The sequence below is a fragment of the Ovis aries genome, chromosome 10 (genome assembly GCF_016772045.2).
Source record: "Ovis aries strain OAR_USU_Benz2616 breed Rambouillet chromosome 10, ARS-UI_Ramb_v3.0, whole genome shotgun sequence".
NCBI classification, from domain to species: Eukaryota; Metazoa; Chordata; class Mammalia; order Artiodactyla; family Bovidae; genus Ovis; species Ovis aries.
The window spans coordinates 72,403,394-72,651,322 of record NC_056063.1 but is presented as its reverse complement, the minus strand read 5'-3'; the positions used below and the strand labels follow the sequence as shown (position 1 = coordinate 72,651,322).

Sequence of the window (247,929 nt, the reverse complement as noted above, 5' to 3'; positions counted from 1 at the left end):
GACTTCCTGAATATCCTTACCCTGCTCATCTAGAAAGACAACTTTTACTCTGGTCTGTATGCACTCATTATGTGCATACATTAGGAAGACTGACATCCCTTATTTTGGCAAGAGACAGCTCAATTCGTATTTGGACAAAGGATGGTAAGAAAGTCTTTCTGCACTTTAAGGATGCCTGTTTCTTGCATCCCAAAGTTTCCTTTTCCTTGTTAATAGCTCTTCAGTCTGAGGTGTATTATATGTCCCTATAAACTCTCCTGAAACTCTCACTCCCTCTGCTAGAAGTGGCTTGGTACAAATGTCACTTGAGAACTAGAAACTAATTTATTATTGTATCACCAATAACCTCTAGGGGGCACCAGAAACAACAGCTATTTCTGCAAAGGGACTCCAAAGGAATTTGCTCAGTGTTCTCTCAAACAGCAAAAAGGAAGCAAGTTTATGTAACACCATATGCTACAGGGTTGTACTTATAAATACCCCTTTGCTGTATTCTGAGACAAGGCATGAATCTACTTTCCCTGTTGGCTCAGGCAACACACCTTTCTCTGACTGCTTCCCAAATTCTTTCCCCGCACCATCCATTACCATAGAGGACAGTGAATGAGCATCTTGCCTGATGTGGGGTCACGCTTAAAATGGCTCACTGCAAACAACTTTCTTGGCAAGACATGTATTTTATCTTAGAAACCTCATGCAAGTGCTTTGTTTTATTCCATTAGATATTGAAGTATGCTTTCATTTTTAAATGTTTTGCCCACAACACTTTGACTAAGGGTGATATTCTCAAATGCTATATCGACCCTATACTTTTGCATAACCCTTGACACAACTCTTTACCAAGCTGTTTTTTATATATATTTATATATTTATATATATATAATACACACACATATACATACACATATATACGCACACACCAATTTTGCAATAGGACTGTGGAGTTATGATTTATATTTATATTTAAACATTAATAATATCATATCATAAAGATGTACATAATATACAGATATACAAAGATGTACATAATATACAGATCTACAAAGCCACCCAGTCAGCTTAAGAAGGAAAATATTATCTGTATCTTTGAAGCCCCATGTTATTCCCTCCTAAATTTACCTTCCCTTCCACAGCTTCAAAGAGATATAAAGTTCACTTCTTCAATTTTGTATTATTTCCTATTTTCTAAGGTTTAACACTATATATATATATATATATATATATATATATATATATCTCAACACATATTGTTTTGTTTGCTCTGTTTTTTAACTTTATGTAAGGGACTTATCCTGTCCATTTTCTTCTGTGATTTGCTTTTTCACTAATCAATGTGTTTTTGAAATTCATCTGTGTTGATATATATAGCTGTCGTGCATTTCTCTGAGAGCCTAGTATTTCTTCCAAGCAGTGTCTCAAGTCAGAATTTCTCTTCAAACTTTTTGCCAGAGGGCACTGGGACCATCTGAAAACTGAGAAATGTGCATAGCCACAAGTATCCATTCTTTCCACAGGGGAAATATGAAAACCGCCTCTAATTATCACCTCAGGTTACTTATATTTTCTGACTCAGGGGTAATTTGCATTTTACAATTCTTCGTTTAATTTAAGACACAGATAGATAACAGCAAGGACCCCCTTCCAGGCTCATAAAATTCTTTAGAATGACACACTTGCTGTCTTTCACTTCCACACAATTTTACTTTGTAAATATATTTCCCAAATGATGAGCACCTATTATAATTTAGTTATTGAAATAAAAGTAATATCCTCTAAAGGATTTCTTGATTATTTTTTCAACTTGCCTGTTTTAGAACTCTAATGACAGTTGCAATTTGTTATTGCCAAAGTTACCTCTCAGGGTTGTACTTTGGGAAGGAACTTTCACCCACAAAATAGCTTTTAAAAAATAATCCATAAATTCTAAATGAAAATGCAAACAAAAAACAAACTATAGTTGGTGAACCAAGCATGTATTGTTCTTTAGATGTTTACTGAGCATCTGCTAACTATACTGATTGAGGATTTAGGTTGGACTCAGGGATGCATAGAAAGGATATCTTCATAGGAGGGGTTCACATGCTCAGAACAGAGACACTCACTTGTGTGGCTGTAATGCAGGACAGGGAGTTGAAAGAGCTGCAGAGGATAGGAATTAAAGAGGAAAATAATTTCCAGCCAGGGAGTCAGAGAAGGCTTTAAAGAAAAGTTGGTATTTAAACTTTGTAAGTTTAGAAGGATTTTAACGGCCTGGAGGAATGGAAGTGACAGAGGATACTAAGGTTAAAACATAAGCACAAAAGTGCAGAGATAAGAAGGGGCAAAATGCCCAGGAAGCTGTGAGTAGTCTCTTTTGACTGTAGTGGGTCATTTAGAGGACACTCAAGGAAGTGTTCCTATTTTTCTCTCTTTTTTTAATTTAAAAAACTAATTTCTTTTTAATCTTTTGGCCATGTTGCATGGCATGTGGGATCTTAGTTCCCCGACCAGGGATCGAACTTGTACCTCCTGCATTGGCAGCACTTCTCCTCCAGGGAAGTTCCAAGTAATTCTTATTTTTAAATAATTTTTATAACATTTTTGCAAACAGAGGATAGGAATTAAAGAAAAACATTTCCTTGGGTCTTACTGGGTCAGTTCTGCTTTTACCTAATGCCCAGTAGTCTGTATTGACATGACAGATACATACACACACACACACACACACACACACACACACGCAGCATTCAGTAGTTTGGGAGTATAGATACGGAGATATATCCTGGTGACTTAAATGGTAAAGAATCTGCCTGCAATGTAGGAGTCCCAGGTTCGATCACTGGGTCAGGAAGATCCCCTAGAGGAGGAAATAGCAACCCACTCCAGTATTCTTGCCTGGAGAATTCCATGGACAGAGGAGCCTGTTGGGCTACAGTCCATGCGGTCGCAAGAGTCAGACATAACTGAGTGACTAACACAATCTATAGATACAGAGATTATGTCGTGCATCCCATAGCAACCTTTACCATGCATTTCCTTCCCTTCCCCTCCCCAGCCCCAGAAGTCCCCTCTGCCATTTAGCTGCACACTTCTGTAGCTTTCTGCACCAGAACATACTTCTTTTTCCCTCTCCCAGCCTCTTGTGGGCAATCACTCCTCTAGCCTTCAACCCCTTAACTAGATTTTTCCTTCGGAAGTTCTCCCTCCCCGTTTATCATGAAGATTCAACTAGCTGTATAGCACAGAGAGCTCAGCTTGGTGCTCTGTGATGACCCAGAGGGATGGGATGGGTGGTGGGGTAGGTGGTAGGGAGCCTCAAGAGGGAGGGGATATATGTATACATACAGCTGACTTACATTGTTGTACATCACAAACTAACACAACATTGTAACTCCAATTAAAAAAAGACCCACGTGGCTTTCATTGTCTCCAATTTTTCTTCCCAACTAGCAGCAAAGAAGGCCTCAGAGCTTCAGAAAAAGAAGAGGAAGATGAGTCAAAAAAAGAAAAAAGAGGAGGAGGAGATGGAGACAGAAGAGAAAGGTAAGGATGGAAAAGAAGGAAAGAAAAAGAGAGGGAGGAAAGGTAAATAATTTCTTCACTAGAAAGATGATAAAACAAGGTTACAAAAACTTATACTTCAAATTTTCTGTGAACAGTCACAAAACTTGGCTTCATCTCCAGCATTCAGATAGTGTGGATGAATTGTAGGCCATCAGGGTCCTCCGTGTATTCAAGAGCACTGAGTGTGTGGTTAGTTGCTCAGTCACATCCAGCTGTTTGTGACCCCATGGACTGTAGCCTACCAGGCGCCTCTGTCCATGGGATTCTCCAGGCCAGAACACTGGAGTGGGTTGCCATGCCCTCCTCCAGGGGATCTTCCCAACCCAGGGATCGAACCCAGGTCTCGGGCCTTGAGGGGGATTCTTTACCATCTATGCCACCAGGGAAGCCCTTCAAGAGCACTGGTTGATATTAAAACTAGGTATTAAAGCTTGGGATCAAGCTATCATCTTGTAAAATCCTGCCCTCGTGGTCTCTCCCATTATTCCAGCTTGTCTATGCTTCGTTCCTACCTCTCTATTTGCAATAGCCTTTGTCGCCCATTCCTTTCTACCATATACATCGCTTCTTGCTGATTTTTCCCACGGGTGGCATAGTCAGGCAGACCATGTTTTGAATATTCATGGCTCAACCTGTGCAATGAAAACAGAGAACAAGGAAAACAGCTGTCAAGAACTCTACAAAATTCTGTTTCTTGGATTAAGACCATAGGACGCACCTGCAGATAAATGTTATTACATCTTTTTTTTCCTTTGCGTACACCTATTAAGCAAAGAGATATTGTGCTCATTGATTCCACAAACCCTGTTAATAACCGACTGCATCAGGTGCATGCAAGTAGAAGGTAGTTAAGCACAACCTGCTCCTGCCAAGAACAGTCCCCTGGAGCCTCCCCTGCCTAATCGTTTACTCCTACAAACACACTAGACAAGAAAGTCAGTGCAGAACTGATGTAAAACCCAGGGGGCAGAAAGTAATAGGAAACTCAACTACTTAAGCTTCCTGGATCTCGGGAGAAAATCACTTCTAAACAATTACAGTATATTTTGTTAGCATCATCTCCTCCAAGCCAAGAAACAGAATTGCTTTTGATTAATAAGCAAAAGAGAAAGCAGATACGGTAAAATTAAAATAGCAAGCTTGCATCATATGTGTTGATTAAAGAATGATCTATTTTTTCCAAAATCAGCTTACTAAAGATTTTCTAAATTCAAAGGCAGTGCTTCATATAAAATCAAATATTAGACAGCTTCAATGGGAGCCTTATCATTGTTGGTTATCATCACTGTTTCAAAATATGCACCATCCAGCTGCTAAGCCTAAAAAGGCATTCATTGGCATAAGTTGACGTATTATAAATATCAGAGACACTTGGGAAGCTTGGGAATCACCAATTAGCAGATTGTTTTCATTTTTATGATTTATGGGGTATGTGTATGTGTGTGTTGTGTGTGCATGGATACTAGTGAACTATCCTAAGGAAAGAGGTTTTAGCTGTTGCAAAATCTGAGGGAAGTAGGATATCTATGGAAATTGTTAAATAAAAATCCGCTTTATCCCTGAATACACATTCTCTTAATATGAGAGCCTGGGTGATATAGAAAAAACACCTGACTTGGAGTCAGACAGAGCAAGCTCTGTCACTCACTAGCTGAGCAATCTAGACTGAGTAAACACCTTCTTTCTGTAACATGGAGATAGTCCTTCCTACATCATGCTGAGATTGAAAGCTTTAAAAGAAGAGTTGCCCATTGAAAAATGTCTGTTCCCCCTTTTCCATCTCTTGCCTATCCTTGACAATTAGCATCTTCTAAACATGTGCATTTTCTTGATGAAGCGTGAAAAATTTGTCTCTAGAATGGGACTAATCTCTGAATAATGTGAGAAGATGCTCAGACAAGCAAAGGAGCTTTTAGTACAATAATTTGGATTTGTTGGCTCATTGGTTGGTTGGTTTGATGTGGGGGCAAAGGAGAGAGCTTACAGGCTGGTATGATTTTTATTCTACGAAGAGAAAAACAGATAATTCTTTATCTTCCCTTCTCTTTCAGGAATCAAGCTTAGGTCTAACATTCAATTATATTTAAAAGAATGAGACACCCAGAGAATGGGGCAAAGACAGTACATGACAACACTAAGGTTTTCACCTTTGTTTTGAATCCTCTGTTTAAGCAACAGACTGGCAACAGGGATACACAGGATATATATGGGCTAGAAAAGTCAAATTATTCTTTCATATTTCAGGTAAAGTGCTAGTCAGTCATGTCTGACTCTTTGCAACCCCCATGGACTGTAGCCTGCCAGGCTACTCAGTACATAGAATTCTCCAGGCAAGAACACTGGAGTGAGTAGCCATTCCCTTCTCCAGGGGATCTTCCCAACCCAGGGATCAAACCCAGGTCTCCCACACTGCAGGCAGATTCTTTACCATATGAGCCATCAGGGAAGCCCATATTTCAGATAAACAAACTGCCTATTTCAGGTAAACACTATGGAACTGAATTCTGTGAGTTCTTTTAGGCAATGTATTAAAAAGTAAATAAGTACTTGATCACTACCTCTTTATGTCTTTTATCATTTTATTTCCCCCAGTACTTCCAAAATATTAGATGCAATAAGACACTCTCCATTTTTTGAGATCATAAAGATTAGACTATCCTAAATTTTTGTTCCATTCTCCACTAGGACATTTTGGCAAAACACGCACATTGTAATAATAAAACTTCCACAGGGATAAATCCTTCATTGGTTCAATAGATCACATTTGGTGGAGAATACAAGGCCTTTGGCACTGATCTCGTTCCAACTTCAGCCTTAAATGTTGACACATATAATCCTAGATACATCCTTTCACATTTCAAATAACTAACTTTACTCCTCTTTGCCTGACTCATAAAAAGCTAAGTGCTTTTATTCATTTTTTTTAATTGTGGTAAAATGCGCATACTATAAAATTATTATGAGCTTGAGCAACGCATTTAACCTCTCCTATTTCCCAGATTTTCTCATTATTTGGATCCCAAACTCTGCCACCTATGCCCTAAATTCTTGCATGGGGATATGGACTAATCAGGAATTCAGCTGACCCTACAATTCTATAGGCCTTCTGGACCTCTTTGTGTGCTCTGTCATGTCCGACTCTTTATGATCCCATGGACTGTAGCCCACTAGTCTCCTCTGTCCGTGGAACTTTCCAGGCAAGAACACTGGAGTGGATTGCCATTTCCTTCTCCAGGGGATCTCGTCTTTAGAGTTACAAAAACCCTCTAAGACTTACCTTTGGTGGACATGTTCTATAAGTATCTAGAAACAGCATGTTATGGCTTAATGAATTCTTCCATCACCATACAGTGCAGACGACCAGCACATCAGCCAAGATATGAAGGGAACTCTCGTTGCCATTATCCTGCCTCATCACTATAACCAGTTCCATGTGTCTTTCAGTTTCTGTCAGTCTCTGTTGCATACAGTCCTACACCTGGATCCAGCTGATACTCATATTTTGGTTGCAAGGATCATAGAGTCCATTCACTTCAATTTGATGGGATCCAGGAGTCAGACAGGGCTTCCCTGGTGGCTTAGATGGTAAAGCATCTGCCTGCAATGTGGGAGTCCTGGGTTCGATCCCTGGGTCAAGAAGATCCCCTGGAGAAGGAAATGACAACCTACTCCAGTACTCTTGCCTGGAAAATTCTGTGGATGGAGGAGCCTGGTAGGCTCCATGGGGTCGCAAAGAGTCAGACACAACTGAGCAACTTCACTGGTACTGTTAGGAGTCAGACAACCAATCTTGAGAGGACAGGAAACCTGGGCAAGTTGACTCAAAGAGGCAGATTGGTTTTCTAGGGCCGCCAGAGCAAAGTATCGCAAATGGAGAGGCTTAAAGCAACAGAAATGTATCATCTCATGGTTCTGCAGGCTTGCAGTCAGAAATCAAGGTGCCTTAAACCTGTAAGGGAGAACCCTTCCTTGCCTTTCCCCAGCTCCTGGGTGTTTGCTGGCCATTCCTAGCATACCTTGGCTTACAGCTGCAGCATTTCCGGTTCTGCCTTCCCTGCCTTCATATAGCATTCTTCCCATCCTATGAGGACACCAGTCACAAGAAATTAGGGCCCACCCTAACAGCCTGATCTTAACTTGATGACATCTGCAAAGACCCTTTTTGCAATAAGGTCCCAATCACAGGGACCAGGTGATTGGACTTCAACATTTGTTTTGGCCCAATAATACTGGGCCTATCCCTTCTCCAGCGGATCTTCCCAACCCAGGAATTGAATCAGGGTCTCCTGCATTGCAGGAAGATTCTTCACCAACTGAGCTATCATGGACGCCCATTTGTTTTGGGGAGAACACAATTCAACTCATAACAGAGTCTCACCTGGAAGACTGTGGAGAACCAGCTCTAGTGACTAGCTTACCTTGCTGCCATTTCAGGGAACACAAACTTTACGGATCCTTCTAACAATTTCCCCCTATTGATATTTTGCAGCTTCTTCTCACCTTTTTAATAATTTTGTTCCACCTACCAACTGCTCAGCTTTTCCTGAAGCTCACATTCAAAATCAGAGAATATGATTATTCTAATGAGTTACCTGCTCTTCTCTTATGCAAAATTCTCAGTTCTAATCACCACTCAGGCCTTTGACAAGTCCATTCATTGCAGAAAGCTGGAGAGGGAGCCTGTCCACCCTTTATTTCATCTGTGGCCAAGGGAACAGGGTCATGAGTGTCACTATAGCCCTTTAAACTTATGCAATCATTTAGGGCTACTTTGCATGGCAGGGGATTCAGTGCAGGAAGTGATTGACTGTCCAGGACACAAAGAAAGCCTATAAATATAGAACAGAATTATTAAATGTAGACATCTATCTATGCCTAATACTTTAAGAATGTTAGTTATGAAGTTTAAAGAATTCACCACATACACCATAAATCCACCTCGCCACTGAGATGTATTGTGATATAAATTTAATATACAGTGCAGTGATTCATAACTATCTGTATGTTAATGCTGCTTAGGGAATCATAATTTTTAATTACCTGGATTTTACACATTTAAATTTGCATATATATTGTTCTATTATTTCAGCTTTAAAGACTATATATGTACTGTATGTATATGTGAAACATTATAATGTGTATGTGTATAATTATAATTGAACTCAAGGGATCCCCATAATGATTCAATAACAGAGAGGGAAAAAAATCAAAGCCAAAAGCGATAAATCCATTTTAATTACATGTTTAATAGCTCATGGCTGCAGTATTTTTATTCTCACTCATTCATATATACCTTCGTTATTTTGCATTGATTTTAAAGCTATTTCTTGGATGTTTTATAACTATGATGCCATGTAAATCAGCTCAGTTGAAAATTTTACATATTAAAATTAAAGGGAAAAGATATGAGATGTTCATTTATGTTACTGAAAAGTAACTGTTACATGTTCACCATAGTTGTGTTCAAAATAAGCAATTGCATGGACTCTGTGATTAAATGACTGTAACTTAAATGCTATGTTTCAGATCATGAAAATGATAAGTTGTTATACAGACTCAATGTTTTTGAGAAGAAAATATTTAATTCATAATAGACTCTTTAGTCTACCCATTTGAAATGCTATAATCAGAATGTGATTTATTGTATTTCCCAAAGCATGAATCAGATATCCTGATTGCCTGAGAATGTCTTGGTCTTAGTTATCGGTATATTTTCCAGTTTTGTTTTACTGCGTTTGAAATATATGAGGATTTGATTTTAATAGGGACATGAGCCTCAATTCTCATTTGGCTAAAGCTGAATATAATACTAGAACTTGTGCAATATGTCTTTTTTTTATCCTCACTGGAAATTCAGCACCCAGAAATCGCAGTGGTGCATTGAAGAGCAGCAAATGGAGAATAATGTTATTGCTTGTTTTTGCTTGAGTATGGTGTAGTCCCCGTTTATACATGGCATGAGAGAGCCATCTACAGAACGTTAAGAAAAGAACTGTCTCATACAATAAGACCAGGAAGTCCGAGGATGTCTGTTTACTTTACATATTACTTTATGGTGACATGTGAAACATTGCGCTGTCACCCAGCAGACACAGAATTGGAGCCCGGAATGGGCTCAGGTAATATCATATTGATGTTGGAAGGATTTAAAACTACCTTGTCATGATGATACAGGCCAACATCCCTGCTGGTCTAAAGTCCAGAAAGATCTGATGACAGGCAAGGGAGAGCAGACGTCACCAAGAGTCTGGGGTGGTAAAATCAGGAAGCAAATCATCAACCTGACGCAGGAAGCCCTGAGCCAGCGTGTAAAGGACTGTTTAAGACTCCATCTGATCTTTGAGGCAGGATCCTTCCGAGATGAGTAAACCCAACATTCTGAGGCGGTGCCGCTTTGTTTTGGTGGAAACATGAGCCCAACTTCCTCAGAATTCTGCTAGCTTCTCTGTAATTGTTGTTGCCTGCAGTCAGCAGCTTTCTCCTGGTTCCCTGAGACATTCAGTGGGGTCTTGGAGAAGTGACTTCTGTGATTGCATTTGCTTTACTAGTTATTTTTATCACTGGCTGTTTATCTTTTATACCAACTAGACTGAAAACTCCTTGAAGGGAAAGGCTTTTGTATTTGTTTTTTTGTTTGGTTTGGTTGTTAGCCTGTTTGTTCATATATTTGGTTGGTTGGTTGATCATTCAGTCATGGGTTTGCTCAGGGCTTATAATGGGGGTTCAATAAATTTTGAATAAATCCTTGCAGCACAGAATGGAGTGCTGTTAAACACCCTATTATGTTTAATCTAGAGTGATCCAGGACCTAGACAATTAGACAGGGCAGGTATGATAGCAGTGCCAGAAAAACTAAAAGCTAAACGCAAATAATGTTTGCTCTGTAAATGAGTTTTCAAGTCCTGTAGGTCAGCTTCCCACCAGATTATGCCCCTCTGCCCCTTCTATGTAGAAACTCTAGAGGGCTGAAGTAATCAGAATGATGCTTTTATTATAAGTGATAGTGAACACTTACTGAGGTTTATGTGCTTAAGGTAGGAACTATTATTAACATTTGTTTATTCTACAGATTCATTTGAAAAGTATCATTTGATGTAGATTATGCACTTCTCAATGTTATTTACCTTGTTTTGATCATTGTGCTATGATTATACAAGAGGCTAACATTTAAAGATGCTTGGTGAAGGCTAAGTGGAACTCTACCACTTTCATAACTTTTTTGTAAGTCTGGAAATTTTTCAAAATTAGAAGTTTTTGAAGTATTATTTGAGCACTCTCTTATCACCTATGTGTGTTCTAAGCCTTGGGGATGCAGAAGTAAAAAGAACAAAGTCCTTGTTCACGAATTTGGAAACTGAAACAGAGAAGTTGCTCCAGAGGCCACACACATAGTCATTAAGCTATAGTATATTCACAATACCATAAAGGAAAAATGAAGTACACTTGTACAGGGAAATTAAATTGTGCAAATAGAATTCAAGAAATAACTTGTATAGATAGATGTTATGGTTCATTTATAAATATAATGAGACTGTAATGGCATGAAAATGATTGTGCTAAGATCAAATATCATTTTAAGCTCTCTCCTAATTTACAATATTTAAAATTTTTTTATTTTGAAAATTTTTAATCATACATGAAACTTGAAAGAATAGTGTAATAAACTCTTCAGTTCAGTTCAGTTCAGTTGCTCAGTCATGTCCGACTCTTTGCGACCCCATGAATTGCAACACTCCAGGCCTCCCTGTCCATCACCAGCTCCCAGAGTTCACTCAAACTCACGTCCGTCAAGTCGCTGATGCCACCCAGCCATCTCATCTTCTGTCATCCCCTTTTCCTCCTGCCCCCAATCTCTTCCAGCATCAGAGTCTTTTCCAATGAGTCAACTCTTCGCATGAGGTGGCCAAAGTACTGGAGTTTCAGCTTTAGCATCATTCCTTCCAAAGAACACCCAGGGCTGATCTCCTTCAGAATGGACTGGTTGGATCTCCTTGCAGTCCAAGGGACTCTCAAGAGTCTTCTCCAACACCACAGTTCAAAAGCATCAATTCTTTGGTGCTCAGCCTTCTTCACAGTCCAACTCTCACATCCATACATGACCACAGGAAAACCATAGCCTTGACTAGATGGACCTTTGTTGACAAAGTAATGTCTCTGCTTTTGAATATGCTATCTAGGTTGGTCATAGCTTTCCTTCCAAAAAGTAAGCATCTTTTAATTTCATGAACTCTTATAAACCCTCAATTTCTTTTCAATAATTTTGCCAAATCTATGCACCATATTTTAATCATATGAAAGTGTGTCACAGACATTTTAAACTTTGTGCATCTGCAAAGAATAAATCTGTTCTCCTATATAACCACAGTTTCCTCATCGCAACTAAGAAAATTATTTAATTAAATTAATTAAAACTCTTTTACAATGTATCTAAATATCACACTTATGCTCAAATTTCCTCCCAGTTTTTCCCAAAATGTCTTTAACAACTATTAGTAGTTTTTGTTTTTTTAAAAACAGGGATCCAGTCAAGACTCTGACATTGTATTTTGTTGCTACCTCTCTTGAATCTCTTTTAATCTAGGACAGTCCCATCATTTTCCCCCATAAGGCATTAACCTACAGAAGTTCAGGCTGGCACTATTGGAGATACTCCCAGGTCCTGAATGGGACCCCACTCCAGTACTCTTGCCTGGAAAATCCCATGGACTGACTTCACTTTCACTTTTCACTTTCATGCATTGGAGAAGGAAATGGCAACCCACTCCAGTGTTCTTGTCTGGAGAATCCCAGGGATGGGGGAGCCTGGTGGGCTGCCATCTATGGGGTGGCACAGAGTCGGACACAATTGAAGCGACTTAGCAGCAGCAGCAGCCAGCTCCTGAATGTTTGGTTGTTTCTCACAACATTGTTTAACTTGTTCCTCTCTTCCGTATAGTTCGTCTAAAGTGGAAATTAGGCTGAGAGTTTTGAACAGATTCAGGCTTAACATTTAGGCCAGAAATACTCTATCATTGATTTTGGGTTTTTTTTTTTTCATTAAAAAATTTTATTTTTTTTTAATTTTTTGTCATTTTATTTATTTATTTATTTTTAGTTTTTTATTTTTTTAATTTTAAAATCTTTAATTCTTACATGCGTTCCCAAACCTGAACCCCCTCCCACCTCCCTCCCCATAACATCTCTCTGGGTCATCCCCATGCACCAGCCCCAAGCATGCTGTATCCTGCGTCAGACATAGACTGGCGATACAATTCTTACATGATAGTATACGTGTTAGAATGCCATTCTCCCAAATCATCCCACCCTCTCCCTCTCCCTCTGAGTCCAAAAGTCCGTTATACACATCTGTGTCTTTTTTCCTATCTTGCATACAGGGTCGTCATTGCCATCTTTCTAAATTCCGTATATATGTGTTAGTATATTGTATTGGTGTTTTTCTTTCTGGCTTACTTCACTCTGTATAATTGGCTCCAGTTTCATCCATCTCATCAGAACTGATTCAAATGAATTCTTTTTAATGGCTGAGTAATACTCCATTGTGTATATGTACCACAGCTTTCTTATCCATTCATCTGCTGATGGACATCTAGGTTGTTTCCATGTCCTGGCTATTATAAACAGTGCTGTGATGAACATTGGGGTACATGTGTCTCTTTCCATTCTGGTTTCCTTGGTGTGTATGCCCAGAAGTGGGATTGCTGGGTCATAAGGGAGTTCTATTTGCAATTTTTTAAGGAATCTCCACACTGTTCTCCGTAGTGGCTGTACTAGTTTGCATTCCCACCAACAGTGTAGGAGGGTTCCCTTTTCTCCACACCCTCTCCAGCATTTATTGCTTGCAGATTTTTGGATCACAGACATTCTGACCGGTGTGAAGTGGTACCTCATTGTGGTTTTGATTTGCATTTCTCTAATAATGAGTGATGTGGAGCATCTTTTCATGTGTTTGTTAGCCATTCGTATGTCTTCTTTGGAGAAATGTCTATTTAGTTCTTTGGCCCATTTTTTGATTGGGTCGTTTATTTTTCTGGAGTTGAGCTGCAGAAGTTGCTTGTATATTTTTGAGATTAGTTGTTTGTCAGTTGCTTCATTTGCTATTATTTTCTCCCATTCAGAAGGCTGTCTTTTCACCTTGCTTATATTTTCCTTTGTTGTGCAGAAGCTTTTAATTTTAATTAGATCCCATTTGTTTATTTTTGACTTTATTTCCAGAATTCTGGGAGGTGGATGATAGAGGATCCTGCTGTGATTTATGTCTGAGAGTGTTTTGCCTATGTTCTCCTCTAGGAGTTTTATAGTTTCTGATCTTACATTTAGATCTTTAATCCATTTTGAGTTTATTTTTGTGTGCGGTGTTAGAAAGTGATCTAGTTTCATTCTTTTACAAGTGGTTGACCAGTTTTCCCAGCACCACTTGTTAAAGAGATTGTCTTTACTCCATTGTATATTCTTGCCTCCTTTGTCAAAGATAAGGTGTCCATATGTGTGTGGATTTATCTCTGGGCTTTCTATTTTGTTCCATTGATCTATATGTCTGTCTTTGTGCCAGTACCATACTGTCTTGATGACTGTGGCTTTGTAGTAGAGCCTGAAGTCAGGCAAGTTGATTCCTCCAGTTCCATTCTTCTTTCTCAAGATTGCTTTGGCTATTCGAGGTTTTTTGTCTTTCCATACAAATCTTGAAATGATTTGTTCTAGTTCTGTGAAAAATGTGCCTGGTAGCTTGATAGGGATTGCATTGAATTTGTAAATTGCTTTGGGTAGTATACTCATTTTCACTATATTGATTCTTCCAATCCATGAACATGGTATATTTCTCCATCTATTAGTGTCCTCTTTGATTTCTTTCATCAGTGTTTTATAGTTTTCTATATATAGGTCTTTAGTTTCTTTAGGTAGATATATTCCTAAGTATTTTATTCTTTTTGTTGCAATGGTGAATGGAATTGTTTCCTTAATTTCTTTTTCTGCTTTCTCGTTATTCATGTATAGGAATGCAAGGGATTTCTGTGTGTTGATTTTATATCCTGCAACTTTACTATATTCATTGATTAGCTCTAGTAATTTTCTTGTGGAGTCTTTAGGGTTTTCCATGTAGAGGATCATGTCATCTGCAAACAGTGAGAGTTTTACTTCTTCTTTTCCAATTTGGTCTATCATTGATTTTGGAAACGTCTGATTGCGCCTCATGAGAAGGTACATGACACCACATTGCCTCACTCTGTTGTTTAGTCACTAAGCCAGATCTGACTCTTGCAACCACATGGACTGTAGCCTGACAGGCTCTTCTATCCATGGAATTCTGCAAGTGAGAATCCTGGAGTGAGTAGCCATTTCCTCTCTAGGGGATCATTCCAACCCAGGGATTGAACCAGCATCTCCTGCTTGGCAGGTGGATACTTTGCCACTGAGCCACTTGGGAAGAAGCCCCTTGTCCCACTCTTTGAGATGCTGAATGTGGTCACTTGGTTAAGGCAGTGTCCTCATCCACAGTTGATAGTAACCAATTTTAAAGACTAAATTGCAGAGTTGAATTGCCTCACAGTTAAAATTCAGGTGAATAATTTCTGATGAACACTGGCTAAAATGGCTTCTAAGACTGGCACGATGCCATTGTCATCAGTGACAAAATGCTGAGTTCTTCTTTACCACCACAAAACCACAAATGATGTTTTACTTCCAGCAATTAATCATGGACTAGTTGGATATCACATTCAGGGCCTTTTTAAATGGAGTCAACCAAAAATAATAGCTAGTCTCTGGAGCCCTCTATATTTTTCAGCATGATTTAAAATATTTTATTTTAATCTGCCAAAAAATCCAAGTTCTGAATCCATATCCATAACCCAACTACCCATAACCTAACTCTGTTTGGATTCCTCACAAATCCCTCAAACTCAGTATATCCAGAATTCATCAGTTCTCTCTGTTCAGGGATTATCAACTTGCCCAAGCTGAAGTACTGAGGATCAGCACTTACACAGTTATTTCTTTAATGTATTCTTCCCTACACATTCAACCAATGAAGATTTTGCATTCCAACAGTCAGAAAACTAAGATCATGCCAGGGATGGGTCCCATCATGCTGGTCCCATCACTTCATGGCAAATAGATGGGGAAACAGTCACTGACTTTATTTTTCTGGGCACCAAAATCACTGCAGATGGTGATTGCAGCCATGAAATTAAAAGATGCTTACTCCTTGGAAGGAAAGTTATGACCAACCTAGACAGCATATTAAAAAGCAGAGACATTACTTTGTCAACAAAGGTCCATCTAGTCAAGGCTATGGTTTTTCCAGTGGTCATGTATGGAGGTGAGAGTTGGACTATAAAGAAAGCTGAGCACCAAAGAATTGATGCTTTTGAACTGTGGTGTTGGAGAAGACTCTTGAAAGTCCCTTGGACTGTAAGGAGATCCAACAAGTCCATCCTAAAGGAGATCAGTCCTGGGTGTTCATTGGTGGGATTGACTTTGAAGCTGCAACTTCAATAATTTGGCCACCTGATGCAAAGAGCTGACTCATTTGAAAAGACCCTGATGCTGGGAAAGATTGAGGGCAGGAGGAGAAGGCGACGACAGAGGATGAGATGGTTGATGGCATCACCGACTCAATGGACATGGGTTTGGGTGGACTCCCGGAGCTGATGATGGACAGGGAGGCCTGGTGTGCTGCAGTTCATGGGGTCACAAAGAGTCGGACACGACTGAGTGACTGATCTGAACTAAACTGAACGTCCTAATATCTTGAATCCTACCCATCTCCTCACCACATTGCACCTCAAATTCAGCATGTCCAATATTGAACTCATGTCTTTTCCTCTAAAACCTGCCCCATCTTCTAGGTGAATAGAAATCCCTCCATGAAGTTGTCAGGCCTAGAAACTGCATGTCCATCTGGATCCCTCATGTTCCATACAAATCAGACACCTTTGTGTTTTTCTTTTCCAGTCCTACTCTACTGAACTATTTGAATCATTCTTTTTCATGTTGGCTGCTCTGCAGGGTGTCTAAGATCTTAGTTCCCTGACCAGGAATCAAACCCGTGCCCCTTGCAGTGGAAGTGCAAAATCTTAACCACTGGACTGCCAGGGAAGTCCCTCAGTCATCTCTTTTCTGGACTTTGGGACTTGAATTTGCTCTTCATGTTGCTGAAGAATAACCTTTGACATATGTCTGATAATACACTCTCCACTTGAAACCACTCTCAAATGTGGCATAGAATTATGTTCAAAAACAAATAAAACTAATGCACTGCTTTAAAATTCAGGTTGGTGGCTACCTTTGCAGAGGAAGCCTTGGGTAATGACTGTTAGGAGGTGGGAGGAGTGCATACTGCCAATATGTACTATTCTGTGAACCTGGTATAGGTTCCATGAATATGATAGATGTACGAAAATTCATTGACCTATACAAGTATATGGGGTCACTTTTCTGTATATATTTTCTTTTTATTAAAAGCCAATTAAATTAAAACATAATTAATTAGCCAGTTACCTTCCTATTAGGATTGAGCGATAATTTCAGTTTTTTATGAACACTTTCATCATGGTGAGTTTCTGTTTCAATTACACTCAAAATCAAGCATTCTGCTCTTAATATTTAATCACTGGTGACCTGAAGAAAGTCCCATACTCATTTATTACAGATAGTTGGAATTTATTGATTTGTTTCATGTCATTGTGATAATTCAGCCCCTCACTGCGAAATATTCTCTCTTCCAACAGTAACCGTGTATCCACTCCACGAGATGATTCCTATCTGCTCCCTTTTGTCACCACACTGCTTAATACCGGTGTGCGGCAGTTTTGTGAGACAGAGAGGCATTTTGGTGTCACTAGCATCAATATGCTGATGCAGGAACATCAATATGCTGATATAGGCTCAACTCTATGCCAGCTGGTATTACTATTCTACTCTTCCAGCCTGGCTGAACTTGAGATAAAAATGAAAGCCAAATGCTTAAATATAAATCCAGACAAAACAGCAGAGAAACTGATCGGCAATGAGTCAATGACAGAAATTATTCTGACATTTTGAATTAAAGAAACTTGGAACATAAATTTTAGATGAAGATATGACTTATAATTCTCAGTAGGATTAATAAAACTCCACACTAATGTACCCACCAGTTAGGGAAATGCATGAACAGAAAACTCTGTGGTAGGAATACAAAAATTATAACAATAAGGAACTGAAAGATAATCTCATAAAGCATCTATCAATGATAAAGTGATATATTGCATTATAACAGGATATAATTATTATATAATATGATAAACATACAATAGGATGATATGATCAATTATATATTTGTATTTTTTTGTGCCTGCCATGTACTAGGCATGCACAAGGCATTTTTAGAGATTATTTTACTTTATTTAATGAAATTTTACACATACAACCTGGGGTGCATTGCAATGATATAGGTAACAGTGAGAAGTTCTCCCAAGTCAACACACAGTGCCATTGTTCTTGGAGTTTTTATACTCTATTTATTGTTTTTTGAGTATCCATAAAGTGCTCACGTTGGCAGTTCAATATTTACTATAATCACATATGTTAATATAGTAACATAATGCACTAAAATACCTAAATCCCCAGTAGCCAACTATTGGGAAATTTTTGCCCCACGTGACTGATGGTCTCCACCCAGCCACGATGCACCCTCTGATTCATATTTACCTACTGCCTAGCACCCTCTGGAGGGCTTTCCTGGTGGCTCAGATGGTAAAGAACCTGCCCACAATGCAGGAGACCCAGGTTCAATCCCTGGGTCGGAAAGATTCCCTAGAGAAGGAAATGGCAACCCACTCCAGTGTTCTTGCCTGGAGAATCCCAGGGACGGGGGAGCCTGGTAGGCTGCCATCTATGGGATGGCATAGAGTCGGACACAACTGAAGCGACTTAGCAGCAGCAGCATAATATTCTTGCCTAGAGAATTCCACAGGCAGAGGAGCCCAGTGGGCTACAGTCCACGCGTCACAAAGAGTCAGACACGATTGAACGACCAATATATACACTTAGCACCCTCTGAGATGTTTTAGAGAATGACCAATATATACACTTAGCACCCTCTGAGATGTTTTAGAGAAGTACATTCATATTCATCTTACCTACCTTTAGAAGTTCTAGCCCCACATATTCTGGGTGCAAAATGATTCAGAACAAAAAAAATTTCTGGGGCCAAAGATGAAAGTGCTAGTCTACTGGGTGTTTATATAGTTTGGAAGGAGGAAACAGGACCACTGAACTAAAAGGGGCTGTTGTGAAGAGAGAAGCTTGAACTACAGGGGAAAGAGTGTAGAAGCCAAAAATGGATAAAGCAGGGATCCTACAAAGGAGAATAACCTGTGCTCTCTCAGGTCATGTCCAGATCCCTTTTTCTTACAGGGTAGCTGTGAGCAGGAACAGTGAATGACCTTCAAACATGCCAGACAGCTCTTCCAAATAACCGCCCCCGCCCTGCCCCCAGCAATCCTAGCTTAGGTTTGGAAATGCATTCACACTAAATTAAAAATGAGTGATATCAGATTAACAGTGGAAGGGCAAAAAAGAAGAGATGAGGCCCCAAAGTGGAATGTAGGTGAAAAGAGAAGCTAAAAAGTTTACCAATATTGTAAAACCTCCTCTCACTTTCTCTCCACCTTTGTTTCTCACACACCATCTCCCTGTGACATATTCGTAAATTCTCTATTTGATGTGCTACTGGAAATGCCTTCATGCCTCTTTATTTTCCAGAATCCTTCCTCCCTAATGCTAGAGCTGAATTACACCCTCAGAATCAGATGAGAAAGTAAGTGGGAACAATGAATTTCCCTGGTCTTCCTCTAGCTAGGCAAGAATAATCATCTTGGCTTTTGAAATAAAACAGTTATTTGATTATATCAAGATCAGTTGCTGGGTCAGGAGAATTTTAAACCAGAGTAACACAAATGACTCAAGTTTTCTTGACTCATGATACTCGATACAACTAATTTTAGACAAAGTGACTTATTAGCATTTTCAGCTTCAAATATAACAGATTGAAGATAACAGTTAATACTAAATTTTGATATTTTGTTACATTTGAATCATAGTATTTTTAAAATAAACTCATGTCTTAACTTACAGCCATCTGACTTTCAAGTGATTTTTCAACCAATTAAACCCACATTACCTGCTGAGCCATTGAGGAAGCCCAATATGAATTTCTATATGATCCAGTAATTTCACTTCTAGGTATTTATATATCTGGGTATATATTTATGTATCCAACAAATTGAAAGCAGTGTATCTAAGGGACACCCATGTTCATAGCAGCACTAGTCACAATAGCCAAAAGATGAAAGCCTCCCTGATATCTAACAGATGAAAGGATAAATAAATGTGTATAAATACAATGAAATATTATTCACCCTTAGAAAGATAGGAAACTTGTTCTACATCACAGATGAACCTTGAGGACATTATGCTGAATGAAGTAAGCCAGCCATAAAATGACAAATACTGCATAATTCCACTTATGTGAGGTTTCTAGAGTAGGTAGATCCATATAGACAGAAAGTAGAATAGTAGTTGAGAAGACCAGGAATGGGGGAGCAGGGTGAGTTGTGCTTTAATGGGTATAAGAGTTTCAGTTTTGCAAGATGAAAAAGTTCTGGAGATGGGCTGTACAACAATGTGAATATACTTATTACTGAACTGTACACTTAAAAATGGTTGAGATAACAAATTTTATATATGTGCATTTTACCACAGTTAGAAAAAGTACTTCTGCCAGTTGTAGAATCTGATGAAGTACATATCCACTGAAGTGGGACTTTCTAGGGTATTTGTTTCAATAGATAAATTCTGAAATGTTTGTTTAAAATTCATTTCATTGCTTTATAGTCAGTCATTTGGGATATGTATTTCATTGAAATCACTGAAAATTATTGACAAACTGAAAGAATGTAGAGAAGTTAAAATTCTATTCCATTCCTCACTTAACATTCAATATATATTAGTTGAGCACTTATTATAAGCTACTGCTGCTGCTGCTAAGTCGCTTCGGTTGTGTCCAACTCTGTGCGACCCCATAAACGGCAGCCCACCAGGCTCCCCCGTCCCTGGGATTCTCCAGGCAAGAACAATGGACTGGGTTGCCATTTCCTTCTCCAATGCAGGAAAATGAAAAGTGAAAGTGAAGTCGCTCAGTCGTGTCTGATTCTTAGCCACTCCATGGACTGCAGCCCACCAGCCTCCTCCGTCCATGGGATTTTCCAGGCAAGAGTACTGGAATGGGGTGCCATTGCCTTCTCCTACTATAAGCTACACTGGAGATAAATGGTAATATCTCTATACCCTAGTAAAATTAAAAACTGCATGGACTTTCCTGTCAGACTAGAGGCAAAAGAATGAAAGTGAATTCCAACTAAAAGTTATAAAATTTGTATTAAACAGAATACATAAAATGGGTTGCTAAGCTAAGAAAAGGGAAAATAATTTTAAGAATAAGGAAAATGGTAATGCAATTGAGAACAAAGGTGTATATGGATATAATGGTATCAGAGGGTTAATTTTTTTTTCAATTGTTATTATTATTTTTTCAAACACAAGGAAAATAAAATAGCTATAGAAAGATTCTCTAAAAACGTAGCCATTCCAGGAGAGGGTATTTCTAAACAACATGGCAGGATTTAGAATATCAGCAGAGGATCGTCCAGGAAATGAGAAAACATAGATAATATTCAATTATGGGATTCCCTGGTGGCTCAAATGGAAAAGAATCTACCTGCAATGCAGGAGACCTGAGTTCGATCCCTGGGTTGGGAAGATCCCCTGGAGAAGAGAATAGCTACCCACTCCAGTATTCTTGCCAGGAGAATTCCACGGACAGACGGGCCTGGCAGGCTACAGTCCATGCGTACTAAGTCAGTTCAGTTGTGTCCGACTCTTTGCAACCCTATGGACTGTAGCCCACTAGACTCCTCTGTCCATGGGGATTCTCCTGGCAAAAATGCTAGAGTGGGTTGCAATTTCTGACTCCGCTGCATCTTCCTGACCCAGGGATCGAACCCACATCTCATGTCTCCTGCACTGGCAGGAAGGTTCTTTACCACTAGCACCAGCTGGGAAGCCCATGTGGTCACAAAGTTATTTAAAATCTAAAGTCTTCCAAGCAGTGTATATGTGAGGAATTTCATCTTAATTTTGCAGGCAATGAAGAAGCATCAGGGTTTTTGAAGGAAGACATTGACAAAATTCATTTTGAGGCTTTGTATTTCACTCTGTAAGAATTATGAACCATGTCACCAACAAGTAAGACCTATGTACCCACCACCTTTCCTAAGACTTAGACTACTACCATTATCTTTGAAAAGCTCTCTGTGGGCTCATCTTTAATCTTATCTTTTTTTCTTACCCAGAGACAATAAATATACTGAATTTTGTGCTAATCATTCCCTTCCTTTCATTAGTTTGGATGTATCCCTAAAGTTTATATCATCCGGTACTATCTAAATTTGAACCCCATGTAATAGATTCTTGGTACATGTATTCTTTGATGACTTGCTTTTTCGCGGACATGTTTTTGAGATTCCTCTGTGTTCACCTATATAGCTGTGACTCTATTGTCACTGTTAGTATTCCATTGAATGAATGAATCACAATTTATTTTATCATTCTACTTCAATGGATATTTGAGCTGCATCCAGTTTTGTTGTTGTTACCAAGAATAATTCTATGAGCCCCCTTGCATAAATTTTCTGTGAAAATTTCTTTGAAGCAAAGGTAGATATACTGCAGCTCATGGGCCAAATATGTATAACCCAAGAGTTATACATTTTTCTAAATTTTTTAAAAAGCAAAAGAAGATTATTTTGTGATATATGAAAACAGGGAGTTCAGAGTCCATAGTAAAGTTCTTTGGAGCACATCCCCATCCATTTTTTTTACATACAGTCTATGGTTGCATTCTTGCTGCAGTGACAGGGCTGATCTCTAAGTCATCCATACTTTCCTTGAAGTGTAGTCACACCACCTACTTTGTGAGGCTTTTCTTGAGACAGTCTCTTCCTTTAATTCCCATCAGTTATTATAATGTGCCAGAACTTCAGATCTTATCACATAAAACTTCTTATTACTTTTTATGTACTGCACTATTATATACCTTTCTAACCAAATGACAATATTTCATGACAAATGTAAAGTAGCTGCTGTACACATGCCTATTTTTGTGGTTGAAAATCATGGCAATGTATTTCAGATGCTTCATTGGTGACTGAAAGAATTTGTGCAGCTTCTTAAAGGGCTAGAGTTAAACAGGAAATAGCTTCAATGGGGAAATTTGCTAAAGCTGTTCATTTGTTTATTGGTTCAACAAGATTTCTCTAAAATGTATCTTATGGAGTTTTGTAAAATTTTATTAACTTTTCTCTTGTAATAATATATCAATATATGTTCTTGTATCCTTACTATGGCTTTGGAAGACATTAAACATTTTATCTCAGTATTTTTTCCAATTTTTGATGCTATCACCTTCCCATAGATGATATACAATTTATCTTGAAGAAAATAATGACTTTGTGCACATAACTATACAAACTTCTACTAGAAGACGTAAAAGTAGAATACATATTTCTTTGTCTTCCACCAACACCATTCAATCCTGAGTGTTTTGTTGAAGAAACAAACTTAGCAAACTTTGAACACATAATCATAAAATACTGACCATATATATATAAGAATAGAAAGCTGTTAAACAGCAGGTTTAAAGTTCTATTATCATCACCCAAATAATTAATTTAAAAATTACATATTTCACATACATAATTTGCCATTTGAAAATTTCATCAAACATTCCTGAAATCACACATTTGTGAAGCATTTGTAATCTATTTTAAATAAAATATACAAACCTATAAAAATCAGACTTACTGCTGATACTTAAAGGAAACTAAACCATTACTAATTTGATTATGTATGGGTGCTTAGTCACTCAGTCATGTCCAACTCTTTGCGACCCTATGGATTGTAATCTGCCAGGCTCCTCCGTCCATGGGAATTCTCCAGGCAAGAATACTGGAGTGGGTTGCCATGCCCTCCTCCAGGGGATCTTTCCAATCCAGGGATCAAACTCAGGTCTCTCACACTGGAGATGGATTCTTTACCATCTGAGCCACCAGGGAAGCCCCAAAATACTGGAGTGTGTGTGCCTATGCCTTCTCCAGGGGACCTTCCTGACCTAGGAATTGAACTGGGTTCTCCTACATTGCAGGTGGATTCTTTACCAGTTGAGCTACCAGGGAAGCCCAGTTTGATTATGATTTGGGGGGTGATCCTGCTCAGGGAGGAAAAGCATAATAAATCAGTAACTAAGTTTATAAATTCTTCCCATCTGGAATGAAGGGCAAGATTTCAGTTACCTGTGATCAACTATGTCGAAAACATTAGAGGGAAAATTCCAGAAATAAGTAATTCATAAGTTTTAAGTCTCACTCCATTCCCGACAGTGGGATGAAATCTTGAACTATCTCACACAAGAAAGAGGTGAATCAGCCTTTTGTCCAGTGAATCCAGCCAGTTAGTCACTTAGCAAGTGTCTGTATGGCTTATTAGATCAACTGTTGGGATATCGTAGTGCTTTACACTCTCTCTCTCTCTATTACTTAATAATGGCCCCAAAGCATAAAAGTAGTGATGCTGGCAAATCACATATGCCAAAGAGAAACCATAAAGTATTTCATTTCAGTGCAAAGGTGAAAGTTCTTGCCCTAATAGGGGGGGAAAAATCATATATACTGCTGACAGCATGAGGCTGCTAACATTTATGGTAAGAATGACTACTGTCCGTGAAATTGTGAAGAAAAGAGAAATTTATGCTAGTTTTGCTCTCACATCTCAAGCTACAAAACTTATGGCCACGGTGCCTGATAAATAGTTAAGGTGAAAAAGGCTTTATATTTGTATAATAAGGTATTTTGAGAAGGAGATACCACCTTAATATAACTTTTATCATAGTATGCTATTATAATTATTCTATTGTATTATGGGTTATTGTTGTCAATCTCTGTGTCTAATTTATTCTAAGTGGGTGTGTATAGGAAAAATATAGTATAGCGGGAGTACTGTCTATAGTTTCAGGCATTCACTGGAAGTCTTGGAAAATAACCACCAAGGATAAGGGAAAATTGTTGTATTTAAGATACTCAAATTAACAAATGAGAATAGGGCCTTCTTTAATGAAAGAAATCTGGAAGATGTAGGAGTGATAATTTTAAAAAGCTGCTGTAGCTCTGAGACTTTAATTAGGTGGAAAAAATTGAAGTTTTATTCTACTTACTATGTGACAATTTGGCAGTGACTTTATCCTTACAGAGCACCACTGTTTTCATTAAATAAGTATAGCCTATGCTGTCTAAAAAAAAGTCAATATGATTTATTCTATGAAACACAATATTCTTATTATATAGCATTCATTAATCACTTCTTTCACATACAGTGAAAACTGCTAATGTCATCAATTTTCATTTATATTACCCTGATGTGAATAACTTCGAATAACATTTTGCTAAGCAACATTAAAGTACAATTGTGTCCCTGAACTGCATTCAGTTCACAGCCAATCCGTGCCAAAGGATTATGGATAATAAAGATTGGAATACTCTGTTGCTCCACTAATTTGAGTGAACTTTTTGAGTCACTTAATTTTTGCATTTTAAGTTTTTCTATCTGTCCTTAGAAATGACATATGAAAGAGACCTCAAAGTTGGTTCACAACCTCAGGAGTTCCCCAGGTGAAATTAGAATCAGCCATACAGATGGCAAAGAGAGACCAGAGAATTAGAAAGACCACTCCAGATCAGTAGGTGGCAGTTTTCATCAGCAAGGGAACTTACACACCAGGCTTGTCTTGGGCGGCTACAGGATGAGTCAAACTCTGCACCCACCTGCTAGAATCTTAAAACTTCATAGAGACCTTAATAGTGTTCAGGCATGGATACCGTCCAGATGGTCTCAATAACACTATTTTCTCAGGGCTGCTTCCTTAGAGTGGTTCCTAGGGTGGGAACAGTGGGTGAAATGTACATCCAAGGAAGGGGTGGGGGTTAGTGTCTCTGATTGACCAGGTCCAGCTTAAAGATCAGCTGGTGGTCATGTCCTCTTGGTGACCTTCTCCAACATTTAAATATCATTTAGTCCTACTTTTTCTTTTGTTCTGCAGTAGAAGAATGCCCAAGAATGAGCTGTATGAGGAATATTTCAAATCCACTTATGTGTCTAGGAAAATACTATAAAAACTAAAATGTATAATATTTGTGTAAACAAATAGCCCTGCATTTGATTAATTTCATTCTCTTTTAAAAGAGAAATGTAGTATTCCTTACTATCCTGAACTCAAATGTACTGGAATGTTTAATAATATATGTTTTAGTAGTATACTTTAATAGTGTATTTCATGTGACTTTTTATATGGGGAATCATTTCTTAAAGATTTGCAACCCATCAAATATGCTGATATTTGACATTCACTGCCAATAGTTTCGGAGAAGGCAATGGCACCCTACTCCGGTACTCTTGCCTGGAAAATCCCATGGACGGAGGAGCCTGGTGGGCTGCAGTCCATGGGGTTGCTGAGTCGGACATGACTGAAGCGACTTAGCAGCAGCAGCAGCAGCCAACAGTTTATTTCCTTTATCCCACAATCTCAGCCAAAAATTCAGTCCAAAAATAAGTGGAAATGAAGAGTTAATTTAAGTAAATGTTTGTGAAGGGTTCATAATATATATATATATTTTTCTTATGCTCTATGGACAGAAATAAAGTTCCTTACTCATCTGCCTGAGATTTCTGCCTACTGACCCATAAAACAGGAACTCTTCAATATTTATTAAGCCTCAATAACATGTACTATGCTAGGTACTGCAAGAGATGCTAAAAATGAATAAGGCATGAGCCCTCAGGGAATATATCATCTCTAGGAGGAGAATAAATAAGCACTGTATTCAAATTCTAAAGTGAGAATTATAAGTGGTATATGGCTGTTAAAATAAAGAACTTGTGGGAATTTAGAGGAGGGATAGATCATATCAAGTGGGAGAAATCAGGAAATGAAGGCTAACCTCAGGCAGTGAGACCTGAATAGAATTTCCAAAGCAAGGTCTTCCTAGGAACCAGAATGCTTAGAAGGATGAGGGGAAAAGAAAAAGTGGAATGATCATGTTTCAGCAACTTGGAGAGACCCAGATTCCCTCTAGTGCAGAAGAGTAAGCGGAAAAAAAGCAATGGACCACGAGCAACCCCTAAACTAGTTATCCCGGCTGCTGCTTCTATTTACCATATATTGTAATGTATATAATAAATTTACTCTCTTCTGAATAGAAAAAGTATCATTCCTGACTAGGAGCCAGAATCTTGAGGCTCCACCTCTGCCCAGTTAAATAAAACTGAATATTTTGAGTTACTGAGTCATACCTACTGGAAAAACAGTTAATTCTGCTCCAAGGCTTTGTCATTGAACTGGATGTACTAAATTCAAGAGTTTTGCGGGGTCAGACAGTCCTTGATCGAAAGTGAGTTTCAATCACAGCTGATAATGATTTGGGATGATAATAACAAGAGCAACTATCTATGCATTTTCATCTTTTTTTTTCTCTAAAACTTTTTTTCTCTGAAAACTTTAATGTGCACAGATATCACATGAGGCGCCTGTTATGCCAGGGGTTTGGATTCAATAGGGTTGAGATGGGGCCTGAGAGTCTGCATTTCTAATGAGCTCACAGGTGATGCTGACGCTTCAAGTATGTGGACCGCTTTTGAGGACGAAGGCTTTTGCACAGCTCCCAGACAGCAGAATCAGCATTACCTGGGAACTTGATGGCTATGAAATGCGGATTATCAGACCCCGGCACCAGACCTACTGAATCGGAAACACTGGGATGAGACCCAGCACCTTGTGTTTTAACAAGCCCTCCAGGTGATGTCACTGCTTTTCGAACACACTCGAAGCACCTGGCGGGAAGGCCGGGTAAAATACTATTTATTGAAGACCGAATCTCATCCCCAGACAGTCCCCTGTAACTGGTGCGTGGTGTGGTCTGGGAAACGGGCTGTCTAAAAGCTCTACCAGGTGACTCAGATATGCAACAAAATTTGAGAATCCCACGAGGGAGGTATTTAACTTTTGGCAGGCCTTCTTTTCCGCCTATGTGAAGTGGATAATATCCACGCTGATTCCTGCTTTCGCGTCCAGATTTTGCCATCTTCAGCCACACTTGGCCAAAATCCCACTTCAGTCTCCTCTCCCGGTGTCCCACATCCTCGATCCGAGAGCCTAAGGTCCCGGTGGCGGGACCCGCCAGGGCACTAGCCAAGCTCCGCACTCCGGCGCCGCCTTACACCTACGTGGCCCAGGGGTCCGCCCTCGGGGGCTCCCGGGACGGCGACGGAGCGCTCGGCGCATGCGCTCGGCACCCGCCAGGCCCCGGCCCGTGTAACGGACTCGCGCTCCCCCCACCGGAAGTGAGCGGTCGCGCGACGGGAGGAGCCGGCGGTAGCGTGGCGGCTGCGGGCTGAGGGCGCCGGGTCTGAGGGGCTCGCGCTTCCCTGTCCGCACCATGGCAAAGGCCGCCGGCGTAGTGCGGCTGCTCCTGGGCTTCACGGCGCTCTGGCTCTCGCTGCTCGGAGCCCGGACGGCCTCCGCGTCCAAGGCGGTGACGGCCCACTTGGCTGCCAAGTGGCCGGAGACCCCGCTGCTGCTGGAGGCCAGGTGAGGGAGTGCGGGCCGGACCCTCCGCCGAGCCCGCGGAGGGAGGGTGCGGCGGGGCTATGGGCGCCCCGGGACCTCGACGGCGCCTCGGGCGCTTGACCCTCAGAGCATCACCTCCTCCCCTTGCTACCCTGGGCTCCGCACTCACTTGCGGCTCCTTTTCCCCGCCATTCCTACTTTGCCTCACCCACGGGTTTGAAAACTATTAATTCCTTTGGATTTTCTTAGCATTTACGTGAGAGAAAAGGAAGACGGGGAGGTGGACTGTGGCGTTTAGTGCAAGCTCTGCAATTGATGGAGGCAGTTCTAGTTTTTAGGAACCGGTATTTGAAGCACCTAATTTCATACGATGGCTTTCTGTGGAGAAGAGAGCGTCCCAAAGCTCTGACTTCTTTCTGAATCTCCTCAGCTGGAGTTAGTGCATAAGGTATCATGTACCTTATGTGGAGAAACAAAACTGGGAGATAATGAATTTTAATCTTAATATTCCAGTAGTTAAAATTTGAAAATTTTTGTTCCTTTTTTTAACCGGCATGAAGTTGTTTTGTTGGCATGAAGTTTTAATGCCAGTTGCTTTTGTATTAATACTTCACCAGAACCATAGCTTTTGGTTCCGAACAGTCTTCATCTCCTCCGTGAAGTTGCATATCTAAGATACGAAAACAGATTTTTAAAAATTGAGCTATAATTTATGTAAGGTATTAGTTTCAGGTGTGCAACATAATGATTTGATGATGTGTTCACATGGTGTGAAATTATCACCATGGACATAAGTCCAGTTAATACCTGTCACCACACATAATTACAAAGGTTTCTTTTCTTGTGATGAGAACTTTTAAGATCTCTCTTGACAGCTTTCCAATATGCAGTTCTTTACCTATAGTCACCATGCTGTACGTTACATCCCCATGACCGATTATTTATATTGTAGCCAAAAATTGGCACCTTTTGACCACTTTCACTCGTTTCTCCCACCTCCCTTCTTCCCGCACCCAATTTGTTCCCTGTATAGGAGCTCATTTCCTTACTGTGTTATGTTTGTTTTAAGAGTTCATAGGGTATTTGTCTCTGTCTTATTTCACTGAGCAAAATTCCCTCAGGTCTGTCCAAGTTCTCACAGATAGCAGTATTTTCTTTTTTTATGGCTGAATAATACTCGTGTGTGTGTACATTTTGTGCACTCCAAAAGCCCCAAATGCTTCTCCAGTGTCCCACACAATTTCCCTGATACGGGGAACTGACCCCTGCTTCAGGTCCCCCACCCTCCCATGTGCAGGTGCAGTCCTGCTCAGTCTCCTTTTTTTTCCACTTCTCCTTTCATCCTGCCGAATTTTGCCTGGATCTGTATATTCCTTTCTAGTGGTCAGGGACTCCTGCCCACTGTCAGCTGATGTTCTGCAACCCTTCTGTGTCTGGAGGGGTATTCCTGATGCATCCATGGAGAGAGATGCACTCCATGTTCCCCTGCTCCTCTGCCATCTTCCTGTCTCTACATTTTCTATATTCATTTATCATTCAGTGGATTCTTAGGTTGTTAACATATCTTGGCCATTGTAAATAATGCTGCACTGAACATAGGACTGCCTGTATTTTTGTTAGTGTTTTCACCCAGAATTGGAATTGATGGATCATATGATAGTTTGTAAAAATTTTTGATGAACCTCCAAACTGTTTTCCATAGTGGCCGTATCTGTTTACATAACCAGCAAGGGTGCACATGGATTCCTTTATCTCCACAGCCTCACCACACTTGTTATCTCGTCATTTATGTTTATATAATTTTATATATATATAATTTTATTTATTTTTGGCTCTACTAAGTCTTTTTTGGTGCATGGGCTTATCTCTAATTCCTGGGCTCTAGAGCCCAGGCTTAATAGCTGTGGTGCACGGGCTTAGTTGCTCTGCGGCACGTGGGATCTTCCCAGATCAGAGATCGAACCAATGTCTCCTGCATTGGTAGATGGATTCTTTGCCACTGAGGCACCAGGCAAGCCCATCTCTTTGGTTTGTTGTTGTTGTTGTTGTTGTTGTATATGGCCTTTATTTTGTTGAGAGGAGATAGGCTGCCCACTCCAGTATCCTTGGTCTTCCATGGTGGCTTAGACTGTAAAGAATCTGCCTGCAATGCGGAAGACCTGGGTTCGATCCTTGGTTTGGGAAGGTCCCCTGGAGGAGGACTTGGCAACCCACTCCAATTTTCTTGCCTGGAGAATCCCCATGGACAAGAGGAGCCTGGCAGGCTATAGTCCATGGGATTGCAAAGGGTCAGATATGACTGAGTGACTAAGCACAGCACATGTTGAGGATATTCCCTCTATACCCATTTTGATTTTTTAATCTTGATACTGATTTTTTTCAAATGCTTTTTTTTTTTAATCTATTGGGATGATCATGTGATTTTTATCTTTAATTTGTTAATGTGTTGTTTCACATTTGTATATTTATGGGTATTAAACCATCCTTGCCTCCCTGGAATAGCTTGATTATGGTGTATGATCCTTTTAATGTATTGTATTCAATTTGCTAATATTTTGTTGAAGATTTTTATGTTTATGTTCAGCAAGAATGTTGACCTTTAATTTTCTTTTCTTGTGTCCTTTTCTGGTTTTTGTATCAGAATAATGCTAATCTTATAAAACAAGTTTGAGAGTGTTTTATTTTGGAAGAGTTTGAGGATTGGTATTCTTTATTTTATTTTTTAAGTTTATTTTTAATCGAAGGATAATTGCTGTACAATATTGTGTTGGTTTCTGTTATACATGTTTGGTAGAATTCAACAATGAAGCTATCTGGTTCTGGACTTTTGTTTATTGGGAAGCTTTTGATTACAGATTTGGTCTCCTTACTAATAATAAGTCTGTTTGGATTTTTCTATTTCATGGGTCAGTCTTAATAAGTTGTATGTTTCTAGAAGTTTATTCATTTCTTCTAGGCTGCCCAGTTTTTTGTTGTTTATTTGTTCATAGTAGTCTCTTATGATCCATTGAATTTCTGTGGTATAGATACATCTGTATAGATGTTACAATTATAGATATTTAGATGTAGTATAGATATTACAATAAAACAGTTTTTATTAAAATATTCTAGTTTAATATATGTCCTATTCCTCTACCTTTTCCCCAGTTTCTTCCATACTTTTCATGGATATGGTCTCACACTCAGTTTCAAATCATTCTAACTTCTTCCAGTATTAGACTGGCAGTTGGAGTGTTTCAGTTTCTATTTGCCTCAAGAGTCTGAGAACTGAAACTCCCATAGGATGCTCTAAGGAGCATCCTTAGATTCTTCACAGTCTAGCCCCTCTCTGATGTACCAACTCCATAACTTGTAGTGGGTTGGAAGGTGGTGTCCAAAAAGATATGTCCACATCCTAACCCCTGGAACCTGTAAATGTTACCTTATTTGGAAAAAGGCTCTTTGACAATGTAATTAAGGGTCTTAAGACATGATTCTTATGGATCTGGATGGGTGCTAAGTCCAATACGCTTATAAGATACATAAGAGAAGACACAGGAAGAGGAGGACATATGAATAGAGACGGAGATAGGATTGATGTAGCCACAAGCCAAGGACCACCTTAAGCTTTCAGAATCTGGAAGGTTCTCCCCTAGAGCCTTTGGAGGGAGCATAGCCCTACCAATACCTTGATTTTGGACTTCTCCAGAACTGTGAGACAATAAGTTTCTGTTGTTTTAAGTCACCAAATTTTTGATAATTTATTACAGCAGCAATAGGAAACTGATTTGATTTGTACCTTGAAGTAGGGTACTGCTGTAACAAATACATAAAAATGTAGAATTATCTTTTGAATCTGACAGAAGCTGGAAGAGTTTTGAGAGGCATGGTAGAAAAAAGCTAGATTGCCTTGAGGAGACTATTGGCAGAAATACAAAATACTGGAGTGGGTTGCCATGCCTCCCTCCAGGGGATCTTCCCAACTGAGGGATGGAATCCAGGTCTCCCACATTGCATGCGGATTCTTTACCATCTGAGCCCACCAGGGCAGCTCAGGAATGCTGGATAGCCCAAGAATACTGGTAGCCTATCCCTTCTCCAGGGGATCTTCCTGACCGAGGAATCAAACCGGAATCTCCTGCATTGAAGGTAGATTCTTACCAGCTGAGCTACCAGGGAAGCCCTAAAACATTTATAATTTAGTACTGTCTGCTAAGGATGTTTATAGGCTGGTGAGACTAAAATTTTCAATACATATACCACAACTTAAACATTTAAACTGTATTTATTCCACTGGTGTTGCTCTTACTGAAAATATTTTTTGAAATAACACTTATAATTACTGTCTGGTTCTTTAGTACATTTAAAATCATCCTCTATGGAAAAATTTTTAATCTATGTTAGAATAGATAAAATTCTTCTTTTGGGAAGAAACCTTGTTATTTGGTGCTAAATATCAAGTAAAAAAAACTGGAAATACCAGAATTTTGGATTGTTTTTTTCTTTTTAAAAATTTTGACCAAAGTAATTACTTAAATTTTTGGAAGGTGAGATGCTGATTTAGATGGCCTCTCAAGGATATTTTCTCCTCTAAGGGTAGTGATTGGCAAATTGCCCATGAAAGTAATTCAAGAAGAGTTCTCAAAGTGTTAGAGCAGTGGTATAGTGAAGGAGTAACTGTAAGGGAATACTTTAGTAAGGTGATTACTTTACTCTTATGTATAAATTCTGGAGGATCATACTCATGTATAAATTCTGACATATGGAAGAAGTCTATTTCCCATAGTTGCACATGTATGAGCGTTGTCAATAGTGTTTGATCAAGTCCATTAGGTAATAAGTATTGTGCTCTACTTTTCTAAAAGTTTTGTACCGTCAGTTTTTGGTTACATCCTATTTAGTGTTTCCTGCAGTTTCCTCTCCTTTTAGCCTTTTTGTTTGTTTGCTTGCCTGTTTTAATGCCATTGAGTTGGACACCATTAATAATAAGGGTTGCCTTGGAGTTACTGCTTTAAATTCATATGCCTGTCATGTTTAGTATGTTGATGAATTAGTCAGTTTTCTCACCTTCTTTTCTGCCTTTACTGACCATCTCAGACTCACAAGAATTAGTTAATTTTGCATGTGTCTTGAATGTCCTCAATACTTACCATTTATATTAATCATTAGTTTTACTGAGGCTAAAAAAAAGATAAGGTGGGCAATAGCAGAATCTGTACCGTTTGTTTGATGGTTGTATTCTTTCTAGTTTAAATAGTTAGATCTACTTGTTTTTGGTGTCTTGCACTTTGTTCCAAACAAGACTGAATAGCCTTTCACTTATTTCACTATTTCCAAAAGGCTTTACATTGCTTTGGCTATTTTTTCTTACCTATGCTCTTTGGATAAATGGCAGTGTTTTGGGGGTTTCCATGCCAAAGACCTAATGCAGTGTATCAATTTTCTGTTAATTTTTTGATTAAGGTATTTTCTGCTGAAATAAGATTGTCTACACAAATAGGTAGCTAAATAAAAATAATAATATTGCTTTCTAAAGATGGTTATAAGACCAGGTTTTGTTTGTGAAAAATAGGCTGTCTGTTTTTTACCTTTTTAATTTTATATAACACTGTCCGTATTGCCATTTAATTATACCTCTCAGGGCATTACACATGCATGCATGCTAAGTCAATACAGTCGTATCCAACTCTTTCCAACCCCATGGACTGTAGCCTGCCAGGCTCCTCTGTCCATGAGATTTTCCAGGCAAGGATGCTGTATTGGGTTGCCATTTCCTTCTCCAGGGGATCTTCCTGACCCAGGGATCAAACCCTATATTGCCATTAAGTTTTACTTCTCTGAGCATTTCACATAGAGAGCAAAATAAGTTATCCATTTTTTACCTAATAAAGAGGAAAAACCAAAAGTAATTTGTCACATAGTCTTTTCCAGTTATGATTATATGCCTGTAGTTTAGAATGACAACTCAGGTAAGAATCATCAATGTGTTCTCTTTTTGCGTTACAGTATATGGAAATCGGTAACTTTAGTTTTGGGAGTTTTGGTTTTTACCAGAAGTTGTAATTTGGCTCTAAAATACATTTTATGGTATCAAAATCATTTTTAAATTTCTAGCTATTAACTGATTACTTTTATTTTTAATAGTGAATTTATAGCAGAAGAAAGTAATGAAAAATTTTGGCAGTTTTTGGAAACTGTACAAGAATTAGCAATTTATAAGCAAACAGGTAGGTGATATGCATATTTCAACTTTCCAGATATATATTTTTGTGCCTATGTTAGACGTGTTTATTGTTTTTAATGGTAATGTTTAAGTGTATATACTTAATTAGGTTAGTAAATCTGAATATTAACTTTGAAGATATTTTAATGGAAACTATTCCAATTATCCATTTCCAAATGTATAAGGTTTTATTTTATTTTATTTATTTATTTATTTTTAGTTTTTTATTTTTTTAATTTTAAAATCTTTAATTCTTACATGCGTTCCCAAACATGAACCGCCCTCCCACCTCCCTCCCCACAACATCTCTCTGGGTCATCCCCATAAGGTTTTAATACTTTATTATAAGAAAACTTTTATAATTAGCAGTGTCTATTACATTATAATCAAGAAATAGAAATTGTTGAATTATGGTTTTCTTTTTACCTAGATTTCTTTGAAATAGTACTAGTTTTGCATGTAATAATAGTGAAAGAATTTTTTTTTGCCATAATACTTTTGCTCCTGAACTCTTAAAGAGATTTTTAGTTTTTGCCCTTAACAAGTCAGATAACCTGTATACTTTCATTTCATCATTTAGAAAATGGAGTTAATCATTCCTACTTTTTATACCTATACACACACACACACACACACACACACATACATACACACATACATATATAGTTCTAGAATGAGCACATGTTTATTACTGTTTCTTAGGGAATATCAGATGCTGAAATTAGATTTTAGCAGGGGAGGCTGAAAGGTTAATTATTGTTATAAGGAAAGGTTAAAGAAAAAGATTACTGTCTCTACAGAGAATAGAATAAATGATGTTAACATAAAACCCCTCAAGATGGAATTTTCTTGCCTTTTAAGCAGAGAAAACTTCTTAGTAGGATGATTAAGTAGTTTAGGATTTTATTCCTGAGTGTAAATGTAAGATGAACAGTGATTTTGAATGTTTTAAGTGTTCATTTACTAGAGCTTGTTTGGCTTGCTAAGTGGCCTTTAAGTGCAACAATTTTATGATTTTTATGAGATAGGCTTAAGATAACAGAACAGACATACCTTTAATATTTTAAACTGAAATTATTTCCAAAAACAAGTAATTTACTCTTTCAAAAAACGTACTAAAAACCTTCATTATTCAGAAATCATTACTTGAATCATGAGAGACAGTATGTGATGCTTTAGATACTGAGAATATAAACATGAATAAATGTGATCTATATTCTCCAAACCTTGTAATATGATGGAAACTGCTACATGTACTAGTAAGTGATCACAGCTTTACTAGAGACGGATAGGTATAACATGGAAGTATGTAAAGAGGTGCCTGGTTAGTATTTCAGAGAACAGGACAGCCTTTCCAGTGGTAAGTGCTGGAGTTGAGTTTGGATGACAGGATTTAGTGAAATCATAGGGAAAGGAAGACAAGCAGAAGAGAAAACAGGAGTAGATAGCAAGGAGAAACTGTGACCACTTAGAAGTCTACTTGTAAAGCAATAGGAGATTGTTGGTTTTGTATTTATCCCAGTGGAGCTATTTCAAATACTAAAAGATGGTGCTATGAAAGTGCTGCACTGAATATGCCAGCACATTTGGAAAACTCAGCAGTGGCCACAGGATTGGAAAAGGTCAGTTTTCATTCCAATCCAAAGAAAGGCAATGCCAAAGAATGCTCAGACTACCAAACAATTGTACTCATCTCACACGCTAGTAAAGTAATGCTCAAAATTCTCAAAGCCAGACTTCAATAGCACATGAACTGTGAACTTCCACATGTTCAAGCTGGTTTTAAAAAGGCAGAGGAACCAGAGATCAAATTGCCTACATCCGTCGGACTATCAAAAAAGCAAGAGAGTTCCAGAAAAACATCTATTTATGCCTTATTGACTATGCCAAACCCTTTGACTGTGTGGATCACCACAAACTGTGGAAAATTCTGAAAGAGATGGGAATATCAGACCACCTGACCTGCCTCTTGAGAAACCTTTATGCAGGGCAGGAAGCGACAGAACTGGACATGGAACAACAGACTGGTTCCAAATTGGGAAAGGAGTATGTCAAGGCTGTATATTGTCACCCTGCTTATTTAACTTATATGCAGAGTACATGATGAGAAACACTGGGCTGGAGGAAGCACAAGCTGGAATCAAAATTGCTGGGAGAAATATCATTAACTTCAGATATGCAGATGACTCCACCTTATGGCAGAAAGCGAAGAACTAAAGAGCCTCTTGATGAAAGTGAAAGAGGAGAGTGAAAAAGTTGGCTTAAAACTCAACATTAAGAAAACTAAGATCATGGCATCTGGTCCCATCACTTCATAGCAAATAGATGGCGAAACAGTGACAGACTTTATTTGGGGGGCTCCAAAATCACTGCAGATGGTGACTACAGCCATGAAATTAAAAGACGCTTACTCCTTGGAAGAAAAGTTATGACCAACCTAGACAGCATATTAAAAAGCAGAGACATTACTTTGCCAACAAAAGTCTGTCTGGTCAAGGCTATGGTTTTTCCAGTAGTCATGTATGGATGTGAGAGTTGGACTATAAAGAAAGCTGAGTGCAGAAGAACTGATGCTTTTGAACTGTGATGTTGGAGAAGACTCTTGAGAGTCCCTTGGACTGCAAGGAGATCCATCCAGTCCATCCTAAAGGAAATCAGTCCTGAATATTCATTGGAAGGACTGATGCTGAAGCTGAAACTCCAATACTTTGGCTACCTGATGTGAAGAGTTGACTCATTTGAAAGGACTCTGATGCTGGGAAAGATTGAAGATGGGAGGAGAAGGGAACGACAGAGGATGAGATGGTTGGATGGCATCACCAACTCAAAGGACATGAGTTTGAGTAAACTCTGGGAGTTGATGGTGGACAGGGAGGCCTGGCGTGCTGCAGTCCATGGGGTCGCAAAGAGTTAGACGTGACTGAGCGACTGAACTGAACAGTAATTTTAATTTTGCTATTTGAAATTTAAAAAAAAAAGATGGATATATCTGGTTTTCATGATAGTTAAAAAACAAACACCAGATTTTCTGGCTCTCACTTAAAATCCTGAGTGCCCCTATCCCAGATTTTTTCTTCTCAGTACATGTTTATGGACTTCTTTGGTGACATTTTCTATTGGAGAAGCTGTCTTGAAAATTACTTTTATAAATTTTGAACCCTTTAAGTCACTTGGGTTTATTAGCGTATTTTATACCTAAATGAAACATCATGTCTGGACAGACGAGGCAGGTCATTAACAAGATGGAATATAAGCTCAGGAATACCTAAACTCAGGCATAGGAGATGTATGTATTTCAAGGTTGAACAGCTAAAATGAATTGTATTAAGATTACTAACACAAAAATATAATTCTGTTGAAGTTGTTCATAATGGTGAGAGTCAAATGCATATTGCCGCCTCATTGCTGATCTTGCTAGGCATAGGAAGAAATAGTATATATGAGGAATTAAATATGTTAACAACTAACAGACTTCACTGAATTTGTTTTCAAGACATTATCCTAGAGAATTCATTAAAACCCTTAGTTACTTATAATTTTCTAGGTTGTTGAATCTCCATGAGGCCTTTTAAATACTCTACACTGAAGAATAATTTCAGTGATACACTTGCCTAAAACACAGTGTAAATGTTGAACATTAACTTTTTGAACTCAGGTGCTAGTTTCCTGCTATTTCATGAGGACAGTTTACATTATGTGCCAGTATATTAAAACCTTGTAAACACTGAATTCAGTTCAGTTCAGTCGCTCAGTCGTGTCCAACTCTTTGTGACCCCATGAATCGCAGCACGCCAGGCCTCCCTGTCCATCACCAACTCTTGGAGTTCACTCAGACTCATGTCCATCAAGTCCGTGATGCCATCCAGCCATCTCATCCTCTGTCGTCCCCTTCTCCTCCTGCCCCCAATCCCTCCCAGCATCAGAGTCTTTCCCAATGAGTCAACTCTTCGCATGAGGTGGCCAAAGTATGGGAGTTTCAGCTTGAGCATCATTCCTTCCAAAGAAATCCCAGGGCTGATCTCCCTCAGAATGGACTGGTTGGATCTCCTTGCAGTCCAAGGGACTCTCAAGAGTCTTCTCCAACACCACACTTCAAAAGCATCAATTCTTCGGTGCTCAGCCTTCTTCACAGTCCAACTCTCACATCCATACATGACCACTGGAAAAACCATAGCCTTACTAGACGGACCTTAGTCGGCAAAGTAATGTCTCTGCTGTTGAATATACTATCTAGGTTGGTCATAACTTTTCTTCCAAGGAGTAAGCGTCTTTTAATTTCATGGCTGCAGTCACCATCTGCAGTGATTTTGGAGCCCCCCAAACTAAAGTCTGACACTGTTTCTAGTGTTCCCCATCTATTTCCCATGAAGGGATGGGACTGGAAGCCATGAACTTCATTTTCTGAATGTTGAGCTTTAAGCCAACTTTTTCACTCTCCTCTTCCACTTTCATCAAGATGCTTTTTGGTGCCATAAGGGTGGTGTCATCTGCATATCTGAGGTTATTGATATTTCTCCCGGCAGTCTTGATTCCAGCTTGTGTTTCTTCCAGTCCAGCGTTTCTCATGATGTACTCTGCATAGAAGTTAAATAAGCAGGGTGACAGTATACAGCCTTGACGTACTCCTTTTCCTGTTTGGAACCAGTCTGTTGTTCCATGTCCATTTCTAACTGTCGCTTCCTGACCTGCATACAGGTTTCTCAAGAGGCAGGTCAGGTGGTCTGGTATTCCCATCTCTTTCAGAATTTTCCACAGTTGATTGTGATCCACACAGTCAAAAGCTTTGGCATAGTCAATAAAGCAGAAATAGATGTTTTTCTGGAACTCTCTTGCTTTTTCAATGATCCAGCGGATGTTGGCAATTTGATCTCTGGTTCCTCTGCCCTTTCTAAAACCAGCTTGAACATCAGGGAGTTCACGGTTCACGTATTGCTGAAGCCTGACTTGGAGAATTTTGAACATTACTAGCATGTGAGATGAGTGCAATTGTGCAGTAGTTTGAGCATTCTTTGGCATTGCCTTTCTTTGGGATTGGAATGAAAACTGACCTTTTCCAGTCCTGTGGCCACTGCTGAGTTTTCCAAACTTGCTGGCATATTGAGTGCAGCACTTTCACAGCATCATCTTTCAGGATTTGAAATAGCTCACCTGGAATTCCATCACCTCCACTAGCTTTGTTCGTAGTGATACCTGTTTTGAAATGTTTTTGTATGGTTCTCCCACAGAGTTATGTATTTATTGATGTCTCAAGATAATTAGCTAACCTGTGTTGTTTTGTGTGGTGAATCAGAAATGTCAACCAAGGTTTATCTGACTCTAGAGTCTGTCAATTTTCATTTTTCCACGTTCTCAGTATATAAAAATCTCAAAGTCCATAAAGATTTTAGTAGTTTCTACACAAGTAAAGTTGTCTATATATTTTAAAGGAAAGATTTTTAGAAAAGGTTATGACATTTCTAGCTTAGTTACTTATAAATGAGAATCAGGTTTGGGGTAGGAAAATGTTTGCTGTCTGGATGTGTCACATTTGAAATGCTTGTAGAATATCCAAGTGAGGATATGCAGTAAGCGGATATGAGTGAGAGATTTAAGTTAAAAAATCTAAGCTAAAAGATAGGATTTGGAAATTAGCAACACCAAGAAGGTAGTGGCAGTTACAGAGAGAAAGGATGGAATGAGAAGAAAATAGATAAAGAACACCAGTGTTTAAGAGATAACCAGAGAAGAACATGAGATAGAGTCTAAGGAGTACCAGTGGAGGTAGGCAAAAACCTAGAAAATGTGGTATCATGAAAGCCATGTTGAGAGATAAGTGATAGATGTTCAGTTCAGCTCAGTCACTCAGTCGTGTCCGACTCTTTGCGACCCCATGAATTGCAGCACGCCAGGCCTCCCTGCCTATCATCAACTCCCAGAGTTCACTCAAACTCACATCCATCAAGTCGGTAATGCCACCCAGCCATCTCATCCTCTGTTGTCCCCCTTCTCCTCCTGCCCCCAATCCCTCCCAGCATCAGAGTTTTTTTTCCAGTGAGTCAACTCTTCATATGAGGTAGCCAAAGTGTGGGAGTTTCAGCTTCAGCATCAGTCCTTCCAAAGAACACCCAGGGCTGATCTCTTTCAGAATGGACTGGTTGGATCTCCTTGCAGTCCAAGGGACTCTCAGGAGTCTTCTCCAACACCACAGTTCAAAAGCATCAATTTTTCGGCCCTCAGCTTTTCTCATAGTCCAACTCTCACATCCATACATGACTACTGGAAAAACCATAGCCTTGACTAGACAGACCTTTGTTGGCAAAGTAATGTCTCTGCTTTTCAACATGCTATCTAGATTGGTCATAACTTTTCTTGCAAGGAGTAAGTGTCTTTTAATTTCATGGCTGCGCTCACCATCTGCAGTGATTTTGGAGCCCAATGTTACCAAATACTAAAGATGAACCAAGTAGTATAAATATTAACCTTTATCAACAGAAGAATTAGTAGTGAGTTAGAGGGCAGTTTTACTGGTATATTATTGAAACACTATAGTAAGTTGAGGAAGTAGAGACAAAGTATTGTTAAATTTTCCAGGATTGACTATGAGGCAAATAAGATGAGCCAGTACCTAACTCATTAGGTGCTGGTGTGGCTTTTTTTTTTTTTTTAATGAGTGATTTATGTATATTAAATGCCAATATGTAAAAAACTGAGTGAAAGGTGAAACTAAATATGAAAGATATTGAAAGAGCAAAATCATTATTGGCAGGTTAGTTGGTAAGGAAGGATTTAGTTATTTTTAAACATTACCTAAAATATAAAATAGGCCAGTGCATTCATGATTGTCTTGCAAGTTAAGCCTAAAATACATATTTTCTTTCTGTAAACCCCTGAATCCTACATCTGTTACTACATTAGAGACAGTTTGGTGGCTCAGATGGTAAAGAATCTGCCTGCAATGCAGGAGACATGGTTTCAGTCCCTGGGTCAGGAAGATGCCCTGGCGGAGGGCATGGCTACCCACTCCAGTATTCTTGCCTGGAAAATCCTGTGGACAGAGGAGCCTGGTGGTCTACCGTCCATGGGGTCACAGGGAGTTGTATAGAACTGAGCAACTAACAGTGACCTTGACAAATTTTGATGTCTCTGCCTGGTACTAAGATTTGTTTCAGTTGACTCAGTTCTCTGTTTTCTTGTAAAACCAATCCGTTTTGACTGATGTAGTCTTATTTTTGTTCTGTGATTAAATTTTGACTATGTTATTGACCCTGTAGCAATTAGGATTTTTTAAAATCCATTTTAAAGATAATATCTCTTCTTTAGTTGCTTTTGTGTTGCTTTTACTACCAAAGCAAATCTTGCATTATTTTTTGACTGTTGGAGGGGAACTCAGTATAACTTCCTGAAAAATCACCTGTAGTTTGTTGAAGTAGAAGTGAATGAGCATACTGAGTCTCATATGATGACTCTTTGAAATACAGGGTTAGGAAAGTATTATTGGCCTTAATGAAAAGGTCTGTTCCCTTCTTAAATATTAATTCCATAAATGTATTAAATGTCTTATTTTGTATGCCAAGAGTAGAAAGGTATAATTGAAAGACTAGAAAAGATTCCTGCCTCAACAGCTTAGCTTAATGGGAAGGATAGCATTAAACAAAAAATTATACAAAGAATTTTTAATTGCAGGTTAAGAATTGGTCTAGAGATGGTGTAGAGTTCTATGCTGTTCTTCGTCTCCTCTTAAATTTTAAGTAGGGCCTTATCTGATCCATGTATTATAACTCTGCAACCTGGGAGTGAATGTTGGTGCCTTCCACTTAGATTTTAATGACAAGATTATTTTCATCTGGGCTTGTATTGATTGCCTGGACTTCACTGGAATGTACAAATGAAGTAAATTAAAATATGGAGATCTTGATTTTCCCTTTGGCTGTAATACCTTCTGTTCCAATCTTAAAATATGACATTAGTTTAGTTAGCTGTACACTGAGAGATGTGCTAATGTGTTGAAATACGAAATACTAACATCCTTTTCTTTTGAATTCTTTTCACAGAATCAGATTATTCTTACAACAACTTAATCCTGAAGAAAGCTGGACAATTTTTGGACAATTTACATATCAATCTCTTAAAGTTTGCTTTCTCTATAAGGGCATACTCTCCAACTATTCAGATGTTTCAACAAGTATGTAAAAATACCCAGACTGTATTTGACAAAGAAGCATACTAGAAACATAAATTTCTTAATGTGAATATCTTTAGTTAAAAAAGATCTATAATTTATAAACCTGGTTCCATAGTCTATCATTGACTATATTTTCATTGTGACCATTGATTTTAATATAATTAAATATTTCGTTAATTTTATAGTTATTTGATGTATACAAAAAGGCAAAATGGTTGTCTGAGGAGGCCTTACAAATAGCTGTGAAAAGAAGAGAAGCAAAAAGCAAAGGAGAAAAGGAAAGATAGACCCATTTGAATGCAGAGTTCCAAAGAATAGCAAGGAGAGATAAGAAAGCCTTCCTCAGTGATCAGTGCAAAGAAATAGAGGAAAACAATAGAATGGGAAAAACTAGAGATCTCTTCAAGAAAATTAGAGATTCCAAGGGAACTTTTCATGCAAAGATGGGCACAATGAAGGACAGAAATGGTATGGACTTAACAGAAGCAGAAGATATTAAGAAGAGGTGGCAAGAATACACAGAAGATCTATACAAAAAGGTTCTTCACCACCCAGATAACCACGGTAGTGTGATTACTCACCTATAACCAGACAGCCTAGAATATGAAGTCAAGTGGGCCTTAAGAAGAGTAACTACAAACAAAGCTAGTGTAGGTGATGGAATTCCAGGTGAGCTATTTCAAATCCTGAAAGATGATGCTGTGAAAGTGCTGCACTTAATATGCCAGCACATTTGGAAAACTCAGCAGTGGCCACAGGACTGGAAAAGGTCAGTTTTCATTCCAATTCCAAAGAAAGGCAATGCCAAAGAATGTTCAAACTACCACACAATTGCACTCATCTCACACACTAGTAAATTAATGCTCAAAATTCTCCAAGTCAGGCTTCAACAGTATGTGAACCATGAACTTCCAAATGTTCAAACTGAATTTAGAAAAGGCAGAGGAACTGAGATCAAATTGCCAACATCTGCAGGATCATGGAAAAAGCAAGAGAGTTCCAGAAAAACATCTATTTCTGCTTTATTGACTATGCCAAAGCCTTTGACTGTGTGAATCACAACAAACTGTGGAAAATTCTGAAAGAGATGGGAATACTAGACCACCTGACCTGCCTCTTGAGAAACCTGTATGCAGGTCAGGAAGCAACAGTTAGAACTGGACATGGAACAACAGACTGGTTCCAAACAGGAAAAGGAGTAAGTCAAGGCTGTATATTGTCACCCTGCTTGTTTAACTTATATGCAGAGTACATCATGAGAAGTGCTGGACTGGATGAAGGACAAGCTGGAATCAAGACTGCCGGGAGAAATGTCAACAACCTCTGATATCCAGATGATACCATACTTACGGCAGAAAGCAAAAAAGAACTCAAGAGTTTCTTGATAAAAGTGAAAGAAGAAAGTGAAAAAGTTGGCTTAAAACTCAACATTCAGAAAATTAAGATCATAGAATCTGGTCCCATCACTTCATGGCAAACAGATGTGGAAACAGTATCAGACCATTTTGGGGGCTTCAAAATCACTGCAGACGGCCATACAATTAAAAGACACTCCTTGGAAGAAAAGTTATGACCAATCTAGACAGCATATTCAAAAGCAGAGACATTACTTTGCCAGTGAAGGTCCCTCTAGTCAAAGCTACGGTTTTTCCAGTGGTCATGTATGGATGTGAGAGTTGGACTGTAAAGAATGCTGAGCACTGAAGTTTTGATGCTTTTGAACTGTGATGTTGGAGAAGAAGACTCCTGAGTCCCTTGAACTCAAGGAGATCCAGCCAGTCCATCCTAAAGGAAATCAGTCCTGAATATTTATTAGAAGGACTGATGCTGAAGCTGAAATTCCAATACTTTGGCCACCTGATGTGAAGAACTGACTCTTGGAAAAGACCCTGATGCTGGGAATGATTAAAGGCCAGAGGAGAAGGGGATCACAGATGATAATATGGTTGGATAGCATCACCGACTCAATGGACATGAGTTTGAGTAATCTCTGGGAGTTGGTGATGGACAGGAAAGCTTGGTGTGCTGCAGTCCTTGGGGTCGCAAACAGTTGGACACAACTGAGCAACTGAACTGAGATAAGGAAATAATGAGGACAAATCACCATTGAAATTAACTATAAATATTTTCGTTTAATGGGACATTTTCAACTATTTCAAAGCATATTTTCCTACTGTAAAGTTGATTTTGTTTAATTGTTTGATTCTCCCTGTGTATAGATATTTTTACTTTAACTAGAGCAATAACTTAATAGTAGTTGATAAGCTATTTTAATCAAAGTAATGTGTGAGTTTTAAAAATGATATTGTAATTACCAGGTACTGTAGCTAAGTGTCGTCTTTGAAATCTTAGATTGCAGCTGATGAGCCCCCCCCAGATGGCTGTGCTGCATTTGTGGTTATCCATAAGAAATACACCTGTAAAATTAATGAGATTAAAAAGCTGCTGAAGAAGGCTGCTTCAAGGTAAATTAATGATAGCCTGTAGTAAAAGGAGCAGTTTATAAAGAGAGATGAGGGTTGAAATAGAAATTTCTTGCAATAAAAATTGTAATATTCTAAGAATGTGTTTAAAAGAATGTGCTCTGAATATTTATCTGAGTCTTAAGTCCTTCTCTAAAATATATAAGTACTTTCAATATTTTGTCTTGATTAGCTTTTGATTTTAGGGTACCAAAATACCATAAAACACATGGGAGAGATATTTTATATGCATAAGTTAGCTTTTTCAAATACAGACAGACCTCAAAGATATTGTGGCTTCAGTTCCACCTCAATAAAGTGAATACTGCAGTAATTCACTTGAAGTTTTTGGTATCCCAGTGCATGTGAAAGTACGTCTACACTAAACCATAGTCTGTTGAGTGTACAAATGACATTTTGTCTAAAAAATGTACATCCCTTAATTTAAAAACACTTTATTGCTAAAAAATGCTAACCATCTGAGCCTTCCGCGAGTCTTAATCTTTTTGCTGGAGGAGAGTGTGAAATACTGCAAGAATTAGAGAATTACAAAAATGTGACACAGACAGGGAGTGAGCAAGTGCTGTTGGAAGAATGGTACCATAGACTCGTTCAATACAGTTGCCACAAACCTTCAGTGATTAATGCAGTTGTCTGTGAAGTGCCATAAATGAAGCAAAAAACCCAATAAAACGAGGTATGCCTGTAAACATATAAAACTGGATTTATCTAGACTATATCTCTTTAAATATAAATTGAATGTGTACCTTGGAAATTAAAAATAACAAAAATACAGAATTACCTTTTTATAAACACATTATTCAAAACATTTTTCTTCTTCCAGGTATTTAATGCAAATGAATATGAGAAATAAGGAGGAGATTATTAACTTAGTAGTGATTTTTACAGAGTAGTACCTACCAGTAGGTGTTTTACTGCGTGATTGTTTATACTTTAAACAGTATTAAAGTTGTTTCTCTAATTTTGAAAGAGTTATTTATATGTTAGACAGTAATGTATATTTAGTAATTCATATTAGTACTTATTTGTTGGAATCTTTCAAATATTTTCTTATATTTCATATTAATTTTAATATACAGAAACTTTTATGTAGCCTGATTTTTCCTTTATGTGTGTATTTTATACTGAGACAGTTTTTTCCAAACCTGAGTAAGTAAGAGATTTTATTAATATTTTCCAGTAGCTTTCTTAAAGTTTTTATTTTATCCTAGACTTTTAATATATGTATAATTTATTTTCATAGGAAGGCAAGGATCCAGTCAGATCTTTCCCCCCTTCAGGTGCTAGTCAGTTATTATATTCATTGTATTTATACTATGATCTGTTTGTTTTATACTGTTATGTTTCTTGTAACAGTGCTATGTTGTTAGTATTTATTGCTTTAATAATTTATTCCAGTGTCTCACAGGACAATTTCCTCTTCATAGCTGCTTTTTTTCCCCCCTCCAAAAGTTCTTAGCTCTGCGCTTGTTGATGCTTTCAGACTAACATTAGAGTCCTTTTTTTCCTGTGAAACTGACTCCCTAAAAAACATGGGTAGAGTTTTAATTAGAATTATGTTAAATCTATTAATAAATTTAAAGAATTAAATGTTTACTATATCAAATCTCAGTGGATAGACATCATATGTCTTCTGTTCACTCCTTCTTTTAAAACTTTGAAGTTTTATACTCTTCTCTGTTTTTAGAATTAGAAATAATTGTTTTATTATATGAACTGTTTTTCACCTATTAAGATGAATTCAAAGTTTCTCTCTTTGGACATATTATGTAATATATTTTAAACTATTACACCTTCTTTGTGTTGCTAGGGAAAACTATTTGTTAATGGTGTGGTATTTTTGTTGATTGCTTATGCTTTTATTAAGGCTCATTTTTCTACTTTAATGAGATTAGCTGTTATTTAAACTATCTATGCCAATTTTAATATTCTAACTTCATATAGTGAATTAGACAACCATGTTATTCTGTAAGAGTTAATTTAGCATGGGAATTATATATTCCTCTAAAGCATTAATAGACTGACTCCAAAATTGTCTGCCCTAATATTTTTTTTTTTTCTAGTGCATTTTATAAAGGGAATTTTGATAACTTTTAGTTTAGAGTTGCTATTGGTTTCTGATTTCTGATGTCTGATATTTCAGTTTTCTTATGGAAACTAAAATTTAAATATTTAATATTTAGATATTAAATCTAAATTAATTTAAGATTTAACACAACGTTAACATCAAGCTGTTAGGAGAGGCACCCTGCCACAGAACCTGTGAATTCCTGCATATTCTTGCTGGGTCTGACAAGTAAAAAAGGCAAGATCTGGACTGCTTTTTACTTGAACCATTTTTTATGGTTGTGTTTGTAGTGAGCAACCTTGAGGAATTACATAATTCCTAATTTTGAAAAGAAATTTCAAAATTTTGCTTTTGAAAAGAAGAGTGGGCTCATTATAAAACAGTGATTTCCCAGGTACAGTGTTTCTTGTACACCCACTGTTTGTGTAGTATCCATTTGGGTCCATATTTTGTTACACACACCCTGTTGTGAAACTTATGGAGCAGGTGTAATGTTCATTCTGCTTGCTCTGTCCTGAGCAATAAAGTTCTTTGTCTTTGACACAAGAGTCTCACGTCTTCTGCCAGACACGGGACTTCTGCCAGACATGAGACATGACAGAAGCCCAACTTATTACTTTGCAAGTAGGCTGAAACCAAGCCACAGCCCTTTTACAGTTCTTAATGGTTTTAGAAATAAGGGTGGGACGTTGACAGACAACGTGGCTTTCTGGGAGAGGAAGGACAAGGCCCCCGTGGTTTGGGGAGACAAAAGCTCAACACTTGAATTTCTTTCCTGCTGCCCCTTCTCTCTCCCCGTGCTGTTCTTCACTCCCTGTGCTTCTGGCTGGGTGATAGCAGTCTTCTGATACCTGCTACTGTAGCTCCTCATACAGAGTTTTAGGTCTTTGTTACTTTAGGAAAAGGCACCCAGACTCAACTGATGCGGTTTGGAAGATGCACATAATGGGAAAGGGAATTAAAATGATCTCTAGGTTAATTGGGGCTTCCCAGGTGGTGCTGTGGTAAAGAACCCACCTGTCAGTGCGAGAGATGTAAGAGATGCAGGTTCGATCCCTGAGTCGGAAAGATCCCCTGGAGGAGAACAACCCACTCCAGTATTCTTGCCTGGAGAATCCCATGGACGAAGGAGCCTGGTGGGCTATGGTCCATGGGGTTGCAAAGAGTTGGACATGACTGAAGCAACTTAGCATGCACACTAAGCCAATTCAGTGTACTTTTATTTTTACTGTTTTGGTTCCCATATCTGAATCTGGAACTGGTATTGATATTGTACATGTATATGCTTTGAGTGATGTGAACACTCATAAAGTCTAAAGGGAGATGCTCTCATTGGAAGACTACCACATGTAGTACATTCCCAGGTGGTCCAACAGAAATAACATAGAATCCCAGGAGGAGAGGAGGAAATCACAACTTCAGTTACAGACTGAATGGCTGCCTGAGTGCACAGGAATGCAGTTTCCGAGTACAACAGCACCACCTGCCTGACTCAGCCATCAAGTACACCCCTTTTAAAACAATTACTGCTAAGCTTTAGTTGAAACTGAACTGACTCAGGAAGCCTTGTAACTCTACTATCTGATGTTTACATTTTGGCCTAAGTCAACTAGGATTCAATGACTGACAGGGTGGAAGGGACCCAGCAATTGTCTCTGGTCAAGTGGAAATAGTATATTCAAGAGCACTGTTACTTTGACCTTTTGTGATCTTAGGGTTACATGGCAAAGGGGCAGTAGTTCTCCTTTGGGTCAAAGCACATGCCCCAGTCCCTTACCTGAAGTAAAATCTCTGACTCAGTGGGGCCTTCAGTTCTCTTTTCCCTTAAGGCTTGCATCAAGTTATTGATACATTCAGCTCAGTTTGAAGTTGATGGTGTCTTAGGGTTTCTGCTGCTTTTCATCTAGGCTCTATGTGTGCTAAGTTGTGTCAGTCATGTCTGACTTTGTGACCCCATGGACTGTAGCCTGCCAGGCTTCTCTGTCCATGGAATTCTCCAGGCAAGAATACTCAAGTGGGTTGCCATGCCATCTTCCTGACCCAGGGATCGAACCTGCATCTCTTATGTCTCCTGCATTGGGAGGCTAGTTCTTTACCACTGATGCCACCTGGAAAGCCCTCATCCAGGCTGCATCTGTGTAAAACCAAAAGCAGATGGGGGCAGAATTCAAGGCGGTTCTCTTATTGCTGAAGAATTCTTGACCCCTAATGAAACTTGCTACATTTTTACTGACCCTGGGCTGTTGCCAGTGGCCTACCTATCTGGTCTGCCACTTGGAAGACGACCAACTGGCAGATTAGAGGCACCACTCTGGTTTCATGATTTATTTCTCATATGCTCTTTACTTTCAGTTCTTGTTTGTGTTTTGTTTTCATTTTAGGCCCAGACCCTATCTGTTTAAAGGAGATCACAAATTTCCTACAGACAAAGAGAATTTACCAGTGATTATTCTCTATGCAGAAATGGGTACAAGAGCATTTCGTAAATTTCACACAGTGTTGTCTGAAAAAGCTCAAAATGGGGAAATTCTTTATGTTCTTCGGCATTACATTCAGGTACATGCTTGCTTTATTCAGGATTACTTTGGCTATAAAAAATTTTTTATAATTTCTCTACTAGATATTACATAATAACTTTTCCTAGAATACATATATCTGATAACACAACTATCAAATGTAAATTTTATGTGGATAAATATATTGGGATTCTGTCTCTTTTCTGGAAAGTATCCTGTTTATGTTTCTTTCCCTTATCATATGTATATCTGGAACAGATTTACAACTTGGATTAAAAAACAAAACCATACAACAATAGGATGTATAATATTTGGTAGGACTAATAAACATAGTTATTTTTAATGAAAATGTGTTATAATGAGGAAATCTAACTTGATATATTGATAGTATATATTAGTTCATTGTGCTAAGCGTTGTATAGGAATGCTCTCAAACCAATCTGTTTGAAAGGCTGCTTGCTTATTCAGGTTTCAGATCAAATGTGTTGTATTATCCCCCACTCTCCCGACTCTCACTGCTATAACACTCTACCACTTTTTAATGGCTTCATAGAACTTATTACTATGCTACCTCAGATTTTATTTAACACCTCCACCCCCCACCAAAACAAACACGCAACCAAAACTCTCACCTCACACACTAAAATGGCCCTTAGAAGGACTTTTCTTTTTTATTTCTTATTCCAAACATGGAAAGAGTGTTTTAATTTGTACTTCCCAAAATATTCGTGATAAGTATTAATATACAACTCCTCTGTATCCATGGTTCAGAATCTGCAGGTTCAACCAACCAAGGATTATGTAATAGTGTAGTTTACAATTGGAAAAAAAAATCCATGTATAATTAGATCATTGCAGTTTACATAGTTCAAATCTATGTTGTTCAAAGGTTTGATTTGATTTGATATCAAATCATTATATTTATTGTACACCGTAAACTAATACAATGTTATATGTCAGTTATATCAGAAAAAGAATGTGAGATTACAGTGTATATTTATCTTTTTTAAAGAAGTCCCTAAGTGATTCTAATATGCTCCTGCTGGGTGGCATTTTCATCTATTAAGAATCAGTGTCCCAGCCTGTTCTTTGGAGAATGTAACCATTAAATATACTTCTGTGAAAGCATACTCAACAGTTATCTGGGTACTTTGTAGCATCAAATTATAACCTATTTAATTAATTACATATTGTGCATCCAAAATAGTTATACTGTAAATCTAGTCAACATGTAATTCTAATAAAAACAGACTTATTCACGCTACCTTTTGAACAGATGCTTTTTTTGTAGGGAAAGAAGAAATAGGATGATGAAGAAAGATTCCTCTCAACAGTTGATTTAGCTTGTGAGAATTTTTGGTTTGCAAATCCCGGGTTATTAAACTATGACTCAGATTTTTATATTAATACATTTTCAAATAGAGAAAGTAAATATGAAATTAATGAACATTTATCTTTATTACCGAGGAGCTAATACTGTTCCAGAACTGATGATGGAAACTGGTTATGTGAAATTGCATTTCTTTCATGAATTATAACAAGATATGTGAATTTAGAGCATAGCCACCAACTAATTGTCTTTTGAGTGGACAGTCAAAATGTATTTTTTAATTGAGCTGTATGAAACTGAAAACTCTTTAAAAGACTTTAAACTTTGCCAAATTACTATAATTATAAACAACCCAGTTTTCTCATGCTATCTTTTATTATAGCATGTGCCTGAGAAATTAGCAAATTAAATTTTAGCGTGGGCAGCAAAAACACTTTCTGCATATCTGAAGCTAATTCTTACATCATCTTATTTGAAAATAAAATAGTCCAGGAATAGTCACTCAGGTTATATACTTACTTATTTTTAAGGCTTGGGGGAAGTTTAGGGAGGAAAGAAGAGAGTGAAAAGAGTAGTATACTATTAAGATTTCCTTTCCATTTGGTGTCTGCCTCTTCCTCTGTCATGTGTAGGATTGCAAAACTGCCCTCATGCAGACCTTAGTTAAACCAAGGCATAACATCTTCACAGTTCAGTTAGTTCAGTCGCTCAGTATGTCCGACTCTTTGCGATCCCATGAATCACAGCACGCCAAGCCTCCCTGTCCATCACCAATTCCCGGAGTCTACCCAAACCAATATCCATCGAGTCTGTGATGCCATCCAGCCATCTCATCCTCTGTTGTCCCCTTCTCCTCCTATCCCCAATCCCTCCCAGCATCAGGGTCTTTTCCAGTGAGTCAGCTCTTCGCATGAGGTGGCCAGAGTATTAGAGTTTCAGCTTCAACATCAGTCCATCTTCACAGGAGTTTGCTAAGTACTAGGTTAAACAGGTTTTCTAACCCATGGAAGAATATGCCAAATGGTAATGATTAGAGCACAACTGATAAGAATTCAGCCTAGAAGCCAGAAAGAACCTTAGACAATCTTCTAAAAAGTTTACATGTATTCATCCAGGTTGCTTACTTTTTTAAAAAATATGACTTCTTTTTCTTCATATGGTAATTTCTAGAAGTACATTTTATGTTTGCCCTTAATATATAAGGTGAAAGAAAGTAAGGTACCAAATTCTGATCACAAATACTTCAGACAGCTCAGTTTTTAGGCAAATTGTGACCTCTCACTGCAAGGATAGGTGCTAACCTGTGGCATTTGGTATATTTTAATCATCAAGAAACATGAAGAAAGAACTGAATAGGTTGCTCAAGGCACTGAGTTTTTTTGTTTCCTTTGTCTCTGCTTTCCAGTATTTGCTTTTGGGGACACTCTAGTTGCCCTCCATCCAGACAGCTAGCAAATGAAAGCACTTACTGGTTTAGGAAATGTGTAGTTCTCCCCAAAGAGTACAGTTTTGTAGAAACTCACTTGTATTGGATCCTCTGTTAATTAACTCATGGGAAAGATGGCAAAATTATCATGGTATAACAGAAAAAGATCAAATACTTTTTTCATTGTAAAAGAGTAATTAAAGCATTAGTGTCATGACAAAGGTTTTAGAAAGTAAAGAAGTGGTCATCAATAAGTTTCTAGTTCCTTGATAAACTGTCTCTAGAGAGAATATAAATATCCCCTGAATAGCAGTATTTCACAGTGATTAAAAACTTCAGTATTAATGATTTACCCTCATGTCCCAACACACAGTCATTCTGAATTCAAAAGCAGATGTTTGACAAAATATTTTCTCTTTTTTTTTTTTTAAATGTATTTGAACAGAAACCATCCTCACAGAAAATGTATTTATCTGGCTATGGTGTGGAGCTAGCGATTAAGAGTACAGAATACAAAGCATTGGATGATACTCAAGTCAAAAGTAAGTTTATTCTCTATATTTGAGTAAAAAAAATTAGAGGGTTACATACTTCCATTTAATCCTACACATGTTAATATGAGTCTGGAGGCAATTTAATTTTAAACTAAAATGTATTTCATGTTATTATGCTCTCAGAAATTTCAAAAATTGGAAGTAGCATATTGTTTTGGTTATATTCAATGGCTTCCCAGTCATTTTCAGCAACATATAAAAATCAATACTACATGTAGGATGTGTAGAAGCAATAGGTGAGGCTGCTTATGACTATGAAGGGGCTCACCCAGTTCAGACTGGCCTGTGATGTACCTAATCATCCCCTGGGGGCAAAGATTGCGGATCTAAAGGGGTTGTGTCATGGTAAACCTGAAACTCATTGGTAGCACTGCCTTGCAAAGCTTGGTCTGAAGTATTTATTTTTAATAAAGTTAGTTTTGTGTGGTGTTTTTGTTTTGAAATGGGATGGGAAAGTCCTGTGAATATTTGGTTAGATTGATTAGATCTGCGATCTACCAATCCAGTATCTATATTCTGTGTACTGAATGCATGCTCTAGATGAAAGAATCTGGAGACCTAAAAACAATAAAGAACTTTTCAGATTCTTATGGAAATCTTTTATTACCTGGCTCATTAGAAATGTATTTATACCTGATTCTTGGTTAAGAATTTCTAATTCATTCTGTTACATGCTCTCTGATGCTGCTTCTGCTTCAGCTTTGTTTTTCTATTCATGCTCTGGTCCTAAAGGCCTTGCTCTGATTACAGCTTAGCTCTAGTCCCTCCTACTGAGTGTGCTACAGATCAACATCTGTATTATTGCAATTGAAATCCTGCTGGTTACTGAAAAAGTGTAGCAGAAATAGTAATGCCCAGATTTTTTATATTTCCGTATAGCTTGTATATTGCTCTACAGTGCTTTATAATTTAGTACCTTGTTTAGTGCTTCCCACTGGTAAAGAATCTGTCTGACAGAACAGGAGACATAAGAAACTTGGGTTCAATCCCTGGGTCAGGAAGATACGCTGGAGGAGAGCATGACAACCCACTCCAGTACTCTTGACTGGAGAATCCCATGGACAGAGGAGCCTGGCGGCCTGCTGTCCATAGGATTGCAAAGAGCTGGACATGACTGAAGTGACTTAACACCCACATGCACACACACATCTTATTTAACAGTCATGGTAGTAGCATAGGCATTTTCTAACTGTCCTTGGGCTTGTAGAAGTTTCTTTAAAAAGTCATGTGATTACATATATTACCTATATTACAAACTTCGGGTTAACTTTTATCATATATTTGTAATATATCTTCTCTTCATTCTACTTGCCACTCCTTTAGTTCACTTCTTTTATTCCCCTCTGCTTATGACTATCAGGCTTCCAACTGACGTTGTCTTCGGGAACCTTAATCCTCTCATCTCCAAAAGAGAATAATCCATCTGTTCTCCACAGTACTTTCTGATTGAACTTCCTGTGTTCAATCAGAACTTCTGACTTTGTGATTCTACCAATTAGAAACCCTTAGTTACCTAAATAACTAAGTAACCTTAGTGGTTCCTTGTAACCTCCTCATAAATTAAAGTCCTATAACACAATGGAGCTTTGCACAGCCTGGCCTCTTTCTGCCTTCTCACTGCCTCTCAGACCTCTCATTTGTACCCTGTGGTCCTGTAACACTGCACTACTATACAGAACAATTTTCTGTTTCCTGCATGGGTCCATGTATTGCTCTGTGCCAAGCTTTTATGACCTCTGGAGTACTTTCATCCCTTAGCATATGCTGTTCCTCTGCCTGAAACCTTCCTTCCACCTCTTATTTGTCTGAGGCCTACTCATCTTTTAAGAATTATATGTCTCAGTCAGTACTTCTGAGATGGCTGCCTGTGTTCCTGTTCTGTCAGAGGAGGATTTTTCCGTTTTCTGTATTCCATATATTTTGTGCTTCCTTTTGGAAAAGTTTTAAACAGTCTGTTAAAGCTGTCTATTTGTCTCTCTCATTTGCCACCCAGGAAGGTTTGTGTCTTTCGCATCTCTCCTCTTGGCATCTGTCTGGCAGGCAGTGGGCATTATAGAAGGCAGTAAATGTTTACCTGATTAAAGCATTCCACGGTTTTTATTTGTGGTCTTAGAAGTCGACACTCTCAGACGAATAAGAAAGGAGAAGTGTAATTTATGCCTTCTGATGGAGCATAGCCCCTTGCTGTAAAAGGTCACAGATTGATTCTTAGAACCTGAAGTACCCTCAAACATACCCTTACCACACTATATACTATAACAATTTGATAAGTAAAGGAGAGGGGAAGGGAAATGAATATAAAATATATCTTTATCCTTTGAGGCCATGAGTTTTGGTGTCTATCTAAAGATTTCTTGATTATGTCTGAAAGTGTCAGAAATATATGAGAACTCCTGTATGTTTTAGGGTTTAGATTTCTTGCTGGCCGAAGAGGTAAGCCCAGGGTTTCTTGCAGACTTCTTGGTTAATCAGTTCACTCTAGTTCAGTTGCTCATTAGAGTCTGACACTTTGCAACCCCATGGACTGCAGCACACCAGGCCTGTCTGTCCATCACCAACTCCTGGAGTTTACTCAAACTCATGTCCATTGATTCGGTGAGGCTGTCCAACCATCTTATCCTCTGTCGTCCCTCTCTCATCATGCCTTCAATCTTTCCCAGCATCAGGGTCTTTTCCAAGAGTCAGTTCTTCACATCAGGTGGCCAAAGTATTGGAGTTTCAGCTTCAGCATCAGTCCTTCTAATGAATATTCAAGCCTGATTTCCTTTAGGATGGACTGGTTGGATCTCTTTGCAGTCCAAGGGACTCTCAAGAGTCTTCTCCAACACCACAGTTCAAAAGCATCAATCCTTTGCTGCTTAGCTTTCTTTATAGTCCAGCTCTCACATCCATACATGACTACTGGAAAAACCATAGCTTTGACTAGACGAACCTTTTTTGGCAAAGTAGTGTCTCTGCTTTTGAATATGCTGTCTAGGTTGGTCATAACTTTCCTTCCAAGGAGTAAGTGTCTTTTAATTGCATGGCTTCAGTTACCATCTGCAGTTATTTTGGAGCCCAAAAAAATAGTGTTACTTTCCACTGTTTGCCCATCTATTTGCCATGAAGTGATGGGACCAGACCATGATCTTAGTTTTCTTAATGTTGAGTTTTAAGCCAACTTTTTCACTCTCCTCTTTTACTTTCATCAAGAGGCTCTTTAGTTTTTCTTTGCTTTCTGCCATAAGGGTGGTGTCATTTGCATATCTGAGGTTATTGATATTTCTTGCAGAAATCTTGCTTCCAGCTTGTGCTTCATCCAGTCCAGCATTTCTCATGATGTACTCTGCATATAAGTTAAATCAGCAGGGTGACAATATACAGCCTTAACGTACTCCTTTCCCTCTTTGGAACCAGTCTGTTGTTCGATGTCCAATTCTAACTGTCGTTTCCTGACCTGCATACAGATTTCTCAAGAGGCAGGTCAGGTGGTCTAGTATTCCCATCTCTTTCAGAATTTTCCACAGTTTTTTGTGATCCACACAGTGAAAGGCTTTGGAATAGTCAATAAAGCAGAAGGAGATTTTTCTGGAACTCTCTCGCTTTTTTGATGATCCAACAGATGTTGGGATTTGATCTCTGGTTCCCCTGCCTTTTCTAAAACCAGCTTGAACATTTGGAAGTTCACCGTTCACATACTGTTGAAGCCTGACTTGAAAATTTTGAGCATTAATTTACTCGTGTGTGAGATGAGTGCAATTGTGTGGTAGTTTGAGCATTCTCTGGCATTGCCTTTCTTTGGATTGGAATGAAAACTGACCTTTTCCAGTCCTATGGCCACTGCTGAGTTTTCCAAATTTGCTGGCATATTGAGTGCAACACTTTGACAACATCATGTTTTAGGGTTTGAAATAGGTAAACTGGAATTCCATCACCTCCACTAGCTTTGTTTGTAGTGATGCTTCCTAAGGCCCACTTGACTTCGCATTCCAGGATGTCTGGCTCTAGGTGAGTTTGGGTCATGAAGATTTTTGTTCTTCTTGCCACCTCTTCTTAATATCTTCTGCTTCTGTTAGGTTCATACCATTTCTGTCCTTTATCGAGCCCATCTTTGCATGAAATGTTCCCTTGGTATCTGTAATTTTCTTGAAGAGATCTCTAGTCTTGCCCATTCTGTTCTTTTCCTCTATTTCTGTGCATTGATCACTGAGGAAGGCTTTCTTATCTCTCCTTGCTATTCTTTGGAACTCTGCATTCAAATGGATATATCTTTTCTTTTCTCTTTGCCTTTTGCTTCTCTTCTTTTATAGCTATTTGTAAGGCCTCCTCAGACAACCATTTTGCCTTTAGACATTTCTTTTTCCTGGGGATGGTCTTGATCACTGCCTCCTGTACAGCGTCACTGACCTTCATCCATAGTTCTTCAGGCACTCTATCAGATCTAATCCGTTCAATCTATTTGTCATTTCTACTTTATAATCGTAAGGCATTTGATTTAGGTCATACCTAAATAGTCTAGTGGTTTTCCCTACTTTCTTCAGTTTAAGTCTGAATTTGGCAATAAGGAGTTCATGGTCAATGCCATAGTCAGCTCCTGGTCTTGTTTTGCTGACTGTATAGAACTTCTCCATCTTTGGCTACAAAGAATATAATCAATCTGATTTTGGTATTGACCATGTGGTGATGTCCATGTGTAGAGTCTCCTCTTGTTTTGTTGGAAGAGGGTGTTTGCTACAACCAGTATGTTCTCTTGGCAAAACTCTGTTAGCCTTTGCCCTGCTTCTTTCTGTATCCTAAGCCCTCTTACTCCAGGTGTTTCTTGACTTCCTGCTTTTGCATTCCAGTCCACTATAATGAAAAGGACATCTTTTTTGGGTGTTAGTTCTAGAAGGTCTTGTAGGTCTTCATAGAACCATTCAGCTTCAGCTTCTTGAGCATTACTGGTCAGAGCATCAGTTCAGTCCAATTCAGTCACTCAGTCATGTCCGACTCTCTGCGACCTGATGGACCGCAGCACGCCAGGCCTCACTGTCCATCACCAACTCCTGATGGAGTACGTTACCCAAACTCATGTCCATTGAGTCGGTGATGCCATCCAACCATCTCATCCTCTGTCGTCCCCTTCTCCTCCTGCCTTCAATCTTTCCCAGCATCAGGGTCTTTTCAAATGAGTCAGCTCTTTGCATCAGGTGGCCAAAGTATTGGAGTTACAGCTTCAACATCAGTCCTTCCAATGAACACTCAGGACTGATTTCCTTTAGGATGGACTGGTTGGATCTCTTTGCAGTCCAAGGGACTCTCAAGAGTCTTTTCCAACACCACAGTTCAAAAGCATCAGTTCTTCTGCACTCAGCTTTCTTTATAGTCCAACTGTCACATGCTACACAACTACTTGAAAAAATCATAGCCTTGACTAGAGGGACCTTTGTTGGCAAAGTAAGGTCTCTGCTTTTTAATATGCTGTGTAGTTTGGTCTTAGCTGTCCTTCCATGGAGTAAGCATCTTTTAATTTCATGGCTGCAGTCACCATCTGCTGTGATTTTAGAGCTCCAGAAAATGAAATCTGTTGCTGTTTGCACTGTTTGCCCGTCTATTTGCCGTGAGGTGATTCGACTGGAAGCCATGATCTTAGTTTTCTGAATATTGAGCTTTAAGCCAACTTTTTCACTCTCTTTCACTTCATCAAGAGGCTCCTTAGTTCTTCACTTTCTGCCTTAAGGGTGGTGTCATCTGCATAGACTTGGATTACCATGATATTGAATGGCTTGCCTTGGAAACGAACAGATCATTCTGTCATTTTTGCATTTGCATCCAAGTACTGCATTTTGGACTCTTTTGTTGACTATGATGGCTACTCCATTTCTTCAAAGCCATTCTTGCCCACAGTAGTAGATATAATGTTAATCTGAGTTATTAAAAGAGGTGGGAAGAATACACTGAAGAACTATACAAAAAAGATCTTCACGACCCAGATAATCATGATGGTGTGGTCCTCACCTTGAGCCAGACATCCTGGAATGTGAAGTCAGGTGGGCCTTAGGAAGCATAACTACGAACAAAGCTAGTGGAGGTGATGGAATTCCAGTTGAGCTGTTTCAAATCCTGAAAGATGATGCTGTGAAAGTGTTGCACTCAATATACCAGCAAATTGGGAAAACTCAGCAGTGGCTAGAGAACTGGAAAAGGTCAGTTTTCATTCCAATCCCAAAGAAAGGCAATGCCAGAGAATGCTGAAACTACTGCACAATTGCACTCATCTCACACGCTAGTAATATGATGCTCAAAATTTTCCAAGCCAGGCTTCGGCAATAAGTGAATGGTGAACTTCCAGATGTTCAAGCTGGTTTTAGAAAAGGCAGAGGAACTAGAGATCTAATTTCCAACATCCACTGGATCATGGAAAAAGGAAAAGAGTTCCAGAAAACATCTCTTTCTGCTCTATTGACTATGCCAAAGCCTTTGACTCTGTGGATCACAGGAAACTATGGAAAACTCTGAAAGAGAGAGGAATACCAGACCACCTGACCTGCCTCTTGAGAAACCTGTATGGAGGTCAGGAAGCAACACTTAGAATTGGACATCAAACAACAGACTAGTTCCAAATAGGAAAAGGAGTATGTTAAGGCTGTATATTGTCACCCTCTGATTACATGCAGAGTACATCATGAGAAATGCTGGGCTGGAGGAATCACAAGCTGGAAGCAAGATTGCCGGGAGAAATATCAATAATCGCAGATACTCAGATAACACCACCTTTATGGCAGAAAGTGAAGAAGAACTAAAGAGCCTCTTGATGAAAGTGAAAGAAGAGAGTGAAAAAGTTGGCTTAAAGCTCCACATTCAGAAAACTAAGATCATGGCATCCGATCCCATCACTTCATGGCAAATAGATGGGGAAACAGTGGCTGACTGTATTTTTATGGGCTCCAAAATCACTGCAGATCATGATTACAGCCATGCAATTAAAGACGCTTACTCCTTGGAAGGAAAGTTATGACCAACCTAGATAGCATATTAAAAAGCAGACATTACTTTGTCAACAAAGGTCCGTCCACTCAAGGCTATGGTTTTTCAAGTAGTCATGTTTGCATGTGAGAGTTGGACTATAAAGAAAGATGAGCGCCGAAGAATTGATGGTTTTGAACTGTGGTGTTTAGAAAACTCTTGAGGGTCCCTTGGACTGCAAGGAGGTCCAACCAGTCCATCCTAAAGGAGATCAGTCCTGGGTGTTCATTGGAAGGACTGATGTTGAAGCTGAAACTCCAATACTCTGGCCACCTGATGCAAAGAGCTGACTCATTTGAAAAGACCCTGATGCTGGGAAAGATTGAAGGCAGGAGGAGAAGGGGACGACAGAGGATGAGATGGTTGGATGGGATCACCGACTCAATGGATGTGGGTTTGGGTGAACTCCTGAAGTTGGTGATGGACAGGGACACCTGGTGTGCTGCAATTCACGGGGTCACAAAGAGTCGGACATGACTGAGTGATTGAACTCTACTGAATTGTCTTGATTCATGTACCTAGCATTCCAGGTTCCTATGCAGTATTGCTCTTTACAGCATCAGAGTTTACTTCCATCACCAGACATATTCACAGCTGGTGTTGTTTTTTGCCTTGGCTCCATCTCTTCATTCTTTCTGAAGTTATTTCTCCACTGTTCACCAGTAGCATATTAGGCACCTACTGACCTGGGGAGTTCATCTTTCAGTGTCCTCTCTGTTTACCTTTTTATACTGTTCGTGGGGTTCTCGGGGCAAGAATACTGAAGTGGTTTGCCATTCCCTTCTCCAGTGGACCACGTTTTGTCAGAACTCTCCACCATGACCTGTTCGTCTTAGGTGGCCCTAAACAGCATGATGTATAATTTCCTTGAGTAAGACAAGGCTGTGGTCCATGTTATCAGATTGGTTAGTTTTCTGTGCTTGTGGTTTTCTGTCTGTCTGCTCTCTGATGGAGAAGGTTAAGAGGCTTATGGAAGTCTCTTCCTGATGGGAGAGACTGACTGAGGAGGAAATTGGGTCTTGTTCTGATGGGTGGGGCCATGTTCAGTTCAGTTCAGTCGCTCAGTCGTGTCCGACTCTTTGCGACCCCATGAATTGCAGCTCGCCAGGCCTCCCTGTCCATCACCAACTCCCGGAGTTCACTCAGACTCATGTCCATCGAGTCAGTGATGCCATCCAGCCATCTCATCCTCTGTCGTCCCCTTCTCCTCCTGCCCCCAATCCCTCCCAGCATCAGAGTCTTTTCCAATGAGTCAACTCTTCGCACGAGGTGGCCAAAGTACTAGAGTTTCACCTTTAGCATCATTCCTTCCAAAAAAATCCCAGGGCTGATCTCCTTCAGAATGGACTGGTTGGATCTCCTTGCAGTCCAAGGGACTCTCAAGAGTCTTCTCCAACACTACTGTTCAAAAGCATCAATTCTTCGGAGCTCAGCCTTCTTCACCATCCAACTCTCACATCCATATATGAGCACAGGAAAAACCATAGCCTTGACTAGACGGACCTTAGATGGCAAAGTAATGTCTCTGCTTTTGAATATACTATCTAGGTTGGTCATAATTTTTCTTCCAAAGAGTAAGCGTCTTTTAATTTCATGGCTGCAGTCACCATCTGCAGTGATTGTGGAGCCCCTCAAAATAAAGTCTGACATTGTTTCCACTGTTTCCCCATCTATTTACCATGAAGTGATGGGACTGGATGCCATGATCTTCATTTTCTGAATGTTGAGCTTTAGGCTAACTTTTTCACTCTCCACTTTCACTTTCATCAAGAGGCTTTTGAGTTCCTCTTCACTTTCTGCCATAAGGGTAGTGTCACCTGCATATGTGAGATTACTGATACTTCTCCCGGCAATCTTGATTCCACCTTGTGTTTCTTCCAGTCCACCGTTTCTCATGATGTACTCTACATATAAGTTAAATAAGCAGGGTGACAATATATAGCCTTGACGTACTCCTTTTCCTATTTGGAACCAGTCTGTTGTTCCATGTCCAGTTCTAACTGTTGCTTCCTGACCTGCATACAGATTTCTCAAGAGGCAGGTCAGGTGGTCTGGTATTCCCATCTCTTTCAGAATTTTCCACAGTTTATTGTGACCCACACAGTCAAAGGCTTTGGCATAGTCAATAAAGCAGAAATAGATGTTTTTCTGGAACTCTCTTGCTTTTTCGATGATCCAGCAGATGTTGGCAATTTGAGCTCTGGTTCCTCTGCCTTTTCTAAAACCAGCTTGAACATCTGGAAGTTCACGGTTCACGTATTGCTGAAGCCTGGCTTGTAGAATTTTGAGCATTACTTTACTAGCATGTGAGATGAGTGCAATTGTGCAGTAGTTTGAGCATTCTTTGTCATTGCCTTTCTTTGGGATTGGAATGAAAACTGACCTTTTCCAGTCCTGTGGCCACTGCTGAGTTTTCCAAATCAGCTGGCATATTGAGTGCAGCACTTTCATAGCATCATCTTTCAGGATTGAAACAGCTCAACTGGAATTCCATCACCTACACTAGCTTTGTTTGTAGCAATGCTTTCCAAGGCCCACTTGACTTCACATTCCAGGATGTCTGGCTCTAGATTAGTGATCACACCATCATGATTATCTAGGTTGTGAAGATCTTTTTTGTACATTTCTTCTGTGTATTCTTGCCACCTCTTCTTAATATCTTCTGCTTCTGTTAGGTCCAGACCATTTCTGTCCTTTATCGAGCCCATCTTTGCATGAAATGTTCCCTTGATATCTGTAATTTTCTTGAAGACATCTCTAGTCTTTCCCAATCTGTTGTTTTCCTCTATTTTTTTACATTGATCGCTGAAGAAGGCTTTCTTATCTCTTCTTGCTATTCTCTGGAACTCTGCATTCAGATGCTTATATCTTTCCTTTTCTCCTTTGCTTTTCGCCTCTCTTCTTTTTTTTTTTTTTTTATTTTAAAAACTTTAATTCTTACATGTATTCCCAAACATGAACCCCCCTCCCACCTCCCTCCCCATAATATCTTTCTGGGTCATCCCCATGCACCAGCCCCAAGCATGCTGCATCCTGCGTCAGACATAGACTGGCGATTCAATTCACATGATTGTATACATGTTAGAATGTCATTCTCCCAAATCATCCCACCCTCTCCCTCTCCCTCTGAGTCCAAAAGTCCGTTATACACATCTGTGTCTCTTTCCCTGTCTTGCATACAGAGTCGTCATTGCCATCTTCCTAAATTCCATATATATGTGTTAGTATACTGTATTGGTGTTTTTCTTTCTGGCTTACTTCACTCTGTATAATCGGCTCCAGTTTCATCCATCTCATCAGAACTGATTCAAATGAATTCTTTTTAACCGCTGAGTAATACTCCATTGTGTATATGTACCACAGCTTTCTTATCCATTCATCTGCTGATGGACATCTAGGTTGTTTCCATGTCCTGGCTATTATAAACAGTGCTGCGATGAACATTGGGGTACATGTGTCTCTTTCATTTCTGGTTTCCTCGGTGTGTATGCCCAGCAGTGGGATTGCTGGGTCATAAGGTAGTTCTATTTGCAATTTTTTAAGGAATCTCCACACTGTTCTCCATAGTGGCTATACTAGTTTGCATTCCCACCAACAGTGTAGGAGGGTTCCCTTTTCTCCACACCCTCTCCAGCATTTATTGCTTGCAGATTTTTGGATCGCAGCCATTCTGACTGGTGTGAAGTGGTACCTCATTGTGGTTTTGATTTGCATTTCTCTAATAATGAGTGATGTGGAGCATCTTTTCATGTGTTTGTTAGCCATCCGTATATCTTCTTTGGAGAAATGTCTATTTAGTTCTTTGGCCCATTTTTTGATAGGGTCGTTTATTTTTCTGGAGTTGAGCTGCAGAAGTTGCTTATATATTTTTGAGATGAGTTGTTTGTCAGTTGCTTCATTTGCTATTATTTTCTCCCATTCAGAAGGCTGTCTTTTCACCTTGCTTATATTTTCCTTTGTTGTGCAGAAGCTTTTAATTTTAATTAGATCCCATTTGTTTATTTTTGCTTTTATTTCCAGCATTCTGGGAGGTGGATCATAGAGGATCCTGCTGTGATTTATGTCTGAGAGTGTTTTGCCTATGTTCTCCTCTAGGAGTTTTATAGTTTCTGGTCTTACATTTAGATCTTTAATCCATTTTGAGTTTATTTTTGTGTGCGGTGTTAGAAAGTGATCTAGTTTCATTCTTTTACAAGTGGTTGACCAGTTTTCCCAGCACCACTTGTTAAAGAGATTGTCTTTACTCCATTGTATATTCTTGCCTCCTTTGTCAAAGATAAGGTGTCCATATGTGTGTGGATTTATCTCTGGGCTTTCTGTTTTGTTCCATTGATCTATATGTCTGTCTCTGTGCCAGTACCATACTGTCTTGATGACTGTGGCTTTGTAGTAGAGCCTGAAGTCAGGCAAGTTGATTCCTCCAGTTCCATTCTTCTTTCTCAAGATTGCTTTGGCTATTCGAGGTTTTTTGTATTTCCATACAAATCTTGAAATGATTTGTTCTAGTTCTGTGAAAAATGTGGCTGGTAGCTTGATAGGGATTGCATTGAATTTGTAAATTGCTTTGGGTAGTATACTCATTTTCACTATATTGATTCTTCCAATCCATGAACATGGTATATTTCTCCATCTATTAGTGTCCTCTTTGATTTCTTTCATCAGTGTTTTATAGTTTTCTATATATAGGTCTTTAGTTTCTTTAGGTAGATATATTCCTAAGTATTTTATTCTTTTTGTTGCAATGGTGAATGGAATTGTTTCCTTAATTTCTTTTTCTACTTTCTCATTATTCGTGTATAGGAATGCAAGGGATTTCTGTGTGTTGATTTTATATCCTGCAACTTTACTATATTCATTGATGAGCTCTAGTAATTTTCTGGTGGAGTCTTTAGGGTTTTCCATGTAGAGGATCATGTCATCTGCAAACAGTGAGAGTTTTACTTCTTCTTTCCAATTTGGATTCCTTTTATTTCTTTTTCTGCTCTGATTGCTGTGGCCAAAACTTCCAGAACTATGTTGAATAGTAGCGGTGAAAGTGGACACCCTTGTCTTGTTCCTGACTTTAGGGGAAATGCTTTCAATTTTTCACCATTGAGGATAATGTTTGCTGTGGGTTTGTCATAGATAGCTTTTATTATGTTGAGGTATGTTCCTTCTATTCCTGCTTTCTGGAGAGTTTTTATCATAAATGGATGTTGAATTTTGTCAAAGGCCTTCTCTGCATCTATTGAGATAATCATATGGTTTTTATTTTCAATTTGTTAATGTGGTGAATTACATTGATTGATTTGCGGATATTGAAGAATCCTTGCATCCCTGGGATAAAGCCCACTTGGTCATGGTGTATGATCTTTTTAATGTGTTGTTGGATTCTGATTGCTAGAATTTTGTTGAGGATTTTTGCATCTATGTTCATCAGAGATATTGGCCTGTAGTTTTCTTTTTTTGTGACATCTTTGTCAGGTTTTGGTATTAGGGTGATGGTGGCCTCATAGAATGAGTTTGGAAGTTTACCTTCCTCTGCAATTTTCTGGAAGAGTTTGAAGAGGATAGGTGTTAGCTCTTCTCGAAATTTTTGGTAGAATTCAGCTGTGAAGCCATCTGGACCTGGGCTTTTGTTTGCTGGAAGATTTCTGATTACAGTATCAATTTCCGTGCTTGTGATGGGTCTGTTAAGATTTTCTATTTCTTCCTGGTTCAGTTTTGGAAAATTGTACTTTTCTAAGAATTTGTCCATTTCTTCCATGTTGTCCATTTTATTGGCATACAACTGCTGATAGTAGTCTCTTATGATCCTTTGTATTTCTGTGTTGTCTGTTGTGATCTCTCCATTTTCGTTTCTAATTTTATTGATTTGATTTTTCTCTCTTTGCTTCTTGATGAGTCTGGCTAATGGTTTGTCAATTTTATTTATCCTTTCAAAGAACCAGCTTTTGGCTTTGTTGATTTTTGCTATGGTCTCTTTTGTTTCTTTTGCATTTATTTCTGCCCTAATTTTTAAGATTTCTTTCCTTCTACTAACTCTGGGGTTCTCCAACTCTTCCTTTTCTAGTTGCTTTAGTTGTAGAGTTAGGTTGTTTATTTGACTTTTTCTTGCTTCTTGAGGTATGCCTGTATTGCTATGAACTTTCCTCTTAGCACTGCTTTTATAGTGTCCCACAGGTTTTGGGTTGTTGTGTTTTCATTTTCATTAGTTTCTATGCATATTTTGATTTCTTTTTGATTTCTTCTGTGATTTGTTGGTTATTCAGAAGTGTGTTGTTCAACCTCCATATGTTGGAATTTTTAATAGTTTTTCTCCTGTAATTGAGATCTAATCTTAATGCATTATGGTCAGAAAAGATGCTTGGAATGATTTCGATTTTTTTGAATTTATCAAGTTTAGATTTATGGCCCAGGATGTGGTCTATCCTGGAGAAGGTTCCATGAGCACTTGAAAAAAAGGTGAAATTTGTTGTTTTGGGGTGAAATGTCCTATAGATATCAATTAGGTCTAACTGATCTAATGTATCATTTAAAGTTTGCGTTTCTTTGTTAATTTTCTGTTTAGTTGATCTGTCCATAGGTGTGAGTGGGGTATTAAAGTCTCCCACTATTATTGTGTTATTGTTGATTTCCCCTTTCATACTTGTTAGCATTTGTCTTACATATTGTGGTGCTCCTATATTGGGTGCATATATATTTATGATTGTTATATCTTCTTCTTGGATTGTTCCTTTGATCATTATGTATTGGCCTTCTTTGTCTCTTTTCACAGCCTTTGTTTTAAAGTCTATTTTATCGGATATGAGTATTGCCACTCCTGCTTTCTTTTGGTCTCTATTCACGTGGTATATCTTTTTCCAGCCCTTCACTTTCAGTCTGTATGTGTCCCTTGTTTTGAGGTGGGTCTCTTGTAAGCAGCATATAGAGGGGTCTTGTTTTTGTATCCATTCGGCCAGTCTTTGTCTTTTGGTTGGGGCGTTGAACCCATTTACGTTTAAGGTAATTACTGATAAGTATGATCCCGTTGCCATTTACTTTATTGTTTTGGGTTTGGGTTTATACACCCTTTCGTGTTTCCTGTCTAGAGGATATCCCTTAGAATTTGTTGGAGAGCTGGTTTGGTGGTGCTGAATTCTCTCAGCTTTTGCTTGTCTGTAAAGCTTTTGATTTCTCCTTCGTATTTGAATGAGATCCTTGCTGGGTACAGTAATCTGGGCTGTAGGTTATTGTCTTTCATCACTTTAAGTATGTCTTGCCATTCCCTCCTGGCCTGAAGAGTTTCTATTGACAGATCAGCTGTTATCCTTATGGGAATCCCCTTGTGTGTTATTTGTTGTTTTTCCCTTGCTGCTTTTAATATTTGTTCTTTGTGTTTGATCTTTGTTAATTTGATTAATATGTGTCTTGGGGTGTTTCGCCTTGGGTTTATCCTATTTGGGACTCTCTGTGTTTCTTGGACTTGGGTGATTATTTCCTTCCCCATTTTAGGGAAGTTTTCAACTATTATCTCCTCAAGGATTTTCTCATGATCTTTCTTTCTGTCTTCTTCTTCTGGGACTCCTATAATTCGAATGTTGGAGCGTTTCATATTGTCCTGGAGGTCTCTGAGATTGTCCTCGTTTCTTTTAATTCGTTTTTCTTGTTTCCTCTCTGATTCATTTATTTCTACCATTCTATCTTCTATTTCACTAATCCTATCTTCTGCCTCCGTTATTCTACTATTTGTTGCCTCCAGAGTGTTTCTGATCTCATTTATTGTGTTATTCATTATATTTTGACTCTTTTTATTTCTTCTAGGTCCTTGTTAAACCTTTCTTGCATCTTCTCAATCCTTGTCTCTAGGCTATTTATCTGTGTTTCCATTTTGATTTCAAGATTTTGGATCATTTTCACTATCAATATTCGGAATTCCTTCTCTGGTAGATTCCCTACTTCTTCCTCTTTTGTTTGGTTTGGTGGGCAACTCTCCTGTTCCTTTACCTGCTGAGTATTCCTCTGTCTCTTCATCTTGGTTATATTGCTGCGTTTGGGGTGGCCTTTTTATATTCTGATAATTTGTGGAGTTCTCTTTATTATGGAGCTTCCTCACTTTGGGTGGGGTTCTATCAGTGGCTTGTCAAGGTTTCCTGGTTAGGGAGGCTTGTGTTGGAGTTTTGGTGGGTGGAGCTGGGTTTCTTCTCTCTGGAGTGCAGTGGAGTGACCCGTAATGGGTTATGAGACATCAAAGGTTTTGGGATAATTTTGAGCTGCCTGTATATTGAGGCTCAGGGGAGTGTTCCTGTGTTGCTGGAGAATTTGCATGGTATGTCTTGTTTTGGAACTTGTTGGCCCTTGGGTGGAGCTTGGTTTCAGTGTAGGTATGAAGGCATTTGATGAGCTCCTATTGCTTAATGTTCCCTGAATTCAAGAGTTCTCTAATGTTTTCAGGCTTTGGGTTTAAGCTTCCTGCTTCTGGTTTTCAGTTTTATTTTTACAGTAGCCTCTAGACTTCTCCATCTATACAGCACCGATGATAAAACATCTAGGTTAAAGATGAAAAGTTTCTCCACCTTGAGGGACACTCAGAGAGGTTCACTGAGTTACAAGGAGAAGAGAAGATGGAGGGGGTAGTTAGAGGTAACTGGAATGAGATGCGGTGAGATCAAGAGAGGAGAGAGCAAGCTAGCCAGTAGTCTCTTCCTTATGTGCGCTCTATAGTCTGGACTGCTCAGAGGTATTTACAGAGTTATATGGGGAAGAGGAGAGGGAGGAAGTAGACAGAGGTGACCAGGAGGATAAGAGAGAGGAATGAGTAGGAGAGAGACAAATCCTGCCAGTAACCAGTTCCTTAGGTGTTCTCTACCGTTTGGAACACACAGAGATTCACAGAGTTGGATAGAGAAGAGATGGGGGAGAAAAGAGACAGAGGCCACCTGGTGAGGAAAAAGGAGAGTCCAGAGGAGGAGAGAGTGGACAGGCCAGTAATCTCGCTCTCAGGTAAACTTGGGTAGTGAAGTTTGGGTTTTTAAATGTACAAAATTGACAACAAAGATTAAAAATCTGGAGTAGAAGTTGGATTTTCAAAGATACAATATTAAAGAAAAGCAGAGGGAAAAAGGAAGAAAGAAAAAAAAGAATTATTAAAAAACAAACAAAACAAAAAAAAAACCCAAAACACCAACTACCATCCAAAGAGTATATATGGTGTTTGCCTTAAAAAAAAAAAAAAAAAAAAAAAATCTTTTTTTTTTAAAAAAATAGTAATACTAGGTTATAGAAATAAAAATTAGAGGAGAAATAGAAGACTTAACAATTTAAAAAAAGCTCGGAAAAAAAGAAAAAAGAAAAAAAAAAGCAAAAGGCAAAAAAAAAATGATTTTAAAAAATATTAAAAAATTAAAAATATATCTGGCTCTTCTCTGATGTTATGGGCCGTGTGGGCTCACTTCCAAGGTGGTTTCCTCTGTTTAACTTCTTCTGTTTGCTGGTTTTTAGGCTCACTAGTTCAGTCGCGCTGTGGGGAGGGGGGATGCTGCAAACAAATAGCACTGTCGTGTGTACACAGTATCTCTGCCCCGCTTGACCTGTCCTTTCTCGCGGCGCACAAACCGCTCCAGCTCTACGATGCTCAGCCGGGAACCGTCTGGGGCCGGCCCTAGGCTGCGTGCACTTCCCCGGTCCAAGCCTCTCAGGTTCGGCCCTCAGGCAGCCCTCAGAGGCACAAATGCGGCTGGGACTGCGCTTTGTGCCCTTCCCAGGTCCGAGTAGCTCAGGAGTTTGGCGAGCGCAATCGCCGCGGCTTGTCACCTTTTCCGCCGCTGCTGCTCAGCTTTCTGGGTGGACCGCTGGCGCACCCCGTGAAGCAGACTGTGACTGTCCAGCACCCCCAGAAGTCTTAGCAAAGGAGCCTGCTTGCAGTTAGGTAAGTAAAGTCTCTCCGGGTCTGCAATTGCCCCTTTCCAGTCCTTACGGCTCTGGCTGCCTGTCCCCGGCGGGGAATGGTCTGCAGCCGGCTTTTTCCGCTCCGTCCTTTGTTCTGTGCTCAGTCCTGGTGGTGTCTTATGTTCGAGCTTTTCGCGTGGTAGCTATCCCACAGTCTGGTTTGCTAGCCCAAGTTAGATCGTTCTGGTTGCGCGTGGGGCATTCCTGCCCGATTCTTACAAAGCTCTGCAGCCCGCGCCTCCCGCGCGTCCCTGCCCTGCCCCCACTTCCCAATGGCGGATGCAGGCGTCTGTGCTGCTTTTCCGCTGGGGGAGTTACTGGTGGGCTTGTAATCTCTTGGTTTTAATTATTTATCTATTTTTCCTTCCTGTTATGTTGCCTCTGTGTTTCCAAGGCTCGCCACAGACTCGGCAGGGAGAGTGTTTCCTGGTGTTTGGAAACCTCTCTTCTTAAAATTCCCTTCCCGGGACGGGCTTCCCTTCCCGGGACGGAGCTCCCTCCCCACCTCCTTTGTCTCCTTTTTCGTCTTTTATATTTTTTCCTACCTGTTTTGAAGAGAATGGTCTGCTTTTCTGGTTGCCTGATGTCCTCTGCCAGCCTACAGAAGTTGTTTTGTGGAGTTTGCTCGGCGTTGAAATGTTCTTTTGAGGAATTTGTGAGGGAGAACGTGATCTTCCCGTCCTATTCGTCCGCCATCTTTCCCTCCGACCTCGCCTCTCTTCTTTTGACTGCTATTTGTAAGGCCTCCTCAGACAGCCATTTTGCTTTTTTGCATTTCTTTTCCATGGGGATGGTCTTGATCCCTATCTCCTGTACAATGTCATGAACCTCATTCCATAGTTCATCAGGCACTCTATCTATCAGATCTAGGCCCTTAAATCTATTTCTCACTTCCACTGTATAATCATAAGGGATTTGATTTAGGTCATACCTGAATGGTCTGGCGGTTTTCCGTACTTTCTTTAATTTGAGTCTGAATTTGGTAATAAGGAGTTCAGGATCTGAGCCACAGTCAGCTCCTGGTCTTGTTTTTGTTGACTGTATAGAGCTTCTCCATCTTTGGCTGCAAAGAATATAATCAATCTGATTTCGCTATTGACCATCTGGTGATGTCCATGTGTAGAGTCTTCTCTTGTGTTTTTGGAAGGGGGTGTTTGCTATGACCAGTGCATTTTCTTGGCAAAACTCTTTTAGTCTTTGCCCTGCTTCATTCCGCATTTCAAGGCCAAATTTGCCTGTTACTCCAGGTGTTTCTTGACTTCCTACTTTTGCATTCCAGTCCCCTATAATGAAAAGGACATCTTTTTTGAGTGTTAGCTCTGAAAGGTCTTATAGGTCTTCATAAAACCGTTCAACTTCAGCTTCTTCAGCATTACTGGTTGGGGCATAGACTTGGATAACTGTGATATTGAATGGTTTGCCTTGGAGATGAACAGAGATCATTCTGTCGTTTTTGAGATTGCATCCAAGTACTGCATTTAAGACTCTTTTGTTGACCATGATGGCTACTCCATTTCTTCTGAGGGATTTCTGCCCGCAGTAGTAGATATAATGGTCATCTGAGTTAAATCCACCCATTCCAGTCCATGTTCAGTTCAGTTCAGTCACTCAGTTGTGTCCGACTGTTTGCGACCCCATGAATCGCAGCACACCAGGCCTCCCTGTCCATCACCAACTCCCGGAGTTCACTCAGAGTCGCGTCCATCGAGTCAGTGATGCCATCCAGCCATCTTATCCTCGGTAGTCATGTTCAGTAAATCTTTAATCCCATTTCTGTTGATGGGTGGGGCTGTGTTCCCTCCTTGTTAGTTCAGTTCATTCTCTCAGTCCTGTTTGACTCTTTGCGACCCCATGAATTGCAGCATGCCAGGCCTCCCTGTCCATCACCAACTCCTGGAGTTCACTCAACCTCAGGTCCATCGAGTCAGTGATGCCATCCACCGTCATCTGTCATCCCCTTCTCCTCCTGCCCTCAATCCCTCCCAGCATCATAGTCTTCTCCGATGAGTCAGCTCTTTGCATGAGGTGGTCAGAGTATTGGAGTTGCAGCTTCAGCATCAGTCCTTCCAATGAACACCCTTGTTATTTACCTGTGACCAAACTATGGTGAAGATAATGAAGATAATGGTGACCTCTTTCAAAAGGTCCCATGCTTGCACTGCTACACTCATTGCCCCCAGCCCTTCAGCAGGCCACTACCAACCCATGCCTCTGCCAGAGACTTGGAAACTTTGAGCAAGTCTGGATCAGTCTCTTGGTTTATCACTCCAGTATAAAATGGAGCTTGACTACAGAATGATCTATAGAGCATATAGCTGGTTGTATTTAGTAGTCAAGGTTGTTTACTAAGAGAGCACACTCTTGTATCATTAGACTGATCCATGAAAGAAAAGGTAAAAAAAAAAAAAAGGGAATTTGATTTTGAGTTCTAATTTTTTATCACATATTCCTCTTCCAGTCTGAAATATGTTCATTTTATTTTGTTTCTAAAATATAGCTGTGGCTAATATTACTGCAGGAGATGTTACTGAAACAAATGAAGTTCAAGGATTTCTCTTTGGGAAATTAAAGTAAGTCTGAATAGAATTGAAACTATTACTATACTATTAAGCTTGTTTTTAAAGGAATAGATTCAGTATGTTGTGTTGGCATATGTTTCACATTCTAAACATATATTACTGTTTTTATTACAAAAGTAACACAGGGTTAATGCAAAAAAGCTCAAAATTGAAAAATAATCACTAATTCCACAGGATAATGAGTATGATTAGAGATAATGGAAATTTAAAATGATCCGTGTTATCTCTGGTCAAAAACTAAAAACTAAAAACTAAAATTTGTAGAATCTTTTCTGATGGGATACAAAACTCATAGTTGTCATTAGGTTTTTAGCATTAAAAAATCAACACTTTCATGTCTTAAAAGAGAAAACATTTATTTCCCTAAATTTCTGTCCCAAGATTGCCATATTAAATACCTTTTAACTTCTGGTCTTCATTTTATATACGCATATAAGTAACCTTTCCAAAAGTAAACTTCTCCCCCTTTGCTTTTCTTGCATCACTGATTGAAGACAAGGAATAGGATGGTGAGTGCTCTCTGAATGTTAATGGATGGGAATTTTAGTTTTATGTGTGGTTTTCCTTATTAATAAGAAGGGCAAGTTTGTGATTCCATTAGAAAGGCAAAATTAATTAAAAATAAAGAACCATTTTTATTAATATCTTTAGTTCTTTTTTTCCTTTTTAAGGCATACATTTCCCATTTATTTTTAAATTTTGAACATAATTGTTTTCCAAATTTTTTTTTTTTTTTTTTTTTTTTTTTTTACTTTTCAATACTGTATTGGTTTTGCCATACATTGACATGAATCCGCCACGGGTGTACATGAGTTCCCAGTCCTGAACCCCCCTCCCACAACCCTCCCCATATCATCTTTCTGGGTCATCCCAGTGCACCAGCCCCAAGCTTCCTGTATCCTGTATCAAACCTGGACTGGCGATTTGTTTCTTACATGTATACATTTCAATGCCATTCTCCCTAATCATCCCACCTTCTCCCTCTCCCTCAGAGTCCAAAAGTCTGTTCTATACATCTGTGTCTCTTTTGCTGTCTCACATACAGAGTTATCATTACCATTTTTTTAAATTCCATATATATGTGTTAGTATACTGTATTGGTGTTTTTCTTTCTGGCTTACTTCACTCTGTATAATCGGCTCCAGTTTCATCCACCTCATTAGAACTAATTCAAATATATTCTTTTTAATGGCTGAGTAATACTCCATTGTGTATATGTACCACAGCTTTCTTATCCATTCATCTGCTGATGGACATCTAGGTTGTTTCCATGTCCTGGCTATTATAAACAGTGCTGCGATGAACATTGGGGTACACGTGTCTCTTTCAATTCTGGTTTTTATATAATATTACAAATATGTATAAAGCACACTTACGTCATTTCTGTGAGGAGATAATTGTACAGAGCAGGCGGAACATTTTTGGACATCATACTGCTTTATAAAGATGACTGAGTTACATTTCTGTAGTTTGCTGAGCAAATTGTATGCTTGTAACCTGTTAATGCTTCTTGTAAAATGGATTTAAGGAAGGTTTTTATTTAGTAGATAACATTTTTATCCCATTTCCAGCTATGTCTCACATCGTCGAATCCATACTTTCTTAAACATAACTATTTTGGGGAATAAATTGCTCGTATTCCAAAAAGCCTTTGGAACCCTGGGATATTAGTTTTTTTGGAGAGGAAGTACCCAGGTTTTACATAATTGATTTAAGCAAAAAGCTTTTGCTTTGAGGTGTTTTATGAATAATGTCTTTTTGCCTGGATTACATACATAATTTTACCAGTGAAAATTATCATTAAGGTTATGATTAAACATGAAAAGCAACACAACAGCTCTTACAAACTTCATATTACTCTGTAACAAAATGTTGTGAAAGGAGTGGTAAATTCATAGTGAACCTCTTTTCAAAGAAGTTCTATTGCTTTTTCACTATAAGGGTAGTCTTGATTAGTTTTCAAAATAGAGTCCCACATTGGAATAAAATTTCAACATAGGACATTGCAGTACATGTATTACTGTTAACTATGAGATTAATCTATTTATGTGTGTGTGTGCTGTATATACAGTTTTCCTAAAAATACTCATTTCTCCTTACTGTTGAAAATACAAAATTTATTTATAAATTGTGCCAGTAGCTAGGTAAACTTTTTAAAAAAGAATTCTCTCTAATTATAGGAAGTGGTGCTATGTGTTGAATTCATGAGAGATTGGAGAATAAGATAATTTTAATTATATGTATGGTAAAATGCCATTCTTCTGCATTATTATTTGTCAGTCTTTAAGAATACCTCAGTTCAGTTCAGTTGCTCAGTCATGTCCAACTCTTTGTGACCCCATGAACCGCAGCACGCCAGGCCTCCATGTCCACCATCAACTCCCGGAGTCCACCCAAACCCATGTCCATTGAATCAGTGATGCCATCCAACCATTTCATCCTTTGTTATCCCCTTGTCTGCACGCCTTCAATCTTTCCCAGCATCATGGTCTTTTCAAAAGAGTCAGTTCTTCACATCAGGTGGCCAAAGTATTGGAGTTTCAGCTCCAGCATCAAATATTCAGGACTGATCTCCTTTAGGATGGACTGGTCGAATCTCTTGCTGTCCAAGGACTCTTCAAGAGTCTTCTCCAATACCACAGTTCAAAGCATCAATTCTTCAGTGCTCAGCTTTCTTTATAGTCCAACTCTCACATCCATACATGACTACTGGAAAAAACCATAGCTTTGACTAGATGGACCTTTGTTGGCAAAGTAATGTCTCTGCTTTTTCATATGCTATTTAGGTTGGTGTTAACTTTCCTTCCAAGGAGTAAGCGTCTTTTAATTTCATGGGTGTAGTCACCATCTACAGAGATTTGGGAGCCCCCTAAAATAAAGTCTGTCACTGTTTCCACTGTTTCCCCATCTATTTGCCATGAAGTGATGGGATCAGATGCCATAATCTTAGTTTTCCGAATGTTGAGTTTTAAGCCAACTTTTTCACTTTACTCTTTCACTTTCATCAAGAGGCTCTTTAATTCTTCGCTTTCTGCTATAAGGATGGTGTCATCTGCATATCTGAGGTTGTTGACATTTTTCCTGGCAGTCTTGATTCTAGCTTGTGTTTCATCCAACTCAACATTTCACATGATGTACTCTGCATATAAGTTAAATAATCAGGGTGAAAATATATAGCCTTCACATACTTCTTTCCTGATTTAGAACCAGTCTGTTGTTCCATGTCCAGTTCTAACTGTTGCTTCTTGACCTGAATACAGAATCTCAGGATACAGGTCAGGTGGTCTGGTATTCCCATCTCTTTAACAATTTTCCACAGTTTGTTGTGATCCACACAGTCAAAGGCTTTGTCACGGTCAGTAAAGCAGAAGTCGATGTTTTTCTGGAACTCTGTTGCTTTTTCCATGATCCAACGAATAATCATGATCAGCGAATTGTAAGAATATGTGGATATGTTTAATTGGGCAAAATTATCTTATATAAGTTTTCTTTATAAGTTTCAAAGATGGAACTTTTCAGAAATAAACTAAAATTTTATGGGAAGCATTGATGTCTTTCTTTATAAAATAGTGTTTATTTTTAATTATAAAAGCAAGACTTGCAATTTATAAAATGTTAAAGAAAAAGTGTATAACATAAAAACTAATAATTCTATCCTCACCCTTGGATCCCTTATAGGTAATGTTAACAAATGACAGTGTATATCTCCATATTTTGTTTTGTTGTATACAGTGATTAAAAGAAGACATGCATGTCTCCCTCCGTATTTTTAAATTCTGTCACTGTAGCTGCATAATTGTTATTATCTTGAACCATTAGTTTGTGTCTTAAGTATTAGGAAGAGATAATTTCAAAAATATACTGCTTGTATAATAGTAGTTTATAATACATGATGATAATTAACATTACTTAATATTCTAATACAGAGAAAGATATTCAGATCTTAGAGATAATCTGACAGCATTCCAAAAATACCTGATTGAGAGTAATAAAGAAATGATGCCTTTGAAAGTTTGGGAACTACAAGGTATAGTATTTCAGTCTATGTTAAAATAGCATATTGGTAACTGATCTCTGTTTTGTTAAATAGGCTTTTATATAACATGATGTAAATTATTTCTTAGGCAATAATAATTACTAATTATGTGACTATGTGTTGCTTTTTGTGGACATAAAATTTAATTGAAATGTTATTCATCAAGTAAGTTATATTTTATCTCTGGAAGATTTAAAATTATATGATATGCAGTTATCTGATATTACCTGATCATTTTTAAAGTATGTATGAGTTATCTTGTATGTTCATGTCCAGTATTAAACTGTTTCAGGGTATCTACAGCAGTGGTTAAAAATCCTGATTAGTAAGTTAAGAGAAATCAGAACTAAATCTTAGTTTTCTTCTCTTTAAAATTTTGATCTTTAGAGACCATTGCATGTTTCATTATGACCTCAAAATAGCTTCTGTACTGAGATCCTATAAGCAGGTATTTTGAGACCAAAATTTAGTTTGGATTAAACTGTAATTCCTTTTCAGTTTGTAATTTTCTATTTTATTTATAATTTCTAGTGGATCATAGGGATGTCCTTTTTCTGTGGAATCCATAAGTTTTATCACATCTCATCAACTTCTTTTAATACAACAGCCAATTGAAATATACTTGATGCATTACACAGTTCACCATTTAAAGAGTAGAATTAAGTGTGGTATATTTTTAGAGATTTTTAACTGTCACCATACTCAGTTTTAGGGCTTCCCTGGTAGCCCAGTGGTAAAGGAACCACCTGCAATGCAGGAGATGCAGGAGCTGCGGGTTCAGTCCCTGAGCTGGGAAGATCCCTTGGAGAAGGGCATGGCAACCCACTTCAGTACTCTTGCCTGAGAATCCCACAGACAGAGGAGTCTAGAAGGCTACAGTCCATAGGGTCACACAGAGTTGGACATGACTGAAGCAACTTAGCACAGCACACACCATCAGTTTTAGAGTTTTTTCCTCACCCCACAAAAGAAACCAACATACCCATATTCAGCCACTTTCCATGACTCTCCAACTCTTCCAGCTGTAGACAGGCAACAGTCTACTTTCTTCTCCAAGATGTTCTCCACTATGCCCTCTTTCAGGGGATCTTCCCAACCCAGGGATTGAACCCATGTGTCCCATATTACAGGTGGATTCTTTAATGTCTGAGCCACCACCACCACCAACAATGTGCATGCTTAGTCATGTCTGACTCTTTGCAATCCCATGGACAGGACTAAGGATGCACACTGTTGGTGGTGGTGGTGGTGGTGGTGGTGGCGGCTCAGACAGTAAAGAAGTAATTGTGACATATCCAGAGGACCAGTTCCAGTGGTGGAGTGAATACAAAGTCCTTATACGGAGAAGGTTTTAAAAGTGCAAAATGTTAGCATAGAGGTTTTTTAAAGGTGAAGGTGCTAACTGAAGGTGCAGAGTAACCAAATTAGTGCACAAGGGAGAGTCTGTTTGCTCATTTATGTGGGACAAGTAGACACAATGGAATGATGATGATGAGAGATGGAAGAGCATGTCACAGAAGCCAAGGAAATAGATTCAGGAGAAGGGAAGTGATCAAGACCTTTTCTTTTCCTTTTTTGATTTATTTAACAAATATTTATTGGATTTCTGCTAGGAATCAGTAATGTCCCTACAACCATGGTTTTATGATTTTTGGCTGACACGTGGAGTAGGAAATATATTTTATATTAAGACCCATACAACAAATATATAATGTGTTAATACATAGATATACTTAAAACTAAAAAAAAAAAAAACTTCACTACAGATATGTATGCTTACTGTGTGTGTATATGTGTGTTAGTCGCTCAATTGTGTCTGAGTCTCTGCGACCTCCTGGACTGTAGCTGACCAGGTTTCTCTGTCTCTGGGATTTTCCAGACAAGAATACTGGATTGGGTAGCCATTCCCTTCTCCAGGAGATCTTCCCAACCCAGGGATGAAACCCAGGTCTCCTGCATTGCAGGCAGATTCTTTACCATCTGAGCCATCAGGGAAGCCCCATATATGTTTACTAGAAGTGAAAGTGAAAGCCGCTCAGTGTGTCTGCCTCTTTGTGACCCCATGGACTATACAGTCCATGGAATTTTCCAGGCCAGAATACTGGAGAGGGTAGCCTTTCCCTTCTCCAGGGGATCTTCCCAACCAGGGATAGAACCCAGGTCTCCCTCATTGTAGACTGATTCTTTACCAGCTGAGCCACAAAGCAAGCTCAACAATACTGGAGTGGGTAGCCTATTCCTTCTCCAGCGGATCTTCCCTACCCAGGAATCAAACCAGGGTCTCCTACATTGCAGGTGGATTCTTTACCAACTGAGCTGTCAGGGAAGCCAAATACTACATTTTATTAATTCTGATAAAACTTTCTTTTATTATACCCCGTTTCATTTGATTAAAAAAGCCTTCACATTACCCATTAATGTGATTTCACTACTAACTAATGGGTTGCAACTGACACTTTGAAAAACACATATTCCAAAGGTAAAAAGAGCTAAAACAGACATCATGTTTCTTCAAAGGATGTTGGATAAACAATTTTAAAAACCAGTGTAAAAATCACTATCACAATTGCTGCAGAATAAAGGAACAAAAAATTAAGAAAAGCATATGTCAGGAAGATCTGAGTGGTGAGATGGGGCAGAGAAGGGGTAACAGAAAAAGGAGGCTTCCTCAAGAAGAGGTAATTGAATAGAGGTCTGAGGAAGGTTTGGAATAAATTCGAGGGTGAGTTATTTAGAGAGAGTATCAAAGACCTTTATGAATGCTGAAAATGGAGTGTGAGGGAGAAGAGACACCAGGAACAACTGCTGGATTCATGGTTTACCCAGCTGGATGGACAGTGGTGAATTTGTTGTAAAGAGAAGACCAAAGAGGACTAGATTTGGACAAAGTTGGGCAGGAATATCACAAATTTGTTACTGAACATGCTGCTTTTGAAGTATCCAAGTGGTAAAACCAAGAAGACAGTTAAAAATATGAGAATCTGGATTTGAGAGGCAAAGTGAAAGACTTAAATAACAATTTGAGTCATCTAGGTATGGAACAGTTTAGAAAAAAGCAAAAGCTGGTAATGGACTCTGATAATATTATATTCATTTACTTGTTATTTATACTGTCTCAGATTTTATCAGTAAAGGTAAGTGTAAAACTTATCTTAATTGGATAGACGTGATAGCTTTCCATTTCATTTAAAAGTTCTGAATAATGGTAAGTATGAGTGTTTTTTAATGTGTCTATATATGAATACATGGTAAGAAGTGTTATTTAAATTACATGGAAATATCTATTAAGGTCTAACATGTCAGTTTCTTTAATGATATTTTCTTTTCTTCCAGATCTTAGTTTTCAAGCAGCTTCTCAAATAATGTCCACTCCAGTTTATGATGCCATAAAATTAATGAAAGACATTTCACAGAACTTCCCCATAAAAGCCAGGTATATTAAAGGTTATTGATTGGATGATAGCCAGGACTCTTTCCATTAAATAAATTTATGAAAATGGCTGATTTCATTCAACCTAATGATGTCAGTTAATTCTGGTTTCTATAGTGTTTGTAAAATGAGGGTCTCTATTCTGTATATTGGGGTTTTTAAACTAGAGCAAAATATTGTCTTGTGCATGCGTGTTGTTACATACTACAAAATAGAACTCTTCCTCACATCTCTCCAGTTACTCTGATAATTCATTACTCCATGAACTTGTGGAAGCTTCCTCAGTCTGAGGATGAAACAGATTGAATTGGTTTCCTCCAGACCCCATCAATGGCACAGCCATAATTAATGCTCAAGGCTAAAAATCTTGTCTCTATTTATGTTCAGACTTAATAAAAGGTTTTTATTTTTCTTTAAAAAAAAGTCACTCAGTAGACAACCAGGAAATGTTCATTGAAATGAAATACTTGATAAGTGAATGAAAAAGTTTGTATTATCAAATTTTCAGTTGCAGTTTTATCTCAAATGCTGCCAGATTTTAGGAAAGAATACACACTTATTATGGGTTGTTTTAGGATACCCTTTCTGTTTGAGTTTTACTTAATGTCAACTTTGAATTAACAGTCTTAACTTTTAAATCTTTCTTCTATGCATAAAATTGGCAGATAAATAAGCATTCTTAGGCATTATTAGGTCAAATAAATACAATCAATAGACTTATTTAAAAAACATTTGTGCTGTTTTTAAATTATAAAGGAGTTATAAGCTCTTCAAGAGTAAATATATGAAGTCAATATTATCAGTATTTTAGAGCTTATATACTCCAGTATAGATCCCAGCTTAACCAAAATTCTTTATGTAAAAATATTCTGAAATTTCTTATTTGCAGCAACACATATAATGACAGTGGTAATTTCATGCAGAATTTCTCCCTATGGGCAAAACAACACAAAATAACATTTTCAATCAAGAATACTTGAAAAATAAATACCTAGTAGTAAACAAGCCCTGATAGTATATAATGCATGCCGTGGGTGTGCATGAACTTTTTTACAATCTCTGTTCCACATGAATCAAATACCTTGTCAAGTGAAAGCCATTGTTCCATCCATCAAATAGGCTGTATGGAAATATGTGCTTCTCAGTTATAATGTCTTTAGAATTTTTAGTTTCTCATCCAGAGTATTATCTTGCATTGAATCATAGTTTAGTCCTAAACATTTAAGGAAGAATGAATTGTATCTCTATTTATATTCCCAGATCTCTGACCAGAATTGCTGTAAATCAGCTTATGAGGAAGGAAATACAGGAAAATCAAAAGGTTAGTTTGAATTCCTTTTTTAAAGAAATTTACTAAACTAATAACACTGTATTTTAGACTTTGGATCTTTAATTTTCATAGAAAAAATATTAGCTTGTACTTTTTGATGATTAAAACAGGCTGTTCCATTTTTATATTGTCTGCTTTATATACAGTTTGTTATTCTGTCCAATCTTTCCTGACATAGATCCTACTTACTTTCTCATTAACCTTATATACTCCAAATTTTCTGTCCATGCTATATGGTTTTCTTCACAAAATAGAGAATAAAGGCCATGAGATAATTCTTCTGTTTCCTGTAAAAGTTTTGCTTAAAAGCTTGTGAAGATTGAGAAAAATTTAAACCACTGGACTGTTACTGAATCCTATAGCATATAGTACACAACTGATCATAAATTTGATAAGATTCTGCTAAATGGTCTCTTAAATTACCTACCTCAAGACTCTAAGTGATCCTAATTGTGTAAATACTTAGGGAGTGCTTGAGAACACTGCCTGGCTTTGTTACATAGGACTTAATTTGGCTTTAAGTAATAGAATGCCAGGCACACAGGGCCTTAAACAGTAGGAGTTCATTTTTCTCACATTAAAAAGAAGTCTCAAAGTAGGTTGCCACAGACATGTTTTTTTTTTTTTTTTTCTTCTTTTATGGTTGAAAAATGGCTGCCACAGTTCCAAACTGCTTATCTATATTTAAAGCAGAAAGAGGTAGGAAGATCAACCATGTTCATCTTGACTAAAGCCTTCCTAGAACACTTCAGCCAACTTTCACTTCTGTCTCATAGGCCAAAATTTTGTAATGTGGTTCTTCCTAGCTACGAGGGAACTAGAAAAGTGCTGTTTCATTCAGTCGCTCAGTCGGGTCTGACTCTTTGCGACCCCATGAACTGCAGCACGCCAGGCTTCCCTGTCCATCACCAACTCCCAGAGCTTACTCAAACTCATGTCCATTGAGTCGGTGATGCCATCCAACCATCTCATCCTCTGTCGTCCCTTTCTCCTCCCGCCTTCAATCTTTCCCAGCATCAGGATTTTTTCCAATGAGTCAGTTCTTTGTATCAGGTGGCCAAAGTATTGGAGTTTCAGCTTCAGCATCAGTCCTTCCAATGAATATTCAGGATTGATTTCCTTTAGGATGGACTGGTTGGATCTCCTGGCAGTCCAAGGGACTCTCAAGAGTCTTCTCCAACATCACAGTTCAAAAGCATCAGTTCTTAGGTGCTCAGATTTCTTTGTAATCCAAATCTCACATCCATACATGACTACTGGAAAAATCATATCTTTGAGTAGACTGACCTTTGTTGGCAAAGTAATGTCTCTGCTTTTTAATATGTTGTCTAGGTTGGTCATAGCTTTTCTTCCAAGGAGCAAGTGTCTTTTACTTTTCTAGTAATTGAGGCAATCAGAGGAGAAATGGCCCAGAGATGATGATAGGTTAGCCAGTTAACAGTGTCCGTCACACCAAGACAGAATAAGCTCTTAGTAAATACAGGCTGTTTTGATGATGATAATGAAGTAGATGCACGGTTCATTGGAGACCAAGTGATAGAAGCCACAGCACATCATCCCTTCCTGGGATGTTCTTTGCTTCACTGACCACCTAACAAATTCTTGCTTATCCTTTAAAACTAAGTATTACTCCTTTCTGTAATTTTCCTAATTGCTCTCACCATTCTTCAAGCAAAATGCATATTTTATAAGAATTCTTGTTTTTTGAATAATGCCACTTACAAGAAGGAAGAGAGATTGGGAAAGAAGGGGAAAGAAAGGAATGCCAGTGTATCAGTGGCATCACATAATCCAATTTATTTTTTGCTCAGTTAAGAGTCCAAAATGGGTGTTCCTGGTCATCAAAGCTTTGCTCTGTGTGATTTTGATTCCAGAGGCTGAAGAGTTTCATGAGGTTTAAGAGGTGATATTGTGGAAGTAAAAGAGATAATTGGAAAGACCAAATGGGATTCTTGAGCTTCCATGGTGGCTCTGATGGTAAAGAATCCGCCTGCAACATGGGAGACCTGGGTTCGACTAACCACTAATGACTGTAAAACTATTGAGTAAAATTGGGTTGTCCAAGAGGAAAAGCAGCAGGAAAAGTTTAAAGGCTTATTCTATTATTTTTTGTAACAAATCATTAGCTATTGATTAAAAAGATGATGGAGGGTATTAAATAAATATACACGTTTGATAGTAACTAGTAGAGAAAAGTCTAAATCTTCCAAAGTATGAAGAGAGCTGAGTGAACAAGAAAAAAAAAAGAACTTTAAAGATGCATCTTGAAAGAGTAAACAGCATGAAAGAATCCCATTTGAGGCTAACCAAGTCTAGGATATCAATAAATGTAAATAAGCTTAACATATTAGCAAAATTTTTCTGTTTGTTTCATTAGGTGTGAAACAGACACCTAATGTTTGTATGTGAAATAAAAACCCTTAACATGATTCAGAAATGTCAAAAATGAAAGAATGTGCAAAGGTATATCAAGCAAATACTATGTTCTAAGGGTATGATCTTAAAATGCCATGAAGCCAAATTCTGTTCTAAAAATATTAATGACAAAAAATGGCCCTTATAACGCTAAAGGATATAATTCCTAATGAAAATAGAGAAGTTTAAGATATCTTTACACCAAAACACTGCAGCACCATCATGAAACAAACTACAGGAAATGGAAGGAGAAGTATAGTTTACCTCTCTAAGACTAATGAAATGGTCAGAAAGTAAGTAAAGATATAGAAAACCAAGGGAAAGTAGTAATTGCAAAAATTCCAGAAAGTGGAAAATAGGAAAAAATTCTCAGTCTCAGTGCAAACTAGAAAATCAATAACAAAGTCAGAAAAAGTTTATTCACTTGAACGTTAAAACCTGTTTACTCTTAAGTAGAAGAAAAAATAAAATACATCAAAATTATAAAAATTCTTGATAACATTTGAAAGCATAAGATATTAGAATTTTTACATCAATATTTATATCAATTAAAAAAGTTAAGTTTTAGTTAACTAAAAGTGAACATTGAAACACTTCTTTCATGGAAACTTATGAATTTAGAGTAATTGCTAAATCTTTACACATACACCAAAGTTTTGAGTTCTGGGCTATCAAAGAGTAGGAATGTGCCAGCTGTCAAATGCTAAGTGTTTGTGTGCACATGCACATACAGTATAAAATGTAATAGGTAAGTAGTAGTTGTAGCATTAGGAAATTAATATCACATATTACAAAATCAAAATACTCAAGTATTGTCTCTCTAAACTTTTATAAGATTCCCATCAAGTGTGGGCAGTACTACCCAAAGGCCAAATATGGGCTGCGGCCTGTCATAATGCATGAAAGTTTTATTAGAACATAATCATGCTCATTTGTTGATTGTAAGTGGTGCTTTTGTGCTGCAGGATGGAGTTGAGTAGTTGGCAAAACCGAAAAATATTTGCTATCCAACTCAATGGAAATAGTTTGCCAACTCCTGACGCAGATCAACTATTGTTATATCATTTGGTTAATTATTTTCTCTATTTCCAGCATCTTCAAGATAAATTTGATATTCAGCCAGGTGATGCTGGTCTGTATATAAATGGACTTCATGTTGATATGGATTCCTATGATCCTTTTAGGTAAGTATTAAATTACTGATACAAACTCTGGTTTATGTGTAAAGGTGCACTTTTGTTCTGAATTTAGTATTTGTTGAAATGCAGATATTCACTTTAAAGCAAATATATCTGTTTGATTTTGCAAAGCAACTGTTATTTTGATAGAATATTCTAAGTGTCTTTGAATATCAGACCTGAAAGAAACCTTGGAGAAATTTATTCAGATGATAAAATTGAAGTTTCTGAATCCTAGAGTTATTCTTGTCCTATTATTTGAAACTGTCTTTAATTGACAAGTTCAGTTCAGTTCAGTTGCTCAGTCATGTCCGACTCTTTGCAACCCCATGAATCACAGCACGCCAGGCTACCCTGTCCATCACCATCTCCCAGAGTTCACTCAGACTCATGTCCATTGATCAGTGATGCCATCCAGCCATCTCATCCTCGGTCGTCCCCTTCTCCTCCTGTCCCCAATCCCTCCCAGCATCAGAGTCTTTTCCAATGAGTCAGCTCTTCGCACGAGGTGCCCAAAGTACTGGAGCTTCAGCTTTAGCATCATTCCCTCCAAAGAAATCCCAGGGGTGATCTCCTTCAGAATGGACTGGTTGGATCTCCTTGCAGTCCAAGGGACTCTCAAGAGTCTTCTCCAACACCACAGTTCAAAAGCATCAATTCTTTGGTGCTCAGATTTCTTTATAGTCCAACTCTCACATCCATACATGACCACAGGAAGAACCATAGCCTTGACGGGACGGACCTTAGTCGGCAAAGTAATGTCTCTGCTTTTGAATATACTATCTAGGTTGGTCATAACTTTTCTTCCAAGGAGTAAGTGTCTTTTACTTTCATTGCTGCAGTCACCATCTGCAGTGATTTTGGAGCCCAAAAAAGTAAAGTCTGACACTGTTTCTACTGTTTCCCCATCTATTTCCCATGAAGTGATGGGACCAGATGCCATGATCTTCGTTTTCTGAATGTTGAGCTTTAAGCCAACTTTTTCGCTCTCCTCTTTCACTTTCATCAAGAGGCTTTTTAGCTCCTCTTCACTTTTTTGCCATAAGGGTGGTGTCATCTGCATATCTGAGGTTATTGATATTTCTCCCGGCAGTCTTGATTCCAGCTTGTGTTTCTTCCAGCCCAGCGTTTCTCATGATGTACTCTGCATAGAAGTTAAATAAGCAGGGTGACAGTATACAGCCTTGACATACTCCTTTTCCTATTTGGAACTAGTCTGGAACTAAACTGTTGCTTCCTGATCTGCATATAGATTTCTCAAGAGGCAGGTCAGGTGGTCTGGTATTCCCATCTCTTTCAGAATTTTCCAGTTTATTGTGATCCACACAGTCAAAGGCGTTGGCATAGTCAATAAAGCAGAAATAGATGTTTTTCTGGAACTCTCTTGCTTTTTCGATGATCCAGCGGATGTTGGCAATTTGATCTCTGGTTCCTCTGCCTTTTAGGTCTATCATTAGCTTGAATGTTTCTTGGGCCAGCGCTCAGTAGCTAGGGAGTTGTACCCTTCAGAAAAGATGTGAAAGGAGTATGAGATGTTTTTGCAGAATAAAGAAACCAGCAGGAAGAATTTTAAGTGCTTGTATCCATCAGAAAGTAAACTTGAAATGTTAGATTGCTAGGGACTTCCCTGGCAGTCCAGTGGTTAAGACTTTATGCTCCCAGTGCCGGGAGCATAGATTTGATCCCTGGTTGGGGAACTAAGATCCCCAGTGCAGCACTGTGTGGCCAAAAGAAGGAAAAGATAGATTGCTCGATAATGTCTCTTTAGGTCAAAAAAGTTCCCCAAAATGCTCTAGTGCAGAATTAGAAAGTCTTGTATTTATCGTGGCCATTAAGCTATAAATGAAAAGCCGTGGGCCACAGAAGACAAATCAAAGTGAATTTATTTTACTTTTAAAGAGAGTCATAAAACTACTTTAAAAATTCATGATTAGAATATGAGATGAATTTAGTAAACACAATACTTTATTTCAAATATTTAGTTTTTTTTTAATTTTTAGTTTTTTATTTTTTAAATTTTAAAATCTTTAATTCTTACATGCATTCCCAAACATGAACCCCCTCCCACCTCCCTCCCCATAACATCTTTCTGGGTCATCCCCATGCACCAGCCCCAAGCATGCTGCATCCTGCGTCAGACATAGACTGGCGATTCAATTCACATGATAGTATACATGTTAGAATGTCATTCTCCCAAATCATCCCACCCTCTCCCTCTCCCTCTGAGTCCAAAAGTCCGTTATACACATCTGTGTCTCTTTCCCTGTCTTGCATACAGGGTCGTCATTGCCATCTTCCTAAATTCCATATATATGTGTTAGTATACTGTATTGGTGTTTTTCTTTCTGGCTTACTTCACTCTGTATAATCGGCTCCAGATTCATCCATCTCATCAGAACTGATTCAAATGAATTCTTTTTAACAGCTGAGTAATACTCCATTGTGTATATGTACCACAGCCTTCTTATCCATTCAATATTTTTGAGATTAGTTGTTTGTCAGTTGCTTCATTTGCTATTATTTTCTCCCATTCAGAAGGCTGTCTTTTCACCTTGCTTATATTTTCCTTTGTTGTGCAGAAGCTTTTAATTTTAATTAGATCCCATTTGTTTATTTTTGCTTTTATTTCCAGCATTCTGGCAGGTGGATCATAGAGGATCCTGCTGTGATTTATGTCTGAGAGTGTTTTGCCTATGTTCTCCTCTAGGAGTTTTATAGTTTCTGATCTTACATTTAGATCTTTAATCCATTTTGAGTTTATTTTTGTGTGCGGTGTTAGAAAGTGATCTAGTTTCATTCTTTTACAAGTGGTTGACCAGTTTTCCCAGCACCACTTGTTAAAGAGATTGTCTTTACTCCATTGTATATTCTTGCCTCCTTTGTCAAAGATAAGGTGTCCATATGTGTGTGGATTTATCTCTGGGCTTCCTATTTTGTTCCATTGATCTGTATGTCTGTCTTTGTGCCAGTACCATACTGTCTTGATGACTGTGGCTTTGTAGTAGAGCCTGAAGTCAGGCAAGTTGATTCCTCCAGTTCCATTCTTCTTTCTCAAGATTGCTTTGGCTATTCGAGGTTTTTGTATTTCCATACAAATCTTGAAATGATTTGTTCTAGTTCTGTGAAAAATGTGGCTGGTAGCTTGATAGGGATTGCATTGAATTTGTAAATTGCTTTGGGTAGTATACTCATTTTCACTATATTGATTCTTCCAATCCATGAACATGGTATATTTCTCCATCTATTAGTGTCCTCTTTGATTTCTTTCATCAGTGTTTTATAGTTTTCTATATATAGGTCTTTAGTTTCTTTAGGTAGATATATTCCTAAGTATTTTATTCTTTTTGTTGCAATGGTGAATGGAATTGTTTCCTTAATTTCTTTTTCTACTTTCTCATTATTCGTGTATAGGAATGCAAGGGATTTCTGTGTGTTGATTTTATATCCTGCAACTTTACTGTATTCATTGATGAGCTCTAGTAATTTTCTGGTGGAGTCTTTAGGGTTTTCCATGTAGAGGATCATGTCATCTGCAAACAGTGAGAGTTTTACTTCTTCTTTCCAATTTGGATTCCTTTTATTTCTTTTTCTGCTCTGATTGCTGTGGCCAAAACTTCCAGAACTATGTTGAATAGTAGCGGTGAAAGTGGACACCCTTGTCTTGTTCCTGACTTTAGGGGAAATGCTTTCAATTTTTCACCATTGAGGATAATGTTTGCTGTGGGTTTGTCATAGATAGCTTTTATTATGTTGAGGTATGTTCCTTCTATTCCTGCTTTCTGGAGAGTTTTATCATAAATGGATGTTGAATTTTGTCAAAGGCCTTCTCTGCATCTATTGAGATAATCATATGGTTTTTATTTTTCAATTTGTTAATGTGGTGAATTACATTGATTGATTTGCGGATATTGAAGAATCCTTGCATCCCTCTGCAGCTCAACTCCAGAAAAATAAACGACCCAATCAAAAAATGGGCCAAAGAACTAAATAGACATTTCTCCAAAGAAGACATACGGATGGCTAACAAACACATGAAAAGATGCTCAACATCACTCATTATTAGAGAAATGCAAATCAAAACCTCAATGAGGTACCACTTCACACCAGTCAGAATGGCTGCGATCCAAAAATCTGCAAGCAATAAATGCTGGAGAGGGTGTGGAGAAAAGGGAACCCTCCTACACTGTTGGTGGGAATGCAAACTAGTACAGCCACTATGGAGAACAGTGTGGAGATTCCTTAAAAAATTGCAAATAGAACTACCTTATGACCCAGCAATCCCACTTCTGGGCATACACACCGAGGAAAGCAGAATTGAAAGAGACACATGTACCCCAATGTTCATCACAGCACTGTTTATAATAGCCAGGACATGGAAACAACCTAGATGTCCAAATATTTAGTTTTAATTGAATTCAGTTTGCTTTTTTTGAATGTAAACTTTCATTTTCTTAGCAAGTTTAGAAATATATAGGAAAACACAGGAAAGATTGAGAAGCTGGTTTCAAGTGGAGTTTTTATCTTTATTTAGTTGAGTTTTTGCACCTAATATTGGGAAAATGCTAATCTAAGATGTGAAGGATAGATACTACACATAGAGAAGAGCAGTTGTTAGTTCCTGGCTGTAAGCTTCAAAGTACAGAAATTACATCTGTGCTCAAGAACAGTGAAAATAGATTTAAAAGAGGGCAGAATTGGCAGGTAGATTTTGAAGTTTTCTGTGGCATTGTATGGGGAAATTTTTATAGCAGGAACACTTTGAGATGTAATTTATCAATGGAAAGGCTACAGGTTATTTGAGAAATAGAACCCTCTTGGGTCCTCACCTGGTCATTAGTGATCTGCACGATGTGTGATACATTTTTGTTCCTTCTTGTTGGGATCACTAGTTGAAACTACTGTAATTCCCTTAAAGGAGAGAAAATATATGAGGATATTTATATCACAATCAAAGAAAGAGGTTCTCAGGAAAGATCAGAGAATGTCAGATAAAAAACAGTGTGAAGAGGCTGATGAATGGAAGAAAATGATGCAAGAAAGAGGAGAGGAAGGACAATGTCCTAATATTGAGGTTATGTCCTAGATCTGAGAGAGGTGCTGTGCAACCAGTACTGTAGAATTTGGGGCACGAAAGTAAAGGAAACATAATTTTTCTCTTTCTTCCTATCTTCTGCATTTTGGGGTTGTGGAGAACTGATGTCATGCCCACAGCCCAACCTTTCTTCCTGTGATCCCAGAGGAGCCAAAGCCCTCATGCTTAGGGTCAGGTCAGCACTGGGTCACACAGCGTGTGCCCAAGCCTGGCTCTCACCTCCAGGGAGACTAGGACAGTAGGAGGCAGGGGCAGTGACTAGGGAAGAAGGCACATCAGTTCAGTCCAGTCGCTCAGTCATGTCCAACTCTTTGCGACCCCATGAATCGCAGCATGCCAGGGCTCCCTGTCCATCACCAACTCCTGGAGTTCACTCAGACTCACATCCATTGAGTCAGTGATAACCATCCAGCCATCTCATCCTCAGTCGTCCCCTTCTTCTCCTGCCCCCAATTCCTCCCAGCATCAGAGTCTTTTCCAGTGAATCAATTCTTCGCATGAGGTGCCCAAAGTACTGGAGTTTCGGCTTTAGCATCATTCCTTCCAAAGAAATCCCAGGGTTGATCTCCTTCAGAATGGACTGGTTGGATCTCCTTGCAGTCCAAGGGACTCTCAAGAGTCTTTTCCAACACCGACCAAATAAATCATAGGAGTTCCATAAATGTGTTTTATGTATCTACCTTAGCTACATCTACCATAGAGCTACTTAATAGTTAGCCCAGCCTCAGAGTGGACCAGACTCTGGTCAAGTAGAACCGTCCAAGAAATTGACTCTGGTAACATATTGGATGTTACTTATTTTGGTAGCCAGCCTGTTCAGACTTGAGTGATGTCAGTACAGTATAACTACCAGAAAGAAAGAGGTCACAAAGGTGTCTTGATTGTCCGACTTGTGTAATTTTTCTGTATCTTAGTGAAGTTGTCTGGCTCACAGTTTGAGCTCTGGATAAGTATGTATCTGTAATGCAGGCAGCTTTAAAATTCAATGTGGTAAAATCAGTTCAATAATAAATTTCGATTTGGCTAATGTCTGAATGCTTTCTGTGGTATAGAGACTGCTAGATATTGGGGGTATAGTGGTGAACAAGACAGAAATGTCCTAAACAGAATTTACGGTCTAGTGGGATAATTGAAATTTAGTAATAATTACATTGTGATAAGGTTTCTAAAAGATAAAGTGTAGTGCTTTGAGAGTTTTAAACTTGTTCTCCATGGGGACAATGGATATCAGTTTTCTTCAAGGAAGTGATATTTAAGGATGAATCAGGTAGAGTAGAGAGTAGAGGTTCTGCAAACATGACATATTTGAGAAAATGCATGGTCTAATATGGCCAGAGTATGCAGTGAAGAGCTGGAAGGTACTTAGGTTGTACAGGTGGACAAAGATTGTGGAACCAGGTTTCACATTTTGGCCTTTTATCTTGAAGGCAGGAGAAGCCAGTGAAAGGTTCTAAGCAAATTTAATGATCAGTTCAGTTGCTCAGTTGCGTCTGACTCTCTGCAACGCCATGGACTGCAGCACACCAGGCCTCCCTGTCCATCACCAACTCTCAGAGTTTACTCAAACTCATGTCCATTGAGTCGATGATGTCACCCAGCATCTCATCCTCTGTTGTCCCCTTCTCTCTCCTTCAGTCTTTCCCAGCATCAGGGTCTTTTCCAATAAGTCAGTTCTTCACATCAGGTGGCCAAAGTATTGGGAGTTTCAGCTTCAGCATCAATCCTTCCAATGAATATTCAGGACTGATTTCCTTTAGGATGGATTGGTTGGATCTCCTTGCAATCCAAGGGACTCTCAGGAGTCTTCTCCAACCCCACAGTTCAAAAGGATCAATTCTTTGGCGCTCAGCTTTCTTTATAGTCCAACTCTCACATCCATACATGACTACTGGAAAAACCATAGCTTTGACTAGACAGACCTTTGTTGGCAAAGTAATGTCTCTGCTTTATAATATGCTGTCTGGGTTGGTCATAACTTTTCTTCCAAGGAGTAGGCATCTTTTAATTGCATGGCTGCAGTCACCATCTGCAGTGATTTTGGAGCCCCCCAAAATAAATTCTATCACGGTTTCCTATTTTCCCCCATCTATTAGCCATGAAGTGGTGGGACCAGATGCCATGATCTTAGTTTTCTTAATGTTGAGTTTTAAGCCAACTTTTTCACTCTCCTCTTTCACTTTCATCAAGAGGCTTTTTAATTTCTCTTTGCTTTCCACCATAAGGGTGGTGTCATCTGCTTATCTGAGGTCATTGATATTTCTCCCAGAAATGTTGCTTCCAGCTTGTGCTTCATCCAGTCCAGCAGTTCTCATGATGTATTCTGCATAGAAGTTAAATAAGCAGGGTGACAGTATACAGTGTTGACATACTCCTTTCCCAATTTGGAACCAGTTTGTTGTTCCATGTCCACTTCTAACTGTTGCTTCCTGACCTGTGTACAGGTTTCTCAAGAGGGAGGTCAGGTGGTCTGGATTCCCATCTCTTTCAGAATTTTCCACAGCTTATTGTGATCCACACAGTCAAAGGCTTTGGCATAGTCATTAGAGCAGAAGTAGATGTTTTTCTGGAACTCTCTCGCATTTTCAATGATCCAGCAGATGTTGGCAATTTGATCTCTGGTTCCTCTGCCTTTTCTAAAACCAGCTTGAACATCTGGAAGTTCATGGTTCACATACTGTTGAAGCCTGGCTTGTAGAATTTTGAGCATTACTTCACTAGTGTGTGAGATGAGTGCAATTGTGCAGTAGTTTGAGCATTCTTTGTCATTGCCTTTCTTTGGGATTGGAATGAAAACTGACCTTTTCCAGTCCTGTGGCCACTGCTGAGTTTTCCAAATTTGCTGGCATATTGAGTGCAGCACTTTGACAGCATCATCTTTCAGGATTGAACCAGCTCAACTGGAATTCCATCACCTCCACTAGCTTTGTTTGTAATGATCCTTCCTAAGGCCCACTTGACTTCACATTCCAGGATGTCTGGCTCTGGGTGAGTGATCACACCATTGTGATTATCTTAGTCGTGAAGATCTTTTTTGTATAGTTCTTCTGTGTATTCTTGCCACCTCTTCTTAATATCTTGTGTTTTTGTTAGCTCCATATCTTTTCTGTCATTTATTGTGCCCATCTTTGCATGAAAAGTTCCCTTGGTATCTCTAATTTTCTTGAAGAGATCTTTGTAGTCTTTTCCATTCTATTGTTTTCCTAGTAACTATTAAAAGAGAAGCATGAAAAATAGTTTTTATTATTTAACAATCCAGAGATAAGTTTTCCTGATAAACCTATCATATTTCAAGAACCAGTTTTTTTTTTAAATTTTGTATTCAAAATTCAATATTTGAAAAGAGCAAGGAAGAAACTGGTGCTCTTGAGAGCAACTGTGTGCTTAGTAGTAAATTCATTTAGTCGTAATACTCTACCAGGTGATTATTGCTGTTCTCTTTTTATGTATGGGGAAACAAAGACTCAGATCTCACATAAAGATAGGGACACAACTAGCAAATAGTTTCAGGGTTTGAAATCTCATGCCCTTTTCAGGGTACCATACCATGTAGCTCTATCTAGTTTTTCTGTTGATAGGTTTCCTTGAAAACTAGGTATTGGTAACAAAGATGGTAGTTACAGAAGCTATGAAGAGTATTATAATTCTATCACATTAAAAGTATCTCTTCAATAAGCATCATAACATTTTTCTAAATGGAGAGAACATTGGCAGTGCCATCCACAGTTCTTATTTTACAAATGAGAAAATTCAGACTAAAGGGATTAAGAACTTTAAGAAGCCACACCAGTGTAGTGGTATAGCCCCAACTAAATCTTATTATTGGTAATTTATGATATTCAAGGTGGTCCTTTTTTTTTTAAATCACATTCATCTTGTAATACATTTGAAGGGAATGGTAAAATGTCTACTTTGTAATACAGTCAGAATTGTCTAGGATACAGACATGCTGTGCGGTTATCATACAGGCCAGCTTGAAATACTTCCAAAACAACCTTCTTAGGAGTTTAGATATTAGCTCTCTACTCTTTAAATGTAGATTTCTATAGTCCTCCTGAAGAACTATACCTAAAGCTGATATATCACTTTATTCTGATTCTGTTCATTTCTAAAAGGCAAGGTGATTTCCACGAATGGAGTTTTGAATGAAGCACTTGGGTTAAATATAATAAATACAAATACTTGTTTTCAAAAAAGTAATAATCAGAATTCCTCCTTGCCTAGTAGATTTTTACCTTCCCCAACATGAACATGCTTTACCATGGTCTGTACAGCCTTACCTATCTTTGCAGATGGCCTTCATGTCTCAGCTCTGCGAGTCCACTGGCTAAGTTCCTGGGCAGGAGGTTTCATCTCTCTGAGCCTCACTGGCATCTCTTGAGACTTCCTGAGGTTATGAGACCCAGAGTGAACTTGATAAGCAGTGGTTTAAAGTATCAAATTGCTCTGACTCTTTGTCAGTAAGGTCATTTATTGATGATGTGTTACTTTTAGCAATACTACTTTCTAACATTAGTAGTACTAAGAGCTGTCAAATTATTGTATATGCAATTAGAAATTTTAATATGTATTCTAAACATACGTGAATTTTCATACTTTTATGAAACTTTGTATTTTAGGTCATGTTTGATCTTGTTTTTTGTATCAAGAGAGTAACCTCTACTGTATTTTTTCCCTTCATTTTTGGCTTGCTCAGGAATGACTATATTTTCACTTCCTTGGTGAAGGAATATAATATATATATACCTTAATGTCTTGCCCTTTAAAGAAGATTTTGTTATAACTTAAAAAAAACTCAGTATAGTTTACACTAGATAACTAATTAGAAATTCTTGTCCTGTTTGTTAATGAGTTTAATAATGTGTTTTTGTGCTGTTAATAAAAATACAATAAAAACTTGTTTCTAATGCTTTGAGATATCTATGAACTTTAAAGGATTTAATAAAAAATTTTGGCAAATCAAAGTAAAACATTTCTTTTCTTTAAACCTAAAGTCTTTTGGATATGCTGAAACTGGAAGGAAAAATGATGAGTGGCCTTCACAGTCTTGGGATCAAAGGAGAAGATATGAGCAAGTTTTTAAAATTAAGTGTACGTAGTTGGGATGATACCTATGCACTGGATATTAGACATTCTTCTATCATGGTAAGTGCCCCTGTGATTTCTCACTTTAAAACTTTTAGTAGACTTCAGACTTAAAACCAGATATTGGCAGACTTTAGAATTAATTTAAGCATTTTGAAAGAGGTTATAGGAGTAAGAATAAAAAGTAAAACTCAGTGAGAAGAAAAAGTAAAACTACAGACTCATTCCCTCTCCCCGTAGATCTTCCTTTCCCCTCTCTTGTATTCTCTGTACTTCTTCAGGAGAATATCTACTCAGCTCATTCAGTATCCTTTCCAGCTTTAAAGATAAAACAAAACGAGAACAACAGAATAACTGCCTAAGCAACAGCAGCAACAAAATACCAAATGGTTAATATCTCAGGAATATATGAATACCACCTTAACATAGTGAAAATCTTGCCGAACAATTTGCAGTGGCTTCCTGATGTTCTGGTCAATGTATTACAGCCTAAGTGAATTTTTTTGAAATCTGATCACATCACTTTTCCTTCTTTAAAGCACAAAAATAGTCTATGGTATGGCCTAATAGGTGGAAATGGCTTACTTCCTCCTTTTCCTGCCAGAACAATCTTCCCACCTATAGAGTTGGTCAGCCATCCAGGAATCAGGGAATGATAACAGCACCAAAGGACTGCTGCGTTCCCTGAACATCAGAGACCTCAGACTGAAGACAAACTACATTCGTTATTTGTTAGTTGGACCATTGTATCTTCTAGGACAGTTTCACAAGTTTCTTGTTTGTTGGCTCCAGGTTTTTTTTTTAAACTAGTCTTTAGACCATGTCCTCTCACTGGCTAAATTTTACTCTTACTTGGATGTCTTTATACTCAATAACAGATATCTATTTCCAATAATGTTTTTATCAGTAAGAGGAATGACCATGTTAGTTACTTTAATACTTTGTGTCTTTTATTTTAAGTATTTATGCTTTTGACCATTTTCAGAAAAATGCTGGAGGTGAGATAAAATGAGGGGAGTAATTTTCAAAGCTATTCTGAACATAAGTAATAGACCTGTAAAGAAACTTTCCAACTCCATTTATGAAATAGCATCCTTATCCTCCAAGGTTGGCTATGGAAGATGGTCAGTCACGTGGGGGGAACAGTCCCCTGATGCTGTTCCCACTGTCCGCACTGCCCACAGAGTCTCCGCCTGTATGCTATAAAAACTCCTCTCTTGCCCAGCTCTTGGACACTTAGAGGAGGCATTCTTTTCCAAGGAACTTCTTGGAAGTAATTTTTATTGAGGTAAAATATAATATAAGGTAATGCTCTGTTAAGCATTTTAAGTCTGTAATTCATTGGCATTAAATATATTCACAGTCTTGTCCAACTGTCACCATTATCTGTTTCCAGAACTTCATCATTTCAAATAGACACCCATTCCCTTCTCCCTTAAGTGCCTGGTAACCTCTGTTCTACTTTTTGTCTCTGTGAATCTGCCTGTTCCCATAACTGCATGTAAGGGTAGTCATATGATATTTGTCCAATTATGCCTGACTTATTTCACTCACCATGATGTTTTCAGGGTTCATCCATATTGTAGCATGTATAAGAATTTCATTCCTTCTAAGACTAGTAATTTTTTTTTTTAGTTTTTTATTTTTTTAATTTTAAAATCTTTAATTCTTACATGTGTTCCCAAACATGAACCCCCCCTCCCACCTCCCTCCCCATAACATCTCTGTGGGTCATCCCCATGCACCAGCCCCAAGCATGCTGTATCCTGTGTCAGGCATAGACTGGCGATTCAATTCTTACATGATAGTATACATGTTAGAATGCCATTCTCCCAAATCATCCCACCCTCTCCCTCTCCCTCTGAGTCCAAAAAGTCCGTTATACACAGCTGTGTCTTTTTTCCTGTCTTGCATACAGGGTTGTCATTGCCATCTTTCTAAATTCCATATATATGTGTTAGTATACTATATTGGTGTTTTTCTTTCTGGCTTACTTCACTCTGTATAATTGGCTCCAGTTTCAAGCAAGGTGATAAGACTAGTAATTTTTAAAGTATCTTTTTTATGTACTATTAAGGGAAGCTTTATGTCTCAAATGCTTCTATTTTTCCACTTGGAAAGTGCCTGTCTGAATAGAAAATTGTTCCTGAGACTTGATTCTCTAGCTACCTCCAAAAAGATTAACTGGCACAAAATGCAGAGCTCTGAGGTCTCAGCACTGTTCAACTTGGTCTGTTAGAGCAGCAAAATTAACTTACACATAAACTTTATTTTTGCTTCGTAGTATTTGCTACCACCCATTATGATATGTATTCGTTTATAATCTTCTTCCAGTGGAATGTAAGTGCCCCCCCCCACTCCAGGACTTTGTTAAATACCATCAACATACATCAGATCTTATTTAATAGGAAGTAAGCAAAAAAAATTGTTGAATATCTTAATATCAAAACAAAGTTATTCATGAATGAATGCAGTACTTTGCTTTAAATTCTTTTTTCCCCGAATCTGTCTCTCTGCTTACTTTTTGTCTTTACGGACAAAGCTGAGCCTCTGAGTTAAGTCATTTCTGATTTCAGTGTTTATACCCTCCCCCTCAAAATATGAGGGGTTGGCAGTTTATTTCTTAAAAGTCTGGTTGAGAATTGAGGAAGAACTTGAGGGTCATTAGTTTTCTTCCATCCCTGACTTATGATTTCAGGTTTCTCTGTCTCAGACTTCAGGAGTCACAATTTAGATTTTATCTACTTTAATTGCTGTGCGTTGGCAACCTTTAGTACCTCAGGTATGTGAAGAGTCAGTGAAAACTATCATAGGATTATGTGTTTGGCTCCTCTGGATTGTAATTTATTTTTAGTTCAAGGTGCCAGACCACCCACAGTGATGGGGTGTTTGGTCATATTGTAGGGGTAGCAAAACTACCCCTACAACTATATTTTGCACTTTAGTTAAGAGTGTAACTTGACAACTACACCCCACAGTCATAAAGGCAAATTTCCCTGTCCTCATCCAGTAATGATGCTGTTAATCAGTTGACTAGACATGTGAGTTTATTTCTGGACTTTGAGTTCAGTTCTGTTGATCTGTATCTTATCCTTATTCCAGCACCAGACTGTTTATTTTTTTTTACTGTAGCTTTGTAGTGACTTTAAAAATTCTAAATTATGAGTCCTACAACTTTATTCTTCATCTTTAAGATTGTCGTGGCATTTTACACCTTTTTCCTTTCTTTTTGAATTATGGAATGAGCTTGTCCATGTCTGTAAAAAAAGAAAAGACAAGCTGGAATTTTTATTGAGATTTTGTTGAATCAATAAATTGTTTAAGGAATATTTCCATTTATACATATTACAGTTGCTGTTTAGACATCTTCCAATCTGTGAATGTGAGATGCCTTTCCATTTATTTAGCGTAATTTCTTTCAACAGTGTTTTGCAGCTTTCAGTGTAAGTTTCAGGCTTAGTTAAATTATTTTTAAGTATTTTACACTTTTTGATGTTACTGTAAATGGAATTGTTTCCTTATGTTTAATTTAGAATTTTTTGTTGCCTTTTATTTTTTTGATGTTGAAATACTGAATACTGTGGCACTTCCTGGAAATCAGATTCTCACCCCTCCCTGGGATTTGTGATTATTGCTGTTTGCTGTTGTTTAATAGTGACTCATTTTATAGAGTCTGTATTCTTTTTCATGTGTGGCCACAGAAATCTCTGTTAGGTTAGCCTACTCATCTGCTAACTACTGGACCGAGATTTTACTTAAATACCTGGAACCAGAAAATCTCCCAATCTTTGCATCTTGACAGCGGTGCTTTGTGTGTGTCACACGTGGAGGGAGGGAGAGCAGCACACACTGAACATTCAACCAGGCAGTCTGCATCTCTGCATTCTCTGCATTCAATTCTTGTTTGCATAGAGCTTGAAAGTCAACCAGAAGTGAGAATGTAGGGCCTTCTCTCAGTCATGGCCTTGTATCTTCCCAGGAATTCATCAGAACCTCTCAAAGCCCTGTTTCCCATTTCCCAACCTTTCCTCACTAGGTTTGTAGTTACTCCATCGTGTATCTCATTATCTATTATCTCAGGAGTGTCTAAACATTTTCCAGTAAATGTTTTGCATAAATTAGACTAACAGCTTTCATACTAGGCAAATTATGGGTGAGGCAGAGTAAAGGCAAAACTTTTCAGAAGGTTTTCTAGGAAGTCACCAGACAGTTCAGACAAAAAGTTAACAATTCTTTCAGAATAAAGCCCATTCTCCTGCTTCCAATATTGGTACTGGAATGTGAGCTGTCATTTTCAAGGCTTCTCTTTAGACTGGGAGGAGGAAATGGGATTGAGGTAAATTATTACAATACCACAAATCTCAGTGTTCTTACTGAGATCCAGCCTTTCTTCCTGAGTAAACACTCTCAGGGTTGCTGTAAACTTTTGATTGGTTTTCATCGTTTTGAAAATGATCATTCCCACAGATTTTCTAGTTTTTCCATGTTTTTTTAATAAGGATGAAGTTTTGGAATTTATTACTCAAATGTTTTAGCTAATGTCACTCCCCCAAAGGAACTCAAAAGATGTGAACTATAAGTCTTTGCTTCTCTCAGAATGAGTATCAGCCTCTAACAGATTGACCTATCCTGTGATTCTTTGTTGACTTGTATAACTCCCCGGATGTTGAGGAGGTTGTTTTATAGGTTCTAATCCATAAATGACAATATCTTCTTTTCAGTATCTTGGAAGCCTAGTGGATAGCCAAGGCCTGAGTTATGACCAGCAGAACAGATGGAGGTAGATCTTTGGACTGTCAGTGCCAGTTCTGCACACGACTTTGTGAGGCGCCCTTCTAGTTCCTGTTGCTGCTTCTGTGTGTATCTTCACCTGAGACTAGAGACAGAGCAGTCAGTGACTGTGGACCTAGTCAACATGATTTCCCGTGTTGTTTCAGTAGTTCTCCAAAACGGATCCGGATATCACCTCAACTTCTTCACCCAGCACTCATGGCCATAAATTGTGTCATTTCTATAGCTTTCTAACTTTAGTATTTGTGATAAGAATCATGTAGGGCACTTATTTTGAATGGGAATTATTTAGTAGGTCTGAAGTGGTGCCAAGGAATCTGCATTTTAAATAAACCCATTCAGCTGTTTTGATCTACATCAAAAGCTACTCAACCTCCAGTCATTAATTCAAGTTCAGTGGGACTGATGCATAAAGCATTATGCTGGTTTCTCACTTCAAATTAAAAAAAAATATATTTAACTCACCACCAAGGGGATAAGATACTCATATATCTTTTCCATATTGGAAAGCCAGATATGACTGTCATTTGCTGTTCGAATTATCTTCCTTCAGACTACAGTTGTGAAAATGCCCCTGGGAACAAAGTTGAGGCGAATGTGGTGCTTGCCTCATGTTCCTCCTGCTTTCAAGGGTTGTAACTCCTTAGTTCTTGATTGTTGATTGACCTGTACCTCCAAGCCTCTAAACAGTGGTTTTCCCCTCCTGTTGTCCTTGTTTCAAGAGAGAGGGCTAGTTAAACATAAGCTATTCCACCTTGATTAGAACTGGATGTCCTAAGTGTTGGTTTTAAAATTTTAATTTTTCTAAGTCATTTTATTTTCCTTATGTCCAAGCTTTTAAATTTTAGAGAGGTGAATGACCTCATTGCCTCTTATACCTTAAATGGTTTATGAAGACTATTTAATATACAGTTTAATTTTTTAATATGAAAAATGAGTAAATAGTCAATTGTTTCAAAGGGAATGTAACGTAAAAGGCTATAGTGAGTGAAGTCGCTCAGTCGTGTCCGACTCTTTGCGACCCCATGGACTGTAGCCTACCAAGCTCCTCTGTCCATGGGATTTTCCAGGCAATAGTACTGGAGTGGATTGCCATTTCCTTCTCCAGAGGATCTTCCCGACCCAGGGATCGAACTGGGGTTTCCCGCATTGTAGACAGATGCTTTACCATATGGGAATGTAAAATTGTTGCACATAATGTTTGTTCCTTACAGAATATTCATCTAGCTCCTTATACTTAATCAGAAATGTAGAAAATCTTAGGCATATTTCATTACTGTTTGATAAAAGTCAGATTTGGCTTTGAAAATGATTTAAGTATTAATATAGCTTTCACAGCTTTCTGGATTCTTTTCTAGTGGGTTAATAACTTAGAAACTGATGAGATGTATTTAACATGGCCTTCAAGTTACCAGGAACTTTTGAAACCAGTATTCCCTGGAAGTATACCTTTCATAAGGCGTAATTTTCATAATTTGGTGAGTTTTCTATTTTGAAATTTTGTTTGCATCTTTTATGAAGATATCACTGGTTTTTTTGGTACTACCTTGCTGTTAGGCATCTGAGTAATAAGGAAGTATTTGCCTAATGTAATAAGCTTGAGGTGGCATGGCTGACTAGGTTTCACAAGCTAGCAGGGACACATAACCTGCCTTTTATTGTTTTATCCCCATGTACCTTTATAATACCAATATTAAGTTGATGGCTTACTGTTAAATTTTCTAAAAGGAATTTATGATCAAACTTTTCTTCTGTAAGAATTAATAAATTTCAGTACATTTAAGGGAAAAATACATAAATACTACTTTATAATCTGTGCATATAAATGTTCATTATTACAGTGTTAAGTAACCTTATAGAAATTTAAACTGTGGAGAAAACATCTAGGGCTTTTACAGTCTTTCACATAGGAAGTGAATATCTTAGTTCCTACAACAGATGTTAAGCCGTTATTTTTTTGGTCAAATTCAATTTGTTTCTTTTTTAAAAAATTTATCACAGAAAATCCAGTGAATACTTAGAATAAGGTATTTCACTTCCTGTAAAAAAAAAAAAATTTACTTTGAGCTGTGCTTCAAAAAGAAGATGAGTAATCTGATTAAATTTCATGTATTATTATATTTGGGTGGGTAGCTTTTAGAAATTCTTCATAAACTATGAAACTTTTATATACATTCCTCAAAATTCTTTACTAGAAAGTTTTAAGAAATTGTACCTTGAATTTCATACTTTTAGTTACAGAAATTATATTAAATTTCAATTTCATAAAAATTCTGAAGTGTTAAAATGGTGATTATAGACTGTCTACTTTTTTTTAGGTGTTGTTTATTGATCCTGCTCAAGAATATACCGTGGATTTTATAAAAGTTGCTGAACTTTTCTATCATCATAAAATTCCTCTTAGGTAATTGTCAATTTATAACTGTCAATTGAAGGAAATCCAGTGATGTTCACATTGTGTTACACAGGGTGTTAATGTGGAATTCAAGGTGATAGTTATCTCAGTGCTGTATGTTGTGAAGAATCATACACCCTTATGATAGACTCAGTTAATCACACCTGCTTGCTAATCTTGTTTACTGTATTACCTTCCTGAGAGAATGATCTTGTCACTTTGGATGCTTAAAGATGGATCCATTTCCTATGGTTGTGTTAAGAATATACTTCCCTGCCCCCCTTTTTTTTCTGGAAAAAAAATAGCCACTTGATAATGTCACTACAGAGAGTTTTACATTTTGGAAGACTCCTACAGAGATGAGAATTTTGGTGAATAGTCATTACAAATCAAACCTTTTCAAACAGTAATACTCTTCTTTACCCCATCTGTTAACTCATTCCCTCCATCTAGATGCTGGAGTCTAATAATGTTTAAAATCCATGGTTTGTTATGGTTCAAGAGGGAGTTGTAACATTTCTTATTCATCTTCTTTCCTAGAATTGGTTTTGTGTTCATTGTTAATACGGACGATGAGGTTGATGGAACAAATGATGCTGGAGTTGCCCTTTGGCGAGCTTTCAATTATATTGCAGAAGAGAATGGTGTATCACAAGCATTTATGTTCATAGTACATGTGAGTTAATGCACTACATATAATTTCTTCAGAATGTAGAGTGTTTTTGCATTGTTATCATTATTACTATTTGTTTTAACATTTTAGTTTACAAAAACTATCATGATAGATTAGTGCACATGATGAAATTGATTCTTGCAACTCTCAGCTTAAGTACACAATATTGTCCCCACTTTATAAACAAGGCAACAGAGGCTCTGCCAAAATCTGAATTTATTTAGGTTTACCCAACTGATAGAGGAACATAAATTGTATACGTAAATTTAGAGGAAGCATATTTATAGAAAATAATTAGAGAATTCTTGAACTGGGTTTTGAATAAAATCATGAGTGGAAAAGATTATTTCAAATTTAAATGCTCTAAGTGGCAAAGCTTATAAGACTTCCTAGAGATTTTCAAAGGAGGAAAACTTCACGGCAGCAAATAATGATAAGATTGATACTGAATCTGACAAAGAAACTAAGAATTGGTAAGAATCTGATTAAGGAAGTAATACGAGGTAAGAAGATTATTTTATAATGGTGGCTCTCTTATGGCTCATAATGGAAATATAAATGCATTAAAGAACTGTATTGTTGGTGTTAAGAGAGTCAGATTATAGCTTTAAAAATCTTCTATTCATTTTTATATTTATTGTTCTATGGCTTGTCAACCGTTATTATAACTTCCTATCATATTGGAATGGACTTAAATAGCTGGTAGCTGGGCAGTTAATGATAATCTGGTACAAACAGATAGGATCTCACACCTTATGTAAAAAAATAATATCAGGTAGTTTAAAAACTTAGTGTGAAAAACAAAGAATTAAGATGTTAGAAATTAGGACCCCAAAGGAGTTAAGTTTCCTCAATAATATTTTAAAAATTATGAGTCTGAAGGAGAATACTGATAGATTTAGCTACGTACAAATGAAAACCAGTGCATTGTTCATCAACAGATATCATAAAGAAGTGAAGCAAAAGAGTTCCAAGGAAGAGAAATATTTGCAGTATATGATATGTATTAGATTTCCTGCAAATTGAAAAACCCAATGAAAAAAATACATAAAGAGATTTTTCAAAATATTAGAGGATACACTAATGTTAAGCCAAAATGTATTGAAATTATTAAAGTAAGTAAATGTTTATTACAATTAATGGTAACTGAGTATCTCAGAAATCATAAAAATGCAAATAAAGCTTACCCTGAGATATATCTTATCTCCTATAATTTGGCACTAATTAAGAAAGCTGACAGTATCATACATTAATGAGAATGGAGAACAATGGAAATTCCTTTACACCATTACACTGCCTCTAAGAATATGAATTGGTATAACCACTTTGAGAAACAATTGTAGTTCTTCAAAATTTGAAGTTAAATTTGCATATTCCCTCCACACATGCGCACACACATACTTTGAGACAAATCGTTGCTGTAGGAGACTATTAGCAGAATCATGCACAATAGCAACAAACCGGAAACTACATATATATGGTATATTGGTATACTATATATGTATATATATATATATACACATATATATAAATAAATATATATATATAATCCATATTAATCAGTAAAACTTAATCATTTCACATGATGGATCATGATAAGCTAAAATTATGGATGTATTAGAGGCATAATGAAAGTATAGAAGGCCAACATATTACCATGTACTGTTTAAAGCTCAAAAAGCAAACAAAACTAAATATCATAGTGCCTGGAAATACATGCAGATAAAACTCTAGCACTTAAAAGGTAAGGAAATGGTAAAACAGAAACAAGATGATGCTTGCTTCTGAGGAACAGAGGGAGATGACATTGGGAGGAAAATTGTGCTTCACCGATAGACTGCCTGGAGAAATATCAATAACCTCAGATATGCAGATGACACCACCCTTATGGCAGAAAGTGAAGAGGAGCTAAAAAGCCTCTTGAAAGAGGAGAGTGAAAAAATTGGCTTAAAGCTCAACATTCAGAAAACTGAGATCATGTCATCTGGTCCCATCACTTCATGGGAAATAGATGGGGAAACAGTGGAAACAGTGTCAGAATTTATTTTGGGGGGCTCCAAAATCACTGCAGATGGTGACTGTAGCCATGAAATTAAAAGATGCTTACTCCTTGGAAGAAAAGTTATGACCAACCTAGATAGCATATTCAAAAGCAGAAACATTACTTTGCCAACAAAGGTCTGTCTAGTCAAGGCTATGGTTTTTCTAGTAGTCACGTATGGATGAGAGTTGGACTGTGAAGAAAGCTGAGCATTGAAGAATTGATGCTTTTGAACTGTGGTGTTGAAGACTCTTGAGAATCCCTTGGACTTCAAGGAGATCCAACGAGTCCATTCCAAAGGAGATCAGCCCTGGGATTTCTTTGGAAGGAATGATGCTAAAGCTGAAACTCTAGTACTTTGGCCACCTCACACGAAGAGTTGACTCATTGGAAAAGACTCTCATGCTGGGAGGGATTGGGGACAGGAGGAGAAGGGGACAACCGAGGATGAGATGGCTGGATGGCATCACTGATTCAATGGACCTGAGTTTGAGTAAACTCCGGGAGTTGTTGATGGACAGGAAGGCCTTGCGTGCTGCGATTCATGGGGTCGCAAAGAGTCGGACACGACTGAGCGGCTGAACTGAACTGATATTATAATCCACAGTGATGTTCATTTTCAGTGTTACCTGGTTTGTTCGTGGAGATGGTTCATTTTGTTAGTTATACTTCATAATGTCCCATACTTTTTTTGCTTACCAAGTTACATAACAGTTCTTAAAATTATATATGGCTGAGTCCCTTTGCTATTCACCTGAAGCTACCACAACATTGTTAATAGACTATGCATGTGTGCTAAGTCACTTCTGTCATGTCCAACTCTTTGCAACCCTATGAACCATAGCTTCCCAGGCTTCTCCGTCCTTGGGATTTTCAAGGCAAGAGTACTGGACTGGGTTGCCATGTCTTTCTCCAGGGCATCCTCCCAATCCTGGGATTAAACCTGGGTCTCCTGCATTGCAGGCAGATTCTTTATCATCTGAGCCATCAGGGAAGCAAATACACCAATACAAAATAAAAAGTTTAAAGTTTGGGGAAGAAATTTAGACATTCTGAAGCCAAGCAATTGGAGATTGAATCACAAAAATTTGAAATTTATGTATGATGTTCAAAGGTGTAAGTCTATAATATTTGGGTTATAGTACTTACATATCTGCAAGTTTGCCTTCCTAACTAGATTATAAATTTCACAAGATTGAAAATCTCTCTTTTGTGCTTATAAGATGTTACATACACATGTTAATGAAAATGAAAGGATTTATATTTTTATTTCAGGTCTCAAATTCTCATAATGTATTAATATATTTAGATTGCACACAGTCTTTTGCTTTCCATAGGAACAGAGTTGGTTTAAAAAAGGATTGCAATTTTAATAAATATTTGCATATAAACTATGTTATCTACAATGTGAATAAATTGCATGGCATCGCAAATTCCTCGAAAAAACAAAATTTTGAAATTATATATAAGAAGATTGAATTGTTATATATCTAAAATAGCTTATGTAAGATATTCTGGTTAACTTATATACCTTAGGAATACCTAATATTTTTAAAGTAACAAATTAGTAAAATGACTGACCTCAAAAGACTTTTCATATATAACTTTTGCTTTATTCAGAATCTTATTTTCTAATCACTGTTTATGTTTTACAGAAGGCTGTACTTTACCCCTTTTTTTGAGTTATTAAGATCATAGTATGTTCTACTTCAATATAAGGAGAAAACTTCTCATACACTGAGAGACTCATAGAATCAAACTCTGATAGCTACTTTTAGGTCTGTCACCTCTTAAAGGGATAGGTTACACAGTTTATAGTGATAAAAGGAAATTGCAGAATGTTAGTTCCTTACTCTGCAAAATAATACGAAGATTCTGTCAGTCATAATATGAGGATTGTCTCTGGCAATAATACTTCAAGTGAATTGGGACTAAAAATAATATTCTTATTTGATATGTCAAAATACTACCTAATGATGTTTGTACTCACTAGTTTTTTCCCCTCTGCTTGGTAGGCTCTTGCCCCAGAATGTCTTGGCTCAAGTTCATGTTAATGTTTCAGTAAATCATCTGCTCAGAAGTACCATCTTTCTTGAGGCAGAGCTGTCTGTTTTCCCCATGTGGAACAGTGCCATAACAGGGTCATGGTAGAAGATGTATAGTGAAGGGGAAAATGGGGATAAAAATAAAGGGGTAACAGCTTACTTTATGCCAGTATGATTAAAGTATTTGAGACTGGAGAAAGAATGGATGTATAGAAAAAAAGCTAGTTAAGATATTTACCAAAGAGCAATTGGAAATGAAAATAAGCATTTCTGAAACAAGTCATGTAAACTATTTGTGTATGTGTGTGTAAAATAAAGGTAACCATTGTTTTATTAAGAATTATAGGGTCTGGCTTGATCAAAATAGACTAACATAGAAACTTGATATGGTATTTTGAAAGCTATAAAATATACCATTTTTATTAGAAGAGAATAGATTTTATTGTTAAAATAGTTTGCTTATCTCTGTATGTGGGGGTAAGTGTGTGTATATAAATGTATGTATGTAATATGCTTAGAACTTAGAAAATATAAAATAAGTTCTTTGTAAATATTCATGCTAAGGAAAAGAAATAAAACTAATTACTGTAAGATGAAAATCATAATATCTTTATTTTCACAGATGTACCAAAAAGTGGAGAATCACAAAATACTCACTGTGAACAATGTGAAGCGTGTTCTCCAAAATAAGTTTCCTCATGCTAATATTTGGGATATTTTGGGAATTGATTCTAAATATGATGGTGAAAGAAAGGTAAGTTGGAATGCAAATTTTTAAAAACATGGTGAAGAAACTTATTATTTCATGAATAAATGATCTTACTATAACTAACTCGACAATCAGATTTAGATTTTAAACGTTAAAAAAAGGGAAATTTATACCTTTGAATGACACATTTTATACAGTGTTTAAGTTACCACTATTGACATCAAAAAAGTTACTTCTCAGAACTAATAGTGTAGAAAATCACTAAAACAATTAACAAAGTGGCATTATGTACATACCTACCAATAATTACTATAATGTAAATGGACTAAATGCTTCAATCAAAGGACAGTAACCAGATGGATATACAAGCAAGACTTGTGTATAAGCTGCCTCCAAGAGACTTAACTTCAGATCTGAAGATACACACAGACTGAAAGTGAGGGAATTAAATAGATATTCCATGCAATGGAGATGAGAAGAAATCCGGGAAGATGAGAAGAAAACCAGTTACGTCAGATGAAACAGAGTTTAAAACAAAGGCTGAAATAAGAGACAAAGGAGGATATCATATAACGATCAATGGATCAGTCCAAGAAGAAGATATAATTGTTAATATACGTATTTCCTTCAGTTCAGTTCAGTCGCTCAGTCATGTCTGACTCTTTGTGACCCCATGAACCGCAGCACGCCATACATCCCTGTCCATCACCAACTCCCAGAGTTGACCCAAACCTATGTCCATCGAGTTGATGATGCCATCCAGCCATCTCATCCTCTGTTGTCCCCTTCTCCTCCTGCTCTCAATCCCTCCCAGCATCAGGGTCTTTTCCCATGAGTCAGCTCTTCATATCAGGTGGCCAAAGTATTGGAGTTTCAGCTTCACCATCAGTCCTTCCAGTGAACACCCAGGACTGATCTCCTTTAGGATGGACTGGTTGTATCTCCTTGCAGTCCAAGGGACTCTCAAGAGTCTTCTCCAATACCACAGTTCAAAAGCATCAATTCTTCTGTGCTCAGCTTTCTTTATAGTCCAACTCTCACATCCATACATGACCACTGGAAAAACCATAGTCTTGACCAGATGGACCTTTGTTGACAAAGTAATGTCTCTGCTTTTTAATATGCTGTCTAGGTTGGTCATAACTTTCCTTCCAAGGAGTAAGCATCTTTTAATTTCATGGCTGCAATCACCATCTGCAGTGATTTTGGAGCCCAGAAAAATAAAGTCAGGCAGTGTTTCCACTGTTTCCCCATCTATCTGCCATGAAGTGATGGGACCGGATGCCATGATCTTAGTTTTCTGAATGTTGAGCTTTAAGCCAGCTTTTTCACTCTCCTCTTTCACTTTCGTCAAGAGCCTTTTTAGTTCTTCACTTTCTGCCGTAAGGGTGGTGTCATCTGCATATCTGAAGTTATTGATATTTCTCTGTTGGATCTCCTTGTAGTCCAAGGGACTCTCAAGAGTCTTCAACACCACAGTTCAAAAGCATCAATTCTTCAGTGCTCAGCTTTCGTCACAGTCCAACTCTCACATACATGACTACTGGAAAAAACCATAGCCTTGACTAGATGGTCCTTTGTTGGCAAAGTAATGTCTCTGCTTTTTAATATGCTGTCTAGATTGGTCATAACTTTTCTTCCAAGGAGCAAGCATCTTTTAATTTCATGGCTGCAGTCACTATATGCAGTGATTTTGGAGCCCCCCAAAATAAAATCTGTCACTGTTTCCCCATCGATTTGCCATGAAGTGATGGGACCAGATTCCATGATCTTATTGTTGAGCTTTAAGCCAACTTTTTCACTCTCTTCTTTCACTTTCGTCAAGAGGCTCTTTACTTCTTCTTTGCTTTCTGCCATAAGTGTAGTGTCTGCATATCTGAGGTTACTGATACTTCTCCTGGCATATATATACAGTTATACATATATATGTAATATAGCTCAGAGATAATATAGTTCAGTGGTTACAAGTTCAGACTATTTGTCACACACTTATAAGTACAAATTCTGTTTCCAAAATGTAGTAGTTATATGACATTGTAAGTGACTCTCTGTATGTTTTATCATCTATAAAGTGCATATAACAATAGTACTTAGCTTCAGAGAGTAATTATTAATATGTTGGCTATCATGACAATTTTAATGATACATAGTGTTGAGTAGTGATGAATTAATTATTAGTGATACTGTATCATACAAGATAAAATCCAGATGCTGAAAACCTTCATGATCTAGCCCCTCCACCCCTCTGGCCAAATATCTTCTCCCTACATATTAATAACTCCTCCCACTGTAAACACAAAAAACTGTTTGCCATTACCTGAATATGTTCCTTACAGTGCTGTCTGTTTTTGCTTGGAATGTCTTTCTCCACTTTTAAAGGACAAGCAAATTTTTACTTGTCCTTTAAGATTTTGCTCTTATTCCCTGAAGAGGGTTTCTATGATCCCTTCTCTCCACACTCAAACTTTGTCACTTCTTTTCTGGGCTCCCGTAAAACCTGGTATATGGCCTCAGTTTTGCTTGTATATATGTGAGCCCCTTGAAGGCAGATATTTTAGCTTTGTACTCACAGTCTAGCCAAACACATGAATTCAATGAATTGTTTACTAAACAAATAAACATAGAGATAAATTAACCTCTTATGCAGGTAGATGTATTTTTTAAAGTAAAGTCATACCCTCTATCAAAGGCCAGCAAACTACAGCCCCTGAGCCAAATCCAGCCTTTCTACCACCTGTTTTTCCACCTGTTTTTATAAACACAGGTTGTTGGAGACTGCCAAGTTCATTCATTCATGTGTTGTGTGTCGCTGCTTTTGCACTGTAACATCACGATTGAGTAATTGTGTCAGAGACCAGATGGCTCAAAACCTAAAATATGTGTCTGGCCCTTTTAAAAAAAGTTTTCTGACTTGTTCTCTGTAGGTAAATTACCTTTCTTTAAGTAGTGTTGTAAAGAACAGATAAAATTAGCAAAACTAACATTTTTCTATGACATACAAAAATGTGGCAGTCCCTTTGTTTATGTATTTCTTTTTCAGACAGACATATTCTGCTTAATTCTCTGGTATTTTTTTTAATTGAATAGGCAGGAACAAACTTTTATAAGATGACTGGCTTGGGTCCTTTGCCTCAAGCTCTTTATAATGGTGAATCCTTTCACCGTGACGAGCTGAATTTTAAGGAACTAGAAATGGCTGTTCTTCACAGAATGATGGATACAACTGCGTATTTACAAAAGGAAGTTTTTATGGTAGGTAAGCATGTATGAGAAAATGTATGATGAGTGATATTTATAAATTATTTCTGTATTACATTAGAACTATCTTAATAGCTAAAGTTAATTGCATAAAAGTTTCCATTCTAATCATTTAGTAGTGCTTTTTAAAGTAGTAATTAAATTTATCTGTGCATAATTACATCTAAAAATTGCTTAATTGGAAAGAAACTCCAGTATTATAAGAATCTTAAATTAACTTATTTTAGATTAAGCAATCTTTAAATGTATTCCCTGCATCATATTAAAACATATGCATATAAATTGCCTATATTACCTAAATAGTATTTTGTTATTTTAGGGTGCCTTAAATGATCAAATAAATGCAGTTGACTTCCTGATGGGTAAAAATAATGTTGTGCCCCGAATAAATCCTTTGATTTTGAACAATAAATGGCAGTACCTTAATTTGATATCTACATCAGGTAAAATAATCCTTCCCTGTACTTTTCTACAAATGTTTATTGAGTTGTGAATGTTTTATTAGTTCATTATTTAACATTTAATATTAAAATTTTTAGTAACTGCTGATGTTGAAGATTTCTCTACTTTCTCCTTCTTGGATACACAAGATAAGAGTGCTGTAATTGCAGAGAATATGCACTATGTAACTGAAGGAGGTAATAAGCATATTTCATTTTCCTGAATTTATTCCTAAATGGTAAAAGTTAATAATTTTATTAAATGTTTCCATAACGCATTTTTGTATGTTGATATTTGACTAGAGGCCTGGTTTTCAATTTGAGAATTTGTAAATTGTTAGGATAAAAGGATTTTGCTGAGAAAAATGATGCTGCCTATCCTAGCTAATCATATATGCAGAGGGGTTAATCTTATTTCTTTGCCTTTTTTTAAAGCAAGCTATTCAGTTATTCTCCTTTGTAGGAAGGTGGTAAAACACTTTAAAGATTAAGTAACCTGATAATCTTATAAGGCATGAGCAAAAGTATAATCCCCAAATGAGAGAATAGTTCTGCATTCTGGTTAAATAGTGTCTGAATGTTTTGCTTAGGATAAAGGTCATATCCAGAGGAAGGGAGACCAAGACAGAAACATCTTTGGAAATAAGGATTTAGCCTAGATAGGAAAACTGTAGTATGACCACAGACTTCTGAGATACTATGAACTTTTCAGATAATGCAGTTTGGTTGGTTTGAGTTTCACTTTGTTTTGTTTGACCTACATTGTTCTGGAGAGAACACAGAGAACCCATGCATGAAACATAAAAGAAAGCTGATTTTTATGTTGTTATATAAAGTGGCAACTTTCTGACAATGAGTGATCTAAAGATGAAATTACTGTGAAATAAGGGGTAATTTTTATATATGAGAGAGATTTAACCAGACAGCTAGTTTTTGAGAATGCTATGGGGTGAATGCAAATTAGGACCAGATCACCTTTGAATTACTTTCTAACAGATCTGTGATTTTATGTTCATAAACTGGTCTGTCTACAAGAAATTCGACAAATAATAAAATATAATTCAGTTCCATTGTATGTCAGGCTAAGGTCCTGAATGTGTCAAGTGAAGGGAAAAGTAGACAGAAACAGGGAATGAAAAAATAGAAGAAATATATTTATCAGGTTCTGCACTGTATTTCAAAACTTGCTTTGGGGCATCAGAATAGAGTAAGTTAGCCTATAATTAATGCCCTTAGATTAAATCTCTTGCAATTTAAAAGAATAATTAACAAGAAACACCTTATTTCTTTATTTGTATGGGATCAAGACCATCCCCAAGAAAAAGAAATGCAAAAAAAGCAAAATGGCTATCTGAGGAGGCCTTACAAATAGCTGTGAAAAGAAGAGAAGCAAAAAGCAAAGGAGAAAAAGAAAGATAAAAGCATCTGAATGCAGAGTTCCAAAGAATAGGAAAGAGAGATAAGAAAGACTTCCTCAGCGTTCAATGCAAAGAAATAGAGGAAAACAGTAGAGTGGGAAAGACTAGAGATCTCTTCAAGAAAATTAGAGATACCAAGGGAACATTTCATGCAAAGATGGGCCCAATAAAGGACCAAAATGGTAGGGACCTAACAGAAGCAGAAGATATTAAGAAGAGGTGGCAAGAATACACGGAAGAGCTGTACAAAAAAGATCTTCATGACCCAGATAATCATGATGGTGTGATCACTCACCTAGAGACAGACATCCTGGAATGTGAAGTCAAGTGGGCCTTAAAAAGCATCACTACGAACAAAGCTAATGGAGGTGATGGAATTCCAGTTGAGCTATTTCAAATCCTGGAAGATGATGCTGTGAAAGTGCTGCACTCAATATGCCAACAAATTTGGAAAACTCAGCAGTGGCCACAGGACTGGAAAAGGTCAGTTTTCATTCCAATCCAAAGAAAGGCAATGCCAAAGAATGCTCAAACTACCACACAATTGCACTCATCTCACATGTTAGTAAAGTAATGCTCAAAATTCTGCAAGCCGGCTTCAGCAATACATGAACCGTGAACTTCCAGTTGTTCAAGCTGGTTTTAGAAAAGGCAGAGGAACCAGAGATCAAATTGCCAACATCCGCTGGATTATCAAAAGGGCAAGAGAGTTCCAGAAAAACGTCTATTTCTGCTTTACTGACTATGCCAAAACCTTTGCCTGCATGGATCACAAGAAACTGTGGAAAATCCTGAAAGAGATGGGAATACCAGACCACCTGACCTGCCTCTTGAGAAATCTGTATGCAGGTCAGGAAGCAACACTTAGAACTGGACATGGAACAACAGACTTATTGGGGTCTTTCCCCGGTGGATCTAGGGTAATTTGAAGGGGAGACAGAGTAGGTGAGGAAAAACGTACTTATTTAGAAATATAAAAGAGAGATTAGGAAGGAATAGTGTAGTGGGAAACTTAGTGGAGAAAAGATGCTGAATAACTTGGTTTACGTGGAGAACTAATAAAGTTCTAAGACAAGGAACTTGTACTGTCTACATTAGGCCACCGGCGCCCACTTGAATAGCAGAGGGTACCCCACCTTAGGCTCCCTTTCGTGTGGATCTTAAAAGTCAGGGCAAGTAAGTAGACTTGGAGAGCCTCTATGCCCCAGATGGAAATTTATCCTTTAAAGGAGAGGGAGGGAGAGGTAGAGAGAGAGAGAGAGAGACTCGACACTGGGGAAGCCAGATTTCCAAGAAACCAGTTCAAGGAGCTGGTCAGAGAAACTGGTCTATCCTTTATTGTTTGAAAAGCTTTTTATACTTTTTGGTTGTACGTAGAGATCAATGGATAATACAAAATTATGTAGTGTCAACAGCCCTAACTCTTATCGAGACCAGGCTTTCTCTCTGCATACCTAGTTGTATACATAAGTCTTAGGTGATTTACATCATCTTTTGGGCAGAAGGCCAATTAACATTTTACAGCCCTTTTCTGATAAGGGTAATAGTGTTGTTCTTCCCAAAGTCTGGTGTCACTCTCAGAAAGCACTAAATAAAGTTACATTTTTACATAGCAAGGATATAACAATTTATAACAAGAAAGTGGAGTATAGTGAGTTATAACAAAGAGAAAATTAATTAACTCAAAAGTTTAGTATTGTTAACATCAAAACTACTATATTCTTATATCTGCATCCCGATTACATTGATTAATATCCTCCCAGGTGTCTAAAAGATAAAGGATATGGAGGCCTGGCGGCAAACATTAACTCAACAATGGAACCCTTCGCCAAACTAATTCTTAGCTCTAAAAGGCTCTATATCTTTAAGATGCTTTAAGCTTTGTGCCTGTCACGGTTGGGGGCTGTAAACAATCTACAAGTTGTAAAGTCCGGGCAGATGGGTCAGATAAGTTAGAAAGCCATCAAAGGGGTTTAAACTGAGACATTCTTTTTATATGCAGGAGACTGTTAACTGGAGCTCTGAATTAACTCTTTCCAGAGAAAAGGTGGTAATGTCAGAAGAGTATAGTATAGCAGACAGTAAACAGACAGATTTTGGTTTTGGGGTAGATGCTCAGACAGAGGACCCCTTGAGACCTGACTCGCCTTGCCCATCAGGCCTCTCCGCATGACCTTGTCATGGGTGGGATCTCCCGTGCTGGCTCCCGGCAGTTCCAAATAGGAAAAGGTGTACGTCAAGACTGTATATTGTCACCCTGCTTATTTAACTTCTATGCAGAGTACATCATGAGAAACGCTGTACTGGAAGAAACACAAGCTGGAATCAAGATTGCTGGGAGAAATCTCAATAACCTCAGATATGCAGATGATACCACTCTTATGGCAGAAAGTGAAGAGGAACTAAAAAGCCCCTTGTTGAAAGTGAAAGAGGAGAGTGAAAAAGTTGGCTTAAAGCTCAACATTCAGAAAACGAAGATCCCATCACTTGGGATCCCATCACCTGGTCCCATCACTTCATGGCAAATAGATGGGGAAACAGTGGAAACAGCGGCTGACTTTATGTTTTGGGGCTCCAAAATCACCGTGGATGGTGATTGCAGCCATGAAATTAAAAGACACTTACTCCTTGGAAGGAAAGTTATGACCAACCTAGATAGCATATTCAAAAGCAGAGACATTACTTTGCCAACAAAGGTCTGTCTAGTCAAGGCTATGGTTTTTCCAGTGGTCATGTATGGATGTGAGAGTTGGACTGTGACGAAAGCTGAGCACTGAAGAATTGATGCTTTTGAACTGTGGTATTGGAGAAGACTCTTGAGAGTCCCTTGGACTGCAAGGAGATCCAACCAGTCCATCCTGAAGGAGATTAGTCCTGGGTGTTCATTGGAAGGACTCATGCTAAAGCTGAAACTCCAATACTTTGGCCACCTCATGCAAAGAGTTGACTCATTTGAAAAGACCCTGATGCTGGGAGGGATTGAGGGCAGGAGGAGAAGGGGAGAACAGAGGATGAGATGGCTGGATGGCATCACTGACTCGATGGATATGACTTTGTGTTTACCCGGGAGTTGGTGACGGACCGGGAGGCCTGGCATGCTGCAATCATGGGGTTGCAAAGAGTCGGACACAACTGAGCGACTAAACTGAACTGAACTGAACTGAAAGAAATATAAACTTGAGAGAAACTTGCTTAGCATCTTTGAAGTATTTCTCAGCTTACTATTTGTAATTGTAAAAGTGCTGACATTTAAGAAGGCATGAGAATTCTTTACCTTTCTTTGAAAAGAATGTGCCACCACTGCATTACTGTTAAATTGCTTCTGAAGGATTGTAAGGAGAATCAGTGTTGTCCTCCATTTTGTTACATATTTTTTTCATTAACCAAAGCCAGTTTTTGCATAATTATATATTACTGGGTATGGTACAATAGCATCACCTACTCAGTGGATATGAATGTGAGTAAACTCCAGGAGATGAGCAGGACAGGGAAGCCTGGTGTGCTGCAGTCCATGGGGTTAAAAAGAGTCAGACACGACTTAGTGATTGAACAACAAGAGTGATGATAAGTGTAGCTTCTCATCTGTTCAGGTGTAAGTTTTTGGTGTAGCAGACTTTTTACAGTTATTTTAAGTGGATCATATGATCTAAGGGACTAATTTTTGTATAGGTTTAATGATAGCCAGACAAGTATTATTTCAGATGTTATATGCTGAGGTTGGATGAAATGAAACCCATTTAACTGTGACTGCAGAATTAAAAATTGTTTCATCTTGTGGCTTCCAGATTTTCAGATGTTTCTGGAAAAAAAATACATTGATGTTTTTCACACAAGATGATATAAATCAGACTAAATTAACAATAGCCAGAATTTTTGAAATACATGAAATATTGCTGTTTCCAGTATCTGCTGCTAATTTATTGTGTGTGGTTTTACATCATATAATGTATAAATATCATTGTTTTTACATATGTAGCTGGAAGACAATTTTGCATGCCAACAGTGGAACCTTGATAAGCATAATAAAATTTTCTCTACTGGCAAAAGTATCCCATCGATGTGTTTCTTGGGGACTATTCTTTCTTTTTGGTATCTGAATTTATACAAAGTTTATAAATGAGTTACTCTTAACATCTTCTATGTATTTCACTCTGTGTGTGTTTAATTTTTGCCAGTATTTGCTTATTTTCAAAATGATTCATTTTAAAAATTATTATTTTATATATTTTGTTAACTGGAAATGTTCCTGTCTTTGCTTTGATTTTAAGAATTAGTTTATACTGTTTGAAACTTTCAGATGATTATATAATTTCTTCAGTTACTTTCTGGATTGTTGCTGATTTTGACAAACCATCTGGGAGAAAACTGCTTTTTAATGCATTAAATCACATGGTGAGTATTTGGATACTTTCTACAAAAATTAATGTGCTGTAATTTTGAGAAAGCAGTATGAAAAACGTTCATTAAGTCTTTATTTTCCTTCATGTTAATGTTTTCAGTTCCTTAACTTGGTTAGAACATGGTGCTAAGTCAGGAATTCAGATTCTTTCTCCATGCAAGATAGGTGACCTTGCCCCAGAAAAGACAGCCCTACATGTCTTCTGTGATTCATGACTTGTATATTCTCTTCTAGTCCTTGCTGTTAGATATACATGTACATATCTAGTAGCCTATATGTGCTGAACATTTGTGTCCCCGCCAAAATTTATAGGGCTTCCCTGGTGGCTCAGATGGTAAAGAATCTTCTTGCAATGCAGGAGACTCAGGTTTGATCCCTGGGTGGGGAAGATCCCCTGGAGAAGGAAATGGCAAACCACTCCAGCATTCTTGCCTAGAGGATTCCATCGGCAAAGGAGCCTGGCAGGCTGCAGTCCATGGGATCACACAGAGTCACACACTACTGAGGGACTAACACTTTTTTCTTTTCTTTCAAAATTTTTATGTTCAAATCTAATCCTCAATGTGCTGAAATTTGGAGATTGGACCTTTAGGAGGTAGTTAGGTCATAAGGGTGGAGTCCTCATAAATGGGATTAGTGCTCTTACAAGAAGAGGTCCTAGGGCTAGTCTACTCACTTTCTGTCATGTAAGGATCCAAGGAGAAATTAGAAAATGCAACCCAGAACAGGGTCCTCACCAGCACCTGACCATGCTGGCACACTGATCTTGATCTGCCAGCCTCCAATTCTACTAGTTTTTTACATATCTATCTCAGTAATAAGTAAAACAAGTAAACAGAAAATCAGGAGGGATGTACAGATGATTTGAATAATAAAATCCCCAAACTTTACCTAATGAATATTGATAGAAGAATGCACATTGCATAGTATATGTTCTTGCAAAGCACAAATGTAACATTTAAAAGACATTTGTAGATGCTGGGCTATAAACCAAATTTCATAAATCTCACTGATGTTCTAGTTTTCTTTTGGTGATTGATTTCTAACTTAATTATACTGTAGTCAAAGAATATACTTTTGCTTTTTCAGCAGCAGGGTTTGAACAGCATGGATCCACATATGCACAATTTTTTTTCAGTAGTAAATACTGCAGTATTATGTCATCTGTGGTTGGCTGACTCTACATATGTGGAACTTTGAATACGGAAGGCCAACTAGAAGTAGATTTTCGATTGCTCAGGGAGTCAGTGTGTCTGACCCCTGCATTGTCTAAGGGTCAGGTGTACTTTGTATGATTTTAGTCTTTAAAAATTTTATGAGATTTACAAAATTCCATTGTAAAAGGATATGTAAAATACTGATCTTTATCACCTTTAAATTTGTTTTGCAGAAAACAAGTGGTCATAGTCGGTTGGGGGTTATTTATAATCCTACATCAAAAATAGATGAAGAAAACACAACTATTTCTAGAGGAATTCTGGCAGCTTTTCTTACACTGAAAAACAGCTTTTTGAGAAACTTTCTCAGGAAACTGGCAGAAGAAAAAACTGCTGCAGCTATTTACTCTGGAAATAAAATTAAAACGTTGCTTACTGAGGTTAGTAGCTATTTGTTTGAAATAATAGATACAGATCTGTTGCATATTTCAAAAATATTACAGTGTGCCTGGAGATATGTTGCCAAAAAATCAATAAGTATAATCAAATGGGGATCATAAGCTTTACAGTGGGAAAGGTCCTCATTGAATGATATGGCTTTGCATAGAAGCACTGAACGTATCAAATTTCAGATATTTCAGCTACTACTCAATGATCTTAAAGTTAATGGCTTTCTAGTTTGGATATGTATTTATTTATGTGAAGAATTGAGAGTTAAAGGAATATGTGAATAATCTTCAGTTATTTCACTGAAGGGATCCAGTACAGGGAAAAACTTTAAGGTAAAAGCTGATGCTCTGGAAGAAAGACTCATTAATCCATTCAAAAAAATTATTGATTGAGTCCCAGACAATGAGGATAATACTTGTGAACAAGGCAGAGAGAATTTTCTCCCTGTTCGTATGGACTTACATTGTATTGGGAAAGAAAAGGCAAGTAGTGCTAGAAAAAAAATTACAAGAAAATATACAGTTTGAGGGATGTTCTTTTAGCTGGAGTGGTCAAGGGAAGGCATCTCTAAAGAGCTGTTGTTCGGGCAAAGCTCTCAATGAAATGAGAAATCAAGCCATGGAAAGTCTGTAAGAAGAATGTACCAGATTCAAGAATACAGTGGGTCTGAAGAAAGTATTTATAGGAGGACATGGTCAACTATGCCAAATGTCTTGAAATTAGGCTTCATAAGGGACCATTTTATTTGTTAAGGTGGTCGTTGGTGACTGATAATAGTTTCAGTGAAGTAGTAGGTATAAAAGTGAACTGGAGCCAAGAGAGAAAGAGAAATCAGAAAAGAGACAGCAAGTATTCGTAGCTTTCTAAAGGAATTTTCCTATGCGGAAAACAGAGAACTACTGTGTAGCTAAAATGGGACTTGTGTAGCTAGAATAGGACTTGAGGTCAGGGAAGGATTTCACTTTTTTGGTATGCTAATAAAAACAGTCCATCCAAATATGAGAAAGGATGATACAGAGACAAGGGAGCAAAGTGGGAGGATGTTTCTTGAGTGGAAAAGAGGTGCTGGGACCCAATGCACAAGTTGTAAGTATTGGTTTAAGAACAGGGTAGATTTATTTGGTGGTAGCAAGATGAGTACTTCTCTTCCGATTGATTCCGTTTTCAAAAAGGGGTCAGATCATTAGCTAAGTATTAGGATGGGAGTAGGGACTCATTGGAAAAGACCCTGATGCTGGGAGGGATTGGGGGCAGGAGGACAAGGGGACGACGGAGGATGAGATGGCTGGATGGCATCATCGACTCGATGGACATGAGTTTGGGTAGGCTCTGGGAGTTGGTGATGGACAGGGAAGCCTGGCATGCTGCGGTTCATGGGGTCGCAAAGAGTCGGATACGACTGAGCAACTGAACTGAGCTGAACTAAGGTGTTCTTAGAGGCTGGAGGAAAGAGCAGAGAATGTCAAGTATTTTCCTATTGTTCTGTGAGTGAGAAAGTGAATCAACAGTGGTATAGGAAAATTTCTGAGGGTTGTCTTGAGATTAGTGACCGTAACTGAAAGTGAGATCAGTGTTGGCTGCACGTGATTCTCCAGCCATCCTAACATTGTTTAGATCCTGTCGCAGAGTAAACAGATTTGTGTTTAACCAGAGTTGAAGTTTTGCCAGGTAATTATAACTGAGAGGAGGCATTCAAGGGAACTGAGCATGCACCATTTTCGCTACGGTAAAGGGCTCTGAGGTAGAGCTTGGTTAGGAGGAAAACTATGATATGGAAAGCACGATAGACAATAAGTGGTTGGATCAAGGGACTGAAGGGTTGACTAATGGTTGTTCTGGTGACACTAGAGTGAATGAGCTGGAGGGTCAGCAGCTTGTGGTCAGAGAGGAGTTGACTGAGAGATTCTGAAAGTGAAGTTCTAGGGCTTCACTGTCTGATACTGTAGCCACCAACTTCATGTGGCTGTTTTAAATTTAAATAAAATTACAGTAAATTTCTCAGTCATACTAGCCAGATTTCTAGAGCTCAGTACCTACCTGTGGCTGTGCCTTGGGCAGGCAGGGAACCTTTTCTGATATTGTAGGTGTTCCAGGAACATGATAAAAATGCAGAAGGCAAGGCCCACCCTGGATCTACTCCAGTAGAATGTATATTTTAATAAGACACCCAAGTTATTTGTATGCATATTCATGTTTGAAAGAATCCACCTGCAATGAGGGAGACCTGGGTTCGATCCCTGGGTTGGGAAGATCCCTTGGAGAAGGGAAAGGCTAGCCACTTCAGCATCCTGGTCTGGAGAATTCCATAAACTGTATGGGATTCCATAAACTCCATGGGATTGCAAGAGTCGGACATGACTGAGTGACTTTCACTTAATGTTTGATACACACTGAGATGGATAATATTACTTTTGTATTTCAAAGTTTAAATGCACTGTTACTAAACTGGTTTTGTGGGATTGGAATGAGACAGAGTATTTTTATTCTAACCAGTATTTTTTAGTTGAGTACACCAAAATGGAAGTACTGAGTTCAGAATTTAATTAATGTTGTATTTTATCTTTTAATGTTAAATTTTTTAAAATGATGTTCCCTAGCATTTTATTAATCAGTAATCCACCTTACATTCTCAACAAATGAATAGCAAGCTATCTGCTTATAACAGGATTTACAAATATTGTAATTGCCTTGCTGAGAAGGATTCTTTTTTAAAATGTGATTTCAGAACAAGATGGTACTTTTAAAAATCAAAAGTTAATGTAATTTTAAGTTTTATAATGACTTATTAAAGTAAGCTATGTTAAAAAAATATTTTCTGTATTTACTGTTCTCTTGTTGGTTTTATCATTCTTAACTTATGCCTTAGGGGATGGATAAGAATGCCTTTGAGAAAAAATATAATACCATTGGAGTGAATATTTTTCGAACTCACCAGTTGTTCTGCCGAGATGTACTTAAATTGAGTCCTGGAGAAAAAGGTGTTATCAGCAATGGGAGGGTAAGTAGAAAAAGCGATTGCTTACTTTTTTCAGTGACACTGTGATACAAAGGTTAGCGATTGCTTACTTTTTTCAGTGACACTGTGATACAAAGGTCTCAAACATTTTCTGTTACAACACACCTGATGCAGTACACACAGAGGATGGTGCTCATGCCAGACAGGTCTCAGCATAAATAAACTTGCCTCTGAGATAATCTAGTTCATGGCATGCTCCCTGTGTCTTCACCGCTACCCCATCCGTGATAACATTGGATGTGGCTGAGGATGTTCTTTGGGGATAGCTTTTATAACGTAAGTATTAGAACAAGCAGTTTAGTATATATTACAGTGTTGTAATTGAGAATCACTGTTGTAAATGTGTGTATAAAGTACATTTTAACATCTTTTTTCTTTTTGTAGCTTTTTTCTACAATTGATTATATTAAATAATAATACCTTTGTAAGTTTTGTGGTATAAAGTTATATGTATTAATATAATTTTTAAAAACTATGGGGGAAGTCACTCTTACTCCTACCGTCTTAATAAAGATTTTTTCTTTTTAAAAAATTTATTTTTAGTTGGAGGATAATTGCTTTGCAATATTGTATTAGTTTCTGCCACACATCAGTATGAATCAGCCATAGGTATACATACGTCCTCTCCCTCTTGGATCTTTCTCCTGTCTCCCATACCATCCCACCCTCAAGGATGCACCTTCAACTCCTTTTCTACTCTGCATAGCCGTGTCTGTTTTTTGAATACATAATTATAATCACACTTTTTTCTCTTAATATACGAAAAATATTTTTCCAGTTGATTAGGGAGTTGTAATAGATACATACAAAATTAGTGGACAATAGCTACTTGTTAATATTTTTAGTATGATAGTCTAGTTTTCTTTCTCAGGTGTGATTTAAGTTTTTAAAATTGAATCTGGTGCTTAAGTATTTTTAGAAATCAGCTAATGCAGTGTGTTTGACATACCTCTGCTTGAACCATCAAATTGTATATCCCTAAGTCATCATCAAAGCTCAGTTTTCTACATTTTTATGAGTTCTGTTTCCTCTGTGCTCCATTCCAATATCATCATTCACTTAAAATTATGCTTATTTATTCTTTCTTATTTGAATCTGTAAATAATAGAAATTGGAGAATAATGAGGGACTCATATCATCCACAAATTAAGTATTTCTTCTTCAGTGCAACAGTTCTTGTGCTAATTGTGTTAGATCCTAACGGTAGTGAGACTCAGGTGCATCTGTGTACAGTGCTACTGTAAGATTGGTGACAACAGTTGGCATTTATGATTGCAGTACTGTAAAGTGTTAGTGAATTTTGATAGTGAGCTATTTGAAAGCCCAAAAATGCTGTTGCTTTTTTTTCTTTAGCAATTGCTTTGGGAAGAAATAAAACTTTTTAGAACAGTTTTAAAGTATAAGTCTACCTTTGACTTTGTCAGGCATTTTAAGGGATAAAAAGGAAAAAGTTACAGCCTGCTGTATCTATTAATTTGCCTTTTTGTTATACGTAATGGAAAAGCTACTCTATGTTTTCTTTGTCATGGCTTAATATAATTCAACCATGATAATATTGTAATCAATATTAGTGATAAATATTATAGTTATGTGCAGCTTATTTCTTTTAGAACTCTTTTCTTCTCATTTTCCTTGAAATTGACAAAAGGATTTAGCTGTAATCTTGCCACGAACCAAACATTCTTCTGGAATCCAAGAGTATAGTAGTGAAAAAACATGTTTTTGTGGAGTTTACATTGTGATGCACAGGGAACAAAAACAAATAGTCTCCTTATTTATACGGGGTTATTTGGATAGAGAACCAAAAGAGATGAGACAGCAAACTGTTTTCAAATCTGGAAGAATGTTCTAGGTAGAAGGAACAAGGAGTACAAAGTCCTGAGATGAGCTCATGTCTGTGTGTTCTAAGAATAGCAGATATGAGGAGAACAGGAGAGAAGTAGCTGGGGGCCAGATCAGGTGTGGTTTTACACTGAATGAGCTGAGAAGCTCATTGTTCTGGAGGCGGGATTGACATAAACTGACTTACATTTTACTTGGATCACTAGTGGAGAAGGAAATGGCAACCCACTCCAGTATTCTTGCCTAGAGAATCCCAGGGATGGGGGAGCCTGGTGGGCTGCTGTCTGTGAGGTCGCACAGAGTCGGACACGACTGAAGCGACTTAGCAGTTAGCAGTGGCTATTACATTGAAGATGGACTGTAGAGGTTGGGAAGCCAGTTAGGAGCTATTACAGTAGACCAAGTGAGAGCTGATGGTGGCCTGGACCAGAATGGCTCTAGTGGAAATAGAAGTAGACGTGAGATGTATTTTGAAGGAAAGGTGAACAGGAATTGCTTACAGATTTGCTGTGGGATGTGAGAGAACTGCATGACCAGCAGAATGAAGTTGCATTGTTTTAAGGTAAAGAAGACTTGCAGGAGGAGTAGGCTTGTTCAAAAGAAAAGGAAGATCAGATAGAGAATTTAGTTCTGCATATACTAAGCGCTCAGTGTTCCGTCCTGGACCTGTGAGTAGACTGGTTGAGTCAGCAACTGGATATGAGTTAAATTCAGGGGAGAGGTCAGAACTGCAGATAGTTAGGAAATCAAATATGTTGACTTTTTATGTTGAGTAATGAAAAATTATAATTTTGATTATCTTTGTAGGATTGTGGTTTGAATAGAAAAGTGTGATATATCTGAAAATAAGTACTGTGGTTTCTGAACTATAATGTAATACTTAGCTTATTACTGTGTCTCAAAAGTAATGCTTTTATAAAACACAATAATCATAGCAGTTGTAGCAGGTAGCTATAATTCTGAACCAGATAATTTAATGTTCAAAATAATTCTGACATTTTAGAATCAGTCTTCATTTTGAACCTGTCCAAATGTTTACATTAAAATTGAAACATATTCAAAGTTAAAATTGTTTATAAATGATCAAAACTAGGGAGTATTGATGATCTCATACTTTCTTACTGACATGCTAAAGAATTTAAAATCTATTTTAATATTAAATAAAACCCTAAATAATATTGTTGCTGTTGGTTTGGCCAAAAAGTTTGTTTAGGTTTCTCCATAACATCTTATAGAAAAATCTGAATGAACTTTGTAGCTAACCCAATATAATTATATTTATTCTTATTACACTACATAATAAATAAATTTGCCGACAAAGGTCCTTATAGTCAAAGCTGTGATTTTTCCAGTAGTCACCTGTGGATGTGAGAGTTGGACCATAAAGAAGCTGAACACTGAAGAATTGATGTTTCTGAACTGTGATGTTGGAGATTCTTGAGAGTCCTGGGACTGAAAGGAGATCAAACTAGTCAGTCCTAAAGGAAATCAGTCCTGAATATTCATTGGAAGGACTGATGCTGAAGCTCCAGTACTTTGGCCACCTGATGCAAAGAACTGACTTATTAGAAAAGACCCTGATGCTGGGAAAGACTGAAGCAGGAGGATAAGGTGACAGCAGAGAACGAGATGGTTGGATGGCATCACCAACTCAGTGGACATGAGTTGAGCAAATTCTGGGAGACGGTGAAGGACAGGGATGCCTGGCATGCTGTAGCCCATGAGGTTGCAGAGTCAGACATGACTGAGTGAGTGAAAGACGATTATGCCATATACTTACGAATTACTGAAAGACATGGCACAGCAGAGAGTAGGGAAACAAGCAAGGCCTTTTTGTTTAGCAGGACAGTTTGGATTCAGATTCCAGTTACACCATTAATTATATGACCTTTGTCATAAAATTTGTTCATTTGGATGATAGAAAAAGTAATAGTATGTTTTACAAAGTTGTCAGATTAAATAATGCTTTTATACCAAAAGCACATAGAATGGCCCTAGTAAATTTTCAGTAAATATTAACTTTTCTTTTCTCTAAACCTCTGAAGGCTATCATGAGAAATACTGGGTACTTTTACAAATTTTGGTGGCTTGGAGGGTAAAGCTTCTGCCTGCAATGTGGGAGACCCGGGTTCCATCCCTGGGTTGGGAAGATCTCTGGGAGAAGGCAGTGGCAACCCACTCCAGTATTCTTGCCTGGAAAATCCCATGGACAGAGAAGCCTGGTAGGCTACAGTCCATGGGGTCTCAAAGAGTCAGACACGACCGAGTGACTTCACTTTCACTTTTCACAGATTTTATGTTCATTGAGAGTCAGTATAGAGTCAGGGCCAATGGATGAAACTTCAACATGTAGAGAGAGATTTTTACTCGGTACGTGCATGAACATTTTAACAGAGTTTTCTAAAATGTTAATGATCTGTCAAAGGAGGTAGTACATTTCTGTTAGAGCAGTTATTCTGTTTAACTGAAAAGTCACATTTCCAAAATGTTGTAAAGAAGATTTAAGCTCCAGATAGGTTTTATTGTACTATTACATGATTTTCAAATCTAATGTTCCATTTCTCAATTTGGCCCTTATGTGATTTTACACTAACATTTTATTCCACAAACATTACATTCAACTTTAAGTAGAAGAACTAAAGCACAGAAAAAAACATAGTTTCTGCTAGCAATTTGAACTTACATAGGTAAAATAGTGCCAATTTTCTGGTAAATTTAATCAGTACAGATTCCCAATCTTGTTAATCCCTAAGGAAAATAATTTGAGATTTTATTTCCTTTTTTTTTGAGTTATTAACAAAAAACTACTTGGTCACTAGAAGTGGTATAGATAAAATTCAGCTATTTTCCAGGCCTATCCCACCCATAATCCAAAAAATATAACATTGAAAGTGCTTGGAAAGTTAAAATTGACAGTCATCTTAAGGAAATGGAGTATTGATATGTGTACTTTTAGTATTATAGTGCCTATTTTTTGTACATTTAAGAGACCAGGTTTTATGTTTAAAGTGAAACATGGTATTTGTTTAGCTGGATGCCAGTATTCCAGCTAATTTCACCTTTGTTATGAGCAAATGAGAAAAGATTGAAGAACTATACTTTATTAATTTTTATAAAATATTAATTGCGGAAGCATATGAAGGGGTAGTAAGAAAATCCACTTGCGGCTGTTTTATTCTGGTCTTTTGCCAAGGGAAAAAAAAATTCTGGTTGACATGTTTTCTAATTGTCTTTAAGTCTAATTGTTCATAAGACTATGCCAGGGCTCACCTTCTATATCAAGGCTTATTATGGTCATACTGTTATGATGATGCACATATTAGCTTCCCCCCAGAATGATAATGGTAGCACAGTTGGAGTGGTTGTGATGGGATAGACATCCTGAGAAATTAGGTGTCTGGTAAGTTTACAGCTTCCCACTTCTGCAGTTACTGATTTAAAACTAACTTACATGATCTTGCTGTGCTCCAGCAGTTTATACATCAGTTAGATGAAGAATGGTTGGTATTAAGAAATTATGTGATTTGTCTCTTGGTTTTGATCTTTTATGCCTTATTTATATATTGATATATGTATAGTATGGACTACAATTAAGAGATTAAATAGTAAATATTGAAAGTAAAAGATTTATGGAATATAGATAATTATTTGAATAATTTACTTTAAAATGAAAAGTCTTAGGTTTTTGAAAGCATTATGTTTCAGAGTAAAACCTTCAAATAGAAATAATTTTCTGATTTTTTTTTTTGCCATGTTGATTTTGGTATTTATACAAATGTTAACTTGTAATCTCAAAGTGAGGAAATACTTTTCTCATGTTTCCCAGTAGATTTAGTAAATGGCAGGATAAATAACCACTATCTGTTTAATCAGTTTTTGCTTAAAGAAATATCTATTTATAAGAAAATACCTGTCACAGGTTGGGATCTTATAGAAGACACACGATAATATAATTGTTTTTATTTTTAAGTTTTTAGGCCCTTTAGGTGAAGACTTCTATGCAGAAGATTTTTACTTGTTGGAAAAGATAACATTTACTAAGTTAGTAGAGAACATTGAAGACATTGTTGAAAATACAGAAATCAACTCAAAGAAGTAAGTATTTAAAATCATAAGAGCATTTCATTTTGGAGTTTGGTATTTTGCCTCTGATTTCTTTTTAAAATTAGAAAGTGTTTCAGGTACCAACCAAAGATACAATAGAAGACATGTAGAGAATATAAAGAAATAGTAGAAAATACCAATTGCTCACCACTACCAAACTGTAGATGTTAATATTTTATTTGCCTTGGATCTATTTCTTTTGTTTTCTTTCCATCCATCCCATTCTCCTCCCTCCCCAAGAGGTAGCCATTTTCTCAAACGTTGTATGCATTATTCCTCTATTTGCCTTTATACTTTTGCTTCATATGTAATTATCTATTATTGTTTGCTGTGTTAAAGCCTTGACTTTTTTAGAGATACACTATTATACATAGGCTCCTTTTGCAAACTGCCTCTGTAAGAACTTTATCCATTTTCCCATTTTCATGTATATAGACTGAACTTATTCACTTCAATTTCTTTCCAGTATTTTGTGAATATATTGCAATTCACTTATATACTTCATGACTGAAGTACAATTAACTTGCCTTTAGTTCATTCAGTTCAGTTGCTCAGTCGAGTCCAATTCTTTGTGACTCTGTGAATCGCAGCACGCCAGGCCTCCATATCCATCACCAACTCCTGGAGTTTACCCAAATTCATGTCCATCGAGTCAGTGATGCCATCCAGCCATCTCAGGGAACTCCCCGGTGATGATGGAGCAGTGGTGGTGCTTATACAAACCTAAACAGGCAATGAGACTGCATAAAACCACACACACACACACACACACACACACACACACACACACACACACACGAGTCCATGTGAAAACTGAACATGATCTGTAGTCCAGTAAACAGTATTGTTTCAATGGTGATTTTCTGGTTTGGTATGTGGAATGTCTCCTTTGAAGGAAGCCAGATAGAGGGTTGAAGAGCCTCTATATACTAGCCTGTGAGTCTATAATTATTTCAAAATTAGTTTGTTTGTTTTTTTAAAAAAAGCTATCTGATTTATGTGTGTAGCACAAAGAATGTGCTAACCATCAGACAATTGCACTCATCTCCTACACTAATAAGTTCATGTTCAAAATCTTGAACGTGAGGCTTCAGCATTATGCAAACCAAAAACTTTCAGATGTCCAAGCTGGCTTTAGAAAAGGAAGGAACCGGAGATCAAATTGCCAGCATTCACTGGATCACAGAGAAAGCAAGGAAAATTCCCAGAAAAACATCTACTCCGTTTCATCAGCTATGCTAAAGCCTTTGACTGTGTGGATCATAACAAACTGTGGAAAGCTCTTAAAGAGATAGAAATACCAGACCATCTTACCTGTCTCCTAAGAAAACTGTGGGTCAAGAAGCAACGGAACCCTGTATGGAAGAACTGATTGGTTCAAGATTGAGAAAGGAGGCTGTCTGCTGTCATCCTGTTTGCTTAACCTATATGCTGAGCAAATCATGAGGAATGCCCAGCTGGGTGAGTTACAAGATAGGAACAAGGAACCCTGTATGGAATCAAGATAAGAGGAACATCAACAGCCTCAGATATGAGGATGATACCACTTTAATGGCAGAGAGCGAAGAGGAACTAAAGAGCCTCTTGATGAGAGTGAAGGAGGAGAGTGAAAGAGCTGGCTTAAAACTAAATATTAAAAAACTAAGATAATGGCATTTGGTCCCGTTCAGTTCAGTTCACTTCAGTCGCTCAGTCGTGTCTGACTCCTTGTGACCCCATGAATCACAGCACGCCAGGCCTCCCTGTCCATCACCAACTCCCGGAGTTCACTCAGACTCACGTCCATCGAGTCAGTGATGCCATCTAGCCATCTCGTCTTCTGTCGTCCCCTTCTCCTCCTGCCCCCAATCCCTCCCAGCATCAGAGTCTTTTCCAATGAATCAACTCTTTGCATGAGGTGGCCAAAGTATTAGAGTTTCAGCTTCAACATCAGTCCTTCCAGTGAATACCCAGGACTGATCTCCTATAGGATGGACTGGTTGGATCTCCTTGCAGTCCAAGGGACTCTCAAGAGTCTTCTCCAACACCACAGTTCAAAAGCATCAATTCTTCAGCACTCAGCTTTCTTTATAGTCCAACTCTCACATCCATACATGACCACTGGAAAAACCATATCCTTAACTAGACGGATCTTTGCTGGCAAAGTAATATATCTGCTTTTCAATATGCTGTCTAGGTTGGTCATAACTTTTCTTCCAAGGAGTAAGCGTCTTTTAATTTCATGGCTGAAATCATCATCTGCAGTGATTTTGAAGCCCCCAAAATACTATTATGCAAGTGCTATCATGAACTTAGTTTACATGACTCCTTGTGCAATGTATGAGTTTCTCTAGACTAAAGGAGTGTTGTTACTGGGTTTAGGATAGACATACCTTCAGCTTTATCAGATATTGCTAAATTCTGTCCTTCAAAGGAGTTGGAACAGTTAACACTCCCACCAGAAATGGACTATTTTTGTTTCCTGAAGTCCTTACCCCCAACCTGTTCATTTCCTATCTTATGGATATGAAATTACATCTTGTTTTTTTATTTATTTTTAATTGAGTGATAATTGCTTTAGATATTGTATTAGTTTCTGCCATATATCAACGTGAATCAGCCATAGGTATACATATGTCCCCTCCCTCTTGAATGCATCTTGTTTTAGTTTACAGTTCCTTCTAGAAGACAAGGAAGTGCATCTTGTTTTAATTCTACTTCCTTGTCTTCTAGTAAAGTTGAATATCTTCTCACATGATTGTTTTAATTTGTTTGCTCTTCTGTAAAAGATATGTTCATGCTTTTTGCTTAGTTATCTGTTGGGTTTTCTTCTTTCAGCGATTTATAAACGTGTGGTATATTTATCTTTATCAGTAATATACTATTCCAGTTTGTGGCTTGGCTATTGAATTGTAACTTTTTACAGAGAAGTCAAAATATTCTCTGGGTTTTTCCTTTGTAATCTGTGATCTGTATGTGAAGTAAAGGGTGTGTACTCGTGTGTGTGTGTGTATAGGGTGTATAAATATTTCCCTTGGTCTGAATTCATAAAGGTAGTCTCTTTTATTTTCTTCTAAAAGTTTTACAGTTTTGCTTTTTTTCTGATGTATGTCTTTGATTCTTCTTAGATCTTTATACTGTTCCACTGATGTCTTGTCTTATGCAGTCCCATGTTCTAACTACCACAGCTTTATAATAAATTTCAATATCAGATAGTGAAAATTACTCCTGCTACTTCTTCAAAGTTGTCTTGACCTTTTTTTGGGGCTACATTTTCATATAAATATTATTAAGACCAGAATAACAAGTTCTACAGAAAACCTTCCTGCTATTTTTATGGGAATTTCTTTGAATTTATTGTTTAAAAAGAATTGCCATCTTTATGTAATATTGCATTATCTTACCCATTAAATATATACATATTTATTATGAAACTACACACACATACATACATACATACATATATATGTAGGTAGGTAAGTGGGTAGACAGACACGCTTATTCAGGGTCTTTAGAGTTCCTTTTGGGCTTCCCTGGTGGCTCAGCTGGTAAAGAATCTGCCTGCAGTGTGGGAGACCTGGGTTTGATCCCTGGGTTGGGAAGATCCCCTGGAGGAGGGCTTTGCAACCCACTCCAGTGTTCTTGCCTGGAGAATCTCAGTGGACAGAGGAGCCTGGCTGCCTACAGTTCATGTGATTGCAGAGTCAAACACAACTGAGCAACTAAGCATAGCACGGTGTTCCTTTTAGATTCTTCAGTGAAGCTTCGACTTTTTCCCCATGAAGTCTTACACGTGTGTTTTTAACTTTATCCCTAGTACTTATGATCTGGCTTTCCTAGTAACTCAATGGTAAGAATCCTACGTGCCAATTCAGGAGATGCGGGTTCAATCTCTGCATCAGGAAGATTCCCTGGAAAAGGGAATGGCAACCCATTCCAGTAGTCTTACCTGGGAAATCCCATACAGTCCATAGTGTTGCTAAGAGTCAGACATGACTAAGGGATTAACACATTCACTTTTCCTCTCTTCATTTCAAAGCACTTTTCAAAAAGAGAAAAATTGACCTGGATAGCTGACAATTCAGAAAATCTAGGAAAAGTTTGTTGGAGGCCTCAAAGATTTTCTTTTTTTTTTTTTTTAATCTCCCTCTTCTCTAAGTGCATAACAGCCCACTTTAAAAAACATGGGGAACATGTTGTCTATAAATATTTCCTCCATTGTGCCTACGATTTTACATATTAGAGACTGTGTGGCTAATTTAACCTTAAGTTTCTAAACCTTTAAGGAAGTTTAGGAGTAGATTATGATTTTGATTAATTCTTTTATTTTATGTTTATTAAGTGGCAATTAAATGCAATGCTCTGTGAAAGATATTGTTTACAAATATAAATAATATAAAGTGTACAGGAACTATATATCCAGCAAAAAATGATACAGTAGAGAAATACTGACAATACTGACAAGGTTCTCAACCCCTCTGACTCTGAATTTCTGTGTTTATAAAATGGAGATGCCTATCTTTTCTGTTTTTCTTTTTTTTTTTTCCTACTTAAATTTCAGCTAACATTTTCTGTTATCATTAAAATACACATTTTGATATTTTAATGATGTGTCAGCATGTCATTAAATGTACACATTTTCTGTATTTGATTATATTTAATCTAGGTGTTTATTTTGTACATTTTTAGTTTTTGAATGAATTTGAGACCATAGAAATCTGGGCTTCTTAACTATATTAAAAATTCTGTGAAAGTAGATATCTTACCATTTACTTTTTGTTTTTTCTGCCTGCTCTTCTTTCTTCCCTACGTGGGTCTAAGTGCTTGGATATATAACCAGCAACTCAGCAAGTTTTAACTAATTGAATAATTCTCTATATGATTATAGACACTATTAGGAATATCACTTATATGGTTTAGCTATCAGTCATATCAATGATAAAAAAAATAGGTTGACCTTAGAAGCAGCAGTCATTGTACTTTTGATAGAATCTACAAGTTTGGAAGAAAAGTCTTTTACATACAGTTTATCTGCTAGAGATACTTTGCAGTAAATTCCCCTTTCTTAAGGTGTTATATGATAGATGAAGTATGGACCTTTCTTCCCCCAAAATTCATTCATTGTTTATCTTGTTTCTCTAGCTTGAGTGACCTTGTTATGAAAATTGATGCTTTTGTTTCCTCTTTGCCTAAACGTGCCTCTCGGTATGACATCACATTTCTTAAGGAGAGTCACAGGTAAGAATATCTTAGTGCTGTGTTTTCTGTCACTGCATCCTGTACTTAGTTATTTACATTTGTGTTCATGATATAGCCAAAGTTAAAGCAGAATTAAAAGTTGTTAGACAATAAATGTTTTTGATAAGATTAGGAAACAAATTCTAATCAATTATATTCTGGTAAATAAATTATTTTTTATATATATGTATAGGATATGAAGTTTCAAGTAAGTAAACCTAATATGATTTGTCTTACTCTCATCTTTCTTCCACACTCAAGTTCATTTGAAATTTATGCAGTATAATCATTATAAATAATAATAGCTTTATGTTGTCACTGTATAAAAGACTCTATTACCAAAGAAATCTGCTTAATTAAGTGTAGACATGTACAAAAGAATATCACAGAATGTGTTCTATGGAACATTGCTCTGAGATGTTGACAAATATCTTATGAGGGAGAACCTATCTAGTCAGGTAAATTTGGAGAATACTTTATCCTTTGGGGTGGAGGAGTGAGATTTTCAGTGTGCGTCCATGCATTGACAGTTATGAGATATGGTGTAGTTAAAAGAAAACAAAAGGTTCGTTTTGGGTAAACTGTGCTGTTGAGTATTCGTGAAACACTTTTTTGTTAAAAATGTATTATTCCTTAAAAAATTAGATTTCTAAAACCAGCCATCAGAGAAATACTGTTTTAGAATAATAAACTAGTTTATAATTTCACTATATAATACTTATCCTTTAAAATATTGGAAATAAAATTCATACATACATACAATTATCTGGGTCCACAGCTGGAATTTTTTTTTAATTTAAGGACCACTTAGAATAGGAAAAAAAATCAGTTAGACATTATGTGATGAAACTATAGATTTTATTATCTTTTTCCAATCACTGTTCTTATAAAACTAAATTGAGACAAATTAGTTTATCATAAACTTAAAATGGCTGGCACTTCCTTCCTTATTTTCCAATTTTATACCCCTCAAAAAAAAAATTACCTGACTTCCTATGTTGTTAAAATGTTATAACAGTAATTCAGTTGGACTATTCTGTACTTTCAATTAAATGTATACTTAAAACTTTTCATTGAATTAAATGTAGGATTTATTATCTCATACTGGCCTTTTCTGTACTTTAAATAAGTTCCCCAACTTTTTATTTTAACATATAATTCATCTTCTATCTTAGCACTTGTTTCAGTGAAAGACTGAATGGAAAGGACAGAGGGAAGGAAGTGTGGAGAGGGTGACTGAGGTCAAGATTATATGATACATTTGGGTGGGTGTTTTTCCCCTGAGCTTTCCTGTTAATAATACGCTGGGTTTTAAAAACTATTAAATTTAATAAAAGTACCAAGTAGCTAATTTTATCATTCTCAAATCTGAGGAAATACAATTAACTACCAAAAAAGCATCTTTGTTTTATTTTTTACATTGTATGACCCATGAGAATTTGAGGAGCTTAAAATTATCAGAGTTTTTTCCACTAAAATTATATTGTTCTCTGAAGAGTTTTCTAAATTATTTATTCATAATTTCTTCATTTTCTCTAATTGTCTGGGATTTTCTGGATTATTGAACACAGACATTAAACTTTTAAATTTGCATTTTCTTCTATGAAGAAATAGCCAGGATTTTTTAATCCAGTGAAAAATAAATTTATAAGAATGTACATAGCTAAGATTAAGATTAATTCAGTACTTGAGTAGACTTAACTGATCATCTTTCATCTTATTTTTCTAGCATTATAAAGATAAATTCTATAGAGAATGATATGTCCTTTGATGTCATTGCTATTGTTGATCCATTGACAAGAGAAGCACAGAAGATGGCACAGTTATTAATTGTAAGATAATTTTACATTTTATTGAACAGTATACATATATTTATTATATGATATATACTACTTTTATTTTGAAATTCATAATCTTTTCAGGTTTGTTTTCAAGTATAATCAAATGTTTGGTCTTGATTCTTTATTTCATACAACATTCTAAATAGATTGTCATATATCAATGTAGAAAATGAAAAGATAGAGCTGTGCCTGGGGTATTATGGGAGGACCAGATTAGGTGTTAATAAGGACATAATTGTTGTCCCCATTACCCCAGAACCCTCATCTCCAATGTGACTGTATTTGGAAATAGGGACTTGGGTAAGTAAGTAAGGTTAAATGAAGTGTTACAGTTTAGGCTGGAATCCAGTAGGATGAATAGCCTTATAAGAAGAGGAGAAGAGATCATTCTCTCCTCATATACAGCGAAGAGGTCATGTGAGAACACCGCAACATGGCAGCCACCTAAAAGCCAGGAAGAGAGCCCTCTCCAGGAACTGAGTCTGCCAGCACCTTGACGTGAAATAAATTTCTGTAGTTCAAGCCACCTGGTCTGTGGTGACTTATTATGGCAGCCTGAGCTAACTGATACAAGTGTCCTGCCATGGTCATTTTTCTTTCCCCTGGTGTGGAGAATGGCTTCTGGAGAAGCAGATGTCTAAGCTTAATGAGTATGATAAGTTTAGAGTATACTAAGTAACATTAACCATACAGGGGAAGCTAGTGGAAGAAAAAGCAAAAAAGTTGTGTTCAAGAGGTTTGGCCACTGTAACAAAAGCAAAGTTCCAAAGAGTTCTAAAGAATAGCAAGGAGGGATGAGAAAGCCTTCCTCAGTGATCAAGGCAATAGATCAGTGCAACAATAAAATGGGAAAGACTAGAGACCTCTTCAAGAAAATTAGAGATACCAAGGGAACATTTAAAGAAAAGATGGGCTCAATAAAGGACAAAAATGGTAGGGACTTAACAGAAGCAGAAGATATTAAGAAGAGGTGGCAAGAATACACAGAAGAACTGTACAAAAAAGATCTTCACTACCCAGATAATCATGATGGTGTGATCACTCACCTAGAGCCAGACATCCTGGAATGGGAAGTCAAGTGGGCCTTAAAAAGCATCACTACGAACAAAGCTAGTGGAGGTGATGGAATTCTAGTTGAGCTATTTCAAATCCTGAAAGATGATGCTGTGAAAGTGCTGCACTCAATATGCCAGCAAATTTGGAAAACTCAGCAGTGGCCACAGGACTGGAAAAGGTCAGTTTTCATTCCAATCCAAAGAAAGGCAATGCCAAAGAATGCTCAAACTACCACACAATTGCACTCATCTCACATGCTAGTAAAGTGATGCTCAAAATTCTGCAAGACAGGCTTCAGCAGTACGTGAACCGTGAACTTCCAGATGTTTAAGCTGGTTTTAGAAAAGGCAGAGGAACCAGAGATCAAATTGCCAGCATCCGCTGGATCATGGAAAGGGCAGAAGAGTTGGAGAAAAACATCTATTTCTGCTTTATTGACTATGCCAAAGCCTTTGACTGTGTGGATCACAATAAACTGTGGAAAATTCAGAAAGAGATGGGAATACCAGACCACCTGACCTGCCTCTTGAGAAACCTATATGCAGGTCAGGAAGCAACAGTTAGAACTGGACATGGAACAACAGACTGGTTCCAAATAGGAAAAGGAGTACGTCAAGGCATATAGTCACCCTGCTTATTTAACTTATATGCAGAGTATATCATGAGAAACGTTCGGCTGGATGAAGCATAAACTGGAATCAAGATTGCCGGGAGAAATATCAATAACCTCAGAGATGCAGATGACACCACTCTTACGGCAGAAAGCAAAGAAGAACTAAAGAGCCTCTTGATGAAAGTGAAAGTGGAGAGTGAAAAAGTTGGCTTAAAGCTCAACATTCAGAAAACGAAGATCATGGCATCTGGTCCCATCACTTCATGGCAAATAGATGGAGAAACAGTGGAAACACTGCCTGACTTTATTTTCTGGGCTCCAAAATCACTGCAGATCGTGATTTCAGCCATGAAATTAAAAGACGCTTACTCTTGGAAGGAAGGTTATGACCAACCTAGACAGCATATTAAAAAGCAGAGACATTACTTTGTCAACAAAGGTCCATCTAGTCAAGGCTATAGTTTTTCCAGTGGTCTTGTCTGGATGTGAGAGTTGGATGGTGAAGAAAGCTGAGCGCCAAAGAATTGATGCTTTTGAACTGTGGTGTTGGAGAAGACTCTTGAGAGTCCCTTGGACTGCAAGGAGATCCAACCAGTCCATCCTAAAGGAGATCAGTCCTGGGTGTTCAGTGGAAGAACTGATGTTGAAGCTGAAACTCCAGTACTTTGGCATCCTGATGTGAAGAGCTGACTCATTGGAAAAGACCCTGATGCTGGGAAAGATTGAGGGCAGGAGGAGAAGGGGACAACAGAGGATGAGATGATTGGATGGCATCACCAACTCAATGGACATGGGTTTGGGTTGACTCCAGGAGTTGGTGATGGACAGGGAGGCCTGGCATGCTGCAGTTCATGGGGTCGCAAAGATTTGGACACAACTGAGCAACTGAACTGAACAAAAGCAAAGTACCTTCAAGTCTGAAGTTGATTTCTGTCATCTCTGCTTCCAAGTGTAAGCCGTGTGGAGTTGCCAGGGAAGCTCCACAGGGTGAGGGACTCGGCCACCTTCCGTACTGTTCAGCTGTCCTCATGAAGCAGCTTCTCTGTGGCAGTCTAAGATCACAACATCATCTCTGTATCACTGCAGCAGGCAGGGGAGACAAGGATGCAACCCCAGCCCCAAACATCCAGTCACATCCCATTGACCAGACTGTAGCCAGCCAGCCAGCTGCACCTAGTCACAAGGGGTGGGGGTAGATACTACATGTAAACCTGAAGATTCCTTCACTAGGAAGTAGTGTGTTAGTTGCTCAGTTGTGTCTGATTTTGTGACCCCATGATCTATAGCCCACCAAGCTCCTCTGTCCATGGGAGTTTCCAGGCAAGAATACTGGAGTGGGTTGCCATTCCCTTCTCCAGAGGATCTTCCCTACCAAGGGATCGAACCCTAATCTCAGCATTGCAGGCAGATTCTTTTACTACTGAGCCCCCAGGGAAGCCTATAGATTCCATCAGTGGAAAGTAGAGAATGAATATTATAATTCAGATAGTAGACACTGAAAGAACATTCTGTGGCTTTTCCTGTACTTATAATCTCAAAAGATTCATATTGTGATGCAGCTTTCAGTACTTAAATTTGAATAAGCTACTCATGTTGGAAGGCATATTTTTTCTAGTGATGTTCAAAATTTTTGGATACTCCTATTTGAAATTACTCAATACTGTTTTAAAAGACACATTAGAAAATATTCTCGAAGTGGAAACTATTCTATGACTATTTACTTTTGGAAACAAGCAAAAATAATTAGGTATCAAGTCTGGGAAAAGAAGTAAATGATCAAGCTGGGTCATACTGATGTATGTATACATCATACATACTGATGTATCATACTGATACATTCTATCAAAATTTCAAAATGCTGTTTCTCTCAGAAGTTGGTGTGCCCTACCAAATCATACTGGGAAAGTGGGTAATAGGTATCTCTTATAAATGCATTTCTTTAATGTGTACAAGCAATTTTGGATCCCCTTTGCCATTATACCTATTCAGTGTATAACTGGGGCAAAGTTAATTCTGTAGTTGATTTACTTGCCTTATTCTTTCTGCATTTCTGTACCTTCAAACTTTAACTTCTTTAGGCACAATATTATTCTGTAGAAAACAGAAATCAGTAATCATACTGATACGAAATGGAGGTAGTATGATGCCTTTTAGTATATAAATTCCCTATTCCTATGGAGACTCATTATTCAGGAAAAAAAATTGCTTATCTCTGAAGCTTTTATGTAAACATAGAATTTAGGAGTAAGAAATATGGGTTATACAGAAATACAAGATATGGAATTATATTCTAGTTTACATCATTGGTAATAGTAGCATACTTCATTTCAAAGCAGCTCAGAACTTCACATAACTCATTTCATTCTATACAGAAATTTTATGCTATAATTTTGTGCTATAAAGCATAAATTAATTTACCAGAAGAAATGGATAGTGTCTCATTTAACACTTGGGAGAAACAATGGCTCAGCAGCCTCCATTGTAGCTAGTAAGAGTGACAGAATGGGAATTAAAATTCAGAGCTCTTAAATGCTTAGTCTGTATATTGTAATTCCTCCTCAAACATGTATCCTTTCTGTTCCATATATGTGTTTTATTCTCCTTTTACATCTGTCCTTTGTTGTCTGATATTTTCACATCTTCACTGACTTGTTGCCTATATAAATGTAAGGACTATCAGAATTAAAAATTCTCCTATTTTAATGCTCTAGGAAAATGAAAAGAGACTATTTTATCTGTATGTAGCTAAGACCTTCCCATATCTTTTACAATGTAGATGAAATTCCATAAGGATCAGTGCCGGGGTCCAGCCCTCGCAGGATCCAGGGAAACCTGAATGAGAAACGGCGTCAGTGATTGGTTTAGAGAGAGATAAGGAAAGAATGTTGAAGATAAGAAAATAGAGGAGAGAAAGAGGCTGATATTCCTTGGTTTACATAGAAAGCCAATAAAACTCCGAGACAAGAAGTTTGCCCTGTTCATGGAGGCCACAGGTGCCCTCCCGGTCTCCCGAGGGAGTGAAGATGCAGAACATCTTCCCATTCAGGTCTTAGAAACCCGGGCAGATAAGTGAATGCAGGGAGCCTCTATGCTCCAAGGATCAGCCTGAAAAAGTGAGAGAGAGAGAGAGAATGATTGACATGGGGAGACCAAGCTGCTTTGGTGAGCGAGGCCCAATAGCTTTATTTTCAAAAGGTACTTATATGCTTTTTTGTATATATAGAGAAATGAAAGATGTAAGGTCATACAGAGTCAGCCCAAACATTCTAGCAGTTTTGCCCTATCGAAACCAGGATTTTTTCTGCATACCTTTCCCACAAATGATGTTGTGTACAGTATCTTCTGGCCTTGGAGGCCTGTGAACATTTTATGACCCTCTTGATAAAGGCTGCTCAACCAGAAAACTTATTTTCCCTCAAAGTGTTTTTTTCTTTATATTTCTAATCTATGTCAGCCTCAGAAAATGCCAAACAGAGTTACATTTCACAGAGTAAAGGTGCAGTGAGTTACAAGAAAGAACCAATTAGCTCAAAAGTCTGATGTGGTTAATTTCAAGGCTACACTTGTTTTTCTTACATTCTCACTATGTTAACTAATGCATTCCCAGGTGCACAGTAGATAAGAGATATGGGAACTTAGCAACAAGCATTGGCCCAATAATGAAATCCTACACCAGTGCTACTCTAATAATTTTTAACTCTTTGAAAGGCTCTATATTTTAGGCTTTCCATGCCTCTCACATTTGGGAGGCTGTAAATAATCACATGCGTAGCTGTGAGAGTCTGGATATACCTGCCGAGCAAGCTGGAATGCTAACAGAGGGGGTTTGATTTGAAATATTCCTCTCATGTCCAGGAGACTTATTAGCTATAGCCCTAAGTTGATTTTCTCCAGAGAAAGGTGGTCAGGGTTAGCCCCCTGTTAATGTCAGAGGAGTTGGTGAAAGTCATGAAATAGTGAAACAGACAGATTCTGGTTTAGGGGTAGATGCTCGAGAAAGCCTAGGGAGCTCCTTGAGTTCTGAAGCCTGCTTAACAGTTCTTTTCCACATGAACTTTGTCATGGGTAGGATCTCCCGTGGTGGCTCCCAGCAGATCAGGACACCCTTGCCATACAGTTGTGAGGTCACTACTTTGTATTTGCACATTGAGGTTCTCAGATATGCAGACACCACCACCTTTATGGCAGAAACTGAAGAGGAACTAAAAAGCCTCTTGATGAAAGTGAAGGAGGAGAGTGAAAAAGTTGGCTTAAAGCTCAATATTCAGAAAATGAAGATCATGGCATCCAGTCCCATCACTTCATGGGAAATAGATGGGGAAACAGTGGAAACACTGGCTGACTTTATTTTCTGGGCTCCAAAATCACTGTAGATGGTGATTGCAGCCATGAAATTAAAAGATGCTTACTCTTTGGAAGGAAAGTTATGACCAACCTAGATAACATATTTAAAAGCAGAGACATTACTTTGCCAACAAAGGTCATGTAGTCAAGGCTATGGTTTTTTCCAGTGGTCGTGTCTGGATGTGAGAATTGGACTGTGAATAAAGCTGAGCGCCGAAGAATTGATGCTTTTGAACTGTGGTGTTGGAGAAGACTCTTGAGAGTCCCTTGGACTGCAAGGAGATCCAACCAGTCCATCCTAAAGGAGATCAGTCCTGGGTGTTCATTGGAAGGACTGATGGTGAAGCTGAAACTCCAGTACTTTAGCCACCTCATGCGAAGAGTTGACTCATTGGAAAAGACCCTATTGATGGAAAGGATTGAGGGCAGGAGGAGAAGGGGACAACAGAGGATGAAATGGCTGGATGGCATCACCGACTCAATGGACATGGGTTTGGGTAGACTCCGGGAGTTGGTGATGGACAGGGAGGCCTGGCGTGCTGCGATTCATGGGGTCGCAAAGAGTCAGACGTTGACTGAGTGACTTAACTGAACTGATTGAGGTTCTAATAATTATTTTATTTGTTCTTCGGTAGTGAAGAAATTTAAATGCCATGAAAGGAAGTCACACTAGGCAAAAGGTAGGCAGCATAACCTTTGGGCAATGATATCAACTGTGTGGATTCAAATCTGACCTCTGCCCTGACTTACTGTGTGATCATGGCAAATTGCTACATCTGTCTGTGCCTTGGCTATAAAAGTAGCTACCTCAGAAGGATGTTGTGAGAATCAGACGAGTTAACAGATGTCAAGTATTAATATAGTTCCTGGTGCATAGTAAATACTCAGTAAGTGTTAGCCATTAATATTAATTTCAAATATGGGATTTTTTTTCTAATAGGTCCTTGGCAAGATTATTAACATGAAGTTAAAGTTGTTCATGAACTGCAGGAGTAAACTTTCAGAAGCCCCTTTAAAGAGGTCAGTCTGCGTGAACATAATTTCCTTTTGAAAAATTTGCACATGCTACAAGGGGAAAAATACTTAATTACCACACCTGTTTTTTCTTCACAAAATGCTTAGTTGACATAGATCAGAAATAGTTTATTGATATAAAATTAAGGTAACCTAACCAGTAAAATTCACCCAATGTAATTGCAGAATTTACATGAATTATGTTCATCTGTGGATATTTTTTAAAATTTGATTTAGAAGTACCTATTTAGAAATATACAGTGGGTTGCAGCAACGTGGATGTACTTTGAGATTATCATACTAGATGAAGTAAGTCAAAAGACAAATACCATATGATATCACTTATATGTGGAATCTAAAATATGACACAAATGAAGGTATAGGTTACATTTATTACCTTACTAAGATTTTTGTCCTTGAAATTCATTCAGTTTTCATACTTCTTATTTTTCTTTTGTATTTCAGATTTTATTATGTGTTTCTAAATCTCATTTTACCCACTAATTGAGAGGTCTTTCCATGAGTAAAGAGTTTTTACTCACACAAGTAGGAATCCTCTCCACAAAGTCTCTGTAGAGCTTTGGGATATATGATGAAGAGAATATTAAACATAATCTAGCACAATTTGTTAGAAGGGAAAGAACTTGACTTTTCTACGGTGAAATAATACCTAATATACCAGATAGATGCTGCAAGTGGTTAATAACAGTGCACAAGACAAAAACTGTTAAATTTGTTTTAACCTATGAGTTCAACAGAATCTTATATGCTTAGTAGCATATATTAAGGAAACTAGTTGACACATTAATTCTGTTGACCAAAAACAAATAGATTGCTAGATATTTCTCCAGAAAAGATCGGTTTATTTAGGATCAGCAGAGAATTGCAATTCGTGGTCAGCAACCACAGAGTGCCATGTACAAATCTCTACACAAGGCAGAGGAAGGAGAACTCTTAAAGAGGAAAGGAAGTCAGCATAGGGGGTTCTGTAGTAAACAATGAGCCCATGGCTTCTCATGTCTGAGTCCTTGCCAGGGAAGAAGAGAAGTCTTTCTTCTTCCTGTTGGGCTATGTTATCATCAGAGGCTATGAGTACTCCCCAGTGTAGTCTCCTGACTGTATTTGAGGTTTCTGTTTATTAACTTTTTTAAATATATAATTCATAGACCTTAACTTATAAAATACTGTCTCATTCTTCTTAGAGATGACAGAGGTTATGGGCAGGAATTCCCTCAGTTCCTCCTGTCTCCTGTACCTTTCCAGGCTTCCTGTGTGGTATGGGAAGAGCTGTCATCTTTCCTCTTGGTTAAGGTGATCCTGTGTTTTGCCATTTATTTCTAGATCCTTGCTTTTATCACATAGTTCCTTGTTCCATGTCTCTAACCTCTCTACTAGCCCTTTTCTTTCAGTCTCAGAAGTTATTCAATTTTAAAACATAAACTGCTCCCTTAACTTCCTCTCCTCTGGAGCCTGCCTCTTCCTTCTCTTCTCCATTCTTGGTCATGTCAGGTTCTCTTAAGTGTGGCCAACCCCCCTCTTCATCTCTCATTCACTTGTACCTCCCCCTGAAGTTAGTCTTTATCCTCTTTGCCACTGAATTATTTTTACTAATTCACCAATTGCTGCTTGCAAAGTCCATAGGATACTTTTTAATGACATCTCTGCTGCCTTTGATAGTACCCGGTACTTGGTTTGGACTGTGTTCTCTTCACCATCTCCTCTTACTCTCTCTGTTTTGACTCTGCCTCTGGGGATTCACACCCTACCTAGATTCTCCTTGAATGCAGGTTGTATGTGATGATTTGCTTCTAATGAATAGAATATGGCAAAAGTGAGGGAATGTCTCTTCTGCACTTAGGTTATAAGAGGCTGTGACATCTGTCTTGCTCGCATTCTCTCTCTCTCTCCTGCTCTTGTGTGCTTTGCTGAGCTTGCTGGAAATGCTCTTGTGCTAAGGACAGAGTGCAATCTCCAGCCAAGGACTAGTGAGGAGCTGCAGGAGCCTGGGGGTGGATTCCTCCCCCATGGAGTCTTGAGATAACCACAGCACAGCTGACACCTTGATTGTTGTCCCAAAACAGTGAAAATCACTGTTCTTAGTAATATAACTATTTCTTACTATGTAAGACACTGGAAGGTAAGGTTAAAATACACTAATAATTGCTGATACTTCTGAAAGTTCTGTTAATAAGCAGCTGCTTTGAACTCACTCCTGTTTGTTTTTAATTGCACTTTTAAAATTAGTACCAGAATTTTAGCTTAAATTTTACTTGCTTTCTGCTTATCATTTCTCTTAATATTATTAATAGTGCTAAGAGTGAATAAAATCACTAAAAATAGACCATGGTCACATTTGAAGAAGGATCAGTGAGTGAATTCAGATCATAAATTCCTGGAACCTGCATAAGTCAGTGTATCTTAAAGGGATGCATGTTCGTTAAGAAATAATTAACAAGGGTATATAATATACACAATGTTATAATAGATAATAGTATAAACAATAATAAAGATTGTCTACCATTTACATAAGCATTAACTTCAGTAGAGTGTTTTTTTAGGCTTTTTAAGATTTTCTGGTCATGTTTTTAAGCCGTTTGTGACTTTAAAATATTTTAGAAGAAATCTCAGTTTTGATCACAGTATATATTTTATGTTTTCTGCCAACAGCTTTTACCGTTTTGTTCTGGAACCAGAACTGACGTTAGCTAATGATATTACTGGACCAGTGGCAAAATTCTTGGATATCCCTGAATCACCCCTTCTAACCCTCAATATGATCACTCCGGAAGGCTGGTTGGTTGAAATAGTACACAGCAACTGTGACCTTGATAATATTCATTTAAAAGATGTAAGTTATAAAGTTATATAAAGAAAGACAAAATGCTGTAGGGATTATGGATACAGGTTAATGAAGTATATGAAGTTCATCACTAGAGTAGTAATAATTGAACAACTGATTAAGAACCCAGCTAAAGTTGTTGAAACAAGTACTGTTTTCAAGAAACTACTTATTTCTGTTCTTAAAAACTGTAAACTGGACTCAGCGAGCACCCATCTGTGCTCAGATCTCTTTTATGATTGTGGTGTGTATATGAGGATGGTGGAGTCAAGCCGGTATTACAGGAATGGAAGAAAATTAATCATAAGCTTTAATGTTCAAGAATTTCACTCAACTGTTAGGTTCACTTGGCTAAAAGGAAGACTTGAGACTGCCCCTGAAAATACTTTGGCTAATAATAAAATAATCACGTGCATTTATTACAGAATTTACATTATGATAATTACTAACCCCCAAACAATGACATATGTCCTCCTAGATTGAGAAAGCTGTCACAGCAGAATATGAACTAGAATATCTACTACTCGAAGGACATTGCTTTGACTTAACAACAGACCAACCTCCTCGGGGTCTGCAGTTTACGCTGGGCACAAAGAATAAACCTGTTGTAGTAGATACAATAGTGATGGCCAATCTCGTAAGTACATACATACTCAATTAGAAGTTTTGATGAAATCCTCTAAGTTTTCCTAATAATAAGATGAAATAATTTTTATCCTGCCGTTGTTGTATGGAGAAGGCGATGGCACCGCACTCCAGTACTCTTGCCTGGAGAACCCCAGGGACAGGGGAGCCTGGTGGGCTGCCATTTATGGGGTTGCACAGAGTTGGACATGACTGAAGCGACTTAGCAGCAGCAGCAGCAGCAGCTGTTGTTGTATAGCTCCCAGGGGAAAAAATCCTTCAATATGGTAATTAAAAATGACGGGGGTCGTACATTCAGAATATGCTTTTATAGGTTATTACAAAATCTTCTTTCTTGGAATTCATTTATGGAAATTATTCCACAGTTAATGGAATACTGTTGGAATATTCATGAATAATATTTCTTGAACAGTTGGATGTTGTTTTCATTCATGTAACTGTGATCATATTTTTCTCATCTTAAAAGGGATATTTTCAATTAAAAGCAAACCCAGGTGCTTGGATACTGAAATTACGCCAAGGAAGATCTGAAGATATTTATCAAATAGTTGGGTGAGTTGTATAAACTTAAAATTTTTATATATAAAAAAGTTTTTAGTGTGACATAACAAAGATCATCCAACTCGATGAACATGAGTTTGGGTGAATTCCGGGAGTTGGTGATGGACTGGGAGGCCTGGCATGCTGCAATTCATGGGGTCGCAAAGAGTCGGACACAACTGAGCACCTGAACTGAACTGAACAAAGATCATCAAAACAGCTAAAACATTCACAAATAGCATTATTATAAAACAAAAACTACTTATAAAACTGTAACATTTATTCTTATAGTTTTATTTCAAAAATACAAAAGGTATGCCTAATATACATCTTGTATACATCTTGTTCTTTATCTCCTTTACTTATTATTTTCTATAGAATTTTCCATGTTAACACTGTAAACATATTTATTGTTTAATGATTATATAATATGTATGTCTTATCTAGAAAAGCCATTATCTATAAATTATGTTCAGTTTTTCATTTTTATAGATAAGAATTGGTGTCTCAGTAAATTTCCTACTCATCAATGAACCTAGTACAAAGCAGATATCATATTTTTTTAATAAGGAACCAATAGTAAATATTTACTGTTTGAAGGCACATATAATTTTTGCCAATATTGTTTTTTTCAACAACCATTTTAAAATGTAAAAACCATTTTTAGTGCAGGGGCCATACAAAACTCACCCACCAACTTGATTTTGCTCACCAGCCATAGTTTGCCAACACCTGTTGTTGTTCAGTCACTAAGTCGTGTCCAACTCTTTGCAGCCTCATGCACTACAGCACGCCAGGCTCCTCTGTCCTCCACTATATCCCAGAATTTGCTCAAATTCATGTCCTTGAGTTAGTGACGCTAGCTTACCATCTCAGCCTCTGCTGTCCCCTTCTCCTTTTGCCTTTACTCTTTCCCAACATTAGGGTTTTTTCTAATGAGTCGGCTCTTTGCATCAGGTGGCCAAAGTATTGGAGTTTCAGCTCCAGTGTCAGTCCTTGCAGTGAATATTCATGGTTGATTTCCTTTAAGACTGACTGGTTGGATCTCCTTGCAGTGCAAGGGACTCTGAAGAGTCTCCTCCAACACCACAGTTCAGAAGCATCAATTCTTCAGCGCTCAGCTTTCTTTATGGTCCAACTCTCACATCTGTACTTGACTGCTGTAAAAACTGTAGCTTTGACTATACAGATCTTTATTGGCAAAGAGATGTCTCTGCTTTTTAATTCACTGTCTAGGTTTGTCATAGCTTTCCTTCCAAGGAGCAAGCATCTTTTAATTTCATGGCTGCAGTCACCATCTGCAATGATTTTGAAGCCCAAGAAAACAAAACCTGCCATTGTTTCCACTTTTTCTCCTTTTGTTTGCCATGAAGTGATGGGACTGTCTCAAGTGACCCTCCTGGGAATGGCTCATAGCTTCACTGAGTTATGCAAGCCCCTTCTCCACAACAACATTCTAATCCATGAAAGGGTTGCCAACACCTAGTAAACTTTTTTATACCTCTTAATATCTGTAGGAGGAGGTTTAGTTGCTAAGTCGTGTCCGACTCTTGTGACCCCATGGACTGTAGCTCACCAGGCTCCTCTGTCCATAGGATTCTCCGGGTAAGAATACTGGAGTGGGTTGCCATTTCCTTCTCTAGGCTTAATATCTTTAATTTTTCATTTATTTCAGCAAGTATTCATTGAGCACCTATTATTATAATAGGCAGTATGCTCAACAAGGATAATATAGGAGTAGGGGTTATTGTGCCTTTTTTTCATTGCTTTTCCCCTTTTCCTTATAGTGCCTAGAACATGGTGTCATTCAGCAAACATGCTTAATAATTTAAGTACACAAAGCTGAGAATGCTCAGTTCTTTTTTAGTGCTTTTTTTTTAATTGAATGGAAAGATTCTTTAAATTCTCGAGTGCGTTACAGTTTTCAGAAGTTTCACACACATAATTTCATGTAAGTCCATAATAACACTTTTTTCCCTATTCCTCTAGTGCTCTGCCCTCCTTCCCTCGCCCCACTGTTAACCACTGCTTTGTTCTCTGTATCAGCCAGTCTGCTGCTTTTGTGTTTTATTCCCTAGTTTGTTGTATTTTTTAGATGTCTCAAATAAGTGATATCATTCAGTGTTTGTCTTTCTCTGTCTGGCTTATCTCACTTAACATAATGCCCTCCAAGTCCATTTGTGTTGCTGCAAATGCATTTTTCATTCTTTTTTAATGATTAAATGGCTGCACAGGCACACACAGCCCACCTCCACTCCCATGGCTTCTTTATCCGTTCATCTGTTGAGGGATATTTAGGTTGTTTCCATGTCTTGGCAATTATAAGTAATATTGCTGTGAACAATGGGGTGAACATCTGTCTTTTCAAGTTAGTGTTTTTGTTTCTTTCGGGTATATACCCAGGACTGCAATTGCTGGGTCATATGGTAGTTCTGTTTTTAGTTTTTTGAGAAATCTCCATACTGTTGTCCATAGTGACTGTACCAGTTTACAATCCCACCAACAGCGTTGGAAGGTTCCCTTTTCTCCATATCCTTGCCAACATTTGTTACTTGTGTTCTTTTTTTTTTGTGATAGCCATTCTGACAGGAATGAGGTGATAGCTCACTGTGGCTTTGACTACTTCTACTTCATAAGAATGCTCAAACTACCGCACAGTTGTACTCATCTCACACGCTAGTAAAGTAATGCTCAAAATTCTCCAAGCCAGGCTTCAGCAATACATGAACAGTGAACTCCCTGATGTTCAAGCTGGTTTTAGAAAAGGCAGAGGAACCAGAGATCAAATTGCCAACATCCGCTGGATCAGGGAAAAAGCAAGAGAGTTCCAGAAAAACATCTATTTCTGCTTTATTGACTATGCCAAAGCCTTTGACTGTGTGGGTCACAATAAACTGTGGAAAATTCTGAAAGAGATGGGAATACAGACCACCTGACCTGCCTCTTGAGAAATCTCTATGCAGGTCAGGGAGCAACAGTTAGAACTGGACATGGAACAACAGACTGGTTCCAAATAGGAAAAGGAGTATGTCAAGGCTGTATATTGTCACCCTGCTTATCAACTTATATGCAGAGCACATCATGAGAAATGCTGGACTGGAAGAAACACAAGGTGGAATCAAGATTGCCGGGAGAAATATCAATAACCTCAGATATGCATATGACACCACCCTTATGGCAGAAAGTGAAGAAGACCTAAAAAGCCTCTTGATGAAAGTAAAAGTGGAGAGTGAAAAAGTTGGCTTAAAGCTCAACATTCAGAAAATGAAGATCATGGTATCTGGTCCCATCACTCCATGGGAAATAGATGGAGAAACAGTGGAAACAGTGTCAGATTTTATTTTTCTGGGCTCCAAAATCACTGCAGATGGTGACTGCAGCCATGAAATTAAAAGACGCTTACTCCTTGGAAGAAAAGTTATGACCAACCTAGACAGCATATTCAAAAGCAGAGACATTACTTTGCGGACTAAGGTCCATCTAGTCAAGGCTATGGTTTTTCCAGTAGTCATGTATGGATGTGAGAGTTGGACTGTGAAGAAGGCTGAGCGCCAAAGAATTGATGCTTTTGAACTGTGGTTTTGGAGAAGACTCTTGAGAGTCCCTTGGACTGCAAGGAGATCCAACCAGTCCATTCTGAAGGAGATGAACCCTGGGATTTCTTTGGAAGGAATGATGCTCAAGCTGAAGCTCCAGTACTTTGGCCACCTCATGCAAAGAGTTGATTCATTGGAAAAGACTTTGATGCTGGGAGGAATTGGGGGCAGGAGGAGAAGGGGATGACAGAGGATGAGTTGGCTGGATGGCATCACTGACTCGATGGACATGAGTCTGAGTGAACTCCGGGAGTTGGTGATGGACAGGGAGGCCTGGCGTGCTGCGATTCATGGGATCGCAAAGAGTCAGACATGACTGAGCGACTGAACTGAACTGAAGTTGGAATACTTTTTTTTTTTCCCTAGGCATTATAATCCCGGGCAGGGGGCTGTGCCTCCTACTGTTGTTTGGGCACCTCATCAGAGGAACTGGGAGTAAGAGTCAAAGGCATATGATAGTCAGCGTAGCCCTAGAATCCCCAGGTTTTCATTTTAGAAAAATCTTCAAGCATGTGTTATAAATCTGACTGAATGCAAAGTATCTACTAATTTGACATCTGTTGTTTTCCCTCTGTGAAAAAATTCAGTTTTATTGTAAATGTTTTTTACAGTAGCATTTTTCAGTTCATAGTGAAAATACTATAAAAATTTTTTGAGCAAAGTTGTCATATTTGATTGACTTATGCAGTGTTGAAAACTGACAGTGAAATGTATAATGTGTAATATAAAATATCTTCAAGTGATGCAGATGGACATGAGAGACTTATTTTCAGTCTTATAAGTTTAACAATGTGCTTCAAATTTTGGTATTTGAAAATGACTAATTGATACTGTAAAATAGTTGTGTGCAATTCCTTTTGTTACGCTTTACAAACAACTGAAAGTCTAGAAAATATTTCATATTTTAATTGTCATTGTAATATGTGAAAGATTACTTTTGTGATAATCTTAATATACAGTATTAAAGATAAGCTATAATCTACTTTTCTGAGTTAGGCGATATCAAATTTAGTGAGTTATTTGTGTATATTAAGTTAAAATTGGGTAATTTTGAAAATTATAGTGTATTGCAGCATACCTTAATTGACTATACAAACAGTAAATATTACATATGCACCAATAAGATTATACTTATGATTATTTCAGAATGAATTTATTCTGTGATTTATATGATTATAATTGTATGTCTTTTCTTAAATTGGGCATAAACATTTACATGTTTTTGTGCTTCTAGGCATGAAGGAACTGACTCTCCACCAGACCTAGGAGATGTCGTCGTTGTTTTAAACAGCTTCAAAAGCAAAATACTGGAAGTACAAGTGTGTGAGGCCAAAACACTTCATAGACTTTGTTCATAATATTAAGAATTATCTTTTTTGTTCTCAATTAATTTTTATTTTACAAATAATTTCACAGTTTTACTACCTAAAATGTCATATTGAAATTCTGGCAATGGAAGGAGGAAGAGAATTGAATCACGAAGGGAAAGCAGCACACTTAAACATAGAAGAAAAGAATTTTTTAAGTTATGATGTATCTACTATATTTGCAGCCAAATAATGTTATAAACTGTGCTTCACTGGTGCCTTAGCAGTAAAGAATCTGCCTGAGATGCAGGAGACGTGGGTTCAATCCTTGTGTCAGGAAGATCCCCTGGAGGAGGGCATGGCAACCCACTCCAGTATTCTTTCCTGTTGTATCCCACAAACAGAGGAGCCTGGCGGGCTACAGTCCATGGGGTCACAAAGAGTCAGATATAACTGAAGCAAGTGAGCATGATATTATAAATTAGGCTTTGGAGATGAGATTAGGAATACATGTTGAAAAGCTATCCATTTCAACAGGAAAAACAAAGTGATTTTTCTTTCCTTTACAGAAACAAAAACCAGCAAAATTTTTAATGATGGCAGCATTAGTTCTTTTGGATGAACCCACCTACTTAATACTTGAAATCAGTAAAAAACAAAAAATTGTTGGGTGAAATATTTATTAACATTTTAAAAGCAATGAGGAGCTGACAGTAATGTTAACAAGGAAATACAAAACCAAAATTAAACAGAAAATGAAAGCCTAGTGAAATGAGCAAGCACAGAAGCTTCTTATAACCCAAGAAAGCTGCTGTTGCCCTCGAACATTTGTCCATTCTGGTTCACTTGAACTATCGCTGTGATTTAATTTGCAAGGTGATAGGAACAGAAATTGAAACCCTTGACCCTTACAAAGTGGGTAATCTATTAGAAGATGCCCTATGGTATAAGCTGGCTATAGCTTCAGGGGAAGGATGAACCATAGTAAAGCATACCACACAGTCTTTTAGCCAAAATTAATAGCATCTAAATAATGGCGAAGGACAGGGAAGCCTGGCACACTGCAGCCCATGGGGTTACAAAGAGTCAGATATGACTTAGCAACAACAATGTGTTATTGTTTGAATAACTACAACAAAGCAATCAAGGGAACCCTGAACCTTGAATTTGTACTAAAATGGTTCTAGATAGATAAGGTTTTACAGGCATCTGACAGAAATATCCATATATCTCTGGAATAAGACTACTATATCCAAATATACAAAACCAGCAGAAACAGTAGTAACAGAAAGCAGATATACAAATGCTCCGTATGTCAGTGTTATTGACAGAGACACTGAAACAACTATGCCTACAGTGTTTAAAGATATAAAAGACAAGCATGAAAACAATTGCAGGGAATAAAAAACTATAAAAAGTGCATATCTGATTTTTTTTAAAGTAGAAATTCTAAAACTGAGCAATACAATGACAAGAGAATTCAGTTTTTGGCTTTAACAGGCCTCAAGAGATAGTGAGTTGGAAGACAGACCAAAAGAAGTATCCCATATGCAACAGAGACATGGAAAAAGAGGAATATACAACAGAGAGTATATAAAAGGCATAGAGAATAGAGTGTGAAATCTAAGACACCAGGGTTACATTTAAACCTGGCTCTGCCACTCACTTGCTGGACAGATTGCTTAAACTCTTTCTATCTCATTTTTCTTATCTATAATACAGAGTTAATAATGGAATCCTCCTTATATGTCTGCCATAAGGGTAAGGTAATTAAGCTTTACAAAATACTTTTGAGTATTAAAAAAAATCCATTTAAGTGGAGTTCAAGAAGGTGATGAAAGACAGAATGAGGTATAGGTATTATTTGAAGCATAATAGTAGGCAACCAGAACCCTTAACTTATATACTACATAGATCTTAAACTACCAAATTAATCAAAATTTGCCTTGCATCCCACATAATAACCTGTTCTTTATCACCTCTGCTCTTTATCCTTGATCAGTGTATTCATGTTGTTTACACTCACCTTTGATACTGTGTTTCCTATATTGACCTTGGCTTCTTTTCTCAGGAGCAGAAACTTACATTCTGGCCTTGGTACATTTCCTTCTAATCATTTCAGATGAAAACCCCATAAACTCAGAGCAGCTGCTTAAGTTACAAAGTTAACCCAAGCCCTTTAAGACCAGCATTCCAGCTAGTATTATCCTAGCCCTATAAACAGGAAAGGAAAATATTATTTCTGCTGGGAGACTTGAGGTGTTTTAAATTTGAGGAATATTGACCATTGAAAATTATTAAGTTTTCTTTTTGATGAGCTGGATTTTTTCACTCTCCATATTGGCTCTAATGCCATGCCTGAAGCATACGTTCTACAGCCTAACCATACCTAGGTCCTTCACTTGTTTTTTAATAACAGTTCTATCTGTTCACCTTCCGTGTTTCCAAATTACACAAAAGGATGGGGGAAAGGGAAGAGAAAAGATAAAACAACATAAAGGGTCAGCGCATGAATTCCAGTAGCTCACCAGTAGGAATTCCAGGAAGGAAGGACAGAAAATGGAGGTGGGAAAGTATCACACAGGTAAAGAGAGGCAAACACATTCACATCAAGGGCTCCACAGATCAGAATGAGTGAGAAATGGCCCACACAAGAGCCTAGAAACTACCAAAGAAAAAAGATGAGTCACTTCGATGACCTTAGAATGACTCTAACAGTAGCATCTGATGTTTTATTTTTCAAGACAACAAAACAAAGACTTCAGTGTTTTGAGGAGAATTATTTTGAACCTGGGATTCTTTAGTCAAATATTCTCTGAAGGGTGAAGATTTAGAAAAATTACCTTTCACATCTGTTCTTGAAGGTGTTTGCCATCACAAACAGAATAAAGAACAAGAAAGGAAAATGGGTATTTCAAGAAATGATGAAATTAATGTGAAAACCAAGGCAAAGAATGCTTGAAAGAGGCAGTTCATTGTTAAGCCCCAAGAAAAATGTCTTCAAGAAGATAGGAATTCCAGACAATGAATAATAAACTGGAAAATATTAGGTATATGATAAGAAATATCTTTCCACAAGAAAAATACAATAAAATTCCAAGAAAAAAAAACTTATCTACTGATGTGAGAAAGCAGAATCCACGTGAGCCATGAAGAGTATGGTGGTCATACCATTGTAACTGGAAGAAATGTAGTAACCTTTGAGACTCAATTGAGCAGTATTTACAGTGTCACAATATGTACATTTTATTGATTTTTCAAGTTGTAGAATAAACAATGCAAAAGATAGTTATATTGACCAAGGTAAATGTAAATTTTATCCATATTTACAATGCTAAATTAAAGGTTTAGCTAATGTAAGGTGAGACAAAGGGAAAAGGTAGAGATGCTAGTATCCATATCATAGGATATGTGCAAGAGAAAGTGTTGAATTTGTTGGAATAAAAAATATAGATTTAAGGATTACTTAAAGTTACAAAAATACTCAGTAGAAAAACTAATGATAGAGATAGTATTACTAGAACCTCCAGACAAAGAGGGGAAGTGAAGAGTGATACAAGTAAGCTACTCATCTTTTTGTTACAAAGAACGAATAATGTCTAAACTCTGTGAATCAGATATACAGTAGATGAAATCTACAGTTGATAAATCAGTAAGTACAAGTGTAAGCACATTATTGAGCAGTGTGGAGGTTATTACAGAAGAACTGAAAACGAGACTGAACTGATGGTTGAAACCAGACTGTGTCTATCAAGTACTAAGATCTTTTTTGGCTTCATTTACTGTAGCTATTTAGGGCTTCCCTGGTGGCTCAGTTGATAAAGAATCCACCTGCAATGCAGGAAACCCAGGATCGATCCCTGGGTGGGGAAGATCCCATGGACAGAAGAGCCTGGTGGACTACTGTCCAAGGAGTCACAAAGACAGACATGACTTAGTGACTAAACCACATCTTAGATTTACAAGGGTCACCTGCCCAAGATATTTCTATCCATGCAGCATAATATTTAAATCTATAAAATTCTAAGGTTTTTCTTTACCGTGCTATCTAGGTATAAAATTCTAAAGTTTTTCTTTACTGTGCTATCTAGGTACGGAAAAAGCCAGATAAAATCAAGGAGGATATCCTTTCCGATAAAGGTGAAAAGAAGAAAGGAATGTGGGATTCCATTAAAAGGTAGTTGCTAATGGATGTTTTAACGTTAACTATAGACTTATCAAGAGTCTAGTGTGTGGAAGCCCTCCACACGGTAAACATTTAAGTTAAGCACAGATCTTCTCTAGAAAGGATAAGACAAATACATAAATGTTACTTATACAGGATAGGAAACGAGCTGTGAGACAGATCAACATAAAGAGCTATTCAAACCAGAAGAGAGAAGGAACCTCAGAAAAAACTGTGGAGGAGTGCATGGCTAAGATACATTCTAAAGGATGGACAGAGAGAGAAGGTACCTGGTTACCTGAAGTCAGAAAGATTGGGTGTGTTTCTCACAGAGCAGGAAGTAGCCCAGGTTAGCTGAGATGTTAAATATTACGGGAAATATTGTTAGGTTGGGACCTGTATTAATCAGAAAAGGAATGTATCTGCTCACACATCTAAAGAGTTTAGGAACAGAGCTGACTTTAAGCATTCAGGTGATGTGGCCCAGAAACTCTTTCTCCAACACATAGTTCTGTTATCTGTGCTGCCTTCACTTTCAGACAAATGTTTACAAGAAAGAGCTTGCCCAGTTTAGGCCTCTTTTTCTGTAAGTTGCCTTCTTATTTGATGAGAAGAATGATGTTACTGTCCCAGTATGTTGTTGAACTGGTTCCTGATCGAGAAAGTCTCAAACTCACTCCTTTTGAAATGAGTTCTGTGTAGACTTGTTTAGAATCTGGGCATTTTAAAGAGTATCTGTTCATGAGCTTCCATTGAAACCAGAGGTAGAGACAGAAAGGAATAAAGATATTGTTAAACTATGGCGTAGCCACTTACTGTGCAGAAGGGATACCAAAACAAAGCACTGCTTTGTTGGAGAGAAGATAAGTCTTGGGGGATGGTGACTCTTCCAGATACATAAATGTATGTTAGAGTGCTTTCACTTTTATATCTTAGTTTTAATCCTAACTTCAAGTGATTTTTTTCTTCCCCTTCCTGAATCAACTGTATTTTTCTTGGTTGGGGGTTTACAGTGAGAAAAGATTTCAAAAATACCTCTGTCGTAATAAAAGCCTCAATACATTGCATGTGGCCATGGCATGCTGCAACTCATTCTGTGCTCTTAAGATAACTTTTGTAACTAACAAAGATTCAAAAGTATTATCTCATTAACCTACAATATAATTGCATTCTGTGTTGTCCATTTTTTAAAAATCATAAAATTTCAAATTGTCACATTTAAATCATAATTTTTAGGGTAAGTACTTATTTACAGTGTACTAACCAATCATTTTGTGCAAAGCATTCCTGTTTTTTATCTCTTATCGAATTCAGTACTTTATTTAGGTATGTCAAGTGTGCAGATGTGTATTAAGAAACTAATGATCAGTAGTTTTTTTTTTGTTCCAAGTTTCACAAGGAGCCTGCATAACCAAGAAGATAATAAGGAAAAAGATGTTCTAAACATTTTTTCAGTTGCTTCTGGCCATTTATATGAACGCTTTTTAAGGTAGGTACTTTTTTAATCTAATGTTTTGGAAAGGAATACACTTACATGGTCTGAAAATAATTTTTAAAGCTTAAAAGAATGAAAGAAATTACAGTGCAAAAAATCTCCCACTTCTGTTCCCTTGATCACCAATTCACTTTCTCACAGGAAACCAATGTTATTATTTTCATACCTGCCAAAGATATGCAGATGACACCACTCTTACGGCAGAAAGTGAAGAGGAACTAAAAGCCTCTTGATGAAAGTGAAAGTGGAGAGTGAAAAAGTTGGCTTAAAGCTCAACATTCAGAAAACGAAGATCATGGCATCCGGTCCCATCACTTCATGGGAAATAGATGGAGAAACAGTGGAAACAGTGTCAGACTTTATTTTGGGGGCTCTAAAATCACTGCAGATGGTGACTGCAGCCATGAAATTAAAAGACGCTTACTCTTTGGAAGAAAAGTTATGACCAACCTAGATAGCATATTCAAAAGCAGAGATGTTACCTTGCCAACTAAGGTCCGTCTAGTCAAGGCTATGGTTTTTCCAGTGGTCATGTATGGATGTGAGAGTTGGACTGTGAAGAAGGCTGAGCACCAAAGAATTGATGCTTTTGAACTGTGGTGTTGGAGAAGACTCTTGAGAGTCCCTTGGACTTCAAGGAGGTCCAACCAGTCCATCCTAAAGGAGATCAGTCCTGGGTGTTCTTTGGAAGGACTGATGCTGAAGCTGAAACTCCAGTACTTTGGCCACCTCATGCAAAGAGTTGATTCATTGGAAAAGACTCTGATGCTGGGAGGGATTGGGGGCAGGAGGAGAAGGGGGTGACAGAGGATGAGATGGCTGGATGGCATCACCAACTCAATGGACATGAGTTTTGGTGAACTCCGGGAGTTGGTGATGGACAGGGAGGCCTGGCGTGCTGTGATTCATGGGGTTGCAAAGAGTTGGACACGACTGAGCGACTGAACTAAACTAAACTGAAAGATATGTATAGATAAGCTCAAATGTATATTTTTTTAACTCTTTTACCAAAATAACAACACAGTACATACTGCTTTGCACCTTGCTTTTTTTTTCCTACCTAAGTTTGTGAGAGAAGTGTTTTTTCTAAACACAGTGAAATTTTAAGTTTGATTTGAAATGTCAATATTCTTTAAGGACACATTTTGTAGTAAGATGTGAGAGGAAAAAAAGAATATATAGTAAATTTTCTGGTAAAGAAATACCTTGTTTTATAAAAAGGAGGAGGAGTCTGAGAAGAGGGAGCAATATTTACAAACTACAAAGGGCTATTTTTTTAACTATATATATAGAAGTATCATAGAAAATGCCTCCAAAATATTTGAAGATGTTGACATTTTAAGATGGTACTTTAGATAAATCTGTATCTTCTCCAAGCGGAGGTCTAGAATAGCAAAACACATGGCCTTATCCAGTGAATTTATCAAGATAGACAGGCTGTTCAGCCTTCAAGGTTTATATACCTTCTATTAATGACACAGGGCTTCCCCGGTGGCTCAGTCAGTAAAGAATCTGCTGGCAGAGCAGGAGGCACGGGTTCAATCCCTGGTCGGGGAAGATCCCCTAGAGGAGGGCATGGCAACCCACCCCAGTATTCTTGCCTAGGAAATCCCATGGACAGAGGAGCCTGGTGGGCTGTAGTCCATAGGGTTGCAAAGAGTCGGACACGACTGAGATAATGACAGAGCCAAGATTAGACTTTAATTAAACTAAATAACTGTTTCAGACTTCTTTCTCTTGTCAGCTAGGACAAACAAGCAATCAATTTAGTCTATATCAGGCATATATATATATAGATAGATAGATAAACATATGTATGTGTATCTATATATATACCTATATTATATTATTATACATTACATACTGATGAGCAGCCATAGTATTTGAAGACACTTCACTCTATCTCTGCATAATTCATAGTGAAAAACTAGTTAATATCTTTAACTATTTAAATGCCTTAAGAGAAGTAGGATAAAACCCTATTAATGTGAATTTATTAATGTGAGTTTATTGTTTTATGCAGAATTATGATGCTTTCTGTTTTACGGAACACAAAAACACCAGTGAAGTTCTGGTTTCTTAAAAATTATCTCTCACCAACATTTAAAGTAAGTACCTTAATTTTTTATATAGAGTGGTTAATATTTCAATAGTGAATTATTTATATCATTGCAACATTTATGTAACATTTCTCTTATCAGAATGTGTCTTTTGAAATGTATATTTACTCAAATTATATAATCAATTAAAACTTGGTATTCAATATTTTTTATCTGGCTTAAAAATACTGTGCAGCTTTTATTTAAAGCAGTGATTAAAAGGACAACAGGACATGGTTTATTTTAAAGTAAGCTTAAAATTAGGATTAGTGGATTTTCATGATAAAAGTTGGCAATGAAAAATATGTGCAGCTTGTTAATTTTAAAAATTAGATTTTTGTAATAATTTTACAAAGAAAGGCAAGAACAGTAGTATCCAGAACTTATGAAAACTGTACCATAGGAAATAGTTTGATAGAGCTGAGAAGAGTGAAGGCTCTGGTATAGCATGCAGTGTGTGGTTGCTGTGGTCCTGCGGGCACTACAGTTAGTGTCTGTGGCATTTTATATTTAGAGCGTATTTTCCCTTTACTTCAGTTCAGTTCAGTTCAGTTCAGTCACTCAGTCGTGTCTGACTCTTTGCGACCCCATGAATAGCAGCACGCCAGGCCTCCCTGTCCATCACCAACTCCTGGAGTTCACTCAGACTCACATCCATCAAGTCAGTGATGCCATCCAGCCATCTCATCCTCTGTCGTCCCCTTCTCCTCCTGCCCCCAATCCCTTCCAGCATCAGAGTCTTTTCCAAAGAGTCAGCTCCTCGCATGAGGTGGCCAAAGTACTGGAGTTTCAGCTTTAGCATCATTCCTTCCAAAGAAATCCCAGGGCTGATCTCCCTCAGAATGGACTGGTTGGACCTCCTTGCAGACCAAGGGACCCTCAAGAGTCTTCTCCAACACCACAGTTCAAAAGCATCAATTCTTTGGTGCTCAGCCTTCTTCACAGTCCAACTCTCACATCCATACATGACTACTGGAAAAACCATAGCCTTGACTAGACGGACCTCAGTCGGCAAGGTAATGTCTCTGCTTTTGAATATGCTATCTAGGTTGGTCATAACTTTTCTTCCAAAGAGTAAGCGTCTTTTAATTTCATGGCTGCAGTCACCATCTGCAGTGATTTTGGAGCCCCTCAAAATAAAGTCTGACACTGTTTCCACTCTTTCCCCATCTATTTCCCATGGAGTGATGGGACCAGATGCCATGATCTTCGTTTTCTGAATGTTGAGCTTTAAGCCAATTTTTTCACTCTCCACTTTCACTTTCATCAAGAGGCTTTTAGTTCTTCTTCACTTTCTGCCATAAGGATGGTGTCATCTGCATATCTGAGGTTATTGATATTTCTCCCAGCAATCTTGATTCCAGCTTGTGTTTCTTCCAGCCCAGCGTTTCTCATGATGTACTCTGCATATAAGCTAAATAAGCAGGGTGACAGTATACAGCCTTGACATACTCCTTTTCCTATTTGGAACCAGTCTGCTGTTCCATGTCCAGTTCTAACTGTTGCTTCCTGACCTGCATACAGATTTCTCAAGAGGCAGGTCAGGTGGTCTGGTATTCCCATCTCTTTCTGAATTTTCCACAGTTTATTGTGACCCACACAGTCAAAGGCTTTGGCATAGTCAATAAAGCAGAAATAGATGTTTTTCTGGAGCTCCCTTGCTTCTTCCATGATCCAGCGGATGTTGGCAATTTGATCTCTGGTTCCTCTGCCTTTTCTAAAACCAGCTTGAACATCAGGAATTTCATGGTTCATGTACTGTTGAAGCCTGGCTTGGAGAATTATGAGCATTACTTTACTAGCATGTGAGATGAGTGCAGTTGTGCAGTAGTTTGAGCATTCTTTCGCATTGCCTTTCTTTGGAATTGGAATGAAAACGGACCTTTTCCAGTCCTGTGGCCACTGCTGAGTTTTCCAAATTTGCTTGCATATTGAGTGCAGCACTTTGGCAGCATCATCTTTCAGGATTTGAAATAGCTCAACTGGAATGCCATCACCTCCACCACCTTTGTTCATAGTGATGCTTTCTACGGCCCACTTGAGTTCACATTCCAGAATGTCTGGCTCTAAATGAGTGATCACACCATCGTGATTATCCAGGTCATGAAGATCTTTTTTGTACAGTTCTTCCATGTATTCTTGCCACCTCTTCTTAATATCTTCTGATTCTGTTAGGTCCTTACCATTTCTGTCCTTTATCAAGCCCATCTTTGCATGAAATGTTCCCTTGGTATCTCTAATTTTCTTAAAGAGATCTCTAGTCTTTCCCAATCTGTTGTTTTCCTCTATTTCTTTGCACTGATAGCTGAAGAAGGCTTTCTTATCTCTTCTTGCTATTCTTTGGAACTCTGCATTCAGATGCTTATATCTTTCCTTTTCTCCTTTGCTTTTCGCCTCTCTTCTTTTCACAGCTATTTGTAAGGCCTCCCCAGACAGCCATTTTGCTTTTTTGCATTTCTTTTCCATGGGGATCGTCTTGATCCCTGTCTCCTGTACAATGTCACAAACCTCATTCCATAGTTCATCAGGTACTCTATCAGATCTAGGCCCTTAAATCTATTTCTCACTTCTACTGTATTATCATAAGGGATTTGATTTAGGTCATACCTGAATGGTCTAGCGGTTTTCCCTACTTTCTTCAATTTAAGTCTGAATTTGGTAATAAGGAGTTCATGATCTAAGCCACAGTCAGCTCCTGGTCTTGTTTTTGTTGACTGTATAGAGCTTCTCCATCTTTGGCTGCAAAGAATATAATCAATCTGGTTTCGATGTTGACCATCTGGTGATGTCCATGTGTAGAGTCTTCTCTTGTGTTGTTGGAAGAGGGTGTTTGCTATGACCAGTGCATTTTCCTGGCAAAACTCTATCAGTCTTTGCCCTGCTTCATTCCACATTCCAAGGCCAAATTTGCCTGTTACTCCAGGTGTTTCTTGACTTCCTACTTTTGCATTCCAGTCCCCTATAATGAAAAGGACATCTTTTTTGCCCTGTTTCTTCCTATTAATCAGATTCCTGGCAAGGTCTGTTTCAACAGCAGTTAAAGGAGTTCTCTTTCTAGACATAAACCAGTGGTGAAAGCAGAAATAAAAACAGCCAACCATGCTTTTATTCCTTGGTATTGCCAGGTACATTTCTGAGTACTTTACCTGCATTATTCAGTTGCTCTGCATAAAGTGCTCTTCCCGGAAAAACCAAGACTCAGAAGTTACACAGCTGACTTGCACAATTTGGACATATCCAGGACCACCCCTAAGTTCAAGAACCCAGTAGGTCTCACAGAACTCAGAAAAGCAGTTACACTCAGAGTTACATAGTTCTTTACAGCAAAAAGATGCAGATTAAAATCAGCAAAGCAAAGAGAGGCATAGGACAGAATCCAGGGGAGACCAGACCAAGCTTTCCTTTTCCTATCCCAATGGAGTTGTGTGCACAGAGCTTGCATCTCCTAGTAGAACTGCGACAGCATACATGGAGTGTTGCTAATTAAAGAAGCCCATTTAGACCTCGTGTACAGGGTTTTTATTGGAGGTTGTGTTTTTAATCCTTGAAGTAAATAGTCATAAATCTCAGATACTTAAGAATATAATTTATCAGTTTACAACTCATTTTGTGTGTGTGTGTGTGTGTTTTAACACCTTTCACATCTTCTGTCTCTCTGGTCAACCAGCATGTGGACATGTGCATGAAGTGTTTGATTCATAGGTGTTCCAAGATCCAGAGGCTTTCTTTTCTAACATTAAGTTTTTCAGGTCAGACATTAGTAGTAAAACTAGAGGAACAGTTAATTAATTAGCCTGCTAATTAATGTAGTGTACCAATTGTTAAAATGTCTTTCAAGGGCTTCCCTGGTGGCTCAAATAGTAAAAAATTTACCTGAAACTCAGGAGACCCAGGTTCAATCCCTGGGTCAGAAAAATCCCCTGGAGAAGGGAATGGCTACCCTCTCCAGTATTCTTGCCTGGAGAATCCCATGGACAAAGAAGCCTGGCAGGCTACACATCCATGGGGCTTCAAAGAGTCAGGCACAACTGAGTGACTAACACTTTTTTTCACTTTTCATGTATACTTATATTTGTCAGCATCATCATATTTCTTATTAATAGATATAAGTTGTAGAAGACAACCATTTAAGACATTTTACCAATTCATTTGTAATGATTTGTAGTAAACTCTAACTTTTAAAATGTTAACATTTTTCTCTGAAACAAAAACTACTTTCTGTTCCTTAAACTTATTCTTTGATTTGTATGTGTGTTTTAGGAAGTGATCCCACACATGGCTGAGGAGTATGGATTCCAATATGAACTGGTCCAGTATAGGTGGCCCCGGTGGCTTCATCAGCAGACAGAGAAACAGCGGATTATTTGGGGTTATAAGATTCTTTTCCTTGATGTCCTTTTCCCTCTTGCAGTGGACAAAATCATTTTTGTTGATGCTGACCAGGTAATAAGATTAACTATTGTTTGTAAGAGTACTTTAACTGTTTTACACTTCTAAGTATAGGACACACTTGATGTTGCTGCAGTTTATTGCTATCTTTGTTGCCATGCTATGTAAACATAAGACATAATTTTGATATATAAGCAAAGTATCTTTTCTAAAGATAATCTGCATTCCAGGGGAAAATCAAAAGTTTTGCCAAAAGTAACAGTTATTCCTTAAGACATGGCAATTTTTCCTCTGAGGTAGTTTGTTGTTTTTGGTTTTTTTTTTTTGGTACTTAAAAATAAAACAAATACTTATATAAATCATCACAATAAAAGTAGCTACATGAATTCCTGTGGATATGAGCTGAAATTTGTTTAAAGTGAACTGCTTCTTCTTGCTGGAAAAGTTAGCAATTACATACACTCACCTCTCTTTTTTCCCCCTTCAGCAACATTCCTTGGCAATTACCAATAACCAAATCCCATTATTCTGACACTTTAAAAAAGCCTAATTTGGCCAAAAAAAATTATGGTCCTCAGCTTTCAACAGAAATTTTTATGATTTTTAACCTTCCCTCCTTACTTGCCTTTGTAATCATTATGGTAAAAAAAAATAATGAGAATAAGTACTTTTAAAATACACAGAATTTTTCTTAAAGCCTTTAAAAATACACAGAATTTCTAAAGCAATAATATGTAAATATAAGTGTTATTTAAGTTAAATGCACAAGTCAGTATATTATTTAGTACTAAAGTATATTTTCAAATCCTATTTTATGATATACTTCTATATTATATCTATGTATTCTAAATTCTGTTATCTTTGTATTGTTTTCCAAATTGATAAATGTGAATAATGAAAAACTAAGAAAGTAGGCAAAAGTGTAATGAAGTATTTTCAAACATACTAACATAAAATTGATTTCTCTTTCCCATTATATATGCAGTAATATTTTTCTAGCAGGCTAGAGTCTATTACAGAATCAAACATGCTAATATTACTTCATTGAAGCCATTCAGAATAATCAGAAGATTTTTCTTTATGATTCTAACTAACATTTGCCAATATATTTACAGTAATAGATATATACCATAAAAATTGTTTTGAATTATTAATCTATACCTTGAGAAATTAAGGAGTTGTGTACTTATATATTTAATTCCATACTGAAATATGTTTCATTCAGAATACCTTGATTAGAAACCAGAACCACAATGAGATATCACCTCACACATGTCAGAATGGCTATCATCAGAAAGCACAAATAACAGATATTGATGAGGATGTGGAGAAAAGGGAACCCTCCTACACTGTTGGTGCGAATGTAAATTGGTATAGCCACTGTGAAAAATAGTATGGAGGTTCCTCAAAAAACTTTCTATAGAACAACCATGTGACCCAGCAATCCCAGTCCTGGGTATATAGCTGAAAGAAACAAAAACACTAATTCAAAAAGACGTATATACCCCAGTGTTCATAGCAGCATTATTTAAAATTGCCAAGATATGAAAGCTGTCTAAGTATCCATCAACAGATGAATGAATACAGAATGTGATACATATTACTACTCAGCCATGAAAAAAGAATGGAATGTTGCCATTTGCAGCAACATGGATTGATTTGGAGGGCATTATGCTCAGTGATGGAGAGGGCAGTGGCACCCCGCTCCAGTACTCTTGCCTGGAAAATCCCATGGATGGAGGAGCCTGGTAGGCTGCAGTCCATGGGGTCGCTGAGGGTTGGACACGACTGAGCGACTTCTCTTTCACTTTTCACTTTCATGCATTGGAGAAGGAAATGGCAACCCACTCCAGTGTTCTTGCCTGGAGAATCCCAGGGACGGGGGAGCCTGGTGGGCTGCCATCTGTGGGGTCACACAGAGTCGGACACAATTGAAGTGACTTAGCAGCAGCAGCAGCATGCTCAGTGAAATAATTCCGACAGAGAAATACAGATATGGTCTGATATCACTTATATGTGGCATCTAAAAAGTGCAACAAACTAGTGAATAAAACAGAAAGCAGACTCATAGAGAACAAACTAGTGGTTACCAGTGGTGAGAGAGAAGAAAGGAAAGGCAAATATATGGGTAGGAGATTAAGAGGTACAAGCTTTTAGGTATAAAATAAGCTACAAGAATATATTGTACAACATGAGGGATATAGCCAATATTTTATAATAACTATAAATGAAATATAACCTTTAATAAATGTGAGTCACTGTCATATACCTGTGACTTATATACTATTATGTATCAACTGTACTTCAGTTTTAAAATATCTTGATTAAAAATGATGTAACAAACTATGCTTATTAATGAGTAAAACTACTAACATACAGACTAGGTATGTAAATTTTAGGTTTCTTTTAACCTGTGAGGACAAGGGGGAAAAATAGAAACTTGGTAAACTTGTGCTGGATGAAAGAACTGTGGGGAAAACTCAGTTCTCTGTCTTTTCTACAAGATAATGTTAACTTGAGAGTCACATTAAAAGGGCTTCTATTATTTTATAGTTTTCATCAGAGAAACTGTTCTGTTATTTAGATTGTGAGACATGACCTAAAAGAACTTCGAGATTTTGACCTGGGTGGAGCTCCTTATGGGTACACTCCCTTCTGTGATAGCCGCACAGATATGGATGGATATCGCTTCTGGAAAACAGGCTACTGGGCATCACATCTTCTAAGAAGGAAATACCATATCAGGTAAGAAAATTCATACTCTGTCTTTGAGTGAATAACTTTTTGAATCACAAGGATCAGTTTTCTTTGAAATTATAAAATAACAGCAACCAATTATATAGTGCTTATTACATGCCAGTCATTCTTATAAGATTTAACATCTATTAGCTCATAAAATCTCTGTGACAGCCTTTTGATACTGTTATCATCCCTATTTTATAGATGTGAAAACTGAGACATACAGGATTTTTGTACCTTGTCCATGCTTACGCTGCTAGTCCAAAGCTGAGCCAGGAGTTAAACCCAAGTAACCTGGCTCTACTGTCTGTTCCTAACTTTTGCAGAAGATTTAAACCTTGTTTATCACATAACAGAATGAAGATACTGTCTTCAGAGCTGATATTATGGAGACTTCCCTGGTAGTCCAGTGGTTCAGACTCCACACTCCCAATGCAGGGGGCCTAGGTTCAATCTCTGTTACGGGAACTAGATCCCACATGCCACATCTGAGACCTAGTGCAGCCAAATAAAATTTTTTTTAATTTGAAAAAAAAGCTATTACTGTTTTATAGGGCCATGAGTTTCAGGAGATCTTAGAAAAACTTGGCAGTGACCCTAAGTGGATGTGGATCCTAATAGCTTCAAATCAAACCTCAAATTCCTTGGAAATAGTATTAGACATGGGGAGAAAATTACAAAAGGATTCATTGTTGTTAGACCCAAGGATATCTAAAGTTGATACCATCGCTGTAGATAGACACTAGAGGAAAGTAAATATACATAAACAACACTGGCTGTCAAGGAGTATACATTTCTTGCAGCGCCTTATACGTGGTGGATCTCAAGAAGTTCAGGAGAATTGCTGCAGGTGACAGGCTCCGGGGCCAGTACCAAACTCTCAGTCAAGATCCAAACAGTCTTTCAAACCTAGATCAGGTGAGTGAAATATTTATGGAATAATTTTCAGTACATGGACTGCTGTAACCCCCTGCTTATAAACATCAAAATCTTGTATTTTCAACCTTTCTTCTCTGTACACAATTCTGTACATATTTTTTCACTTTAAGCCCAGCATTGTCAGAACTAAAGTGTTTGATCTTGACTTTTCCATCCTTAAACTTCTTTCCACCGTGTGTCCTCACTATGTTACCTGTCTTTTTCTCGCTTGCTTCCATCATCATTTAAACGTGTCTTGTCTCCCTCCCTCACTCTTCCCCTTTCTCTTCCTTTCTCTCTGATCTTTAAGATAAATTCCCTTCATCCTTTGCCCTCCCTGGATACTACCTTACATTTTGTTTTTCCTCACAGATGAATGCTTTTTTCCCAAGTCCTCTTATTTCCTCACTATGGTACCCTTAATTTCCTCAGAAGGAAATGGCAACACACTCCAGCATTCTTGCCTGGGAAATCCCATGGACAGAGGAGCCTGGCGGGCTACAGTCTATGGGGTCACAAAAGAGTCAGACATGACTTAGCGACTAAACAACAACAACAAAAAGACCCTGCAGTCCTTAGTTTCCACTTTTCCTTCTTTCCAGTGAATAACAAATATAAGTTCTTATTAGAACCATACATATTTGTTCATTCATTCAGCAAGTATCTGTTAAATACTTACAATGTGTCAGATACTCTCCTAAGCTCTGGGACATCAGAAAACAAAGCAGAGATCCTTAGCTCTTGGTGCTTTCATTCTAGTGGTAAAATAACCAAATAAATCAATGAACAGTATTTAAAGGTAATGCGTACTTCAGAGACAAAGTAAAACAGGAAAACATGATAGAGTTCAGAATGGTGAACAGGAGTTAGAGTTTGCTGTTGTAAATTGAGTGGCCGAGAACTATATGAAGGTGACATTCCAATGGAGGCTTAAGAGCTGACTGTGCAGATACTGGTGAGAATTCCAAACAGAAAAACTATTGAGAGTGGGCCTTACATGTTTGAGGAATAGTATAGATGGAGAGAAAATTGTCTGATATAAGGGAAGAGAGGTAACAGAGGGTCTAGATAACACAGAAACTTGAGGCCCTTTGTTTAAAAGTCAAGCAAATGTAATATAGTTCAAAATACTAATGACTCATTCAAGACCACAGTGATTGAAGGACCGATTTTTTTAAAAAATCATTCTTTAAAGTTGAGAGAACTCGCCATATGTATGTGTGCAAATGCAAGGTAGTGTCTGCAATATTGCCAATTAGTAAAAAAAAAAAAAAAATGATCTTGAGTCCGCAGTAAACACCAGTGACATTCCAGATTTAGATTATGAATACCACAGTTTTATAATTCAGTCATTTCCCTGGTATGTTAATCATAAGGAACCCTATCTGCCTATGGATAACTGAAGAAAAGACCAGTTTCCAAACAAACCGGCAAGCATCTGAGGAACTCTCCCAGAAAAGCTTCATTGTATTGGGGGAATAGTTGTCCTTTCTCTGATATATTTGACTCCTGTTCCTGCCAGTCCAGTAAAGCTTCTCTCTAAAGTCAGAGTAATATCTTCTTATCCAGTGAACACTTTTTGCTTATTTACCTTCTTTTGCAACACAGATGTTTTCCTTACCTTCTTGAAACTCCCTTGGCTTTCATAATACCAAATCTTCCTGCTTCTTCTCTGATGTCCATGATTTTCCCACTGCAATTTATTTTAGAGCTACTCTTTTTCTGCTTCTTATTTGAATGTTGCTATCCTCTAAATTTCTGCTCGTGTCTCACTTTTCTTTCTGTTCCCACTCTATTAGCATTCCTACAGACACTCAGGGCTTTAATTCACAGCTTTTCTATCAAGAATTCCCAAATCTTTGGCTCTTCTCTCTCCTCTGAATGCCTAACCCGTATGTTAAATCTATTGAAATAGACGCAGTAATGCCCAGAACATTTCTGAAATTAAAAATCAAAATTCGAGCTACATTTCTCTTCCACTGTTCCCTACATCAGTAGATACTATTCAGCTGCCTGTTATAGGTTAGGTTATCCAGGAAACAAACTGAGTCTAAATTAGCTTGCAGGAAGTTTATTAGGACGTGCTTTCAGGACCAATAGCTGTTAGAGAAAGAAAGGAAGCAGAATTGAGCAAATTCTACAAATTCAACAAAGGCCTCAGACAACCCGTACAGGGGGCTCTAAAGCTGATATGGCCTTTCTTGATTGTCACAGTTTGCTCAGGGGGGCTGGTTCTTTGTTCCTTCACCTAGATTCCTCGAACCTAGTGATATGACCCAGAGCCTCCCAGAGTTATGAGGATAATAAACACAACTTCCCCAGGAAGCTCACTGGGAGAGATAAGCAGGGTCACTTCTACTTTGCTCCCTTAGACCCATGTCTTTGCCTTTCTGGGCCCCTGACCAATCAACCAAGCCATTCACCATTTCATATGAATTTATATATTTTTTAGCCTTAGGCTACTTCTCTTCTATATACAAAGTAAATGATAAGTTACATCATCTGAAGTAGTTAAAATAGTTCTTAGAAAAGCAGTAGCACGAAGTACTATATTAAAAAGAAAAAGGGTCTCAAATAACCTCGAGCTTCTACCTAGAAACTAGGGGGAAAAAAGTAAATTTTAAACCAGAGTAAATAGAAAAGAGGGGATAATTAATGAGTGGAGTGGAATCAATGAAATGAAAAAATGGGAAAAATTATGTGTTTCAGTAGGTTTTCTTACGAACAAAAGCTGGTTTTTTGATAAAATCAGCAAAACTCAAACCGCTAGCCAGACTGATCACGAAAAAGATAAAAGACACAAATTACTAATGTAATATAGAAATGAGAGACATGATAGCACAATATCTATAGATACTTAAAGAATAATGAGAAACTATTATGAACAACTTCGATGAAATGGACAAATTACATAGAAGACAAACTGTCAAAATGCACTCAGAATGAAATAGATAACCTGAAGAACACTGTATCTATTGAAGAAATTGAATTTAGCACAACTTCCCAGGCCCAGATAGCTTCTAATTTCTACCAAACTTGCATGAAATTCTACCCGGTATTAAAGAAAGAAATCGTATCAGTTCTCCATACACACTTCAGAAAATTGACATGCCATTACGTTTGCATGTTCTGTTGTTAGAAGGAAGTCACTGGTTCCAGCCACATCTAGGAGGAATACTTGCACAAGAGAATGAGTACTGTGTGGCAAGGATCACTGGGGGCCATGTCAGAAGCTTCCTGCCACAAACCCAGATATCTATCAAAACCAGATTGAATAAAAAAGATTTTACTCAATGGTAAAAAGGTATATTTACTGAACGGTAAAAAGGGTGGAATTATTCATCATACACATAACAACTTCGATGAATCTAGAAATCATGCTGATCTAATTAAACAAGCTAGGCCAAAAATATACATATTGTGTCATTCTGTTTATATAAAATTCTAGAAAATGTAAACCAATCCTTGGACAAAAAGCAGTTCATGTTTGCCTAAGAACTGGCTTAGGTGTATGTAGAAAGGATAGCCCAGAAGGATTGCAAAAAGGTGCAAGAAAATTTGAGGGTTATGTATATAGTCAATGAGCTTGATTGTGGTCTTAGTGTCACAGGAATATTTAATATGTGAAACTTATCAAATTGTACCCTTTAATATGTACAGTGAGTGGACTGACATAAGGTTAGACATATAAATCAATGGTATAGAATTGAGAGTCCAGAAATAAATTGAGAGTCCATGCATCTATGCTTACTAGATTTCTGACAAGCATTCCAGGATAATTTAATGGAGAAACAATAGTTTTTTTCAACAAAGGTGCTAGAACAATAAGATGTCTACCTTCAAAGAATGAATTGGACCCTTTCCTAACACCATATACAGAAACTTAACTCAGAATGGATCAAATGCCTGAATGTGAGAGGATAAAGTGTAAAACTCTTACAAAGTATTAACATAAATCTTTATAACTTTGGATTAGACAGTGGTTTCTTAGCTATGAAACAAGTATAAGCAACTAAAGAAAAAACAGATAGGACTGCATCAAAATTAAAAATTTTGTTCATGAAAGAACACAAAGTGAAAAAGACAACCCACAGAATGGGAGAAAATACTTGAAAATCATATATCTGATAAGGGACTAGTATCCAGAAGATATAAAGGATTCATCATTTAATAACAAAAAGACAACCAACGTTTTACTCAAAGGATGTAAATAGATATTTTTCCACAGAAGGTGCCCAAGTGGCCAGTAAATGCATGAAAAGATGCTCAGCATCACTGGTCACTAGGTACTGCATTAAAACTACAAGATACCACATCATACTCACTGGAATGGCTATAATAAAAAGATGGTCCATAAAAGCATTGGCAAGGATATGGAGAAATTGGAACCATCGTACACTGCTGATGAGAATGCAAAATAGTGTAGTGTATGTGTCTGTGTGTTTTGCCAGCCATGTTTAGTTGGATGGGGGCAGGTCAGAGTTTGGGTTTAACCAGAACTATTTTGCCAGACATATCCAACTAAATGAGAGAAGAGTAAGACAGTTGAGAATCTGTTCAAGGGATTAAATATAATGATTAACCATGGAAATTAAGAAAGGAGAGTGAAGACATCAAGGATAAATGACAGTGAAACAGTGCTGCAATCAGGTCCCAAAGGGGATCGAAGGATATTGATGTCTGAGTACTTGATGGAATAAGCTGAAAATCTAGAGGTAGTCAGAGAGTGGGAGTATGATGGGAGAAAGTGGCTGAGATAAGATGACAGACCCAGTTATTTAAGGATTTAAAGAATGGATTTCCAGGAAAAGGTGGTTCAAGAAGGAATAGTCAAACATTTTTTTTAATTGATAAGACTTTTTTAGAGAAGTGTTAGATTTACAGGGAAGAAAATGAGTAGAAAGTACAAAGAATTCTCATATTTCTGGGCTCTGTTCTGTCCCATTGCTGTGTTTGTCTATTCTTTTATAAATCTCCATGTTTTAATTACTAGAGAATTTATATGAAGATTTCAAATTCAGTATTATCATCCTGTTTGTTATTCTTCAGCCCTGGGTTGGCTATTCTGGGCCTTCTATGTAAACTTTAGAATCAGTTGATATCCACAAAATAACTTTCTGGGACTTTGATTAGGATTGTGTTGAATTTATAAGTTGAGTTGGAAAGAAGTGATATCATACCAATATTGAGTCTTTCTATCTGTGAACATGAAATACCTCTCCATCTATCTAGATGTCCCTAAGTTTCTTTCATCAGAATTTTAGTTTTCCTTATGTAGAGGAACATTCTTTTAGATTTTTACCTAGATTTGTTTGGTGGGGTTTCGGGGTGGGGGGTGGATTGTGCTAATGTAAATGATGGTATGCTTTCAATTTTAAATTCCACTTGTTCATTGCTGGTATATAGCACTTGACTTTCTGTATATTAACCTTGTATCCTGAAAACTTGTTATAATAGCTTATTCATTGCAGGAGTTTGTTATTGATTCTTAGGATTTTCTGCATAAACAATCTTGTCATTGTCAAACAAAGACAGTTTTATTGCTTCCTTTCCAATCTGTATACTGGTTTATATTTCCTTTTCCTATCATGTTGCATTGGCTAGAACTTTCAGTATTATGATTAACAGGAGTGCTGTGAGAAGAACCCTAAAATTATGAATCTTGGACCTTAGATGGGACATCCAACACATGTACCCCTGGTGCCCTCTGGGAGGGAAAGGAAACATGCCCTTGGCTCTGGAATGCAAACAGATACTCTCTGGGGACACATAGGGATGGGCTCTACAACCCTTGACATGTAAACAAATACCTCTGCGAAAAGGGTCCCTTGATGTCTCCAGAGATCTGTCTTTAACTTACTAGGTTCAGTTCAGTTCAGTCACTCAGTCATTTCTGATTCTTTGCGAGCCCATGAATCGTAGCACGCCAGGCCTCCCTGTCCATCAATATCTCCTGGAGTTCACTCAGACTCATGTCCGTTGAGTCCGTGATGCCATCCAGCCATCTTATCCTCTGTGATCCCCTTCTCCTCCTGCCCCCAATCCCTTCCAGCATCAAAGTCTTTTCCAATGAATCAATTCTTTGCATGAGGTGGCCAAAGTACTGGAGCTTCAGCTTTAGCATCATTCCTTCCAAAGAAATCCCAGGGCTGATCTCCTTCAGAATGGACTGGTTGGATCTCCTTGCAGACCAAGGGACCCTCAAGAGTCTTCTCCAACACCACAGTTCAAAACCATCAATTCTTCGGCGTTCAGACTTCTTCACAGTCCAACTCTCACATCCATACATGACCACAGGAAAAACCATAGCCTTGACAGGACGGACCTTAGTCGGTAAAGTAATGTCTCTGGTTTTGAATATACTATCTAGGTTGGTCATAACTTTTCTTCCAAGGAGTAAGCGTCTTTTAATTTCATGGCTGCAGTCATCTGCAGTGATTTTGGAGCCCCCCAAAATAAAATATGACACTGTTTCCACTGTTTCCCCATCTATTTCCCATCAAGTGATGGGACCGGATGCCATGATCTTCGTTTTCTGAATGTTGAGCTTTAAGCCAACTTTTTCACTCTCCTCTTTCACTTTCATCAAGAGGCTTTTTAGCTCCTCTTCACTTTCTGCCATAAGGGTAGTGTCATCTGCATATCTGAGGTTACTGATACTTCTCCCGGCAATCTTGATTCCACCTTGTGTTTCTTCCAGCCCAGCATTTCTCATGATGTACTCTGCATATAAGCTAAATAAGCAGGGTGACAATATACAGCCTTGACGTACTCCTTTTCCTATTTGGAACCAGTCTATTGTTCCATGTCCAGTTCTAACTGTTGCTTCCTGACCTGCATACAGATTTCTCAAGAGGCAGGTTAGGTGGTCTGGTATTCCCATCTCTTTCAGAATTTTCCAGTTTCTTGTGATTCACACAGTCAAAGGCTTTGGCATAGTCAATAAAGCAGAAATAGATGTTTTTCTGGAACTCTCTTGCTTTTTCCATGATCCAGCAGATGTTGGCAATTTGATCTCTGGTTCCTCTGCCTTATCTAAAACCAGCTTGAACATCTGAAAGTTCATGGTTCATGTACTGTTGAAGCCTGGCTTGGAGAATTTTGAGCATTACTTTACTAGCATGTGAGATGAGTGCAGTTGTGCAGTAGTTTGAGCATTCTTTGGCATTGCGTTTCTTTGGGATTGGAGTGAAAACGGACCTTTTCCAGTCCTGTGGCCATTGCTGAGTTTTCCAAATTTGCTGGCATATTGAGTGCAGCAATTTCACAGCATCATCTTTCAGGATTGAAACAGCTCAGCTGGAATTCCATCACCTCCACTAGCTTTGTTCATAGTGATGCTTTCTAAGGCCCACTTGACTTCACATTCCAGGATGCATGGCTCTAGATTAGTGATCACATCATTGTGATTATCTGGGTCATGAAGATCTTTTTGTACAGTTCTTCCATGTATTCTTGCCACCTCTTCTTAATATCTTCTGCTTCTGTTAGGTCCATACCATTTCTGTCCTTTATCGAGCCCGTCTTTGCATGAAATGTTCCCTTGGTATCTCTAATTTTCTTAAAGAGATCTCTAGTCTTTCCCATTCTGTTGTTTTCCTCTATTTCTTTGCATTGATAGCTGAAGAAGGCGTTCTTATCTCTTCTTGCTATTCTTTGGAACTCTGCATTCAGGTGCTTATATCTTTCCTTTTCTCCTTTGCTTTTCACCTCTCTTCTTTTCACAGCTATTTGTAAGGCCTCCCCAGACAGCCATTTTGCTTTTTTGCATTTCCTTTCCATGGGGATGGTCTTGATCCCTGTCTCCTGTACAATGTCACAAACCTCATTCCATAGTTCATCAGGCACTCTATCTATCAGATCTAGGCCCTTAAATCTATTTCTCACTTACACTGTATAATCATAAAGGATTTGATTTAGGTCATACCTGAATGGTCTAGCAGTTTTCCCTACTTTCTTCAATTTAAGTCTGAATTTGCTAATAAGGAGTTCATGATCTGAGCCACAGTCAGCTCCTGGTCTTGTTTTTGTTGACTGTATAGAGCTTCTCCATCTTTGGCTGCAAAGAATATAATCAATCTGGTTTCAGTATTGATCATCTGGTGATGTCCATGTGTAGAGTCTTCTCTTATATTGTTGGAAGAGGGTGTTTGCTATGACCAGTGCATTTTCCTGGCAAAACTCTATTAGTCTTTGCCCTGCTTCATTCTGCATTCCAAGGCCAAATTTGCCTGTTACTCCAGGTGTTTCTTGACTTCCTACTTTTGCATTCCAGTCCCCTATAATGAAAAGGACATCTTTTTTGGGTGTTAGTTCTAAAAGGTCTTGTAGGTCTTCATAAAACCGTTCAACCTCATTCTTCATGTTACTGGTTGGGGCATAGACTTGGATAACTGTGATATGGAATGGTTTGCCTTGGAGACGAACAGAGATCATTCTGTCATTTTTGAGACTGCATCCAAGTACTGCATTTAGGACTCTTGTTGACTATGATGGCTACTCCATTTCTTCTGAGGGATTCCTGCCCGCAGTAGTGGATATAATGGTCATCTGAGTTAAACTCACCCATTCCAGTCCATTTTAGTTCGCTGATTCCTAGAATGTCGACATTCACCCTTGCCATCTCTTGTTTGACCACTTCCAATTTGCTTTGATTCATGGACCTGACATTCCAGGTTCCTATGCAATATTGCTCTTTACAGCATCGGATCTTGCTTCTATCACCAGTCACATCCACAACTGGGTATTGTTTTTGCTTTGGCTCCATCCCTTCATTCTTTCTGGAGTTATTTCTCCACTGATCTCCAGTAGCATATTGGGCACCTAATGACCTGGGGAGTTCCTCTTTCGGTATCCTATCATTTTGCCTTTTCATACTGTTCTTGGGGTTCTCAAGGCAAGAATACTGAAGTGGCTTGCCATTCCCTTCCCCAGTGGACCACATTCTGTCAGATCTCACCACCATGACCCACCCGTCTTGAGTTGCCCCGCAGGCATGGCTTGGTTTCATTGAGCTAGACAAGGCTGTGGTCCTAGTGTGATTAGATTGACTAGTTTTCTATGAGTATGGTTTCAGTGTGTCTGCCCTCTGATGCCCTCTTGCAACACCTACCATCTTACTAGGTTCATTTGCCATTTAAAGATCCTTTTTCCCGGGTGCCAGCAGTCTTTGCTTAGAAAGCTGTGAGTGTACAGAAGTTTCCTGATAGGGAACTGAAAAGCCACCTCAGAATCTGGAGAGTGTGGTGGTGACCACATAACCAGTAAGATACGGTGTAAGTGATTAATCCTGGTGTTTCAAGGCAGTTGGAAGTAGAAAGGGAATTGCAAAGGTATGTTCTGGGCCCTCCTCTTCACCCCCAATGCAGGAGTAAAGTCCAGGGCAGGTGTGCGCTTCCTTCCAGTGCACAGGTTCATTCATGATATGAGACCATTGGGTAAGTATTTGAAGCTTAAAAATATGACCATATCTCAGATTTGGGTATGTTTTATAGAATCCGTTTATAATCTAAATGACAGCTTCAACTTCTTCCACTCTGACTCTAATTGAAATTCCTCTGTGTTGAAATCATTCTTTTTCTAATAGGATCTTCCCAATAATATGATTTACCAAGTTGCCATCAAGTCTCTTCCCCAAGAATGGTTGTGGTGTGAAACCTGGTGTGATGATGAATCCAAGCAAAGAGCCAAAACAATTGATCTGGTGAGTGTTTGCATTTTCCTTTGTATAAGCAGATATGAAAATGTTCCAATAGAAGTATTTTCTGTTTTACAAATAGCATGGCACCTGTGGCTCAGTCTGTAATTTACTGTTTTATTTACCTATGTTGGCAGGTATAGGGCTGTATCGGGGGCTCCCAAGACCACCCCAGGTTTGATGATTCAATGAGAGGACTCTTAAGACTCAGAATATCTCATGGCTATGGAAATATTACAGTGAGAGAATACAAAGTGAAAGCAGCCGAAGGAAAAGGCACATGGGGTGAAGTTCAGAGAAAACCAGATTCAAGCCTCTAAGAGTCCTCTCCCTGTGAAGTTACCTCATTCCTTAAGCTCCAACAAGTACACCACCAGATGTGAAATGTGGTCTATCAGGGAAGCTTACCAGAAATCCAGTGCCCAGAATTGTTATTGGGGCCTGGTCATGTAAACAACCCCTCAGCCTGGCACGTGCCAAAATTCCCCATATCTAGAAGAAAGGCAGGTCGTCAGCATAAATTACAAGTTTGCACAGTTTAAGCACAGTGAGCTGTTCTTATCAGGGAATGGTGGGAACACACCTGAAACCCAAGTTCCCAGAAGCCAGCCAAGGGCCAGCCTTGTAAGCACAGGCCTCTCAGAATAGCAATCTCTGTGTTAATAGCAGCCTGCTGTGTTAATTCTTTTCTGCACAAGGCCTTTTCAAAGAAAGGCCATCAACTGGCTGAAATGTCATAAACTAAACATAAGATGATGAGTTATCATCTTAATATATCATCAGTTTAGTTCTAATGCCAGTAATTTCCCCAAATAAAGACAGCCAGAATAATTCCAGCTACTTAAATTATCCTATATGTCTTTTTATTCATTATTTTTGAGAAATTTTTTTCTCAGGTTTTCATTGTAAGCAGTTTATGCTACACAGTTTAAATCTAGACATGAAATATTTTAAGCTAGTTGATTTGTTGTCCATATGTAGGCATTATATTCCAATACTGTATATTTTCTCTAGTAGTACAAAATATTATCATTTTTTTCCCAATCATATTTTTATGTGGTGATATAAGTTTAGAATAATTGTGTACAAGATCTTCTTTGAAGAACAAACTGTCAAAATATTAGACCTCATAGTTTTTAACAAAATAAGACTGGATAGTAAAATACAGGGATGTTTTTCCAGATATGTATAGAAAGTAGCATGCCAAAATATAATTAGATTGCAATCATAGGTGATAGAATGTAGCAGAAACAAGTGGTCATCAGTCAGAAAAAAACAAGGGAAATTTCTAAAGAGTGGTTAAGGACATTACAGTGTTAAGGTTGTGTTGTATAAGAATGTGACTCATACGTTAGTTGACATAAGTCTCCTTGGGATTTTTAGTACTTAGATTAACATGAGCTACTCTAGCAAATGCCCAAATTTCTGTGGTTTCACATACATCCAGGCCCAAGTGGATGTCCTGTCAGTGAGTGGCTTCCCTGTACATCATGACTCAGGGACCAATCTCCGTCCATCCTGGGACTTCTTCATCCTCCAGGGTCCTGTCATCATCTATGTCTTTCTGAAGCCGATCCATCCAGTATGGCAGCCAGTTCCCACAGGCAGCCATAAAGTACTTAAAATGTTGCCAGTCTAAATTGAGGTGTGCTCTGAGGTGTGCTCTGAAGTATAAAACACATCAGATTTTGAAGACTCAATAAAAATGTAAAAATATCTCATTACTAATTTTTATTTTGATTACATTTTGACTAGATAACATTTTGGAAATACAGTGTCAAAATTTATTCCACCTGTTCCTCTTACATTTTTTAATGTGGCTGTTAGAAAATGTAAAACTGCATTTGTGGCTTTCATCGTATTTCTGTTGGGTAGTGTTGATCTGGAGGGTAAGAAGAAAGGAGGGTGGAGGATGCATCCTGATCCTAAAGGCCTTGGCCCCGTGGTGGCAGTTGGTTGTGTGTCCACATCCAGTTATAAGAAGAGCTGAGGATCATCATTCCTGGATGGGCAGCCACTTCCTAGCAGTAGGTCTACTGAGAAAATGGATGGGTGGCATAGATTTTGGTGGACAGCATCATCTCTTCCACAGAAACATTTAAAATAAAAAATAACATGCTGTTTTTGGTCATCTTAGGGGAAAGGTTAAAAGGGAAAATCAGGAAATGGCCTAATGGAGAGGAAAAAGCATTACTGACTTTCGGAACCATAGTTGTTGTGAGGGCCGACTTGTGCATTATAGGATGTTTAGCAGCATCCCTGGTCTCTACCCACTAGATGGCGATAGCGCCCCCCAGCCCCCAGTTACAGCAATCAAGTACCTCCAGACCTGGCACAGCTCCCCTGTGGGACATGATTGCCCCACTGAAGCACTGCTGATAGAGATTATGCTTCCCAATGGCTTAGCAGGTAAAGAATCGACAATTGTAGCATAAGCTAAGGAAAAAATAGTACTTTGTTTTTTGTTTCTGACACAATTAGAAAATCCGTTATCTTGTTTATAGAACACATTATCTGTGAAGCTAATTTCTACAGAGAAGTTCCTGTTACCTACTTACTTCAGAATACATTACTCTAGGAAAAAATCCACAATGCAATGAACTGGAAATATTTGGTGAGGAAAGGATTAAGATACCAGGCTTATGGCTCATAAATAAGCTTTCCCATAAGGCATGAAAGATGAAGCAGGTTGGGGCTACCATGAGAAAGTGCCATGTAGAAGTAAGCTTCAGGACACGTGCTCTATTAGTGTGCTCTGTGAAGAGCAGACTGGATGCCTGTGTAGCTCTGTGAAGTTTATGCTCCTCCTGTAACCTTTCTTTACGCTGCTCAAGCCAAAGACACTGGGGTCATGTTTGATGCCTCTCTTTCCTCACAGTTCACATCCAGCCCACTAGCACTACTCCTGACAGCTGTATCTCCACATACATCCAGAGTCAGACCCTCCTTAAACTCTGCCTTTGCTTTTTGCCTTTTAAACTTAATTTCCCAAGAAACTTTATAGTAGAACCAATTGCTAATTAAAATTCATCAGGTGTTAGAGGAGCCTTGGAGATAACCTTGTTTTAATTTCCTCCTTTGCAAATGAAAAGACAGGTTCTGCCACTGGTCCCCACATATGCGCACACACAGTTTGGTGTTTTTTGTGATGTAAACATCAGAGGTCTCCCTACTAGTTTAAGTGGGACTGTCCAAGTCTAACTGCCAGTAAGAATTGGAACCATGAGGACCAAGGATCCCTGTCCATTGTTTTTCCACTGTGCCTCTTAAACATACTACTTAAATATTCTTAAGGCATGGAGATTTATAGGCTACTCTGAATTTCACAACTATCAGTATTTTGCCAAATGAATTCCAGTTAACTCATTTTAATATCACAGCTGGTAATCAAAACAGAGGCATAGGAAAGAGGACAAATGCTTTTGCCAAAGAAACTCGAGACATTTCTAAAGGCTGACAATTAGTTTTACGTATGGGAAGTATGTAAAACCAGGGTTTAGTCCAAAGAAAAGGCAAGAAAATATTTATTAATATAGTCTGCTGTGCTCTTTTACAGAATGGTCATGTAATTGGCTCCTTTGTCCAAATATTTTATAGAATTGTTTGACAGACTTCTTAGGAACCATCAGAAAATCTTCAAATTTTTGTTTAAACTTCTGATTGAGTGTTTGCATTAAACACTGCTTACATAAACTGCAATTTGTCATTTCAGTTGATCCTTTCTCTATTAAACTAATTCTAATATTTAAATTTTCAGTGCAATAACCCCAAAACAAAAGAACCTAAACTAAAAGCTGCTGCCAGGATTGTCCCAGAATGGGTGGAGTATGATACTGAGATACGGCAACTGTTAGATCACCTTGAAAACAAGAAGAAAAATGCAGGTGAGTTGTTCTGCAGTTGTGTATGAAGCACTTGTTGCACTAAGTGAAATTAGAATAGATTACAAAATCATTTCTTAATGATTATCAAATGATTACATCAGAATTTCTTTACCAAAGTCTGTGACATGTTTACAGATTTCCTTTTTATGTGGACTAAGTTCACAAATTTAAAACATGGATAGAGAAGCTATTCCCCTATGGATATAGCTTCATACCATCACATAGATAAGCAGTTTAGTATTAGTCTCCTGACCTAAGATAGAGGTTAAAAAAAAAAAAAAAAGTAAAAGAAACACTCTAAGATACACTGAATTTCCTAAATATGAAAATCCAAGCCCCAAAGTTGAATAAAAGCCTTACATAGCCAAATAAAGTATTACCTCCTGTTTCCTTAATTAGTGACATACATAGTATGTTTCCTTATAGAAAGCTGGTTCCTTATTCCAATAGCCTTAATCACAGACCAGAGGGTGGTTTGAATTAGTTTCCATTTCTTAGATTTAAAAAACTGAAATTACCTTAGCATTTTATCACCCTACATAAACCCTTAACACCAGTAAATGTGTGTTGGATATTCTTTTAAAGCTGATATCAACTTCTTGATTCTTTCATGATTCCCTTTCCTGGTCAGTACCTGTCTCTATTGTTCTTTGCTCTTTTTTAAAAGTAGTGTTGAGCTTCTCTTGTGTTCCAGTCAGTATGTTAAAGACTTTTCACCGGTTAGACTAATTAATCCTCATAATAATTCTTTCCAGTAGTTCAGAATATAGTTCTTATTGTCCTCAACTTTACTTTTTAGAGAGGCTGAAATTATATATAAATTTCCTCACATAAGCATGAAATTGTGTTTTATATTGATTCTGTTTTCCTTACAAAATCAATGTGTGTTGTCGGATAAATTCAGTATTTTAAATACACCTGAGTATTTTTAATAATCTAATAATATAAAGGTACCATTTCAATTCAGGAGAAAGATTATTATGTAAGTGGCATAACTTTTCAAAGGGAAAGAAAGATAAGACAGAGGAAGGAGGGAGAGAAGAAAAGAAACTAAAAAAGGAAAGAAGAAAGGAAAACTCACATAATTACCTCACAATAAAATATAAATGCAGGAAACATTGAGATGAGATGTTTCTCTTATCAAATTGGAAAGAGTTAAAGGATTAACAATACTCAGCACCAGCAAGAGTATTGACAAGTAAGCGTGAATATACATACAGTAGCTGTATAAATTAAGGAAATTTTGTAATATACATAAAAATTCAAATACATGCCATTTGATCCATCAATTCATCAGAAACTTACATTAAAACAAAAATGTATGTGTGTATGTGTTTGTCACAACGTTGTCTTTAATGATGACATAGAATCTGTCCAACAATAGAGGATTGCTCAATTGCATAATTCAGTGGAATTTAGTGGAGAGAGAGAGAAAGTCTGCCATCTGGAATTGTGGAACAGGATCCGTTTAAATTGTGTTTTAGTTAATTTCTGCCTGGAAAATATCATTTTGAACTCTCACATGTTCTTAAATCAGTTAGTATGTATAGCGCATTGATGCAGGAGAAAAAAACATTTTGAGCTCTTAAGTCTTCACTGGTATTGACTTTGATTCTCACAGTTATATAGTATTTATTCCTGCGTTTGAATGCTCTGCCTGCCCATCTTAGACACAGACCACATATGTCTTCTGCTCTTTGTTGTTCCATTACATTAATGACAGCATACTTTGTACCTGGTGAGAAATCTATTTTTCACCATCAAGGTGCTAGGTCGTGGAGATAACAAAGATGAATAAAGTATTGTTCTAATAGACTCATGGGCACTCACTTGTAGGTGGGTAAAAGGGCAGGTAGTTATGCTCCCATATGATTGATGCCATGGGCTTCCCTGGTGACTCAGTTGGTAAAGAATCAGCCTGCAATGCGCTGATCTGGGTTTGATCCCTGAGTCGGGAAGATCCCCTGAAGGAGGGCATAGCAACCCTCTCCAGTATTCTTTCCTGGAAAATCCCCATGGACAGAGGAGCCTGGCGGGCTACAGTCCACAGGGTCACAGAGTCTGACACAACTGAGCGACTTAAGCACAGCACAATAGATACCATAATGTACAAAGAGCTGTTCTCATTGTCACTTAATGAAGTGAGTAGGTACTAAACTAACAAACAGGAGGATCCTCAGTGAGCACCTACACTTTATGTTAATTCATGCCTTAGTAAGGTTTAAGCTAATTTGATATTAAGATTTCAAGAGCTAAATATACTTTCTTCCCCTACAGTTTTGACACATGATGAACTCTAGCACTGGCTTGTGTAAGAAGAGAAAGTGTGACAAGAAATCTGCCACCTGCTGGGGAAATGTGGAACTACTTCCAAGACTTGTCAAAGTTTCATTAAGGATCAGTGACATATTCTTGGATTTAAATTATATTAATTATTTAAAAGTAACATGTATTTAATGTATTGAATAAATTTGTTATATACTGTAAGAAATGACCATTGAGTGTTTAAAATTAGATGGTTCCTCTTTCCTGATTGCATAAAACACTGGGTTTTCATCAGTTAAAGTGATAATTTTGCCAGATAACCAGGTTGAACATATCTGACTAGCTGGTCCTCATGGGAATTTATCAAACCATCTACATCTTTGAATATTCCAGCTGTGTTTATTTATATATTTCTTTATTCAAAAGATGCATTTAAATTCAAGAGACCTATTTTGGGTTTTTTTCTTCTGAGAATGAAGGACTTATGGTTATCTCTGAATAGTATTTTTAAAAATTAAGCCCATTTGTACCTTAACTATTTGTTTTAAAATGAAAGTAGTGCCACACTGTAACCACTTAGTTTATTTGTTTTAAATCATATGATGTTTTAATCCTATGCTTTTTTTTTTTTACTGTTTCTAATTTTTATTTTTATAAAATTATATTCTTGGACTTATGGGATATGTATGTATTGTTTTTAAAAAAGAACTGGTTAGTTTTATAGAAACTAAGTTAAGAATATAAACAGCTTTTCTCTTTTATATTAGATGAATAGGAATAGTAAATGTTAAAAAAAACAACTGTCCAGCTACTCTAGAATCATAGGATCTTGGGACAGGAGAAGACCTGTGTCATTTTGGACCCTGTCTTCTGAAGAAGCTGATTCACGGGCTGAGGTGAGTGTGGGAAATCATGATTGTGGGAAATCATGATTGTTCCGGATGACCCTGTTGATAAGTGAGGTTTGAGAAACAGTTAAGAGAGTTTAGTCTCCAGCCAGTGTGCCAGCCCCCCTTCCAAGGCCCTGCCAGGTGGAGCCTCATGCCATCTTGGAAGCTTCCAGGGCCATATGGAACTGTCTGCTCCTAGAGCCGGACTGTTCTGTCTTTGGACAGTTCGTGCAGAGTTCCATGGTGAGCCAAAAGCTGTCTATCACGGGTCTGTGCTTATTCCTCTGAACTCTTCTGAACAAGTCTACCCTTCTCTATTGGATAACAGCCCATAGAGTATTTGAAAATAACTTCTCAGCTCCTCACAGCTTCCTTTTTCCTGATAAAAGATCACAAGACCTCACTCCCTTTTCCAATAACCACCCCCCTCCCTGGTTACTTGTTTGGGTTTTCCTGTGATGAAATGGAGTGCTCAAGTACAGGGAACAATGTAGCTCCTTGAAGGAGAGAAAAGAACACTTCCAGGAAGCACCACAGGCCATTAGCCTGGAGTTACAGGTAAAATTGGACTTTTTTGTATGAATATGTAGTTTGATACAAATGGGAGCTGCCCAAAGAAATGGTTGCTTCTAAAGGCCAGGCACAGCCCCTGGGACACGACCAGACATGCAGTTGCTACTACCCAGGAGAGATGTCAGAAACCCAGTGAATAGCGTTCAAAGGAACAGGTGTATGTCAAGTCAGACTGTCTTCGGCCACTAAAGCATGGCTAAGAGAATTTTCTTCTCTGAGATTCAGCAGCAAAGAAGATAGTAGCATTTAACTTCCCCCTGGAACAGAAAGGACTATTCATCGAGGGGCTCTGACATCTGTCTCAGATCCCTGGTTCACAGCGCAAGTGGTAAGTATAACACAAAATCTGTCACTGCCCAGCCCCTCTTGCCTACTTCTGTTCAGTAGTAAGGGGGTCCACCCTCTTCCAAGGGGCTTCCTGGTGGCACAGTGGTAAAAAGTCCACCTGCCAATGCAGGAGACCTGGGTTCAATCCCTCGGTTGGGAAGATCCCCTGGAGAAGGAAACGGCAATGCACTCTAGTATTCTTGCCTTGAGAATCCCACAGACAGAGAAGCCTGGTGGGCTACAGTCTGTGGGGCCACAAAGAGTTGAACACAACTTAGCAACTAAATAGCAACCACCCTCTTCCAAAGAATCAATTAATTTGTTAAGATCTTACTTTTGGTGGCAGAGTTAGGGAGTTGAGACACAAAGGACCAGGACTCAGATTGATCCACATTCAAAATACAGGCAACTTTGTGATAGTAGCACATGGTTAGGGGCACCCAGCTCACCCTATAACCACTCAAAAAATGAGTCTTGAAGTGTTAGGTAATGGGACAGCTGTTCTGCATTTTGCAGTTTATTAGCCCAGTATCAAATGTAAAATTCTAGTTTCTGAGAAACTCTAGAGTGAGGTCTCTACATAGAACCTGCTGTTAACAACTTTGATTATAGACTTCAGATTTGGAGAATAATCTTATCCCCTACAGTTCATAATTATTTGCATTTAAGTTATTTACTTCAGTCATGTGATCCTGCCCAACTGTATATAAGGTTTGTATCCTGTCTGATATGATTTCACTTTTTAAAAAAATTTATTTTTGGCTGTGCTGGGTCTTTGATGCTGTGTGCAGGCTTTCTCTAGTTGCGGCAAGTGGGGGCTACTCTCTCTGTGCTTGGGCTTCTCCTTGGGGGGGCTTCTCTTGGGGAGCACAGGCTCTGGGGAGCACGGGCTTCAGTAGCTGTAACATGGTTTCATTTTTAAATCAAAGGTTTTGATTAAGATCTGGATAACTTTTCGTCCTTAAATTCTAAAAGACTGGTTCAAAACCAAAATGTTTGAATGGAGATGGCCCCAGGTAACCTAATGTTCAATTTAAAATTGGGGGCAGAGCTAGAGAAGGAGTAATCTTGGTGCCAGTCTTGAGTAGGATGAATTGTGAAGTAGACATAACTGACCATACATTGGAGTGTCTAGCCTCAGAGCATCGTGCCCAAACTCCCTTTTATACAAAAGTTAACAAACCCACTACTGACGTGTAGACTTTCCTTTGTTTTCCCACGGTCTGCTTCCACCAGAAAAATGTTTCCAGTTTTGTCCAAAGGCCAGTAATCTAGGTCTTCCTAACCTGCACAAACCCAGCAAATTTTTAATGACCTGTTGTGTGACAGTTGACATGTCCTTTTGAAGTTACAAGTGTAAGTGGAATTAAATAAATATTCAAATGAAAATGCTGGAAAGGGAAAGCATCAGAAGGCCCGGAGAAGTGACATTTAGGATGCAACATGCAGTAGGAGGAAGCACAAGCCAAGCAGAGCCAGCATGGACGTAGGTTTCTTCCTTTGAGGACAAGGAAGACGGTGTGGGGGGCTGGAGCCTGAAGCACAAGGTCACATGGGGGGGACATGCAGTGAAGAGCTCTCACACTCCTCAGTGTTAATCCAGAATCTCTCAAGGGGTATTTTTATGCCTGCATGTTTCCTAATATTATGTTTATTCATAACATCTGTCCTAACTATATTGGGGAAGAGCTCTTGGATAAGAACAGATAGACATATGGGATCTGAAGATGCCATTTTTCTTCATTGCACAGTGTCCGAAACAAACTTCCCCGGCCTAAGACCATATGGTACCGGTGCTCCCCGCGTGTGGACCCACCAGGAGGAAGAGAAGCTAGTTTGTTTGCCCTAAAACTGTACAACTGTGGAATGAAGTCTTTCCACTTTTATGAGGTGTTTGTAACCTGAGGTAACAAAAGCATAAACACTGCAGGAAATACAACATTGCAACAGGTGGTATATATAAAGAAGTATTAATAAAACCCTAAAAAAAACTGTAATAATGTTGAAAGGTTGTTAGAATATCCTTTGCTATCTTTAAAGACTCACACCAGAGAGAAAAATCACATCCGTTTAGGAAGACCAGTCTTTTAAAAAAAAAAAAAAAAAAAAAACCTTCACACAGATAAACACATACCATACACATGAGACACTGTGCTTATAGAAATCTCCTGGAATAGTAGGGAAGCATGCAAAGAACACAAACCTAAATCCCCTAAGAAATGCTGCAAGCAGTGCTTTCTTCCTCGTGCTTTTTAACAACATATAACTCCAGCTTCCTCAGGAAGACCCTGGAACACGCTTTGCCAGTGGCCTTCCAAATCTGGCAGCTTGGTCCCTGGAGACAGCTACATCAGAGGAGGCGCTTCTCCCAGTAGACAGTCCCTAGTGAGGGTTGGAAATGTTGTCTGAACAAGACCGCAACCTCAGAGTTGTCAGCTGGATACCTTATTTTTTACTTTTGGCTGTGCTAGGTCTTCGTTGCCACACGGGCTTTTTCTCTAGTTGTGGCAAGCAGGGCTACTCTCTAGCTGCAGTGCATGGGTTTCTCATTGTGGTGGCTTTTCTTGTTGCAGGGCACAGGTCCTAGGGCACACGGGCTCAGTAGTTGTGGCACACAGACTTAGTTGCTCCTTGCCATGTGGAATCTTCCCTAACCAGGGATCGAACCCATATCTCCTGCATTGGTAGGTGGATTCTTTACCATTGAGCCACCAGGGAAGCCCTGGATGCCTCATTAGAAACTGAATCCTAGTATAAGGTAGTGACAGATGAATGTCTCTTGCTTCTGTTGATCTCTTGATCCCAAGAAAGGATCGACTTGGTGGATAGAGGTTTGCAGGTTTCTAGGGTGTGACCTATATACCTTAAGATTAAAGTGACTTTTTTTTCTTTATAGATCATGAAACCCTGCTTTGGGTGTAAAGGCAGGTGGGGGAGGGGATCAGCTACTTTTGCAACAGGTGGTATATATGAAGAAAGCTACTTTTGTTTGCAGCTAGAAATTTGAGATAAGCAGCAGTGTCCACCCAACCCCCACAGAAATGTACATGTTATGGTATGAAAGGGAAGGTCCTCAAAGCCAACCTAAGAGTTAGATTTTAATGGTGCTGAATATGAAGAACTGCTCACTCATTAAGGCCTTGCTGTCCTAGATTTTAATCATTTCACTTTTTGAGCTCTTCCTTTGGCTCATGACAAGCCAGAGGCCTCTGTCACCTCACTTGCTGACTATGTATAAAGCAAAATTGGAAAATAGACTCCTCCAAAAGACTGAAGGCCAAAAGTACTCATTTGACCATAAATATTTTTATTAAATGTGAAAATACACGGGCATAAAAATAGTACCCATATTTGTAGACATGTCTGAGACCCATTTCCATTAATTTCTGGTGTCTTATTTATTAAAACACTAAATTGCGATGGATTAAGTTATACTTAGTTTTGTCTCATTCAGACCAACTACAGACTTAACAACAGGAGTAATATTTTAACTCATCAGACATCTCCAGTTCTTACCTCCTCTATGCTCTGCTTTCCACTGCAGGTAAGAGGCTCAAATACAGAGGGTGTGAAACAAAACCCGTTTACTATACATGAAGCCACGCAGTGGCTAATTTTACTCTTAAATCATTCAGCAAATGAGATCATCCATTAAAGCAAATTATCTCCACCTATTAGCATCATTTGCAATTACAGAATAAACTCTGCTACTAACAAAAAAGGAATGATCTGATTTAGAATAATTGTTGATAAATCAGCATTTGCCACCCTCTTTCCTTTATAAATACAGAAAAGTCAACCACATTCAGCACAGTGGCGTGCATTTCTCTCAGTTAACCACACACGTGTCCTCAGTGAAAACTGCACAGGGCTGTCACAGGTGCCCTGTCCCTTTAAGGAGGCAGAGACCTGACTGAAGGGCCATTTTTAACTAAGCATCTTGTGTCCTTTTTTCATGGTAAATTTCACAACTTATGACCAATTTCATGCTCTAAAGGTGAAATCTTTCATTTTTCCACCATGAACAGAAAATGATGCCAACTAAAATTGTTAGCTTTTTCCCCCCCATGCTCAGTTATAACTAGTCTTCTTTCTCTTAAGCAGTGGGTAGTTTTGACATTCAATTATCAGGGTCCCCAAAAGTTCTGTTTTCATACTGATACTTGAACTTTTAATACTGCCTAAAGACCAAAACGTTTTTAAATTAGTGCTGTTATATCCAATTCACATTAGTAAACTGTTGAAGTCATTTTCCAGTTTTCATTTATCCATGGAAAAAAGCACAAACTTTCAGAAATGGGTATTACATTAATTTACTTTTAGACTTTTTTTCATGTTTATAGTCTGATGTGTTTAATACTTGTTGCTGTGGAAAAATACCCATTTACTGACCAGTGACACTTCACTTCTGGAGCTCACTGAAAAGGAAGGGAATGTGAAACAGCCAAGGCTGGGCGCCCCTCTCATTTTCCTTTTCCACAAAGAGCCACACAGGTTACTGGGCACCTGTGGTCCCCAAACCAGAGCCTGGAGAGTGATGCTCCTGCATCAGGCCACCAGGACAGACAACTGTCCTTTCTCACTCCCAGCACTCTTATCACTGTGGAGGGCAGGAGGGCCTGACCATCTTCCCAGTCAGGCAGATTCCAGAAGACTACTGATGACCCTCAAGGCTGGAACTGAAAAGTCATTATTTTCCTCATTCATGAGCAAAAGCAACAGAATCCAGAGAATTTCTCTCCACGGCGTTGGCACCTGGCACCATACCTGCTTCTGTCTTCACTGAAAACAAGCAACTCTGCATAGTTCCCTTATGACAAGTCAATGCATGGTAAGACTTCAGGAACGGGATTTATAGTTCTCGCAGGTGGAGAAGAAACAAACGCTCTCAGTAGCAGGATGGCAGTCAGCAAGTGACAGGTGCCCAGCACAGTGGCCCACATGGCCCACCCCCAGCCATCCTGACCCCTTCAGGCTCCTCCTTGCTGGCAACTTTACATCCTCTCCTCCAAATGGAAGGTGGGTGATTTGATATTTCCTTTGTTCTGATTTGTGAAAATTCTTCCTTGTAAAAGTAGGTAGAGGCAATTGCAAGATTTCAAAGAGTTCACAGTGACATCATACATGAAAGAACTGGATTGAAAGAAAGTTGCTGATTTAACTAATGAAGTAATAAGATTAAAGAATAAAAACGAATTTCCTTTGGAAATTATTTTCACACTGGCTTGAATTTTGAAACATTAAAACAAAAGGAAAGCTGCAAGCTGTTTGCTAGTTTTCAAAATGCCATCTTGTTTATTGGTAAGAAAGAAACTTCTAAATAGATGCAAAAAGCAGCTTAACGTGTTTTGTCCAACTCAACTATGTTGTTTTTGTCCCTCAGATTAAAAAACTTTTCCAAATATGTTTCAGAATGACTGTAGAAGGAAACTATTTGTGCTTGGCTGGCTGCTGTGAATATTAGTGGTAGGACAGCCCCAACAACTCAGAAGATGCTTGATTTCCCAAAAAGCAGTCAGTATATTAGGCCCATCCTACTTAAACTGTCAAAATGTTCTGAGGCCAAAAAAAAAACCTTTCTAGAATAAAGGTATAATTTTTATCTAAATAATTCTTAGATTTTAAATGCAGCATCAAGAGTTCCATAATATTTTATGGAATCCCTATCCATAAATATTTAATGTTCTAGATTAACACTTATTTTTCTTCTAAGGAAAAAATTATCCAGCACATAAAGACTGAATAGTTCATTTTTCTTAAAAGGTAAGAAGGTATTCCAAGAAGAGATGCTATCTTGACAGTGGACATACAGCCAGAGCTGACTAGATCTGTAAACCTGTTTCTTTCCTGGCAGAACTTCCAGAGGCATCAAGGTCTGGAAAAAGGGCAGGCCTGCTACTTAACACCCACCTCAAAGCATTCCCACGTGGGCACCCATGGGCCAGGTAGGCCAGGACATAAGAGAAACTGCTAAACTTACTAAAAGTGGGAAGCATGGCATTCTGTCTACACTGACTGAGCAACTGTGCATTCTAAGCCAATCCTGTTACAGGAAATGCTGTACGACTCACAACTTCAGTTGTCAATTCTGCACTACAGCAATATTATTTAAATACCACTGCTATGTTATCTGAACTTACTTTACATATTTTTAGTTCATTGTATTTCATATTAAATAAAAGGGCCAGTAGGGCTTACAGTTAATTCTGTTTCCATGGTTTTCAGTATTCTCCTCCAGGTACTCAACAAAAAAATACATGCTTAACCTGAGCCCAGACCTCACCCTGGCTCCTGCCATTCGTAGCAGGTTCTCTAACGGCTCTGCCCACCTTCAATGACAGGCCACGTTCATGCTGAGAGATGGGAACACAAGTGGAAATTTAACATGACAGGTGACTGGACAGACCAGAGTCGAAGCAAAGTTGTGCCTAAGAACATAAGGCTCAGAATGTTCATTCCTCTCGGAGAATGCTGACACCTCAGGCTCCTCCTCACACATGCAGGCGCTGACACATATGCAACAAGAAGAGAATCTCACTGCTCCCGTGTAGAAGATAAAAGATCTGTGCGCCCGTCTCAGACTGCTGCCATCCGGTCACAGCACAGACACAGGCTGCTCTGCCAGAAACGGAAGCCCGCCTGCCTCCCTGCCCTCACCCCCGTCAGCCTCAAGTCTGCAATGGAAAGAACAGACACTGCCATTCTGAACACCTCTTTGGTCGTGGACAAAATGAAAGATTGGAATTTTCTTTTTCAATAGGATCCCGGAACAAGGTTATTTTTGTTTGTTTGTTTTAAAACTTTAAAAAAATGAAGGAAGAGGAGCAGAAAAACAGCTGGTTTAATTGAAGTGGAATTTAAATCTAAAAGGTCCGCCTGAGCTGAAGGGATTGAACCCTTGCCATGAGTTCCAGCTCCTGTGGAAAGGGTTGCCGCCACCTCCTTGTTGGCTCTCTGCGTCCAGGGGGTCTTCTCCGTCATCAAACTTCTTCCTCATTTCTGGAAAAGAAGCCAACAAGGTGAGACCCAGCTGCTACTGGGGCAGGGGAGGGGCTGGTTCTGGGGGCTACACACCCCAGTTGTTGGAACAGTTGCGCCTGATGTTCAAATCCAGGCTCCCTGCCACCCCATCCCCATCAGAAACAGACTAGAGAAACCAGCCAGGGCTCAAAGTAGGCATTCACCAAAATTCAGACACCTGAAATCTTCTCAGAAGAAGCCACCCAAGGAAATTCTTCCCTGGAAGAGATGAGGAACTGCAGAGAATGAGACCTCAGAGTCACATGTGCTTTTCTGATCGAACAGCCCGTCGCCGTCCTAATCCCAAACATGAAGTCAGCTAGGCGCAGCCTCGTCAACGCATGAAGTGTCTGGGCCTCACTGTTAAGTCTGAACAGAAGGCAGGCTCCCCAGGCCTGAGGGAGGGAGGTTTTATTGTACAACCTGGGAGCCACCTGCTGCTGTGCCTGTCAGTCCTGGGAGACAGGCCACTGCAGACAAATGGCAGAAAGGATGCGGAAGGCAGCAGAGATTAGAAAAAGCTATTTCATCCTTAAAATAAGGACAGGAAGAACAGAGTACAGAAAAGAACTCTTGGTAAGCAAGAATGCAGCTCTTTTCTCCATCATGCCATTCTGCCCCCTGCTCCCCTAGAACTCAGATCCAGAGGCCCTCCAACTTGAAATAGCTGCCTGACCCGCACTGCACAAGCTGAGGGAACAGAGCCACTCATAGGCGTCAGTATCTGTAGGTAAAAGAACAAACAGTATGTAACCTACTGTACTAAGTCAGTCCTGTCTCCCTCACTGGATTGTAAGTTACTTGGGAATAAACATCATTTAACTTCAATTCCATAGAGTAAGTAGTAACTCAAAACTCTTGTCAAATGGGCATAAAATGTGATTTCCTTCTATTCTGTTGTAGTCGTCTAGCTCAAAAGTCATGGTTTCTGCTCCCACTGACAAGGATTGCCACAAAAAAGCAGTAAGTATTAGCTTAACATGAGATTCCCTCTAGAAGTGTCAAAGCATTGTTCAACATTACCCCAGTTCTTAACTGTTTCCCTCTTATTATCCAGGTCATTTTAGCTTATGATGAAGTAACAACTGGTGGTTAATATCAACCACTAGCAATCAACTGACTTGAGTCAGGGCAAGATTCCTGGGTAGCCGCTCTCAGAAGGCAAGAATATTTGCCCCTCTCCCACCACTGCACATGCCCACCAGGCAGCCCATTTCCTAATCAAGCTCCTGTAAGTACAGTGTGAAAATCAGCACTGATCTCTGACTCTGGAAGGAAACTAAGAGTATCCCTCTTGTACTTTCATATCACAGATGAAAAAAACCTGAGGCTCAGAAAAAGTTCTAGGAGTTTGCTTAAATAGAACCTTAACTCAGCCTTAAGAGGCATGTGCAGGCCTTCTGATTCCACACTTGATGGTGTCTCCACTACGCCCAGAGTCTGACAGGGGCAGACACTGAATGAACTTTGGGGACCGTCACCAGCTCCCGAGGTCACCCCCACGGGTCCCCACCAGCACGCACTCCACCGTCCACTTCTGCCTCTAGACGGGCAGAGGAATAGAGCTAACAGCCACCAGTCACTGACGCAGCCACTTCAGGAGAAGAGAAACATGAGTGCAACCACTACCTGGATCAGAGAGGACTTCTTTAGCAGCTGCTATGTCAATGAACTTTTTCTCAGCTTTTTTCTTTTCTTCTTCATTCTGGAAGTTGTCTGGGTGCCACTGCAGTGCTAATTTTCGGTATGCTTTAATGATTTCTTGCTTTTTGGCATTTCTGAAGGGTGGTAAAATTCAGAATTATTTAAGAAGTGTCCAACACACTGCCACAAAGAGCTAAAAGACAGCTCAGAAGATTCCACTGGTTTTCTGAACAGTACCCACATACCCAACTAAGCGTCTGACGCAGAGCCCTGCCTGACAACTACAGCTGCCAGGCTTCCCTGAATGCTTGTTCCCTAATGCTAGACTCTCACCAGAAATAAAGTATTCCTTCTCTTTACAACTTTCCCTTTTAAAAACTTCTTTGATGCATTTTGAAATTTTCTGAATTTCCAAACTACCATGATTCAGTTCTTGGCATTAAAAAAAACAGACTCTTTGAAGCACACAGTCAAATTTGCTTCTAGGTTTGCTTACTTAAAAAGAACAAAGTTTCAGACTTTTGATTGGAAGATAGGTGGTTCCCTTGTTCAGGGAAGATGGGTCTAATATAAATGCACCTACTGAGTAAATTACATTCTCCCTGTGCCTCAAAGTTGATTCTGAAAGTGCCATTTTTATCTTTAGGCCTAGAGAAGTTTTGTTTTCCTCAACCCCTCTCCGGTCTGTTCCCCACCCAACAAAAGCTCGCTCCTGCCTCTTTACCTTTCTTAAAAAATCTAGGCCCAGGATCTATTCATGCTCCAGTGGCTTGTCTTTGTCACCAACTACTAATTCTCTATCATTACATGACTAGTCTCTATCAAACAAATTTATCTGTACTATGTAAAAACAACTTTGTGATGTTAAAGGTTGTTAGAGTTTAATTTATAGCTTACATAAGAAAATGAATCATGGAATAAAAAGCAACAATTAGCTTTAAAATAGTTGATTAAAAATAATGCAAATTTTAAGTTAGTAGTTCACCTTTTTACTCCCAAGATTTTATAATAATCTCGTCTCTGTGACTGTTTCAGTAGCCTCTGTGCTTTCTCCAGACCTTCTCGAATCTGCTGATCATTCTCATTGTGTTCCTGAGCAGTTTCATAATCCTGAATAGCTGTCAAAATATGTTGAAGATAATGCTCTTAGAAGGAATTGTAACTTGTGACATTTACCCTGCAAATGTGATACCAAGTCACCATCCCAACCCCTTCCTTCACCATCACTAAGAGCCTAAGAAGTGGTATCACCTTCATCATTTGGTTCAAAACTACAGGAGGCATCCTTTTAAGGCTGCATTAGGTAGCCTACACTCCCATTCAGTAAACACCACTTTGCTTGTTTACCTGGCCACCCTCCCACATTATCTTTCCCACAGCTGTGTGTTGTCTTAACATCAGCCCTTACACAAAGCAATGGAGTGACTGTTACAGGAAAATAAGACGCAGCAAAGACAATCTGCATGCTCCGTTGCAGGGCTATGGTTCAGAAGATTGAGAGGCTTAGAAGAGACCAGGAGAACCATCAGGAAGCAGAATAACCAGTTCACCTGCAGGTTTCAACACAAACTATTACAAAGCTGAGTTTTTTTGAAGTGCCAATCAGAACAAATACATACACAGTCCTGGTATAGGAAGGCTGACACCAATTCACACTACATCTTATTTCAGATTATTTTAAATATGTAGACAATACAAGGCATCTGAGTATCTAAGGTCACACAGAGCAGACTTATCCTTAGAAGGCCCTGAGAGCGAGGGCGGCCCTTGGCTGGTGACTGACAAACTGGATTTGGGCAGTGTTCCCAACATTCTCTGATAGGAATGGCTGGCCGTAGCTACACAATGTGGATTGGGCTAACCATCTTACCTTCTGGGCATCTGGCATTTTGCCATGGGCTGGCCAGCCCCCAGTAAAGGCCCTGGGTCTCTAAGGAGCTTCCCTGGTAGACACACTTCACACATGCTGAGGAATTTGGCTTGTCCTGCACAATTTCAGACCTCGAATCTCCCACCTGGTTTCCTCTGGATTTCACCCCATGCGCCTTTTCCCTTTGCTGTTCTTGTTTGTATCCTTGTGCTGAAATAAATCTCAGCCCTGAGTACAACTATGTGCTGAGTCCCATGTGTCCTTCTGATCCAAATCTGGGGGTGGTTTGGGGAGACACCAACACAAGTTTTTCTCACTCTCCTCCCTGGACAGACAAATCAAATGGATCTTTGGGCTCAAATTCTATTTTTTTATGGAAATGCATTTCACTATGGGAAAGACATCTCTCTGGATAGCATGCCTGAGCATTCATCTTGGCAACAGCTAATCCTGGCAGGGTTTAAAAAGGCCCCTGGGGCAGGTTAAAATGAGAAAGACATTCAAGCAAGATGGACAAATTTAGTCTGCACTACATAGAAAAATAACCAATACTACCTTCCACTCCTGGAGTAAGAGGGAGGGCACTTCAAGCTTTCATCCTCATTCCTGCCTCAAAGCATTAATGTTAAATATTAATATGAAACATTAATATTACTGACAGCCAACTAACAGTGACATCACAAAATACCTTTCCAATTTAGTGCATAGACACAAAGCCATTATAAAGAGCAGTCAGGTTTAACCTGTAATATCCATAGCACTTGATAACACAGCCTAGTGGGGAAATGTACTTGGAATTTAACAGAAGAGGAAAATGTTTCAGTATGCTCAACTTTTTACTTATGCAAACTACATTTAAAACATGTTTTCATTCTTAAATATTCAGAGTAGCTTTCTCAAAACAGTCTTCTGTCTCCTATATTTTATTAACAGTTAAGATAGATACATTTTTCACAGTACAGGAAAAATAGGTTGTTTCCTCAAATTCACATGATTACAGGTAGGTAACTAAGTAGAAACTTAATATGGATGATGTAAACATCCCATGGTCATAAACTAGATAACTCATTTTTAATTATATTTCTTAGAACAGTATGTTATATATTAGCCAATTAATTTTCTAACCTCTGAACCTAAAAACTCATCCTTCTCAAATTCTTTTCTTCCACATGCCCCTCACCCAGTTCTTAAGGAGCAGTGCAAACCACCAGATCAAGAAGGCAGACAGTAAGCACAGGAATTTCCTGCCCTCTACCCTCCAAAAATAAAAAATAATATAAACACGGCAGTCCTGAAACTACAGCAGAGCAGAAATGGTAACAAGTTGCTGGAAGAGAGAAGGCAACTAGGATCAGATTAATAAGTAAGCCTAACAGAACTGCAATCCAAATACACACTGAAAGAGGCCTTAGAAGATTTTGAAAGCTGTTCACTTTGGCCAAGGATTCTGAATTTAGCAAGCAGGAGGAGCGCTAAGGCAATCATCAGGTTACTTCATGAGGTGGGTTAAGTAATGGCTGGGCAGCCTCTCCGCCTGTATATGAAGCAGCTGGCTGCGGCATTAACCCCAAGCGAGGTCCAAGAACCAGTCTCTGCAGAGTGCCAGACAGCATGTGGAAGGTCCCTGCTGCTCGGCCCCCCGAACACCAAAGGCCTCCACAACAGACCTGGAATAAACACCGGAAATGCAGTTCCACACCAACGGGCTCCACCAATAAATGTGTCAAGTCCTGCTTATTCTGGCAACGGGGCAAGATGACGAGCACGACAGGGAGTCTGTCTGTAAACAGGTGCTACCCACTTTGAGCCAGTGTGAGCTCCCCAACACAGAGAAGCATTCAAAAGACAGATGTGCACAATACACACAGCTGCAAATGGCTCCCTTCTCACACTCCATAAACCCAGTATTAAGTCCCAAATCAGCTTCCCTTCAAAATATATCCAGGATTTCACTATTTCTCACCATTTCCACACTTGCCACTGTGACGCAGTCCCGCATTAATACACCTGACAGTTCTAACAGCTTCTTCATAACGTGTCCACAAGGTTCCCAGCTGCCCCTTACTTCCCTAGAGTCTATTCTCAAAACAGGGACCTCAGGGGTCTTTTTAAAGATCGTATCCGACCTCCAGTACAATATGCCCCAAGGAGCACCTCCCAGATATCATATAAAACAAGGTAGATGGTAGGGAGAAGGGAAATGAGGGGAACAGGAGGGCACACACCATTTTCAGCACAACAGTGCAAGGAGCCTGTTCAAGGGCTGCTAAAATCAGCTAGTATCAGCTATGAATCTAGGGTAAGAGGAGGAAGCAAATAGAAAGCCCTAAGGGAAAGAGCCCAGAAAATGCCAGCAAAATTCACTTCCTGTGAGTATGGTCTCTCCCAGAAGTGAGCAACAATCTGCATCCTTTACTAAGAAAACTGCAATACTCCCTTCTGGAACTGATAGAAGGACAGGGAGAGGGTATCATCAGGAGAGTTTAACAGTCATAAATGTGCAGGCTGCTAACAGCAGTGTAGCAAATTGCATAAAGGAAAAAAAGGACAATATTAAAGGGGAAGATAGGAAAGTTTGCAATTTCCACACCATGTAATTAAAGTTCCCTCTCAGCAACTGATGGGAAAACTAACAGAAACATTATACCCAGAAATTGCAGAATACACATTTTTCAAGTGCACACAGAATATTCAGCAAGATAGATCCTACACTGGGCTATAAAACAAGTCTACATAAATTCAAAAGGAGATACACCTAAATAATTTAAAAGGAAAGAATTCACGAGTATGTTCTCTAAGCACAACAGAATTAAAATAGAAATATATAATAAGGTTGTATACTGTCATCCTGCTTATTTAACTTATATGCAGAATACATCATGCAAAATGCCGGGCTGGATGAAGGAGAAGCTGGAATCAAGATTGTCAGAAGAAATAGCAATAACCTCACATATGCAGATGACGCCACCTTATGGCAGAAAGTGAAGAGGAACTAAAGAGCCTCTTGATGAAAGTGAAAGAGGAGAGTGAAACAGCTGGCTTAAAACTCAACATTAAGAAAACTAAGATCATGGCATCTGGTCCCATCACTTCATGGCAAATAGATGGGGAAACAATGGAAACAGTGATAGACTTTATTTTCTTGGGCTACAAAAATCACTGAAGATGGTGACTGCAGCCATGAAATTAAACGACACTTCTTCCTTGGAAGAAAAGTTATGACCAACCTAGACAGCATATTAAAAAGCAGAGACATTACTTTGCTGACAAAAGGTCTGTCTAGTCAAAGCTATGGTTTTTCCAGTAGTCATGTAAGGATGTTAAGAGTTGGACTATAAAGAAAGCTGAGTGCTGAAGAATTGATGCCTTGAACTGTGGTGTTGGAGAAGACTCTTGAGAGTCCCTTGGACAGCAAGGAGATCCAACCAGTCCATCCTAAAGGAAATAAGTACTGAATATTCACTGGAAGGACTGATACTGAAGCTGAAGCTCCAATATTTTGGCTACCTAATGCGCAGAACTGATTCATTGGAAAGACCCTGATGCTGGGAAAGATTGGAGGCAGGAGGAGAAGGGGATGACAGAGGATGACATGGCTGGATGGCATCAATGGGACATGAATTTGAGCAAGCTTCGGGAGTTGGTGATGGGCAGGGACGCCTGGCACTTTGCAGGCTTGGGGTCAGAAACAGTCAAGCACAACTGAGCAACTGAACTGACTGATAGGTGCTTAGGAAACTGAAATATTTTAAAATTAGACAAAATATCTAAATAATACATGCATCAAAGAAGTAGTTAGAAGGAAAGTTAGAATACATTTCAAATCAAATGACAATGAAAATAAAAAATGTGAGATGTGCAGTTTTAAATACTTACATTTAAAAAGAAAAGAGGCCTAAAATAAATGACAGTTTAAACTTAAGAAGCAGGAAGAGCAAAATATAAGTCCAAAGGAATTCAAAGGAAAGAAAGAAATCAATGAAATATAGACAAGAGTCATAGAAAACATTAACCAATCCATAAGTTGGTTCCTTCAGAAGACTAACAAATTTGACTAAACTACACTGATCAAGAGGGGGAAAAAAACAAATTGTCACTATTAGAAATGAAGAACAAATGATCACTTCAGACCTTACAGACATTAAAAGAATAGTAAGAAAGCATTAAAAACATCATATAACCAAAAGGAGCAATGTAGGTGAAATGGATGAATTCACTGATGCACACAACTTACAAAAACTAAAATGAGAAAACAGAAAATATGAGAGACCCTATACTGATAAAAGAAACTGAATTCATCATCAAAAATGTTCGTACTAAGAAAACTCTGGAACCTAAGATGGTTTCACTGGTGAATTCTCCTAAACTTAAAGAAGAAACACCAACTTTATACAACTCTAAGAAAATGAAGGTATGATCTTTTAACACAGAACACTTTCATGGAATAGGGCAGATTTAGCGTCACTAGGTAGAGTTCAAGAATAGGCAAGAAAGCATAGGAATCTGGTTACAGGACATCAGAGGATGTCAAACATAAAATATGTCTTTTCCACAATTTGGCCAGGCTGGCCCTTCATCCAGAAAAAGTGTTACCTGGCTCCTGTTCTCAGAATTATAGATATTATTAGTAACACTAAAGTAATAGCCATGTCAGATGGAGTTAGTGCAGCAATCAAAGGTCACACCTAGGCAGTTGTAAACAATCTGCCTGGCAAGAAGGAGACTCAAGAGATGCAGTTTCAATCCCTGGGAGGAAGATCCCCTGAAGAAGGAAATGGCAACCCACTCTAGTATTCTTGCCTAGGCAATCCCATGGACAGAGGAGCCTGGTGGGCTACAGTTCATAGGGTCATAAAGAGTAGGCCACAGCTGAGCAACTAAACCATCACAGGTCATAGCTAGAAGGAAGCTATCCCATTAAGTACCATTTACATAGCAAAGTCAATGCAAGTTACCAACAACTATTCTAAAAATAAGTACAGTGGAAACCATTTACTAGAAGCACTGCATTAAGCATCACTTTCTGAGCACCATCTTCTTTCCCTGTCTTGTAACTCAGAGAGTTTCAAAGAGGGTTAAGTGAAATGGAGTTTTTTACTCTTTGCTCAAGTCTGCTGACTCCTCAACTACCCTCTCATGTTCTTTCTCTGTCACAACAGTCCCATGCAATATGTACTGTTTGCATTCTTACTGTATATATAAGGAAAGTAAAATATTACAGGCTAAGTTACTTGATGGAAATCACATTGCAAAAATTAATGGTTTACTCCAAAGGTATAAAACTGGCCAACAAGCATATGAAAAGGTACTCAACATCAATCACTAATCATTAGGAAAATGTAAGTTAAAACCACTAGTTATCACTTCACATCCACTAGGTAAAACCAGCAAACAGAATATAGAAAGCCTTCATATAAGGAAAAAGACTTCAGAGATAGATCTATTAAATTATTATCAAACATCTTTTTCTTCAGGAATCAAGCTGTCAAATTTCTCTAAAAAATAAGTGGGTTTAACATTCGAGATACAAAGGCATGTTTCAACTTATATGTAGCAGCCTACAAAATTGAACCTTTTATTTTTCTTAACAGCTAAGCTTAAAAGCTTGTGCAGCTTCATTAATTTCACATTTAGAGCTAAGGGTTTACATACAGGGAAGAAAATCACACACTGATGAAGCATTCCAATAACTAACTGGAATGCAAACTCCTAGAATACAGCCTTCTGGGAGCCCAAGAGTGAAAAGAGCAAGCAGGCTAAACGCATCTGTGTAAATCACTTGCCTTACTGACACATTCTTACGAATCTGAAAATTTGCCGTTTTGTTCACATACATTTCAAGCCTCAATCAGACCTCAAGGACTATACCATAAAAATGCTCCACGGTGTAACTGTGAACAGAGTTGTCATCACTCCCAGGAAACCACTTAGAAGATTCTTTTTAAATTGAAGAAAGCAGGAAGAAAGTAAAAGATCAATCTGCCTTAAAAATGAGTACCGCGAATCTTTCTTAATTATAAGGTCAGTTATCTCTCTCTTAGTACAGTTTTGTCATTGCTGTGATGCATTCTTGGGCTTCCCTGGTGGCTCGGACCAGTCAAGCGTCTGCAGTGCGGGAGACCCGGGTTCGATCCCTGGGTTGGGAAGATCGCCTGGAGAAAGAAATGGCAACCCACTCCAATACTCTTGTCTGGAAAATTCCATAGACTGAGGAGCCTGGTAGACTACAGTCCATGGGATCACAAAGAGTCAGACATGACTGAGCGCCTTCACTTTTTGCATTCTTACTATGCTTAAAATAACTGCACATTTCATTAAATAAATATGCAGCAATTATTAGGGGGGAAAACCAGAGTATCACAAATCAAGTTTCCCCAGAAACATACCCTTACTGTTTTCAATCTTAAATGCTTTACTTGTTTTAAAACCAAAACTTGTCATTAAGGGCTATAAGTCTCACTTCTTTTAAAATCATCTCATTTAGATGTTCTTAGTATAAGGTCACATGGAAAAGGTCACAAGACAATATATATGAAAGGATTCTGTACGACTACTGTATTGGCCTTGGTTATCCTCCAAAAATAGAGCACTGCTTTTATTCAAGGTGCTTACAACATCTAGCAGGAAACTCTCTCTGCTACTTGAACAAAGCTGGATAAGCAGCTGTCCTGACATTTACTAACAGCTTGCAATGTGGGAGACCCAGGTTCACTCCCTGGATAGGGAAGATCTACTGGAGAAGGGAATGGCAACCCACTCCAGTATTCTTACCTGGAGAATTCCATGGACAGAGGAGCCTGGCGGCTATAGTCCATGGAGGCACAAAGACTCGGACACAACTGAGCAACTGAGTGACTAACACTTTCACACTTTCTAGGGATCATAGAGGGTTATTTTATATTTAGGCATATACGTCACATATATGTCTGATGTATGTCTAACATGTATATGCACAGAATACGTACAGAGGCATAAAACACACACTCATATATATGCATAGATAAAACTCTGAAAGATATAAATCCAAAATGAGCAGTGATTACCTCTGCATGATATGAGATCTGTAACTTGAGTTTTCTAGTTTGTTATTCATCTTTTCTAACTTGTCTACAATAAAGCAAGCTAAAATTTTTATTTTTATATTCCTCTGTACTGGATTCAACAGCAGAACTCTTTCCTTACATGGTATATCTTTCATGTTCCACCAAGAAAGTATGATTTACTAAGAAAATGATTTTTAGGTTCTCTGCCATTTTTCTAAAATCACCAACATCTCCAGGTAAACTTGTTCTAAACAAAAGGATATTAAACGGACTAACTGCACATATATCAACTTCGAGGTATTGCGTATCAAATTCCTTAAAGATTTACCTTCATCATACATTTCTTCTATTAAATAGGCCTCTGCTCGGTCTTTCAGAGCATTCACATTGTCAGGTTCTACCTGTAAAACTTCTGAACATACTCGAATAGCTTCAACAGGCTTCTCATCCTAAAGGTAAACGTAAGAAAAGAACTTATGGTTGTTATTCCATATGTCAAGTTTTACAATTCTGGAAATGAGTCAGCAATTTACCTTAGAAAAGCAGTGGCAAATCCTTTCTTTTGAACGAATTGTGTATTCATGAACACCTGGCTCTGTTTTCATGACAGATTCATATTTGCTGATTGCATCTGTGTACCTATTAAATGATCAAATCATGATGAGTAAACTGAATTCTATTTCCAGAGCTAAAGAAAAGGACCCTCTACTCATCACTATCTGTGGCTTCATCAACTGACCTGAATGAGCACATGCCCTCAAAGACTCCTTCTCCCTTATAATCTACAGTAGTAATGAAGGTTCTCTCTGCAAGTAAGGGTTGAAACACCTGGCCACAGAAAAAGTATATGGATAAATTAAAGCACCCTTTTTGAGTACTAACTGATCAAATCAAATGACGGATTCTTTATAGAAAGCAGTTCTTGATTTTGAAGCTGAGGAAAACACTTTGTTAAAGTCTGACTGCCACAAAGCACCTTGTAGACAACTGAGATCAGGTTTTACACACTTGGTTACTACACATTTTATAAAATCACAGAACCCATTATGTGTTATTTTATATAATAAATATCAATATTCATAACTGAATACAAGGTAATTTCTTGCAGAAGAAACCCCCAACTTTACTAACTTTCTAAGAACAATAAAAGCTACTTCAGAATTGTTTTAAACTGGTGAAAAATACTAGTCATGTTATGCACTGTTACTTTCCTCAGTAACAACAAACTGTAAGATATATCTACATGCTGCTGTGGCAGATTATTCCAAAAGTGCTACAATCTTCACATTTAAATGCTGCTTTATTAAAATACAGGTTTAAAGATAACACTTAGAGCAAAAGGTAGCCATCAATGTCAAAATCCTAGTTGGGATGCTGTTTTGTAGATTTCTAACATGGGGGGGAAACTATACAGAGCGTGTGAGGCCTCACTTTCTCTCTTAAAACCACACATGAAACTAATATTAGAAATTAAAAGTTCAATTACAAACAGTATCTAACTTTACATAAACGATATCATAATAAACTATTTTTACATCAGAAAGAAAGCTCAATTAGAAAATAATGTGCTTCACTTAAAAAAAAAAGCCTCTGGGAAGGTGGAGCAGAGGCGGTTTCCCCACCCCTCCAGCTGGACGCCTGTGTCAACACCTTGCAAGCATGAGAAAATTATGGCCCCAACCCCCACCAACATCAGCAGCTCACAAGACCTCTGGTGAGCCTCTAATGAGGTGTGTCCACATCCCAACCAAGGTGGTGCTGGAGAACATCAAGTTGGGAGCCAGAACTTTCACCCCTGATCAGAACTGAGTCCCCCAAACTCTCACCTACACCAAGCAGTAGCAGGAGAATCCCACAGCTTGAGCAGCAACAAAGGCCAACTGGGAAACGTCTACATTCATCTTCCAGTTAACCAGGTGGTGCCCACCCTCCAGCCCCTCATGCTCACTTTGCAGAAACAATGTCAGAAAAAGCCACCCAAAACAGAAGAATCAAAAACCAGAATCTTATAAAATGAAAATATCCAGATTTCAATTAAAAACTAATCATCATACCAAGAAACAGGATCTCCAAACACCACCAAGAGGACAGGGATGTTAGAATTATGACAAAGATTTTAAAGTAGCCACACACACACAAAAAAAAGCAATTAACAAGCAGGCTAAAAGCAAATGGAAAAATATAATGCCTCAGAAAAGAAATGGAAAGTCTCAGCAAAGAAATAGAAGATATAAAAATTCCAGATAGAATTTTTAGAACTGAAAAGTATAAAAACCGAAATAAAAAGCTCACCGCATGTGCTCAACAGCAGAATGCAGAGGACTGAGAAAGGGTCAGTGAATTCAAACAACAGAAATTACTAAATTTGAACAACAGAGAAAATGAAAAACAGAAATGAATAGAGCTGCAGGGACTGTGGGGCTAAAACCAAAAAAAAAAAAAAAAATCTAATATTTGTGAAAGTGAGAAGTAGATTTAAGGGACCAGATCTGATAGAGAGTGCCTGATGAACAAATGTAGGACGTTCATGACTTTGTACATGAAATAGGAATCAAGACCATCCCCAAGAAAATGAAATGCAAAAAAGCAAAATGGCTATCCAAGGAGGCCTTACAAATAGCTGTGAAAAGAAGGGAAGTGAAAAGCAAAGGAGAAAAGGAAAGATATAAGCATCTGAATGCAGAGTTCCAAAGAATAGAAAGGAGAGAGAAGAAAGCTTCCTCAGCAATCAATGCAAAGAAATGGAGGAAAACAATATAACAGGAAAGACTAGAGATCTCTTCAAGAAAAGTAGAAATACCAAGGAAACATTTCATGCAAAGATGGACTCAATAAAGGACAGAAATGGTAGGGACCTAACAGAAGCAGAAGATATTAAGAAGAGGTGGCAAGAATACACAGAAGAACTGTACAAAAAAGATCTTCATGACCCAGATAATCATGATGGTGTGATCACTCACCTGGGGCCAGACATCCTGGAATGTGAAGTCAAGTGGGCCTTAGAAAGCATCACTACGAACAAAGCTAGTGGAGGTGATGGAATTCCAGTTGAGCTATTTCAAATCCTGAAAGACGATGCTGTGAAAGTGCTGCACTCAATATGCCAGCAAATTTGGAAAACTCAGCAATGGCCACAGGACTGGAAAAGGTCCATTTTCATTCCAATCCCAAAGAAAGGCAATGCCAAAGAATGCTCAAACTACCGCACAATTGCACTCATCTCACACGCTAGTAAAGTGATGCTCAAAATTCTGCAAGACAGGCTTCAGCAATACATGAACCATGAACTTCCTGATGTTCAAGCTGGTTTTAGAAAAGGCAGAGGTACCAGAGACCAAATTGCCAACATCCGCTGGATCAGGGAAAAAGCAAGAGAGTTCCAGAAAAACATCTATTTCTGCTTTATTGACTATGCCAAAGCCTTTGACTGTGTGGGTCACAATAAACTGTGGAAAATTTTGAAAGAGATGGGAATACAGACCACCTGACCTGCCTCTTGAGAAACCTATATGCAGGTCAGAAACAACAGTTAGAACTGGACATGGAACAACAGACTGGTTCCAAATAGGAAAAGGAGTACGTCAAGGCTGTATATTGTCACCCTGCTTATTTAATTTATACGCAGAGTACATCATGAGAAACGCTGGGCTGGAGGAAGCACAAGGTGGAATCAAGATTGCTGGGAGAAATATCAATAACCTCAGATATGCAGATGACACTACCCTTATGGCAGAAAGTGAAGAAGAACTAAAGAGCCTCTTGATGAAAGTGAAAGAGGAGAGTGAAAAAGTTGGCTTAAAGCTCAACATTCAGCAAATGAAGATCATGGCATCTGGTCCCATCACTTCATGTAAGATAGATGGGGAAACAGTGGAAACAGTGTCAGACTTTATTTTTCTGGGCTCCAAAATCACTGCAGGTGGTGACTGAAGCCATGAAAATAAAAGACACTTATTCCTTGGAAGGAAAATTATGACCAACCTAGACAGCATATTGAAAAGCAGAGACATTACTTTGCCAACAAAGGTCCGTCTAGTCAAGGCTATGGTTTTTCCAGTAGCCATGTATGGATGTGAGAGTTGGACTATAAAGAAAGCTGAGTGCCAAAGAATTGACGCTTTTGAACTGTGGTATTGGAGAAGACTCTTGAGGGTCCCTTGGACTGCAAGGAGATCCAACCAGTCGATGCATCCTAAGGGAGATCAGTCCTATGTGTTCATTGGTAGGGCTGATGTCGAAGTTGAAACTCCAATACTTTAGCCACCTGATGCGAAGAGCTGACTCATGTGAAAAGACTCTGATGCTGGGAAAGATTGAGGGCAGGAGAAGAAGGGGACAATAGAGGATGAGATGGCTGGATGGCATCACCAACTCGATGGACATGGGTTTGAGTGAACTCCAGGAGTTGGTGATGGACAGGGAGGCCTGGCGTGCAGTGGTTCATGGGGTCGCAAAGAGTCGGACACAACTGAGAGACTGAACTGAACTAAATATTTATGTCAGTCCGAGTTCTAGACAGAAAAGAGAGAGAGGGCTGGGCTGAAAAGGGATTCCCAGAAATAATGGCTGGAAACTTTCCAATTTGACAAGAGACATAAACATACATATCCAAGAAGCTAAGCATACTCCAAACAGTACAAATACAAAGAAATCCCTGCCAGTCCAAGAAAAATGACACCTTATCTTTGGGAGGGAAAAAAAACAATTAAAAGGACAATGGATTTCTCATCAGGACCCACAGAAGCCAGAAAGAAATTATACAGTATTTTTCAGATGTAAGAAAAGAACTATTAACCCTGAATCCTATACCGAGAGAAAATGTCTGCTTACTCTGTATACATCGCCATCACTCTAGATATATTACTATAGTACCTGTTAATACTCAGTTTATATGCCCGTCTCCCACACAAAACTATAAGGTTAAGACCAAAAGCTAGAGTCATGTTCATTTCTAACCTCCCTCCCTGCCCAGTATGTGGTCAGTACCTGACATAGGAGAAATTCAATAAATAGTTGGCAAAATATAAATAAATCTGCTGAAAAGAATACTATGCAGTTACCATCTTCTGTATTCTGCCCTACTCAAAAAGTGTAAGATGTTGAGCATCTTTTCATGTGTTTGTTAGCCATCTGTATGTCTTCTTTGGAGAAATGTCTATTTAGTTCTTTGGCCCATTTTTTGATTGGGTCGTTTATTTTTCTGGAGTTGAGCTGCATAAGTTGCTTGTATATTTTTGAGATTAGTTGTTTGTCAGTTGCTTCATCTGCTATTATTTTCTCCCATTCAGAAGGCTGTCTTTTCACCTTGCTTATAGTTTCCTTTGTTGTGCAGAAGCTTTTAATTTTAATTAGATCCCATTTGTTTATTTTTGCTTTTATTTCCAGTGTTCTGGGAGGGGGATCATAAAGGATCCTGCTGTGATTTATGTCAGAGAGTGTTTTGCCTATGTTCTCCTCTAGGAGTTTTATAGTTTCTGGTCTTACGTTTAGATCTTTAATCCATTTTGAGTTTATTTTTGTGTGTGGTGTTAGAAAGTGATCAAGACCACAATGAGGTACCATTTCACACCAGTCAGAATGGCTGCGATCCAAAAGTCTACAAGCAATAAATGCTGGAGAGGATGTGGAGAAAGGGAACCCTCCTACACTGTTGGTGGGAATGCAAACTAGTATAGCCACTATGGAAAACAGTGTGGAGATTCCTTAAAAAATTGCAAATAGAACTGCCTTGTGACCCAGCAATCCCACTGCTGGGCATACACACCGAGGAAACCAGAATCGAAAGACACACATGCACCCCAATGTTCATTGCAGCACTGTTTATAATAGCCAGGACATGGAAACAACCTAGATGTCCATCAGCAGATGAATGGATAAGAAAGCTGTGGTACATATACACAGTTCATTATTACTCAGCCATTAAGAAGAATACATTTGAATCAGTTCTAATGAGATGGATGAAACTGGAGCCAATTATACAGAGTGAAGTAAGCCAGAAAGAAAAATACCAATACAGTATAGTGACACATATATATGGAATTTAGAAAGATGGTAATGATGACCCTGTATGTGAGACAGCCAAAGAGACACAGATGTATAGAACGGACTTTTGGACTGTGAGGGAGAGGGAAAGGGCGGGATGATTTGGGAGAATGGTATTGAAACATGTATAATATCATGTAAGAAACGAACAGCCAGTCTATGTTCGATACAAGATACAGAATGCTTGGGGCTGGTGCACGGGGATGATCCAGAGAGATGATATGGGGTGGGAGGTGGGAGGGGATTCAGGATTGGGAGCTCATGTACACCCGTGGCGGATTCATGTCAATGTATGGCAAAACCAATACAGTATTATAAAGTAAAATAAAGTAAAAATAAAATTTTTTTTAAAAAAGTGTAAGAGTGTGATAGTTTTGTTAAAACCCCAATGCCATATAAGATCCTCCACCCTCCAGGAGTGAAAAAGTAAGTAGTTCAGTTCTTCTGCCCATGACCAGACATCAGAGGGAAAGTAGAGCCCTCCACAAACCACAGCCTTACCTGCCATCTTTGATGAGCTCTTCAGCTGACTCAATCAGCTTATTAAGTTTCTTTACTTGTTTATAGTGTGCAAAACACCTTTTATGATCCTGGTCAAGTTTAAGACATTCACGAACTTCACTGTTCACATATTTAAAGAAGGAAAATAATACTCCACGTCAAAATAATTAATAAATGGCTTTTCATACTAAATACAGAAATCACAACAAAAGGTATTTTTTTTGTCTATAACACTGACTTAATAATTTATCATACACTTTTACATATGGCATTGTATTAGGCGCACACAGAAATTAATTCAAGTTCAAAATGACTCAAGTAGAGATAATATATTAAACACTCTATTTTGCTTCTGCAAATGTAATAGCTCTCCTATTCACCTTACTGAGTGTAGGTCATGAAAATGACTATGTAAAAGCAGAATAACTTAGAAATAACACAAAATTACAGACATGTAAAAAAGCCCTAACCCTAATTTTATTAAAGTTAAAATTAAAAAAAAAAAAATGGGAGTATTCTGTTACTGCAAACAGTAAAAAGATGTTGAGATGTATATGTTACTAGAACTAACCTGAGAGACAGTTCATGGTCTCCTAGTTCATAGTACAGCGTGCTGATTTTATAAAATGCCTCAGTATTATCATTTTTCAATTTTGATGAAGCTTTTAAGTCACTTATCGCTTTCCTAGGTTCCCCTTCTTTTATAAAACATTCAGCTCGAAGTTCTCGAAGTTCTGCATCCCAAACACAAACCTTGAGAAACAAAAGAACTAGACTTAAAGAGACAGTAAATTACGTGCATTCATACCTGCCCTGCACATATCGTATCTACATATTTATCAACATAGAACATCCTCAACTAATGTGATGACTTCTATATTGTAAGCAGTGTTACAAAGTCTGATACAATTTAAATGTGACAAAAATAACGAGATGTGATAAAGTAATTTCTCCAAAGACTTCTTTTTTTGTGTGGTCGGAGGGAGGGGGGTCTGCACTGGTCTTCGTTGCTGCACGCAGGCTTTCTCTAGTTGCGGCGAGCAGAGGCTCCCCTCTAGTTGTGCTGAGAGGGCTTCTCCGTGCAGTGGCTTCTCTTGCTGTGGAGCACAGGCTTTAGGGTGCGCAGGCTTCAGCTGCTGCAGCTCATGCACTCTAGAGCTCAGACTCAGTGTTTGTGGCACAACTGCTTAGTTGCCCTAGGGCATGTGGTATCTCCCCAGACCAGGGACTGAACCTGTGTCCCCTGCACTGGCGAGTGAATTCTTAACCACTAGACCGCCAGGGAAGTCCCGAAACATGTCTGAAATATATTCCAGTGGTGTAAGGAGTGTGTGTGTGTGTGTGTGTATATATACACACTAACAAGGCCCTTTTCCAAACCCCTTTCAATTATGTAATTCTAAAACACTGACAATAAGAAAACAGGGCATTTATTATTAGAAAGTGGTTTCCAGTGAAGCATTTTTTATTTTGAAGAGAATATGCTCTAATTGGATTTTTATACTTAATCAACAATTCTAATTTCTAGTCTCAAAAAATATAATCTAGGCTCTAAGTTCACAAAATATTTTTATTCTACTAGTAACTAAATTAAATGAACTCTTACAAAATGTTACCTCCTTGAAATTAAATCCTCATATCACAAAAATAAAAGAGAAAAAATGTGAGAAGGCTGAAGTATCTCCCATTTCCATTTTATCAAAAAGTTGACAATGTTTAGTAAACCACCATTATTCTTCCAAATATACATCCAAAAGCTCACCACCAATAAGACCCGTGTAAGTCTTTACATATTTCATAGAGCTGTTTTAAAGTCACGTCAACTTTTCACGTGAAGATATCAGAATCGACATTGTACATAAATTAAATACCATGGACAATGAGCCAGGTCAAGGTGGATAATTACTAGAAGGTAAAAATCATAACTTTATGTTTTCTTAATAAAGCATTAACAAAATAATCTAGTAAACTGTGAATTCCACTGGAATTTACACTGGAAATTTCACTTCACATGATTTCCTCTATAAAACTATCAAAGTGGCCATTCTACACACATAACGAGTTTATCACCAAGATAAAATGAGGCTGTACAAAGCATTGTGAAAATGATAAATATGAGTTAGATTGCTTCCATCTGAATATGCTATTAGACTTCCTTCTGATACCCTCTCACCCTCTGTCATTAAGTCCTTGCTGAGGCAGATGTAGTTTCTGTATCTAGAACCCTCTGAATCCTATCAACTCTTCAAGTGCCTTCTTCCCTAAAAACTTCTTACTCTAAACACTCATCTTTCCTCCCAAACATCATTTCTCCTTTTTCTGCAACCAACTTTTATCTTTTATCCCATTATCTAACCTCTAGAGCTTTCCTGCCCCACCCCACAAAAAATGCAATAGCAAACAAACTTAGCAAAGTAAGCAATGTATAAAAATATGCAAGTCCCACTCCATCACTCCTTCAGTATTTTTCCTGAAAATTTCAGTCCCAACCTCTGTTCTGTATAAACGCCATCTTTCAATTAAGAGTGGAAAACCCCAGAGTTGATCTGATTTTATGCTACCTAGGATTTTTGTGGTATATAACATGTCAAAGCATATAAACATACCTCATAGGAAAATGCAGTAACTGTCAGGCTTGTTGGCTGCAAGAGCAAAAAAACTTACCTCTAAAATCTTATCAAGGAAGGTTATAGCAGCAGTAAAATCTGAGCTCTCAAAGGCATCCAGTGCTTGTGAGCGCAAACGCTGCATTTCATCAGATTTGACGAGCTGGGACTGGGCTTCCCTTTCTTCATTTTCACTGGGATTTGACTTGAGCTGTAACAATAAGAAGTTAAACTAGACAGGGCTTTTTTTTTTTTTTTTGAGACGAACAATCAAACACAATGATCTGACCTTTCCGAACATTCACGTTTACTGGGGGATCAGTAGGAAAACACGGGCACACCCGGCTCCCCCCCATGACTAGCCCTGGGTGCTGATCACCGTGGGGAGCAGCAGCCAGGGCATCTTTACTCCCACCCACGTGATGCACGAGAGCGGGCAGTGGACTTAGGACTACGAAAAGGGAGAGAATGAGGGGACGCACCGCTCTCTCTCTCTGACATACGGCTCTGCAGAAACACTTGAGCTTCATGTGTTTTGCTTTCTAGTTATGTTTCTTAAGGATTTACTTTTTAAGTATAAAATAATTGCACCACAATACTGAAATGCATAAGGAAACTGAAGGGAAGGGCACTTTTCTAAAGGTATAAGAAAAGATTTGATGCCAGAGAGGTTGAGGCACAATAAAGGAAGACTTTACAGAGAAAAAGAAGAGAGTAACAGCTTATTAAAAGGCCTATGAAGTGGTTTTAAGAGTTTTGTATATTGCCTCTTTTTTTTAAGACAACGTCACCAAGGTATATTTTATATGCCATAAAATTCACTCACTTTGAATGTGCAATTTTATGATTTTTAACAAATTTATGAAGCATGCAACCATTACCACAGTTTTAGACAGTTTCTGCCACCTCAGTAAGATCCTGTGTCTGCTTACAGCTCAGTCCCGCCCCCAGCTGGGCCTCTAGCACTGCTGCTGCTGCTGCTGCTAAGTCGCTTCAGTCGTGTCCAACTCTGTGCGACCCCACAAACGGCAGCCTACCAGGCTCCCCCGTCCCTGGGATTCTCCAGGCAAGAACACTGGAGTGGGTTGCCATTTCCTTCTCCAATGCATGAAAATGAAAAGTTAAAGTGATGTCGCTCAGTCCTGTCCGAATCTTAGCAACCTCATGGACTGCAGCCCACCAGGCTCCTCCATCCATGGGATTTTCTAGGCAAGAGTACTGGAGTGGGGTGCCATTGCCTTCTCCGCACAGTCACTCTTAATAGTTTCTTCCTCCAGATGGAAAAGTCTTAAGTCTAATGGCTCAGGGAAAAAAAAAAAAAAGTGCCTACATTAAGAAACTACTAATTTTTCTAAAAAATTTTTTGAGATTACAGTTATATTTAATTCCTGAAATCTAATGTTTCTACTAAGATGGAAATTGTAATTAATGGGCTTTCTCCCATTTTGGGTGAGGTGAAAACGCCAGTAGGTTATTTCTAGAAATGTCTCTCCTTCAATTCTCCAATCACACCATTTCCCCTTTTAGCGGGCTCATGTTTAAAAAACACCTCCACTAGCTAACTGGTAGGACAGAACACTGTAGAAACCTTGAGAATATTAATTCTTAGTAAAAGGTCTGCATTTCTCCATTTTGTTTCTGAGAGGATACTTCAGACATTTTTTTCTGTCATTTTAATCTTCAGTTTTTGAAGGAATGTCTAGGACTCCAAGTATTCATAACTATCTACAAACTGGTAACCTCAGCTCCCTCTGGGGTGGGTTTTCCCTGCGTGACTAAATTGTCCAAGTTGAAGGAAGCCGCTCTGCTCTGGGCCGTGGCCTGCTTGTCTTTGTTTTACCATCCTCGGAGTAGCCGAATCCTTCCGATGAACCTCGCTGGAAGGGGTATTAAACGGGTGTGCACTGTCACTTTGCTCTGGGTAAAGGTAGATGCTTATAGATAACTGCCTCTTCTGGATGGGATTTGCATCTCTTCTCTCCCAAAGTGTAAAGTCTGTCATCCTGCACACAATCGTCCCTGGAGGCAGGTGAGGGAGGGGAAGGGGAAGGGTGGAGGACTCAGCCTCACTCCTCGGTCAGACAGTAGGGATGGGAAAAGAGGAGAGGGCTCAGGGCATCGAGGCTGCATCGGGGCCTCATCAGGACAAGGAGGCGAGTGGGGGCGGGAGCCGAGAGAGAGAGAGAGAGAGAGAGAGAGAGAGAGAGAGAGAGAGAGAGAGAGAGAGAGAGAGAGAGAGAGAATTCTTCCAAAGAGGTTTAAGAAAGAAGTCTGAGGAACAAACTAAAGATAAAGATTTAAACTTATAACTCGGGAGAGTTTCAAAGAGGGTTAAGTGAGATGAAGCTTTTCACTCTTTTCCCAAGGGTGTGCACTCTTCTCAACTACCCTCTCATACCCTCTCATGTCCGAGGATAGTCACACGTGGAAACTGAACCCTGCTGGTATTTCCCTCCCTCCTTTGGTCACGTTTCTTGATATCCCTTCTCGTCTTTGGTGTTTTACATTTCAGCCAAACCTTTACCTATTTTACAATACTTTATTTCTTATTTACCATGGTCACTAACTTACGGAGAAAATAATAATAATGAACACAGATGCAAAAATCCTCAACAAAATACTAGCAGACTGACTCCAACAACACATTAAAAGGATCATACGCCATGATTAAGCGGGATTTATTCAAGGAATACAAGGACTTTTCAACATCTGCAAATCAATGTGATATACTACACTGAAATTAAAGAATAAAAGCCATATGATCATCTCAGTAGATGCAAAAAAAGGCTTTTGATAATACTCAACATTTATTAATAATTACAAAAAAAAACCTCTTCATAAAGTAGGCATAGAGGGAATATAACTCAGCATAATAAAGGCCACATCTGACAAATGCACAGCTGACATCACACGCAACAGTGAAAAGCTGACAGCATTTTCTGTAAGATTTGGGGCAAGACAAGGATGCCCACTCTCACCACTTTTATTCAACATAGTTTTGGAAGTCCTAGCCACAGCAATCAGAGAAGAAAAAGAAATAAAAGGAATCCAAACTGGAAAATGAGATACCACATACAGAAAATCCTAAAGAGGCCACCAGAAAACTATTGGTGCTAATTAATGAATTTGGTAAAGTTGCAGAATACAAAATCAATGCACAAGAATCTAAGAAATGAATATTCATTTATCTGTGTGTATTTAATTCTATACACTTCCCTGTATTCATTAACACAGTCAAGATACTGGTAGACTGTATCAACGTCAACATCCTGGTTACAATATCATACAATAGTTTCCTAAGATATTAGCATTGGGGAAAACTGGTTACTGAGTAAAGAGTACACAGGATCTCTCTGTACTAATGATTACAACTGCATGGGAATCTATAATTCTCTCAATAAAGATTTAAATTAAAAAGGAAAGATCATTCAATACAGGCAGACATTCTCATGGAAGAACCCTGTGACAAGGGCAGTTTTAAGAACACATTAGCAGAAGTGTGACTGTCAGAGAACAATTACAAGTGTGAAGTTTCATGAAAGTCCCCTTCTCATTCCTGAGAGGTTTTAATATTGATGACAGAAAAGACATTAACTCAAGATACATCCACACTTTGCCAAAAGGATACATCCAATGCCCAGTAAGGACTAATTTGTGCTAAAGCTTTATTCTAAATTGTGTTATTTCTGAAAGGCTACTCTAGTCTTTGTAACTGGAAAAAGAACTCTAAGTTTAAGCACTTATTAAAAAGAAGGAAACTAATTATGTTTTATCACTCATCCATTTAACAAATCTTCACACAACACTTGCTGTGTGTCTAGAGGACTGGGCCAGGTAAAGTTTCTCCAGCACTACTGACTCCCTGCCACCTGTCCTTCAAGCTCCTTTCTAACAAGTTCCCAAGCAGCAGGGAATATTAGATAAACATAAAATGACACTGAATTTTTTTGTTTGTTTATTTTAAGCAGAAGAGCATACAAACATGGCTGAAGAGCAGTCCTCGAGGATCAAGTGTCCAGCCAGTAGGGAGCAGTGATGAGCCTCTGCGTTTAGCTCCAGGTTCCTCAGAAGACTGGACACACCGTGTCCTGCCCCAGTGCCCACTGAGGCCTGGGCACTTGCTTCCTCCCTCCCTGTCACATCTCTCTCTTCAGGTCAGGAGATGCCTTCTTTTATGGCACTTGATCTATGAAGCTCACAGTCTGAGAAACCTCCCATTTGCTAAAGACTGTGACCCGGAGCATCTGTCCCACTAGCATGTTGACTACCTTGTGGGCCTGGAGCCTCCTCTGAAGGCACAGGGGCTTCTGGACAGAGCTGCTGATCAGCTAACGTGTTTCAGTGAAAGATGGGGGCAAAATGGCAATTTGTCAGGTGCCCTCCAGGCAGATTTCATCGGTGTGTGATGCTGAACAGTGTACCACAGGGTTTTGGATTTGAGGAATCAATAAAGCACAAAAGACAAATGATGGCAAAATGCTGAAAATGACATTGAATTTTATTAAGACCATGAGTGTCAGCTTCTGATTCAATACAATTAATATCTAATGTGTTCTGGATTTGTCTGCATACGACTGAGTATTGTGACAAAGGTTATGCAAACAGAAGTTTACCTTTTATTTTCATAATGGTTATCATCACAGTAACTAAGCATTTTGATAAACTATAAAAATGCAAATAATGAACAATGAAAGGCATACACACACACACACACACACACATGTGTATATATATATCTCTTTTCTAGAACACTCCAGAATCAAATCCATGTGAAACAAAACAAGTGGGTCTTAAAACAAACCCCATGAAGGTATAAAGACATCAGCGAGCTGTCTCTTCAAATCCCTTTTCAGGGTAGAATCCCTTCAATTCCATGTAATCTGTAACATCTCCCTCAACAAATCCAAAATGACTTACACTTTGTAAAGCAGCTATGTGGCTGATTACAAAATTTCCTGTTGTAAATCTGCTTCACTATCCCTTTCAAATCAGATAAAGGGTTTCCTGGGTCACTCAGACAGCTTTCAGAATAGCTCAGCTGACATGTCTAGATCTCATGGAGGACGAAGCAGAACATGAGCTGTATAAACCCAGTGAGGATTACTTATCTATTCCATACACTTTATCTTCCATTCGTTAAAGTGATTCTTTGATGTCAGTCACTAAATATTAATTCAGGAACTATGATTCTTACATAAACAAACCAAACAATTTTCCCTTTCAGGTATAAAACTATTAAAATGTCTTAATATATAAAAAAATAAGTTCAGTATGTTCACTCTAATCTTAGCAGAACCACATAAAAACTGAACTCACCACTTTTTTAAAATCATCTTCTGCTTCATCAAGTTTTCCTTGTTTGAGTAGTAAGTGACCTCTCTGTAATCTTGCCTAAAAAAGAAAAAAAAAAGAGTATACTGAGTATACTAAATTTTCTTTAAACCCAAAGAATAAAACTAAATGAGCTAATGAAATACTAATTTTTCTTATACCCACATCACTTGGCCCTCTGAGTATAATTCCTAGAACCAATGACTATTTACAAATTTTGTTAGACTCTGCTTCCTTAAAAATATTTTTTACTATATCAAATAAATAAAATCTTGGACACGAATGCTCAAAGCAACAGCCAGAAAGTAGAAACAAGCCAAATTCCCATCAACTAATAAATTAAGAAGCAAACATGATGTGTCCATACAACAGAATATTATTCAGCCATAGAAAGAGATGAAGTACTGACGGATGCTACAGTGTTGATGAACCTCGAAAACGTGCCACTAAGTGAAAGAAGTCAGACGCAAAAGGTGATGCATTGTATGACTCTGTTCACATGAAATATCCAAGAGAGGCAAATCCATAGAGACAGAGAGAAGTGGTTGCCAAGGGCTAGGACAGAAATGGGAGGTGACAGCTAATGGGAACAGGGCTTCCTTGGGGCTAATAAAAATGTTCTGGAACTAGATAATAGTGATGTTTGCAGAACATTGTGAATATACTACAATAAAAGCTGCCAAACTATACACTTTAAGAAAGGGTGAATTTGATGATATGTGAGTTATATCTCGCTTAAAAAGTATTTTAAGACATCATAATAACTTTTTGCAATTCTAATAAAACTTGTGTCACTTGGGACTTTACCAATCAAAGCTCTGGACATAGTTTTTGGTTTTTTATTAACTCTTAATGCACATATTTACTCCACTATAACCAGAATAACAATGCCTCTTTAACATCCATCAGTCAACTCTGATATTCTGCTTCTAATGTGCTCAGTCCCATCTCTTCCAAGATTACCAACTCTCCGATGATGAACGTCTACCATAAGACAGAAACCACACCAACATTTGAGTAAGACATATATTACTTTCACAGTACATAAAAATTTCCCTAAATCCTTTGTTAAATGCACCAACACACATAAAAAGCAAAATTAAAGCCACTTCAACTGGCTAATAAATACTATAATACTAGGAAAATGAGCTACTTAACCTTTGTGGACAGTTATGCTTAGCTGGGTAAAGTAATAAACAAAATTTGACACTTGTGAATTCCATCTTAAAATAATACAATTATTCCAAACCAAACATTCACCCACATCTAATTAGTCATCTCAAATCCTTTCTGGATTACAGCAGGACACAAACACACAAATAAATGAACTGCCAAATTAATTTTGAGACAATATAATTGGGTGCTATTATTTTAAGCCATTACAGTGACCTGCCAACAGTCAAGATATCCTATTAGACCATAAATTCCTCCACTTCTGAAGCTTGAGTGTTGGCTCAGGGCAGGACTCTGTCTAATTAACACTGTATCTTCATCACAGACCACTATTTAATTGTGTTGCTCTCTCTTCTTTATTCTTCCCACTACGGCCTTAATTGAAACTGCCGTCAGTCACCTGACAGCCTCTTAATTCAACAGTTTCTCAATCAGCTCATTTCTCAGCCTGCACCTCATCCTCCACCCAGATACCTTTTAAACCACAGAGCTGACATCACTGCCGCACTTCTGGGCTTCTCTGGTGGCTCAGCTGGTAAATAATCTGCCTACAATGCAGGAGATCCCTATTGGATTCCTGGATTGGCAAGATCCCCTGGAGAAGGGATAGGGGCTACCCACTGCAGTATTCCTGGCCTTTCCTGGTAGCTCAGATGGTAAAGAATCTGCCCGCAATGCTCCTGAAAATCACCTAGTGTCCCACTCCACTGTGCCTCCTTCACACATACCTGTGATCCTGAGGACTGAATTTCTCTCGCTGCCCAGTCCACTACATCACAGTGGCTTTCTACACCCTCCAGCTATGCCTAGCATGCCCATTTTCACCTTAAGAAACAAATTACCTCTTCCAAGTTTCCTTAAGTTTTCCTTTTAAGAAAGTTTAGGTGCACTTACTGCAGTGAAATCCATCTTCAATTCAATCACTTTAGTTAAATCAGGAAGTGCTGCTTTTGATTTGCCCATAGCTAAAAAGACAGTAGCTCTCCGATAGTAAGCAATATAGTTATCAGGGTCACCATCTGAAAATTAAAATAATAAATATTAACTTGCAGTACTTTATTCAAAATAACCAAATCACCTTAACAGTATTAAAGCTTGCACTTCTACTAAGAAAAGCATTAAGAAAAGAACTTCTTCATCAATACTGGGTCATTTTGCCTAATAAGATCACTGCAAATAAATCCAGAACTGGGGTTCAGCAAACTGTAGCCTCTGAGCCAAAAACAAGCCACAGACTAAGTTAAGAATATTTTTCACACTTTCAAAGAGCTGTCCAAACAATAGAAAAATATAGACACTATATAGCTGCAAAGCCTGAAATATTTATTATCTGGCCCCTTAGGGGAAACGTTTCCCAACTTCTGATCTAGAATATTAACTATATTCAACTCAACTTTTATAAGTACGCAATTATGCTTGTTGAAATTTTCTTAAGTGAAATACTGATTGAGAATATGGACTCTACACTTATTCACAGGATTTTAGAATATTATAGACTCCCAGTTACAATGATACACTGAATGTGCAATCCTTGCTCTTTCCCAAACTCCAACTAAAATGGCAGTGAAGAAATAAGGGTACGGACCATAGGATGAAGGAGAATGGACAGGAGAGTGAGCCCAGAGAGCAAGGTGAGAGTCAGTAACATCTGAAAGAAGGCAAGCAGCCAGCAAGGAAAAAGGAAAGGAAGGGAAAGGGAAGGAAAGGGAGGAGAAAGAAAGAGAAGAAGGGAGGGATGGGGGGAGGGAAAAAGGGAGCAAAGAAAGAAAGGCGGAAGGTATGAGCGAGGATGTGGAGATGGGAGCCCTTGTGCCCTGTAAGAGGAATGTGAAACGGCGCAGCCGCTGTGGACAAGAGCACAGACGGTCCTCAAAAACCACACACAAAATTACCACGTGAAGCAACAACGCCGTTTCCAGGTGTACCTATTCAAAAGAAAGGAAAGCTGACTGCCAAGACGTGGACGCAATCTAAGTGCCCGTCAACAGATGATGGGTACAGAAGATGTGGTGTGAAAAACAACGAAATCTTGCCATCTGCAGCAACATGGATGGACTGGGAGGCCATCAGGCTGAGCAAAGTGAGTCAGAGAGAGAAAGACAAATACTGTATAATATCACTTATATACGGAACCTTTAAAAATACAACGAACTCGTTATAACTAGACTCACTGATACAAAGAACAAGCTAACGGTTACCAGCGGGAAGAGGGAAGATGGGAGGGGCAATACAGAGGGAGGGGACCAAGCGGTACAAACTATTAAGGTATAACCCTGAAGAAAAAGAATGGAAAGCTGGTAACTGTATACCCATATCCAGAGCAGCATTATTCACAGGAGCCCAACAGAGGAAACAAGCTAAATGCCCACAGGCGGGTGAGTGGACAAATGAAAGGTGGCATATACAGACAACGGAGTATGAATCGGCCTTCAAAAAGGAATCGAATTCTGACAAATGCTACAATGTGAATGAGGCCTGAAGACACTATCCTAAGTGGAATAAACCAGACACAAAAGACAAACAGTGTACGTTTCCACTTCTATGAGGTACCGAGAGTAGTCACAGTTTTAAAGACGGACATTAGAGTGCTGGCTGGCCAGGTCTGAGAAGAGAAGGGGATCAGAAATGGGAAACAGCTGCATGATGGGCACCGCTTCACTCTGACATGATGAACAAGTTCTGGAGACGGCTGGTGGTGGTGGCTGCACCACGATGCCAATGCGCTTCACGCCACTGAACCACAGGCTTCAAAATGGTTACAACGGGGAATTCTGATTTGTATATTTCACTACAATAAAAAAGTGAAACAATGAGGCAGCCAGGGAAAAACATGGTCAAATGTTTTTATGCAGAAAAACCTTCAGAGAAGATTATGGGTGAGAAAGTTTTTTATTATGTATTTGATATTCCCATATAAAAAGTCTATATAAAATTTGAGGGGGGGCATTTACTTTCCCTTATTTTACTATTCAGTTTTTAGGTATTTTAAGAAATGAAATGGGATTGGAAGCACAATTTATAACACTGAACCTATTAAAAACAAGGAATCAAATATCAATGGCCCAACATATGAATCAAGGTTCAATGTGCTCAGTGATACAGGGACACTCAAACAAATCAAAACAGCCTTTCCTGGTTCTTCATCTTAAAATACTATCAGTTCCCAGAACCCGTGCCCATTTCTGTATCACTATACATGAAGGAGCAGCTCAACAAGAACTGGTTTAAGCAACATGCTTAGTTTCTTACATTATAAGATTTAATAACATTGAAAATAGTAACTTGCCCTATTATCCATCCAGAGACAACACAGCTCATTATTTAAATAATATGCAAGCCTACATATGGAAGTATTAGACTTCATTCAAAAACATGTCAGTGTTTTACTAGTTTATTCAAAATTTGAATATGAGAAATGAAAGTCTAATCCTAAAACTGTCAAACAATTCAAATATGAGAAAATTAGCCCTGATAAAGAAAAATAACTATCATCTGGAGAAAAACATCAGAAAGCCAATTACAAATGACGCTGTAAACGGAGGCAGCAGGAGACAGAAAGAACACCACCTCTGCGGAGGTACGAAAACCTTTTCATTCCTTAGCAGTGAAATGTGTATATTACCATACGTGAAACAGATCAGTAGTCCAAGTTCAACACATGAAACAGGGCACTCCAAGCCGGTGCACTGGGACGACCCAGAGGGATGGGGTGCAGAGGGAGGTGCCAGGGGGTTCGGGATGGGGGACACATGTACACCCATGGTTGATTCATGTCACTGTATGGCAAAAACCACCACAATATTGTAAAGTAATTAGCCTCCAATTTAAATTAATTAAAAAAAACTTTTCATTCTGGCCCTCAGCTAACCCAACTCTGTCCCTTCATTCATTCAAACTTTTACTCAGCCCCACCGGAGACTAAAATAGTAATAATAACAACAGTAAAATAGTGCCTATCCTTAAGAAGTTTACTATCTTCTGCACTGGATTGTGACCTTCGGCAAGTCACTGAAATACTCTTTGCTCCCTTTTGAGTAAATGTCAAAAGGAATGTTCACCCCCTTTCCACAAGTTTAAATTCAATGAGAGAGCACCACAATATGTTTAAGTACCAAATGAATGCACCCATGGATTTAGCAAAATTATGTTAAGTGCGATACTGGTTTTCTTACCAAGCAGTTGAAGAAATCTATCATTTCATTCATGTCTACCATTTAGTCCACCACTCTGGACATTCATTCATGCCAGAGATACCTAAGACATTCTGCAAGGTCTACCAAAGAAGTGTTTCAGCCCCTAGTGTCACTGTCCACGTTAAGACCATGCTGCAGAGATGAGAGGCAGGGCATCCTCACTGCAGGGACCTGCACTGCGCTTTAAGGATAAAATCTCGAAACAAAACCTGTGTCTGACTACTCCATAAGACTGAAACAGAGGCGAAACTTCCCTGGTGGTCCAGTGGTTAAGAATCGGGCTCTCAATGCACAGGATGCGGGTCTGACCCTCACCGGGGAACTAAGATCCCATATGCCACAGCAACTAAGCCTGCGGGCCCAGCGAAGACCCCATGTATCCCCAGCTGAGACCTGATGCAGCCAAATCAATCAATAAATTTTTTTTTAAGTGAAATAGATGCAACTATTTCAGAAGACTATTTAAAAAGCGACAGCAACACTCTTCTTAAATAACAGTTTCCAACCCAAACAGTTCCAAATCTTAAAACTCCTGCCAAAAAATATCTATATGCCAGATGCAAAAACCACATCACCAACAGAGCGGTACTACAGTTAGCTGTGCTGCTACTGAGTTTTAATACATAAACATTTTTCTCTGTAAAAATGCATTTATAAAATACACCATGCATAAGTAATTTTCAAAATGTAAACCACATAATTTTTTAAAAATGAAAATGAGAAAAGGATGCCACAACCATAAATACTGTCAGCTATAACATAACAAAAAATGATGCATTGACACACCCGATGCCACTACCCAGATTATATTACAAACTCTAACAGCAATTTCTAATCACAGGAAAAGTTGGAAAGATAAAGTACATTATGAAATTTAGAAGTCTGGAAGCATAAACATTTAATGAATTTTTTTATAAAGTCAGTTTAAAGCAATGAACTAAATTATGGGTGGTATTTTAGAACTATGGAGAGAGGTTTCTGACACTACACAGGAGGCAGTGCTCAAGACCATGCCCAAGAAAAAGAAATGCAAAAAGGCAAAATGGTTGTCTGAGGAGGGCTTACAAATAGCTGTGAAATGAAGAGAAGCACAAGGCAAAGGAGAAAAGGAAAGATACACTCATCTGAATGCAGAGTTCCAAAGAATAGCAAGGAGAGATAAGAAAGCCTTCTTCAGTGATCAGTGCAAAGAAATAGAGGAAAACAATAGAATGGGAAAGACCAGAGATCTTGAGATCTCTTCAAGAAAATTAGAGATACCAAGGCAACATTTCATGCAAAAATGGGCTCAATAAAGGACAGAAATGGTAGGGACCTAACAGAAGCAGAAGATATTAAGAAGAGGTGGCAAGAATACAAAGAAGAACTGAACAAAAAAGATCTTCGTGACTCAGATAACCATGATGGTGTGATCACTCACCTAGAGCCAGACATCCTGGAATGCGAAATCAAGTGGGCCTTAGGAAGCATCACTACAAACAAACCTGCTGCTACTGCTGCGAAGTCGCTTCAGTCGTGTCCGACTCTGTGCGACCCCAGAGACAACAGCCCACCAGGCTCTGCCATCCCTGAGATTCTCCAGGCAAGAACACTGGAGTGGGTTGCCATTTCCTTCTCCAATGAATGAAAGTGAAAAGTCAAAGTGAAGTCGCTCAGTTGTGTCCGACTCTTAGCGACCCCACGGACTGCAGCCCACCAGGCTGCTCCTTCCATGGGATTTTCCAGGCAAGAGTACTGGAGTCGGGTGCCATTGCCTTCTCCACAAACAAAGCTAGTGGAGGTGATAGAATTCCAGTTGAGCTATTTCAAATCCTAAAAGATGTAGCTGTGAAAGTGCTGCACTCAGTATGTCAGCAAATTTGGAAAACTCAGCAGTGGCCACAGGACTGGAAAAGGTCAGTTTTCATGCCAACCCCAAAGAAAGGCAATGCCAAAGAATGCTCAAACTACTGCACAATTGCACTCCTCCCACATGCTAACAAAGTAATGCTCGAAATTCTCCAAGCCAGGCTTCAACAGTACATGAACCATGAACTTTCAGATGTTCAAGCTGAACTTTCAGATGTTCAAGATGTTCAAGGCAGAGGGACCAAAGATCAAATTGCCAACATCTGTTGGATCATCGAAAAAGCAAGACAGTTCAATAAAAACATCTACTTCTGCTTTATTGACTATGCCAAAGCCTTTGACTGTGTGGATCACAACGAACTGTGGAAAATTCTGAAAGAGATGGGAATACAGACCACTTGACCTGCCTCCTGAGAAACCCGTATGCAGGTCAAGAAGCAACAGTTACAACCAGACATGGAACAACAGACTGGTTCCAAATCGGGAAAGGAGTATGTTAAGGCTGTATATTGTCACCCTGCTTATTTAACTTGTATGCAGAGTACACAATGAGAAACACTGGGATGAATAAAGCACAAGCTGGAATCAAGATTGCTGGGAGAAATATCAATAACCACAGATATGCAGATGACACCACCCTTATGGCAGAAAGTGAAGATGAACTAAAGAGCCTCTTGACCAAAGTGAAAGAGAAGAGTGAAAATGTTGGCTTAAAACTCAACATTCAAAACTAAGACCATGGCATCTGGTCCCATCACTTCATAGAAAATTGATGGGAAACAATGGAAACAATGACAGACTTTATTTTCTCCAAAATCACTGCAGCCATGAAATCAAAAGATGTTTGCTCCTTGGAAGAAAAGCTATGGCCAACCTAGACAGCATTTTAAAAAGCAAAGACATTACTTTGCAAGGCTATGGTTTTTCCAGTAGTCGTGTATGGATGTGAGAGTTGGACTACAAAGAAAGCTGAGTGCGGAAGAATTGATGCTTTTGAACCGTGGTGATGGAGAAGACTCTTGAGAGTCCCTTGGACTGCAAGGAGATTCAACCAGTCCATCCTAAAGATCAGTCCTGAGTGTTCATTGGAAGGACTGATGCTGAATCTCCACTACTTTGGCCACCTGATGCAAAGAACTGACTCATTTGAAAAGACCCTGAGGCTGGGAAAGATTGGAGGTGGGAGGACAAGAGGACAACAGAGGATGAGTTGGTTGGATGGCATCACTGACTCAACAGACATGATTCCGAGTAAGAAGCTGGTGATGGACACGGAAGCCTGGCATGCTGCAGTCCATGGGGTCACAAAGAGTCAGACACGACTGAGTAACTAAACTGAACTAAAATTATGGGTGGTATTTTACCACACACACAATAAAAATTGTACCTTTTACAGTGGCACAGCTCTTCAATCTTTTGATCTACAACAGTAACTACAGTAACTGCACAACTTGCTGGTCTAAAAGTCAGGAGACCCAGACTAACTCACTGTTTGCAAGAGACTCTCACTAACCCCCGGTTATCTGAAGCAGTGAACATGGCCACACTAAATCTGATGTTTGGTAAATAAGATACCTGAAATAGAAGACCTACAGCTCTTTTCTCATAAACAAACACCTCTTAAAAAGATTCAACAGGCCATGATACCACATCACCCCATCCCTATCTACTATATATTCCCATCAACTATAATTTAAAGTCTATTTTCTATGGTTAATTATAAAACATCAGTGTTTTATATAAACTAAAATGATGATTGTCTCAAAACATACAGGTCTTCCTCAAATTATGGGAAGTGTACCATTTGAGAATCACTGCTACTTGCCACATTACCATGAAGAGGACATTTCTATTCAAATTCTGAATGCATTAGCAGTGTCTCACTTTCTCCCTTTCTGAATTTCACAAATAAATTACCATGTTTTAGCATTACTAATTTATGTCTTTCAGTGTAGACAATAAGTATTTTATTGGGTATTTTTGGGGAAGAGCCATGTGTGGAATCCTTGTAGGGTAGTGAAGCTAAAGAAAAATAGGCAGTCATTTTAAACGCCATTAACAATATGCCATGGCCCTTAATGTTCCAATTTTTTTTGTGAGATTAACGAAAGCAAATAATAAAGTACAAAATGAGTAGATGTATATGTTTCTGCAACTATTCTCACAGTAGCAAGAAAGAATATTTTTTTAAGACTTGCATTAGCTAAGGCAGTAGCTGCCACACTGCAGCACTGGAGACAACTCAGATCAGCGGGGAAGTGCGGGCTTGGGAGACCCGGCCACACAGCACAGGCCGTCAGCGAAAAGGAACCAGTGAGAACGGCCATGCCAACCACCTGTGACTTCCCAAGGCCAGCTCATCATCAAAAGTGCACATAATTAAGAAAACCCTATTCACATACTAACTCTGTCTTTAGAGAAGTCTTAATTTTCAAAGACACAATATTTCTATATACCTTACACATGTGATCGTCCCCTATTTTCAAAGAAATCTTTATACACAGTTCTCTCATCTAATCTTCACAGAATGCCCTTTTTGAGCGGCAGGGTAAAAACTGCTGGGAACATGCAGGTCACTTCTAATTTAAGCCTGCATTTTCTTACATAACTTCACCAATGTCACAGAATTATCAAGTGGCAAAGCTATGATTAAAATCTGGGTTTCCTATTATTCCAGACAGTTAGTAACATCAGTAATAAAAATCTAAAAAGCATGAAGAAAAACATCATCACCAAGCCAAAACCTAACTACTTCTTGCTTATACAGTAAATTACAATAGAGTAATTCTTTCAGTGAGCAGAACTGTATCTGACTAAAATTACATCACTCCTTACTCTGCAGGTTGACTTGTCACTCTTAACCATCCCACATAAAGGTGAGACCACGTAAGTAAATTAAAAAGGAATGAAGAGTATCAATGTCAAAAAGCTGATACAGTGACTCGTAAGAAAACCTTTAAGACCTCATTCACACCCTATTAACATGTATTCTGGTCATCTCATCTCTCACAGTCCTGTAAGATTAAACTGTCTACAAAGACAGTTGATGCTCCAGGCAGACACAAGCAAGCAATAAAAAGTAACAGATTAAGGGGCAGAGGGAGTCTAACCAACAATGAACAGGCAATGAACTGCAGGATTCCCCCAAAGACCTCCAAGTAACTATTACATCACTGCTCTCAAATCATCAAGAAAATTAAACTGTTATTCAGTGAAATCTGTTTCAGAAGGCAGAAAAATATATACAGTACCTCTGTACCTGCAGGTTCTGCAACCACAGATATAAATATCTGGGAAAAAATTTTCTCAGAGCTATTCACAGCTATTCACAGAGCATCTGCATTACATTTACATAGCATTTGCACTATATTATGTATTATAAGTAACCTAGGGATGATTCAAGTATACAGGAGGATGTGTGTAGATTACATCCAAATACTATATCATTTTATATGAGGGACTTGAGTATCCACAGATCTTGGCATCCAAGGGGGTCCTGGAAGCAATCCCCTGAGGCTATCTAGGGATGACTATTAAGTCTCGATTACATCGAAAATTTTCTCATGTTCAGTCAGTTCAGTTCACTCGCTCAGTCATGTCTAACTCTTTGTGACCCCATGAATTGCAGCATGCCAGGCCTCCCTGTCCATCACCAACTCTCAGAGTTCACTCAAACTCACATCCATCGGGTCAGTGATGCCATCCAGCCATCTCATCCTCTGTCGTCCCCTTCTCCTCCTGCCCCCAATCCCTCCCAGCATCAGGGTCTTTTCCAATGAGTCAACTCTTCACATGAGGTAGCCAAAGTAATGGAGTTTCAGCTTTAGCATCATTCCCTCCAAAGAAATCCCAGGGCTGATCTCCTTCAGAATGGACTGGTTGCATCTCCTTGCAGTCCAAGGGACTCTCAAGTGTTGTGTATTTACTTTATTAATCTATTTCACCCAGAATCCTGTAAACATTTTAAAATACTTTACTTAAACCATAAATACTATTTATTTTAAATGTTATCCCCAAAAAGAGCTACAAATCAGAATTCACAAGACGGCCACCGCGTGTCTTGACTCCAAGATACAAACCTACTGCAGCATGAAACTGAGATAAAGCGTCCGCGAGCTGTCCAGCTGCGAGGAGCTTCTTGCCCAATTCGAGATGTTTCTCAACATCTGCATTTACTCCACATTCAGCACCTAAAAACAAACAAACAAAAAAATAACAAATTAACTTTCCATGAACCACAAGTGAACTCTCACGAATACAAAGTTAAAAATATAGTTGTCTGCTTCAGTTATCTACTCAGATGAAAAAAGTCACAGGAGCTGAAAAGTGAGCTAAAGAAAGCAACAATCAAGTACAGGGCTTCATTTTACAGTGTATAAGCCACCCGAAAATATACCTGTATTAACCTCATCAGTCCAAAGAACATACCTACTCTACAAAATACAAGGAAAATTGGGTAACACAGTAAGTAGCAAAAATACTTAAACTTTTTTGGGCAACAACAAAATTAGAACTGCTTTGTTTAACTAGAATCTCACTTTAATGAATATTAGAATCCACTATAATAATCAAGAACTTATTGAGCAACTACAGGGCACCAGGCACTGTTCTACATATTTGGGGTAAGTTAGCTAAACAAACAAAAACCTCAGTCACTCGTGGCACCTGACATTACAGCAGCAGGAATCAGACATAAGTACGGGAGGTGAAAAGGAGAGCTGGGTGGAGGGTCAGGAGCAGTGGGGCTTTCAGTGTTAAACAAGGTGGTCAAGGGCCTCCCTGAGCAAAGACCTGCCTGAAGAAAGTGAGGACTCACCATGCAGGTATCTAGCTAGGAGAAGTTTGCCAAGAAGGACGACCACCTAGTGCGAAGGCCTGGGGTCAGGTGCCTACAAGGTTAGGTTCCAGAAACAGCAGGGAGGGCTGGATGACCACCACAGAGCCAACGAGGGAGATGACAAATGAGATGGGGTCAGAGTAGTAGAGGCGCCTGACTATGTTCAGCTTTGGTTTCACTCTGAGCAAAATGGGGACCTACTGGGGAGCTGGGAGTAGACAGCATCATCTGACCGACAGGCCGATAATCAACCGACGTGCCGCCTCTCAGCTCCGCATCCATCCTCCAGTACGGACTGTAATAATGGACTGGGGTAGGTAAGCATTTCTCTTTACACTGAGCACATGTTGGGCTTTGACAGTAAAGGGCGCTGAAGGAAGCTCCCCTCCTGGTTCCTGTGGCTGCCGTTCCTTTCTTCTGGCCCCTGCCGCGTGGTGTGCAGGGGGCCCACCTCCAGAGGGGCCCTGTCCTAGCCATGCATTCAGGGTCCAGTCCCTCGGCCACCTGGAGCCTCGGTCACGCACAACTGCCCACGAGGACACCACACACCTGAGAAGGTGGCTTCTTGCTTCCCCAGCTGCTGTGGACTAGCTCTAGCCCCGGCAACTTAGCAAACTTTTCTATCAACAAATGGGCTGCAACTGCACTGTCTCCAATGAGGTCTGCACCCCAGCCTTGGGGAAGGGACCCCTCCAGGCTGGCCCTTCCCTGGGGACTGCCTCTCGGTCCTGGACTATCCTCGGTTCCTTTGACACCACTGCAGTCGCCCTCCTTCATAACAGTTCTTCACATTAAACTTCCTCTTTTAAAATAACCACGAGGTTTCTGTCTCCTGAAGAGAACCAGACTTTCATACACAATTGGTATCGGGAGTGATTCTAAGACACAGAGCCACAAAAATGGGATTTAAGGATTGGTTTGGTCATGCCCTTGAGCTTGAGCGCTGTTGCTGAATTCTGTGTCAACGAGAAATGAGTCAGTAATTTATAGCAGGTATAGAATTAATTAATGAAGATATCATTTGCAGTTGACATGCCACAAACAGGCACATGGCTGGGAAACCCACGTGGCTGCTGCACTTGACCATAATGGCAGTACTGATGAAAATACGGACTGTGGGGTGACTCCTTGGAGCACACCAGAGTACTTAAAGAGGGAAGAAAAGCTCAGGGCTAACTCCTAGCTGAGAGAGTCCATGGTAGCCCCTAAAACAAACTCTTCATTTTTTGTAGCCATAGAGATGATTTAGCTGGAAATCAAACACAAAATTTAATTTTCAGGATCGCTAGATTAAAACAATAGTTGAATTCAGAGTCTCTCCAAGTCTCTCCTAAGGTATCTAGAACATATTAGTAAAGAATGGGACCCTCAAACTTAAAATGGAGACATCTGGTTGTAACCTACATGAAATGGACCAATTTAACCTCCAAGTCCTTCTGATTCTGCCTTACCCACAGAAGCAGCTTGCCATCCACCGTCAGTGCACCCAGCCTTCCACCACTTAAAATTCCAAGGACAACCACTCAGGGCAGAAGCCAGGAAAGGGGATGCTCACTCAGACACTAACCACTCCGGATGTCACCAGGCAGGTATATGTACTGTGACCTGAAGAAAACAATTTACTACTTAATGCTCTGTTGTTACCTACGTGGGAAGGGAATCTAAAAAGATGGGATATATGTATAACTGAGTCACTCTGATGTAGAGCAGAAACTAACAACATTGTAAAGCAAAGATACTCCAATAAAAAACTGTAAAAAAAAGAAAAAGAAAAAGTAGTTTATACACCAAAAGAATTGCAAGACTTTGCTGATAAACTAGCAGAAACTCATGGAACATGCATGGGAATGGATTATAAAGGTTTATATTAAGAAGAGTAGAATATAATACTGTATCTGGTTTCATTAACTGATGTGCGCCCACCTTCTAGAATAGAGGTCAGCAAACTGCTTCTGTAAATAAAATTCTACTGGAACACAGTCACGCCCCTTCACTGTACCTGGCTTAATGCTGCTTTCGTGCTATAATGCAAAGTTGAGTAGTTTTGACAAAAACCACATAGCCCACCAAACTTAAAGACAACTATAATATATTGAGAAAAGTCTTCTGTCAAAATTATCTTAAATTTTTCTCAGTACTTACAGTTAAAAGTCTCAGTTACACGGAAAATCCTTATATTGGCTAATATGCATTGAACATTATGCATTTATTAACCTATTTCAACCAGAATTGGTCAATATTTTTAAATTTTATTTAAACAGCAAATAATATTTATTTTAAATTCTATCCCCAAAAGGGATTATACAATTAGAATTCACTAAGATGGCTGCTGAATGTTTTGGTTCCAAGATACAAACTCTCGCAGCATGAAGCTGAGATAAAGCAGCAGCGAGCTGCCCAGCTGCAGGGAGTTTCTGATCAAGGAGAAATGGGCTCTGCTGCTACGGTGGCAAAGAGGGGTACCCCTGGACCCTAGGGGACTCTCTGGGGCCTCAGTCCTTCTGTGCCCAAGACTAAAGATTAATTTAAAACTACAGCAACCAAAAAACAGGGCAATTGAGCACTCAGACCCTTCAGAAATGAGGGTTTCAGCTACACCATCAGGTGAAGAAGCCAGAGGAGCGGAGGTTCCAGCAGAAGGCACGAGAAGTATGGGACAGGAAGTTAACAAAGGATGCCATATATATCAACTATGACCTCATGACTAATTACAGACTCAAGCCTGCGGTGGCTTTGTACATGTTCTCTCTGCTTGTTTATATGCATCTGTTTATTTGTATATATACAGTCAAGCCTCACAATTCAGATTGTGTCTCAGAATTTGCCCACTCACTAAAATTAATTTGTAACCCCCTAAAACTCATTTGTAATCTCCAAACTAATATTCAAGGCCCCCTGGCGGTCATTTGAGGACATGTGAATGTGCAGAATGGGGACACACTTGGGACAGGTGAAGAGCATGTTCTGAGCTGAAGTCAAACAAGGGGATTCTCCATCCTGTGTCACCTCTCATGTTATAAACAAGTGTTCTCTATGATTTTTTTCCTTCTTTTTCATTGATTTCACTGTTTAAAACTGGCCCCCAAGCACAGTACTTCCTAATGTTCCTAAACGCAAGAGACCGTACTGGGCCTTTCAAAAAAATAAGTTTGGGGAATTCCCTAGTCGTCCAGTGGTTAAGACTCTGAGCTTCCACTGTCAGGGATGTGGGTTCAATCCCTCCCTGGCAGGGGAAGTAAGGTCCTGCAAGCTGTACAGCGCAAGCAAAACACTTTCAAGAAAAGAAAACACGTTTGCCAAATAAGCTTCATTCAGACATGAATGATAACGCTGCTGGCCATGAATTCAATGTTAGCCAATTATATTAAGGTATTTTTAAACAGAAAGTCACACAAAACAAGATTAGGTTTTGATCTGTTGACAAACATGTAGTGACCTGAGGCCTTGCAGGATCCTAAGCCCACATTTTCTCCCACATGCAGTGGTTCAATATTTGCCAATTCAACATTCATAATGACATACGGAGTATAACCACCATGAATAAAGAGAATCGACTGTACTAACCAGATTTTGTCCAGTTTCCGTTTTTATTTTATTTACAAGCTGTTGAAATTAACTTGACAATTTACTTTTTCTATAACTAAGTACCGAACAGGACAGTGGTAATGCACACAGTGACTGTTGAAAACATATCTTCTCAACCAGGATACAGGTGAGCGTTTCTTCACTTACAAGAAGAGCTGCACCTTGTTAGGTAGAAGGTAAGACTCTCTTTGTTGTTCTACAGTTCAAATGCATGGAGAAGGTGCATATGGAACTAAATGCCACAGCATTTCTCTTTCACAATGAACGTGATGTTAAGCTTTTCAGTGTGCTAAGGAGCCACTGCAGGGAAAACACTCTGAACAGTCATCACTTGAGAGGGTGGGAGACAGGACTGGGAAGGAGCAGAAAGAAGTCTCTGGGGCACTGAGAGTGTTCCAGCCCTGACGGAGGCGAGGGTTACACGAACACATGCAGTTAGCAAAATCCAGCAAATATGTACTTTACAATGGACATTTTATCGTATACAAATTTTACCCCTGCAAAAAACAAACGCTAATGATACACATGTTAAAGTATTTGGGGACAAGTGCACTGATGTGATTTTGAAAATTATTTTTTCAAAAGGATTAATGGATAGAAAAATGCCCAAATAGATATGCATTAAAAACATGTGTAGTAATTACATTAATAGTAGAATTTAGGTGATAGGTACAGGACTGTACACAATAAAATTGTTTCAACTTCGCAACATGTTTAATAATAAAATGTTGGAAAAGCATACGACACAGTGTTAGGATGGAATGAATACACAAAGGGCTCTGAGAGGGCATAAGCAGAGAAAGGCACCTAGCGCCTACAGTTAAAACCAAATAAAATTAAAAATTCAATTTGTCAGTCTCACTACTCACAGCACAAATGCCGCTTAGCTAATGGCGAGTGTGTGGGACAGTAAGGGTGATAGAGAACATTTCCCAGCATCACAGAAAGTTCTCCTGGACAGTGCTGGGTTGGGGGGACAGTAACAGACGTTACTGAACACTGTGTATAAAATTGCAACCTTAACAGAAATGAATAAGAAAGCAACGAGGAGAATCCTACAGGCTTTAGCTTTAGGAGAACTCCCTAGCCTACAGGGCAATCACTGATTCGAGAGAGGCTATTTTCCAGCATCATGTTGGAGTTTCCACTGGACTGCCTTCAAAATAATCTTGGGGAGGAGGATGAAAGCATAGACAAAATACATCCACCAGGTGCTGGTAATTTTTGAAGTAGGGTGACAGGACACAGCCATGAAATGAAAAGACGCTTGCTCCTTAGAAGAAAAGCTATGACCAGCCTAGACCGCATATTAAAAAGCAGAGACATTACTTTGCCGACAAAGGTCCGTCCAGTCAAAGCTATGGTTTTTCCAGTAGTCATGTACGGATGTGAGAGGTGGACTACAAAGAAAGCTGAGCGCTGAAGAACTGATGCTTTTGAACTGTGGTGTTGGAGAAGACTCTTGAGAATCCCTTGGACTGCAAGGAGATCCAACCAGTACATCCTAAAGGAGATCAGTCCTGAATATTCATTGGAAGGACTGATGCTGAAGCTAAACTCCACTACTTTGGCCACCTGATGCGAAGAGTTGACTCACTGGAAAAGACCCTGATGCTGGGAAAGATTGAAGGCGGGAGGAGAAGGGGACAACAGAGGATGTGATGGTTGGATGGCATCACCAACTCTATGGACGTGAGTTTGAGTAATCTCCAGGAGTTGGTGATGGACAGGGAAGCCTGGCATGCTGCAGTCCATGGGGTTGCAGAGAGTCAGACATGACTGAGCGACTGAACTGAACTGACAGGACACAGTGGTACATGATACTATTTTCTATACCTTGGTGTATTTTTAAGATTTTCCATGAACAAAATTTAACTTAAATCCTTTCAATGAAGAAATGACTCGCTGATAGAAATTACCTCTTACATTAAAAAAAAATTTTTTTTTGAAGAAAGTGGTCCATAGGAAATAGAAAAAAGCAGCCACCTACTAAGCACATGAGCCTACCTCCCAATAGGCTCAAAGTCTAGAAATGACAAGATTTATTTAAGGAGATACATGCATAACCTCATTGAAAAACAAAATTCTTTATTAAGAAGAAGAGGGCCATCTAAAAAACAGAAATTTTGGAAAAATTCTCAAAACATAAAGCGGACAGGATGAGACTGGTGGGCAAAATCATATCCAAACACCTTCTCAGGAGAGGTATGCTGTGGAGGCGGCTGCAGCTCTCTGGGGGTCCCAGAGAGCTGAAACCAGGGAAAGGAAGGAAGGGGTCCTGGAGACTTCTCAGCCTCCAGACAGGCAGTCAGCCTTCTCTCACAATCAGAATTCAAAGACAGGCAACAAGCAATTCTGAAAAACAAAGATGAGCATTAAAAACCTATCCTTATGAAACCAATACCAAACAAGAGAATTAAGGAACCAAAATTGGTGGAGCTAATAGGAAAAACATTCCAAAAATGAAGATAACTGACATCCTTACAGACCCACAGGATGCAACATACATTAAAACACAGGCCGGTGTCCACGCAGACCGCTCCAGCAGTGGGGAGGCCGTGGAATAAAGACAGACAAGCAAGTCATTCCTGCCAGAGGAAAGGAAGCGGTGCTTAATATAGTGCTTAGGAGTCAAATAACTCCTCCCTGAGTTAAAACATAAAAGGCAGGAGAGCAGTCCTAAACGACAGAAAGCCTCCAGCATGCCAAAATAAGATCAGGCAAGCAGTGCAAAACAAGTGCAGAGGGCTTGGGCAGGACCAAGCTCAACCTGAAGGCATCAAGAAGAGGCTCCCGGCTGGCAGGATGGGTCCCCCTTAGCCTCGCAGGCTATGGTAAGAAATCTGGATTTTACTCCAAGAGCAAAGGGACATCACTGGATGGGTTTCAGCAAGGAACTGACGATCTGATTTACATTTTAAAAAGATCACTTTGGCTGGCCATGTGGAAAACAGATTCAAGGCGGGCAGGAATGGAAAGAACTGTGGTGGTGTGAACCACGGACAGCAAGTTGTATTAGAGTAAACGTGTTCAGATTTCACTGATGCTTTAAAAAAGAGGATATAGTATATATTTCTGAATGGTTTAGTTTTTTTCTCTGGTAAGAATGTATTCATGTGCTTATACAATAAAAGAAAACAAACTGAGCAATGTGCTTTGTTAAAGATGTACTGATTATCACTTGAAACTGAAAACTTTTAGAGAATATTTGTTAACACTAAAGACATATTTTATAACTAAGCAGCCAGTTAAGTCAAGAAAGAAGAGCAAAATAACCCTGTCTCAAATGTTTCTGTTAGACTGTAGTTCAAAGGTATAGCATTATAATCAAATACTGCAGAGAATATTTTTAGATGATATAGATTCTAAAACTGAAAGCAGTCCTTATCTTTCATAAACACTAAAATATTTATAAACGAAATGATGTCATGTAAAATGTTCTGAAATAATCCACAGGTACAGATGAAATAAGATTGGTCAGAGGTTGTTAATTGTTAACACGGGGAGATGAGTACAGGGAGGTTCATAATATCATGCCCCACCTTGGTAAATGTAGAAAATTTCACACAGTAAGGTTTTACTTTAAATCTTTTTTGGGCTTCCCTGATAGCTCAGCTGGTAGATAATCCACCTGCAATGCAGGAGGCCTCGGTTTTCGATTCCTGGGTCGGGAAGACCCCCTGGAGAAGCGATAGGCTACCCACTCCAGCATTCTTGGGCTTCCCTTGTTGCTCAGCTGGTAAAGCATCTGCCTGCAATAGGGGGTACCTGGGTTCAATCCCTGGGTTGAGAAGATCCCCTGGAGAAGGGAAAGGCTAGCCACTCCAGTATTCTGGCCTGGAGAATTCTACTGACTAGAGTCCATGCGTTCGCAAAGAGTTGGACCCAACTGAGCAACTTTCACTTACTCAAACCTTTTTAAGGGATAGGCGTAGGGAAATTAAAACAATTAAAGGCAGTTTATTTCGATTTTTAGAGGTAAATTCTAATATAAACTCTACCTCCACATAAACATTTACAGTTCCCAGTATAAAGTTTAAAAGACTGTGCATCACATGTACAAATGTGTGTACAGAAAACATGTAAAAATGACACTAAAAAGAGACTGAACTAGGGATCGAGTAAGAATGGTGAAAATGCTGGGGCTGAACTCTCTAACCATCCAGTCTATTACAGCTGGTAAAATTAATTTCAAAGGCAAGCTGATGGATTTAATCTATGTGCTCGCAACATGTAAAGGAAGCAGACTTTCAATTATCAAGAAGGTTTTAAACATCTCCCATTTAATTTTCTCAAAGGGACAATCAGATCAATGTACTCAGTAGAGGATTTCAGATTGCTGGAGGAAGTAAGAAATTTGGATAGGAGTAAAACTATTAGTCACAGTACTTTCCTTATCCAGTCATGAAAATGTCTAAGAGGAAAGATGTAACACAGAAGGAAATTAAGAAATTTTCTTTAAAATGCTGAATATTTTCAGAATATCTATTTCACTTAGTTTTCACAACAAACCTAGAAAGTAAACATCTTTCATACTTTGATAACTGAGGAATCTAAGGCTCAGAGAAGTCACCCAAGCTACCTGCAGACTCATGGTAACTGTCAGAACATGACTCAATTTCAAAGCCTAGCTTTATTTGCAGCACAACTCAGAAAACTTTCCGCCATATAAACCAGGCTAAGCTCTCTCTCCACAGTTGCTCAGCTTTGCATGCTTCACTCACCCAACCCATCATTTAACGGAACATTTTAACCACAATCTGTTCCAATCTCAGAGGTAGACCCTGAGGTTTAGTGGGAGCCAAGAGTACACGTGCAAAGTTCTTTCAACTATTTATTCCAGATGCCGCGGGCCACACATTCTACAGAGAGCCACTGCAGTTTCCCGCTTCAACAGTGCTTGCCAGAGGCTGGGCCAAACCAGCACTGCCATCCCTCCCCATGGCACCCTGGAGGGTGCCTCGGCCACCTGCCGCGACGACCGAGTGCCCCTCACAGGTGTGCCCAAGCGACCACCAGGACTCCGGGGCCGCCATCAACTGGCAGATCCACCTGGCGTTCCTTGCCTCCTGCATCTCCCTGGCCGTGTCTTGCCGCTTTGATCCTGACGGTGTGGCTGCGAAGGATATGCCCAATATCCCCTTCAGCAGTCTCACGAGGACAGAGAATACGCTAAGACACTGATGAAGCGACAAACCAACAAGGTTTGTCCTGAATCCCAAATTCTTCAGGGTATCAAGAAGCTAAACCAGGAGGACTCGGCCAGCGGAACACAACAGAACACGTGTTACTTCTGAAAAGCACCTGAGGGAACAGCACAAGCTGGTTACCGACTAAACAATACCTGCTTGGGCTACTTCCCTGAGACTCATTACCTGAATGAGCAGATGAAATCCAAAGACCTGGGTGACCACAACACCAGTGTGCACAAGATGGGGCCCCGTGAATCTGGCACAGCAGAGGATCTCTCTGACAAGCACACCCTGGGGGACAGCGACCCTGAGAGCTGAGCCCCAGCCTGGCTTCCCACAGCCACAGGGCCACTTTCTCGGTCACTGAGGCTGTGCATGCATGTTGGGGTTACCGTGACCTTTTCTATAAGTTGGACCAAAACATCCACCTGGGCTCTTTCATTTGCACTAGTCCTTCAAATAAAGCAACGAGGTGTCCCTCCAAAAAGGTCAAGTTCCTCTCCAAACTAAGCTTCTCTTGCCTTCTATGATTGAAAGCGGTACCCAGCATTTCTTGCGCCTTTTACCTAAAACTCAGACCCTTATTATGTTACTATCTTATCTAACATCACTTCCATCTAACAATGTGATAAGTAAATACCACTTCCTCTATAAAAATTTCAGTCTTCCAGGGAGAATTAATTATTATTCCCCCAGTGCACCTCGGTCACTTTTCCATAACTGAACTTGCCACAGTGTTTAAGTGGTGGCTGCATAGCCCTTTTCCCCCCCAAAAGAGAGGACATGCCTCCTAACTGGGGTATTTCCCCACCTTCCTCCAAGTCCAGCCCCCTGCTACGGCCAGGGAAATCCTCCCAAAATGCATTCCTAATAACAATTCTGCAGTGTTTGCACAGCACTGGCGAGATTCAGTCCAAGTCCCTTCAGATCTAAAGGCAAACAGGACCCTGCATGATCAGGTCCTTCATCTGGGTCCAGCCTTATCAGCCCTCACTTTCAAGCACTAAAGACTCTGCCTGCAATGTGGGAGACCTAGGTTCGATACCTGGGTCGGAAAGATGCCCTGCAGTAGGGAATGGCAACCCACTCCAGTATTCTTGCCTGGAGAATTCCATGGACAGAGGAACCTGGTGGGCTACAGTCCATGGGGTCGCAAAAAGTTGGACACGACTGAGCAACTGACACACACACACAGCACAGGGAACAGGCGGAACCTCCCTGAACACACCAGTTCTCATGATGCATCCCTTTCAACTTGCTGTTCCACAGAAATGCCTTCCTCACCTGCCCCCCTGGCAAAGTTCCCTCCTCCATCAGGATTCTGCCCTCAAACGCCAGTTCCCCTGTGAAACTTTCCCTAACTAATTCAGTGAGAAGGTGGGGACAGTTCCTCCTACACTGTGCATCCCTCCACTCACAAGCACAGGACTTCACTCTGCAGTCCCCTAGCCTCAATAAGCTGACCTGCACAGCTGGCCTGCCAAGTCCCAAACAGACCAAAAGCAAGCCCGAGAGGAGGAACTGTCTTTTCTTCTTTATATACCACTGAGTCCAGTACCTTGCACAAAGTAGGTACTCAATATTTACTGAATGAATGTAACTAAATTCCTTCTTTCTTAAATGTATTACAGTTCATCAATATAACAGAATCTAAGGTACACAATAACAATTATAAAAATCAAACCCACCAAAGATTCATACAGACACTAATATGTTTCTTTAAAAATTGTAAATGTGGCTGCTTCTGCAGTATCTCAACTGTGCATTTTAAGCCATGGATAATTTTTATTCCTTTGCCACATCCTGGGAGACAGTGACAATGAGAGAGGCCTCCTACTTCTGAGATAAGACAACCAAACATCCTGCTGTCTCCTGAGCAGCATTAAACAAACCGGTTTCTCCACAGACAATAGTCAGCCAAATATACAGCATGGAGGGGGAAAAGGTGAAGCAGCTACGTCTTTTACTGAAGTTATAACAGTATTAGAGTCTGTCATATTTTTACAGAGCAAAAACAATTTTAAGAAACAAAGTTGAGGGCTTAAAAAGTATGATGCGCTGAGAGTCACAACCAAGACTGGAACAACCAGACTGAAAAAGTCAAGAACCAAAGGTCAGAGACGCTAACGCTCAAGCCAAGGCCAGGTGGCAGAAGGGAAGCTAGCCCGGGGGGCTGTTCAGGCTGGAGCACAGAAGAGTGTCAGGGAGACAGAGAACTTTAGGATCATTCTAAAACCGAACACAGGCAGGGAAAAAGAACATAATGCGGCGGGGGGAAAAAGTACTGTCTGTAAAAGGTCCTATCTAAACCCAAGATCAGAGCAAGCCAGGGCAGAGAAAGAAGCCTCAAGACAGAAACACAGAGAACAGTGGAATCTGACTCTCTCCAAAGAGCAGGAAGTTCATTATCTTCACAATTCCACAGTTGAGTAAGGACCAATGACAAAACAGTTTTAATAAAAATACACTGAGCTGGAAATACACTGAGCTGGAACCCCTAGACCTTGCAAGCATCTCTTTCCAATCACCCTAACCTAACAACTGTTTTAGTATTCAAAGCCAAAAGCTCCCAGGTGGCACTAGTGGTAAAGAATCCACCTGCCAATACTGGAGACAGCAGAGACACGCATTCGATCCCTGGGGCGGGAAGATTCCCAGAGGAGGGAAGATCCCCTGGAGGAGGAAATGACAACCTGCTCCAGTATTCTGCTACAGTCCATGTTGCTGCAAAGAGGCGGACACAACTGAGCACATGCGCGCACACACACACACACACACACACACACAGCCTGACTTACAACTGAGCATGTGCGCACACACGCGCACACACACACACAGACTTAAAGGAAGACAAGGCTGAATTAGGTAGCAAGTACATATGAACTACATCTACACCAAAATTTTCCTGGGTAAACTAGGAAAATACGATCTGTTGTAGCCACGTTTGCTCAATTCCAATGGACTTTAGTCTTCGCTTCAGTTAAATGTGAAAGCATACATGTTGTGATGGGTTTCCTTTTTCAATGAATTTCAACTTGGAAAATCAGTTTAGAAGGGTTCATATAAAAAAAAAAGTTAGAACAGTCAACCTCACTAATCCATTTTGAAAACATTTATTGCAAATCTGCTCCATGTCAACATAGTTTAGGTACAGAGATAAGAGCACCTTCCATAAAGCTTATATTCTAGAGAGGCAGACAGACAAGAAATACAAATCAAGTAATTGAGGACAACATTAAGTTTTATGAAGAAAACACAATAAGGCAAAGGGAGGTTATTAACCGACCTAGAGCATGCTTCTTAAATAGTATGTCAGGGCTGAAATAATGAACGCTCATTTGGAAAGCTGTTCTCTGAAACCTTCAGAGTATAGGAACAACAAGAATAAAGACACCTACATCAGAAATAAGCTGGACATTTGGAAGTCAAGTTGATGTGGCAGGAGTGCAGTGAAAGAGACGATTAAGATAAAAAAGATCTAAGTAAATAGGAGGAGTCAGATACATAAGGCTTTGCAGGCTCTACTGTGTTGAGAAGAGAATAGAAGATAAGCATATAGCGAGAGAGACCACCACCGACTCTGAAGTTCCGCTCTCAAGAGAAACAATGATACTGTTCAGTAGCTAACGCGACACTTCACATGGAAGCCCAGTTTAAGACGGACACTACAGCACGCTGGAGTGCTGATGTCAGTGACCCAGCAGAGGAAGAAAGCGATGATACAGGAGAAAAACTGTAACTGTAGAAGCAGTATTTTCAGATGGTGACAGGAAATGGAATCCAGGGCATAAGTATAAAATTGGATTTTGCCAAGAGGAGGGATTTTTTTTTTCAATCATTAATGTTAAGAAAAGTAGCAGAATGGGTATAAATACAGGTAGGCTACTAAATTCCGAGGTAGAAAGAAGAAGAAACTGCCCTGTGATGGCTTTCATTTTCTCAATAAAGACAAAAAAGTCTAAAACAGCAGTCCCCAACCTTTAGAGTGCCAAGGACAGGTTTCCTAGAAGACAATTTTTCCACGGATAGGGCTGAGGAGGGGAGATAGTTTCAGGATGATTCAAGCTCACCACATTTATTGTGTACTTTATCTCTATTATCATCACATCAGCTTCACTTCAGATCAACAGGCATGAGATCCGGAGGCTGGGGACCCCTGATCACAAAGAATGAGGAAGAGGGACTTTCCTGGTGGTCCAGTGGCTAAGACTCTGAGTTTCCAACGCAGGGGATCTGGGTTCCATCCCTGGTCAGGGAACTAGATCCGGCATGCCACAACTAAGACCTCGTGCAGCCAAAATAAAGAAGGAGGAAGAAAAGAAAGGAGGATTTCAGCTGGAGATTTAAAGAAAGAAGAAAAAGTGTGAGACACGGACTTTCAAGAACACTAGGGAACGGTAGGAATTGTAGGGAGGAATGTTAGCAGTACTGAGTATGCACTGGAAATAGAGACTATAGGCTTAAAATGAGACCTGCCAGCAAGGTTATCTTCATTTTTCTCCATCCATGATCAGCTCTGAGGTTCAACAAACCAGCTGGCCAGGTTGAATTTAAATCAGTTCAAATTTTGGCACATGAATAAAACCAAAGATTACACGGACAAGAAAATTAAAGGGTGCTTCCAATGGACTGACTACAAGATGGATCATGAAATCCACATTGAGCAAGTAGCAAGAGAACACAGATGCTTCACAAAACATGTGTTATATCCCCAAGTTGTCTATAAATGCAAAGACAAAAGCCAAGAGTTCTATACTGCATGTATCTCACCTATAAAGAACACTATGGTGAAGCCTCTGCTAACTGATTAAATCAGTCTTTGTCTTCTAGAACTCTGAATAACACAAACTCATCAGATTTTTAAAACTTATCTTCAAAAATTTAAAAAGCAGCATCCCAAAGATCTTGAAAAATCAATTTATGGCTGACATGATGTTTTTGTTCTTAAGAGCAAGTGACTGCGTTCCCATGATATTTCCATACAAAGAAAGATTAATAACTGGACAATAATCAAAGGAACACTATGGCAACAGAAATTAAACTTAACCACAATTCATTAACTTCATATGGGAAAGTAAAGCCTATTGACTATTGGCCATCCCATTTCAGCACAACTCCCCCCATCCCACAGAAACTAAACTACTCCATTTCTGGGCACTTGCTCAGTAAGTGCTAACTAGTCAAGCGAATTGGGACCTGGACACTACTGCTAAATAATAGCCTATATCATTAGATGAACTTAAAATAATTTTCTAGAAGCTCTCTGAGAGTCTGCTAGAATACTTAGTTTACAGGAGTTCCCCCTTATTCTCAGGGAATACATCCCAAAATCCCCATGGTTATCAAAACCACAGATAGTACTGAACCCTATATATACATTTAGGGCTTCCCTGATAGCTCAATTGGTAAAGAATCCACCTGCAATGCAGGAGACCCCGGTTTGATTACTGAGTCGGGAAGAGCCGCTGGAGAAGGGATACGCTACCCGCTCCAGTATTCTTCAGCTTCCCTTGTGGCTCAGCTGGTAAAGAATCTGCCCACAATGCGGGAGACCTGAGTTCCAGCCCTGGACTGGGAAGATCCCCTGGAGAAGGGAAAGGCTACCCACTCCAGCATCCTGGCCTAGAGAATTCCATGGACTCTACAGTCCATGTGGTTGCAACGAGTCGGACATGACTGAGTGACTTTCACACACACACTATGTACACATTATATTTTCCTATTCATACACACTTATCATTATAAGGTTGATTTATGAATTAGACACAGAGATCAACAATAGTAAAATAGAACAATTATAGCAATATACTATAATAAAAGATGTGAATGTTGTGCCCTCTTCTCAAAACATCTTATTGTACAAACGGAATGCCTTTTCCATCTTACCTAAGCACTTATCACAGACTGTGACCACAACCTCTGTCGTCTGAGGTGCAATGGCCAAACTAGCACAAATTAACTTTTTCCTTTTTCACAATTTCACAGATAGGAGATTGATTCTTACCACAGATCTTAGCAACTTAGCATACAGTTTTGTTTTGTTTTTTCTTTCCTTACTAAGACACAGACTTTTTTCACTTAAAGGCAGCAGTTTACAGCTTCTCTTGGCACATCCAAACTCCCAAATTGTCAGCATCTCTAGGTTTGCACTTTAGGGCCATTATTAAGTACAAGAAGGGTTACCTGAACACAAGCCCTGCAGTAGTGCTGATAATCCAGATGGCTACTAAGTGACAGGCTGGATACAGGGGACAAAGAGATGATTCATGGCCAGAGCAAGACCGCGTGAGATTTCATCATGCTATTCAGAAAGGTTTGCAATTTAAAACTTATGAATTGTTTATCTCTGGAATTTCCCATTTAATATTTTCACACCACAGTTTACCACAAGTAACCGAAACCAAGAAAAGAGAAACCACAGGTAAGGGGTAGGGGGTATATAAATTACTGAAAGTCCTTTGCTTATAATCTTCATATTTAAATAATGTCAAGAAAATCCTAGCGAGCACAGTTCGCATAAAAAGTATCACCACCTTTTGTAACCATTCTTTTCCCAGTGTCCAAAGAATATGGTTTTGTCAGGTCAGTTCAGTGAAATAAAGATAAACTGCGTACAGAAAGAATGTTAAGGAAGAAAGAGATAAAAGAAGGTCTGGTTCTCAGGTTATGTTCCCACTTAAATCACCAAATAGAACACACCATTAGCAGAGAATTAAAATAGCTCCTTATCTGTAACATAAGAATACTAAAGTAGATAATACAAAAGTTTTCCTTCTGCTCCAAAAATTCTATTCCTAAACTAGTGTTTCAGACTTCCTTTTTTCAAAGGCCTTTTTGAAAAGGGGTGCTAAAAGATTCAACCTTTCAATTCATGAGCCTATTAAATACTTCAATTCTCTGAATTACAATTAATAGAAAAGCCTAGGGGAAAAAATAAGTATTTTTAAATCAGACAAAACTAGGCCCCTAAGCTAATTATTGGGGACACTCTGCAATACAACTCTTTGTTTCATATTCACTCTTCTCATACCTGTTCTGTTCCTTCTGTCTCCAAGCCTTGGGCTCAACAGTGGAATCAAGTAGTCCTAAATGCCTCCAGAAAGACTTAAGTTAAAAAACTCAGACACACAACTTGGGAAAACTGGAGCTGACAGCTTGCTGTCAGAGGTTCTTTCCTATCTTTATATCTCCATCAAATAAAATAGATACCTGATTTATACAACAGATACCTAATTTAACTCCACTGCATAACTCATTATACCAGTGATTCCTTTTTAGATATGCAAAATTTCAGGTCCCACCTAGACTTACTGAATCAAGGACTTTGGGAGTGAGGCTCAGCCCTTTGTTTAAAAAGGAATCCAGGTGACCACACACTCAAGCTGGAGAACCACTGTATTAAAGATGTCAGGAAATTCTCTTCCTGTTCATTACTGCTGGTGGCAAACAAACAAATAGAAAGGCTGAATTTTCTCAGCTGCCACTACTTACAAGTGCTTGGGCCCACAGGATACCCTCAGCCACTTAACTTCTATCTCCAGTCCACAAGCAAGATGAACTTTAGAGTCAAATAATGTAAGTTCAACTTATGTCTCTTAGAGTTAACAGCTATGTGACCTTTTCCAAGCTAAATTCTTAGAGCCTCAGTTTCCTCATCTGGAGAGTAGAAACAACATCTTGTACCTCCATAAACAGGAGACAGCTTACAGAAAGGTGCCCAGGAGGGTGCCAGTCACCGTCAATAAGTTTACGAACTTTTTCCTTTCTTCTCTACCACCTGGACCAAGTCCTGGCTACTTCACACAGACAATACCCTAAAGACAGCACTTTGGCACCCCTTTGTGAAATGTCACCACGCGTTCCACGTTGGGTGAATAGCTCTCGGGTGAGGTTTTCCTTCTGGAAAATACTACAAGATAGATATGAAGTGTTAAAGTCCTACAGAATCATATACAGAACAGTGATTCTAAAAAGACAGCCTATAAGCCAGTGGAAAAGGCAAATCTTACACAAGTGTATACCTGTGTAACTTAAAATAATAACTCACATTAAGCAGAACATAGGCAACTTTCTCTTCTAAGTGAAGTATCAGTCCATCATTGGTGTCTAACTCTTTGCAATCGCAAGGACTGTAGCCCACCAGGCTTCCCTGTCCATGGAATTCTCCAGCCCAGGACACTGGAGTGGGTTGCCATTCCCTTCTCAAGGGTATCTTCCTGACCCAGGGATCAAACCCAGGTCTCCCGCGCTACAGGCGGATTCTTTACCATCTGAGCCACCGAGGAAGCTCAACTTTCTCTTAAGTGGCCAAAATTAATTAATGCTAATTCGACATCAGTACTACACTTCATAGGGTAGGAGATATTTAATATTAAAATACGTAAAAGAAGTGGAATACATGACCTATATTAAAGGTCATGGTCCAGGCATTCCAGTGCCAATTCCATATATTTTTCTGGGGCAGCCTCACTGTCAAATTCTTTTTCCCAATGTTGCCATGCCACATATTCTGCTTTCTGATTTTAAAAAAAATACGGTCCTCCAGAACACCGCTCCCCCTCCCCCCCCAAAAAAACGCTGCTATGAATAAGACCTAAAAATCGGAGAGTATTACTCTTTTTGTAAGCTGAAAATCTGGAGGGGATTTTACCAGAAACAATTCCTGCGTTCAGCTCCTCACTCCCTCTAATAGTCCAATATTAAACTGTTTAATTTGACCTCTGTGACTACTAGCCTGTACACGGGGCTGGAAACAGTGGAGTGCACGAGATAACTTCACTATACTCGAATATTCCGCAGGGTAAGCACGCTTGGAGCATCAGACCAATGGGCAGTCGCGGCTTTCATTCTTACTCCTGTCCGCTGACAACTAAGACGGGACAACTCTCAGTTTCCTATTCTGTTAAGAGCAGCCAACATGCCAAACTGTAGGACTGCAGTGAAAATTAGCGTTCGTATCTTCTTAAAAGTGGATTCCCTACCACCCCACCCCCACCTCAGGGAACTCGTAAAAGGAAAGGTTGAGTGACACCAGACTGGAAACTGTAAAGCCACAAACTTTTAGTGCCTTGCCCGCCGGGAGCTTGAATTTCAGCAGCGGCTCCTTAACGCACCAAGCTAACAACTTCGAGACACAACCCAGAACAGAGTGGGGTGACGGTTACTCACTTCTAACATCCAACACGACACTGTCCCCTCCACCTCCTGGAACTCCAAAGCCAAAGCAGCCTCCCTTCGGGCCACCTTTACAGCCTCCTCCCAGCACCGCCGACCCGGAGCCCCCGGCGCGGATCGAGGGTCCCAAGCGAGGCCGCCCGGGTCTCCGCGCCCTAAGACTCCCCAGAAGTCGCCGCCCCGCTTCCCGCCGAGCCCACCGGCCCGGCTCCTCAGTCCATACCCGCGGTCCCGCGGCCCGCCGCCGCCCGCACCTCTCCCCCAGACAAACCCGGAACCGGGAGCCGGCCCCCGCCCTGGGGCGGGCTCGGGCCCAGGCCGGCCGCGGAGTCCCCGGCTCCCGCCCCGGCCGCCCCGAGACGCTCGGCGGGGAAGCGCCGGGAGGCCTGGCCGCCCCTCCACCCCACCCGGAGCGCGCCTCCTCCGGGCCGGGGCGGGACACGACTCACCTTCGTACTGCAGGTCCACCAGGACCAGCAGGAAGGGGAACACCGAGCCCAGCCGGCTGGTCACAGAGCCGGGGGCCACCATGTCCGAGAGCGCGGGCGCAGAGGAGGAGCAAAGCTGCGGGGCCCACCAGCCCCCGGCCGCGGCGCTCAGGCTGCAGCTGCGGCCGCCCGCCCGCCGTCCGCTCTCGCTCGGGCCTAAGGCGGCTGGCGCCCAGGGGAGGGAGGAGGCGGCGGCGGCGGCGGCGGCGGGCGGGGCCTTGGCTACGCCACGCCCCCAGAGCCGCCGCAGCCCAATCGCCTCCTTCCTGGCTGCGCTCCTACTGGGCTCGCCGGGATCGTGGTTCGCGCTGATAGGCCGCGGGGGCCGCCGCCCCGCCCCGTCTCTGATAGGGTAACGTGGAAGCACGAGACGAGGCTGCGTCCGCCGGTGGCGGAGCTGTCAGGAGCTCTAAACCGCCGCGGCCGGGCCGAGGGGAGGCGGCCCGGCGAGGCTTGTGTGGCGGCCGCCGAGTCCGCATGCGCAGGCCGCCCAATTCTTTTTGGGTCGGCCCCCAACGCGCCGGCTTGGCTAGGAGAAGGCTGTCAGCAATCCGAGGTTTTCCGGTGTGTTGTTTGGAGAGAGAGAAGGGAAGCCGACGCGTCCGGGATGAGAAGCCAGACCTGGTACCAGGAAGTCTTCGGGGCTGGATTGCGGAACAGGACGAGTCGCAGAGCCTGCTGCCCTCCGGCTGAGCGTCTCTGAACCAATACGGACCGAACCCTGAGGAGAGCTCGAGAAACGATCAGGAGAACCTGGAGCGCAGTAAAGTAGGGTTAACCGATGGAGCCAGGAATATTTCAGGGAGCTTTTCAGACACAGTCAAGTACGTTAGGGTCCTAAGGCAGGTTAAGTGAGAATGGCATGGAAGCTTGGGACCCAGCCCCCGACCGTCCAGGGGACCAGCGTGTCCAGAAAAGAGCAATTCTGGAAGATTTTGTGCAAAAGAAACCTAGGAAGCAGAGCAGCTAAGAGGGCAAAGGGCTGTTGAGAGTACAGCCGACGTCAACTATAAGCGGGGGGGGGGGGGGGGGGGGGGGGGTTGGGGGCGGTGGGGAAGAGCTGTTAGGACTGGATTTTGTATCTTGTGCTCATGAGATGAAACTTGAGAGACGTGAACAAGATAAAGTTCAAGTGCTGCAGTCTGAGCGTTAATCTTGTTCACATCC

The 247,929-nt window shown here is 38.8% G+C and overlaps 2 protein-coding genes across 4 annotated transcripts; one reads left to right on the top strand and one right to left on the bottom strand.

Annotated features, from left to right (window-relative positions):
- The first annotated feature begins 28,038 nt into the window (after positions 1 to 28,038).
- UGGT2 (UDP-glucose glycoprotein glucosyltransferase 2) lies at positions 28,039 to 182,651 on the top strand. 3 transcript variants are annotated; one of them, XM_004012207.6, is made up of 39 exons: positions 28,039 to 28,273; positions 34,376 to 34,458; positions 42,485 to 42,615; positions 44,968 to 45,080; positions 49,548 to 49,722; positions 52,884 to 52,980; positions 72,380 to 72,452; positions 76,388 to 76,488; positions 79,831 to 79,930; positions 81,188 to 81,248; positions 84,765 to 84,856; positions 94,934 to 95,084; positions 101,174 to 101,293; positions 102,134 to 102,219; positions 102,751 to 102,886; positions 107,592 to 107,723; positions 110,766 to 110,930; positions 111,256 to 111,379; positions 111,476 to 111,574; positions 117,092 to 117,186; positions 118,584 to 118,790; positions 121,667 to 121,798; positions 127,629 to 127,753; positions 132,884 to 132,979; positions 134,709 to 134,811; positions 141,774 to 141,853; positions 144,515 to 144,695; positions 145,165 to 145,323; positions 145,798 to 145,883; positions 150,702 to 150,786; positions 154,866 to 154,951; positions 156,330 to 156,428; positions 158,458 to 158,542; positions 162,794 to 162,976; positions 165,507 to 165,667; positions 166,465 to 166,579; positions 176,166 to 176,282; positions 180,034 to 180,160; positions 182,438 to 182,651. In XM_004012207.6, exons 1-39 carry the CDS (start codon positions 28,122 to 28,124, stop codon positions 182,458 to 182,460), a joined length of 4,536 nt encoding a protein of 1,511 aa, XP_004012256.1. In that variant the 5' UTR covers positions 28,039 to 28,121; the 3' UTR covers positions 182,461 to 182,651. The 3 variants fall into 3 exon arrangements, with proteins under 3 accessions (XP_004012256.1, XP_042110947.1, XP_060250579.1); XM_042255013.2 differs by having other exon boundaries at positions 156,312 to 156,428; XM_060394596.1 differs by lacking the exons at positions 72,380 to 72,452; positions 76,388 to 76,488 and having other exon boundaries at positions 156,312 to 156,428.
- A 4,854-nt stretch (positions 182,652 to 187,505) lies between these two features.
- Positions 187,506 to 246,920, bottom strand: DNAJC3 (DnaJ heat shock protein family (Hsp40) member C3). The gene is made up of 12 exons (XM_015098005.4): positions 246,724 to 246,920; positions 227,566 to 227,676; positions 218,340 to 218,464; positions 216,258 to 216,332; positions 211,000 to 211,152; positions 208,907 to 209,088; positions 208,336 to 208,455; positions 202,326 to 202,431; positions 202,121 to 202,241; positions 193,865 to 193,997; positions 192,865 to 193,013; positions 187,506 to 191,214 (listed from the first exon to the last, which is right to left on the bottom strand). Exons 1-12 carry the CDS (start codon positions 246,803 to 246,805, stop codon positions 191,057 to 191,059), a joined length of 1,515 nt encoding a protein of 504 aa, XP_014953491.2. The 5' UTR covers positions 246,806 to 246,920; the 3' UTR covers positions 187,506 to 191,056.
- Between the last annotated feature and the right edge of the window lie 1,009 nt (positions 246,921 to 247,929).

Coding starts and splice junctions, on each gene's coding strand:
- UGGT2 (XM_042255013.2), top strand. CDS start 28,122: ATGGCAAAGGCCGCCGGCGTAGTGCGGCTGCTCCTGGGCTTCACGGCG. Junction 144,696..145,164: donor ATAATATTCATTTAAAAGAT/GTAAGTTATAAA, acceptor ATGTCCTCCTAG/ATTGAGAAAGCTGTCACAGC. Junction 158,543..162,793: donor ATCTCTCACCAACATTTAAA/GTAAGTACCTTA, acceptor TGTGTGTTTTAG/GAAGTGATCCCACACATGGC.
- DNAJC3 (XM_015098005.4), bottom strand. CDS start 246,805: ATGGTGGCCCCCGGCTCTGTGACCAGCCGGCTGGGCTCGGTGTTCCCC. Junction 211,153..216,257: donor AAGATGATTTTAAAAAAGTG/GTGAGTTCAGTT, acceptor TTATTGTTACAG/CTCAAGTCAAATCCCAGTGA. Junction 202,242..202,325: donor TTTGCCACTGCTTTTCTAAG/GTAAATTGCTGA, acceptor GTTTACCTTTAG/GATGAGAAGCCTGTTGAAGC.